Source organism: Amblyomma mixtum, chromosome 6 (assembly GCF_055824585.1).
Source record: "Amblyomma mixtum isolate Tamu chromosome 6, ASM5582458v1, whole genome shotgun sequence".
In the NCBI taxonomy this organism is placed as follows: domain Eukaryota; kingdom Metazoa; phylum Arthropoda; class Arachnida; order Ixodida; family Ixodidae; genus Amblyomma; species Amblyomma mixtum.
This window is the reverse complement of record NC_143017.1, coordinates 144,809,093-145,097,450: the sequence shown is the minus strand read 5'-3', so window position 1 is coordinate 145,097,450 and position 288,358 is coordinate 144,809,093. Positions and strand designations below refer to the sequence as shown.

Here is a 288,358-nt window from a genome sequence, read left to right as displayed (position 1 = left end):
AATCCTGAGCGAGTTCTTCACCGTCAAGAAGGGCCTGCTCATCGGCATCTCCTACTCAGCCGTGCTGGGAAGCATGGGCTCCGTGGTAGGCTGTGGCGGTAACCTGTTCGTCAAAGCCTTCATGGAGCAGATATACGACTATCGCAAGATCACTATCTACAAATGGGTGCAGTGCCACTTGCCTCTCACGGTGCTCTGCTCGTTCCTTCTCTGGTCAGTGCTGTCCGTGTGCTACGCCAGCGATGTGGTGTCCAGCGACCACATCTCGAAGCGGGCCTTCGAGGACGTCATCTATCGGCGGTTCGCCGAACTCGGCACCATCACATACACCGAGGTCGCCACACTAATAACCCTCTTCTGCATGGGGGTCGCCATCTTCGCTTCTCACCACTACGCCGAGGTCGTAGAGACCGAGTTTGAGGACTCGTTCTTCAGCGAGAACGTCTGGGTCTGCCTGGCCGCCATGGTGGTGTTCATGCTGCCGCAGAATATAAACTCCAGGCGGCGAGGAAGCAAATCCCGTGGAAAGCAGGAGCGCATGCTCAGCTTCCAGCAGGCGGTGCACGGCATCTCCTGGGCTTTCGTCATCACCATGGGCGCGGGCGTGTGCGTGGCGAAGCTCATCATGCGCTACAGCCTGCAGCAGTTCTTCGACTGGATGCTGCCATATCACGCGGTCTCCTCAACCATGATGCTCCAGCTGTTCGTCGGCTTCGTGGCCCTGGTCCTGGCAGAGATCAACAACTCTCTCAACAACATCATCATCTTCGCGCCGCTGCTGGGCCACATGTCGGACGCCGTCCGGGTGCACCCCATGTACTTCATCATGCCGTTCGCCATCTGCTCGTACTTCGGCTTCATGACCACCACGGCGACGCCCGTTAGCGAGTACGTGACTGACTACGGTGACCTGCAGGACGACGAGTTCATCCTTCCCGGTATCGCCATGAAGATCGGCTGCGGCCTTATAGTCATGCTCGCGTACAATACCTGGTGTTGGGACTATCTTTACCTCAAGGAGTACATGGCGCCGGTTTCCAGGCAGAACCGTTCATCGATAGACGCTAACTTCTGACTGCAGCTCTATGACGCGTTGTCTTTATTACTGTGTCGTTTTCTCGCCCATACACGTAATTTTTGTTAACGTTTTGTATATTTTCTCTACTTCCTTTCGGAACTAGCACTTCTCCTAACTGGCAAACTTTCACAGGCATCTTTCTGTTCTGTGCTCTGTAGCGAACTTATCGGGTTTATCATATTTTTTCGATTATTTCTCAGGACTATACCCCTGATTGCCCGCTTACTTTGTCTTCGTTATGTTTCACGTTAATCGCTGCGCTATAACTCACTGCAGAATTTTGCAAGAGTTGTCGTTTACACTGCAGCGTTGTTCTCAGCGCACTCAGGACTCGTTTTAAAGAATTTTTTTCTGAACTGCCTTCTCTTTTTATTCCTTCTTTTAATTCCTTTGAAGTCAAGCCATTTATCTAGAGCGCCCCTCTGTGGCCGCGATCATTAATTAGTCTTACTGCGCGGTTAACCTTACGCTCCTAAGCCGTCACTTCCTTTGCCACGGAAACATTCACTGAAACTGATTTGCTATGGGATGTTGCAACACAAGGTATTCTCAGTGTGCCGTGTATGCACGTGTCTGGTTAATTGTTACATCAGTCACAAGCAGACGTTCGTAAATCTCAGCCGCATGCCTTTCTTTAATTTAGGCCATGTTTTCTAGTACATGTGTTTGCGCGCCAGTTGCCGCACGCGCACACATTAAAATACGCATTCAGCGAGCTGCAGTTGAGTAACATTGCACATATTTTGTCTTTACAGTTAAGCATTTGTTTCCTACGAAGCTTTCGTGCATGTGACAGCTACAGTTGTACTATCACGTTTTTTGTTCTTCATGAAGAGCGAAAACACTAAAGTAGTACGTTCTCGGTTATCGCAACGTCTCTCACTTGCTGCAATCGGAGCACTTCCACAGCCAATGCCTAGAAGCACTGTAGGGACAAAAATTTACGTCCATACGCAATCACAACGGCGTTATTTTGCTGCTGGAGAGCCTACATTGGCCATATCTAATGCTTAGGGTGCGGCCATAGTTTTTGTGTCCCGCTCTAACAGCTGCCTTGAAAGGTATTGCTGCTTTCAGTGGTAAGGCTGCAGCACTGTTTATATGGATTTATTTCATTTCATATCTTTATTTCGCTTAACGAGTATTGCAAAAAACTGAGGGCGGCAAGAAAATAGCAGTGTTGCATAACTCTTTGACGGGCCTCACTTCCCCTAAGTATTGACAGCAAGCAATAAGCTCAATAAAAAATTTCAACGCTAACTCAGGTGCAAGCCATTAGGAGCAGAAATGACAACTACGCTCAGTGCAAAACTCGGCGTGACAGACTATAGAGAATACAAAATACCTGTTTCTACAACAGAAGGAAAAACAAGGAGAAAAAATGAAATAGAGAGCACGTCGTCGGTCGAATACGATCAGTATTTCAGGCATGTGCTTTTGCACAAAAAGATAACATTTGAGTTAGCAGAGCATTTATCTATATAGAGGTTACGAATGAAAGTCAGTGACAAAATGCTAAGTTCATCAGACTTAAGAAATTATTAGAAACCGAGGCAAGAGAGACCTGAGCATCATGAATATTTAGTCCTCATTTTTGGGGATGCCCAACAGTTGGATCTTCTAACCTCATAAAGGGATCGGCGAGGTATAAGTGTTTAGAACATTAGAAAAGTAGGTGTCATCTCTGGCTAGTGATTGTTTGTAAAAACTTGCAAACCTGTAGTCAAACAATTGTCACACGGACACAATCCTGTTCTCATAGAACATTGGTGTGATTGGTAAGTCGTATGGTACACTGGGCAACAGCACGCAACATTCCCTTTTGCATAACAGAAAGCTTGTTAATATTTGTCCCAGTCGTATTTCCCCACACAAGAAAACTTGCTACTTGAAGACAAGTAGAAAAACGCACATTACATATGCATCCTCACTTGCAGCGGTAAAACATTTTTATGACGGTAGACAATCCCAATAGATCGAGAAAAGGAGACTGCTTCTACATGAGAATTCCATGTCAGTGCCGATGTAAACAGAATGCGGAGAGATTTCGAACTATCTACATATCTGATGGCATCGCAACCTAAATAAATTGGAGGCGGATTCAGCACGTGCTTTCCATTAGGGAAGAAAATCAAAGCAGCGGTTTTTTTCTGATTCATTTTTAGAGAATTATTACACAGTAAGCACTTCCATATCGCTGTTTGAAATGCTGCAGTTGGAAAGTTCATCACACGTGTTACCGGCCCATATCGATGCAGCCACACCACCGCTACGTTTTACTCTGCGGTTTAGAAAATATGAACTGTAGTCAGGAAGGGCTATACCGTCAACGTCAGAGTAATACCATGTTTCGGTTTAGGTTTATTGGGGTTTAACGTCCCAAAGCAACTCAGGCTATGAGAGACGCCATAGTGAAAGGCTCCGGAAATTTCGACCACCTGGGGTCTTTAACGTGCACTGGCATTGCACAGTACACGGGCCTCTAGAATTTTGCCTCCGTCGAAATTCAGCCGCCGCGGTCGGGATCGAACCCGCGTCTTTCGGGTCAGCAGTCGAGCGCCATAACCACTAAGCCACCGCGGCGGGGCTGATACCATGTTTCGTATAAGAAAACAGTATCAAATGTAGATGAGGAACTTTGCAAAAAGCAATTAAGTTGGTCCTCCACCGTCACTGCTGATTGCGTGTTGAAGTGCATGATTTTAAGGAACTTTGTTTCATCAAGCCTGAAGAAGCTATTAAACTGGGAGAGAGTTAAAAGAGGGCATTCATCCATTTCAGTGCAAAAAAAAATTATACATGCATGTCAAGATCAACGGTGCAGCTCACGTCATTTTTGAAATATCAGTTTCAGAACGGATTTCAATGACATTGGAGGCACCTTCTTTTTGTGCAAGGACGATGTCATTCTTGGCCCACACGTACTGCCATTGAAATTCTTTCTTTTTCTCTACTGTAGCCCCAACAATCGTTTATTTTCAGGAGTGAAATGCTCGTTTACATACTTAATTTGTTCGTGTCCTGTTAATCCAAGAGCTGTAGTAATCAGCGTCGTTTCTTCAGCAGCACTCAGATACGCATCACGCTTGGCTCTAGAGCAAAATCGGATGATCATGTCGGCCTCAATGCCCTTCCTGTTTGGGACACTGTGCGCACCGTCGATGTCGAATTCATTTAGAGTGACATTAGTCGCCTAAAAAAAAAAGTCACCTAAAAGCGCTATCAAATTGTGCAGAACTTTTATGTATTTTATTCTAAGAGCAACTGCCACGTATTTAAAGGGCCCCTGCCCACCCTGGGCTAGCAAACACGCTCTACCTCTCTTTGAGCGAGCCTCCTCTCCTTCCGTTCCCTCCTCGAAATTTTTCTCTCCCGCTCCTCGTCGAGTAGGCTCGGCAAGGCAAAATCACGCCTTCCTTCTCCGATGTAAGCCGTAGGCGTGGTGTCTGTGGAGTGCGTCACAGGGCGACGTCATGGCCCCGCCTTCAATAGAATTCTTTTCTTGGTTTTTGCTGCTGGTTTTTGGGCGTGGTGTCTGTGGAGTGCGTCACAGGGCGACGACATGGCCCCGCCTTCAATAGAATTCTTTTCTTGGTTTTTGCTGCTTCTCTCTCCCTTCATTTGTCGTATTGTACTCACTGGTTTTGTTTTCTTTTGACCGCGTTTGCTTTTCCAATATTACTGAGCAAAAGTTTATACATTCATTTACAGGCGGCCTCGATGCAGCCTTGAGCTCTGGAACCTCCCACCGTATGGTTTATGTAATGCCAGCCTTCAATCAATATGCATTCTTCTCTTAAAAAAACTGCTCTGTCCTTGAGTGTAGTTGCAGTCCATTGATTTCGATATTGTTTAATCTTTTAAACGGCTGTGCCACTCCAAGTCCGCGATTCGGTACTCTGTGCCGCTTAGTTGATCGCTTAGATTCTTATTTTCTTGCCTTAGAGCAATACGGTCTTCCATGACTTTCTTTAGTTCAGAGGTGATATCATGTAGCTCAGAAAGGGCCTGCTTGAGAACATCACCTGAATCTGAGCATTCCTTGATGCTTCTGTTTACTGTTCGTATTTCACGTTTAAAATCCAGCAAGGCATTCATAACATCTGCTATATCAGCCATGCCAATACAAAGAAAACAAGAATAAAGGAAGCATGATATGGCAGCAGCGACAGCAAAAGAGTAAAACAGTCTCCTAAATTGCAAGACTACCCTGCAAAAACAGAACAGTGTCAGAGCGTTGCTGGCCTCGCTGCCGCTTGCTGCCAATGGGGCCAGTAGTCGATGTCGGCTTCTTTACACCGATGTTCCGCGATGCAAGAGACAGCTGCCGGCTGATGCCGCAAGGAACGAAGTAGCCACCGAATAGCCGTCAGCGGAAGAACATCTTGTGCTTCTGTCACAGCAGCGGCAGGAAATACTGTAAAGAAGACTTGCATTTGGAAGACGGCGACCGTCCAAGCTTCGAAATCAGAATAACAGTGAGCGTTGCTGGCTTCGCTTCCGCTTGCTGCCAATGACACCAGTGAACATTCACAGTGGGTGTGCTAGCTCTTGCTATCGCGACCTGGTCTGATCGTGCGTCCAGCGCAAAGTGGAACTGTCCGCGCAAAATTTATCTGACTTCCTTAAACGGGAGAGGGCAGACCGCTGTCGAATCCGTTCCTCCAAAAGACTCCAAACCGAAAAGCGAGCGTACAAGTAAGGTAGTTCCTGATTGTGTTCGGTTCTTGGAACAGCCTTGATCGCAGGAAAAGCATATAAATAAAGCTGTTAACAAACTGGCGTTGTCCACCTTTTTGCTGCCTCGCGGTTGTGCTCTCGCACCACATTTCTTTGCGACGAGAGCGCAGCCTTTTGGCTCCCGAAACGCTTCCATTTACCCGCCACGGTGGCTCAGTGGTAAGGCTCCCGGCTAACGAGCCGGAGTACCCGGGTTCGAACCCGACCACGGCGGCCGCGTTTCGATGGAGGCGAAACGCAAGAGGCGCCCGTGTGCTGTGCGATGTCAGTGCGCGTTAAAGATCCCCAGGTGGTCGAAACTATCCCGGAGACCTCCACTACGGCACCTCTTTCTCTCTTTCCTCTTTCACTCCCACCTTCCTCCCTTCCCTTACGGCGCGGTTCAGGCGTCCGCCGAGATATGTGAGACAGATACTGCGCCATTTCCTTTCCTCAAAAACCAATTTACCAATTTTTATTTACTCATATGTTTCAGGCCATCGCGGTCAAGGTAATTCAAGGTAAAATTGCGAGGACACTTTGGCAACTAAAGTGTTGAAAGGCGAAAGCCTAGGACACTATGCCGTGACGACTTCCGGTAGATGTGACATCACACCGCTCCCGTGGATATATCGACGTCCGCGTTATTTCGACGCAAGTTTGACATTTTTGACTGTAATTAATTAACTAATTATTCTGCAGTCATCAAACGTGATTTCTAGTATTATTTTTTCTCCTATGGCTGAATCAACCATTCGTTTTCTCCTATCTTTTTTAGTTCCCGAGTTAACATGAGTTAAAGTGTGACACCCTCTGCTAAAGGACGACAGTATGGGCCATTAAAGGCTTTCGCCTTAATAAACATTGAATCTCGCTGCACACCGACTTTTAAAGCTGAATAAATGGGGGACATAGATTTCGAATGGGATACGAGCCCTCCACTACGGCGTCTCTCATAGCCTTAGTCGCTTTGGGACGTTAAACCCCTTAAAACCAAACCAAGCCAGGGATACGTAACATTCGTGAAATATCTAGTGTAATTTTCAAGAACGCACATTTCAGCTGGTATTACGAACAGCAATGACTCATTGCCTGAGCGCCGCCGCGGTGGCTCAGTGGCTATGGTGCTCGGCTGCTGGCCCGAAAGACGCGGGTTCGATCCCGGCCGCGGCGGCTGAATTTCTTTGGAGGAGAAATTCGAGGCCCGTGTACTGTGCGATGTCAGTGCACGTTAAAGAACCCCAGGTGATCGAAATTTCCGGAGCCCTCCACTACGGCGTCTCTCATAGCCTTAGTCGCTTTGGGACGTTAAACCCCATAAACAAACGAATCATTGCCTGAGCATTGCCTCGATAAATTATATTACAGTGACCCACAGCTGCCTTATAGTTACCGCAGTTACATGTCCAATTTGGGGTAGAGAAAAAGTCTGGTAATTATTTCCCACTATTTCATTAATTGGCGCCCATATATTCCGACTCAGAAAAATTTAAGAGAACACTTCAGCCCCGCCTTAAGGATATGATGCTATAGCGATAAAAGGTCAATGCCCATATATGCGGAATCGGCCATTCTCTACTCAACAATGCCGCCGCGTCGGCTCAGTGGTTATGGTGCTCGGCTGCTGACACAAAAGACGCGGGTTCGATCCCGGCCGCGGCGGCTAGAATTTCTTTGGAGGAGAAATGCTAGAGGCCCGTGTACTGTGCGATGTCAGTGCACGTTAAAGAACCCCAGATGGTCGAAATTTCCGGAGCCCTTCGCTACGGCGTCTCTCATAGCCTGAGTCGCTTTGGGACGTTAAACCCCACAAACCAAACCACAAATCAAACCTACTTAACAGTCACAGATATCTAGGAGTCCTCATAACACTCCTGGCGCTGTTGGTGCCCTGAGATTGCAGTTGCGCCCGCCGGTGGGGCTGATGGGACCGACGTTGCTCTTCCCAAGCAGCCTTTCGTGACATATCATTAACTTAGTTGCCACCAGCCATGGTCGACAGATTGCTCCCAGTACGGTGGGCACGCTGTGATGAAGTCACAAGGTCACGTGACCTAGGATCCCCACCTGGCCCCTAGGTTGCTTCTCTGGGCTTATTTCTTGAATATTTCGCCCATGCACAACGAGGACGTCGGCTTTTCTACTACACGAGACCCTTAACGCCATCGTGTTAAAAACTTATTGTGAGCACAGGTAGAAGGCAGGCCCCCAGGGAACGGAGCTCTTAGTCCAGGGCCTGATTAGGGCCTGATTAGGGCCTTAGTCCACGGTCTTAGTCCACGGCCTTAGTCCACGGCCTTAGTCCACAGCCTTAGTCCACGGCCTTAGTCCACGGCCTTAGTCCACGGCCTTAGTCCACGGCCTTAGTCCAGGGCTAGGGGGCTACATGGGTAGCCCCCCTGGGCGACCAGGTCACGCGGCTTCCAACTGGGACGGGGAGGGTTGAGGTACGGGAAGTACTGACGAAACACTGAGGCAATCCCATGTGGAATGGTACAGGTCGGGATGTGCACCACACACAGGGCAATTTGCGGGGCAGCGCCTGGGGTAATAGGTGAGCCTAGGCGCAAGACGGAGGAAAGTGTAAGATTATTAGTCGGCCTTCTGGCGCCGAGTACTTGGGAATTAAACCTCATGTCATGGAAACAACCTGTTCTGCGCTACTCAGGTTCGTGCATGACAGCTCCACGACTACCTATAATATGTGATATTTTAACTATTTGGTGTTTTTAAAAACTAATGTGATGGCGGTAGCAACCTTAATATGGCGTTCCTCATACCCTGAGTCAAATACCAAACCAGAAACCCTTATAGACATTCGTGCGCATGAAAGGCTATTGTGATCATCATGACATGACCTTTTAGGCGAAATACTGCAGCAAGCTGCAGTAGTTCGTCGTGCTATCACTACCGACGAAAGAAATGTATGAGTTGGCGTTTTAAATATCTCTGCGGTACCCGGGTTGGGACAGCCACCAAAGTTCGCGCAAATGTGCTGCGAAATGCCACATGGTCTGTGCACAGTCTGTGGCCATTATCGGGAACTTGTTCAGCTTTGTCGGTCCATTGATCGTTAATATTTCTAGAACTTTGGATCGGGAGTTCGGAGTAGAACACAAGTGCAGCACAACCGAATTTCGGAAGATAATGGTCTTGCACATGTTGAGAGAGTAATACTCCGGATTACGTGCCACTCATCAATATTGACCAACTTTCCACGATCGCGAACCATATCAGGGAATGAAACTACCAGCAAGAACTGCTACAGGCCTAAATCGAAGCAATGGGAATATTCGGCGGAAATTGCCTTCCGCTAGCGGACATCAAAACAGCTTAATGGGCCAGTGCAACGCAATCATTAGTATTCTTTTTCATTGTTTCTGCCGAACTGATGTCGAGATCGGCAGAGACTTCTCGCATCAAAGTCTCGGCGCCACAGGAAAGGTTGCTCTCGCAGTTGACGGCACGCTCAAAAGATGCAAGTTCGACCGCAGCAGTGCCGCTTGACTCAAGGCCGTTTTGTAACTGCAAGTTTTCAGGTAAATGTTTGGTGTTTGCATGGTCGCAAAATTAAACCGGAGTTGTGTGATTGGCTCCGCGATTAAAAATAATGCACCAATGATTTTTATGATAAACAAGGAAAGCCAGCGTTAATTTGGAAGGACGTGACGGTCGGCACACAGTTCAGAAACTTTCACTTCAGCGATAAGCATTTGCTCAACAATGATTAAACAAAAAGTTCGCCATACGAAGTTTGCTCCCAGTAGCTGCCGTAAAGAAAAACGTGCAAAAAAAAAATAAAACAGGCTATAAATCTTCCAAACAAAGATAGCTGCTATAGGAACACAGTAGCTATGAAATTTTTGATGACTTCTAAAATTTCGCTAAATACGTTACTCACTCACAGCGTACAGAACTTATGATTTAATGGAATAAATGCTATGAACGTATACCTGCATAGTAGATATAGTGGCTTTATCTGAGATGTATAACTGGTTGTTTACTCGTGCTCGCTCAAATATATTTTTCTAACGCATGCTTCGCCTCCCTAGAGCAATGCTTCCACTGAGGAAGCGGTGTCCAGCAGACGCCGGCGTTGGGTGCACCTGTTCAAGGTCGTCGTTGGCGTGACGTGCGCCAGCGGCTTCTTGTACCAAGCTGTAGGTCTGGTGCTCTACTTTCGTGGCTACCCGGCTCTGGTGTCCACCATATTCGCTCACGACACAGCAGAGTTCCCGGCTGTCACCCTCTGCCTCTCTTCCTGGTCAGTCTACCCTCACGTAGTACTGCACCTATGGGCCTCCACCTATGGTTCCACGGCCTTTACGGCAACTGTGTAATTAGGCGGGAAAATTTCCGTACTGTCCATAAACTCATTTAGCCATGTTTCAGTCACAGTGACTGTCTGGTTTATGCTTTCGAAATGTGAAATCATATTCAATAAACTTCGCGCATTCAAATATACAGAGTGTTTGACCTAAGACTTTACATTTAAAAATAGGTTGTTGTTTTTTTTTTTTTTTTTGGGGGGGGGGGGGGGTGTTAGAAGAGCTTTTTTTTTCGCCATAGCATTGTCAGCGGTGGAGTACAGCAGAATATAGCTAGACTAACTAGCAGACTGATTAACTAATATTGAGTAGTTAACTTTTTATCTATTACTGTTAGGCTCCGTAATTATTAAGAGGCGTGTAGCCCAGAGCGAGTAATATCCATATCAGTTTTTAGAACCTCGAAAACGCGATTACCCTCGGCGCTGTGGCCCAACACATTTTGCCTACATCGCTCCAAATTACATGCGCTTTCGTTAAGCTTGCAGGCAAAGCAACCTCTCCATTGCACGTAAGTCATCGAAATAGCCAAAATTTGTTGGGCTACAGCGCCGAGTGTAATCGCGTTTTCGAGATTCTAAAAAGTGATATTGATATTACTCACTCTTGGCTACACGCCTCTCAATAATTACAGAGCCTAACAGTAATAGGCAAATAGCTAACTATTCAATATTAGTTAATCAGCCTGCTGGCTAGTAGGTCTTAGCTATATTCTGGTGTACTTCACCGCTGACATTGCTATGCCGAAAACGGCGCTCTTCTAATTCAGAAAGCGTATTTTTAAAAGCTGTGTAAAGTCTTCGCTGAAACACCCTGTGTAACAGTTGGCAAGTTAGGGAGACGACTCGGCTGGCCCCAGAGCGCTGCCTTTCGCCCTGTGACGAGCGGTCTGATAAACCATCCGCGTCGCTGCGTCATCGTCCCAGTAGTACGCCTTATCACTGACGTATAACTTGTCATGCATAAGACGCACACGTGCCCCATTCAACTTCTCGTTCGTAACCCTTCCCCAGCGTCAGTTTCTGCGATAAACCATACCCTTTGAAAAATCTTCGCCGACAAAGATGCCTGTGCTCTGAAGCTTTTTGCAGTTGTATGGAACTGCAATGTTTTTCGTGAAGTCGTACAATCGGAAAATCATGGGCCAGCGCTATGCTCCTTTTTTTTTCTACGCGATGCATTCGCTCTATACAGGTAGGGCTGACACACCCACAGTGAATAGTTTTTCATTTACTGGTCTTGAACCGATCATCAGGGGTTTCATTTTCTTCTTCCGGCAGCTCAAATACGATCAAGTTATTACGCCGCTGGCGCTTTTCCAAATCATCGGCCCTTTTAGAATACTGAATGATATCCTTTCCTAAGTCTTGTGTCTCGGTTGCACTGGAAAGTGCATATTCAAGTTGAGTTAGACGGTCTTAGAGAGTTTTATAGCAGTACCATTTTCTTTAACGTCCTGGTCGCGCCAATATCACAGAGCGTTTTCGTGTGTTTCTTTAGTGTTTGCAGAATTTGTTCCATATTCTCATCTATACGGTGAGGGGAGCCGGGTTCAACTCAACGTCTCCACTCGTGACAAGGTTAAGAAGTACGGACCAGCAATCTCATAGAATCAAGAGCAATGTGCGGGGGCACGTCCCGACAATAAAACACAAACGGTTGCTTCGAAATGAAGGTGCACTGTGTCTTACCTGCAGACAGGCAAAGAGGAGCACATATGAGGCCATGTTCGGACGCGTGCCCTGCCCGCAACTGAGTTCCTGAGGGTCTGCAAGGGGCTTGCTTATGTAGGCGACCAGTGGAACCATGGTCGACGGTGACAGATGAAGGTTTGGGGTAGATTTCGTTGTAGACAGCACGCTTCGCTTTCACCGGGGGCGGTTGAAGATAAGGCTGGGTGGTCGGCGTGGGCTCCAGCTACCTGAACGTAGATGATGGCGTTATAAATACACCGGTCAGTAGCGGAACCTGCAGACAGGCAAAGATGAGCACATTTGAGGCCATGTTCGGACGCATGCTGTGCCCGCAGCTGATCAGTATGGCATGAAAAATCGAAGTGAATTGCCGCTAGGTTACGACGGTGTTACTAATAATGCGCCGAAAACCCACATGACATGTCTTATATCATGCTTTCTAAACATGTCCACGTGTATCTCTTCGCGTATTCCAACCTGGACACGACTTCTTCGCAGGCCAAAATTGACCGTTTGATTTCGGGCAAGTTGGTAGCGTTTAGGAGCGCGACAAAACAGTCTGGAACAATTTTTCCGTTCTGCCATATCGAAACAGTAATAGTTATCGCTAGCTGTCGAAGGAATATAGGTTTCTTTTGATTGTGCAATTCAGGTTGCGGTACAGGTCGAGGTTTTTGTTGGCTACAGGTGGGAATGGCTTAGCCCTCCCACTCAAGCGTTGTTTTGAAACTCCGCTTGATTTTCTTTCCTTTTGGTTTGCTTCTTTATCTTTTATTTATACGGCCGCAAGGCGATGAAAGACAGATTTCTTTATTAAGCATCAGAAATGAGCAAAATTCTAAACCACATTATAAAAGTTGTTAACGCCTTTGAGAAGAACTGGCTAAACTAGGCTACAGCTGAATCAAAACATTCGGCACGAGCCAACGCGTCCCTCCATTTCCACCTTTCTTTCCTTCTTCTTTCCCTCTCCTTCTTTCTCCTCTTTTTTTTTTTTTTTGTCACCACTACGGCGTCCCTCTCTTTTCTCCCCTTCTTTGTCTCCCATCATCATCTTCTTCTTCATCTTTATCTTCTTTTTTTGTCATTCTTGGCTTGACTATTCGCTTGGCGTGCCTTGGCTTTGCACCGATCACCTTGGGCACCAGGCCAAGGGGTGCCAAGCTGAGGAAGAACAACTACTACGAATACAACGGCCCACTGTGGGTATGTGCCACTTCAACAGAGGACAACAACGGCCTTCAGTTACTCGACGACTCAGAATGGACTTCCATTAAAGATTCTCGCCGTAAAACGCGGCGTGCTACATTGCACCTTACCTAGTTGACCATAGCGATGCGACACCCGAGCTAGTTTTCGATCACGAGCACGAAGAAAGCCCTGAGTTGTCTTTCCCGACGACAACACCAAAACTACGATCAGGCCTCAAGAAGGTTAAGCTAGTGAGTTAAGCGCACAGACCTTTGGGCTAGTTGGTTCATAGCAGACACGTACAAGTGCAAAAAAACACGGACAGAGAAAGAGACTTGGACAACACGAGCGCTCGTGTTGTCCAAGTCTCTTTTTCTGTCCGTGTTTTTTTGCACTTGTACGTGTCTGAGTTAAGAGCGCTGCTTTTTTCTGTGTGGTCTGCGCAGGAGACTGCGCAGACGGCTTTTCAAGTCTGCTTTATGGATTGAAGTGTCCCTAGGCACCTATAGTTTGATTACACGCGATGAAATGCGATGGAAAGGAGATCGCTCACCTGGATTGACATTGGTATTAATGTGCTACAGCTACCCTAAGTTTCCAACAACGACAGAATTCGAATGGTTCTGTGCTATGAAATTAAACTTAATTTTCATGAGTAACACCTAATTCTAAGCGGTAACTTCTATTCGAAAGCCGAAAACATGTCTGGTGTTCCAAAAGCGTTAATTTTCGAGGCTAAAATGTTGTTACCATCACTACGAGACAGGTATCCGAACGAAGGCGCCGAAGCAAGCGATATTGATTCTCACTTCCGCCTAAGACTTAGGGCACATAACTATAGGTATACACTTGACGGCTACTTGTGGAATGAAAAATTGTCTATGAGATGTTCTGAAAGTAGTAGGACTCATTTTTTTAAACAAAATTTATTCAAGAGAATAGTACAAACGATCACAATTTTTCAAGGTAGCACCCTTCCGCACCTACACGCTGCTGCCAATGAGTTTTACAGTTTTCGTACGCCTCCAGGAACGCCTGGACCGGAATGCTGTTTAGCTCCCTCGTCACGGCCTGTTTAACCACCTCTACCGATCCGTGATGTTTCCCCTCGAGCGTCGATTTTATTCTCGGGAATAGAAAAAAGTCTGGCGGGGCCAAGTCGAGGCGGTAGTGGGGCTGAGGCAGCGTTGCCGCCTTATGCTGGGCAAAAAATCGGGGTCCTCATTCACATGATGAAGAAGATCCTACCGGTTGGCCTTTTTCTCCTCTGACAACACTCCCGGCACCAACTTCGCGCACGCTTTCCTCATGGATAAGTTTTCTGTCACGATCTCAAAAACTTGGGTTTGAGGAATGCTCAAGTCATCAGCAATCATTCTGATGCTCATTCTACGATCACTGTCAAGTAAATGTATCACTCGCTACACATTTTCGTTGGTCTTGCTGGTCGAAGGGCGTCTGGAGCGGTCGCCTTCCTCCACTCTTTCCTTACCTTCTCGGAAAAGCTTGTGCCACTCAAAAAACACCTGATCTACCCATGGAAGCGTCACCGTAGGCCTTCTTAATCATGTAGTGAGTCTCTTTGTCCGTTTTACTAAGATTTACTCAAAATTTGATCGCGTATCGCTGATCGAGTAAACGCTCGACGATTCTGCGTGACGAGACGTTTTGACAGGGGTTCACAGTACAAGCGACCTCCTCTCTTCAACGGCCGAGAGCCTACTGCCTATTTTCCCCAGCGTTCCCAATATCCCCCTTCAACGATCCTGCATGCGCAGACCACCTCTCGTCCGCCAGTTCGCCCAGGAAAAAACCAGTCCTACTACTTTCAGAACAGACCCTGTATGTCAGGGAAAAACAAGATAGTATTGCATGCTTTATCTTTCTTTAGGTATTGTACGTGGCAGTCTATATTGAAGTGAAGCATTTATAAAAGATCACTAGTACGTTGTTGTCGCATCGATCGTCTGTCTCATTTTTGTGCATGTTTCCTTCTCAGGTACAACACAACCAAAGTTTGCGACTACTTCCCGAAGAACTGCACCAAGAATGATATCGTAAGGGTTCCTATGTTAATGCCATATGTGGATAAAATTGTAGCGAAAGCACAGTTCATTCACACAAAACAAACAAGCTAACGCTTCCTGTCAAAAACGTTCAGTATTGAAAAAATTGACGGTCACTGACCAAGATGATCAGTTATTCAAGTAGCAGTCGTGATTGCGAGCTATGCTCCCGCTTTGACGGAGGCATTATCCCGGTCGATTTTTTATTCGCCCTTATGAGCGTGTTCGGCAACGGCGTTCTTCAGGCAGTTATCGCTGTTCCGATGAACGTGTTGTCCAGAGCGACCCAAATACCGTGCGCCGTGAACTAATCGGCAACTGCTGCCCTGACCGCTTCTCGTTCGAGCCTAGAACGAGTTCGATCTCCTAAGGTGGATAAGAAGGTATTCAGATTCCCAGAAGCGATCCCGTACAGTCTTGGTCAAAAGTCTCCGGCCAACCAAGTACCTGGAGAGGCTAGGACAAGGTTTTTTTCTTGCCTTAGGGAAGTTCAGAGCACGACGGCCTAAACTTTATTGACGGGGATGTACGTCCGAAGATACAACGAGGCACGCTTGCTTGCGTTTTAATCATACCCCGTCTAGCAGGTTTAGAAACAAACTAGCAAACCTGAAAGAACGCTTGCGCGGTAACCGGCATGCAAGGCTAAAATATCTGGCGTTTCAAATTATCCGATGCAAATTTCTTACCTGAAAGCTGTGGAAGATGCTATGGTGCGATCTGCGCATGTGGATTCCGTGTACGGTTAGGCGAACATTATTTACTTGATAGAGCTTAATTAGAAATGATTAATATGTTAGGATCGCCTTAATAATTCATTTTGTTTTACGGCGCAAGATTATGTTGCTAAAAAGAAGGCTGTCAACATCGAAAGAAAGCCCAGTTTTAAAATTTTCAATTCCGCAAGGTGATTATAATTATCAAACATGGAAAGATGCCTTCGAACTCTCCTAAAGTTGGCTTTCCCACTTGGAGAATTCCTAAAGTGGCGTCGCTGCACGTGATGTCGCCCCGGTAACAATGTCAGCGTCTTCTAAGCCACGAAACACGTGAACTGTGTAAGCAGTTCCTGCATTAAAGGCTCGAGTGATGTCATTTGATTCCTGTGCGCCGTGTGGGAAAGCCGACCTAACAATTTCTCAAAAGCGCGCTTTTTGCATCAATTAGCTCAAACCGCATTGCCGATTCCGACATTTTTAAAAACTGTGCTCACTTTCTATGTACATGTCCTTTACTTTCGCAATATGATCTTGCACCCTAAAAGCAAAAGTCAAAAGCTGAACCGGTAATTTTAGCCATTAATTTTTAACTCGATTTCGCCGTGTAAATAATGCCCGCTTTGCCTCACAGTCTACTTGCATAGACCACATTGAACTGTCTTTCATGGCGTTCAAACGAAAAATTAACATTGAATAATCTTAAACACCTGGTAGCCCACTGCAACGATGCTGACGTTGGCGAAACGGGCTTCTCCAGAGGACTTCAAGAACACAGGCATGATGTGGCGGACGGCAACCGTGCAACTAACTCCACTACCGAACACGGTTACAAGCACAATGTATATCAAAATATTGCCAGATCAACACCGAAAGAGAAGAATTGGTCATCATGACTGCTACTAGAATCACTGGCCAACATGATGGTTAGGACGCACGGTAACGTGCCGGCAACCTACTCATGTTCTTTGCGTCTCGTAATGCATACTTAAGTAGCGACAGGCTCTTGGCCCCCTCATTCAACAAGGGACCCGCATGCGGTTTCGAAAAGTGTCGGAATTTTTCATCTTTTACGTAGTCAGTGAACCTGAATTTCCTCGGTATTAGTCGTGCTCCTCACCAGATGAATTTTCATTCGACTCTTGCCCTACTGCCCAGCTCGGCTGCTAACAACTGCAAAATGTTGGTAGAAACAAAAACAAAAGAACTCTCCAAAACAGAAACTCGACAGAGTTTTGTAAGCAAGCGACCACAGAAAGTTAACTTGCGGCTCAAGACGCGCTAAGCCGCTAGTTCGCGTTTTGCTGTCACTTGTTTACAAACTTTTTTGTTGACCTTCTAGTTTGTTACTCTTTTGTAGTCTGTTTTTGTTTTTACTCATCTTTCACAGTTGTTAGCAGCCGAGTTAGACACGTGCCTAGCCTTTTTCCTCCGTCATACTCAGTTGCGCACTTTTGTTTTGTTTGATTTTTTTTTCAAGCTTTGCGGAGCTAATATATTCTCTGAAATAAAATCGTCAGTGTATAGTAAGCACCCATGTTATTCGTCTTTCTCGTCCCGTCTTTTCCTTTTTTCAAGATGAGCTTACACCAACAAGTCCAACTATACACGCTTCAACATTAAAACCGAAGGTCACTAGTGCAAATGACCTCAACAGAATGTCACGTATAGAGTTGTGTAACTTTATAACTTTTATGAAGTTACTGTCTAAATATCGTCATCTTACGCTTTATCCCGCTTTTCCGCATCATTCCAGATGTTCTTTTACACCCAGCCAAAGTTCCTCGACTCGATCGATATGCGCCGCTACGGATTCCCAGACATCGAAAAGTTGTTTACTTGCCGCATGAGTTCCCCCGTAGAGGAGTGTGACCCGTTCGACTGCCGGAGCTCGTGAGTCACACCTGCGCATTGACTCGAAGTTCCGATCTTCCGAAAGGATTGCGTAATTCTGTTTGGGTGTGACAACTGAGGCATTTGGTCTGAACTCGAATTTAAACAACATGCACCCTTAAGGCAAAAAAAAATGGAAGTAACAAGCTGAAATAAATGATTTTAGTAAAAAAAAAAAAAACTGAATATTTTGGAATAGCACTATGTTCGTTCTCATTAATCGTCATCTGTGCGTAATAAGGGAGCAAATTACTCACAAGGCATCCACCCAAGCGCAGCCATACGGCGACCAATGAAAACTGTCAGCTTCCACAGAAACTTCGTAGTTGAAGAAAAATTCGTCCTGGCCCGGGGCGTGACCCGGATTGCGCTGTTCACTTCAATAAGCTTCGTAACCAACTAGACCGCCAAAACGTCTTAATGAAATCTACTGTTTACTTATGGCAGCAGCGCCTAAAAAGCGAAACGTTAACGCCGAGAAATATGAAATAAATCCTACATCCACCACTTGAACCGTGCGCACAACGTAAAGAGATGTCGAAAACAGATGCTACTGTAGAACCGTGCCATTATTGTTTGTTTTTTTTCTGATACACTTCGCCGCCGCGGTGGCTCAGTGGCTATGGTGCTCGGCTGCTGTCCCAAAAGACGCGGGTTCGATCCCGGTCGCGGCGGCTGGAATTTCTTTGGAGGAGAAATTCTAGAGGCCCGTGTACTGTGCGATGTCACTGCACGTTAAAGAACCCCAGGTGGTCGAAATTTCCGGAGCCCTTCACTACGGCGTCTCTCATAGCCTCAGTCGCTTTGGGACGTTAAACCCCAAAAACCAACCTGATACACTTCAACACCTCGTCTAAAGTTACCGCTTATGGCGACCCGGTGTTGTTGTTTTTTCCTCTTGCAGGATAAAAATCCAGTTTCTCCGGACTCCCGCAAAAATGTGCTTCACGCTCGATGTGGCACTTCTACCAAGAGATCACGTGTTCTTCAAGTGCAAGACACCTTGGATGTACGGTATGAGCTAGAAGACATCATATCGTGGTTCATTCCGTAGGGAGGTCATTCTGGAAGGTGACGATCTTCGTGTTGCTCTCAGCTAAAAAATATATACGGGGCGTTTCACCAAATAAATTCTACAATTTTTAGAAATAGACTTTTGGAGTTAGAAGAGCTCTTTTTTTCGGCGTAGCATTGTCAGCGGAGTAGTACATCAGATTACAGCTAAGACGTGCTAACTAGCAGCTTCGTTAATTACTGCTGAGTACTTAACTTTTTAACTATTATTGTTAGGCTCCTAAGTTATTAAGATACGTGCAGCCTACCGTTAGTAATATAAACATCAATTTTTATAATTTCTAAAGCACACAGCGCTGTTCCCCAATAAATTTTGGCTATTTGGGCGAGTTGCGTGCACTGGAGAGGTTGCTTTGCCTGCAAGCTTCTCGAAAGCGCATGTATTTTAACGCGGTGTAGCCAGAATTTGTTGGGCCACACTGCCGAGGGTAACCATGTTTTGGAATTCCTAAAAATTGATATGGATATCACTTGCGGTCGGCTACAGGTATCTCAATAATTAAGAAGCTTAACAGTAATAGTTAAACGCTTAACATTGATAGTGAAACACTTACCTATTTGATATTAGGTTACCTGCTTGCTAGTTAGCACGTCTTAGCTGTATTCGGATGTACCACACCGCTAACAATGACAATGCTACGCCGAAAAAATGATCTTCTAACATAAAGAGCCTATTTTTAACATTTATGGAGTCTTAGATGGAAATCCCTGTAAATAGTATAAGCTGGCAATTTTGAAGCTGCAATGTAACATACTCTTATCACATGGTCACTGAACAATGACCGCCTTGTGCCTTACACGGTAAGTTTTAGTCTTCCATGACTCGTGTTCGCTTTGCGCGCGGTGCTGTCCCCAGAGCTGAGCCTGGAGGCCACGTGGGACAAGAACCAGTTTCTGAACACCTACCACTCGACCACGCACCCGATGATCCTGCACACGTCACAACGCCACGTGCCCGGGAAGTTGGAGAGCGTAGTGCTCCTTGACGGACTCCTTTACGAGGTCTCCATTCAGCAGGTATGCGCATATGCCAAGTGCAACTCAGCTCTGGACACACACACACACACCTTTCGCGTATCGTCGAAGAGCTCATTTAGCTCACTCCACTCTTGTCAAGGTTCCTGAACTAAATGGCATGGTCTTACTTCAAACACGAAACTTTCTTTCATACTTTTTTCCTTTCTTGGAAAGAAGCTAGTACTGCAAGGCTTCTGAAGAACTCGTCCGCTGAGGAGGCAACGTGCCTCATGATCAGTTTTCGGGAAGCGATTAAACGGCATGCCTAGGAATAAAGGGCTATAAACGCTGTTTGTGCTAGTAGGGGTGAAGGATATACGCTTTTCTTTATTTTTTAAGATGTATAAACGTTACTTCCTGCGTTACTGCCTATTGACATCATCGTCATCATCAGCCTGACTACGCCCACTGCAAAGCAAAGGCCTCTCTCATGTCTCTCCAATTAGCCCTGTCCTTTGCCAGCTGCGGCCACCGTATTCCCCGCAATCTTCTTCATCTCATACGCCAACCTCACTTTCTGCCACCCCCTGCTTTGCTTGCCTTCCGTTGGAATCCACTCCGTTACCCCTAAGGACCAGCGGTTATTTTGCCTTATTCACACCGAGGCCCAAGTTAGCATGTCAGCAAGCGCAAGCAATCCGGTACAACAGAGGCGCCGCAGAAGCATGCGGGTCAGATATGCTGTTTGGCTAACTGAACTGACTTTTCACCTTTTCATTGAGCCTTGATCATGCGTAGGTCAACGAAGACATGCGTATTACGCTATTGCAGAGTTTCAGCACTGCCCGTACAGCAGTATGCGGTAGATGCGGCTAGGCAAGCCAGGCAATGATAGTAATGGCAACATATTACCTTTTTTACCGCACGGCTGTCCGCTGTACTAAAACTCGCTATTACAGCTGGTTCATCACAACGCTTACCGAAGATCATAATAAAAGGTTGAGATGGAAAGGGGGGATGGGGAAGAAAGCGGAACTGTCCCCGCCTTTCATTGTTAGCTCTATCTCGACACACAAGAAAACCGTGCTGAGCGCCTCTACAGGGAGTGCAGTAATCCTTAAGACAACACCGTGCAGACGCGTGGTAAACAACATGAAGCCTAATGACTAGCGTCGCGGGTTGCTAACAGTGCCACGCACGCCAATGACTGTCGTAAACTGGCGTCAGTGCTTTGTATGAATCTTCTCGGTGTTTACGTAACCTAACTTAGGAGCCAAAAGATCGCGGTTTTTGTATATGCGGTTACTTAGATGCCAGTCATTTTTGTTTATGATGTGGGCAGTGACTCAGTTAAGATTTTGTGACAAATTTTATCAGCGTGGCGTTCTTCAAAATGTGCTAGAATCTCGGGCCGCGAGTGTTTTTACACCTTGCCTGCATTAAGATACAGCAGTTCTGTCAGTAATGACGTATCTCAATGTGCTTGTTACTTCCTTGTGGCAGATAATATCAAGCAAAAATTTTGAGTATATACTTGAGTTGCAGCAATTTTATGCTGCTGGAACAAAGAATGTAGTTGTCAGACACCATGTAGAAAAGGTGAGGGCAGGATCGATTGGGAGTTTTATGATGCATTCAGTTGTAAGAGTATCACCCATCCAGTCCTGTCCTTTTCTACGTGGTATTTGAAAGCCATATTATTTGTTTCATTAATATGTGTGTACAACTGCCCCCAAATCCACGGTGTTAACAATTTTATAAGAAATTATTTAAATTGGAGGCGTCCACCAAAAGGCACCATTTAGAGACTCCTGAAAGCACTCTTTGCCTGACAGCGTTTAGCGATGGAGACGACCTCCCGCATGATGCGCAGCTTGCGAACAAGTTGGCATTCGTGCTTCCCGCCGTCACAGCAACAACGTGTATTGATACTGCGTGGCAGCAGTCAAAAAAAAAGCGTGAGGTTTCCACCGCATGAGTCACTTAACTAAAAAAGATCAGGATTTCGTGAATAGTTCTCTAATAGACATACGCCTTGGCTATGAGAGAATTCAGATCAGATTCATACTCGCGAATTGAAAGTACGACCAGAGAGAAAATTTGGAAATTAAAGCGAAACTGTGGCTAATGAGCTATAGGTATAAAATCTTTCGTCTTTGGTCAACTTATTCTACTATGAACAATATTTTCAGAGCGTAACTCTGCGCCTGCCAAAGCCTTTTTCCACGCGTTGCGTTGAATATGATGCAAGAGGTAAGCTGGAACAATACTTCGGCTACGAAACGCAGTCGGTAAGTGTGAAATATTGTTTTATCTTTTTCTGAGGGTCAGCAGCTTTTCAAGGCGACGTACAAGGATGCTGTTTTTTAACAGCACCTCAGATGTTCCCAGCTAATATTCTTAACGCAGAGTATCGAGCCTTTAGTACATTTGCTCTGCTAGGCGCGCATAGCTAATAGATATTTTGCGTATTGCGTTAGCCGGAATGCATTTGAAACTTGGACGAGAATGCATGCGCGGTTATGCTCGCTGAACAGTTTGGCTGCACCTCCTTCAGCAAATACGTAAGCGTAGTCAAGGGATTACATCAGGTCAGAATGTCGTTGTCGCACCACTACTGTCGATGCCGCAAGTTCCGCGGTGATTTCAATGCACGTCTGGCTTTGAGACATTATGCAAAGGCTTCCAGGGTATGATCGAAGCCATGGAAGAGGATTGCCAGCATAACAACTTCACATCTGTGATGACTGCTTCATGATGACTGAACGTACAACTTAGTGATGTATGCTGATAAAGGCACTGCCAGGTGGTCGAAATTTCCGGAGCCCTCCACTACGGCATCTCTCATAGCCTTAGTCGCTTTGGGACGTTAAACCCCATAAACCAACCAACCCTTTTTTTGTAGTCAATGAACAGTTACAAAGGCGGACAGAAGTCGCATGGAACGAAAATTGGCACAAAATAAAAGTGCAACTTAAGTACAAAAAGGCGAACATAACTGAAGAGACGATATTTGGCCCTTTATACATCCTTCACCGTGTGTTTTATGAAAAGTGTCTTGTTTCTGCAAAGGAGCAAAAAAATTTGTTTCGTTTTTACCTCAAAATGCTTGTTACGGAGACAACTATTATAAATGTGCATTTGGACTTGACTAAGCACTCAGGTGCACAAATTATATTCCTTACTGGATTTTAGATTCATTACTCTCACTGAAGGGCGATTCATTGATTTATATCCTAGATCAGGACCGGTGTCAACAGAAAACGTGAATCCGCGTTTCTGAATTTTTCTTGCTTACGTGAACGGCATGCAACTATACGGAACGAAAATAAGCCGATAAAGTGATTTATTTTCTATGATGTAGGTGTTACGATACTGAAATAGAAACGCCGGTAGTAATGACGACGAATGGCATTAGAAGCACGTGGACTTGCGTAACAGACGCGGTCAGCCCGCCAGAACCCGTTTAGAGGACGGGGGCGCTATTCAAGATCTAAACAATTCTGAATTAAAATGCAGTGAGTGTGGCCACGCTACCTTTCTGAGCGCGTACCCTTGTTTCACTCTAAATATTGTGCCATCGTATTTCGTGAAAATTTTTTAACTTTAAATTTCAATATAAAAGAGGTGAGATTTGTATGTGTATATTGGATAACAAATTACGCAGAGACGTTCGTGCAACATCACGGCGCAGTTTGTCCCTGAAGAATACTCTTCCGAGTATAATATTGTGGAGATTTGCGGGAGATTGGCTTACAATGAATCTGCTAATTCCGACACTCTATTCTACATGGACGCAGAATAAACAAAATACAAGACAAAGTATCTAATTAATGTTATTAAAGTGTTCTCCAGAACGCTTTGGGGCTACAAGATTTCACGCGTTTACGGTGCCCCGAAGCTTCAAAGAAGCGCTTTTGTGTTGCAATACTAGGAGTTTAGAGCGAAATAGCTGCTTTGGATATACTTACGCAGAACAGCTGCGCAATGACTATCATATGTGGCACCTTCTTAAGTGAAGAACATGCACAGTAGAGCCTTTTGAGGTTACGAACGAGCACGTTTACACCGGGATGGTTTATTGCGTCATAAGATGTGAAATTAATTCGTATTAGTTGCCTTTTTCATTTCTGAATTGTTCTACCACCACGCCGTTCTATCCACCAAAAAGTGAAAAAGCACGACGGTTTCTAGTCAGCTTTTGTGCCACCAATAAACACTTCCTCGTTTCATAAGGATGTGCCCAAAAACTCTCAGCCGCAAAAAAAAAAATAACCTGCATCTTAATCACCCTCCTTTTCCTGAAAATGTTTTAAACGCATCTAGACCAAATGAGCACAGCAAACATGCCCAATACTATAACACTCACATGAAAATCGTCTCCTCAGTAGAGGGTTTCGCTAAGTATTGACGGTATGAGAATAGAACTTATTGACGCACAGGGGAAACTTGGGTAGATAAATCCATCGTCTACGTTTATCAAGTGTTCTTTAATAAGCGCATAATTAAATGCTCTAAATTTAAAGATTCCCTCGGCGATTCACAGAAGGGCCTTAACGTGATAGTCCAAGTCACCTACGTCAAGGGGACCACTCTTCCAATAAAAGGGCTGTCTTAGCTTAGGCGCCGTCGGTCCTACTTTAAACGACCTATTTCCCTGAATACGCGTTGCTGAATAACAGCAAAAATATGGAAATAAAAATCCTACTTGACTCGTTCAGAGAGTTTTATGCAGACTGACCGGAGAGAGCCGTATACTTTTCCTGGGTGGTCGATTAAGAAGTTCCACGAACAACTTCTAGTTATCGGAAACTTAACATGAAGTATCGGACGAGTTAAACCGGCTGGCTAGCTTCCCACTTGTCCGTAATGGCGAGCAATTATACGGTCAATTCGGCACAGTGAATTCATGAAAAAGAAGTTCTTCAGAAAGACGACACCAGAAAGAAACGAACGGAGTCCGAAAGTCGCGTCGACGTTGCGCCACTTCTCTTTATTTTTAGAATTTTTCAGCAAGATTCGTTGCGTGGCTAGGTGGTTCATGTTCAGAGCAAATGGCAACTGGCGCTACTCGGTTTGCACGTGAAGCTAGAAACATCGCTGTTCCTGCACCGCGTGCGGGCTATCGCACTAATCGCCACCCATGTCCAAGATTCTTGGTCAAAAATTTTGAATATTGAAAAATTGCAAAGTACTGATAGGAAAATATTGAACTTAATGGTCCGTTTTTCTGGTATGCAGCAACATCTTTTTTTTTTTTAGTGTTTCCATGGGGAATGCTTTTGGCGGTAGCAAAAACGTTGATAGGGAAAAAAATGCAAGCCTGCCGACGGGATATCTGCAGATGTATTTATTGTTATAGTGAAATCTTACAATTCATGAAAAAATTGCGTTCATAATCTTTTTCCGGTTCAAATCCTTTTGTCTAGAATTGTTCGGTACGCATCGAACCACTTGGCAGACAGCTAACGTCAAGTAAGATTAGTGTTATTCCATTTCACCATCACAGTACAGCGTTACAATTTTATTCAGGGACAAATAAGTGGTATACAGATTCAGAAGTACTTGTATTTGGGCGTGTTGGTTCATAACTTTTCAGGAGGACACAGGGGCGCAATAAAAGACACGGACAGAGAAGTAGACAGGGACGAGCGCTTACTATCAACAGGCTTTATTCGACGTAGACCGTTAATATACCTTCACGTGCTTGTGATTCGCTTAGTGGCGCTTGGGTAAAGCGAAGGTATATTAACGGTCTACGTCGAATAAAGCCTGTTGATAGTAAGCGCTCGTCCCTGTCTACTTCTCTGTCCGTGTCTTTTATTGCGCCCCTGTGTCCTCCTGAAAAGTATACAGGTTATTTCTGTTGAATTCCTACTCTTCGTGGGGTTCCAGAGCATCGCTCGAAGTGTTTTACAGTCGTGTCTCTTTTGTCTAAGGCCTGTGGTGCTTCACTGTGATGTCCTACTGTAACGCTTCACCGCTGTTCTCTAACATGGTGCGTCACTGTGATGCATACTACGGTGCTTCACCGTCATGCTTTATTGTGATGCTTCACTGCAGTGTTTCAAGGCTTATGCTTCACCGCACTCCTTCATTTTAAGGCTTCACTTCGACGGTTTACTGTGGTAATTCACCTAATGTCCCACTGTCTATAACCCTAAATGGCGCTACTGCGGCCTGCGTGCTTATGTCATTACCTTCTTCATGTCTTCATGTCATGTCTTCTTCATGTCTTGCTTTCGTACAGGGGTGCTTTCAGAAATGCCTGATTGAAGTGGAGATGGAGAAATGCGGTTGCGCCTTTTACACTAGGGAGTTCTCTCCATCTTTCTCTGCAAAGATATGCTCGCTGACACAGATGAGTAAGTAGAAGATACCGCAGTTTTTTTATACGTGCTTTTTTTTTTCACAATAAGTATTCCTCTTTTTTATTATTAATAGGGTGAGCTTTATACCGCAGGAATCTCTGCGCGGGCATCTCCATTCTGCAGGAGTCATGAGGACTGATGATGTTCCCCCCATTGTCCACACAGTTTGCCATTTAACAAAAAGGACTTCGCATGTAAGCGTGTTAATATGCAAGGACCATTAGCGCCTGAATGCGTTCTTACCTGAAAGGGCGATTGCCAGCATAGTGACTAAACTACATGGCAATCCCAACTTATACATCGGTCAAACTTTTGAAATTCTTAATAAAAAAATGCAACATCAGAGAGATCAAACTCTGTCAAAAGTGGGCAAATCCAAATTTTAAAACCGAGTAATGCAGGAAATAAGGTTTGCTTTGGTTTATGGGGTTTAACGTCCCAAAGCGACTCAGGCTATGAGAGACGCCGTAGTGAAGGGCTCCGGAAATTTCCACCAACTGGGGTTCCTTAATTTGTACTGACATCGCACAGTACACGGGCCTCTAGAATTTCGCCTCCATCGAAATTCGACCACCGCGGCCGGGATCGAACCCGCGTATTTCGGGTCAGCAACTGAGCACCATAACCACATAGCCACCACGGCGGCTTAAAGCAGGAAATAAGAATCATAAGTGTTATAACTATTTTTTTCTAACCAAAGCAACTTCGTGACCACAACCGTACCGCTGACTCGTGTTGCACGCTCACGCAACTCGGGTCTGTGCCTTGTGCCGCTACGCCCATATGTGAAAATCCGGTAGAGTTAACAGAGCACGCACTTGACGAAAAGCCTAAAACGGCAGCTCGTTTTTTGTGCGCAATAACATGTGCAGCGACATCTTCCCCGAAATGTCACTGAAATGGAAATCCACCAACCCTTGTGCACTGAAACTCGAAGTGGTCAGAGTGGCCGAAATTAACCCCGATTGCGCTCCCTCGGGCGTTACCACAGATATACAGACAGGTGAGCACATGCGTAAATTTTAAAGTGGGGAAAAAAAGTTGAAATCACGAACTCTGGATCACACAGGCAGGAGCAGCGTAGGTCACCCAACGGCTTGTTCAAGTAGTCTGCAGCCATCCAGCGCAGTTTTTAAATCGCATGTGAAGCGCGATCATTCGCCTAAGGCAATTGCGCCGAATGCGTGAGCGCTGAGCGAGGTCAGCTTGCAGGTTTTGGGGCGAAATGTAATGCATGGAATACACATTCAGAACCGTGGGCGCTAGACGGCCAACCGTGAACGCAAAATTACGCTTTGAAAAAGTTTGATAACTTTCAAACTTAAAATAGAGCTACGAAAATCAATGGAAACGTTTAAACAAGGCTAAACTGCGTGCGTATGATCCTTTTATGCGTTCTCGCTGAGCACAGAGTAGAATTCAAGTTTACGCGAGCAATTCAAAAGCAGTAAGAAGAACACTCATGTTCAAAAAGAATGCGGAGCACGCCTTTTTGAGTCTCGCAACTCATTCCATACTCTGAACGCCACTTCAGCAAAAAAATTCACGATTTTCTGAAGGCGGCAGCAACAAAAGAAAATAGAAAACTCTTGACAAATAACTTTGCCTCATGAAACCTACTGAAAGCACCTCAAAACCTTAGGATTTCAATTACTAACCTTCTTTTAGTGCGACAGCACTAAAACCACCCCTCATTGGTTTCAGCGACGTCTGTCTGGAGCCTGCCTGTTGGCAACCTGGCAAGGTGTGTGCGCGCGCGCGCGTGTGTGTGTGTGTGTGTGTGTGTGTGTGTGTGTGTGTGTGTGTGTGTGTGTGTGTGTGTGTGTGTGTGTGTGTGTGTGTGTGTGTGTGTGTGTGTGTGTGTGTGTGTGTGTGTGTGTGCGTGCGTGTGTGTGTGTGTGTGTGTGTGTACACGCACACTCAACTTGGCAGTCGTTCTATAATTCACACACAAACATTATATATGTATATCGGTTCCCACCGGCGGCATGTGGTTGTTTTTTCTTCTGCTTTTCTAATCAAGTATCTTTAATCGATAACATATTCAGTAATATTCTACATTGATCAACACCACAAAATAAATAAATATAAAAAATCCCAGTGTTCCTAGGTTTCTGTGGCTGTTGGCTTCTCTAATATATGTATGTGTGTGTGTGTGTGTGTGTGTGTGTGTGTGTGTGTGTGTGTGTGTGTGTGTGTGTGTGTGTGTGTGTGTGTGTGTGTGTGTGTGTGTGTGTGTGTGTGTGTGTGTGTGTGTGTGTGTGTGTGTGTGTGTGTGTGTGTGTGTGTGTGTGTGTGTGTGTGTGTGTGTGTGTGTGTGTGTGTGTGTGTGTGTGTGTGTGTGTGTGTGTGTGTGTGTGTGTGTGTGTGTGTGTGTGTGTGTGTGTGTGTGTGTGTGTGTGTGTGTGTGTGTGTGTGTGTGTGTGTGTGTGTGTGTGTGTGTGTGTGTGTGTGTGTGTGTGTGTGTGTGTGTGTGTGTGTGTGTGTGTGTGTGTGTGTGTGTGTGTGTGTGTGTGTGTGTGTGTGTGTGTGTGTGTGTGTGTGTGTGTGTGTGTGTGTGTGTGTGTGTGTGTGTGTGTGTGTGTGTGTGTGTGTGTGTGTGTGTGTGTGTGTGTGTGTGTGTGTGTGTGTGTGTGTGTGTGTGTGTGTGTGTGTGTGTGTGTGTGTGTGTGTGTGTGTGTGTGTGTGTGTGTGTGTGTGTGTGTGTGTGTGTGTGTGTGTGTGTGTGTGTGTGTGTGTGTGTGTGTGTGTGTGTGTGTGTGTGTGTGTGTGTGTGTGTGTGTGTGTGTGTGTGTGTGTGTGTGTGTGTGTGTGTGTGTGTGTGTGTGTGTGTGTGTGTGTGTGTGTGTGTGTGTGTGTGTGTGTGTGTGTGTGTGTGTGTGTGTGTGTGTGTGTGTGTGTGTGTGTGTGTGTGTGTGTGTGTGTGTGTGCATATTGCCACCTAGCATTGCCAGGTGGCGCATAGCTGCTGACGACGACGAAGAAGGGCTCGCGCCGTGTGGAGTCTGTCGCCCTCGCTGCCCCAGCTTGCGTGGCCTTGTCTGTCTTCGCACTTGTTATTAAAGCCCCCCTTCGTCAACAAGTACGTTACAGTTTGGTGGAGGTGCTGGGTAACCGTGAGCCCATGCAAGAGACCCCTTCAGGCAGCCGTCGCGCCAGCCCTGTACCACTCGACACCCTGGTACACCGCTTCAGTCGGAGGATCCAGGGACTGCCTTCGGAGGTAGGACTAGTAGAGAGCGGCGCCATGGAGACAGCCGCTCCTTCTCCTCTGCAAACTGCCGCTGCCGCGCCATCTCACTACACCCTGCAGACTCCGCGGATTCCCAAGACGTTCCGTGGGGAACTTTTTGAGGATGTGGAGGACTGGCTCCTTCATTTTGAGCGCGTAGCGGCGTTTAACCAATGGGACGACGCAGCCAAACTCCGGAACGTTTACTTCAGCCTCGAGGATGGTGCTCGCACCTGGTTTGAGAACCGAGAGGACGTTTTAATCTCGTGGCATGAGTTCCGTCGTCGGCTGCTGGAGGCCTACACAAGCGCTGATCGTCGTGAACGAGCTGAGCGTGCACTACAATCTCGCATCCAGCTACCGAACGAAAGTGTCCAGATGTACGTCGAGGACATGACGCGCCTTTTCAGAAGAGCTGACCCGGCCATGCCGGAAGACAAGAAACTCCGACATTTGATGCGTGGCGTCAAAGAGCAGCTTTTCGCAGGCCTCGTGCGCAGCCCACCATCGACCGTTGCTGCATTCCTTACAGAGGCCACAACGATGGAAAAGGTGCTGCAACAACGTTCTGCGACCTACGACCGGCCTGTGCATGCTGCTGCTGTCACCGCATAGTTTGCTACCTCCGGGAGCCACCCTGACGATCTGCGTGAACTGATTCGCACCATCGTGCGTGAAGAGGTCCTGAAATTTTGCAGCCCTTCGCAGCCAGCGCTAGGTTCGATTTCTGCTCTTGTTCGCGAGGAAGTGCAACAGGCGTTCAGGGCTCCTGCTGTCGAAACACCTCCTCTACCAGGAGAATGCCACCGCCCCACCTATGCTGAAATTGCGAGGCGCCCGGCTGCGGTTTCGCCACCACCGTTTCCGGTAACGCCTCCTGAGCCGCGGTCCTCAGTGCCACCAGTGCAGTATTTCGACGATCGCCGAGCGCCCTTGCGGAAGGCCGATGTCTGGCGCACACCTGATAACCGGCCACTCTGATTTCACTGCGGAGAACCAGGACATCTCTACCGTAACTGCTCTTATCGACGTCTCGGTCTGCAGGGCTTTCGAGCCGATTCACCCAGACCCCGGTTTGGCCATCGGCCCCCTGCCATTGAAGATTTCCTAGCGGAACAGCGAATTTCAGCCCGCACGCCGCATCAGCCGCGCTCATCGTCTCCGAGGCGCTCTTCCCCGAACCCCCACAGCTCCTCGCGCGCACCACAGGGTCGCTCGCCCAGCCCTCGTCGGGAAAACTGAGACCGGCGACCTTCGGGGGCGAGGTCGCTGGGAGTCGCTGCGCTGAAGACCTCCCGTCGCCGCCGCTACGTTCCGACCGTGAACAGATGGCACCGTCATCCGACCTAGACAGCCCCGTTTCTTTGGACATACCTGTTCTTCTCGACGGTCACAGAGTCAGTGCATTAGTGGACACCGGGGCCGACTATTCAATTATCAGTGATAAATTGGCGACTCTTCTGAAAAAAGTGCTTACTCCATGTTCTGTGGTGCATCTTCGTACAGCCGGTGGTCATCTCGTTACCCCAAAGGGCATTTGCACGGCTCGCGTTCAGATTCATGGATCTACGTTCGTCATCAGTTGTGTAGTTCTGTGCAATTGCTCCCGCGATCTCATTATCGGCATTGACTTTCTGCGGGAGTATGGTGCTGTGATCGACCTCCGCCACCGAATCATCAGCTTTTCGACCAGTCAAGCCACCCACCTCGCCGACTCTTGCCACCGCAGTGCCGCCCTTCGTGTTTCTGCTGACAGTGTCACGTTGCCGCCACGGAGCAGTGTTTTGGTTGAAGTCGCCTGCAACGACTTGCATGACGCAGAAGCAGTCGCCGAGGCTAACTGTTCACTCCTGCTTACTCAAGGCATCTGTGCCGCTCGCAGTCTACTAACGCTTCGTAGTGGCCGGTCTGCGGTGCTGGTCACAAATTTTTCTAATGAATACCGACATCTTTTTGCAGGAACCGCTATTGCTTCTGCCGAACCTTTTATCGATACTCCTGTTTGTTTTGCTTCCGCGGCAGCCGGCACTGACGAGCCCTCCCTTGAAAACGTCGACATAAACTGCCACCTGCCTCGGGAACAACGACTGGCTTTGGAGCTTCTGCTGAATGAATACAAGCCGTGCTTCGCTTCTTCCTCGAAGGTTCGTCAAACACCCATCACGCAGCACCGCATCATCACCTATGACGACGCTCGCCCTATACGACAGCAGCCTTATCGTGTTTCTGCTAAAGAACGGGCGGTTATCCAAACTCAGGTTCAGGAAATGCTTGACGATGGCGTTGTTCAACCTTCCCAAAGCCCGTGGTCCTCACCTGTAGTCCTTGTTAAGAAGAAGGACGGCACTCTCCGGTTTTGTGTCGACTATCGCAAACTGAACAGTGTGACCAAAAAGGACGTCTACCCGTTGCCGCGCATTGACGACTCGCTGGATAGATTACGGCGCGCTAAGTACTTCTCATCCATTGACTTAAAGAGCGGCTATTGGCTGTGAGCGCACACCAATCCTCGAACCCCGTTACTGAAAAGGCTCTCAACATAACAAGCTTCCTGCATCTTTTTCGCTTTGTCCACACGACTTTTCGTTCGCTTTGTCCTTGTCAATTACGTCCACACGACTCTCTGCCCACAGTGACGGGATTTGAAGGCGCAGGCTCCTTTCCCAAGCAATGTAGCCCTAAGAAGAGCGGCTATTGGCAAATTGAAGTAGACGAACGGGACCGCGAAAAAACCGCTTTTGTAACTCCAGATGGCCTCTATGAATTCAAAGTGCTTCCTTTAGGTTTGTGCTCCGCCCCGGCTACGTTTCAAAGGATGATGGACACCGTCCTCACAGGCCTCAAATGGCAAAGCTGTCTTGTCTACTTGGACGACGTCGTCGTTTTTTCGGAAACGTTTGATCAACATCTCCAGCGCCTGCGGGCTGTCCTCGACGCTCTCCGCTCGGCTGACCTTACCCTGAAGCCCCAGAAGTGTCATTTCGGTTACGAAGAGCTCAAATTTCTGGGTCACGTTGTGAGCGCTGAGGGAGTGCGGCCGGACCCCGAAAAGACTGCCGCCGTCGCGCGCTTTCCCGTTCCAACCGACAAGAAAGCTGTCCAGCGCTTCCTGGGTCTCTGTGCGTACTATCGGCGCTTTATTGCGGACTTTTCCACGATTGCCGAGCCGTTGACGCGTCTCACCAGGAATACCACCTCCTTTGTCTGGACCTCTGAGCAACAGACCGCTTTCTCTACGCTCCGCCAGCGCCTTCAAACATCTCCCGTTCTTGCACACTTCGACGAAGATGCCGATACCGAGGTTCACACCGACGCCAGTAACATCGGTCTTGGAGCTATCCTTGTTCAACACCAAGAGGGCCTTGAGAGGGTTATCGCCTATGCTAGCCGTACTCTCTCCCGCGCCGAGAGAAATTACTCCACGTCTGAAAAAGAATGTCTTGCGGTCGTGTGGGCCACCATGAAGTTTCGCCCTTATCTATACGGCCGCCCATTCAAAGTCGTAACCGATCACCACTGCCTTTGCTGGCTGGCAAATTTGCGAGACCCATCTGGACGCCTGGCACGCTGGAGCTTACGGCTCCAGGAATTTGACATCACTATTGTCTACAAGTCCGGCCGCAGACACGAAGATGCCGACACACTGTCGCGTGCACCAGTTGATCCTGGCGACGCAGCGCCCGATGACGACAACGGATTCCTTGGTACGCTCACCGCCTCCGACCTACTGTCCCGGCAGAGGGCGGACTCGGAACTTCGCCCTCTCATTGACGGTCTTGAAGGTAGCGATACGGCTATACCTCGCCACTTCTCTCGACGTCTTGGCTCCTTCTGTTTGCGGCAAGGCCTCTTGTACAAGAAGAACTCGAGAGGCAACGATAGACCTTACCTTCTGGTCATTCCAGCCGATCTCCGAGCTGACGTTCTTTTCTCCTGCCACGATGAGCCCACATCTGGCCACTTGGGCTTTTCACGTACGCTCGCCAGAGTGCGGAACATGTACTACTGGCCTGGACTTTCTGATGATGTCAAACGCTACGTTAAAAGCTGCCGAGAATGCCAGCGCCGGAAAACGCCACCACTTAAGCCGGCGGGTTTTCTCAAGCCCGTTACAGCCCCTCGCGCTCCGTTCGACCAGATCGGTATGGACCTCCTCGGCCCTTTCCCTTTGTCGCAGGCCGGCAATAAGTGGATCATAGTTGCTACCGACTATTTGACTCGCTACGCCGAGACCAAGGCGATCCCTCGTGGCACAGCTTCCGAAGTCGCGGAGTTTTCCATGCACAACATCGTCTTGCGACACGGCGCCCCATCGCACGTCATTACAGACAGGGGGACGGCGTTTACAGCGCAGCTAATCGACCACATCTTTCGGCTGAGCTGCACAACGCACCGCAAGACCACAGCCTACCATCCGCAGAGCAATGGCTTGACCGAAAGATTGAACAGGACCCTTTCGGACATGTTGTCCATGTACGTAGATGTCCAGCACAAAACTTTGGATGAGGTCCTGCCGTATGTCACCTTCGCCTATAACACCGCCCTGCAGGAAACTACGCGCTTTACACCGTTCCGCCTTGTGTACGGACGTGAAGTTCAGAGCATGCTTAATGCCATGCTCCCGTGCCCAGAGGATGACCAACTCGACCCAGACGCCCAACAATTTGCCCAACGTGCTGAAGAAGCCCGTCAGCTGGCCCGCGTGCACATCGGGCAACAGCAGAGCACCGACGCGCGCCGTTACAACCTTCGCCACCGACAGGTTGACTACAAACCCGGTGACCAAGTCTGGGTATGGACTCCTGTCCGTCGCCAAGGCTTGTGCGAGAAACTGCTCTGCCGCTATTTTGGCCCTTACAGAGTGATCCGGCGTGTGAGTGACGTAAACTATGAAGTGGTTCCGGACGGTGTTGCGCAACCCCGACGCCGACAGCCCAGCTCTGACATTGTGCACGTTGTACGGCTTAAACCGTACTATACTCGGTGACGCAGGCGTGTTGATGTCTTGGAACGGTTCACTTGCGGAACTTTGCTCGTTTTTTGTTTATTTTTTTGTTACGTCGACAGCGCTCTTTTTTCATAAGGGGGGGAATAATGCCACCTAGCATTGCCAGGTGGCGCATAGCTGCTGACGACGACGAAGAAGGGCTCGCGCCGTGTGGAGTCTGTCGCCCTTGCTGCCCCAGCTTGCGTGGCCTTGTCTGTCTTCGCACTTGTTATTAAAGCCCCCCTTCGTCAACAAGTACGTTACAATATATATATATATATATATATATATATATATATATTTGCACACACACACACGCTTTAGTAAAGGAAACATTTATTTCACTCGACGTTTGGATCGATATATATAAGGGGTGTAGGATGTGATTACGTCGAAAGGTCACGTGACCTAGGTGGCAGGTGCGTCACCTGCTTTTCCGCTCACATCACCGCCGACGACGACGGACTGTCTGCAGAACGGGAGCCGTGACTGATATTCTTGCATAGAATGACTGTAATAAACATTGTGTGATGTATCTACTGCGCTTCATCCATGGCATTCAAGCACACACAACACAAAGGGTTCACTTGATATACTGCTTCAATCACATAGCAATATCATGAGTAACAAATATCATAACTACTATAAACAATGCAAAACAATGGCCACAAGGGGGTAGTGCCTAATTCGCGTGTTCCCAACTATGCAATTCGAGCCTCGTTTTTTATTTGTTCAGTATATCTTCTCACCTGACGCCTAAAAATAGATTTCACAACTTTAGTTATTAATAGATAGATCTTCACCGTGTTTGACGGCGTAGGTCGTCCTGCAAATGACTAGATCCCCCTTCTGGAAGCTCCTAAGTTCATTCCTCGCATATATGGCTCCCATACCTTATGTAAAATTAACTAGATGGCAGCCAAGCTGTTGTGAACACCTCGACGCAGATGTAGGGTAGTGTACCGGGACCACTGTAGTTGGCTATCGTAGCCGCACTCTCGCGCACAGTTGAGGTACATTTCCAGCAGTACACTCCAGCTATGGGCATCATAGCTTCTTGAATGTGTACCCACTGTTTCCAAAAATCTGGGAGCCAAACCTCGATGTACAGGATGTCGAACGCATAAAAGCTCTCACTACCACCATGACAAAGTAGGATCACATGACCACCCATTTTCACTGGTCACATCACCCATCGATCATGTCACCTGTTTAAAAAGGTAAGGTCGTACCAATCATTCAATCCTTGACACATGACCATGACCCCCTCACACATACGTGGTTCCCATGACCAGCTTACAAAACATGATCCCCGTAACAGCTGACACATAAGTTCTTGTCTCATGAGCACCCCTGAAAATTTCTGCATTTTTTTCTCTTCATAGACGACTGCATTGCCAAAATCAAGGATAGCGGTGTCTACGACCACTGCGAGACAGCTTGCGACCTCGCTTGCAAGTATGGCACTATACTTCATATGAAAACGGTTCAGTGGCTCTTATAAATGTAGCTTATAATAAACAAGTCCGTTCTTATCTCTTGAAGTGCCATTCGCACCTTACAGGATTAAAGTGTTTGCGAGGCAACTCCGAACTAGAATCGACAGCTCACTAGAAAAAACTTGGGACGTTTCGAGCCGCCGACAAGCCCTATCTAATTCGAAGCCATGCTGATCACGGATTCTCACACGAATTGTCGTTGTCGTTGTTGTTATGCTACACACCTATTTGAGCAAGCTGAAAGCAGGCAGGATTTCAATGTTCATGGTCTTGCAAAGCGGGCCTTTATAATATGAGTATGAAAACTTATTTGCTTTCATTCTTAGGGAGACCGAATATGACGCCAGGCTGGCCGGCTTTTCGAAATACCAGGTAAGCACTACTGAAAATTGCGACACAATTATCATATCGACTTGGAACAACTCTCTTCTTTCTCTTTTTGTTTACCGTGTCAAGTCTCATGCTCTGAATTTAGTACACTCCTGCAAATGAATATGCAGAAGAAGCTAGGCCATTTTCAAGCGTCGCTCAGAAAGAATTGCGTGCAGTGAGCAAGACCACGGCGACTTCAATCTCAACACCATGCATACCACAAAATGTATTCGCCTTTCCTTTTTTTTTTCTTAAAGCGCTGAGAAGCCAATCAGATGTGCGCAAAATAAATTATTCCCTTTTTTTTATATTTCCATCCATGGAGGTTTTTCTTGAAAGTTTCAGATTACAAATAACCAGTGTCTCTGAACTATTCAGGCGGACAGTGTTGGATTGCGTTGTCCCGACGACAATGTAGATTACATTCTGCTTTTTGCCACCGTCACGTGCATTGTGCCTACAGCGACCTTTTTTCTGTTTCTTCCTGGCAGGACCTGAATGAAACAACGTAAGTTTTTTGCACAAAAGACAAGTCTTGGGAAAGAACGAATTAGTTTGCCTTGCCACAGGCGCTCGAACGAGACGCATAGGTGGGCCAGGCCATTCGTATAACTTGGGTCGGGGTTAGCCAGCTTGCTCTTTGTATATTCCCCAATGAATTAAGCATAAGACTGCCTCGGGGACAGTTTGGTTAAGTTTTCCATTAGTTTATGGCCTCTTTTTTCGCGTCCTCAGCAAGCCAAAAGAAGTACGTAATTATGTTTTTGAGCTACTTACTCAGTCCCGAAATTGAAGACAGAAGAGAGGCAGAAATATTAATGCACAAGGACAAAAACTAATTAGTGTGTCCGAGACTGCTGCCTTTTCTGCTCATTTTCTGTCTGCCGAAAACAGACGTCCACAAAGAGCCATTTCCTGTCCCGTCGCCGCTGTGTGGCGTACTGCGCCTGTAAAGAGAAAATGTATGAGGCTTTACCCACAATTTATTTTTTCTTTTCTAGTGATCACGAATGTCCTTGCGAGCGTTTTTGTGTGCGCAGGTATGAAAGCTGAATATAATTCTTCCTCGAACTTTTCCCAGCTGCAAGCGAAGTTGACCGGCAGCTCTTAGAGCTGCTAAATACGGGTAGTAAATATTCATATACGAAGAACGATTACCGCACTAGGAAAGCAAAAAAAAAACGATGTGACCGTTCTAAAACGAAGCGCAGTGGCATTTATGATATTTTTTCGATAAGTTTCTCCTCCATTAGTACTAATCGCGGTTGAAAGCATTGAGATACAGCTCAGTCATAATTTTCATGGTGATAGAGAAACTTAATGTAAGCGATTTCGCATTGGAACATACTATAGTAGGTATATGCGACTGAGTATGTCCCTGAGCTCCAAGTTCTCACGACAGCGGTGCGCCAGTAAAATAATGCAGAAAAACGATCAGGATATGACGGAACCACATGAATCGACAGTCATTGCTTGTTAAAGAAATGATAAGATTTTGAGACGGCGACAAACAAGAAAAATTTATACACCCTGCTCAAATACTTACTAAACACACTTTACATGTTGCCTGCCTAAAGTTGCCTTCAGAATATATTTCTACTTTTGATGGAAAACCCACGCGCGATAAAAATGCACAGTGGAGAAATGACCAGTTCACGCTTACATCGTTTTTTGTTACCTGTAATTCTTCGCTGTTTGAAAAGGATATCATCATCATCATCATCATCATCATTAGTAAGGATACACCCACTGCAGGACAAAGGCCGCTTCCATGTCTCTTCAGTTAACCGTGAATTTTGCTAGCTGCGGCCACCGTATCGCCCCAAGCTTGGTAATCTCATCCGCCCACCTAACCTTCTGCCGCCCCCTGCTACGCTTGCCTTCTCTTGGAATCCACTCCGTTACCCTTAAAGGCCAGCGGTTATCTTGCCTTCGCATTATAAACCCTGCCCATGCCCATTCCTTCCTCTTGATTTCGACTATGATGTGACTAATCCACGTTTGTTCCCTCACCCACTCCGCCCGCTTCCGATCTATTAGCGTTACACTTATCATTTTCCTTTCCATAGCTCGCTGCGTTGTCCTTAACTTAAGGTGAACCCTCTTTATTAGCCTCCATGTTTCTGCCTCATAGGTCAGGACCGGTAAGATACTACTGTTGTATACTTCTCTCTTCAGGGATATTGGTGAACTGCTCTTCATGATCCCAGAGAACCTGCCATATACGTTGCACCCTATTCTTATTTTTCTAGTTATTTCCCTCTCGTAATCCGGATCATCGGTCACTACCTGGCCTAAATAGATGTATTTCTTACTACTTCCAGCACCTCGCTAAAAATTGTGAACTGCTGTTCCCTTGCGACACTGTTAAACATTACTTTGGTTTTCTGCATGTTAATTTTTAGAACCACCGTTCTGCTCTGCCTGTCTAACACAATGGTCATGCTTTGCAGTTATCAAGGTTATCAATGAACTAGCAATTCAAATCACATGCAAAGAGCAGTGCTCGCTCTTTTTATCGTACCGAATAAAGCAACATTAGTTATATCAGCGACTCCATAGCATGTAGAGGGTGCGTTTAATACTATACAGGCACTAGAGCAAGTGAATAATAAAAACTATAACCTTGTCTTTGCTTTCAGGGGAAAAATCGGCCTTCATCTCAGCTTCGCAACGTCGGCGGTTGAAGTATTCCTCTACGAACCAGCCATGAAGGTGAGATCACACAGTCTTAGCTAAGCCCTTGCATGCTTGCGTCCAACCATTATTCCCGCGTTACATGAAAAGCCTGTAGGAAAAAGACATATAAGCGGAAAAAAAGTCCTTCCTTGCTTGTTGTCGTTAAAAGGCATATCCTTAATCAAAATCATCCGAATTACAGGTCTTTAGAAGGCACTTGAATCATTTGAAGACATAATTGAAAGAAGTTCTTGAAATACAAAAAATAAAGAGGCCCGAGCAGCAAAAGCAAGGTAAAAAGTCACGATAATTGTATCGTGGGATGTTCTGGAGGCTAGACGACCGGTCGACATAGTGCAAGATACCCTTACTTGTGATTCTGATCCGCCTGCAAATATTTAAGCAGCCTTTGAAAATGAACACCCACATGCTACGGTTGTCCAGTAGCTAGGCACTCAGCTTCCGAGCACGAGAACAATCCCGGTCGCTGTGCGACCGCATTTCGATTGAGACGAAATGCGAAAACGCCCTTACACCAAGATATTTGTGCACATTGAACGAACCCCGGGGAGTCGGCATTGATTTGGAGCCCTTAACTACTGCCGCCCCGGAAGTACTGCTTTCGTTATCCTTGATTAAGTGTGTTAAGAATTTTGATTCACGCAGGCCGAGGAGGTCTTTGGCTACGTTGGGAGCTACCAAGAGATCTGGCTGGGTGTCTCCATGGTATCGATCATTTTCTACGTGGCGAAGACCTGCAGAAACTTGCTCGGTGGTCCTGACGAAGCATTCAGGTAACGCATGAGAAACATTTTCGAGGACGCTACCTTGCTTCGTGGGACTCTTGAATTGTACGTAATTGACTATAGTGAAAATATAAAGTGTAGCACTAAACTTCCTAACGAACTCCGCACAACATGCGGGGTTCGTTACCATCTAGCCTATCTAGCCCATGCACCATCTAGCCCAACAAAAAGTTCTTCAAAACGTCCACGCTTCGAACGTAATCGCAAGCTACAGAGCTAGTTTCATTATCATCCTTTGTCGTCTCTGTGTCTGTCTTCGTTGTTGCCGCTGCTGCAAAGCTCACTTTGGAATTTGGTTGCACTAAAACCCCTGACGTCTCAGAAAATGTGCAGGTACTTGACAAGTAGGCCCTAAGACATCTACCCTACAACCGTAGTGACAAGTAACCAACCAGCGACGTAAACGAAGGGCTCGTATGTGAAGTTCATTACTTACTGGACGAATACGAACCTTAGAGAAGCGTCACTTTCGCGACGCCATATCCAGTGCTATAGTACTATCAACAGCATCAAGAACAGTGAGAAAATTCGGGAACACTTAGAAGAAACACAGCGACCTGTTCGTGTGTGCCGTCCTGTTCGCGCTGTTCATCATAATGTCGTACCAATTTGCTCAAGCCTCTGTTCTGGTGTGTTACCAACAAGTAGTCAACAGTAACCTAATGTGAAATCGCATGTGCATGGCGGGTAGTGTAGACTCGCATCTGGCAGTTGACGTCAATGGGACCCAGTAACAGAACACGTAAGCCTCTTCACTCATAAACTTGACTTTTCTGTCCATGGAGTCAACGGAGTTATTCCCTAATTCATTATTTTGGCATTTGGCATTCGCGGCTGATGGCTGAGCCATTAGGGTTGATACTCGGCAGGGAATGTCGTTCGCCTGCTTGCTAAAAGCAGCGCTGAACAATGGCAAGATGGCAGTGGAACGGGACAAGAATATTTATAAAATACAGGCCCTGATTTCTCGTGCTGGCTTCCCCTTGACCAGCATTAAGTGTCACAACCAGTTTTCTGGTAAATGTGAGGGAAGTGGTGGTAAGGGAATTAGTGTGAATTAAAATAAATCTTTAGTGAAGGGCTCATTTCTTTGTGGTGAAAAGTAGTAGCTCTTTTACTTCTTTTGCAGGACAATGTTTCGCAACTTTAAGCCCCGCCCGAGGAAAACCAAAGTGATCGCCCTCAACTTTGGCTAAGATCCAGCCACCACAGCAAATGGAAGACTTCGGAATGGCAACAGAGCCCTCAAGGAAAGTAAACCGTAGAAAAATAAAACTTAGAGTGATGCTACCTGTCGCAGTTTGCAACGTCAACTAATATCATATATCTATGTGTACATTGCGACCATAATGAGTTTTCTGTGACGACACTCTCATCTGAGCAACATTGAATATGTCATTCTGCTTTTGAGCTTGTGGTCGTGGCCACGATTGAAGCATTTAAATGGAGGTGCTCGTGTGTTTTGATTTCAAAAAGCAATAAGCAACCCCTAGTTGGCGGAAAGATTCCTAAAGTTTCGAACCCAAAAATCTGCTCATTTTAAATCTTACCGCATATGTTAGTTACAAGTTTTGTCGACTGCGAGGAAAGCATCACAAAAATATTGCCTTACAACTTGCTCTGTCACATACACAGCTTGCACGAACAGTTTCACATATATTCATTTTCCAACAGGCATAAACCATCGGGCTTTCTTGTAACCGTATGTATTTCCAGACAGCTCATCAAGACCGATGCTGTTCGCATCCAAGGTGGCAACCAAGAAGAAACAAACAAAACAGGGCCAAGTCGGAAAAGCTACGAACAAACAAACAAAAAACCTCATGCTTCTACTTTTTGCCGTCTTGCGAAAGCCCGAGTACAAACTGGCGTGTACGAGCCTGTGATTGCATTCCGCGAAATGCCGGGCTCAGAAATTACCGGGACGGGAAACTAAAGTAGCAAAAAACCAAAACAAGAAACACATCGAGTAGGTAGGCCTCAGTTGTCTACACAGCGTAGCAAGTTAACGCTCTTCGGTGTGATTACGTCACCCGAAATCCGTAGTCCATGGACCCAGTATCGCAACTTAAAGCTCCTGACGGATTCTTAAGTATACGCGGTTGCAGTAACTCGAAGCGCGAAAAGTATGAGAATTCGCTCGTTCTGTTCAGCAAAGGCGTTTGTCAAGCCTAGTTTCCACACGACTGCACAATGCTTAAAACACACGTTATACTTTGGCACTGAAAAAGATCCCCACGGAAGCTGTCGTTTGCGCGGATGACGAAGGATATGTGACAGTTTACAAACCGCGCCAAAAATCACTGGACTAAGCAACTCGTAAAACACAACAGAATATAGCACACCCCATAGTTTAGCAGCCCATACTATCCAAATGCGTGGTATGGACTTAAAGGCAGAGTGAAATCACTGCAATGTTCATCGCAAACTATAGCGGAAGAGTACTTGTTGTGTGCTTAATACCTGTTTTGGTTCGGGGCCGGCGTGTAGCTGCGAGTTATATAACACAACATTTTTTTTTCACCGGTGGTAACGATGCTTAGCCCACATTATGCATTACGCATTGTCGAGCGTGGTGTCACGACACTCTAAAACGTATACTTCAGCGTATACTTGCACGTTGAAATACTCGAATTCGCGCTCACGCCTCTCATGGCCAGGCACATATTAGACATGACGTTTCCTACATGTTAAGAAGGCATCTTAAAATACGTTCGAAGGGGCCGTACAGTACCGCATTAGGAGAAGGAAAATTGGGAGACTTGCATAAATCTGCACGCGATGGAGTACTTGCCATTGTCTGCCGACACAACGAGCGACGCGCTGTTAGCCATGCGAACAATACTATCTCTGAAATCATCGTTGTAGCGCGACAAACGACAAGGACACAGAACGAGAGGACACACTCACCGCGCTCGTTCTCGTTCTGTGTCCTTGTCGTGTGTGGCGCTACAACGATGTTTTTAGGCCAGAACCAAGAAGTTTAAGTTTCTAACTTATTGTAATACTGTCTCGGCGCAAAATGAAGACAGAGTGCTCAGAAAAGCCAAAGAGCGGCATATCTCAACAAGTCACTGCATACCAAGAAGATGTCGAGGTAGAGTTAGGCTCAAATTTTTAAGAGGCGACAGCACGCTTTGGTGCCTTGTACACGAGACAAGAATGCACGCAGTGACAGGCTTCTACAACACCGAGTCGAACGTGCCGCTTTGTGATGTTATGTGACTTCGTCGCGTTCCTGCTTACGCAACCGTGAAGGACACTCCTGGCAAAGCGATGGAAGCCGCAGGCGCTTTGAGAAAAATGGTTTAATGAGATAAAATCCGGAGAGGTGGGCGAGGAGAAGACTTTCCCTCTTGCGGGCTACACAAAGCAAGGAAACGGCGAAAAGGACGCAACAACAACAAAAAAAACTGATTGTGCACTTTCCAGTAGCAGTTGTGCAAGTGTCTTCTCTTCGCGCATGTGAAAGCCGGTTTTCTGTTCCAATATAAAGTTCACTTGCAGGGGCAAGATTACTTCGTTGTAAACGGTTATTGAATGCGACTCTGAATATGGTGATCTGCTGAATACATGGAACGCTTGTAGGCAAGTGTTCATCCAACGCTGCAAAGTCTTTTCCTTTAAAAAAAAAAAAAAGACTTGTTACGTTCTCACATAGGAAAGTTCAAAGTAATTACAGATTCAGGCAAGCATATTCGTTGGATGGGACTTAATATCGGCCGTTGCAATACGTTCCTTGCTGATTTACATTGCAAGGAATAAACTGCAAACTGTAGAAGATCACTCGTTTTTGTTGCTGTTCAGCATTAATGACGTTTTCCACCTTTACAAACGCAGTCTCTATTACGCGGAGGGCGGGACAGTAGAATCACAGGAAGAACGAACCAAAACTGACGCATAAAGGCACTGTTATCGCGCACAGTGCCTATGTGTGGCCTTTTATCTGTTCGTCCCGTCCTCGCGCTCTTCCACTTTTTGTCATGAGCCCACTAGCCTTAGTTAGAACTACATTGAGAGTGTGTACTTTGATACATCGTGAAAACATTAAGTTGTGCTAGCTGGTAACGGCTTGAAGGAAACATATTCTTAGCGGTAAGAAACAGACACAACACCAAGAGACACACACACAGGACACCCGCTCACGGGTGTCCTGTGTGTTGTGTCTGTTTCTTACCGCTAAGAATATGATTCCTTCAAACTTTGATACAGTTCGTTCGTCCGTTCTAGAGTGACGATGATCCTGGGTCTTCGATACAGATATATTGTCCTAAAGTTTCGTATCTCAAAAAAAAAAAAAAAAAACTCGTTTCACAACCATTCCTCGGCAAAGTTTTGAAGTCAGCTATCGACAAAGTTGCTCTCTCTGGAAGCCGAAAACTGGTTTTAAACGAGTTACGACCGCGCACAGAGTGGCGCACGCGGTCACAGAGTTGCTTAATAAAGGCCTTCAAAAGTGCCGGCGCAGTCGCTCGTCTAGCTCCCACAAGTGATTTATGTCGAAAACCGGCCGCGCGGAGCAAGCTTAGGAGGCGTAACTGAGCTTTGCGCCGCTCGTGTTCTACTGCGAGTGGTACCGCTTGACAACCATTTTTATTCCTACTGTCAGAGCTTCCTGCTTGCACTTTCGGCGCCGCCTTCCAAACCGAGCGATCTTTCTTTTTCGTGCAAGGAGCTTCCTGTGATACGTTGCCCCTTAGAAGTCCGCAAGCACGTGGTTGCTTCGGTTGGCAACAATCGTAAACGTAATTTCATCCGCAACTTTCGTGTTTGCTACGTTCAACAAAAGGTTAAATTAAAATCATATATGACGGCGCCACCAAAGTGGCCTGATGAGCTCCAAGCTACTGGTATGGTGAGCGTATGCATTTAGAAAGAGTACTATATAAAAGAGAAAAGTCAACCAAGCGAACGAAGTCGAGCAGAGAGCGATGGTGGGGCCCTTGTATCCATGCAACATGGAAAGAGGCGCAGTTAAACAAGCTCTTAATACGAAAAGCTTTTGAATTAACTACCCCGGCCGACATTCTAATCGTAGAACATCATAAACAGTAAAGGATTAAAAATATTTTCCAACATCTCTCTCAACAACCCAACACTACCGAAAATTTTCAGTACACGGCATTGATGTCGAGAAAGGTTTTCAGGGAATCTGCACAGGAAATGCTGTCAGATGCAATTTCAATAACAAAAGCTCAAAAAACGTGCACCGCTCAAACTCCCGGCCTTGTGTGTTACCTAGCATCCATGCAATACGGCACAGCTCGTGAAAGCCCAGGTCAGTCTAGGACAATGCGACGAACTTCTTGCGCTTTGTTAATTATACTCCTGATTTCTACAGGCGATGACGTCCTACAAGATTAGCAATAGTGTGATCACAGTGCGCATTAAGTATAATAATGCTGCGTCTTAGGTCACTTCACGCACAAGCCCGGGCGTTCGTATCGAATGAGAGAGCTTTGTAGCACACGGAAGAGGCCATCCCTGCGGTAAAAGAAGCAGGAAAGATGGGACGAAAGTAGCTATAATACAATTAGAAGAACACTAGAGAACACGAGAAAACAGATCAAGTCTAGATAGAAAGGAGACAGTAAGAAACCAGTAGATAAGCTCTTTATGAGCCATGACGCGTTAAACAGGCTATAATGGTGCTTTAAAAGCGTGTGGCAATTATTTAGTTCCAGAGATTGTGCGAACTGTAGTCCAAGGCTGTGAGAATAATAAGGTTTCCACATTCAACGCAATATAAAAGATACGGAATTTTTTGGTCCTTTACATTTCGTGTTTCTACCAAATCTCGGTGTTCTATAACGGTCTACGGAAAAATGAAACAAAGTACTTTCTGTTTCTAGTTATTAAAACGAAAGCAACGGACAGTAAAGTGCACCGGACTGAGTGCGCATAAGAAGTTCTATTGACTATGCACAAATGTAAGATAAAATATTACGTAAAATTGCTCGAAGAGCGATCTAGCCAAAATTCCATACCACTACATATCACGATGGTATGCACATAGTATAGGGCGTCTGGCTAAGAGTTGACAAGCGTCACGAATAACATTTATGCTAAGCGCTAACATTAGGACGCAAGGAAATATTCGAAGGCACCGGATATCAAACTATCGAATCGAATACGAATCGAAATACAGGAAACATTCGGTTCGTATTCGAAAATCTGCAATTCTCACTCATCTCCACCTTTCATGCTTCATCTCACTCTACGACTCGATTTCGGCGCCAAGTTTGTACAGTGCCCGTTTCCGCTCTTTCCTTCTCGAGTGCTGGGGGCGACGGGGGTAGAGAGAAGGGTCCCGTATAGTCTATTTAGGGAGGCCGAGCTCATCAGCGCTCCGACGCAAATAGAATAAACACCGCTCTCGCCAAGCGAAACGGCGCGTCTTTCCGCGGAGAAGCCAGCTCAGCTGTATACTGTACGCACTGCGAATTGTGTGCAGCGCTCTCAAAGCATGGCCTACAGACTGGCGTACTTTGAACTGATTGCTGCAACAGGCATTTACGCAACGTTATTTTTTCGGGCTGTTCACGGCTTGCTCCGTCAACACACGTTTCCGCTAAGTTATCGCGCATACGAGCAGGAAATCCTACCGCAAGCATTGCGTAATTTAGTGCTGCGGAGATGATTTGCTGAAAGTGAGTACGGAATGCACAATGCGCGCGTCTGCAGGTCTCTGTGCCCAGCAGTGCTTCGCTAAGCTGAAAGTTTGCTTGCACTTCACGTTATTATAACGGTTGCTGCCGTTGCTGTTACTGCAGTTTCTTGCTAATCGTGTCTCGTAACGAGTGCACTCCACACGCGTTGCCTCACATACAGAATACATCGCCACGTGCGGGCCTGTGTTACTGCACACTTCATGTTTGTTTTCGTTTTCCTGCCGCAGCGGGCGCGTGGCGCTGTGTTTCGCAGCTTAGCGGGAGGATGTACAAAATATAAAATCGCTCATGCACCGCCATAATTTTTGCATATTCTCGCAGCTAACGCGCCGCTTCTTATTTCAGTAAACTGGAAAGCACTACGATATGGCCGTTTCATTAGAATCGCCATACCTCAACTGTGCTCTACGGTTACGAATCAGTCTAGGCTCTATGCCATGACTGTGTTGCGTATTCCTTGAATTGAGCCCCTCAATAGTCTGTTGTTCTTGTCCCCATGCAATCATGTCCCCACATGATAGTGTTGCTGAGCGAAAACTTTGCGAAAGCTAAACCGGTCAGCTTTGCCAAGCAGCAAAGAATGCGACAGAACATGGAGGAAAAAACGAAGATGCAAAGAGCACTTCCTTCAGAGACTCGACACCCTGTTTCCATTCACCTAACAACACAATACTAACGCAGACCAAGAACACACACGACGGAGCTGCATTTCGCTTGCATTCCTCTAGAGCCATACTTCGGTTACCGACAAGTAGACGGGGTGCTTAGTAGGGCTATACAAAGAAATATGCGTATGTGCAAGGCAAAGCTGTTAAGAAATTCAAATAAGACAAGCTCAGAAATACTCGCAAGACACTGCACTTACTACGGTGCGGCCGTTTCTCACTGACGACGCGCGAAATTTTAATACGCAGTATTGAAACTTTCAGCAAACACAGTTAGAATTGGCTCTCACTATTGCGTCAGGTGTGCGTTTTAATGCACTCGCCACGGCAGTAAAGCGGGTAAACTATGCTTCCTATCTCGCTTTCTCATATTGCGTTGAAGCAATAATAAGAATTGATCCGTCGCATTCAGCTACCACCCGCCCTTTAATCGACCCTGAATTCATCGGACTGAGTGCTGTGTGGAACGGCGGTATCAGTGATTCCGAAAACGAAGTTCACTCTGTCTCTCTCTCTTCTAACTCAAGCATAATAAACGCACTGAATATGCCATCGAAATTCATCACTGGCCGAGTATGTTCCTCACCCGTCTCAGTGGTCATCCCAGATAATGAAGAAAGTTCTTCAAGCGGCGAGCGAGGCAGCGGACTTCTCTTCAGATGCAGCAACATCGGGCCTAAGTATTCTTCTTTATTGCCGGCGAAAACTGGCACACTTTGCCACCATGCCTCTTTATAATACACATCCGTCGGTTAGGCAGCGCGAGTACATAGTGCCTCTGGTTCGCGCGGCTTATAGACCAAATAATCCAAAGAACAAAAACTCTCCATTCTTTTCAGAAAAATCGCAGCCGCCGCGGTGGCTCAGTGGTTATGGTGCTTGGCTGCTGACCCGAAAGAAAGCGGGTTTAATCCCGGCCGCGGCTGGTGAATTTCGATGGAGGCGAAATTCTAGAGGCCTGTGTACTGGTGGTCGAAATTTACGAAGGCCTTCACTGCGGCGTCTCTCATAGCCTGAGTTGCTTTGGGACGTTAAAACCCATAAACCAACCAAAAAAATCACATTTTTTGATCATGAGTGGTAAATTAAATGCTTTCATTTTTACAAAAAAGTTCTTTATATTCCGCGTCCAGCGGTGTTTACCAGCATAGCACTAAATAAAAAGCTGCGTATTGCCGTGATACTTCTTGAGCCTTCAAAGCAGCGTAACTGGCATCACAGGAAACATTTCATGTGCACGAGAACAACAGATTCTGTACACGCCACGACAAAGTCAGCACCGGGAAAACGGTCATGCACAATTGGCTCCTGGCACTGTCCACGCTTCTAATACACTCACTTCCGAAAGCTTGGTTATGTCCAACACTGTGATGAATCTCAATGCCATGAACGGGCAATTTATGTTCATACATCCGTGCTCGCAAGTCTGCTGCTTTTCTCACGGAAACGGGAACACGGAGTACAACAGCCTCTATTACTGAACGCCATTATGCACTTTCCTCAGTATAGACTAACTATACTTGAGCAACCGGGCTTTGGACTTGTGACAAGAAGTGCGTTCAGATTTTTCCCATCATGCCACCATCAACTTCGCTATTCAGTGCAGCACGATACATCACGAACAGCCACTGAGCATTGCGTCCCATGTCCTCCTCATCAGCGCCGGGGTCATCCCGTGTCCCGTGAATGCATGAGCCATTTCGCACGGTTCTTTCACTGGCCGTCCGCAGCTGAACCTATCGTCAGTCTCGGGCTTGACACCCACTAGAGCTGCACACCGTCCCGTCACGAACACGTCCTCCACGGGCACCCACTTGACGCGCGCCGAGGCTAGCAGCAGGTCTTCCACCAAGTCCCCGGATATCACGTAACCCGCCCCGGCCACAAAGTCCGGATGTGCCTTGGGCAATGTCCGCAAGTCCACCGGACTCGGAGGCTGACCGGCACTGGCCTGGCGCAGCGGTACGGCGGCGTGTCTCTTAATGCAGCCCTGAATCCACCGCTTCTGGTCGGCCATCTCGTGGTCCAGGTGGTGCACAAGATTGTCGAGGTTCACGTAAACGTCGTCGTCCGTTTTCACGATGTGCTCGACGTCGGGGCAGAAAGACCGTGTCCAATGCAGCATCATGACGCTCTTGAGCGTCAGGTTGTCGTAGCTGTCTGTAAAGTCCCCCTGTACAATGTCCCCATGGACCTGTGACTCGGCCTTGATCTCCAGGTCGTACGGCGAACGCCCCAGGAGGAACAGCACTTTGCTGTTTCGGTGAGCCAGGTACGAGTGGAGCCCCCACGTGTCGCGTACGGCGTCCCTGGCTTCCCGGTGGCTCGGGGCGCTCGTCACGAATATCATGAGCCTCGGCGCAGCTTCGAAACCTCGACACAGGTGCGAGGAATCGATGACGTACGGATGAACGTACGGGTTGTCGTTGCTGGCACTCGCTTCGGGCAGCTCGTCGACTTCCTCGTGGACAACTTCGTTTTGCTCGTGTTCACTGAACTGCTGAGGTGCAATGAACATGTCCCCGTCGCTGTTCTCTACGTCACCATCCTGAGATTCGGTGCCGAAGGACCTGATGAGGATAAACAGCGCCAAGCAGCATGCGAGGATGACGTACGTTTGCACCTTGCTGAGCCATCGCGGGAGTCGTAGCGAACTCATGGTCCTGAAAAGAACAAAACAAATAGGGAGAAAAGCAAATATTAGGCACGTTGTTTCTGTTATCAGCGGGAAAGAAATCACTGTTTCTTCGAGATATGGCATTTGAACCTTCTAATGTCCACATGAACTAGAGCCTCGATACTGTAACCGTGGACACGATTATAACGATTCTGTTCGAATCCTATTCGAGTTCAGGTCCTGTCGCCCTTCAGCAATGGCTCAAGCTACGCCACAGCTCCGCTATCACCGGAATCTGCCACGCACTGGGATGAGAGGACGATAAAAACAGGACGAAGCCGAAGGGAATAAATAGTTTTAATAAAACATGTTGCGGGACTAGTTGATTCTGCACTGTTTCTAGAAAAGTAAGTGAGCGTTGCTCTCTTATATTTTTTTTTACAGACGAGCACACAGACAGACTGGACAGCGCCCGTCCTAACATATCTGTCTGTGGGCTCACCTCAAAAAAAAAAAAAGCAGCAACCCGGATTTGCTATTCTAGAAACAAAATTTTTAATATACGAGCTTATAAACCTGCGGCAGCCAACGAACTGTTCTCCTTAGAATGGTTAAATTTTTAACATTGCGTACAGTCGGAAATCTCCCCAAATGCATCTTCAGTTACTTACTAATGTCAGACTTTTGTGTCTGAGTAACAATTACTAAGAAATCGATTATCTGTGCCGACGCCATTTTCTTTTCACGCCCAGGCTATAGATATACTATAAACGTATATATTTGCCAACAATGGGTTGAACAGCGACTTCTGAAAGTCTGAAAATCGTGATATTAATCTGTGTTTATGTTCATTTAGCGATTAAGCTGACAAAAAAAAAGTCCTGGCGACGAACGTTTCCACAATTATGAATTCCTTTCAAGCAAATTGATCCTTCAAGAAGACGAGACGATACGACAGCCATTTCTTTGTAAACCTAAAGTATGCGCTCAGAGAAAATCCGAACTCGTGAAATCTCAATATAACACATCAAATACTGGCGAACATGGACATTACGGCTCATTAAAACATTTATTCAAGGCAGCTAGTTATCGAACATCTTATCTAATCGTATTCACATTGTTTTAAGTTTGTCAGGCATTTCTCGCTACGGCAGACAAACCGAGAAAACACTCGTTTCAACTGATTAAAGCTTGACATAAAAAAAAAATTATTCAACAGCTCGTAGTTCTGAAATCAGTAGCTTGTCGAATGTCTCGTGTGGGCAAATGATAATGCGCAGCGAGGCCGAAGCAGCAACGAATAAATCTATCAGGCCTCCATCTTGTTTCACATTTTTTTGTTCTTCCGTTCCCGTCGTTAAACGCGCAACAAAGGAAGCACGGATTCGTGTGTACTATATAATAAGGATCTACAAACGTACTCGCCTCTGGTTCTCGCTAGGGGCTGCCTTGCGCCCACACCAGTGGATAGCAACGACAACTCACTGACGATTCCTCGTACGTCGGGACTAGACAAACTTTACAGTTTGTCCAGAATATTTTCTCAGAGGCATCGCTAATTACATAATGTGTAATGCAATTGAATATCTTTCAAAAAAGTCAGAGGCTACAAATCCGTCTTGACTGCTAGTCCTTTTGTGCTCTGCGGAGTGTGACTTATCCTCCTGCATTGCAGCTTGGTGAGCGGCCGCCCGTAAAGTGATTGCAGAGCCGAGGGCCCTTGGTCTTTTCTCGTTCACTAAGCGTCTGCCTAAGGGCTTGCCCTCTATCCTCAACTTCCAACCCTTAGGCGTTCTTTTCTCTGCGCTGCAGGCGCAGTTCGGTGTTTCGCGCTCTTGTACAGTTAATAAAAGGAGTTTTCTTTTCTTTTCCTAGAAAGAAAAAACGCGAGTGCTGAAGAGGAGATAGAGGCGAGAAGCAAGCGATCCTCTGGCGCTCTTATCTTTTCGGGCGGACCCCGTGGCAACAACATTAACGTCTCCTCCGCTCCCGTCCTCCGTTCTCTCTCCGCTCGAAATCGCGCAGTGCTGTAACAGGGTTTGCGAAATTTACGGCAAGAAAGTATGGGGTACAAGAGGAGCATATCGAAACGGTTCGCTTCCCACGCGAAGCCTCTCTCTCTTATCGGACAACTGGATTTCGTCCTGGAAGAGCGCGCACGCTGGACGCAGTACTACGCCTGCGGAGCTCCTATCAACGCCAGACGCCATCTACGCTGCCGCCGCACCAACTGGGCGCTTGCGCACAGTCAGCGAGAAAGGCGAAAAAGCCAGACGCGCAAGCGAAGCGAGATTCGGCACCCTGGAGAGCACCCGAGTGCTACGCACGCTATCCGCAGTCCTTACACTATCCTTACACTCTCGCCTTTTCAATACAAACGCGTAGTGCACTCCCTTGCTAGGGACTAACGCCGCCCTGGGGAAGAAAGAAAAAGAGGTTCCGGAACTAGAACCAAGTCTACAATCCTGTAGACCATAGTAGATGCTCGCACAGCCCAGTGTTTTGGCAAAGAAAAAAGTTTGTAACGCCTAAAACATGTTCCGCCTCTGCGGTACGAGAAACGGGGAAGCTTGGAAAAGTTTTGCTTTGCACCATGCAAAGCCGGGAGTCGAAAAACAAAAAAAAAAACAAAAAACTGACGCTCCCTGTAACTTTCACCGCTTCCCCTGTTTAGTGTGTTCCAAAAGCAAGAAGGACGGTAGCAGAGCCTTGTGTGGAGTATACGGCTGCAAAAAATCTGAAACGCACAGTATAGTATAGCACAGTATAGCACAGTGGCATTGCCGTAGTGAACACATTAGCTGCGTCGTTCGTCCCTAGTCTAGACGCCCTGGGAGCACTATATTGGGACTGAGAAACTATCGCGGATACGAAGTGCTCTACGCCTTTAATGAAATATTTTTTTTTTTTTTGCAAAGGACTTCGTCAGTTCACTGCGCCTTTTCAAGTACTTCGCGTACTTTTTTACCGGTGTGTTTTCGTATTTTAAATTATTATTTGATATGCGACGGAAACACTACAGTCGAGCTTCGTTATAACTAAGTTGAAGGGGCCCGGGATTACTTCGTTATAGCCGTAGCTTCGTTACACCCCGTGTTGACAGAGCTTCCAAGAGGAATCTTAATTCCTTCGTTATAAACCGTTTCGTTATAACGAGTTTCAACTATTTGTTTGTCATCCTATTAGTTACTGCGTCCTTCATTTGAAATGAATTGGTGAGCGTGCTTCGTAATTCCAAATGTACGATCCTGGAACAACGAGACATGAAGGATGGCGAACTCCTGAAAGAAGTACAGAAACTGATGAAGAGTGGTTTTCATGTTCCTTTTAAACAATGACCTATCTTGTTTGTTAGCCTCTTTATTTTACAAGCAGGGTTCCTCGGTCGCCGGTAGTCGACGGCCTCGTCCTTTTCCTTTCGCAATGGTCATCCGTCTCGCAGTACGCGAGTATAAAGTTCTCGATAGATGACTATCTATCAAGCGCGAACCGATTCTGCGGTATTTGGGACTCCTTCGCGAAGACATAGGCACGTTATTTGCACGTTGTTCACGCGATTCAAACACGTGTCCAGTACTGTGTTCAAATAGGTCGCGGCCAATTTCGACCACTGCCTCCGAGTGCGAATGTCGTTATCGCTTTTGCGGCCACAGATTTCACTAACAAAGGGTTTGATAATGATGATACTGACTGCGATTGTGATGGTCTTATTATTAAAGGATACCTTAGCCACAGAGCGCCGCGGCTTAGTTTTTTTTTTTTTTTTTAATTCCCGAGGTGGGGACGAAGACCCATTCTGTGAACATTTCACGCCAGAGCGGCCGAGCACCAGGTCAAGGGAAAGCTTGTAGTACCTATTTGGAAACAGGTAGGCATCTGCGGCGCTACGGATCGAACCCCGCGCCTCCCGCACACGAGGCCGATACTCAAATCATTAAGCCACTTCTGCGGTCCGATTAAGGGTTTGCTAAGAAAGTCATTACGAATCTAAAAAGCCGTAATTCTAACAGACCCAGAGACAACTGCAGAGCAGCTTCAACACCGAGCTCCCTTGGACAAATTTCGATGTCACTCTTTAATTTGGTTCATAAAAGTCTAATACAAATGACTTACGAAAGTGCTTCCAGTGGTTCCCCTCTCGAATCAGGGTCGCTGGTAACATGGCATCGGATTCTCTCGATCAAGAAACTCGGTCATGCGTATACCATCGGCGAGAGTTCCAAAAGATGATACTTTTGCAAAGCACCATGTGGCGCAACACTTCGCTGCGCGCCGACCGACTCTGCGCTTCCCTCGTCTTCCTGCCTCCTCTGCGCATTGACTTTGCCTATGCGAGCCGGTGAGGCTCCATAAAGTCCGTTTTGCTGAGTCGCCTATGTGCTCAATTTGTGCCGTTGTGGGGCGACGTACTACATTTTGTCCAAGTGTGCTAGTGATTTTCTCGTGGACCTGAGACACGGAATGAACGGAATGTCTGACTGGACAGCGTCGTTCGCATGATGTTACTTGTAGGTCCACGAAACATGCGCGTGGTAGTAAGCCTACTTCTGAAATCCTCAGACGACATTGGTCTTCTGGGGCAATGGTGGAAGCTGCACAGACTATACGCGACACAAATGGAGCAATTGCCGACACCCCCACCCCCATCACCATCACCATAGGCAGGCCTGCCAGCCTGCCTATCGTGATCAGCGTTTCGTGACAATACATTTCTGGATTATTACATCGCTTTTTCGACTCATTGCATTCCATAATCAGTAGAGAAAATCGGAACTCCTTTTTTGATGCTTCACAGCTGCACACCTCACGCAACGCGCGCAAAACATGGTCAGCAAAAAGGCCATCGCGTGCGCCCCCCAAGAGCGCACTCCTAAAACGGGGCACTTTTCTCAATTGCGGCGGCAGTTTTCTCGGCCGTTTATTTATCGCTCACTCGGAGTCCTTCCGACCCACGCGGAGGCTTCTCTTTAGCCTCGCCCAGATGAATTGCACCGCGGGGAGTAAAAGAGACAAGTCGTGACAAAAACAAGACCCGACCACACACAAGCGCGGCAGTTCTTTCAAAACGAGCTCGCCGGAGGTCTGTGTTTTATATATGGCCGCGCATTTTCCTCGTGAATGACGCGCACGCCTCCCTTTTCGTCTTCTTTTCCTGGCATTACAAAGCGCGTCCTCATTCCGCAAAACAGCGCGTTCGCCTCAAAAATGGTTGCTCGTCTCGCACTGCACGGACGCCACTGTAATGTCTTCCCTCCCCTCCTCCCCCCCCCCCCCCCCCTCTCCCTCCGCTCGGCCCCTTTTTCTCCCTGCATTCCTACTTGAACTGTCTACAGAGTGTTGACACGTGTCGTCACGTTAATTTCTTGAAGGACGTGTCTGTGGCGAACGCAGAGAGTTTCACGCGGGAGTGTTTAGCGCTAACCGAGCGATCAAGCCTCTACGACGTGGAACTAATGAAGAAAGCGCTGCAGTAATAAATTTGGTGATGAAGCAAGGTTTAGCGTAGACAGCTTCTCAACGGCGGTCGGTTGAAGGCTACACGCTCGGAGCTCTGTTGGAGTCTGCGTGTTAGATGGTGTACGCATTTGGAAGCGCGTGGGCGGCGAAACTCTGTGCGTCGCATGTCCCGGGGCGCTGTGGATTACGTTTTGAAGTGGGCGACATGCAACACGCCTACGCGGTGAAATCTCGCTGCAACAAATCTAACCAACCCCCCACCCCCCACCCCTCCCCTTATCCCCTTAGCCGCCGGCTTTGCCTCGCCGAGCAAACTGATGCTATGTCTGGCAGCTGCAGAACCCTGTATCCGTGTACTCTGATATAGCTATTTTTATTCCAGCCGTGAATCCATAACTTTCTGTTGTTACAGCGCTGTTAAATTTGGATGCCAGTGTCAGCTGCTTAGCAGCCTTAAATCTACGACCCTCCGTTTTTTTGTTGATTATGTTCGAAATTCGGGGGGGGGGGGGGGGGGGGGCAAAAATCGGGCGCATATTTTTACTTCAAATTCGGCTCCGAATAAAGTTATTCGAGAAAAATTCGGATTCCGAAATTTTTGAACAAAAGTAATTAATTTTACCACTGTCATTCGCTTTTGTTCGGAACATAAGCTGTTCCATTTCCTAGCTCCTAGTTTTCATGAACAATCTATAAACTGCAAGTTTCAGCAACACACCGTGCACTACATTAGACATTTTTTCTTTAATCATTTGCAAGGCTGCTTCGGTATACCACATATTTGCAGAAAGGAGCTCTATGCTACAGCTGACTCCACTGAGATAATCGAGGGCACTAGATGAAGGACGTCATATTAGTGTACCACAAGAAAAAAAAGCGGAATTCGGGGTAACGGAGCGTGAAGAAGGTAGAAAAACAGTAAAACACATCAGAAGAAGGCGCTGACATTCCTGCTAATTGGACATGGCGTGATGCCTAGTTCTTATCGCCAATGCAGAGAGCCACTCGCTCAACCCGGGGATACGGATTTAGAATGAAAACTCAAAAACTAAGGAGAAGGCGCCAGGCAGTATGACTCACTTGAAGTGCAGTGACAAAACCCTAAACCATCTGGCGCCTGGCAGAGGCAACCAAGAATCAAAATACAACAGATTCTACATTAAAGCATACACCCAGCCCCTGGAATCTCCACACCGCAAGCGGTCCTGGCTCGCATCCCGGCGTCACAAAGCTCGAGCGAAAGCGCGACGCGCGGCTGATTACTGCATAAAACAAAAGAGTGGCACGCTGGAAGGCGCCCTCGACAAGCGGGAACATGCGAGTGCCGGCCTTCTTACTCAGTTTTCAAGGAGTCGTCCTCAGTTGCCGGACTGGAGGCGTTGCGGCGCCGGCGCGCGCCTGTCATGGTAACGTCGGAGATGACGAGTGACTCACGACGAGAGGCAGCCCTAGAGAGCGCATGCAGGTCTCTTGGCGAGTCGCAGTGGGCACTGCTTCCGGTATCCTCCGGACGGTAGTTCCGAGACGACCGTGCTTCTTCCGCATCGCCTCCCCGAAACACGTCTCCCTCCGGCCGTAGCTGGCAGCGGACGATGCGTACGCAAAGAAAAGAGCGACTCGGTCGTCGACGAAACGCCGTCGCGAGAACTCACGCCGGTGGGAAAGGGGCGAGCCCCGCTCACCACACCGACTGCATCCAACGCAGATTTGTACGGCGCGCATGAACTTCCTACTACGTACGGGCGGCGGGCTGAATCGCGTGATCCTTTCTCTTTTTGCTCTCTCCCATCCACTCTCTTCCCTCCCCCCCTTTCCTCCCTCTCGCGACATTCACTCTCTTCCCTCCCCCCTTTCCTCCCTCTCGCGACATTCACTCTCTCCATCCTTCTCCTCCCTTCTTCGTTGCAGCGAGCATGGACTGAACAGACATCATCTGAGGGCATCGTGATGGAAGACGTTGCTTACGTTGCGCTGTTGATGACTTCCACCGCCGACGCTGCCGTATAACGGCAACTATACTATAAGTCGAAGGTAAAACTGCGCTGAAACAAATCCAGCCCTAGGCCACTGCAGTCCCTGTTGAGTATGTAGTGACCTTCGATTTCAGCTAATCGCTTTCCTGGTCACGTCACCCACCGTATAGCTTGGCGAGTGTCTTTGCAGACTTCCTCCTCGTGTTCAAGGCCCGAAGACGGCGAAATCGATAAGGCGTGGAAACGGTAAACGCGGAAAAGCTTGAAAGGTTAGGTTCGGTAACGAGTGGGTTGACCTTGTGCTCGCAACCACCGAATAACGTTGTAAATAATAACGAATACAAAATAAGCGGCCTTCGTGAAATCAGCAAGGTTTCTTAATATCCGTTATCTGGCGTTCGTTCATCACTTGGCTGCCATTCGCATGAGGAGTTGATGACGTCTTGTATAGCTTCGTGAAAACAACGTGAGACAATCACAAATATTAAAATTCATTGCATGCTCATATCTACACTGTGTTCCAAAGCCCACCTTCTTTTTCTTCCTTTTCATTCTCTTATTCAGTTTCGCGCGTCGAGAAACAAGGAGCGCATTATCATCTTGTATAGGGTTTATTTTCAGAACCTACGAGGTTCCGAGACACTGGTATTATAAGGAACCAACACGGCATCGGTGATCCTTCCATGGCAAGCCAGACAAGTAAATCGATGCATGGCGCGCGCCAGACGGCCAGCAACCATCCATTATCTCCCATCCGTACGCATAATCCGAGTCGTGCGAAGCCACACGCTCAAAAAAAGGAAACAAACACGAGAGGAACTCCTCTCCGTAGAGTAACGATAACAAAACAGTGTAGAACGCCACCCCCTGGCACACGTATACGCGGGTCTCTTTGTCTTCCCGCTTATTCTCGCCTAAAAACGTCCGCCACTTAGCCGCATGAAGGGGCACTTTCACACTCCACAGGGTGGCAGGCATATTACGCCCGGTGGACGCAACCGACCAGAGCGCCACCGCCACGAGCTGTGTTACGTGCCCAGGCACTTCCTTCCGTGAGAACAGAAAATGGAAAGCATCACTCTCCGCCTCTCACGTGACTGCAGAGAGGGCACTTGTATATTCTACGCCGTGTGCTGGACGGCCTTCCTCCGTGTGTGGACGGTGGAGCAGGGGGTTCGGAGTGGGCTGGCAAAGCCGACGAGTGACGTCCGGCCATAAAGTAAGGAAGGAGAGAGAGGAGGAAAAGGACGCGGTTTCAGCGTGCCGTGCATTTCTTCGTCGTCTATGTCGTCGCGCGAACAGCGGGGATGCTCCATTAAATGTGTGCAGTGCTGTGAGAGCAAGCGAAGAACGCGCGCCCAACGCGAAAGAACCTCGTTCTACATTAGGAAGACCGCGGCGCAAGCGAGGCTTTTGCCCGACTCGTTCGAGCAGATACCCGCAAAAGAAAGATCGATATCGCCCGCGAGCGACGTTGCCTGAATACGCATTCAAAGGCGAACCGCTTTTCGAGCCAGTGAATGCGCGCCTAGGAAGCGACGGTGTGATACACTGTTAAAGCTGTCGCCACTGGGTCGAGGCCACGGTTGTGTGGCTTTAACTCTGTTGTACGGGACTATGTTTCGACCACCCGCTGCACGCAAGCGGAGGAGATAAAAAAGAAAGAGAGCGATAGAAAGAGAGAGAGAGAAAGATCGCAGGGTGCTCTCTCTAGGCGCAGCAGATCCGCGCGGGCTATTTTCTTCTAGAGGAGGAGGCCGAGTATCTCGAAGCGGTTCCTGACCGCCTGCGTCTCCGCCGCAACCGGCTGCATACATCGCAACCGCGCGCGTTCCCGGGCGTAAGCGAATCAAGCTGCACGCCCAATGTGGGCGACGAGAGCTCCCAGAGGGCGACTGGACGCCTCAGCGTTGCAACCATGGTTGCAACACATATCCACCCGGGGAGGGCCTACTCAGTCGCGACGCCGCTCATTGAGTTTAACCAACGCGGGCGACGAGCAAAGAATACGTGCACTGTATGCGTGCGGGGGACGGAACTCGCTGGCGCACACGATCTGCCGTTAACAAGAACAGTCAGTGCCCCCGGTCTTTTGGCGTCGCTCGGTTATCAGTTTAACATGCCACTCTCCTCGAATTTCTGCGTGTTGCAAGTGTGTGCAACTGGCTGTCAAGCTCTTCGCCGGGCTGGCTTGATGGTCTGGGTTTTGCTTGGACGTTTTAGCGAGCGAGAGCTCGGCGTTGAACGGTGACCCCTCCGGGTGTGATGTCCTCCCACAACCGCTCCAAGCAATTGTGGCTTTCTGATGCTCCAAGATAGAATGGTCTGAACTTAACGCCCGCCGTGGTATATAGTTAACAGCAACGAAGCTAACTATGAGGTCTGCTTTGGAGTCACATAGATGATGGTCAAATGTTCACGGGAATCCCCCACGGCGCAGTAGATTTGTAATAAGGGAGTAATGCATCCGCCCAAGCGCAGCCATACGGCTACAAAGGAGAGAACAGCTTTCACAGAAACTTCGCAGTTAAAGAAAAATTCGTCCTGAATGTTTCTTTAACGATGAAGTTTCTGTGAAAGCTGTGCTTTCCTTTGTAGCCGTATGGCTGCGCTTGGGTGGACGCCAATGAGTAATTACTTCCTTATCACTGTAACGTGGTCATAGCGCGAAAACGACATCACGAAAGGGAGAACAGGACACACACAGCGCTGTTCTCTATTTCGTGATGGCGTTTTCGCGCTGTGGCCACGTTACATTGAACAACCAACTCGCCCGTACATCCACCCTCGTTTCCTCGTCACGATAGATGACTTGAATTAACTCTCATTTCAAGGTTCTTGCAAGGAAGTGTGCTGAATTTTGGCTCCGAATGAAAAGTTCACGATGACAAGATGGCGGCCGCACCTTTTCCGCTCCATTCTGTTTTCAGACTATGTGAAGAAGTGAATTTCGGGTAGCTATAGCGCCAATAACGAAGTGCTCTGTTTTTATTTCGTTTTCTTTCTTCCTTTCTTTCTTTCTTTCTTTCTTTCTTTCTTTGTTTCTTTGTTTGTTTCTTTCTTTCTTTCTTTGTTTGTTTGTTTGTTTGTTTGTTTGTTTGTTTGTTTGTTTGTTTGTTTGTTTGTTTGTTTGTTTGTTTGTTTCTTTGTTTCTTTGTTTCTTTCCGCTATTTCTTTTCGAACGCGCGTCTGGATACTAAACAATGCGTCTTCGAAATTCGAGCTCGAATTTGGAAATAATACCACCGCACCTCTTCGGAACTCACACCTTAATCGTGCTTCTCTGCGTAACAATCATATCAGATCACGTTTATGCATTTTATATAGGGACAAGAATAACCCTCACTTAATGCATTATCGGTATGGGAGAGACCTTTGCCTGCTGTAAGCATAGTCAGAACGACGAAAATGATGATGACGTATCCGTTATCAGAAGGCCTTATCAAGAATTTCATGTGGTTCTACATTATTCAATCTCGATGCTGCTCCACTCGTATGCATATTTGTTACTACACTAAAATCTTCTTAATTCCACCCCTGTTAATTTGGAAACCGGATAGCTGGGACACTCCTCCCGGTCCTGAGAAACGTAAGCTCTATTCTACGGCGTGAAATTCTCGTTAATGTGGAGGAACTGAGAGACGCTTCGGTTAATTCGGAAAGGCAGCGGAAATCCCGTGTGCGCCGAATAAGGCGCCGAAGATCGGGTGATACGTGCTGATAATTTCCATTGGCTGGAGGGAAGTGACGTGAAAAAAAAAGGGGGGGGGGGGAGAGAAGTGAGGGAAGTGAAAAAGAATTATGAGCTCTGGAATTTTGATACGTGGGTTGTTTGATATAGTGAAACATTAAAAAGCTGATTTCGTTTACTGTTGCGATTGGGCAGCGGAGTAATACAAGGCGCCTCGGACCACGGCCCAGTGTTAGCAACAGCTGTTTTTTTTTTAAGTTGTATCTATACTATAGTTGTGTCTTGCGGTGGACCTAGTGTGGATGCGGGCGATGACGAAGCAACGACAGCCACGATAGGGTGGCGAGCTTCTGCCGCCTAAGGAGGCAGCCAAAAGTAACACAATGGGAAGAAGAGCATTCGCGTTCTTCAGGTTTGGCTTGGTTTATGGGGTTTAACGTCCCAAAACGACTCAGGCTATGAGGGACGCCGTAGTGAAGGGCTCTGGATAATTTCGACCACCTGGGGTTTTTTAAGTGCACTGACATCGCACAGTGCACGGGCTTCTGGCATTTCGCCTCCACCGAAATGCGACCTCCGCGGCCGGGATCGAGCCCGCGTCTTTCGCGGTGACTTCACGTGTTCTTCAGGTGTCCGAAAAACAGTGTCTACCCTGTCTCGAAGTCACATGGTTTTCCCAAGCTAATTTTTTCCTCCGAGCCCATCACAAACGTCCAGGCTTGAGCACTTGCGGCGTCCAACTGTAAAGTTGCCTCAGCCATTCAGAATATGAAAAGATGCATTGCGAAGTACCCCACAAAATACTTTGGTTCTTACGATAAAAGATCGCGAGATGCAAAAGGCGCGGTGCATGGGCAGTTCTACAGCGGTCGGCCCCATATGCACCGTACATATACCACGTGTCCAACATAAATATATACCAGATGTTTCAGGGAAGCCGATCACTAATTTTTAAAAATGGGGTTTTTGAGGTAAGATGTTTTCTGCGGTATAGTAATACCAGCGTTGTCGGACGTCAGAAAACAGGGGAATAATGTTAACTAAGAAAGCGATTAACTAAATTCTAATAACTTGATCCTTCACGATGCTTTAATCATTTTGACTCTGCTGACTCACACTTATCTTTCACTGCCGATTCATACTGAGGTGTTTGCGGCTGCGACCCGCCAACCAGAATGTTGCCTCACCGCGCACGTGTACTCATAAAAGCTGTCTTTTGCCTGTACCATATCACTCTGACGAAGGCCAGACCTTGATGGAAACGTTAGAATAAAGGCAGTTATATGTAACTATGTATGTAACTAGCGGTAGAGCACCGGACGCGTAATTCGGAGGTCGTGGGTTCGGATCCCACCGGCGGCATGTGTTTGTTTTTTCTTCCGCTTTTCTAATCAATTAGCTTTAAGCGATAACATATTCAGTAATATTCTAAATCAAACAAGAGCACAAAATAAATAAATAAATTTTAAAAAATCCCCTGTGTCCCTTGGATTCTGTGGCTGTTGGCTTCTCTCATATTTATAGCGAGCCCCTCATTCCCCTTCCCTTGTTTGCTTAAGATATATATATATATATATATATATATATATATATTGTAGCGAAGCGTACGTCGGGACGGAACGGTGGCTCCGCCGCATCGAAGAAGGGAACCAGCAGGCGTCGATTAGATGCATTGGTCAACTTAATTTATTGAAGATAGATGCGAATCACTGGTTAAACTTGGAAACTGAGACAAAAATATAAGAGGTCACATAGTAAAACAGTCAGTCATACCCCGAGGTGTGCAGCATCTTTGGAGCAGTGGTCCCGAGCAGCAGGACCGCAGCCGTTCCTCTCCCGAGTCCTCTTCGCGCCAAAACTCCGCTCTTAAATACGTTTGCCCAGGATTCTGGGGACACTTTAAGTATCCAATCAGAAATGCTGTTGTCGGAGCCAATGAGAAGGATTTCTTCAAAACAGAAGCAGCCAATAGCACGCCGGTGCCCACGAGGCTGTTTACTCGAGAGCACCGCGTAAAATTCCCCGAAGACGTGCGCATTTCCACTCGGCACACAGATACAAACACACAAAACGACACCCGAAACACAGGGAACGCAAACCTCGCAGTCGGTGCACCACGCGACCCGCCGTCCGCGCCTTCAGCCCTCGCGGCTCGTCTCCGGCATATCTGGTCCGCCGGGCAGTGTGCCGCCCGAGGCAATCACTTCGCGCGACTCTCCTGCAAACCACAGGGGGTCCGCGCGCCCGCTCTGGTGGCCCGGACGCGGCCGTGGGCGACCTCTTCCCCTCGCAGTTTACTGCGTTTTACTCTAACTAAACATTCACACAAGGCCAGGGAGGAGACGCACAATGCCTGCTTACAAAGAGCCCCAGAGAAAACGGCTCTGCCAAATGTCGGAGTGTGAGCCCCTCTAATGGCTCCTCGCACAGCAGGGAGCACACGGACAGCAACAGTCGCACGGCGGGGAGAAGAACACATTCAGCTTGTAGAGAAACTGGCGCGCGAAACCCGCGAAGCTCGCTACGCGACAATATATAGAAGAAGGGGTCACAACCTTGCAATTATCTTAATTTAATACCGACAGTTTCGGACGGAGGACCGTCCTTCCTCAGGGTATACACAAGAATTCTTGTGTATACCCTGAGGAAGGACGGTCCTCCGTCCGAAACTGTCGGTATTAAATTAAGATAATTGCAAGGTTGTGACCCCTTCTTCTACAAGTCTTCCTGGCCCATTGAACGACAAGACCTCCTGCAACTACTATATATATATATATATATATATATATATATATATATATATATATATATATATATATATATATATATATATATATATATATATATATATATATATATATATATATATATATATATATATATGCGTGGGTGGGTGGTTCTTTAGATTTCTCGTCCCCTCCACACAGTCATTTCTTAATGCCACCCCTCTCGTTTGATGTTTGTGCAAGCTGTAACAACCGAGTTCTTAGGAGCAGCGACATCTGAGAAATGTACACCCATAATTCTTTCTCGTGTTCACCGCGCTAAGGATGTCGAAAGCGCGCGAAGTCGTAGCCTGGAAGCCTATAGCAAACACGCCCACACCATCCCAATCCTTTCTGTACTCCGCCTTCTTTTTTTTTTTTTTTTTTTTTTTTCAAAGCGACCTTTTCGAGACGCGTGTACGTATATCTCTATACACCCACACGTGGCGCCATCTGTAAGTGACTGCCGCGCACAGCCGCCACTGCATTCCAAGAGAAAACGGCGGGCGGGTTCGTCACGTATTACGCGGGAGAGGCGAAAGAACTCGGGCCTAATCGTTTTCGAGCAGGGATTCGCTTCAGGAAAAGAAAACGGATGGAAGAGCACAGTAAAGAGAAAGTGGAAAGAGGGGGGTTGTGAACCCGCATGCCGGAGTAATTGCTTCGTGGCGTCATGCTGAGGGCAGGGTAGCAGAATCGACGCCCGTGAACAACTAAAGCGCGTAGCAGCGCAATGCCCGAGAACCGGGGAAAAGCGACCGGCCTGAGCGTTCGTTCGCTGCGTCGCTAGCAGTCCGATCCCTTCCTTGTTCCCTTCTCTGGGTCACTCCGGCAGAACTACAGCAGGCCAGTTGAGTGTCGAGACCCTCCCCTCTTCTTCCGCATGAACATCAATCTCCGACGGCAAAGCGACACTTTCTTTTGTGAATATAAGAACACTGATTCGGCTCGCGATTTGGGAAGTGGTAGAGAGCAGCCTGCTCTTATTGGAGGCCTGGGCCAGGTTCGTGTGCGCTGTTTCATCGCAGCAAGATTGTCGGCGATAGCCAACGCACTATTGTTTCGATCGGGCTGGCACCAGCGGAGAGGCTTTTCCTACAAGCTGTTCTCGTCAGTCGAATGCTGCTATGCGCGGCACCACCAGGCAGCGCTAATTAAATTTGCCCAGTGATGAGGGGCCAGCAGTGAGGAGGAGGTTATTGGCACGGGCACAACGCCGATCCAGCTGCTGTGCACGTACAATGGCAAAGTAAGCGCCTAAAAGGAAGGCTATAGATATATGTAGGCGTTTTTCCATACCCGCTGAACTAAACTGAAGAGCGCTGTAGTCACTCAACAGGAAAATGGATTCCGAGCGTCGACGATGATGGATGCACTACGGATCAAAGGTCGCGTAAGAATATGTAACAAGCAGGGGAGATTCTTGCTAGGGGAGTACCGTGCATTTAGAACGCCATAGCTGCTGAGTCGTCGTCGATGTTCTTCACGCCGACACCTATGTCACTGCACCGCCACGGTGTTCAAGCTTGCGTCGTGTGGGCGCGTCCCATATAACTGGAGGTCGAACTTCTAGGTTTTTATTTTTCTAAAATTCGGCTGAGATTTTTCGGCGCTTATTTCAAAACGCAGTTTTATGTTTGTTTGTTTGTTTTGTCGGCGAACATTGTTTTCCACGGAAGAATTACAGGTTTATTTCGGTGACATAATGTGGCGTTCTTTCGGAGTCAAAAGTCACCTGGAATTTCTCGCGACCTTCTTTTTTCAACCCATCATTCGATATATCAGTAATTAGCGCAAACATGGTCATACTTACAGGTTTGCTTCAAGGAAGGAATGCTATCATCATTAAAAAAAAGAAATTGAAGAAACCGTAAGAAAAAAACGCAATTGTAAGAAGTTAGGTTGTCATGCTAATGTTGGGTTTGTGCACGTGCTGAAGCGAGAGGACGGCCCTCAAGTGGTCTGCAAGTTGACAACAGCGATGAAACTGCCGCTTAACCTTCACGGTAGCCAGAACATGAAACTTATTTGTGACGCTTGTGTATGGCTTCGCGTCAATGTCCTCACGTGCAGTGGAGGAACCTATAATAACTAAGTAACTGCCCTAACTGGATGATGGCAGTTAACAAGGACAATGTACAGTGCAGTTTATTTACAAGTTATTTACAAATCGCCAAAGGTGGTCGGTATAATTCAAAGCGATCAGAAACTTAATGCCCCAACTAGCTCTTGACGAAACCCTGTCAACCTAACCGACTTAACTAGCACAAAGCGTAGCGGTTATTCGTTTTTCGGATCAGCATTATCACCAAGCTTAGCGCCAGCTGTCCGCTCTCTCCGTCACTCCACACCAAGAGCAGAGTCGAGTGTGCCCTTTTGGCGCCAAAAAGCCGTCTTACCAGTAGACAGTAGCACACCGGTGCTCACGAGGTTGTTTACTTGTGAGCCCCGCCTGCATTTCACGAAGGCGTTTACGCACAGTTACAGCACAAACCCCACACACTCAAGAAGACAGCGAAAACCGAACGGGGGCCAACATGCAGCCGGGGTTTGCGTGCACCGCTCTGTCCGCGAAGTCGCGCGGAGTGCTGCTGATCTGCCACCTGTCAAGCCCCTCCCCATATCCAAGGTCTCCGTGTGTCAGATGTGCCTTGCGGGAAGGAAGAGACCTTCCAAGGCCTCGACATTTCACAGTTGGTTAACCACCGTTCCTGCAGTTTAGAGCGCTTGTTTTCAAACAAACCCATTCGAACGGCACCGGGTGGGGAGAGGGGGGCTTCACGACCAGCCCTAACAAAGTACCTAAAGAAAGCATTGACCTGACGGTATCCGAGTGTTGGCTGCTTTATGACCCTCCGCACAGCGGCGCGCCAGCTTGACTGCATGGAACCTCCCGATTTGAAGAGGCATGAAAAAATTACCGACGATTACGTTACTTCCTAATGCGAAATTTGAGCGCAGCAAATAAGCTGTTTCACCTTTTCGATAGATTGAGGCAAAGAAATCGAGCAAGACATGTATGCGCTATCACAGAATTTTTTTTTTTTTTTTTCACACGTATTCCTTTAACAAAGACTCCAGTAACAGTTCTTGACAGTCATGAAGGAAGCTTTGTGGTCGGAGAAATAGACTGATATATGTTCGACTTGGTACAGCAATGCTTGATTCTCAAAGACGAGATCTATACAAGTGCCTCGCGAGGTTGTCACAGCCGTGGGACGCGTTACGAGCGAGAGGAACGGGATGTTCTCCCGCATAAATGTTAGGAAATTGCTGTTTGTCTTTATGTCAACATTAAAGTCCCCCACTACTAACATCGGTGTGGATCGATGGACGGTTAATGCGAGTTGCAGGAAGTGCACGACGTCTTCCGTGGGTGCGGTAGGGGCGAAGTAGGCAGCTACTACCAGCAAGCCGTTGGGCAACTTTGCGGCGCACAGTTCGCCAATTTCATGTGACGTGCCAAACATTTCGACTGGTATTGCAGAGAGACCTGTGCGCAAGTAGATAGCGACTCCCGCCGCTCTGTTGTGGTCTCTGCGAGCACCACAGCAGTATAGGAAATCTATGATTTCGAGAGGCTCTTCGGGATCTATCCAGGTTTCAGCAAAGCAAAGTACAGAGGAATGGCGCAGAATGTGATCGTGGTGTACGTCCTTGGCATGTGCGGCAAGGGAGCGTACGTTAAGAATGTGGTTGTGAATGATGAATCAAGTGCTGCCAGCGAATGACGCGTCCATTGGCTGTCTGCGTGTGTTACTGATGTGTGGTTAACATGTTAAGCTTCGCCTGTAAGAGTGGAACGCGACAGCGTCTTGCAACGCTGCCAGGGAGTCCACAGAACGCCATCGCCAATTCGGCTGTACGCCTTGCTGGACGGTAAATTTATTTTTTGAGGAAAGGAAATGTATCTCTCTCGCATATCTGGGTGGACACCTGCACCTCGCCGTAAGGGAAAGGGGGAAGATGGGAGTGAACGAAGACGCCGTATTAGCTAGACGCGCCTTTGTTCATTCCAAACCATTCAGCTGGCATTACGGAGTGGCTAGCGTGCTCGTATCGCACTCCGGAGACCCTGGTTCGATTCCCCAACTCGACCAATTTCGTTCTCGGTTTTATTGATTTATGCGGTCTAACTAGAAAGGTTAATTAGGCTATTTCATATTTATATTCTTGTATTTCTATCCATCGTGTTGTGTAATTAACCTGTCAATTGTTGGAACTGTCTAGGATGTTCGACACAACGTATATGAAACGAGCAACGTCTTACTGAGTGGGGAAGTGCGTGGTGGTGGAGGGAACGCGGCTTCGTACTTATCTGTTTTTTTCAGCAGCGTCTCCTTCCGCGGACGGTGTTGTCGCTGCGGCGCGCGTCTTTCTTTTCTTTTCTTCTGACCTCTTCATTCTCCTCTATATTAATTAGGCTAATTGATTAATTAAGCAATTAACTAAACTCAGTCCAACTTAGTTGCAGCATCACTATACGATCCCTTTGATTGGTTGCATGGTTACTAGCCAAAGTACAATTGGCCCCATTTGAAATTCGCGCACTGTGACGTCACGAGCATTTTGACCAATTGAAAAGCGTGACATTGGGGGCGGAGCTGGTTACGAGGCCGACGCCGACGACGACGCGAAACCCAGGAACGGACGCCAAAGAGCTGCGCTCTAAAAGTAGCTGCACAATAAAGAATACTGACCTTTTTCGGTGAAACCAAATTTTTAAAAACTGAATTCTGCGTACATTTATCCCTTTTTTATCGCTTAAATCTAAAAATTCCAACCCCTAGATATATGGTAGAGAGAGGGTGTGGTGATGGTCCTTGGCGATCACAAAATGAACAAGGGAGGAGAAAACCTCAGGTTGCTTGAGCCAACGTTTCGACAAGGGGACTTGTCTTCGTCTGGGCAAAGCGTTCATCATAGGCAGGGATTAAATAGGGCCTTCGCTCCGAGGAGGAAGGCCCCGGGGGAGGGGAAGGAAAGTGGTGTGAGAGGGGATGCGCGTCAGGACATGCATCCCCTCTCACACCACTTTCCTTCCCCACCGCCGGGGCCTTCCTCCTCGGAGCGAAGGCCCTATTTAACCCCTGCCAATGATGAACGCTTTGCCCAGACGAAGACAAGTCCCCTTGTCGAAACGTTGGCTCAAGCAACCTGAGGTTTTCCCCTCCCTTGTTCATTTTGTGATAACCCCTAGATATATGATCTATGACAAATATATATGCCTCGGTGGCAGGGATTCCCTTGTCGAATGTGAAGAGCACCCAGCGAGCTCAGCGGCAAGACTGCTGTGATGTGACCTCAAGCGTGGGTCGATAAGGCCTGCACTTCACCTTTCTCGCGTACGAGCTTTCCTACCGGAACGCCATCGTCAGGTCAAGAAGCGTACACTATCTCGACGCCGGTGACAGCTAATCACGATCGTGTGGCAGCCCACTTGAATTTACGATAAGAAACTCAGTCGACAAAGCTGCTCCGTACAATGGCGCTGCATTATCGAAGCAAGAGCGGACCCAAATTGACGCGCGTTGAATACCGTTCCGTTCATCGCTTCCTATTAATGGTAATGTGTTCTAACTTTACCGAACCCGACTTTAATGGTCTTTCTGAATCTCCACAAGAAAAGAAAAACGCATTTTTGCAAAAAATGCGCCTTGTTCTCTTTCTTGTATGAGATGCATCGAAGAAACAATACAGGCTTAGTTTTGTCAAAAAAGAAAAGATACTCTCTGACATAGAAAGATAGCATATTCAAGCAGCGAGCATTCTAGTGTATCTAGCAAGAACTTCAGTATCCTGACCACTTTTCCCATATTGGGATTGCTCAACGACAACTGCTACGGGCGACAGAAGATGAAGCGTATCACAGCGTTCTTTAGTTTATTTGATTTATATTTGTTTCTTTGTTCATTTCAACTTTATACACAGCATCTATTCGAGCATACTGTTAGTAGCAATTTGACTCGCTTTAGTAAACGTCTGCGAATACAGCAGAGACGTTGCTTCTTTTGGACTGAGCTTATTCCACAAAGACATATTCACGAGTGTTGGAGAGAAAGTATTCTGACAACTTCACCTGTGCTGTCATCAACTGTCAAGTCATACGAGTGCGCCCCAGAAAGAAGTCGATGAAATTTGCAGACAGCTTATTTGTTTTCAGCAAGAATAACCACATAATCAGGACAGTTGTCTACACGCGAGAATGGTGACACTAATCCTGTAGCTGGAAATGGCGTTTTCCAGCTAAAAGTGAAAGGAATTCCAGTTGAAGCTGCAGCTATAAAAAGCGGGAAACGTTTCGGATGGATACGATTCGAGGTTGAATAATTCAGCTAGTAGTGATATTTTCCGCCTGGAAGCAGAGGATAATTCATCGCTTTTAATTCATCTGCACTTCCACGTGCCATCGCTCTTTGGAATGATATTCCTGACAATATCCCATCCATCGTCAATCATCAACCATTCCAGGATCAGCTACCTAGATATCTCACATGACATCGCTTTTCCTCCTATCTGATTTTTTTGTTGTCGCAGTGTACTTTCGTTCCTTCGTTGCCATTACGTTTTGTTTTGGCCGTATGTCCGGCATTCATGCTACTAATAAGTACCTTGTATCCTATGTATAATTTCGCCTTTAAGTACATTAGATTCTTTTACTTAATCTCTTGTATCTCATGTTGTATTAATTAGTTTCTTTTGTACATTTGTCGTTATTTGCCCCCCTTACTCAATGCCCTTCTGGGCCCTGTAAGGTATTGTGAATAAATAAATAAATATTCCACATGTGTCTAAATGGTTTTCAGTTGGAGGGGCATGATTACCGCTTCAGTAACCCATCTGTAGAGAGAATTTTATTTCTTCTCGATTACTTCATGTTGCAGAAAGATAGTGACCTGCCTGTAGGGTTCTGTCGCGCTGTCTTGTGAAGCATTTTAACTTGTCCTCAGAAACAGCAACCACCAGGCTATCGCTGAAGAGAATACTCGAACTTTAAATTCGGCAGGCTTAGACCTCATTAAACGAGCCGCGGTGGCACACACAGGTCCGCCGCTGTTAAGGAACGGACAAAATCGTCCCTTGGGAGATAGCACACCATGACGCTTCAGATGGATGTTACTTCTGAAGCATTGAAAAGGCGAAAAGGACGGAATAAATGATGTATCGTATAAATGCTCCTCAAGACGGTTGGCTGATGGGTAAATTGAGGTTTGATTGATTGGTTCCTCTCGGACAAACGTGTGGGCAATGGCCTGACAGGAATTCTTTCATTTTGCTTCTGACTGAGTATTAACCTGTTCAAACACAATGGATAATTTCCGCGCCATTCTTTTTTTGCCTTCGTTACGCAAGCAGATTTGATGGATGGATTGAAAGGACCTTTTGCTGATGTATGCGTGCCCCCTTACCAAGAAACGTCTAAACCACAATCACGCCTGGAAAGCCGATAGTTCCTTTCGATGGCATGCCCACCTTCGGTCCACGACAACAAGCCTACGAAAATACAGGCAATAAGGCTAGAATTACAGAATAAGGCTATGCTTACGGAAGAACTGTTATGTCCATGTGTTAAAGGCTTAGGGGGGCCGGTTTGGGGGTGAGCTCGTCGGGTGTTCTTTCGTGGTTTTGTGGTGAGGTGGATTTGGGGCGAGGGGAAGGTGTCTGCGTGTAGCTGCCATACCTGACAGCTTCCTCTCGAGAGTGTGCAGTAGAGTTAGCGGTACTTAAGAAAGAAGCCCATATGTGCTGTGAGATCTCGCGGCGGTCTTCGATGCGCCTGCGTAATAACACTTCTATATAGAGTGTTCTATATATATAGACTGTTTTATATATATAGAAGTGCACGCTCAGCATACGTTCCGCTTTTCGGACACTACAAACGGCGTTGCTAGATCGCATAGCTGCCGCGGCAGAAGCATTTCGTTGGAGGCGAACCACAACTGACGCCCATGTGCTGCTGTACGATCTCAGTGCACGTTAATGAAGAAACCCCAATTGGTCGAAATTAATCGGAGCGCTCCACTGCAACGCCTCCACCGAGTCGAAAGAAACGACAGAACAGTGTTAAAAATACATAATGTTTTGTAGTTTTGTCGTAGCGACAGATTTTTCTGTTGTTTTGCAGTATTTTTCTGTATTATACTGTAGATTTTGTGCAGGAATATTCTGAAGTTGTGAAGTACCTTTCCGTAGTAGTTACGCAAGATTCCGTTCTTACTACAAAAATTTCCTTTACTAGAAGCTTTCGGCCAAAACCAATACAGAGATCCCTCTGTTGTGTTTTTCGACTGGACCTCTCTCTTCTTTATTTCATTTCCTCCTTAATCCCTTCCCTCACAGTGTGGTGTCCACTAAAAATGGAACAGTTACTGCGTTTTTCCTGTTCTCATAAAGCATTCTCTATTCCTCAGCATCCCACTGCTTCTTTAGGATCGCAGACGCAGTACGTGGTGGCAAATTGAAGCAGACCAGGGGGCGCGCGATGTCTGCTCGGGAGCCGTGGGAAGAAAACCGGCGGCGGCACTCCGCTCGTCCCACGCACTTCGATGATGTCAGCCGCCCGGTCGTTGGCCCGCATCGGGCAACGCGATGCCCCGCGCTGCAGACTCGTGCGATCGCGACCAGCCATGCGTCTGCGAAACGGTGATCAGTGCACTGCCAGCGGAAAGGAACGCAACGCGTTTGCCGGCGGCGTTAGCAGTGAACGATCGCGGTGGTGTTCCGTGACTGCGTTGAACGCACCGCATCAACAGGTGCCGGGCTGCTTCATTTTTTATATTTTTTTCTGTTCAGATTCATGTTCAGACTGTTAGGGGAGTGCTGAGAAAAGGACAAAAAAATAGAAGGACGGGGAAGGCCCGATGACTGAGAGAAAGAGAGAGGGGCCACAAGTCGAGAACTTCAACTTGACTGATCGATTGATCTGGGCACGAAAATTATGCTCACAGGCAGAAACTCTGGCTCACAAGTGATGCAAGCGCAGACAGCAAGGCAGACGACGTATATTTGCGAAATTGCTTTTGATCGCAAACTCACTGTATGCATAATTTTTCCCCCCGAGGTGTCAAGTTCCTTTTGTGGAACACCTCTTAATTAAGGCATTATGGTAACCAACCATTTACCTTCTATCTATTAGTCAAGGAGGTCAAGGAAGATGAGGCAACAAAGAAACTAAGCAGTGTACCGCGAAATGCATTCAACAGTCAAGTAATGACAGCTTTCCCATCACCATGTACTGCGTGAAAGGTATCGTAGACTGCTGTTACGTCGACAGAAAAGCTAGTTGGTGATGATCCAAAATAAATGCAAACAAACAGCGCGAAAAGAAGACTGAACACAGTGACGTGGTGATAAATAGTGATAAACAAGGATAACGACCGTGAAAGCAGTGACAATAGTAGGAGCAAAAGAGGCCAGAAAAGAAACCTCACGCGTGTTCATCCGAAGCTCCTACCTGGCCTCTCTCACCGCACGTTGTCCCGGCGCATCAGCTGACACGGATGGATGACGCCTTCCGGATCGACAGCAGTGGCGTGGGTCGCATCCGATGCATGAAAACTTCTGTTTCCTCCTCTCCTTCCTTCGCGGTTGCCACCGCTGACGAAGAGCGCGAGTCCAGCCTCGGAGGAATAACAGGGCGAGCGACGGCTACAACGGCAACAGGTAACCGAGTTTTTGCCAAGCATGCCGCCTCAGACATCTGTGAAGTGCCCCGAGAACGCGACGACGCCGACAGAGACCACGCGCGTTGACAGGGCAGGAGTTTCTTCAAGAGGAGCCGCCAACCGCGGCTGGGGCTCTTCGCAGCCCGCTGGCCCGCTCTTCGCGCTGCACCGACGGCTGCGGCGGCTTCTACGGTGACGGCTCATTCTCGGCGAGGGAGCGCGCGTACCGGCCGTGTGCTGGCCAACCTCCCCATTTCCACTCTCTCGGAAGAGAACAGAGAGAGAGGGGCGCATGCGGAGTAGCGGAGACGGCGGCGGCGGCGAGTCGGACGAAGAGGACGACCGCCGTAGTAGACGCTCCACGAGAGGAGATAGAGAGGGGAAGTGAGATATATAGGCGACGCCGTCGGCAAAGAGTCGGCGGCGGCCAAAGGCAAGAAGTCCCGCCTTGCTGCTGCTTCTCCCATCTGCCCCTCGTCCATCCATCCAACACCCTTCTCTCACTCGCTCTCTCGCTCTCGCTTAGCGTCCAGCCACTTCAAACACACACCACGCCGCGAACTACCAACTTTTCTTTACAGCGGCCTGAGAAGCAGCGCAGACCAGTTTTGGTGGTGCTGGGGCTGCTGCTGCTGCTGCCGCAGCTGCGATGCGTTTCGGCTGATGTTAATGTTTGCTTTGTCTCGATGCTCCTGTTTCTCTGCTCTTTTTTTTTTTCGTTTCTTTGTTTTGCTCTCTTGTGCGTAGTTTGTCTTCGCTGCGGTAGTGCTCGTGGGTGTCTGGGGGGGGGGGGGGGGGGGGGGGGGGGGGGGGGGGGGGGGGGGGGCGCCTCTTTTCGCGCCACGAGAGCGGAAACCGACGGGCCTGCCTCTTTCCAGCCCCGTTTCCTATTTCGGAAACACGCGGAATTCCTCTCTTTCCGGTATATGTTCTCCTTTCGCCTGCCTGTTTTTATTATTGTTGTTGCTTTTATTGTCATCTTCTTGCCACTTTTAAGAGCCTATTCTTTAGCTAAAGCACTCACAACGTCGCTTCCGGTCTGGGTTTACTTTCTTTCCCATGTCAGAGAATTCATTCTCTACTAGGGATTTCCCTTCGTCGCTTGAGGCTATGTACAGAACACGGGTACTGCGAGCATCTCATTTAAGTCTCCCTTTCTTTCTGTCTCAATCTCTCTCCTTCTGCGTCTGATAGGGAAAACAAAACAAAGCAATGAAGGGTCAAGAATGTGGCTGGTTGCGCCACGCTGAGCCATTAAAGGAAATCGAAAGGGGTGCGAAAACGATGGCAACGATTAAAGACAACGGCAAGCACACACCACAGCACCGTATATATAACACTCACACACGAGCTCTGTGCAATGCCCAGCGAGGACAGGAGAACACCCGATTAAAGAGCTTCCCAGCGTCACTTTCCTTAAGCGGAAAGGGACTACATCGGGAACTCCATAGCCAAGCTGCCGCGGTGGCTTAGTGGTTATGGCGCTCGGCTGCTGATCCGAAAGACGCGGGTTCGATCCCGGCCGCAGCGGTCGAATTTCGATGGAGGTGAAATTCTATAGAGGTCCGTGTACTGTGCGATGTCAGTGCACGTTAAAGAACCCCAGGTGATCGAAATTTCCGGAGCCATTCACTACGGCGTCCCTCATAGTCTGAGTTGCTTTGGGACGTTAGACCTCAATAAACCAAACCATCCATACGGTTAAAGCACTGTACCCGGACGAAGGTGCTTACGTGTGAGTGTTATAATTTATAAACTGATAAAGTTAAATTATTCCACTTCTATATGGTTCGCTGTATAAATGTTTGTTTGTTTGTTGACCCACAAACGAGCCCAAGTTTCACAGAGCAAATAAACGTGCAAAGCAAATATTACGTTTGCTACGTAAATCGCGAGATTCAACGAGCTAGTGTGAAACATTATGTAAAGAAATTAGCGCAACAACAGAGAAAAAGGACAAGGGAGGAGACACAAATGATAATTAATAAGCGTTATTTCATTCTCATTTCTGCGCCTCTCGCCTTTTGGTTAATACATAACTTCACAGTAGGTAAGCTCCAGGTGTTCGCCCACTGTACGACTACTGCTTTTTTTTTTTAATTCAAGCCCGCCTATCCAAGTTGTCAGTCACGTACTGGCGTTGAAGTAACGAAGTAGCTCCGGAAGCTCCAACTGCCCCAAACAGAATGAAATAGAGACTCTCACAACATGGTTATTCAATGAAGTCGTTATCGTTAGAGAGCAGCATTGCCACACATCTGTACGTACGGCGCGGTGGGGGGGGGGGGGGGGGGGGGGGGGGGGGGTATTTTTATTTTGGGGGAGAGGAGGAGTGCTTGCATACTTGTCTGGCGTTGTGTGAAGCAACAGTTTATGCGACATGGCTGTGCGGAAAAGAAACTATTTATTGCGTCGCTGTCACGCAAGCCAATCGCAGCAAATACCTGCATATGTGTGATGAAACGAGCATGTTTCATTCGCTTCTAGCAATACCCGGCGAATGGGCTGAGCCGCAGTGCTACAGACCGTAACCTTTTGCTGGCGACTTTATACTGTCCACGGACATTTTGTGCAGAAGGGCTGGTGGTAAGTTGAAGCCAAGAGAGAAAGGCTCGTTCCCACACCATTGCTATATCTCTGGATTGTGAAGGGTCTAATACTACGGTGATAACAAAAAACACTGAAAAATATAAGTGCCCCAGCCTGCGACGCTAAATAAATATAACCCCCCCCCCCCCCCCCCCCCCCCCCCCCCCCCCCCCACCTCTAGCAATTCCCCTGCATTCTTACGGCAGAGAGACCAATCTCACCGAGAACGGTACTTTTATGAGCCAGAAAAGAGCAAATAATGAAATTGAAGTGTCGCCATCCGTGGCCGATTTCGCAACTAAACTGCTTGCGTCGACACCGAATTTTTTCGCGGATCCCGGAGGCTGTGCTACACCATCATTCGCTTTAAATGGGTGGCAACTAGTCCTAATCGGTGTGAACGTCGCGAGATATGAATCGAATGGCAAGGAAAATTTCCAGTTTCAGTTTTCTCAGCCATAACTTTTTGTACTACCCGGCAGACGTTAACATACCCAGAACCAGAAAGATCAATTTCTACTAAATACAATAACTGAATGGAGTTGTCCTCAATGTAACTTTAACAAACGACTCTATGCATTGAAGACGCTGCCATTTTCAGCAGCTTAATTACTGACAACAGTCTCAACTGCGGTAGTTGCTGACCCCACGGGATAAATGGCGCATACCCACAATGAGGCACTGCCCGTTTGTCACGAAAAGATTGGAATGAAGACTGGCTGTTTAAAATTAGGAACAAAATGATTCCTATGAAATGGATGACAGATTATGGCAAGTGGACATTATGCAGGAAATTGGGAAAATGTGAATAAGAATGAATTTTGTGCAAGAGCAGAACGAAGAAGGAAACAAAGATTTCAGGACTATTACAGCCCTTTATATTCTATAAGGAAGTTTCGAATGGCGGAGTGCACATTCCTGTCGCTGCGGCCAAGCACAGAAGCTCCTGAGGGGAAAAGCAACCCCAGCGGACAAGCAGGGACCGAGATGTTGAAGGGGGTCTTCTAGCAGGCGCCTCCGTAAAGAGGAGAAGCGTCGGCAGGACGGCAGAAAGTGATCGACGGTTTCGGGTTCGGCACAGAACGGGCACAAAGGGATACCGCCAGACCGGATCCGTGGAGGTAAAAGTTTAATTGAGGTACGCGACAACGTAGTCGCGTGAAAGAAACCCCATACTTGCGGGATCGCCATTCCTTGCTGCTCCAGGGGAACCAAGATGCTGGTAGTCGGTAGAGGAATTAAGTGCTGCTGCAGCAAATCCTTCCACTAACATATACACATTTGATACTTTGCCGCGGTAATATACAGGGTGCTTCACCTAAAGCTTTACACACTTCTTTAAAATAGTCTTTTTGAGTTAAAACAGCGCTTTTTTTACGTAGCTTTATCCCCGGTGAAGTACATCAGAATACCGCTAAAACGTGCTAATTAGAGGCTGGTTAACTAATGTTGCATAGTTAGCTTTTTACTATTACTGTTAGGCTCCCTAATTATTGAGACGCATGTAGGCCACCGTAAGTAATATCCATATCAGTTTCTAGAATTTCGAAAACGCGGTCCTCGGCGCTGTGGCCCAACAAGGTTTGGCTATATTGAAGATTTAGGTGCACTGGAGAGCTTGCTTTGCCTGCAAGCTTCTCGTAAGCGCATGTATTTTGGCGCGCTGTAGACATATTTAATTGGGTCACAGCGTGCAGAGTAACCACGTTTACGAAATTTTAAAAACTTATAAGGACATTACGATGGGCTGCACGCCTCTCAATAATTAAGGAGCCTAATGGTAATAGTTAAAAAATTAACTATTCCACATTAGCTGACCAGCCTTCTAGTTAGCACGTCTTAGCTGCATTCTGATTTACTTCCCCGCTGACAATGCTATGCCGAAAAAACGCGCTCTTCTAAATCCAAAAGCTTATTTTTAAAAACCGCATGAAGTCTTAAGCGAAACGCCCTGTATATGCACTGGTCGTTAGGAGAAATGACTGGCCGTGAAGAGACGATTTCGCCAAGGTACTGCGACCTCATTTAAAATGATTCCTCGTTGCTCAGGTACCCTAAACTACCCGTACTAAACACACTTGCGGTGGTGCCAGAAACTTTAGTCATGAGAAGTCTAAGATAGTGAGTGCGTCATAATTATGACAGGAGAAAAATAGTTGTCTAATTTACGCAAGGCCAGAATCACTGGTGAAAATTTTGCCAAATAAATGGGAGTGAGTTCGGGGAGATGGAGTGAGAATGACCAGACGAGGTTAAAACAGACGCTTGGACAGCGCAAAAAAAAAAAAAGCCACGTAGAAGTCAAAAGAAGAAAGTAGAAGTCAGCGCTCTTCTTCGTGTTCTTCCTACGTCCCCGTCTTTTTGCGCTGTCTACACTCACGAGTCGAGGGTCAGAGAGGAAATACCCACACCTGATTTTTCTTGGTACTACTGAAAAGTATTCGTCGCAATAACAACAAGGGAGATAAACTGTTGAGCAAACGGAAAGGCAAAAATTTTGCATTCTTTGGAAAGGTGTCATCAAAGACAATCTGCACAGCGTTGATGTTTAGTTGGCGGACACCAGAAGCATTTCCAAAATACGGACGTTTGAGGGGTCAAGGAGGGATTACACAAAACAGATCTGTGAAGTGTGCTGACGAGAACAACTATCACTGCAAGATTTTCCAGACTGACAAAGAAACATCGAACTGGAGGCACGGAGCGGCGAGTCGCAAAATTTAACTGGAGAGCTGCTTTTCTTCTTTCTCTGTCTCAATGCGCTTTCGAAAGGCGAAAGGCAAGGAAAATATGCGCAGTAGCAGCTTCTTGAAATTCTCTTAGAAAATTCTCTCACCAGATCGACCGCAGTAAGTCCTGTACTGTGCGGCCTAGAATCTGATTAACTCTTTCCTTGCGTCGGGAAAACAGGCAAATTTCAAAGTGGCATACGTAAAACAAGTATTCACCCATAAATTAAACTTTTTTCTTAAATGCGGCATGTCACAGTGTAGAGCTAATGCAGCTCTCTTTCTAATGGCACGAAACAAAAAAAAAGGGATATGTATTGCTTACGAGTAAAAAAAAAATCTTTGCCAAAATTTGAGACTCGCAAAAATAATCAGAAAAATTTATTACATTAAGCCAGAAAATAGGATAATAAAACATCTAGATGTATGAGGTTTATGCGTCTCTGTGTCAGGAAGGAGTGTTCAAAGTTACAGAATTCTTCAGCGTAAATTCCGACCAGAAAAAAAAGACATTCAGCTGCTGGTGCTAACCGCTTTGGGCTACTCCGCAGTGCAGTGCCTAGGTCGACCCCTGGCCTTTTTGGGGAAAACTCGGTCCGTTTCCCTGCTGGTGGCACGGAAGCCTTCATAACATGCCAGGTACCTTCAGAGAGGCTCGAAAAGCAGTTAATCTCCTTGGCACCGGCAAAAATGAAAGTCACAGAGGGGCTTCTGTCGGTAGGCCACGGTGGACGGATCAGTCAGCTCTGTACGAACGAGAACCAGACGGATGTACGTCATATTTTCGCAAAAGCTGTCGCTTACATCTACGCAGTCAACTGTCAACGCTGCGGAATCGCCAGAGCACGGCCGTTGCCGAAGAGGGTCGTTGCGAGGCAAGGACGCCATGCACCTTGGACGCCATGCTCGCCGTGATTGGCCCGCATTGACTTGTTTCTCGGGAAGTTTAAAGTGCCCGCAAAAAATGGCTAAAGAAAAAGCGAATCCGGAACTGAAATACAGTTCTTCTGCAACATACTGAATGACATTATTAATCCATAACGGACAGCGCAGAGTATACGCTATTTTGAACGATCTGAGCAGGAACGGAAAGGAGAGAGTTAAAGAATTGGAGGGGACACTTAAGCTCCGCCTTCAGGGCATGACACGATAGCGTAATGGGTTAATTCCTACGTATGCAGAAGTTCATTCTCTATGCTTTACATTCATAGATCTCTGGGAGTCCTCTTGCCACTTCTGGCGCAGTGGCGCAGCGGTTAAGCGATGCGCCACTGCCCTGCGATGGCAGGTGCTCCCAGCGGTGGGCCTTGTGTGGCCCAGGTTGCTCTTCCCGAGCGAACAATCATTATTTTAACTGCCACAGTGGGCAAATTGTGGCCGTAAGGTCACGTGACCTAGGTGGCCTGCCTGCCTTCTAGGTTGCTCTCTGGGCATCCCCTACCAGAGTCTTGCTCGTGATTTTTCGCTCACAACGCCGACACCGGGATTTATGTGTAACGGGGCCTTTAACGCTGTCGCGTTAAAACACGCACTCTTCTGTACCGAGAACTGTTGCCGGGTCTTTCGAGTGGCAAGCACGTGCGTGCTTTCGTCGCTACGCTATCAGAAGTTGCCGCGAGCGGATTGAAGAAACGCTATCTCTGGATGCATGAATCAGCGATTATATTCAGATAACACTCCTGCAATCTCCTGCAACTCCTGCAACACTCCTGCAACTTACTCCTGCAATATTTGGAGTGCGCTGCAAGTGTTATAGCCGCTCACTCAAATATCGCTGACAGGGGCAGACTGACGACAAGCTATACGGATATTTCTCAAGCATTCGATGCTCATGAGAGGATAAGAACTGCTGTTTTGCGTCAGTGGACATTTGATAGTTTCATGGCACAATTCCGCCATCAGGTTTTCATACGCAGCACTTCCTACGTAAGTTGAATGAAAGAATTAATAAAAGATAAGATAAACATGGCCAGCGAATGCTCTAAATGATGACGATGATGATAATAATAACTGTTAATGAGGAAAGGTGCATTAACTGCCTCACTCTCGGTGGATGCTTGAGCAGCGCTGTGAGGGAGGAGAGGAAGGAGGGAGTGAAAGAAGGAGGAAAAGAGGAGTCGTCGTGGAGGCCTCCGGGATTAATTTCGGCCTAATAGGGTTCTCTAATGTGCGCTGACGTCTCATAAAAGACGACAGTCTGTTGCATTTCGCCTCCATCAAAATGGGGCCGCCACTCAAGGCATTTGACCCACGCTCTTGAGGAGAGTAAAAAAAAAATGACAAAGGAAAACATCGGACGTTTACACTAGCGGACAGTTGGATAGTGGGAAATTCTGATGCCAGTCAGAGTGTTTAGTAATGCTGGGTAGGGTTGTGAGACGTCTGTTGCGTTTATGCAGCAACGGGTAAGATCTATAGCGAATGCCTTTTGCTCAGAGTGTTGTGGTAGCCGGGCGCAGTAACCAGTCACGGTTTGGGGGGCAGGAGTTTGGGCCAGGCGTGGCACACGATCTCCGGGTCACGGCTCAGTCCACTTGTAACGTCAGACGCCCTCCTTATCTAACAGAGAGCCATCCATCACCGGCGGCTGCGCGGCCGACGACGCCGCCGAACGTACCATGTGTACGTACTGCTGTCGCTGTAAACCTAGCTTGTCGTGCAAATGAAACGAGTAGTGTGTTTCAGCACTGTTGTATGAAAACACTGCACTGTTCAGTGATAAAATAGTGAGCAGAATGAGCGATATCTATTATGAAGAAATGTATAATGTAAAATAAAATGCACAGTAGCACACATTCAGTGGAAAAGTCGACCTCGTGCAGCCCCCCCCCCCCCTCCCCCCAACGATGTCATTGAAATGCAGGGAAACCTGGAGGAAGATTTGGAGAGCTCCGAAAATCTAATTTACTAGCACTGCCTCAACCGCATGGCATTGGAATCTGATATTGGATAGCCTGGCTGGTGCGAACATCAGGATTGATGCGGTAAAATTATCTACCCCGTAAATGTAGCTTCGCATTGTAACCGCCGCAAAGAAAAATGCAAGTCATTGTTTCACAAAACAGAGATAGTACGACGTTAAAGAGAGAGAGAGAGAGAGCGAAGAGAAATTGTGGAAGGGTTTCTTTATGGCAACTGCAAATGAAGCAACCTATGTAAGCGATTCGTAAATCGCGTGAATCGCACTCACGTAAAACGAGGCTGAAATGACTGCACTTAAGCAGCAAGGAAATGGGGAAGGTGCTCGCTTGAATGCATGACACTGCTGTATGGTGCTCATGACATCCTATACGCATAAAAATGTGCCACCAAAGAGTAATAAAGAGTTGCAAGTTTGCGCTTGTGGTGTGCCTCTTTCTGTTCACTTGTGTACTGTATCCTAAGTAGCGCGTAAAAAGATGATAAAATAAATGACAGCTGAGTTAGCCTTAATAGCTGCTTATGTTTCATAAAATACAACATCACACATTCTTCCGTGTCATCAAAATACACATCGCTCGATGGCATTTCGTTTACGCATCTTTTACAAGCTCTCCACCATACCAGAGATTATGACTAATGCCCTTTTCTCATTTTGTACCCTGAAGTGTATGACAGTGTAATTGCTGCAAGCAGATACGCAGATCGTAACTACGTATGCACGGATGGCTCGACCACGTCTACTAGCTCGACAGATGTCGCGGTCTTCGCGGCAAGGCTGGTCACAACTGAACTCCAATTTTCACACGCGACAACTTCCACTGGGCCCGCAGTTGTTGTCCTTCGGGTCACTGTTCATTGTGTGAGATAAAAATCCCCTCAAAGACTAACCGCGTTTTGTGAAACTTAGGCTTCCTTTTTCTGCCTGCGAATAGACTTACACACCAAGGCGACGAACAATTGGTCGCACAGATCGAGCTAATGAATCACTGTGGATTCGAAAAGGCTACGGCGTCATTTTGCAGCGACTGCCAGGTCATAGGGGCATTGTCGATGATGACCTAGCTGACCGAGCCGCTCGAGTGGCCCGTGGGAGAGCCCGACGTGTCTGCATCTCACAGTCTGGAGCCGAAGCTGCAAGGGAGCGTCGTGTGCTTGCCCGCGTCACGAAACTGACATCACAGTACTCTCCGGGAAATTCGCACCGCCCACCGGCTCAATCTTGACCCACTCCTGCGACTCCATTTACCACTTGGCCTTTCTGCTACGAAGCAGCGCTCTTCAGTCGCCTGTGGTGTGCACTGGCCATTTTCGAACGGCAATTTTATAGTTAAAATTAATGACTCTAGAGCGCCGGAGCACAGGAGGTGACAAATAATTGAGCACTTACTTCGATTATGCCCTCTCCTTGACAGTCAGCGAGTGTGGCCTGTGCTGATCAGACTCCCGTCCCCCTAAGACTTAAAGGCCGTGGCCTCAATTTTCAATAGCGCAGAAGGCCACCAATGCCTTAGTTCGTTATTTGAACTCCGAAGACTTGGGCGGCCGCGTACAGTATGTTTTTTTTTTTCGTTTTGATCTTATTGGTCACGGCGGACAGCTTTATGGTGACGTCCTATGGACACGTCGGGTTAAGCTTTTCTTCTTTCTCTTTTTTTACCTCCCTTTAGCCCTTTCTCTATGTGGTACACTGTCCGTTAACCTTTCTGTTTTTCGTTTCTTCTGAGCCTTATATATATATATATATATATATATATATATATATATATATATATCATACGGCTCTATCGGCCGTCGTGCGCATAGTGCCATCTGCCAAAGTGTCATTCGTGAGGACTTCCGGCGCGTGTGTCGGGGTTTGGGCCTTGTAGGAGACGAGGGCGTTCATTCTTAATTATTTTAAGCTTAAGGCAGTTTTCTCAACCGAAACGTAGCGGTTGTCGTTGTGACCGTCGAGTGTTCGCCATAACGTGACCATTCCGTGATCGCGAAGTGACCACGTGACACAGACTCAGACGTGAGCTCGGTCACGTGTCACTGCTGGTTGCCCGCCCGCCCTATACTCCGGCGAGGACAGATTGTTTTCTTACAGAGAAATCCTGCGGCACTACAGGCTTGCAAGAGTCAGGTTTCCCCCAGCAGATAAAACGCTGTCCAAGCAACAGGACAAAGCCTGACGTAAACTTCCAAATCCCCCAATTGTGTAGCTTCTATTCGGAAGGACTCTACTCAGACAAATGCAAAAATTGTGATAGCAAAGCCGATCTAAATCATATTATCTGCAACTGCCCGCAGTCCCTACCCGCGAGACCCTTCATTGCCGACTCTAACCATTGGGAGGCTCTAACGCTCAGCCCCGACCCGGGGAAACAGATCAAGCTCTTCCAGCTGGCTGAAGACGCCGCCGCTTCCCAAGGGATAAGCGGGAGGCGGCTTCGGGTGGCTCCTCTGTATCCGCTGGTAATAAAGTTGCACCACTAAGCACCACCACCCTGGAATTTGAAGTGTTTAGTTAAGTACACGATTTGATAACGACTGTCCTTGGCCGGTTCGCAACACACCAAACGTACTGCAAAGAACTTGGGGAGAGCACGCCATACCCAACGCCCTACGTAGACTAACGTGGAAAATTGGGCGTGTAGTACATGTCTTGAACAAATAAATGGCAGCGCAAGAAGACGAGGACTAGACGAGACAACAAGGACGGCGCTGAACTTCCAACTTTTATTGCCAACGAATCGTGCGAACATATATGCACTCTGAACAATCCGGCGTCATCGTCAGTGCAAATATGTCAGCTCTTTATCAGAAAGAGTGATAGAAGCGGAGCTAACACATGCTTCTCCCCGATTATATATCAACTCCGATCCAATGATTCCCCGCGTTACATGTTGATTATTCTTTTTTCTAATGACGGTGCTAGTCAGATCTGGGGAACATTCTTCACACGTAAGGCAGTGGGCGGCCAGAAGACCTTCAAAATCTTTTCCTTTAAGGGCATTTTCTACGTTTTTGGCATGCTCCCTCAATCGGCGGCCCTTTGTCGAATGCACAGAAGGCGTAGTATATGAAATTCCGTTAAACTGTGGTAAAACTTATGTCGGCCAAACTGGGAGATGCGTGAATGACAGGTTGAGGGTCCGCAGAGCACAGCCTTGGTATGTCAATAAATGCGGCACCAATTATGGCCAATAAATGATGCAATATATGTTACCCACGCTATTTAACGAACTATACTGCCCTTTACACTCTTGTTCTGCATGAAATGGCTTTCAAAGAACTCCGCCAAATATTCACATTCTAGTTTCTTGCTGCTGTTGCCACTTTGCCAACTCGTGTCTTTTTCATTTTTTTATTCCCTATTCCTCCGTAGTCCTCTTGGGTGTTCCTTTTGTACTACGTACATAACCCGATGCAGGTGTATTCATTATGTTTTTCAAAGTCCGGCATAGTCCCTTAATTTTGCTACTTTTTTTCTCCTTCTCTATTTTCCCTCTACCGGCATAGTTTTGTTGCCGTCAATGCTGCTCTGTAAAGAGGAAGTCGTGGTCCTTCAAGCTGTTTATGCAGCTTTTCCCTGGCTCTCCTCGCAACTTCTGGTTGCAAAAAGAAACTTTGAACTTTGGTGTCTGATCCAACAGTAGTAACTAGGAGTCGAAATACATTCATTGACTTGGTGTTTCAGTGTAAAAATTATTATGGATAATGACATCATTTCTACGCATTTCAGTAATCCCAAAACTGTTGTGCTGCGATGTTGTCAGCCATAATAAATATGATGTATACATTAATTATTAATTTGTCTATATACATCTTTAGCTATGCCATAGCCAATCAATGTGAACCACAGTAAAAAACTTACCAATATCAAAGCCCAAGCAGCCTACAGGTGTTATACAGTTTCACACAGCTCAGTTAAGCGCTGCTTAATCTAGCTTTTTTTCCCTCTGTCTTCCCTTTACACTAGAAAGCTGTAAATTTTCTGATGTCAGCTTTTTTTTTTCGTAGTTTGCAAACTGACGCTACTGTTCAACTGGAGTCAGCTATTACATTTGTATGCGCAAGTACGCATTTATAAAGTTCAGAAGGGAGCTATTACCATGCGCTGTCTCTAAATCAATAGCTGCAATTCAAAACAACTGCGGAACCTCGCGATCAGAAGTTCACACAACGAGTTCAACAAAATCTGCATAAATGAACTTCTTCCGCCTAACAAGCGCTGTTTCGTAGAAGCGGGGAGAGGGTGCTTGAACCCGTGCTGCGCGTCACCGCGAGCTCAGACAGGAAAAGCGGGTCAGTCACCGCGCCTATTAAACACCACGAAGGGCCGCCTTCCGCTCCTGCCTCGAAGCTGTTACCACCAAGTGAGAAACTTGCACTGGCTCACCTCATTACAAAGATCCGCGGCTAGAGCGCGCTTCTTGCTTTGGTTGGGGCGACAGCTCGCGCGCCTCGCACTCACTCATAGCCGCCACTGCGTGAATACGAAACTCGAGCGATACGTTCCTGCTCAATCCTTATCTCGCTCCGCGCCTCGTAGTGAACCGGAAGGCCAAAGGCGGAGAAGCAAGAGAAGAGATTGAAGGAAGGGGGAAGAGATGTCGCGCCGTGCGGCAGTTGTGTGAAGATAGGGGGTGGCGACGTCGAGCCGAAGCGACTCGGCCAACACAAGTGGCGCGCCCGGATGATGTGGCTGGGTAATTTTAGCTCGCGCGCCCAGCTGCAAGCCTGTAACACTTCGTTGCGGGTTAAGTTCGGTGCAGCATCAATAATGCAACAGAGCGCTCCAAAAAAAAAGCAAACAGACAAGGCTGGGGGAGCAGAAAGACTGCCGATTGACTCGCTGAAAGGTGCTCGCAAAAGCCGCGGGTTGTGGAATCGGCACTTATATCACATATCGAGGTCTTTCTACTTTTTTTTTTTTTTTCAGAAATGAATCATTCGCTCTCTCTCTTGCCATGTGTATATTTGCAGGGAATCTCAAGGGCTGTGCCGCAGTTTTAAGAATGCTGTAGTGTTGCGACATCAAGCTTTGACGTTCGCACTGAAATAAAAAATTCAGGGGGCACTTTGGCTCTCTAAAGTGCTGCAAGGCGAAAGCGTTTTCTGGCCACTGTTTGTTTTTATTTACTTCTTATTCTTCATATTTTGTTTTTTATTTATTTTTTCCTGCTTTCCTTAATTTTATTGCTTTTTATTTTTATTTCCACATCTTAATTTTATCTTTGTTTATTTTCTTATTTTATTTTCCTTTTCTTGACTTTACTCCTTTTATTTTATTTATGAAGCCCATGCATTCACTAGATGCGCCTTTATTCATGCTGGAACCTTGAGCCTTTTAAGCAGTGACGCCGAAAGGCGGACGAATCTGCCGACGCGTCTGTCGATACGGCAGCATGCCGACGCGTCTATCGACACTTCTGCCGACGCGTCTGTCGACACTCCTGCCGACGCGTCTGCTAACGACAGTATGAGGCATTAAAGGCTTTCGCCTTAAAATCAACAAGATGAGATACTTACTTTCGACGCGATAGCGTTAAAGGCCCCGTTCTCCGGAAAATCCGGTGTCGGCGTTGTCGGCGTTGTGAGCGCAAAAATCACGAGCATCGCTCTGGCGGTGGGTGGTCCTCGTAGAGCAACCTGGGAGGCAGGTGGGCCACATAGGTCACGTGACCTTGCGGCTTAAGCACAGCCTGTCCACCGGATAGTGAGAAAACCGCCCACCGTTGCAGATGGCAGCCACATTAACGATTGGTCGCTCCGGAAGAGCAATCTGGGTCGCACAAGGCCCACCGCTGGGAGCACCTGCCATCGCAGGGCAGCGGCGCATCGGCGCCAGGAGGGGTATGAGGACTACCACTGATGTATGAATGTGAAGTATAGAGAATGAACATCTGCATATATGGGAATTAACCCAATATGCCATCGCGTAACACCCACAAGGCGGAGCTTAAGTGGCCCCTCCAATTTTTTTTTGTTGTTGAGCACTAACGGCTCGTCCATTTCTTTCCGAACCACTCGACAGGTGAGAATAATAAAGGGACAGATAAAATCATATTACGCGCAGCGTTCACTTCGGCCATTTTACGTTGGAGAAAAACTCGCATTCAAAACGACCACCGTTTTCACTCATTTGCATGACCTTTGACCTTGTGTAGAGCAGTTCGTGTGAATTTTGTCACAGTTGTCATTCAAGCATGGACTGGAGAATGTTTCTAAATGTAGCTAGACTAACCACATCATATAGGCAAATAATAATAAGCTAGTTTTTCGCGTAGCGCAAGCAGATTTGATCAAATCTTGCGACCGAACGAGGAATATTGAAAGGTGTTATACATCTATATTGTATAGCTGGCGTACCACTTCCAGAATCCTCGTCTGTGAAATACCTTGGAGTTAAGATAACTAATCGCCTAAATTGGGATGCTCACATCGACATTACATGCGGAAAAGCTCTGAAGACTCTGTGGTGCTTGAGGCGGGAACTGCCGAAGGCCCCAAAACATGTGAAAGTGGCAGCGTATAAGGCTTTGGTGCGGCCTCGTCTGGAATATGCCTGCTGTTTATGGGACCTATTTACGGCCAAGAATATTTCCAAATTAGAAAGAGTGCAAAGGACAGCGGCACATTTCATTTGCAATAGATACAAACGAACAGACAGTGTAACAGCTATGATCGATTCTATTGGCCTAGAATCTCTTCAGTCAAGGCGCACAGAAGCAAGGTTGAAATTTTTGTGCCTAATATATAATAATCTGATTAGAATAAACACCCATGATTATATTACTCCTGTTTCACGAGCAAGTATACGCGCTATAACCATGGAAAAATGCTGCAAGGATTTCGTGCATACTCTAAAGCAGTTAAACACTCGTTTCTTGTCAAATCGATTACAGAGCGGAATGAATTGTCGAGGTGTGTAGCGAATAGCCCGAATGTACAAATGTTTGTTGATAAATTGAGAGCCTTTTGTAGGAGAAACCCTTGTCTTTTTAGCTTCTTTTTTGGCATCATCTGTTTGCTCTTGCATGACGCTCGTGCATATCTTGTTTTTTACTTGTACCTGTACTCACCCTTGCTTGCAGTCAAACGACTCCGCAGTATTAAATAAATGAATAGATAATAACCTAACCGCGACCGGGCGCCCAAGGCCGATCATGCGCTAATCCAGTTCAACCGCCGTATAATGTTTGCGGAAAAATTATCTGATATGTTATTTCGAAATTAGCCCGAGCAATACTATAGACCTCGCTCACAAGCTCTACCCATTCTGTTGATCTACTATGCAGGGTGCGGGTTACACTGGCACCTTCTCAGGCTACTGCGTAATCCACAAGCTCAGAGCTACTACAACAGCACCTCCAGAGCTTCAAGACAAGCTTGAGGAATGCTATTCTTCTTGACCTGAACAGGGGTCGACACAAAAAAAAAAAAAAGGGGGGGGGGGGGAATGTTTCAGTCCCTCAGTGCGAAGTTGCGGAAAGATAGAAGGCCAGTTTTGAGCACTCCCAGGAGCTTCGGAGCGGTATTGTCTCCAGAAACGGAAGTCATAAGAAGACTGTTCTGGAGTGGTGGACGAAAAATGGCACAAATATACATCCATCGCGAAAAATTGTAATTATAAAATACACACGAAAACCTAATTACCTTGTGTGCTTGCAATGCGATTGCATTAGACGCTGTTGATGCCTTTACTGGAAGTGACGTCATTTCATTAGAAGCTGGCGACGCCTTTAAAAGTAACGTCACTTCCGGTCCGATGACGTCACCTCCCGCCAGTCAATGGGAATAGACGATATGCGAAATTGCTTGGTGGTCTGGCAACACCGCGCCCACAACTTCCGGTTTCCATCTTGGCTCGGGCGAGCTCGTCGAGCTAGTGCATCGTTTGCTATGCGTACATTCTTGATATCGGTATAGCTGTCATGAATCTTGCGTGTGAAATTTCAACAGGCAAGCTTCAGCTGCTGCGTTGTTTTCACTGCTGATCTTTTACCAAATGTAGGTGCTTTCAGCAAGCGTCAACTTCCTCCTACCGCGTCCTGAGCTTCGCTTGAAGTCTGGCGCTGATGATCGGCACTGGGAAGTGTGTTGGCAAGTCGAACTCTGCGCCACTCTCATTTTAATTCGCGCATTAAAGCACCGGTTCAAGCATCACGCATTATCATGGCTACTTTATTCCCAGGTGGACGCGATTTCATCTGGTAGGGTAGCGAGCGGTTATTTTGCAGTGAGTGCACAGATGTCTTGACAAACTTCTGTGACAGTGTGAACTTACGTTCGCGCCGACGCCAGGAGCTTCGTGCATTGCAGTATATTCACGCAGGATCCTCAAGCAGCTGCGTAATGTGATTCCTTTAGTGCAATGTACAATGCACATCCGCGGTTTTCAACGTCACCGTTTCAGAGCCCGGCGCCGGCTGGTTTTCGCCGCAATTCGTTGAAACCGCGTCTTGCTTAAGACGCAGTTGAAGCGAGTATTGCGATGTCGTCAGTCGATATTAACAAGAGGAAAGTGGGCACATATAATTCAAAATATTTGTAAGCAAAGACGCAGTTTTTTTTTTTCAGATAAGCACTGAGCTACCGCGGCGGCTTGATTAGAGAAAGAGCGTACAGCTGTAGGTGCCTGCGCGGACTCGATACGCTGGTCAAGCTGTGTATGCGGGGGTGAAATTCGCATGTTCGGTTGCCTCCGACACTTAATTCGCTTCTTCCCAAACCTACACAAATTTCTTTGTTGCGAAGCAATTAAGTTGTTGCAGCTTGCCACAACGATAATATAATCTGATGGCCTGAAGCGTTTTCAGGACATTGTTGCACGTACTTTCTAGCTTCGAAATGCGTCCCTCCTTCATAATAAAGTAGCTATATTATTCGCTTCTTTTTTTTTTTTAAGATTTTCGTCGCCGCAGATATCGAAGGTATAGGAATCCTCAAGAAATAAAGCATTCGTACCTCAGTTTTTATACGTAGGGTGTATTGCTTCACAAAGACTCCTTAACGCGCGTAACATATGCGTATGGTCCAGAGAGTTTGCTCGCCCTTCTAAAACTAATTGAACACGGGAAAAACTTAACTGAACACGTAGCAAACTAAGCAGTAATCGGCATATGGTTCTTCGAGTGAACTTATTTCGCAACGGCACGAGCGATTGGGCCGCTCAAAAAAATTACCTTCTCTATTACGTTGTTCAAGTATGCGTCTATATATATTCACGCCCGACCGGAGAGTTGATAAATGCACGAAATCGGCTGCTAATTTTGATCAGAGACAACAAAGGCAGTGGTCCCTATCTTAATTTAAACGCAAATCACTTCGAAAGCTTTGTCAAAAATCAGCGCAGAAAGCGAAAGCTGCGCATTGATCCGCGTGCTGACACATGATACCTCGCATGGCGTTTTGTGTTACTAAAACGTTGGGACGGAGTAAAAAAAAAAATAGAAAAGCGAAAAGCTTTAACGCACCTAGTTCTGGCACGCATCGTAGTGTCTTTTCACAGTGGAGAGGGTAGCGCAACACTGCATCAGCATTTTACTTTTCAAACGAAGCGCGGCCGTTTTAACCCAACGCTGGGCAGCAGTTTCGTTTTATTACAGTGAACTAGAATATTGGGTAGTGTGCTCACTCCGCGCCGGCTCAATGGGGGAGCGGTGGCCCAGCGAATGTCGACAGGTTTCTGTTTCGCGGCGCCGACACGAGGTGGCGCCACAGTAGACTTCACGGTAGGATTTGCCGTCGCCGTCAGTGCGCCGTGTGTATTTGTGGGCAAGGGCGTCCGCAGAACTTTTTCCAGGGGGGTGCACCCGATGTCTGGGGGTGGGGGAGGCGGTAGGTTTGTAGTTGTTTTCTACTAGGGCATAAATAATATCCGTAATTCCAAGGGGGGGCAACCGCCCCCCCTTGCCCCCCCTTCCGGACGCCCATGTTTGTGGGCTCGTTGTTGTTCTGTTGTGCGGTTTTGCACTGGTTTGAGCGCTTCTCGGGGGGTCATTTCACGTTTTTGTTCACGTATGGTGCCAGTGCTTGTTCAAGCTTGCCCAGATAAGCGGCCTTCAAATGCAGGGCCCTCCAGATTCAAACTTGGGTGCCTGCGCATGACCACGATGAGCACGTAGGTAGAAGTGACTGTAGACTTGTTTTCTACGTAATAGGGTATGTTGCACGGAAGTGTGTACTGGAGACAAATTGCCAAATGTGCATTACCTTGCTTACAATGCAGTCTCCCAATGAAAACTGTTTTCCTGCGAGGCTGACAAAATACCGCGACCATGGAGGACTGCTCTACCCACCGGCGCAGCTTTATGGATTTGTGTTGAAGCTTGAAAACCTCTCCACAGAAAACCTCACAGAACCAACTTCTTTTTGAAGTCTGCTTCTAACCACTTCCAACATATGAAGAATGCTTTCGGAATGTAATTCATTGCAGCGAAGAAAAACTCGAACGGGGGAAGCACCTTAAACTGAGCCGTTGCTGACGCTGCTCTGAAGTGCTACAAAAAGTTGAACGAAAAAGAGGCGAAGTGGTTTAGTTTACGGGGTTTTATCGTCTCTGAGCGACTCTGGCTATGCGGGACGCTATAGTGAAGGGCTCCGGAAATTTCCACCACATGGGTACAACTCACTGTAACCTGGGGTTCTTCAACGTGCACTGACATCATACAGTACGTGGGCCTCTATAATTTCGCCTCCATCGAAATTCGACAGCCGTGGCCGGGTTCGAACCCATGTCTTTCGGATCAGCAACCGAGCGCCATCTGAGCCACCGCTGCCAGAGGCGAAATGAGCGAGCATAAATGCATGCAGTGATGACAAATCTGCCTCATTCTTTATTTTTTTAAATAGCAGTGGATGCTGCATGGCTGTTCAAAAAAATGTGAAGTCAGTTACTGTTGTGTCGAAATTGTTTCGGTACGTGTGCCTCGATCTTATTTAGCGCAAAGCGCTAATTTTAAATAATGTATATGCCCCCCCCCCCCCCCCCCCCCTTCCTTGTACTTTCGCTCACTTATGTGTCTCCCTTCTACCTCCCTGCCCCTCTGTGTTATGTGTGCTGCAGCTTGGCTCCTTGAGAATAGAAATAACTGCTGCCTCCGTCACACTCTCCATTCCGCGTTTGTCCCTGGCATATAATCAAATTCCGCCACACCACATGCTACTACTATTAACTTTAAGTATTAAGACAAAAAGCTGTATGACCCCTCGGTACACAGTGCGTTGTAACTGCAAGGAAACATTGCAGGCACGAGTGACAATACGTGATCATCCCTGCGTGCCAAGCGTATACTGATAAAAGTTGCTCATGTAACCCCTCATGCAATGTCCCTTGTGGAACTTTGAGAAATAAATAAACATGTGCACATGCCAGAAATTAAGTTCCATTCAAGATCTGCCGAGCCATTTCGATGACACACACGCGAATGTTGCGATAATAATTCAATTTGTCGGCGCGGCTACCACGGCTACTGCGACGCCAGCCGAATGCGCCACTCGCTTTCACCCGTGAAGACGCGTGCAGCGCCACCACGCGCCACCGCGCCCTGTCGACACCGGCGGGGTCACCCCGAGCGGGCCTGTGAGCACACTACCCAATATTCTAGTTCACTGTAGTTTTATGTACCGAGCCAACATGGAGGACTTAGTTCTCGGAGCGCCGAGAGATGGCGCTGCGCATTTCTTACGCATTTCGCAGGCACAGTCACTCTTTCTGAGGCCCTAGGGTTTAAAGATAACAATGGTCATGTAAATAAATCTGCAGTGGAAGTCAGCAAAAAGCGATTGCAGGATTGGTGGCTGAAAAGCAAAGATGTGGCATAAGGTTAGAATAGTAGGAAACCGTGGGCAAAGGTGATGGAGAATCTTAATGAGAATTGCCAACACAGTAAACAAAAAAAATAATAAATAAAGAAAAGCTGAGCATGGTGGCAATTGCCACCACCCCGTTTCAAAGGGGGCGCTCCTATCCGTCCGTCCGTCCGTCCGTCCGTCCGTCTATCGTCTATTGCCCGGTCTGGTGAATTACATGACTGACGACACTGTTTTTTCTCCCTGACGATGCTTGTAACGCTATCACATTAATAATCTAATAGTAATAGGCATCCATTCAAGCGCAGCTACAACGTTACAAAGGAAAGCTATACAGCTTCCACAGAAACTTCTAATTATTATAAAATCAAGTCCACATAGAGGATTTCCATTAAAATATTTGATTAGTAATCTAATAGCTTGGGCCTCGCTATGGAATTAGCTGGCCGCATCTCAGGATTAAACTTTTATCACACCGGTCGTGGCTGCGGCGTCCGCTTCGCTGCGCGGAACCCTCAAAGCGGCCGTCCCCGGCGTCGCGATGCGCGACGCTTTCCAGAAACCGCGAACTTGACGCATGAGCGCGAACGGAAAGGAAAGAGTGGTCGCGGGTGTGGCTCGCGCCTGCGACATCGCGCGCGCAGCTCCGTGTGAGCTGTTTATTCGTTAACGCCCCGCGCGGTATCTGGGAAGGCATGGAGCAGGGGTCGTATAACGGCGAGGCGAAAGTGGATCAAGATGGCACTGCTTCGGGGGCTAAGGGAGCACGAGAGGAGCAGACAGCTGCTCGGGCGCACAGTTCAGAGCCGATCCAATTTATTTCGTTGTTTCTTCCCAGTCGAGAAACAACAAAAAATTTATTTGTCGTAGCGGCAATATTATTTTAGTGCTTTATTTTATTCATACGATTGGCATTAGTCAAGATTTGACTGCAGGATGTGTACATTAACTATTATTACGCATCTGATGAAAAGAGAATCGATTAAATTATGCAGTTCACTGGTACTTACAGGCGCGGACAAAAGTAGAGCACGCGACTGTCTTCGAATATTTTTCAGGCGTCACCTAATTGAAATTTCCCGCAATGGTACGCGCATGCTGGTAGAGGAGGTTGGTGGGCTTTCTTGTAGACAAACAACGCTTCTTCATTACCAATGGAGAAAGTGGGATTGCACTTCGAACGCAATAGCGTGCTCCGTTTACTTATGGCCGCGCCTGTAGATTCTTATACACGCAGGATGCGCACAACACACTACTTTAAAAGAAAATAAGTCTAAAGCTTTAATTAGCATAGAATAGAAACAAATAATTCAGAAAAGTACATGGGATAACCAGAGTTGATGTAATTACACAGCGTACCGTTAATTTATTGTACCGTTCCAGGTAAAAATATGAAGTTGGATTCCAAATGGTCCCACTTGCTTTCAAGTGGTCTCACCTGAAAGCAAGTGGTTTTGCAAATGGTCCCACTTGCCTTCAAGTGGGACCATTTGAAAGCAAGTGGTTTTTACAAGTGGTCCCACTTGCTTTCAAGTGGTGCCATTTAAGCAAGTGGTTTTCAAAGTGGGACCACTAGACTGGAAGTGGCCACAGCTGGGCATCAAGTGGAACCATGATCCATGTGAACATTTGCATATTAGACAAACAAGGCAGAACCATAATCCGACTCTTCAAATAAGAGCTGTCAGCAGCTTAACGTAATAAATTGTATTCATTATGTGCTCAATCACTGAGGCCGAAATTATATGAAATAACTGTGCTCAATAGGCAAGCGCCACTGGCCCCAGTATGAGAGTCTCACAAGCAGGGTATATATGTATGGAAGCAAAAGAGTGTTGTATGGATGTGTACACATGAGTCGATGCTATTAGTGTCTGACTGTATCTCCTTCTTCTGTGTGATGTATGTTTGTGCATGTGTCTTGATTTCCATGACAGTATATGCAATTCTCAGTATCAGTTCTCCTGTGAAAATGTTGGCACCATGCAGGCTCAGCACTGCCCTCCAGTCCTCACAAATCAGTCTTCCTTTAGCACCTTAATAATATGCAAAGGCACAATTGGAACGAATTTCAAAACCCAGTTGGAACCATCTGAAATATCAAATTTCATGGTTCTAATTAAAATTTCAAACTTTTTTTATTGGTCGTGTTTGTCAAGTGGTCCCACTTGCTCAAGTGGTCCCGTCCAATAACCCACTTTAAGTGGTCCCACTTGCTCAAGTGGTCCCACTTTGCCAAGTGGTCCCTGTCCAATAACCCACTTCAAGTGGTCCCACTTGCGAAATTTCCACCTGCGAAAGCATTTTCAAATGTTACAAGTTCTTTCAAGACATCATTTGGCAGCTTGTTTGACTTGTCAATTGACTGAACTAAAAAGGAATACTTGAAGCAATTGGATGAGTAGTTTAATGGTTTGATGTATTTTGTTTCTTTCATGAGTGAATGATTACGTGTTTCCTAATACGCACCTGATTTGAGAAAAGAAAATCAGTCCACAGTACTGCATTCTTTAATTCAATGTAACGAGTCTGCTTTTTTTTCTCTCCCCAAGTTCAGTAACAGACTGTGTTATAGTATAGGCATTATATAGTCATTTTACAGGCAGGAAGCTTACTTTTCACAGGCATCGCACCACATTCTTTCTCCATGTACAATTTTACAGCATGTGCTGGTAGGCTATATCTATCTGCAATTTTCTATTATCTCTCACACCTTGGGTACGACTTTACCACACTTCCAATCATTCGGAACGCAGTTTGAAGAGACTTGTTAAAAATATCTGAGGCAATATGAACACCATATTCCACGCCTTTTCCGAAAGGTTTTCGGAATATCATCCACACCAGAACTCTCTCATATGGATCGAGAAGCAACTTAAAAATTCCATCTTGCCCAATTATTATGCGAGGTAAAGGTCACGAGTCGCGACTAACTACATATTTCAAGTTCTGGTGCAGTAACATCATCCCACGTGAATATAGACTCAGAAGTATTTAAAGGCGCAGGCCATCTCAAAGCTCTGTTATGGTGCAATCTCCAGATGTCGAATATTAACAGTAGCTTTCTTACTTTCAGAGATACTTCCAGAAGTTTCTTGTCAATCCTTTTTTATAAATTCAGATAAGGACGCCCTTTATATACCTTTCTTCCGCTTTTACTACTACTCTCCAAAAAGACCGGGAAAGATAGCAAATAGTTTCTTATACTGCGGGGTTTCCACCACGGTTGGGAGCCCGTTCTCAGGGCCACGACTACTCCGCTAGCTCTGACCACACATGTGGCCACGAAGAACAACACATTGAGGAATAACTGCAGCCAAATTGTTTATTGAGATCTCCCAAACGGACAGCCTAGCTATTTCAGTTTGCACGCAGACAGCAGGCAGGAAGACGGGCACAAGAAGTGGCTGGTGTCACCTGGGCAGCCAGAGCTGTTGCTTGCCTCCGTCAACTCGCTCCACTCTCTCTCAGCGTGCGTGGCCCACGCTGTCAGAGTTGTCACTGAAGACGAGAGGGGGCAAGGAGGGCCTCCCATGACAGTAGTCGAGCACCTCTCTTCCCCTTCCTCCACTGGCGCTCTGAGGCTCCAAAGGATGCCATGAGGGGAAGGGTCGTGGTAGGCAACGAAAGAGAGTTCAGGAGGATGTTTGCATCCTCGGGCGGGTGAGGGGAAAAGCGGATTCCAACAATGCATAAAAGTAATTTCCTATGCTTTGCCCATAAATGCTTCAACTGATGCTTCACATGAAGGACGTGAAATTCATAGGTTTGTTCTACCTACTTTTCTCGTGCACATGGGAATGAAGCATTTAATTGACTTGTGCACAGTTCTTTTGAACTTCCCCCAAGCTTCAATGACAGGTACAGAGTTTGAGCAGACAAGGGGGCTGAACTGTTACCAGTTTTCTTCTAGGTAATCTAATACACCGTCATTTGCTCCAGCAAAGTCGGGGAATTAAATTACCAATTACCATCTTGTGTCATAACTACAGCTCAAGAAACCAGTTCCCAACAGGTACGCTCACACACAAGGGCAAATGCAACCAAATCACCCAAAAGCTTGCATTACCATCATGTGGTTCGAAATTACTTCCAGAGCTTCAGAGGAATAATTAAGCTGAGTTAAAAGGTTGGTTTAAGGGTCTTAAAACGGCTGCTGGGCTAAAAGAAATTACTAGGCTGCATCCAACTATGGTGCTTGTGCACTTATGTAATCTGTGATGTAACTTTTCGTCGAGAGCTTATAAGGAAATTTGTTCCAGGGAACTGGCATGCCATTTGTTTGTCTTGACATAAATAAGTGCAATTAAGCTGAAATTGTCATCCTGCCTATTGCTGCAGGGTTTTGAAGTTGCCACTTCATGAATCGAAATATAAACATTTCTTCCAGTTTCTAAAATGCCAGCTTCAATTAACCCCGACCTCAACTTCTATGATAGGCAGGATAATTTCACCCTCACTGCATTCCTTAATGTCAAGAGAAAGCATTGGGATTTCAGCAAGAGCACTACAGCAAAATTTCCTTTAAAAACTCTCACAAACACGCTTGCACAATATATTATATAAGAGCACAGGCTCTTGCTTCACATGACGATATATTTATAATCAGCATGCAAAATACAGAATTGTGACTTCATTAATGAATTCTTTTCCAAGACCACCTTCTCCACTTAGCTCTTTCCTTAATGTGCCCATTGAGCATCAATAGCCCGCTAACGATAATTTCAAGCTCAGATTTCGGAACCTTCGCATTGCTTATGACCACGCTGTGCATCTAACTTCTATTCAAAGAACCGAAGTTTCGCTTCCCGATGTAGGGAAGCATTTTTCTAACGCACTGTGAAGACAAAGACATGAAGCATTAAAACTGTTCCAGGTTCAGTTTCCAACGATACTGGGAGCATTCAGGTTAATGACTGTCATAACATCAGGAATAATTCTCACGTTCCTCGTTCGTTCATCTGGTGGTGTGTAGCGAGACTGGGGTGCTGTTAATAGTTTCTTGAAATCTTCAGTGATGCAGCCACATCAGCTATGCAATACTTCTATCGAAAACAAGCTTCTCTAGTACAAGATGCACTTTTGTTCCAATCTACTTATTGTATTTTGCGCTTTCCCAAACACGTTTTGAACTCTGAGCAGTTTCAAAGAATCTGAATTTTTCTCTTAAAATCATGCAGTCATTACTAAAAGAGCACTTCTTTTTTCTCTTCTTTCTTCAAGTTGACAATTTATGGGAGCGCAAATATCGTTTTTTTTCATGCGAATTTAATACAAATATGAAAAAAGATGACTTCGAATATTGAATCAAATATCAAATAGCTGTTCAGTATGCAAAAAAAATCCCTAGAAGAAGATGAATAGGCAAATCTTGATGAAATTTTTTTCGAAACTGTGGTATTTTCGACCAAAATAAACAAAACTAGACTGAGTCATGCACAGAAATGTACACAAGACTCATAATAATTCAAATCCTGATAATTCATACTTTTGGTTAATCCAAATTTCAAAATTTTGGTTGGCTAGCTACATTTTAAAGCCACTTAATTTTCATCGTAGCTTTTCTAAAATTCAGTTAATTCAATCTTTTAGTCTACTCCAACGCTCACGGAGATCAAAAGAGCGGCAACCGAGATCGATACATCAGGTTTGCAGTGCCACATGAGCTGAAAATGTGACCCCTCCAACTAAAATAGACACGGTCCGCAGGGGGGCAGCAATGTCAGTCTGAGCCACCCCGCCACTGTGTGCAGTAGAACTGCACTATAGTAACCTTGGATATAGTAGAAATTTGGACATACGTAGTAAAATGAAACTGTGGTCCTGTTTCGCCTTCCATAGACAACTACACATTTCTTTTATTTATAGTGAAGATACCTTTAATAAAGACCCAGTTATAGTAAAGAGCGTTTGGCCGCGGCGATGTACTTCTCATGGAATAGTGTCATCACAGCGGTTACCGAAGACAATAAAACAACATGCTTTGCAATGGCTTAACCACCAAGCTCGAGAGCTATAAGAAGAAGCCAACTTTTCAAAGACCTTAGGGGCAGGCGCATGGCACGCTAGGGGAAAAAAAATCAAGTCGATATTGACATAGAAAGAAGGTGGCACGGGTCGCTAGGAAAGGAGAGCCAGTAACTTACAACTTACTTACAACAACTTACAAGTACCTAGGAGTTCACTTTCAGTCTGACCTAACTTGGCATTACCATATTAACACAATCTTAGCATCACCAAATAGCGCACTCGGCCTTCTTAGGCGTAATCTCAAACACACGCTTTCACACTTAAAAAAACTTGCTTACATCACGCTAATCCGCCCGAAAGTTGAGTATGCTTCTGCCATATGGGACCCTCAACAAGCTTACATCATAAACAACATTGAATCCCTGCAAAACCGTGCTGTTCGCTTCATCTTTTCAGATTATTCACGCTTCAACAGTGTCACAGCATTAAAACAACGTGCCGAGTTGGAACCGCTATCATGTCGACGCCATTTCACTCGCCTAACCTTACTTCACAAACTGTATCGCCATCCCACCCTCCACAACTTCTTTTTGCCACACCCTGCAGTCTTTTCTCGCCACGACCACGATAACAAAATAAAACGCATCACATGCAGTTCATTGCTCTACGCGAAATCATTCATTCCTCGCACTATAATAGATTGGAATAACTTGCCATCACACATAGCTACTGAGGTTAACCTACAATCGTTTCAGCATTCGTTAAAGCAAACCATGGACTAACAGATTCGGTATTTTTCCTGTATTATGTGCATTTACTGAGTATTTTATTCTGAGTTGTTTGTTGTTTTATTTGTGTACATTACTAGCTTTAATTCATTATTACCTGTGTTTTGTTTCAAGTGCCTGTGCCATATTTTTATGCTTGTATCCCCCCCCCCCCCCCCATGTAATACCTACGCACGGGGGGCCTTAGGGGTATCGTAAATAAATAAATAAAAACTGCAATGAGAAGTACGGAAAGGAAGAAAAGGGCGAACTTCCCAACACAGAGTAGTACTGTGATGCATGAGGCAGCGACAACAAGAAGCAGAGATGCGGCAACACTGCGTGGGCGGTTTTTCCACACTTGACTGCATTTCGTAAGTATTGCATTGAGGCTGTGGAAGACGACATCATGTTCACAAAAAGCTTTGATTTTCACATAGAATCTAACATTATATTCATAGCTGCCTTGTACTAACAGCGCAAATGCAGAACTTCTACAAGACTTAAAACAATCTGAAACGTGATAACATAAAATGTGATAACTCAAACTAAATAGTTATCACATAAAGAGATAAGCGCAGGACAGAAGATAAGTCTTTTTTGTAAACAAACACAATGTGCCCTATAAATAGCCAATTGATTGCCAGAGAGCATCCTCAGTGCCAAGCCATTACTAACAAGTGATATAGAAATGACACTGATATAGAAAAGATGTTTGCTAGTCTGAGTGACTTTTGCGGGGGGGGGGGGGGGGGGTTCTACTGTAGTTCCATTTCTAGAGCTTCACTGCAATCCCAAGATGATTGCGGCCACCCGTCACACTTCATTAAGCCCAGGTGTGTGCCAGTTTGGATGCTTATTGGCGCATCACTGGTCTTTTTCTTTTTAGAATGCATTTCGCAGGTCCAGAGCAAATGTGCATTCCCCTCTTTTCAGCCCATGCGGTCCTGTGAACTAGTAATGTGCGCACATAACAAGCTGCTTGTTGTGCAGTAAGCCACCTTCCATGGACACCACTTGTAAGAAGGCTCCACCGGTACTGCATTGCACCTGCAAAGAAGACAGGTGTATGACGATGTATTACAGAAAACTGAACATGCAAAACTATTCCAGCGAACCATGAATGAGACACTTCCAACAGATAAGAGTCTCCTTGTTAGCAATACCAAAAGAGCGCTGTGGGAATCCTGGCTTTCGCCGTCGCCTTTGCGCGGCTAGCCGGCCTCCCGCGTTGTTTCTCCTCTTTCCCTTGCTCCCGCCTCAGGCGGTGGAGAGGCGGCTGGGTGACTAATCACTGTCATTTAGCCACAGCTCCGCCCCGGCTCCCCAAGGGCCTTTGCCATTGGCGCCTTTTGGCGGGAATTCGGGACCCCGCTTTGGGCGGCCGCGCGCCGCGCGACCGTTCGAGCGGGGCCGAGAGAGGGAGATCCCTCCGAGACAGCGTAAGGTGCGTACGTTACTGTGTTAGTCCGTGCCGGCCTCTGCCGTTCGGACCAGTGCATACTCGAGCTCGCCCGCACGTGTCCTCTGACCTGCAGCGGCTCGAGCCTGTCTAGCGGGGTCCAGCGACCTCCGACAGGCGTACCTTGCGTTGTTTGCCCACTTTCTCTCGCAACCGGCCCAACGGCCGACACGAGAGCGAGATCACAGCACTGCCGCGGGGACATTCTCCTGCAGCGGCGTGTTAGCGGCGCGCATTACTCTGGTCGCTTCGTGCGCGCAGCGGAGCCTTGCTCCTCGCGCGCCCCCGGGACGGGGTGACTATTGAGTGTTTGTGTACCTGCTGAAGGACGACGTGAATAAACGTCTCCTTTGTGAACTTGGAGGCCTATTTCTTGGCGGCGAATCGCTCTCCTCCCAACGGAGGTTGAGTGCGCCGCATCGGTGTCCCAGTGGGTGTGTGGTGACGGCTGATCGGGGCCCTTGGCTCGCGCGAAGCTCGAACCCGCGGTGGGTGGTGGCCTGTGTCCACTTAGAAACCCACAACTGGCGCCCAACGTGCTAAGTCATTGGCGCTTACGCCTTTGATGGCACATTAGCCGAGCAGGTCGCCTTGACGATCACGCTTGCGCACCGTGTCTACCACCCCCAGCGCGGCACTCGGCAGCTACATGTCGGCTCCCTACGGAGTTGTAGCGTCGTTTGATGCGCTGGCTGCTGTTCCTTCGAATAGCTAGACACCGTGGTTGGCCGTGGCCCCCATTGGGGTTTACGGTGACACAACCCAAAATGTTGACCACGTGGCTCCCATTGGAGCTGTATCGGAAGCACCCTGCGGTGCATCCGCTGGTCACATGCCTCAGCTGTGCATGCTTTCCGCCCAGTGCGAAAGCAGTTCGTGTCACGCTGCCGCAACCGGCAGTTTCGAACAGCAGCAGCCGTGCCCCGCGAGCAGTCAAGTCTGCTCTGGGAACGGCGAGGCGCTGGCCCGGTTCCCTGCGGAAACCGCGCCGCTCAACGAACTAGGAGCCTTGCCTCCCTCGTTCGTGCAGCCCGCCCAAGCCTCCACTGAGGCAGGGGTGCAGTGCGCTCAGTTGGCTGATGCGGCTCCGCGAGCCTGCGGGTCGGCTGGCGCGCTGGGCTCTCCTGATACAGCATTACGACTTTTCCGTGCAGTGTCGAAAGGGGAGCACAAACGTGGTAGCTGACGCGCTATCCCGTGCCCCACTCGCCAGCGGCGCCTTGACGCCTGTAGGCGGAGGGGGCGAAACAGCGGACGAGCCGCCGGGCGGCAAGGAGGGGGAGCCCGCAAACGGGTTAACCCATTCCGCTAACCAGGCAAGCAGCGCTTCGCAAAGCGGACGAGAGGCAAAGCTCTTCGTGAGCGCCTCGGAGTTGCCGACGCGAACGGAAATTTTGGCTGCAAACCTGAGTGGGGACGAGACCATGCTCCCCTCTGGGATGACTGGAATCGTTTTTCAGCCCTAAAGAGCTACTGAAAGCCCAGCAAAATGACCCGTTTTGTCGCGAGGTGAGCGGGATGTGGGAATCCTGGCTTTCCGCCGTCGCCTTTGCGCGGCTGTGCCGGCCTACCGCGTCGTTTCTCCTCTTTCCCTTGCTCCCGCCTCAGGCGGTGGAGAGGCGGCTGGGTGACTAATCACTGTCATTTAGCCACAGCTCCGCCCCGGCTCCCCAAGGGCCTTTGCCATTGGCGCCTTTTGGCGGAAATTCGGGACCCCGATTTGGGCGGCCGTGCGCCGCGCGACCGTCCGAGCAGGGCCCAGAGAGAGAGATCCCTCCGAGACAGCGTAAGGTGCGTACGTTACTGTTTGTCCGTGCCGGCCTTTGCCGTTCGGACCAGTGCTTACTCGAGCTCGCTCGCACGTGTCCTCTGACCTGCAGCGGCTCGAGCCTGTCCAGCGGGGTCCAGCGACCTCCGACAGGCGTACCTTGCGTTGAATGCCCACTCTCTCTCGCAACCGGCCCAACGGTCGACACGAGAGAGAGATCACAGCACTGCCGCGGGGACATTCTCCTGCAGCGGCGTGCTAGCGGCGCTCATTGCTCGTGTCGCTTCGTGCGCGCAGCGGAGCCTTGCTCCTCGCGCGCCCCCGGGACGGGGTGACGATTGAGTGTGTGTGTACCGCTGAAGGACGACGTGAATAAACGTCTCCTTTGTGAACTTGGAGGCCTATTTCTTTGCGGCGAATCGCTCTCCTCCCAGCGGAGGTTGAGTGCACCGCATCGGTGTCCCAGTGTGTGTGTGGTGACGGCTGATCGGGGCCCTTGGCTCGCGCGAAGCTCGAACCCGCGGTGGGTGGTGGCCTGTGTCCACGTAGAAACCCACAGCGCTTACACTCTTGCATGCAGCCTAACTGATTCAGTAACCACCTGCTCAAGCACTTGGCAAGTTCTGTTGCTCAATTCTTGGAGGGCAAATCATTGCAGTGAACTCCCAGGATTTCCAGAAACTACGTAAACTTGTACAGTTCTTTTAGTCTCATTTATGTATCTGCCTGCCTGACATGCGCATCTTTTCCTAGGTGTCAAGGGAATGGAGTACACAACAGTTTCCACGTGTTCGAAATGGTTTTTGTTATCCACTGTGCCAACTGATTGTTTCTGTAAGGGTTAGAATTCATATGCTGACACAAATTTTTCAATTTCTCCGGTGTTGGAAAACACCACATCCACACTGGTTCTGCGACTGGTCTTTTTTTAGAAAACAGAACTTATTGTGCACATACGGCAGTGATTTCCTTTTCCTTTTCTAGCCTCAGCAGGTTGCTCAGGACCAACACACTTAAGCTTAACTCCTTCACTGCTGCACCATAGACCATGGGACGTGTCCGTCTGATCAAAATTCCCGCACAGGAAACTCAATAGAGTTTTGTGGACATGCTGCGCAATCTAGTTTGTGTGCTTAACAACTATTCCTTTGATTACAGTTTAGGTTTTAATGTTTTGAAGTGAGGGGATGCCGTGAAAAATGTAACTTTGAACGGCAGCACCAGCGTCAGCTGGCGAACACGGCGTCCACATCGCCGTGCACTCCTCAAAAGTCAAATCCCACACAAAGCACTTTAGCCACTTCAGTTTTTTGCGACAAAACCAGCGGTGCTGAGTCAGACAATGACATACAAATGTCGGATTTCAATTCCGACAGCGAGACTTCATCTCAGGGGCGTGAAACATCATCATGTACTTGCACGCAAGTTTTGTTTTCATTTACTTCGTGTTTTCTGCGATGCATATGGTTAATAACTGATGAAAGTGGTTTATTTTTGTGCTTCAGGGTTCTCACAACATCGAGTTTTTCATCCAAGACAACAGCCAGGTGTCCATATCGGTGCATCATTGCAGAGCGGCGCTTGGAGATCCGCTCGACCTCTCGACATCATCTTGATGTTCTTCACAGCGGAGGTGAAGACCCTGTGTGAAAACGCTAATAAATATGCATGAATGAAGATCTTGGCCAGGAAAGCATACGCTCGGCATGACAGGCAATGGGAAGAGGTGAATCTGTTGGAGACACTAAAGTTCACTGGAATCATCACATACATGGGAATTGTTGACCTGGCACCAAAATATTGCTATTGGAATATAGGAATCGCCTATTCTGGCCTTCTGCCATCAGAAATCATTTTCCGAAATCGGTTTTTCACTTTGCTTGTTTTTTTGCACATGGCGGACCTGGATTCAGTGGCGGCTGCATCTATTGGCAAGACTTGGAAAGTGTCCTGGCTTTTGAACCACATCAATAAAACTTCATCTATCCCGACGTTCCGAAGCTTGCCCAAAATACCAAATTTGATCAGGTAACTTTTAGGAAGTAGCTCATTCAACAAATCTTCCGACTAAGATGAGGTAAAAGAAGTCCACACCTCTAATCCTCCCAAAAAGAAGCAGCTGCAAGCTCTACCATCAGAGAACAAAACAAGAACAAAGATCAAATGTTATGTGCAACACCTGTCAAGTCTACCTCTCTGCTTCACATCATAACCTTTATGTTAAGATGTGCTCTCTTAACCACATCTTTCACAGTGGCACCACAGTCATGACCCCTGACTTGACCGGCCATGGAAAGTGCAATAATTTTTCCTCAGCGCTGAAACTGAAGAATGACAGCTATAAACATGCGCAACAGTTTGTATAGTCCAGTTTTACTCTAATAAAGTACCGGCTTAGTGCTGCCGGTAATTTTTGTTTTCGCTCCATACTTTTGTCGTATTTTGGCCATACTTGACATACCATATAAACGCATGTAAGGGACACGCTTTTCTTTTTGTCCAGATTCAAGGGCCAATTTTCGGGGTGCGGACCGTACATGCGATGTGCGAAAAAAAATTTTTTTTAAGTATAAACACACCAATCAGGAAATGAGCAACATTTATTCGACGTTCATTTGTCACCCGTGGAGTATTTCGACTACGAGCTGGTGCTGTGCTCTGGTGCCCGTTCATCCCAAAAGAAGCCGCGCTGCATGTCCGCTGTCAACGCGTAGTCATTTTTTCGCACTTCCATCACATAGCAGAGCAGCTCTTCCAGTTTGGGAAACTCTCAACTTGCCTCAGAAAGCGCACTTTCTACAACTTGTGTTTCTCAATGCATCCTTTTGGCTGCACCATCATCAGACGCACTTCTCGGCCATGTCGAATTTTCTGTTTGCCGCACACTTGCAGTTTTCAAGAGCTAACTCCCAGCCGTGTAGCTATTAAGGTGCTTGCCCATCGTGCTAAAACTGCAATGCTAGGCGGCAGTACGCAAAAGCCAAAACCACAACTACTACAGTGAACACGCTAACGCGCCACAAAAGGCTGGAGCTGGCGATACTGATGCCGATGTGGATAGTGGGAGTTCGCGGTAGAGAAAAAAGTTCACGATGATGACGACCGCGGCCTCGGGCGTCATCCATGGACGGCACTTGGAAGCTCCTGTGGTGGTGGTGGAAAAACATTCATATACAGATACACTTAAAGAGGTTATACATGAGCTGGCCCAGAGGGGGCCAGCCCTTACAAGTACTAGGTGGAGGACCCCAGTTCAGGACCCCAGTTCAGGACCCCAGTTCAGGACCCCAGTTCAGGACCCCAGTTCAGGACCCCAGTTCAGGACCCCAGTTCAGGACCCCAGTTCAGGACCCCAGTTCAGGACCCCAGTTCAGGACCCCAGTTCAGGACCCCAGTTCAGGACCCCAGTTCAGGACCCCAGTTCAGGACCCCAGTTCAGGACCCCAGTTCAGGACCCCAGTTCAGGACCCCAGTTCAGGACCCCAGTTCAGGACCCCAGTTCAGGACCCCAGTTCAGGACCCCAGTTCAGGACCCCAGTTCAGGACCCCAGTTCAGGACCCCAGTTCAGGACCCCAGTTCAGGACCCCAGTTCAGGACCCCAGTTCAGGACCCCAGTTCAGGACCCCAGTTCAGGACCCCAGTTCAGGACCCCAGTTCAGGACCCCAGTTCAGGACCCCAGTTCAGGACCCCAGTTCAGGACCCCAGTTCAGGACCCCAGTTCAGGACCCCAGTTCAGGACCCCAGTTCAGGACCCCAGTTCAGGACCCCAGTTCAGGACCCCAGTTCAGGACCCCAGTTCAGGACCCCAGTTCAGGACCCCAGTTCAGGACCCCAGTTCAGGACCCCAGTTCAGGACCCCAGTTCAGGACCCCAGTTCAGGACCCCAGTTCAGGACCCCAGTTCAGGACCCCAGTTCAGGACCCCAGTTCAGGACCCCAGTTCAGGACCCCAGTTCAGGACCCCAGTTCAGGACCCCAGTTCAGGACCCCAGTTCAGGACCCCAGTTCAGGACCCCAGTTCAGGACCCCAGTTCAGGACCCCAGTTCAGGACCCCAGTTCAGGACCCCAGTTCAGGACCCCAGTTGCGTCGGCCGCCGCCCGGGCTCGCGCGACCAAGGCCCGTTGGGCCTGCAGGTCTGAGCAGCCTAGCAGGGTCGCCTCCCAGTCCTCCCTGGGTGAGGTGAGGTGGGGTGGGGTGGGGTGGGGTGGGGTGGGGTGGGGTGGGGTGAGGTAAGGTGAGGGGGGGGGGGATAGCAGGGTTGGAGGGGCAGGCCCACACCATGTGGTAGATGTCCGAAGACTTCTCCGCACAGTGCCGACAGCTGGCCGAGAAAGAAGGGTCGAAGTGTTTGAGAGCTGCCGAGCACAGTAAAGTATTAGTATACAGGCGAAGCAGAAGCCGCTCCTCCGCCTTTGACAGTCCTTTATATGGGCGGGGATAAAGGCCGTGGCCGATTGATAAAGTAAAATAATGTCTCTGAAGGTGTAAGCTGGAGTGAATTCGAGTTCCTGATCGTCAGGGTCGGAGGGAAACGTCCGGTGAGAGAACACGCGGGCGGCGGCGTCAGCTGCCTCATTTCCCTCAAGGCCCATGTGAGCAGGAGCGCAAACGATACACCGGTGCACGGGGTCCCGGGTATAGACGCTGTTTTGGAGAATGCGGTAGGCTAGATACGGTACCCAGCCCTGCTCGACGCTCCGACAGGCCCCTCGCGAGTCGGAAATAATTGTTTTTGAAGTGGGATCAGATGCAGCCAACGCAATGGCGACCTCCAACGCGTGTTTTATGTCACGGGCTCGGAAAGTAAGGCCATTCACTGCAGTGGCGTAGCCAGAAATTGTTTTGGGGGGGGGGGGGGGGGGGGGGCTCATGTTGCAGCGCGGCCTCCTCATAGAGTTTGTGGAGGGATCAAAAGCAAAAATAATAACTGCATTGCCATTGACAATGCCATTGTGTATTAGATAACACTATGCACTGCCTAGACAAGTGAGATGTGTTTTTTTTAAAATAAAGAATGCATTATGTCTTAAAAATCGTGGCATACATAACTGATACCAATGCTTCCATGTTTTTGCATATTTAATAAGTAAAGAAATTATCACACGAAGCCTAAAACAATCAGTTCGAAACCAGCAAAGCAGTGCATGCCGCTGATATGAAAAACGTAGAGACCATGAAATTAGCAAGCAGAGGACAAATATTTTAGTGAATCTTTGTCGTTCAAGAACAGTAACATTTTTGTACATATGCAACAGCCAGGAAAAAATCTCAACGACGCTGTCCTCTGTTCCAGTGTACTAAGCAGCAGCAGCTATCAGTCACCGGTCATGTATAGCGAGTAATTGCACCGAAATTTCAGTCGAAACAGCGAGCACATGTATAAACGAGTTCTGCAAAATACCATTAGAAGTGCGAAGATAAAATGGAGTATTAGAAATGCGAAGATACAACTTCATAAAGGACAAAAAAGTGTCACTGGAAACAAAGTCACTATGTGTACACAGAACCTCGCAACAAAATATTTAAATACTCTTATGTCTGCATTAAATCTACGCATGCCTGCCAACCTGAAGGCTTTCAAATTCGTAAAACCTTCGCGACCAGCACATTATTGAAGCGAAAAGCTTCACTAGGCTGGTCAACACTGTGCTTCCCATGAGCCAGAGCCCAGATTTGCCACTTCTGTGCAAAATAACCACAGAAACAGGAAAAAAATGGAAGAAATAAAATAGCAGAAATAAAAAGAAAACAGTGGGCCAGGAAACACTCATATCAGGTGGACACCCGAACCATGCCCTGTAAGGGAAGGAAAATGAACAGAAAATTGGTTTTAAGGAAAGGAATGCCTGTCTCTCATATCTTGGTGTACACCCGAAAAGAATGGACACCACAATACATGTCTCTAAAGCAACCTTCTAAGACAGCACCCTATTCACTATACCCCCATCTCCTCCTCTGCCTCTGTACAGGCAGTGTGGAGTGCTCCCAGTGCATTGTGCGTGAACTGCGACAGCCATGACATCAAACCAAGCATAACTGAACCTTTTCGCTCGTATATCCAGGCTTAACCACAGCTAAGCCACTGCCAATTTTTTTAAAAGAAAATTGTTGCACTGCCTCCCTTCTTTGACGCGACAGCGCTGGGGCTTCACAGTGGCGTCGCACATGATGAAACACAGAAAAGGTGAACAGCATGTGACGAGCGCGTAATTTCGGTGCACTGGAAGAATGGAAATATCACGCGGACGGAATCGAGGGAAGCGCGCATTGGTTTCACAGCCTTGCCGGAGCGGCATTTAAGATGCCTTAATAATAGGGGTGTGCGAATAATCGATAATTTCGAATATTCGATCGATATTCGCTTTGAACCGAATTCTCGGTATTCGAAATTTCTAAGTATTGTGAGACGGGAGACAGAGCGCAGGATGGAGCGAGCTTTAATGGCACCCGCAAGTATGGCGACCAACCCTTCGAAGAAGAAGATGAGCAATGATGATGGATATGCACAGATGAAGACGAAGGTCGCATGTTGTGCTTTGAGCGATGATGATGGATATGTACAGATGAAGACGAAGGTCGCATGTTGTGCTTACAGTATATTCGTCTCGCGCGAATAGTGTTACTGGGACGCTTGCCCGCTTGCTTTATGTGGTTTCGAGTATTGCCGCATAGATTACTTTTTTTATCGCGCTTTCAACGCTCGGGGGTCAGTCAATACGCAAATCACGATCAGGCCGGGGTGCGAACCCAGCGACAAACGAAAGAAAGGTGAGGGCGACGCACTCTTGCGAAAGATCCTGCGTTCTGGCCGTCTTCGAACCTCCGCACTAAGGCTCCCATAAGCCGCGTTGCTGCCACCGTGTCGAGGCGGACACAATGAAGGAAGGACACAGCCGACAGACGTCTAAGCTTCAAAACAAGAAACCTCAGTTTATTGTCAGCGAACCCTTTATATACTCTGGCTGGCGGTGACGTTATCAATGAGCTCGGACGCCGCAAGTATTCGAACGCGGGCATCGCTATTCGCATACTATTCGCGTAGAAGTACTATTCGAACTATTCGCTTCGAAATTATTCGTAGAAAATTGCTATTCGCTTTGAATAAAAAAACCACCATTCGCACACCCCTACTTAATAAGTAAACAAGCAAACAGAAAAATATCCGCGACAACGCAGTCGTCATTCTAAACAGCGTGTAGCTCGGCTGGCTTTCTGAAAAGCGCAGCGGATAGCCGCCGCCATAGCCGCCACTGCTCCGGACTGGCGGCGAAGCTCCGAAAACGAAACTATGCGGTCAAACTGTCTATCGGCCTATCGCCGGAGGCCTGCCGATCGTCAAAGCACCTGCAGTGGCGCGCATGTCTGAGGGGCTCCGGAAGCAATTTAACCCACTGATCTCCACTAGGGGGCTGGATGGCGCATCGAGCACCCGAAAGTGAAGCTACCGGAAGTAAGTGGCCTTGTCCCAGAAGTCAGCCTTTGGCAGTGCACGAAATCGGACCTCAGCACGGTTTTTCAGTTCCAGTTTTGTTTTCCCACTTAGCATTTCGTCTTTTTGCCGTTCTCGTCTTTTTCCATGACAATGCCTACCTGTTGCGCCGTCAACTGAGCAAGGAGACCAGCAAAGTCTTCGGGAAAGACGTTTCAAAAATAGGGGCCCATTGCATCGCAATGGGACGACACTAGCAGACGACACGACGTCACTACACACAGCAAGTATGGAACCTCGTCGGCTCAGCTCTGTGTCGTCCCGTCACCAACACTGCTCTTTACTGTGGTGCACGTTTCCACACTCAAGCCCAAGTTATGCTATCAAGGGGGGATAAATATAAGAAAGAATAGGTGGAAACATTCACCAGGCAGCTGACTTTGCAGAGACCATTTTCCCGAATTATGTCTAGACCAAACTGGAGCAAGGGCTAGGCTACTATCTGGTGAGGTTTGACGGTGTTCGGTTTGCTCGCATTAGCGCCTCCAAAAGGTATGGTACTGCTTTTTCGACGGAGCGTGTCATGTACTATTTTATATTGTAGCAAGTTGAGCCTGAATGGGCTTTTATTCGTTGTGCTTGGTGCAGTTGACTTCTAACAGCGCTTCTCACACGCACTGCAGCATTCGTCTTTCTTGTCAGTCGTTCCTCTCGCGCTGTGCCTTTTCTTTGCTACATGAAAATTCGGTTTTACGATGACCTAGCCTCATTGTCATTCGACTACTTCTCCTTCACACTCGGAAGGCAAGAACCAGGCGAGAACATAGTGTTTAATGCACGTACTCCTTTGCCGCAGCAGGGTGAAACCTGCATGCCTGTTTTCTTCGGTTTCTCTGAAAATACAGGGTTCTGCACACAATGCACACATTTCTTGCGTTCAGCTTGCTGAGAACGAGAACGAAACTGAGAACGAAAGGGCGAAAGACGCGACTTTTTGCACTGAAATACACAGCAGACACCCAACTTCCGGGACAAGCCGTCCAACTTCCGGTGGACTCACTCGCGCTCGTCTCGGAAAGCGGGAAGGTGGCTTCCAGCCACCTAGTGGAGATCGGTGATTTAACATGCAGTTGAGGCCTGGGGAAGAATATCTGGGCGATCTGTTTGTCGAGCAGGTCATACCATTACATGGCAGCACCACTTCGGGAGCCCATGATATTTTTTTAGAATTTCAAATGTTCTTCGCAAATAAAATTTATGTTCCGTAAAATTTGAGGCACGATTCGTAAAATTGTCAAAAGAGTCCAAAATCGTACATATTATGGAAAATTCGGAAGAGTTGGCAGGTATGTCTACGTAACTAAGCAAAAGTCACTCAATTTAATGTGTCAAACAAGGCAAATAAACATCTTGCGCAATCACAGACAGTAAACTTTACACACGGAAAGACAGCCGATCCAGGCAAGAAAACTATGATAGCAGAAGTTGCGATATATACTTCGGCCATGCTGCGGTCGGTGACAGTTCAAAAAAATTTCGAAGGGGGCGGGGGGCTGAAGCCCCATAAGCTACCCCCCACCCCCATGGCTATGCCCCTGGTTCACTGTTTTGGACTGGTGGATGACTGCGGCCGTGTACCATCCCCCATGGTGGGGGACGGAGGCATCCACGTAGAATTAGAGCTGTGCACGGGCTCGGGCCGGCCCGAAACCCGTACCCGGCCCGGCCCGCGGGCCGGGCTCGGGCCTTGCTGAAGTCTATTCACCGGGCCCGGGCCGGGCTCGGGCCACGGTATATTTGTCTCGGACGGGCCGGCCAGGCTTCGCGATCGCTCCTTCGTGGCTCCAGCCGCCCTACTGTTGCAAGGTTCGAAACTAATCTCCACATGAGTGGTCTCACGAGCCCAAATGACACTGCACAAAGGCAAGGCAGCAAGAAGCAAGGCAGCGACGTACCCAAAGCTTTCTCTTCTTGCCAAGAAAGTGTTAGCCATTCCAGCTACCAGTTCAAGCAGCGAGAGAAATTTCAGCGCTGCCGGGCTCATTATACAGGAGCGCCGCACTTGCCTCAAGCCGTCATCAATGGACGAATTGTTGTTTTTACATAATAACTTGGAGTGATAACTCTCTACGTGCGCCGTGTTTGCCTATACTCACTAATTTTCATCTAGACCATGAGAGCCGAGCATTTTAAAAACATTGAAATAAACTGATTTTCCTTAAATGATCTCTTTCTGTTACATCGCCACTTCAATTTCAGTTTTGCAGGTCGGGCTGGGCCCGGGCCGGGCCTTAAATCGGGCTCGGGCCACGGTATATTTGTCTCGGACGGGCCGGCCAGGCTTCGCGATCGCTCCTTCGTGGCTCCAGCCGCCCTACTGTTGCAAGGTTCGAAACTAATCTCCACATGAGTGGTCTCACGAGCCCAAATGACACTGCACGAAGACAAGGCAGCAAGAAGCAAGGCAGCGACGTACCCAAAGCTTTCTCTTCTTGCCAAGAAAGTGTTAGCCATTCCAGCTACCAGTTCAAGCAGCGAGAGAAATTTCAGCGCTGCCGGGCTCATTATACAGGAGCGCCGCACTTGCCTCAAGCAGTCAGTAGTGTAGGGCTCGGGCCGGGCACGGGCTGAAATTTGCGGCCCGTGCACAGCTCTACGTATAATACGCCGGGTTTCGGTCCATAGTGACGAGCCAGGGCTTCCGCCCGCGCCAGGCACCAACCTTTATGGTCCTCACAGTTCATGTTCGCAAGAGGGCGCACGCGGAGGGCGCATCTCCACTGGGATGGAATGCGTAAGCGCTCTTCCATGAGAGTGGTGTGTTGGATGTGTAGTCGAGCAAGGAGGCGGCGACCCGACGATGTCTTCGAGAGATGTGTGTATTGGTTGGTCAAGTGGGCTTCCCGGATCTCCCGAAATGTGTTCACCATGCCCAGCCCCAGGAGGCACTAGTTGGAGGTGTTCGTGGGGAGGTCCAGAGCCCGCTTAATAATTTTGCGGAGGATCACTTCGAGTGAATCCTCGTCTTGCTTCCGCAGGTGGAGGTATGGAGTCGAATACAGAATTCGACTGGTTACAAATGCATGCGCCAGCCGCAAGGCGTCCTTACATCGTAACCCCCCACGGTTGTCAAGAAACCCGGCAGACCAAGCGGCCCACCTGGTCCCCTACCTGACGGAGTTTGGCCAATGTTGTTTCTGACCGCCTGTCTTGACGGATAAAGAGCCCCAGTATCCAGACTTCGATATTTTCAGGGATTGGACCTGTCTCAAGAGACAATGAAAATTTGGCTGTGCACATTGGTGAGGGGCGTATGTGCACAAATTCAGACTTTTGGGTGGAGCGTTGGAGGCCGCAGTGGCGAGCATAACGGTCCACTATGGTCGCCGCCTCCTGCAGGTTGGTGTCAATGTCTCCAAGGGAACCCTGTGTGGCCCACAGGTTGATGTCATCGGCGTACAGCGCATGCTGCACACCGGCGACAGCGCCCAGCTGGGCCGATAGGTGCATCATAGCCAGACTGAATAACAGGGGGGAGAGCACCGCGCCCTGTGGTGTACCCCTGGTTCCTAAATGAAAAGGGCCATGTTCTTTATCCTGGATTTGAATGTAAGATTGCCGGTCGGTTAAAAATTGCCGAATGTATTGAAAGGCGTTTCAGCCGCAGTTAGTTTGAGAGAGGTGGGCGAGAATAATATCGTGGGTAATGTTGTCGAATGCTCCCTTCAAATCCAAGGCTAGTACAACCTTGTCAATGTGAAGGCATTCGACGGGGTCGAGGACAGCCCGATTGAGTTGTAGCAGGACATCCTGTGCAGATCTGTGTTTATTTATTTCGTGTACCCTCACGGCCAGAGGCATTATAGAGGGGAGTGGTTACATATATTTCGGGCGAAACCCGAACATGGTGTCTGCGAAAAGGTGTTTGGATTCCATGAACTCAGACAACCTGTTGCGTACCATCGTCTCCATGAGTTTGCCCACACAGGAAGTCAGAAAGATGGGGCAGAAGTTGTCCGTGTTGATGGCCTTGCCAGCTTTAGGAATGAAGGTGACCAGGGCGGTCTTCCACTCGATGGGGAGTGGCACGTCCCCAAGCCAGATTGAGTTAATGTAATTCAATAAAGACAGGTAAGCCGGGTCAGGGAGGATGGCTAACAATTTGACTAATTTTGTCCCGACCCAGAGTGGTGCCCCGTTTCATTTTTGCCAGGGCCGCCCTCAGGTCATGGAGCTGGAACGGTTGATCCAGCTCAACGTTCTCAGAGCCTGCATAAGAGTACACCGGCCCGCAGGGGTCCTGGGTGGTGCCCAAGTACTGGTCCCGGAGCTTGTGCGCCAACTGAGTTGTGTTGCCCTGAAAGCTGTGTGTTGCTCTTTGAAGGTGTTTTTGAGTTTCCGTGCATGTTTGCATTGGGTCAATTAGGGCACGAAAGAGTCACCACGTGTTCCGGCTTGACATCTGCCGCCGGCCGTGTTGCATCGGGCCACCCAGTTGGAGTTGGCGAGTTGGCCCGCACACTCAGTCGCTCGTTGAGTGAGCTCGGCGATGCGAGCTTTAAGTTTACAGTTGTGCTTTTGCCGGCGCGACCGACGGACGAGGCAATGCCGGGCCTCCCAGAGGTGGAGCAGGTGGTTTTCCACATCCGAGACCGCCTCTGAGAGCTGAATTTTTGTTTCGAAGGAGCGAAGGCCAGAGACCAATTGTTTTGACCACAACTGGTAGCCTTGCTCATGTATGGGTGTTGCAGTGTTATAATTTTGCCTGAACTTGGTCCAATCTTGGAGTTGGGCTTGTGTTGTAGGTCGTGCAAAAGGATGTGTCCTAATCGTAGTGTTCAGGAGCCAGTGGTCGCTGCTGAGGGTTTCCTCGGTGTTGACCGAGTCTGCATATTGAATGTTGCAGGTGAAGGTCAAGTCCGGACATGTATCCCTAGTCACGGAGTTGCCTATACGAGTTGGGTGGACGGCGTCAGTGTGAAGAGCGAGGCCCAGCGTTGACGCAAGCTCCGCCAACTTGCGTCCCCGCTTCTCTCCACGGCAGTAACCCCACATCCGAGCGGGAGCATTGAAATCACTCACAATCAGGAGGGGGTCCCGACCCGTAACTCTCAGCGCGCGGCTAGAAAGGCCCGCGAATGATACAGTCGGCAATTTCGGATTGCAGTATACGTTAAGTATGAGTAACGGTGGGTCCTGCTGGCGGAGTGGGAGGAGGGTCACCATTACATAGGAGTATTCAAGTTGCATGTCTAAGTCGACCTGGTTGGCTGCATAATTTCTATGGACGCATAGACAAGATGAGGGGTCCTGCTGGAACGTCGTATAATTTGTTAGCGTGGCGCCTTTCCCTGGCTCAAAGGTTGAAAGGAAAAGCCAGAGGTCAGCCCGCTTGGAACAGGACCGGAGCCCCCGACAGTTCCATTGAGTAATCGTAATGGAGGAAGCCGATTTGGAAAGGGGGAAGCGCCTACACCGAGGGTGTCCCGCCATGCTCAGATTTAGAGGTGAGAGGTGGAAGTGAGGCTGCCCCCGAGCCAGGTACCAGGGGCTGAAGCTCAGCACCTAGAAGGGGGCAGCTATCTTCGTCATCGTTGAGGTCATTGAATCGACGGGACAATCTGGAGGGCCGACCAGATACGTCCTTACGGGGACCGGCTCTGCGAGAAAGGCGGGGGTTAGTCACAACGTGTTGAGCGATCATAGAGGGGATAGCCTTCATGACCTGAGCGATGAGGCGTTCCATCACTGTCTCCAACAGGGTGTCAAAAAGCTCCTGTGCGCATGCGTGACCTCTGCCATCAAGCACACCGTTGCTTGCAGCCAGAGCTAATCACGGAGGCCACAGCGCATGCATTTAGAAGGCTATTTTTTTTTTAAACATTTCCTTTGGGAAAATGGAGTGCGGCCCATACTCGGGTGCGGCCCTTACATGCGTTTATACGGTAAATGTTCAGGTACTTTTGCACACACAACTCTGCTGTTCGTTTCATTCAGTAGTGTATCTAAAAAGCTACAATTTCATGCATTGCAATATGCACTGGGTTTGTTACTTCTTGTGAAAAAAAGTTCTTTTAAAATCGTCCATTTTTCCATGGTAGCAAAGGAGTTAAGGTTAGGACAACAATTAAAGTACGAAAAGGCAATGAACACACAACACAGCGCCCATCATGTGTCCTCATCCAATCGTCATCTTTGCTTTCTGTGCTGCTAACTTCCCAAGATGCAGAATACAGCCACTAGCAGCTGCACGCCAGGGTCAATCACCAACAAATTCTGGTGCTGTGAACAGTCATCACGCGGGGTGCCAAGGCTGACATGTCACTCTCCCTGAGGCCCAAGGGTTTAGAGATAACAACGGTTGTGTAATTAAATCTACGATGGAAGTTAGCAAAAAGCGATTGGAAGATTGGTGGCTCAAAACCAGAGAGGTGACATAGGGTTAGAAGTGTAGGACTGAAAACATATTTAAAGAAAATGGCGAATCTTATGACCAATTTATAACAGTTAAATAAAAATAAAGAAACAAAGCAGAGCATGGTGGCAACTGCCACCACCCCGTTTCAAAGGGGACACCACCATCTTACAGTCATCCATGTACAAACGGACATCAGTTAAAACGGTTGGGAGGATTAGGAGGATAACACTTAATGGGAGGATAACACTTAATGGGAGGGTAACACTCATTAGACCCATTTAGAATATGCAGTAATCATCTGGGATCCTGTTACAATTGAAACAGCAACTATAAAGAATTCAGAAAAAAGCAACAAGGTTTATATGCAACTCAAATGGGCGCACATCAGTCAGTGACCACTTTAAAAGAAGCAGCTTACTGTCTACTCCCTACAGAAATCATACATGTCGGTTGAAATTTTACTTTCAGCTAATTATCAATTGTCGTTATAACATAAACATCCACTATCCTCACTTATTAGTTCAGGTATACTATAAATCATTCTCTTGGAATAACATTAAACTCACACGATAATTGTCTTACATACTCTTTTCCAAGGACCAGCACTGACCATAACAGTCTCACTGATGATTTGATGCAGAAGTAACTATTTACTTCAAGAGCATTTCAACTGATTATTGTCAGTTAGCTTGTCACTGTATTCTACTATATTGTCACTGTACTGTCATGTACGCACTTACTTTGTTTTCTATGTGCTTGCATTTTTGTATTTCAGCAGAGCTATGTATCCACTTGCTATGATCTTGTATCAAGATTGCAGTATTCATAAAAAATAAATAACTGAAAGAAGAGTGAATTCTAAGACAGTTCTACAGATGCAGAAGAATGTTAAAAGAAAGGGGAAAAAACACAGATTGATGGCACCCAGCACCACACATGGATGACACTCTTACCATCCATCCGTCCATCCAGCTGCCCAGCCATCTGCTCAGTACTGCAACGGTTGATGCCAGGGGACCAAGACAGCTTGCATACACTCCCATACTCCAGAAAGCCTGCGCTGACTGGGACCAGCCTCAGGTGCCATCAGCAGCTTCAACTATGTGGTCCTCATGAGTTGGAAACATATACGGGCCCCAACTAGGTGGCCTGGGCTACATGCAGACACTTGGTAGGCTTGACCTGCAGAAAAATATTAGCACCCGTTAGAGCTCCAACATACCAACCTACAAATATGAATGGTCTATGGGTCTTCCTCACATGCACTTCTAAATCTAGAAGTCAATCTAGTGAATCTAGAAGAAAATTCAGAGAGCTGCATGTAGTAGGAAAGTGGTACACACATTTCACGGCTTTAAAAAGCAATTTCTTTCCCTAAAATTAAAGCTTCAAAAAGAGGGTGTGGAAATTAAGCAGCACCTTCATGAACACATCCAAAAAAAGTCAACAGAGACACATAAGAGTGCTTACATGTAAGCAGGCGTAAGACCGCCCGCTCACTTCGTGAACGCAGTCGCCACGTACTGCAGTGTGATGCAACCCAATGGCATGCAGCTGGCAATTCTACCTCTGCATGGCTCTACGTCGCCGCCCTACCGCGGCCTGCACCCCCCTCCCCTACCAGCTGCAACAGGTTGGATGCATCGACCGTCTACATGAGATCGGTCTCAACTTTACAATAATAGATCCCTGGCAGTCCTCATAACATTCCTGGCACTGTTGTGCAGCGGTTAAGAAATGCACCACTGCCCTTCGATGGCAGCTGCTGCCACCAGTTGAGTTTGTGATTCAGGTTGCCCTTCCCGACCGACCTCGCACAACCAATCATGAACCACCACTTGCCAGGTTGCACGAGGGCACCATCTTTTATGGGTACCATCGAGTGTAAACACACAAGCACAAACACACACACACACTTGTGTTCTAAAAACAAAGAGGCATTCATATTCCCTCCTTCCAAGATCAGTGCGGTAATAGAAACAAATTTGGTTCTTCAGATCAAAACAGATGCTCCCCTTCATTTATCCCTGAACACCAGCCCTTTCACTAAAGTTACCATCTTGTTTGGCTGCTTGGAGAACATAGACTAACTGCTGGGTTTCTTAGCTCTCTTCACAACATCAGGGGCACTCACATATGTTTCATTGCACTTCTGGTGCAATATCCACTATCATTTTTTCTTTACACAAGACATTTCCATCCCAAGGTGGTGGAAGCACTGTGAAACCCTGCACTGTGCATGTGCAGTTCATGCTCGCATCAGGCACAAGTGACAGATGTTGACAGCTGCAAGCACACATGTGCTACTTTGCACATGCAACTGACACCTGGTGGAAGGGGATCACACTTGTGGCGGCCCCATGCATTTGTTTTAGAGTGGTTTTCTGTGTAGCAGGCAACTTTTCACACAGTGCCCAGAGGGCGTCGCATCTCGTGAAAAAGGCGAATTATACTGTCTGTACGTGATATCAAGATCTCACTGAAATCGGGGTGCGTCTTGATGCCCGAATGCTGCACGCAGAGAGAAAATTTGCAGAATGAAAAGCCAAGAATTTCCAAAGCAATCTAATGGGGATGTCCCTAGAATAAAGAATTTTTTTAAACAAAGCAGGTTGCAAGAATTCACGGAATGTTTTGAGGCACCCCAGTCAAAAAAAACCATTGGAACCAATTGGATTTCCAATGGGTTCCAATTGGTTCTAATTGGACGAGTTCAGTTTCCAAATGGTTCCAATTGGAATGGTGTTCCAATTGGATGGTCCAAATGGACTATCCAATTGGACCATTTGGGTTTCCAATTGGTGAGCCCAATTGGTCTTACCCATTGCATCCAATTGGTCCGCCGAACTGCACCCAATTTATCCAATGAATGTTTGCATGTTTGACGAAAAAGGTAGAACTAATATGTTACTTACAATAAGAGCTATCAGCAGCTTAGCCTAATAAATTCTACTCATCACCTACACCACCACTGGAGCTGAAATTAAATTAAATATCTGCGCTCAGAGGGCAAGCGCCACCGGCCCCAGCATGAGAGCCTCATGAACTGGGTATATAAGTTGGAGCAGAAGTGTGTTCTCTGGATGTACATATTGAGCTGATGTATGCTATAGTGCCTGAATGTGCAGTGTTGCTTGTGTGTGATGCATGTGTGTCTGTTGGCTTTGATTTCCATAAAAGCATGTTAATTTCAATTCCGTAGAAAAATGTTGATTGGCACTAGGCAGAGTGTCTCCCCCCAGTCCTCATAAATCAGTTTTCCTTTTGCACGTTACAATGTGTTAAGTTGTAGAAATATTCATCCAAGATCCTAGAGCATATTATACCTTTCTCAATGAATGCAACATATTTTGTGAATATTTTCTGGGTCAAATAACTGCCTGGCCTAATGGGTCCAATTGGCTAGTCCAGTTGGATCCAATTGGTCGGGGGCTAAAAACACAACTGGAACCAATTGGTTCCAATTGGGAAATCCAATTGGAAGCAATGGGAATGTCCATTTAGTTCCAACTGGAATGTCCAATTGGTTCCAATGGTTTTTTTTTGACTGGGACAAGAAGCATCACCCTGGCAGGTATGAGCTTTTTTGTTTGTTTGTTTACTTGTATTAGCCAGTGTTCGCTGGCTGCTATGCACAGTAGTAACAAAGCAAATTTCTTTCTTGCTGCCCCACGATTGTATTACTGGTTTGGTTTGGTTTATGGGGTTTAACGTCCCAAAGCGACTCAGGCTATGAGAGACACCGTAGTGAAGGGCTCCGGAAATTTCGACCACCTGGGGTTCTTTAACGTGCACTGACATCGCACAGTACACGGGCATCGAATTTCTCCTCCAAAGAAATTCAGCCGCCGCGGCCGAGATCGAACCCACGTCTTTCGGGTCAGCAGCCGAGCACCGTAACCACTGAGCCACCGCGGCGACGTCCGATTGTATTACTGTGCAAGTTTTCCTTTCCATACAAAGGACTGCTGTACCCAATAGTTTTCATAGGTATTACCCCATCTTATGCCATTCTGCACAGCCTACAGAGGAAAATCACGTTCAATAAATGCAGCACAATTGTAACTACTCCATGAGCAAGTCTCCTGTGGCAAATTTGGGAAGTCTGCAGGGTGCACAAGAAATCTGACCCGCACATGTCATAGAAAGACCGAGACCGAAACATGTTCTTATGAGCGATTTGCAATTCCTCTGTATCGTTGCTGTTGTGTAAAGCTCGTTTTTGTGAACTCTGACCGACCCATTCTCTTGCGACAAATCTCATGTGAAACCGGAATGACACCCATTTCTATGAGACGCCTTCCGAGGCACATTCTCCGTTGTGGTCACAGAGCAGATACAAGCAATATGAAATGCCGCATTTTATTAGCATGCAGTTAACTATTACTCCAAAGGTGTGAGTGAGAAGCACACTGTTTTCCTCCAGGCAACGTTCCTGTGCATGGACAGTTCAGCTGAAATCTTTCTCAAGTCAATGCAAAAGTAAAGAAAGATTTGGTTTTTGAGTGAGAACTTTTCACAACAGTGAAATATATTCATGAATTGCTGCATTTCATTACTCTCCTCATAACCTGAGGCACTCATGGTTTCATTATGTCTTTCTAGTAATGTCGGCAGCCATTTTCTGAGGCAAGAGATCAGTATCAAAATGGTGCTTTACGTGTTTTGAGCTCCTCACCATGCACCTTATTAGGGTTCAGTACTGTTCAGAAATCCATTTCACTCCCAAGGTGCCCCGGTGCTGTAGGCAAGCTGACAGCAAGCTGCGAGTCGGGTCCAATCAGTTCTGGGCCTGCACAGTTTGTTGTACAAAATGCTAAAGGGGCTCTGAAACACCTGAGGAGAGCATATCAACTCACTCAATCACTGCACTGAGTTATTGTGAACACCTGAGCCAAGTAGTACACTTCTACACACAGCAGAGAACCCACAATCGCACGCAAAAGTAGGTTAGCCCCTTCTGGCGACTTTTTCGTGCTCACACCCTTCTCTATCACACACTCCTGTGTACACCAGTTCCAAGATGGCTATTGGTTAGATTCTTTCAGACATCAGGCAGCTACCATGGCCGCGGCCAGTCAGCCGCATCGTTACGGCAGCTCGGGAAACTCCACCCACTGGGGGGAATTCCCGTGCCAGCGGGGGTTGGGGCCAACAGAGAAGCGCAGACCTTTCAGCGTGCAAAAAGTGACAAGAGGAGAGGGAAAAGCGTGAGAACTTTGAAACTCAAATTTTGACTACTGATAATTCAGCATCTACAAAGCGCATTAAAGAAACTCTTGCTGGAGGATATTCGCAAAGCGGCACCCTTTAACATCTCAGGCATGAAGCAGCTGCGCCACTTTCAGAGCCCTTTTAATACTAGTGGTCACGGATATCACAAAACAGGTGAACCATGACAACTAAGTAAGCTGGTTAAATTTTAGTTCACTCTTTAACTATAAGAATGTCAGAAATATGATTACGCTCTGCCCTGCGGTGCAACAAATTCAGGCCATTTTGCCTGTCATTCAAAAATAGCGCAGGCTGTGGAGGGCACACAGGAACACCCACCAGGACTTGTCATTCAGCTGCGCACTTGTGACATGGCCTTCTGCGTCCAGCCTGGGCCACTGCTTGGTGCTTCCAGTGCTCCTGCTCGGATGGGAGCAGGATGGCCCGTCCACTCATGCTGTTGCCGATCACTTGTAGTGCAGCCAGTCAAGTCACCATCCTCGCTGCTGGCCCCAGTCAGGGATTTCCTGAGCACCTGGAAGTAAGAAGTACCAACAAATAAGCTTATTAATATTGACAACAGCTTTTACACTGGCAACAGAATTGGTACCACGTGCCCACATTTGCCCTAGCCCGTTATGGGAAAGGGGGCATGATCAGTTTGCATCTGCAGGTCATGTGATACATGTTAAAATCAACTGTCAGCATGTTTTTGTCAACCTTGCCTTGTACCTCCAGAGCAAGTTCAGCCACCTTTTGCAGCATTGCTCAGGTATCCTTTCCAGAGCTGCAACTTCTGAACGATCAAACTAAGAAACTGAAAAATCTAGATTTGCGCTAGACTGAAAACAGGGCAATTGCAGCAGGTCAGACTTTGCTGCCCAATAGGATAAATAAACTGGCAGTTTCCTGTTTCAAGCACATGTGTAAGTACATGCGCACGCATGCACACACGAGTGACCAGCAATTTTTATGCACTGTGTTCTGGGAGGAGAGTGTGCATTTATTTACTACACACTGGGAGCCACAACCTTGGGCCAAGCACGTGGAGCTTTTGTAAGAAATTAAAAGGCAAGAATAGATATCTCAAATGACAGCAAAAACTCGGGGAAAAAGGTGCAGAGCATATACCTAGAACATGCCCAAACCGAATTTACTGCTGGACAGTGCATTTTTACCTACTATGGAAGTGAAAAGGAGCAACATGCCTAGGTAATGGCAGCAGTCATACTATGCTGAGGATCATACTTTTTTTTTTTGTCGCAACACTTACAGCTCCACATGCTTCAATCCATTTTTTTCCTGTAAATAGGCTTTCCATTTCAAAATGTTTCATTATAAAATGCGTCATTTGTTCCAAGACTAAACATTAAAAAGTATCCACAGAAGACTTCTTTCATAAGACTACTACATCAAAAGGAAAACACAGATGCATGTTATTATACTAGCTGTCCGCAGTGGCCCCCGCTGAGGAACTCAAAAAAAAGCTGTCAAGAGTGACATGTTCATGTTATACATTTAGAAGGCTCTAGACATCAAATTTCTGCCTACTTGTTTTTTTTCTTTGAAATGGTGCGTTACATAAATATACATGAATCAACTCGTGGTACACCCCTATGACATTAAATAATTTATATTTTAATTTCTTCTTTATGCCGCCTTCGTTTCAACAACCAATTAATGGCCGTAACATTAAAGGTGGTTTTAGATCAGATGAGACATGAAAAAAAAAAATGCAATTAATCGCTTATATGTCATTAGCTGTCACTCTGGCTTTTAAAGCAGGCTGGCTTGAAGGACCACTGCATTGTTTTTTGTACCTTTACGGATTTTACCGAAACTTCCTCGGTAAGTTCTCAGCAGTTTTCCAGTCATTTGTGCCAAATTTCGCAACTGGGCAACATTTTGTTGCAGCGCAACTAAATTTTAAAATTTCCCATTTCGTGGCCTGGCCTTCATTGGGGCCATTTCTATGGCCTTGTGTGTGTGACACCTCACTTGGGCATGCTCAATATTCGCTCTGAGTTTGATGGAGGACAAAATTTCGCGCTTGTTTTTGGTCACAATGACCCGAGCTATCGTAGCTGCAGTTCAGCTAATCAGCACGCACATAATATGTTTTGGGACAGTATCTGTGACATGATCCTGTCCTGTGAACGCAGTCCTGTCGACCACCTGAGCAGCGCTGACCCAGAATCTGGAGGAGCTGATCTGGCCAGTCCTCAGTCACCGCCGGCCATTGGCGGTGGGCCATCCACGTGCGACCTGCGTCATCAAGGTGTGCTCCGTAAGTTCCCTATCCTCCCTTGTGCTGTGGCAAGTATGATGTAACCGTTTGGTTGGTTGTGTGGCCTGCGAGCATCCTTAGCACTGCCACAAACGCGTGTGGTCTCTGCTTTGCGAGCACGGCTCTGAGGGCCTACTTCAGGGTGCTGAGGCAGTGCTGTAGGTTGTACTGAGGTCTGGGGATTAGAGCAGTGTTTTGTAATGCAGCTTACTGTCTAATAAACAGATGTGTTCTTGATTAACTGCACCTTCCCTCCTTCGGAGTGAGAGCGCAGGCGCGCAGTGAATGCTGGCTTGCCCTCAGCCTGCTCTGCCCCAAACCCACGTTATTAAGTAGACAAAGTGCCACTTCACTCCTTATCATGGGTACCCCGCACACGTCACAGCCATTATCTGGCTGATGAAACCGAACGGCATGAGAGAATAAGTTCAAGTGTAAATTGTTTTGCTGCCATAGGCAAATACCACGTGATGATCCATGTATTCCAATGCTATATGCATCATTACAGAGAAGAAAATATATGCAACTAAAAGAGGTGCCTATACTCCTTTAAAATTGTTGGAGGATTGCAAGCTCAAAAGCAGGGAAGCAAGCAAAATAGCAGAACATCATGTCAGATTTGGCAGAGCCAGAAAATTTTGGAATTTGCAACTGAAAGAAGGGCAAATTCTAGAACAGTATAAAACTAAAAATCGAACACTAAGCAGGTGATAGTTGCCACCACACCACTTCCAAAGTGCCATTCTCACCGTCCACCTACCTATCCATCCATCCATCAGTTCAGTCCAGCAGTGGATTGAAGCGGCCTGCACCTCTTTCTAAGTGGTAGGCTGCCGCAGAAGGCATGCACCAGCTAAGAGCAGTTGCATTTGATGTCACCAGTCTCACTTGGGGGGGTTCCTCACGAGTTGGAGACATCAATGGACCCCTGCAGAGAGAAAAATTGGCACTTGTAACTCGTCCGACATACTAACCTACAGATATCAGTGCTCTCTAGGGTTTGCCTTCATGCACCTGCTTTTTATCAGTAGTACACTGATGATCCACCCAAATATGTCATTTCAGAGGGCTACACATAGTGGGAAAGTTACAACCAAGTTCTGTCTTAAATATTACTAGATGCTTTAGTGTACTTTTTTGCAAGAAATACCGAAATCAAGCATATTAAAATGAGGTTTTTAAGTGTATCTGTACAGTCAGCCGAAAAAACAAAAGGCTTCTTTGAACAAGGCATATGCTTGTATAAGATACCTCACCAGATAAGTTTTATTCCATCCACGCCACTCACTGAACACAAAATTCACCTTTACACTTTTTGCCATCATCTGCCACACCTAATAGCGACCTGCACTAATGCATATACCACTGCTGTAGCCAAGAGAACATATGTACTGCCACATGTGCATGTATAAGGATTGATTACAGAAAGGAAAATCATGCTGAACTGGCAAGGTACAAAAGTAACTTTTCAAGCACCCCTTCCAAAGAACACTATTCCCAAGGTATGCAGTGTTCCCATGCAAGGTATGAATAAAATGCAGTTTTCATTCCTAGTAGCTATCCTTCATAAGTACAATCTGTTTTAGTTATTCCCAAGATAATACAGTAATAAAATCAAATATGGTTCTTGAGATCAAAATGAGCTCTCCCTTTCATATTGCTCATCACTGCACACCGCACTTTCCACAACTGTTGACACTTTGTTAGCGTGCTTGGAGAACATCCATGAACTGTTGGGTTTCTTTGCTCTCTCCTCATTACCTCAGAGACACATGTTTTGCTGTGCTTCTCTTGCAATATGACACCCTATTTTTTAGGGCATAAGATTTTAATGTGATGCTTTTTGTACACACAAGGTTCACTTTCATTTGGGTATGTTTGACCTGCTCGCAAAGTGCTTGCTAGGAGAGACTTCTTTCATCAAATTTCCCCCTTCAGCTGTTCGAGTGTCTTCCTACTTCATGTCATAACCTTGACTGCACATACATTTACATGGCAGCTTGTTTTGCAAGAACCCGCCACTGATGCTAAAAATGGCTTCCACACTGCTACTTTGCTGCCAGAACCTTGTACAGATATGCTGCTCAGCTTCGCTAGGTCTTTCAATCTTTCTTCTCTGTCTGCACTTTATCAAAAACTCCCTCCTAGCACACTTGCCCAACGTTGTAATTGCGTGGCATACAGTTGCTTGAGCTAGACATCATCAGCAAGGCGATCCAGATTTCGTACGCACGCAGTCTGGCTACATTGGTACTGAAATGGCGGCCATCTTTAAGTTACGCTAGCCGGATCCATGCCCGCACCGTGCACACGCAACGGCATGTAATCAACCGTTATCTGAAGTGTTTGAATCTGATTTTTGGGTTTAAAAAGGTCTCACCCCGTGGGGGGTGAGTGGGCCGATCCCGGAGGCAGTGCAATACCGGGCCAACCCGTGGCGGAGGTGAAGCAAGCTTCAAGCACTCCGCCGCATTCCAAAAATAAGTTTAATATCTTGGGTCCAAATAGGACCCGTATCAGATATTAAGCTGATAAGAACAGATACTACACAAAGAGAAATTTATTAACAATCTGCGCTTGATACACATAGCTCTCGGACATATCAGTCAGTCCCATCAACACAGAATGCATCGAGAATAAACAAATGCGTCCAAAATTACGCAACAAACTAACAAACAGGATTAACAGTAAAACCAATAACAACAACAAAGATACAGCGAATGCATCTTCAAAAGATCACAGGGCGAGAGCCCAAAATGGCTCTCTACAACAGAGCAAGAAAGTAAAAATTGTGAACCACTTTCACATTACAGCACAAAATGCCAAAGATGTGGGGGGGGGGGGGGGGGGGGGCAGGCTAATAAGGCAGAGCCTTCATCTCCAGCCTGCCGTTGCCCACAACAAAAAACCTCGTGTGCCAGCGCCGCAGAAACAGCGCCTCGCCATCATTTGCTAGCCGGTCAGACAGGTACTCCCAGATGACGAGGCGCAGGTTCTGCAGCGCTGGGTACATGGCGCGAGCGGGGGTTCGGCGAGCCTCCGCGAGGCATCGCCGTCGCCACAGAACAAACATCGTTGCGGCCACCACCAAGCGCGCGAAGGGGCCGCGTTGGCGTCTGCCTCGACCACCGCGCACTTGAAACATGCGATACACTAGACGCCACATGGTACGGGCAACAATGCACTCATAGAATACGTGTATCACAGTCTCTTGCGCGCCGCAATTCGCACACTGTTCGTTGGGCACGATGCCCCATGCTGCCAGGCGCTGGCGCGTTGGGAGGACGCCCCAGCGCCTGTGCCACACTTTGATCTTAGCCAAAAGGCCGAGAAGCGATAACCTGCAATCAAACCGCACTTTGAAGTCCTTCCGATCGACTTCCAACCATGCCCCGCTGGCCAGGTGAGCCCCCACGGGCGAGCGCCGCGAGTTCCGCCGTTCCTCCGAGGCGATCGCTCCGGCGGCGCACAGTGGTCGCTTCGGCACGTTGGTGCTACTTGAGAGAAGTTCACTAATGCCTAACATATTCAATATTCGCTTACGATCACTCAGAACCCGAGCAAAACGGCTTCTACAGCGGTCGCCCTGGCGGTGTCGACAAGTCTGGAAAAATGAAAAATCGCGCGAAAAAACACAAGAACAGCATATTATTTCCTCGAACAAAATATCTGAGCTTGCAATAAATGTCTGAACGTGCAAAATTTAAACATAATTAAGACATCTCAACAACAAAAATATCAACAAGCGAAGCCGCACTCAGTATGGCAGCGCCCGTGCCTCTGCCGTCTACGTCCGAGTCTGGAGCACAACGGAATCGATGAAAGCCGACTTTCCCACTCACCGACAAACCTCTTGGTCGTTCATTGGCCTAGCAGGTCAGAAAATTCAAGAGAAGCAACGATCCTCCGCCGCAGGTATGAAAACTGACTCGCCCGGTAAGCACGGAGCATCGGCACGGAGACATGTCATTCGCTTGGGTAGCGCTTGTCTATTTATCTTTTACGTTCTACCATTTATACAACAATGAAAGAATTTACTGTGAAGGTATCTGTGGGCAGCGCGAAAGGTACAATTAATACTGGCTGGAGCACGGCTACCCGATGGAAAATAGCTGACACTAAACAGGTGATGCGCAGCTCCCGTCGTGCGGATGAACCGTGCGTCGCTAAGCCCACATATACTAATTAATGACGTCGCATTCTTGAACGGATCAGCCGTACGACAGTAAGGTATGATTCAAGGATTGGGTGCACTGGGGAACACGCGAGTTTAGGAAAACATCACGCCGAGTCGCCAGACGGGAGCGCAACAGCTGATATGTCAGTTCCGATACACCTCGACAGATGGCGCCACGACACCACAACGATCTACGTCCCAACGAATGCAAATACTCGATTACAAAGGAGAGCGAAATACGATACGACTGAAAGCGCAACCATGAACTGTATACTCATAGGCTTACAAAACGTGCTCACAGAGTCTGCTAGAGCTGCGCGCACGAGTGCAAAGTAAAATGAGGCGAGTGGGCGGCTGTAACGGTTGTCACGCCGCTGCAAACATGGCGCCATGAAAGTCAAATATTTGCAGTCTTCCCCGAAAGAATGCAGCGGCAGCTATTAAAGCAGTCAAATAACGCGCACTGCGAAGCGTGACATTTCGCTAAACGGTCGCAAAGACGATGCTGACACGTCTTCTACACCGTGGCAGCGGCGCCCACATCACCTCTCCTATGGCCATGGCGCAGTGCGCCGCTATTTCGACACCCGAGACAAAACGGTACAAACATCAGCGCGCTTACCTGACAGTCGACAGGCTCCGACAGCTCCAGAAAACACTACGACGGATGCAATGCAGCTTTGCACTCGAGCCCCGCCGTAGGTTCGTCAACGACGCGGTGCTACGGCGCCAGGACGAACGTCGCACAACTGCACACAAACACTCACACACCGTTGGCAGCCAGCTGTACTGCTCATACGCCGATAAGCGTCACGCACACCTCGCAAACTCGGCGCGATATCACATCACATCGAGATGACAGCAAAAAAATTAGCGCCGTAGCGGTCAATCCAACACCTCCTTTCTAAAACACGGCCAGACAACGCAGACGACGCAAACACCACCACAGCGAAGCGAATCACGCAAGTATTCGCCTGTTGCGCGTGCGCAGTAAAATCGCGACGCGTCATTCGCCCAGTGTCGGCTAGAACGAGAGTGACCGCTTCCCGCCTTTTATCAATCCACCGCCTGGCAGAAGCTTCCCTCCCACAAGCCCCGAGCACACGCAGGGTGGTGGCGCCGATGGCGCTACTCTCCTGCTTTTTCCTGGAAATGGCAAGAGGAGCACCCCCTCCCCTCACTCCCCCCTTCTGTTTTGCTGTGCGTGTTGCTGTGAGACCTTCTTTCTCATCAACCTCTTTCGCGCGGCTGACTGCAGAGAGAAAAGAGGGAACATGTGGGAGCATGGAGGAAGAAAAGATGAGTGGAGGAACTGCCAAGGGAAGGAGGTGTGTGTGTATGTGTGTGTGTGTGTGTGGAGGGGGGGGGGGGGGGGGGGCGGAGTGTAGACGTTGCAAAAGTTGCAAACCCCAAGCTGGCATTGCTTTCACCGTTTCCACCGCTCATTCCGTAACTTTGGCTCATTCGACAGCTTTGGTCCGAGCGGCGCTGTAGTGAATTCCCCGTGCGACTCTCTCGTCCCTGCCAGCGGCGGCGGTTACGATAGGGCGACAGGCGAAGTTCGCTTGCTTCGCGCTCAATCTGCGATAGCCCCATCTCTTTAACTAGGAATTAATAAATTGAATCCGCGCTCAAGCCGGAAAGAATCGAAAGTTACCTCGCCGCCATGTGATGTTTGGTTTTGTTCACGACTGCAGCGATGCGACTGAACGAAGAGAGACGTGTAAATCGCGTTGGCGCCGCGCTGTTCGCGTTTCTTTTTTATTGTCCCTGTACGATGCATAGTCGTGAGATATATGAGCGTGAACATGAGTTATCTGGTCTACCGTCACCGCTGCGGTCACGCTGTTCGCAGTAATAGTTCGGTAACCCGTAGATGCGTTGCACCCGCCCGCGCCCGGATGGCTGGAAAAGAGCGCGGTTTTCATGGCTAAAAGCGGACGTTGTAGTAAAATGTTCGTAACTGAGCCGCCGCGGTGGCCCAGTGGTTATGGTTCTCGGCTGTGGACCCAAAAGACGCGGGTTCGATCCCGGCTGCTGCGGTTGCATTTCGATGGAGGCGAAATGCTAGAGGCCGTGTACTGTGCGGCGTCAGTGCATATTAAAGAACCCCAGAAGGTTGAAATTATCCAGCCCTCCACTACGGCATCCCACATAGCCTCAGTCATTTTAGGACTTTCAACACCATAACTGGATTAGATTGGTAGCGTTTATTTCAGCCTGCAGTAAAACGCGCTCTTGCGCGGGGACTACGTCTTCTGGGCGCCGGCCGCGCGCCTGGGTCCCCGCTCGCCGGATGACCTGCTGGACGAGCCAGAGTTGATCATTTTGATTGCCGCTCCCTGCGGCTGCTTCGAGTCGCGGCGGGATCCTGTATCTCGAGACGCACCCGACAGACAAGTCCAGAGTCTGCCGAGGGGAGACGGCAGGCTTCGCACACATGTTGTGGAATTGGACCAAGTGACAGGAATAAACTCCATAAACTGATTTTTTTATGGGAGCTACGACATGAAACGGCTGAACCACTCGCACCGACAGGACTGAGCGGAGACTCGTGCCCGCCGCGCGCGGCAGAGCCGTTGCATTCTGCTTGAAGCCTGATTTATTTACCACAGGGATTGTTCACGTACACACAAGGGGGGGGGGGGGGGGGGGGGTGAGAGAAGAGAATATTACAAGGATAGAAGAGAGCGGAAAAGGATACAGATGAAAGGTGAGCGAGACAAGGGAAGCGTCTATGGTTAAAGGGGCTGAATATAGAAGTCAGCCCAAAAGTGTGCTTTGACAGCCTAAGACTAGAGGGATACGCACGAGTGCCGCGGGGAACGACGGCAGAAGTGGGCGACGAGCAAGGGCGGAAGGGGACCACAGCAGTGAGCGGTGGCGGCAAAAGAGGAGGAGTCCGAGGAGCCCTCCCAGCGAACACAGCGCAGACTGCGGCCCGCAGACAGCGCAGTATGCGTCCACCCGTCCTCGAGTACGCCTACAGTTGCGGACACCGCAACAACCACAAGAGCGCCCGCAACAGGCGCCGAAGAGCGCGCCGCGCGAACGGAGTAGCACGTCAGAGAGCGGGCGAAAATTAGTGAGCGGCCCTGCCCGCGCACCAGAAGGAAAACTCACACTTGGAAAAGCAGGCACTGGGCGGACAGAATGCGCGCAAAGAATGATGCGGGCACAAGTGGCGCGAGATGGAGGAGCACGGAAAATGTAACGTGTGGTGAAAGGCCGTGAAGGTAATGCGGGCCGATGCGGCGCGCAGGAGAGCAGCGCGGGATGAGGTCCGGCGTGCAAGAAGAAGGCTGGAGAAAGAAGCGGTGACACAAGGTGCATGCAGAAGTCACCGTTCGTCCAGAAGTGTCCGAGGAGCGAACGCACGCTTACATCGCACAGTGATAGTCTGTTCGATGGTGATGTGAGAAGTCTGCTTGGTAAACCACTGCAATGCAGGGGCGTAGCAAAGTATTATCCCAGGGAGAGCGTTGAGTAATCCAGGATGGCGAGTGCCGCTAACGGTGCAAGTCGAGTCGAAGAAATGACGGCGCCTTCATAATCGCCCGCAGATCGAGAGCAAAGGGGGCCATTGCGAGAGACGCCGGCCGCCGACGTATGCACCTGGCGACGGCTCCAACGAAACTCCTACTGATTTGTTTACAAAGGGTTGAGAAAGAGGAAAAGAGAATACATGCAAGGAAGGAAACGGGGGGGGGGGGGGAGGAAGTGGGGAGTGCGTCTTGTGTGAGAGTGTCCATGAGCACCACCCTTGACCTCAGCCGTCACCTTGGCCGTCACCCTCTGGCACGGAGATAGAAGGCTTCTATCTCCGTGCCCTCTGGAGAACTTTCCGAGAACTTCTCCGCCATGGAGGTTCTCCGCACGCCTCACTCCCTCGAGAGGCCGCTCGGCGACGCGGTTTCTGGTTTTGCTCAGGCTGCTGCCGCCGACAGAGGAGGGGACCCTTCGTTCCTTTCGCGCATCTGTTCTGTTTTCCTCGCTAATGTTTTTTTTTTTTTCTTTTTGCCTCTGCGGTCCCGACACCGACAAAACCATGGAGAATTTTCCTTCCTCCAAGGACAAAACCCAACACCCTGTGGAGATTTCTCCAGAGGGCGTTGGTGAATAACTCTTTCCGTACGGGACGTTTGGCAGCACCTCCTACTTTGAAAATGGGAATTTTTTTTTTCGTGGACATTTTATTCAGCAGCTTTTTTTCCATGGACAACTTTTCCAGAACGCACCAGCGCCATGTGCCCCGATGCGTTCTGCCCGCGCCTTTTGCCCCATGTTTAAAATCGAGCTCGATCGACCCCAACATCGTCACGTGGGGGTGGCAACACCGTGGGCGCTTTACAAACAGACTGAAGTAGTTCTTGAATGAACTCTTTACTGGGCTGTCTCGCGCCCGCAAATAACTGACCAACAAAGGCGCCCGGCGTTGTCGAAGTGCAGGATCACCGCCGCTCTCGGCCGCGATCGAGATAGAAGCGCCAAAAGCAACCAAAAAAATCTCGAACGATGTAGAAGCAGTTGCGTGCGGCTTCGATCATTCGAGATAAAACTGGTCGCATCTCGCGTCGCAAAGTGATAAAGCCGCGTGCGGCGGCTTAGCATGAACAAACAAAAGTGCAATGCTTCGCGGCAATTTACTGCAGCAGTATGGCAGGAATGAATGTATTGCTGACTCTTGATGGGGTTGGCGAGAGGGGGGACGGCTGCCCTATAGGCCACCACGCTCAGACGACTACAAACAGACACCTACCCAAGCAGAGCCATGTATCACAAAATGTGGCCGAACAGATACGCGAAAGAGTGCGTGTGGTGTGGGGGCTACGCCACAACGTACCACGCCACCTGGGGCTGCGAAAAAAGCCCTTTACTACCAAAGGTAAATAGCCCTAGTCTAGAGCAGTGGGAGGCCCTCCTGGCTGACTCCGACCCGAGCACACAGCTTATGCTGGTGACCATGGGCGTCCGGAGGGGGGGGCAAGGGGGGGCGGCTGCACCCCCCTGGAAAATCACTCACTCGAACCGTGAGTGATGGCCGCACGTCAGGGGCGGCGGTGCGCTCAGCCAAAAGAGTAAAAGCGGCCCTGCTTCCACGCTTTGGGTCACATCTGCAAAGTGCCGCGTCCGGGGACGCGTCGTTGCAGACATACAGCGGCACCGGCGAGCATGTGTTTCGAGCCGTCTTGAGATGTGTGCCTGTTTCTTTGATCTCTAGAGAGATAGCGACACGGAGGCAGACAGTGCACACCCCGGCCACCGATGAATTCTTCAGGAGGGAGGGACAAATCAGCCGTGTCCATCCCCGCTTTGTCGGACTGCTCAGGGGCAAGCGGGCGATGAGTTGGCGCCGCCGCCGCTCGCTGTCTCCTCCGATCCACGGGAGAGCGCAGTTCGGTACAAGCGCCGCTTTCAGAATTTTCGGCAAAGGGGATTAGCTGCTTTTGTTCACGGCGACGCAGTCTCCAGAGGCGCCCCCACACCAGCGTTCCTTGCGTCTTCTCCGGAAACCAGCGCCTTTGGTCAAGGCAGCCCGATGACGCCTGCCTGGCTCGCCTGTCACCTCTGGCTGGGCCTCAAATCCCAACAGCGCCCATGTACTGTGCGATGTCAGTGCATGGTAAAGAGACCGTCCGTCCCTCATAGCCTGAGTCGTTTTGGGGCTCTGAACCTCATAAAAACACACAAAACAAATTTTCCGACCGGAGTGGCGAGTGTCCCTTCCCCTCGGAAGTCGCGCGGCGTTCCTTGCGTGTGCGCGCCTCTTTGTTTGTGCTTCGGTGTTTTTAGTGGCCGGTTGTCAACGAAGCTGAGAACCAAGACAGCGGACGAGAAAACGACGAGCGGCGAGTAGTGTGTGTGCAAATACTCGACTGTGCGGTTGCGCGAGCAAGATGGAGCGAGGTGTATGAAGCTGCGAGCGTGCATTTATCTTGTAAATAAGTTTTCGCTGCATACATAGTCATTTTTTTGTTTTCAACGTACGCATTCAACCGTTTTTCCAATCAATGTGTATATATTTTTAACACTACCAACCCCGAGGAACTCCATAGCCAGCTTTGTCTCGCGCGGTCCCGAATGATGGATATTCGACGCTTCTTCAAGCGTCAGCGGTTGTCTGACGAAGCATTATCCAAATGCGCCCCTGCAGATTCTGGTGTGACATGTGACAACGGTGTAGCATTTGAACAGAGTGATGCAAGCTTTTATCACCGGACAGTAGCTGATGTCGTCGACTCCATGGAAGGGACTCTGTCAACAGTGAGTTCAGGTGATGCAGCAGGCCGAGATGATTCCATTTCTCCTTTCTTGGGATTCAAGTCCGGATTTGACCAGAGCGATGCAACCTTTCATCACCGGACAGTAGCCGGCGTCGTCGTCTCCATGGAAGGAACTCCACCAGCGAGCTCCGGTCACGCAGTAAGCCGAAACGATTCCCTTTCTCCTTGCTTGGGATCGAAGTCCGGAGACAACATCAAGAAAACAAATAACTTGCCTCAAGAATATGACTTAGGAGAGTTTCTAGGCAAAGCTAAACTCACTGGCATACCGGATTTTTTGAAGTTACGTCTTCTTACTAAGCCATGGTCGCCAAATGTCACATATGATTTTAAGAAGGATGTAACACCTGGAAAGAGGCCTTTTCGACATCAGTGGCTGGGAGATTACGCCCCCTGGCTTGCGTACTCAGCGACAGCGAAAGGCGCCTTTTGTCGTTTTTGCGTCATTTTTCCTCCGCGTGTTCACCGGGGTACTCAAGGTAGTTTTATCGTGCGCGCTTTCAGTAACTACAGAAAAATGCACGAGGCGTGCAGGGATCACGTAAAATCCCAATGGCACCAGGAGGCAATGACGGCCTCACAGAACTTTATGGATGTGATGAAAGGCAAGCAGCTACCCGTTGTACAGCAGCTGAACAGAGCACTGCACGCGCAAGTTGAAAGGAACCGTGAGAAACTATTTCCAATAGTTTCCACCATTGTCTTTTGCGCGACGCATGACTTGCCGATTCGCGGCAAGCAGTCCGATAGTGGAGTCTTCAATGATCTGCTTGACTTTCGTGTAGAAGCTGGAGATACTCTACTTCAGGAGCACTTCGCTTCTTCTGCTGGCAATGCCAAGTACACTTCTGTCCGCGTCCAGAACGAGATCATCACAATCTGTGGCGACATCCTGAGAGAGCAGATAGTTACCGAAACTAACAAAGCGTTTGCTTTTTCCGTTCTTGCTGACGAAACTGCAGATATTTCAGGAAAAGAGCAGATGTCTATAGGCGTTCGCTTTATTGACAAGGCGGAAGTCGAAGTGTGCGTTCGAGAGCAGTTTTTGGGATTTGTAGAGCTGGAGCAATTAAACTCCGCTTGCATCGCCGCGGCAATCTTGAAGCTTTTGACGAATGTCGGACTGATTCTTTCGAACCTCGTTGGACAGGGGTACGATGGATGCTCTACAATGGCTGGAAAAGAAGCTGGAGTGAACAAAATTATACAAAAACAGTTCCCGAAGGCACTATTTTTCCACTGTGCAAGTCACAACTAAATCTCGTCATCAACGATTTGAACGACGTCTCTGAAATTCGAAACACAATTGGGATAATCAAACAAACCATAAACTTCTTCCGCGAGAGCGTGCTCCGGAGAAAATTGGTGCCCAACATTCCGATGCTGTGTGAGACAAGATGGTCTGCAAAGTACAAGTCTATTAGGATCTTCTCTCAGCATTACGTGGCCATAGTCGAAGCACTCGAGCAGCTCGCGTCCACGGAATCATGCTCGAACGCTGCAACTAGACAACGAGCTCACATCCTCTACTGCGCAACAACAAGCTCATCTTTCATCGTCTGCTTGCATATTGTAGCGAAGTACAGCGCTCGGCTCGAACCAGCTACGAACATTCTGCAAGGTGTATCCATGGACTTCCATTCTGTGCATGGCCACATCACTGAGCTACAACGTATTTTTCGCGGCCACCGGACAAACGCTGTAGAGGAGTTCTCTAACATGATGAATGCAGCAAGGGAGGCAGCCAATCACTTAAATGTGGTGATATCTGTACCAAGACAAGTCTCTCGTCAGGCCCACCGAGACAACTACGGGATTCAGTCGCCAGAGGAATACTACCGTGTGGCAATATATGTGCCGTACTTGGACTCCCTCACTGCTTCTTTAGCTCGGCGCTTTTCTGAAAGCAATGAGAGGAGCTTCAAACTTCTCCAGCTGCATCCATCAAAAATGAAGCACTTGAGCCGTGTTGAGTTCGCTGTTCTCGCCGAAGAACTCCAGTGGTTTTACGGCATCGACAACTTCAAGGAAGAGGCCATCTCTTGGTACGAGATGTGGTGCAACAAAACTGGGGACCCATCAGAAATAACTTACTGCGAGCTTCTACATCAGGCCAGGACATTCTTCCCTGGTGTTGCAAAAGCCATTGAGGTGGCTCTGGCTTTGCCAGTTACTACCTGTACGGTCGAACGCTCCTTCAGTACAATGAGGAGAGTGAAAACGTGGCTACGCTCAACGATGACAAACGACAGACTGGACGGCCTTTGTATGATGAGTGTGCACCGAGAGCGTGTAATGAAGCACAGAAATGAATTTATCACCAGTGTCATCACGCAATTCGCCCAGAAAAATCCGAGGCGTCTACAGTTTCTGTTCAAGGAAGACTGACTGAGTGACTGTCGTTGCGTGTTTGTGAACATATTGTGCTGTGTGCTGGTCATCAATCCGGGTGTGTCGAGAACCCGTATGCAGCAAGACTGAGCACTCTTCTCCACGAAGTGATAGTATCTTTTTGCATTTTTATTAATTTTAATTGTTTCTTCGTTGATAAACTCCAATGTATCTCTCCTAGCCTCGCTTTAATTTGCTGTTAGTAATTTTTCTTTCATGTGTGTATTTTATTTATTTTATTTGTATATAAATAAATAAATTTACTCCGCAAATAGTGCCTTTTTGCTACGAACATACCCCCCCCCCCCCCCCCCTCCGGCGCCAACAACCAATGGGGCCCCCCCCTGCAAAAAATTCTGCGGACGCCCTTGCTGGTGACGAGGGCCAAGGCAGCGGCGGAGGCCAACGGGATCCTGGACTAGGGAATACCGACCACTGAAGCTCCACATCTATCTATCCCCATCCCCCTACTCCCTAACTCTTCCTTTTGAAAAAAAAAAAATAATAAATGTTTTCACTACTACTACTACTATGCGCAAAATGCCTTGCAGTGTCTTTCTGCGTCCAAAAAAAAAAAAAATGTGTCACAACTATCGCCCACCAACCGGCTGCCTGGTGCAAGCCGTCGAGGCACAGGGGCCGCTTTACGCTCCCCTGTGGCCTAAAAGCGAACGTTGTGCAACATTTATTTTTTTGAGGTCGGTCAGCCCGTGCGTGGTGCACGTGTGTCGGTGCGTCAGTACTCCAAAGGAACTCAGGGGTTGCGGGTGTAAAACAAATATTTAATCGCATGCAGGGAAACACAAAAACATGTAAAAACAAACAGAGGAGTAGCCGAAAAACTATACAAAACGCGACAAGCAAGAGAGACAGACAATACAAAGAACACACAAATCCAATTACAGAGAACAAGAAGGCGTACAGGGCATGAAAAGAAGTAATATACAAAAAGTTAAATGGGAAAAAGAATAGAAAGTCTGACGGACAATTCACATACGGGGGCTGCGGCGATGACTCTGGTTCGGGTGGTTGTGGATGCGACGATGGCTCGACGGCGGCGGGCCTTGTGCGATGGAACGCGTGCCTCGGCGCGGTAACTCGGCCCTCCACGCCCGCAAACACACCACCCAACCTCTTCAACTGCCTATTTCCTCCCGACTGTCCCAACCGCTCTCCGCAACCTGGACGGGCCGGCAGCTAGCATACCTCTTCCCTCTCCCTCATCATTGTGGCGCTTTTGTCAACGCGGTGACGACGGGGCAGAGGGGACGCATGAACCCGCTCAGCTCCCTCAGAGCGCCGCGAGGGAGAGCAGGAGGGAACGCAAAAGGTCAGTCTTCCGTGACAGGCGTCGTCGAGTCGGCTATGCCTGCATTCTCCACTTTAAAAAAAAAACAGCGCACCCGTACCACCGCTCTAGAACATACCACTCCTGGAATTCCAGTGTCGGCTTCGTTCGCCGATGGCTGAGCCCCCGAGAGAATTCCTGACCAGAAACATTCCACTGGTCTGTGACAAAATGTCTCGGCTAGACTTCCCATAAAAAAAAAAAAAAAAATCTTCCCGAATCCATTGTTTTGCTTGCTTGTTCGCGTTCGCTGGCCGCCCTCCTCTGCAGGTGTTTAATTTTTTATCTAGCCTACACTGATACCCTCGTACAGCTACTATGTCTCTTCCGGTCCGTCTGGTTCACTCCTGGTCAACAATGTAGGTAAACTAGCATGCCGAATGACCGTGGGCACGCCTAATCCGCTTATCGCTACGCGAAAAGTTGAAGGTCAGAGGAGCGGCGATAAGCGGATTAGACCTGCGCGCCCTTTCTCCCTACGCAGGCCAGGCAAGCAAGCGAACGGTTCGTTGTGTGAACGGGCCTGTGACAGCGGCGCATCGCATTTCCGTGTCTCGCGGAGGCGACACATGTACTGCCACACCATGTACTACATCAAGTCAGGCGGGACGGTGGCCTTTCGCCCAGTGCACGCGGCGGAGGGGGCCAGCCGCTTCCATATTGAGCGTGATCTGCTTTGAAATCGGACTGAGGAGATATTGCACAGTCACCCTGAAGCCCAGGACCGTGAACTCTTGGACAAGTATACAGTAACTGGCCCTTGAGGGTATATTGCTATTTTGCTAAAATAAAGTTTACCGCCACCACCAGCACGCAAAGAAGCAGCAAAAAAAATAAACACATATACTATATTGGGATGCAATTCCAGAACGCAGCGGCAAGTGCCCATCAAAGGAGGACCTCTAGCCAATGGCGTCGACCTATGCTCATGACGTCGCGGTTAACCCTGAAGTCTTGGACCTGCTAGCGTGAAACGCAGAGGGTGGGGCGTCATGAAAATTGGTCGACGTGACAAGTGGGAGACACGTGACAAGCGGGAGACGGACAATACAAAAGTAAACTCAGCCGCCGCGGTGGCTCAGCGGTTATGGTGCTCGGCTGCTGACCCGAAAGACGCGGGTTCGATCCCGGCCGCGGCGGCTGGAATTTCTTTGGAGGAGAAATTCTAGAGGCCCGTGTACTGTGCGATGTCAGTGCACGTTAAAGAACCCCAGGTGGTCGAAATTTCCGGAGCCCTTCACTACGGCGTCTCTCATAGCCTCAGTCGCTTTGGGACGTTAAACCCCATAAACCAAACCAAAAGTAAACTCATCCATGTATGGGAAGAACAGTAGAGGCATACAGTACATTAGAGGTATCAACAAACAGCAGACAGACGTAGGTATGAAGAGACAATGGCAAGAAGAGGAAAACTCCAGCGGACAGTCCACATACGAGAACCGAGGTGACGACTCCGTATCGGGTGACTGTAGATGCGGCGCTGGTTCGAAGGCGGCGGGCCTTGTGCGATGAAACGCGTGCCTCGGCGCCGGTAACTCTGGCCCCAATGCCCGCAGACAAACGACCTAACCTCTTTCGCCGCCTCTTTCCTTCCGATTGTCCCGGCGCAGCTCACCGCGCACCTGATGGGCCGGCAGCATACTTTTTCACTCTCATGATCGGGACGTCTTTCCGTAGTATCCAACGCGGCGACGACGGGAACGCAGTAACCCGCGAAGCCCCCCACCCCCCCGAGGTCCGCAAGGCCTGCACAACCGTATTTACAGAAACAGCATTTCCGGACCGCTCTTGAAGTCACCACTCTTCCTAGGAACTCCAGTGCTGGTGGGTTATGTGCGCCGTCGGCAGAGTTCTGAGGACTCCGACAGGTTCTCCGCAAGCAGTCGTGCTTCTGCCGTGTTCGCCCCGACTCTCCTTTCCTCTCTCCCAATGGGCCACGTCCCTTTGGTTTGGTACTACAGTGGCGTTCCATTCTGCTTTTACGCTATCAATACTCCACTTTTTCCTTGTTCTTCTGTACAGAAGATGTGTTAATTTTGCTCTCACTATCCCTAAAACTCAAAGCTACTGGAAGGCCCACATGTCCTCTCCGATACCTGGTTGTATAGCTTTATACAGTCTGCCAAAACATGTTTAATGTTCTCTGCACTGCTCCCACATGCTGCACAGATATCTTCTTGTTCCTAATTGCTTATATATTGCCTGCTTCTAAATTTAGTGGCCTTATCTTGCCTCAAATAGAAGGCATTGCCTCCTGAATTATCATACAGCGTATACTCTATTGGGATCGGGTGAGCGTGGTCGGGCCGGAGAAGGGACGAGGAAGGCGGGAGACGGGGTTACGAAGGTAAAACAAAGAAAACTTTATACAGGCTATTTACATGATTTACAGAAGAGCAACTGAGAGGGACTCTCAGTGGATGAGGACTGCTTCGCTAGCGGGAGTGCGCACTGCTTTCCCCAAAACAACACCTCGTTAAATAGCGCACAGATTCCCCAGATCCCTGTCTGGGGAAATAGTTCGAAGAATGACGTCCAATCAGATGGACAGTTGCGGCCACTGTTGATACCGCCCACGGCAGGGGCGGCGCTGGGCCGTGGTGCTCTGCCGCAGCTCGGTTGATGGGAGAGGGTAGAGGCTCAGTAATTAAACACTGCTGTCTTTCACTAAGCACACCACCACTCTGTTCGTTGACCCGAGGGTCGACTCGGCCACGGAACGCCGCCATCGTCGCCGCATCTTCGGCCTTCGGCGATCTTTGACCTTCGCCGCTGCGACCACGGTCCCACGGTCCTGGAAGGTCGCTGCCTAATCCACTTAGGCAGCAGGGGAACCACGAGCTGCCTTAATCCACAAGGCAGGGGGGGGGGGGGGGGGCATCCCAAACCCAACAGCACCCCCGCCACCAGACAATGCGTCCGGAAGATGAGCCGCTCCTACGCAGCTCGGCTGACAGGACGTGCAAGAGGGGGCTCTCGTTTTCTCCAGGCGTCTCTTCATCGGCTGTCGATGTCCCGCTCTCGGAATTTCCTGGAAGGCGAGCCAAACGGAACCACAAACGCCACGCCGCACACAACAAAAGCAAGTGCCGTCTGTAGCCCACTCGCCCCTCCAGACCAAAACCAAAGCAAAACTGCTTATGCCTAGCCATCCCTCTAAGTAAAATCTGAAATGAAACAAAATTTTCCTGAACGAACACGAAGTGCGTAGCCGATACACGGTTCAGGTGTTGGACCTCTTCAAAGTGTTGTCATAATGCATGACACTTCAAGAAACAGAGGGAAAATTAGAATGGGTTTAGAATCGGTCGGACAAATTGAAACGATTCTCGATGTCACCCGGGCAGGGAGGAATCAACCGAGAGGGAAGACAGAGGCTTTAATTTTGCCCCAAGCTACTTGCTATTCTTAAGTACGACAATTTCCCATGTCGTCTTCCTTTCGTTCTGCATGGCAGCAGACACGACATAAATGTGCGAAACTTGCACAACAAACTTGGAGAAGTGGCATACTGCACAACTTCATACGGCTACACAAAGTAGTACCTCTAAGAGCTCACACGAGCTACGCTAAAATGTCCAAGAGCGGCTTCGCTCGCGCCTCTGCGTCAGCGGACACTAGCGTGTAACAAATGCTGCAGATAACCCTACTGCAAAGCTAAATTCGGCTGAAAAGGTAGCCTCTCTGGGAGCTCATGCCAGCTACCTAAGCTATGATGGCCGAAAGTGGCCTCGTTCGTGCTTCTATGTCAGCGGGCACTCTAACACGCAACAGTCAGCTCAAGTAAAGTTTGCGTGTCAAGCCACAAAACAAACCTGACAAGGCTAAAACTCGAAGTAATCTCGTAGCACCCACGCGAGGGTCTGCGCCACATTCGCCCATTAGCTACTTCGCTGTACCTTCGTGCCTCAGCGGGCACTAGCAGCGCAGCTAAACAAATGCCTGCTGCACGGCAATTCGCATCAAACCTCAACGAAGTGATACCGTGAAAGAACAAAACATAGATAATAGCGCGGGTGAGATTACAGCTTACAAAGGAAATCGTTCGCGCTACACTGAGCTGCGCTACACAAAGGTTACGTAAAATACAAGCGTCGTCAAAGTTACATTACAATGAAAGTAACAAAAAATGCAAAATTCACTCAGGTACAAAAGCTCAAAAGTTGGTTTGCTTTCATTTTTCTTTTTACAGTTGACTAAATTTAAAAGCAAACAGTAAATACATGGAGCACTTAGCCCCCGGGATTGCGCCTAGACACGGTCATCTGGTTCAAGGAATCCACTGGTCCCTATTCTTAAGACGCGCCCTGCGGGGTCGCGGTCGGACGGCAGGGCTACCAGTTAAGGTTTCCAAAAGCATGTGGGGCTGATTAGTTCCGCCTGTGCTAGAGCGGCGCTTCCCCTTCTCTTGGTTCCCTGCATGCTCCGTCCCCCTCCGACCCGCGGGTCCTCTGTGGCGCTCTTTTGTGCGGCGTCCGTGCACCCTTCTCCCTAGCACGCCGCCCGCGTCACATGCCTTGTAAACCCCTCTGCGGTCTCTCGATGGAGCAGGTGGTTTACATCTAGAGGGCGCATTATCAGTCGCATGGGTTTTTCTGCAACGCTTGCGAACTTTTGCGCGCCGCGGTGGCAATTTCGAGGAATTACGCGGAGTCCTCCAATGCAGAAGCTTGACTCGCGCTTTTTGCCTTCTCGCAGACGGATTAGCTGCCTTCACGCGTAGCCGTCTTCCGGAAACCTCGCCTGTTGACTTTCGCTGCCTGTAAACAGTTCTCGCGTGGCCAACAGGTGCTAAGCTGCCGGCCCTCGCCTTAGTCGAGCCATCAATTTTCAGAGGCTGATCGGTTTCGCCATCTTTCTCTCGCAGCAAAGCCACTTGTGCCTCTCTCACAGTGCCAGGCGACGGCTCACCTGCACAATCGCTCGCTCCCGTGACCTCTGCTGTTTCCTCTGAGCACAACAGCTCTCTGTCCTGAATTTGGCGTTTTGGGGCGGCGTCATCAACCTTCCGGACTCCAGCGACAATCTGACTGGCATCGCTCTTTATATCTAACGCTGCGCTCTTACTTGGCGCTTCAACGTTGATATCTGGTAACTCTCCGTGGCGCTCTTTCCCGGAAAGCTGTCTTTCAGTGCGGCGGCATACAAGCTCAGTACCGTATTTCTTCCGCCGAACCTCCGCCTCATTTGCCATAGCGGCAACTGTCTCAGGGCTAGAACCAGCCATGTCACTGCTCTCTTCAGCGACTCTTTCGTGCGCAGCGGACCAACCGGGGTTCGTTGGCTGGTCGCTGATGCACTGATGGGAGCGCTGCCCGCTGCCATCACTTCGACCTTTGGAGTCGACTTCTACCTTTATGCCGAAGAAGCGAAAGAGGGCACTCTTTGCTATCTCGTAGTGGCCTACTTCCTCGTCGGACAGGCGCGCTAATACGCCGCCAACGTCACCAGGGAGGATGGCCACCAACATCATAGACCATTCGCCCTGGTCGAGCTCCTCTTCTGTGCATACCTGCTCAAAATTTTCGAGGAACGTCTTGAAGCTCTCGCCTCTTCGGTAACTCCTCAGACGATCTCGGGCCCTTCGCCATCTGAGAAGCTGAACCTTACGCATGAGCTCCTGCTGCTCTCGCTCACGTAGTGCTTCGAGCTCAGCGCGTCTCTTACGACGCTGCTCCTGCCACTCTCTTTCTTGCTCCTCTTGGAGCTCTCGCTGTTCCTGTTCCTGTCGCTTCTCTCTCTCCTGGAGAAGCCTTCGCGTCTCTCGCTCCGATTTTCGCTCTACAATCGTCTCCCACGTCTCGTCTGCCTCCTCGACTGTCACCTCCTCCGCCCGCATCACATCTAAAATCGCCTCTCTCGTTTTAGTGGGGTCTACTGATATGCCCAGTTCTTCCAAAATTTCAAGGAGGTCCTCTACCTGGAACTTCTCCATAGCGGAACGCACCTCGTGCCGCTGATCCCCGCTAAAACACAAAAGCCTCAGCTTGAAGCGAATAAAACACAAAACTGCCAAATTTTCATTTCCCAGAAATCCAGAATCCCACTACTAACATCTGCCTGTGCTAGTGCGGTCTGGCGAAACGAATGGCAAACATCGGGCACTCACCCTGCCGAGATACAGCTGACGCCGTCAGTCCCGTAGCTGCCGGGGTCCGTTGGAGCCGGTGACCTGACGCGTCCATCTCTCGGTCTTCGGAAGCGTAGCTGATGCCGTCAATCACGTAGCTGCCGGGGTCCGTTGGAGCCGGTGACTTGACTTGAGCATCTCATCGAGCGATCGAGTTGTTGGGTGCAGATTCTATCTCACCGCTGGCAACCAGTTATTGGGATCGGGTGAGCGTGGTCGGGCCGGAGAAGGGACGAGGAAGGCGGGAGACGGGGTTACGAAGGTAAAACAAAGAAAACTTTATACAGGCTATTTACATGATTTACAGAAGAGCAACTGAGAGGGACTCTCAGTGGATGAGGACTGCTTCGCTAGCGGGAGTGCGCACTGCTTTCCCCAAAACAACACCTCGTTAAATAGCGCACAGATTCCCCAGATCCCTGTCTGGGGAAATAGTTCGAAGAATGACGTCCAATCAGATGGACAGTTGCGGCCACTGTTGATACCGCCCACGGCAGGGGCGGCGCTGGGCCGTGGTGCTCTGCCGCAGCTCGGTTGATGGGAGAGGGTAGAGGCTCAGTAATTAAACACTGCTGTCTTTCACTAAGCACACCACCACTCTGTTCGTTGACCCGAGGGTCGACTCGGCCACGGAACGCCGCCATCGTCGCCGCATCTTCGGCCTTCGGCGATCTTTGACCTTCGCCGCTGCGACCACGGTCCCACGGTCCTGGAAGGTCGCTGCCTAATCCACTTAGGCAGCAGGGGAACCACGAGCTGCCTTAATCCACAAGGCAGGGGGGGGGGGGGGGGGCATCCCAAACCCAACAACTCCTTGCGATTTGTTTCTTACCAGTTCTGTATTCACGCAATGGTTCTTTCGTTCCCATTGTTTGCCTCCACTTAGCCATCTCTGTTTTGCTGACTTTCTTTTTGGCGTTCGTTATAACTTCCTTTTCCCTGCTGTTGCCTGCGTATACCCTGTCGGAAGCTTTCTAGTCCTTAGCCTCTATCGCGTGTCCGCTTTTTAGTGCGAAAGCACTGTTCCGATCGGTAAACCCCGAGCAAGATCTTGCGATATTTGTGGCCTTGCGCCAAGTGAAATGAACAAATAAAAATAAATAAAATAAACGGCGGCGCGAACAGATCAGCTTCGCTGGCCACTGCGCGAAAGCGCAGCAGCCGAACTCGGCTCGTGTTAAACTGCAACACACTCTCGCGCTGTGCATTGCACATCATCTTCTTTATCAACTAATACTGCTATAGTCAGATACAGCTTAAGCACGCGGCGGCTTTTCCCTGACAAAGGATCCCTTTACAGCCAATGGCGCCGTCCGATCTTCATGACCTTTCTAGTGTGGTCGGGGTTAGGACCCTCTTTCCATTGTGGCGCCGACCCCTGTATTGTCATGCTAGCAGGGTCATGAGAATCGGCCAACACCGTTGGCTGGAAGGGGTCCTTTGACGGGGAAAACCCGGGGTGGTATTCTCCCGGTGTCGCCTTTTGCGACATGTCGCATTCGCTCTTCGCTGATTGGCTCGAGCCGCGGTGACGGCGGTGTGACGACACGGATCCGCCTTCCTGCTACGTCATCGTGACGTCGCCCCAATTTACTACGCTTAGTCGAACAACGGAATGCGCTAAAGCGATTCGCGCGGGCGACGGGCAACGAAATTGATACTAAAAGCCATGGATCCCCCTCTCCTTGCCTGGTTTTTGAGTTGCGAAGAGTGGCGTGTCCGCGGACATCGCGACCAGTTTGCCTTGGCCGACGAATCTTGTCGGCGGCATTACCGGCTGTCGAAGAGCAGCACTGTGGCTACCGTCTGCTGAGCCGGACTGCCACTCGCCATGCGCAAAACCTTTGCGTACGCAATAAAATAGCGCATGTAGAATGCGCATGCGCAGGACGCTAAAAGAAGCTTAGCGTTTAGCGTACGCACGCAATTTTCTGGAAATAGCGTAGCGTCTTTGCGGTGCTTGCGGAGACAACATGGCGGCGCCCTGTTTGCCCGCTTCGGTTCTGAAATACCTCGTCATTGAGTTATTCGGCGCTCAACTGGCAATAAATGGTGGTATTCGCTTCCGCTTTCTATCGATTCACTGGGACGCATTGCTATGTGCGATAACTTGCCGGTACTTTTGAGATAACAGTCTATTTTTAAGGGTGTAAGCCTAACGACAGGTTGTGTACACTGTCGTCATGGCAACGGCCATTTTTAGCACTTCTCAAAAGTTTTAGTTTCGTTTTCGTACACGTGACAACCATGGCCGCCAGCCGCGCGCGTTTTTCGGTGGCGGATGACATAGAGCTTTTGCGCGAGGTTCGCGAATGCAACCCATTCGCAAACCCGCTTAAGTGGGCCGAAATCGCAAGAACTCTTGGCGAGTATTGGCGAGTGCATCAATGTGACGTAGGAACAGAGAAGAAAACACAAGCAAGTATTTTCTACGTCATTGCACAGTTTTCTGACGTACGGGACCAAGTTTTGAGGTTTCGCGGCCGGCAGAGTTTCGTGAGACGTACCCGCCGTCTGCTATCCCAGTGTTGCCATACTATAGTGTTGCCAGACTTGCGCCATAGAGTTTCTTACTATTACCTAGAGGGAAAGCTGGCGGCGCTGCACTTCAGCCACCATGGACGCCCAAAGCATCATGGGGCGGTGAGCTACTTGTTGCGGGACAATCGTAGTTTTTCGGGAATACATAGTGACACTACTAACACGTTTCATTCCGAAAACGCTGTTCGTGTGTGCGCAGACGACTTTCGCGCGAATGCAGTGTGCAAAAACCATAGTAGTAAAACCGCAACGACACACAACGCCAATAAACGGTTTCACTTTTCTAAAATGCCATTAAAAAACCTTTTGAAGTATTTAAGCAACTAAATTTTTTTGAAAACATATTTCCTTTTAAAAACGCGCCTGTTAATTACGAAATATTAGTTTTTATAGTGTTCACTACTTGGCCAATAGGAGAGCGAGTCGTCTTTTATTTTGGGCAAACTTTGCACTTAAATGCTTTTCTGCTCGTTTGTTGCACTCATTAGACAAGATATTGAATATTAGGACGTTTGTAGTTATCAAACAGCTTTATTTTTCTATTATTTTTTGGCCAAAAGTTGCAGTTCCGCAACAAGTAGCTCACCGCCCCATGATGCTTTGAGCGCCCATGGTGGCTGAAGTGGTCTCGAGGGGTCGCCATGCAAACTCCCATAGACGGGCTGCCAGCTTTCCCTCTAGGTAATAGTAAGAAACTCTATGGGTGCGTTCCAATTCTCTAGACGTCCGACAAGACGTCTAGTGTGACGTCTAGGAAGCCGTCTACATGTCTGCATATTGGAACGTGTCTACTTCACGCGCCACCTTGCGGCATATAAACTGAACTAACATTTGGGAATAGTTGCACTCCTATGTTCTTAAAATTTCTTAATAAAACAAGTTAAAAACGCGCTGTTAGTAGTTTGCTAGTTCTTATTTTAATTTTTTTTTGCAATAATGGTGCGTTCATCGCTACCGCTTCCGCAGACGATCTCACCTGCATAGCAGACGATCTCACCCGCACGATTTCCTCTCGCTCGATTCACAAATATAATCGTAGGTCCACAAAGACGGCTTTATTTGCCACCAGTTCCTATAAAAATCAACTTAACGGAATGACTGACACTTGAAAGATGGTGCGTCTCCGGGCTCCAGTGCCCGCCAGGAGCACGGCTCACTCAGCTCTGACTGCACCAACTGCTCCGCCATCTTTAGACAGGAAGTTAGCCTGCATCGATGTGGACTTCGGCGAAGCAGTCTTCTTGGACGGCTTCGTGAAAATTGGAACGAGTCTCAAAATGGCCGCTGTCCGGCAAGACGTCTAAGTAGACGTCTACTTGGGAGTATTGGAACGCACCCTATGACTTGCGCGACTTCCAGTGTTGCCAGGCTATAAGGTTGCCAGATTGTGAACTAAAAACCAGTGTGGCCAGACTATTTGTTCCCTCTCCCTTTTACATTCTCCTCCGCCTACAGCTACGCTGTCGCGCAGCAACCGCCCAGCTCGTTAGAGCAGCCTTGCCCGGAGTGGCCGCCGCCTGTTCGCCAAGCGAAAGAGCACGTCCGCGGCGGTTATGAAATTGTTTTTTTAGTGACTTGTCGAGCAGACGGGTACCACAGACGGAATCTGCCGATGCGTGGCCCCAGTGAGCGTATTAAGACGAGAGAAACGCGTGATTTTGTTGAAATAAGCGTGCTGTGCTCAAATTCGCTTGTCGAGCAGACGGGTACAGTTAATTTGAAACACTGGTCATACTCATCCTGCGCGAAAAAATCTGCGCGAAAAAAAAAAAACCCGTTCAAGAGGCGACATGTGGAGTCATGACACATCCGGTTCACAAAGGCGGCGATGAATAGGGCTCCAGGAACGCTTCCCTCCTCGTGCGTTAGTGCACTGCGCCACGGGCTAACAAAGGCAGAGTGAAGGCAGCACCCACCCCTGAAGAAGGGACCAAGTTGGTCCCGAAACGGTGGGCAAAAAAATAAAAATATTGGTTGGCGTCAGTTTCCTGTCAACTATCTCAAAAACCCATAAAGATGGACTTCGGTCGAAGATGTTTTCGTTCCTAGAATTACTTGTCTGAATGCGGCTTTCAACGCAGCACGAGCTCCAGAGCATTCTTAACTGCCAGAAGAAAAAAATATCCAGCCACTACGAAGTGCCTGGGCAATAATTGGATGCACGCACATGAAGTAATTATTTCTGCAAGGCTGCTTCTGAAGACGCCCGAATTTCGCACTTTTTTCGAAGCTCACCAAGCACAGCCTACAATTTCGTTGTTATCAGTTATTCAGTTCAACACTGCCTACCCCAATTAAATGTGTCAATGTTGCGTGAATCTGAGCACGCGTCGTTGGTACCTGTAAGCTAGACGCCTACGGCGCCAGTAGGTTCCTTCCCCCTTTTGACGGTAACTACCGTGTCCATCGGAAGTCTAGAGGGGTTAGGAATGGTGACAGCGCGTCGCGCGCTTCGGACGCTCTCCAAGGCCGCGGGAAACGGGGACCAAGGGGCCAACGACCGTTTCCTATTGAAAAGAGATTAGCTCTCAAGTGGGTGGGGGTCAGCAAGGTCGGCGACTTCTGAAAACCCGGACTGTCTAGCTAAGCAGCGGACATTACTGGCGCCTCTAGAGTCGGGCTCTGGCGAGCACTGGGCGCCGCCCACTTGTGCCTACAGTGCCACTGCAGCAGTATTGATTGAAATTGCGCGAGAGAAGATTTAATAAAGCTCCGCCCAATTATCGAAGGTATTAAAACCAGCTGCAAACAAAGAAGAGGAGCGCGCCGAGTCCCAATCTCGGCCGCTTTTCTACAGACCTTTTTCAAACCGCCTTTTTTTTTTAACCGCCTTTTTCTCCTGTTGCCTTTATTTTTGTTTCCGTCTTCAAGAAAATAGTTTTGCTTCTCAAGAAGTTTGGAGTTGCTGCCCCAACCGGCAACGTGTCGCCGGACGAGTGGACGAAGGCAGTGTGCCACGCGCGCGATTAGTTCGAGACAGGACGCTACGTACAATTTGTCGTTTTCTGTAAATGATTGTGCACAGTGGCCGCTCGCGCGCTCTTGCTTTCGGACAGAGCCCGGACATTTGCGCGCGAGCGGCGCGAACTTGATTACTTTTTGTATTTTATAAATAGCATACAAAGCTCTTCCCTGTCCTTTCTTGCCATCGCTCCCCTCTATACTTCTCCTCGCTATATTTTCCCTTTCACCTCCGCCGGCTGCAGCTCGCGTGCTACAGATGGCAATTGACGCGGCCGGCAACATTCTTTTCCTTCGCCATTTTTTATTTTTTCTTTAAAATAAACCGCTACCACCTATCCCACCACGAGACACAGCTACGCCAGCGTGGGGATCATCCCTTCGGTTGGCTTCACAAGACGCGCCGCCCAGCCATCTTGTCGGAGGGGACCAAGGGCGGAACAAAGCCCCTTCCCCCAACTGAGTAATGAGGGCCGCCAATCGCACTCGTGAAATGCCCGGACAGGTGCATTGACCTTGCTAGACCCACCGTGGCGGGATGTCTCATCCGACGACCTGTTTCCCCCTGGCATCGAAACGAATATTGCTCACGTAGCCGTTAACATTCAAGGCAAGAGTTATGGTATAACATTTATATCGTTCATCATTTTATTTTCAAAAAAAAAAAACGCGCAAAAGTTGTTGTACAAATCAAATGTAGATAAAAAAAATGTGCCTATTTTTTTATTTTTTTGTATACGGAAGTTCGTCCCCCCCCCCCCCTAAAACCAATCTCTGGGACCGCCACTGGCGCGAGGTGCCCTTCGAACTGCTAACCACATACGATCATGGACGAAACGGCCATTCCGACGACGATCCGGAGGAGAAACTTAACTGGCGCCGTGACCATTATGACCAGAGTTTCAAGTTAACTGGTGCCATGACCAGGATGAGTATGACCAGTGTTTCAAGTTAACTGTACCCGTCTGCTCGACAAGCTAATTTGAGCACAGCACGCTTACTTCAACAAAATCACGCGTTTCTCTCGTCTTAATACGCTCACTGGGGCCACGCATCGGCAGATTTCGTCTGTCGTACCCGTCTGCTCGACAAGTGAATTTGAGCATAGCACGCTTATTTCAACACAATCACGCGTTTCTCTCGTCTTAATACGCTCACTGGGGCCACGCATCGGCAGATTTCGTCTGTCGTACCCGTCTGCTCGACAAGTGAATTTGAGCATAGCACGCTTATTTCAACAAAATCACGCGTTTCTCTCGTCTTAATACGCTCACTGGGGCCACGCATCGGCATGCAGATTTCGTCTGTCGTACCCGTCTGCTCGACAAGTGAATTTGAGCATAGCACGCTTATTTCAACAAAATCACGCGTTTCTCTCGTCTTAATACGCTCACTGGGGCCACGCATCGGCAGATTTCGTCTGTTGTACCCGTCTGCTCGACAAGTGAATTTGAGCATAGCACGCTTATTTCAACAAAATCACGCGTTTCTCTCGTCTTAATACACTCACTGGGGCCACGCATCGGCAGATTTCGTCTGTCGTACCCGTCTGCTCGACAAGTGAATTTGAGCATAGCACGCTTATTTCAACAAAATCACGCGTTTCTCTCGTCTTAATACGCTCACTGGGGCCACGCATCGGCAGATTTCGTCTGTCGTACCCGTCTGCTCGACAAGTGAATTTGAGCATAGCACGCTTATTTCAACAAAATCACGCGTTTCTCTCGTCTTAATACGCTCACTGGGGCCACGCATCGGCATGCAGATTTCGTCTGTCGTACCCGTCTGCTCGACAAGTGAATTTGAGCATAGCACGCTTATTTCAACAAAATCACGCGTTTCTCTCGTTTTAATACGCTCACTGGGGCCACGCATCGGCAGATTTCGTCTGTCGTACCCGTCTGCTCGACAAGTGAATTTGAGCATAGCACGCTTATTTCAACAAAATCACGCGTTTCTCTCGTCTTAATACGCTCACTGGGGCCACGCATCGGCAGATTTCGTCTGTCGTACCCGTCTGCTCGACAAGTGAATTTGAGCATAGCACGCTTATTTCAACAAAATCACGCGTTTCTCTCGTCTTAATACGCTCACTGGGGCCACGCATCGGCATGCAGATTTCGTCTGTCGTACCCGTCTGCTCGACAAGTGAATTTGAGCATAGCACGCTTATTTCAACAAAATCACGCGTTTCTCTCGTTTTAATACGCTCACTGGGGCCACGCATCGGCAGATTTCGTCTGTCGTACCCGTCTGCTCGACAAGTGAATTTGAGCATAGCACGCTTATTTCAACAAAATCACGCGTTTCTCTCGTCTTAATACGCTCACTGGGGCCACGCATCGGCAGATTTCGTCTGTTGTACCCGTCTGCTCGACAAGTGAATTTGAGCATAGCACGCTTATTTCAACAAAATCACGCGTTTCTCTCGTCTTAATACACTCACTGGGGCCACGCATCGGCAGATTTCGTCTGTCGTACCCGTCTGCTCGACAAGTGAATTTGAGCATAGCACGCTTATTTCAACAAAATCACGCGTTTCTCTCGTCTTAATACGCTCACTGGGGCCACGCATCGGCATGCAGATTTCGTCTGTCGTACCCGTCTGCTCGACAAGTGAATTTGAGCATAGCACGCTTATTTCAACAAAATCACGCGTTTCTCTCGTCTTAATACGCTCACTGGGGCCACGCATCGGCATGCAGATTTCGTCTGTCGTACCCGTCTGCTCGACAAGTGAATTTGAGCATAGCACGCTTATTTCAACAAAATCACGCGTTTCTCTCGTCTTAATACGCTCACTGGGGCCACGCATCGGCATGCAGATTTCGTCTGTCGTACCCGTCTGCTCGACAAGTGAATTTGAGCATAGCACGCTTATTTCAACAAAATCACGCGTTTCTCTCGTCTTAATACGCTCACTGGGGCCACGCATCGGCAGATTTCGTCTGTCGTACCCGTCTGCTCGACAAGTGAATTTGAGCATAGCACGCTTATTTCAACAAAATCACGCGTTTCTCTCGTCTTAATACGCTCACTGGGGCCACGCATCGGCAGATTTCGTCTGTTGTACCCGTCTGCTCGACAAGTGAATTTGAGCATAGCACGCTTATTTCAACAAAATCACGCGTTTCTCTCGTCTTAATACACTCACTGGGGCCACGCATCGGCAGATTTCGTCTTTCGTACCCGTCTGCTCGACAAGTGAATTTGAGCATAGCACGCTTATTTCAACAAAATCACGCGTTTCTCTCGTCTTAATACGCTCACTGGGGCCACGCATCGGCAGATTTCGTCTGTGGTACCCGTCTGCTCGACAAGTCACTAAAAAAACAATTTCGTAACCGCCGCGGACGTGCTCTTTCGCTTGGCGAACAGGCGGCGGCCACTCCGGGCAAGGCTGCTCTAACGAGCTGGGCGGTTGCTGCGCGACAGCGTAGCTGTAGGCGGAGGAGAATGTAAAAGGGAGAGGGAACAAATAGTCTGGCCACACTGGTTTTTAGTTCACAATCTGGCAACCTTATAGCCTGGCAACACTGGAAGTCGCGCAAGTCTGGCAACACTATAGTATGGCAACACTGGGATAGCAGACGGCGGGTATGGCTCTAGGGGTATGGCTAAGTGAAGGAAAAAAATATCTGGAAGAGCATGAGAGGATTCTGAAGGACAAGGGAAAAAGGAATTCAGACATTATGAAGCATAGAGCACTATGGAACTATAATAGGTATGAGGTGGTTAGAGGGGTATGGAAGGGAATCATGGTACCGGGCCTCACATTTGGAAATGCAGTCCTGTGCATGAAATCAGAAGTACAGTCAGGGCTAGAGGTCAGACAAAGAAGTGTAGGAAGGCTAGCCTTGGGAGCCCATGGGAACACTCCGAATGAGGGAGTCCAGGGAGATATGGGTTGGGCGTCGTTCGAGGTTCGGGAGGCCATCAGCAAACTGAAATATGATCAGAGACTAACTCAAATGGAGGAAACAAGGTGGGCAAAAAAGGTGTACAAGTATCTGTACATGAAAAGTATTAACACAAAATGGACTAATAGAACCCGAAAGCTAAGAACGAAGTATTTACGGGTGAGGGATGGGACGCAACAAAAGACTAACGTGAAAGTGGAGGTAAAGGAGTCGGAAAGAAAGATGTGGAAAGAAAGAATGCAGGAAAAATCGGCGCTAGGCATATATAGGACACGAAAACAGGACATCAAAAAAGAGCGATTATTCGATAATTCGCGGGGCAGTTCACTGCTTTTTGAGGCTAGGACAGGGACTCTGAGAACAAAAACGTATAGGTCCAAATTTGAAGAAGTGGATATTTTGTGCTCTGCATGTAAAACGGAAACGGAGACCATAGAACACTTGGTTCTGAGGTGCGCAGAACTCCGCCCAGCCCTCCCAGAGGGGACAGCAACGACCATAGAGGTAGCGCTGGGATTTACTAGGGAGGACGGGCGAGTGGATGGGAAAAGCGTGACATTGACGAAGGGGAGGTTGGAGGATTGGTGGCGGAAATCAAGGGAGGCGTGAATTTCGAGGGTAATAGGATAGACAGATTAGATATTGTAAGAGCGAAAGGGAAAAGAAAATTAAATTAACAATGGGGGAAGTATAGGCTAGGTGGCGAAAGCTACCGCCCGGTACAAAGGGTAAAGCCATTATCATCCATCCATCCATCCGGGTACGTCTCACGAAACCCAGCCCGCCCGGTGTTGCCGCAGGCGATGTCGTTGCCGAAAGATCCACTTTTGCAGAGGAACATGGGCATGGAGGAAAAAAAACTGAGGAGGGAGCGTCCGGCGACAACCTTGAAGCCTAGTCTTAACAAGTAAAGATATAGCAAAAAAAGGAGAGTGTGTCCCCCCGTGATCGCACCACGTGATAGCGTGCGGTAAAGTCTAGCCCCGCTGCGCGCGCGCATGCGCCGATTAGCGCGGCAGGCTAACTGTAGATCAACTTCCTTGCTGTAGACGCCCGCGCCGCGGGTCGCGCATACGCGCGCACTAAAACATACCGGAATCAAAACATAAAGGACCGGCTCGGAGAGCGAAAAACTGAGGGAGAAAACGACTTCAAAACACTCGGCTTGCGAACGCTGGCCGCGTGACGTCATGCTCCCTCCTTAGTTTTTTTTCCTCCATGAACATGGGCGTCCGGAGGGGGGGGGGGGGGGGGGGGGGGGCAAGGGGGGGCGGCTGCACCCCCCTGGAAAATCACTCCCTCGAACCGTGAGTGATGGCCGCACGCCAGGGGCCGTGGTGGGCTCAGCCAAAAGGGTAAAAGCAGCTCCGCTTCCACGCTTTGGGTCACATCTGCGAAATGCCGCGTCTGGGCACGCGTCTTTATGCCGTTTTCAAACCACGTCATCGTTAGCTCTGTTGAAGGCCGACCTGTTGCAGACATACAGCGGCACCGGCGAGCATGTGTTTCAAGCCGTCTTGAAATGGGTGCCTGTTTCTTTGATCTCTAGACAGATAGCGACACGGAGGCAGACAGTGCACAGTGCATCTTGTTTTCGCCTTCGTTATGCCGGCCACCGATGAATTCTTCAGGAGGGAAAGACAAATCAGCCGTGTCCACCCCCGCTTTGTCGGGCTGCTCATGGGCAAGCGGGCGATCAGTTGGCGCCGCCGCCGCTCGCTGTGCCTCCGATCCACGGGAGAGCGCAGTGCGGTAGAAGCGCCGCTATCAGAATCTTCGGCAAAGGAGATTAGCATCTTTTGTTCACGGCGACGCAGTCTCCAGAGGCGCCCCCACACCAGCGTCCCTTGCGTCTTCTCCGAAAACCAGCGCCTTTGGTCAACGCAGCCCGATGGCGCCTGCCTGGCTCGCCTGTCACCTCTGGCTGGGCCTCAAATGACAACAGCGCCCGTGTACTGTGCGAGGTCAGTGCCCGGTAAAGAGACCCAGGTGGTCGACATTATCCGGAGCTCTGTACTACTCCGTTCCTCATAACCTGAGTCGTTTTGGGGCTCTGAACCCCATAAAAACACACAAAACAAATTTTCCTACCGGAGTGGCGATTGTCCCTTCCCCTTGGAAGTCGCACGGAAGTAAGCCCTTGCACGTGTGCGCGCCTCTGTATTTGTGCTTCGGTGTTTTTAGTGGCCGTTTGTCAACGAAGCTGAGAACAACCAAGACAGTGGACGAGAAAACTACGAGCGGCGAGCAGTGTGCGTGCGGTTGCTCGACTGTGCGGATGCGCGAGCAAGATGGAGCGAGGTGTATGAAGCTGCGAGCGTGCATTTATCTTGTAAATAAGTTTTCGTTGTATGTATAGACATCTTTTGTTTTCAACGTGCGCGTTCAACCGTTTTTCCAATCAATGTGTGTGACGAGTGTGCACCGAGAGCGTGTAATGAAGCACAGAAATGAATTTATCACCCGTGTAATCACGCAATTCGCCCAGAAAAATCCGTGGAGTCTACAGTTGCTGTTCAAGGAAGACTGACTGAGTGACTGTAGTTGCGTGTTTGTGACCATATTGTGCTGTGTGCTGGTCATCAATCCGGGTGAGTCGAGAACCCGTATGCAGCAATACTGAGCACTCTTCTCCACGAAGTGACAGTATATTTTTGGATTTTTTATTAATTTTAATTGTTTCTTCGTTGATAAACTGCAATGTATCTCTCCTAGCCACACTTTAATTTGCTGTTTGTAATTTTTATTTCATGTGTGTATTTCACTTATTTTTTATTTATATATAAATAAATTCATACCGCAAATAGTGCCTTTTTGCTACGAACATGCCCCCCCCCCCCCCCCTCCGGCGCCAACAACCAATGGGGCCCCCCCCTGCAAAAAATTCTGCGGACGCCCTTGCAGAGGAATATTGCCGGTGCTCTAATCTAGGAAGCATTCTCTGGTATCATGGATGTTATGTATTTTCTTGTGCGAACGTGAAGTACGCCGAGCATGCCGGCCGGCCGGCCGGCCAGCCTGGATCTCGTCTGCCGGCGTCATAAAAACGAGCTGAAGAGTGTTCTTGACGTAAATATTAAACCCTGTGATAAGAAATGTGAAAAATGTTTCATTTCTGAGGATCGCTGACCAATACTGAGCTGCTGGCAAAGGTAACGACTGTGATACGAGCAAACTTCTTGCCACAACCGCCTCGCAGCTGCCGCTGGCCCGACGTTGGTGTCCGGCTCGCCTGGCGCCCGCTCGCTTCGCTGCTGAAGGCGTCGCGATTTACCATACTATTTTATTGTGAGATGATGCTGTTGACAGTAAAGCGATGTGTAGAGTAGGCCTTTTATTATAGCTAAGGCGACTTCCGAAGCGCCGGCCGCTGCGGCTCCAATGCGAAAGAGGCTATAGGCCTAGCGACGACCACGGCAGCCAGGCAGCAGCAGAGCTCGCCGCCCGGAGCGCCCGCGAGCGGTGCCGTTGCCGAAAGCTCGAAACATAAGCAGGCATGCTTTATCACTGCTCGAGCAGTCTTTCTGATAACAAGGCGATCTTGTCTTTTCTTGTGACATTTGTACACCATCCCAAGCAGCGCTAGGCACTGCTGCACGGCGGCGAAGTGCGACACCGATTGTGCGCGGAGCTTGGGTACAGCGGCGCAGCGATGCTCACCGCTCCGTGTCCCTGCTTGCAGTGGGACGGCAGTTTGCAAGCGACGATCGGTGAGGCGCGAGTGGCCATATGGTTTGATGAATGTTGCTGCGCGTGCATTATGTGTCTACATAATGATTGCATTTTGCGCTCTGAGCTCGGTACTCGCTTTTGGTCGGCGAATGTTTCGCTCGGCCACCGATCTGCCAGACGCGTCGGCCGACGGGTCTCGTCGGCATCTTTGGTCGGCGACGTTGTCACACTAGGACGACGCTTGGTCGTTGGGGGCGTCGTCGTCGGTGCAGTGTGACTGGCTAGTCGGGGAACGACCAGGTTGGCCGACGCGACCGTCGGCATCGGGGTCCCGTCGGCCTATAGTGTGAACGCGCCTGAACTGCGCGCTGGTCCCAGGCTGCCCTAGTCGTCGCTAGGCCTAGGTGATTTCGCTTCGAAGCCGCAGTTGACGGCGCTTTGGAAGTCGACTGTGCTATAATAAAAGGCCGACTGTTCACATCGCTTTAGTGCGAACTCGTCCCATAATAGAAGATAAGTTCGATTTCCACGGCGCCTTCAGCAACGGAGCTAGCAGACGAGCAGCGCGCACGAAGCAGCAGCGTCGAGCTGTCGGGATAGGACAACGTCGGCGTGAGGTCGGCGCTGTTGTCGGCAGAGTGTGACACACGGGTCGGCCGACGGCTGCTATCTCGGCGACGCGACGGCGATGCGTTCGTCGGGCGAAGACCGGCGCTCGGTCGGCGTCTGCGCAGTGTGACAGACGCGTCGACTGCACGAAAATCGCTGCCGCCGACCATCGCCAGACTGAAATCGGCCGATCGTCGGCCTAGTGTGAACGCGCCTTTACCATTTGACGTTGCCTACACGCTCGGCGTTCGCTGGCACAATCTGAGCTACGTCGGGCCTGACGCCTGCCTCCTCTTCGGAATCGCTGGCCAGCGGATCAAAAATGAAGTGGTTGTCGGGGTTCGAACCGCGGCGTCTCCTCCCTCGTCTGCGTCATCCCGCGATTCCTCATAATCGGTGTCTTCGGCGAAATAAAACTCTTCTTTCCGACTCTGGGCTATTCGGCATTGCGAATTGCCCTCCGCCCCGCTCTCCGTGTTTACGCGCACCACGTGCGTGTCAAGCAGACGACATGCCTACACGACGTCACGGCTTTCCGGACCCACGTGACAACGTCTGGTTTTTGACGTCATGCAAGAGCCTGGCAAAACCTGGCAACTACGAACCGAAACTGCTGGGTACAAATAATACGATTATGAATTATATAATGCGAGTTCATGCTACTAAGATGGTGTTCCATGCTCACTTAATCGCTACGCATTATTTATAACCCAGAGGTACAACACAAAAATGTGGTGTCTCTACCCCTTTAAAACGCAGGCGACCACCTTCATCGTGCAGCAAACGCGCGCTTTCCTCACCTCCCCCAGCAAATGCTTGGGGATGGCTTTGCCCCAAAGAATGCGGCGCATACAAACGTTCGCTGCCGATACACCCCAAAGTAGCGCCCTGCCCCAGCCGGTAAGTCGGAAACCCTTCTTACGTTAGCCTTCTATTTTCGACGAACGCCTTGCTGATGTGTAGCTAGCCGGCCCGCTCTGTGTATTAGGTAATTGCAAATGTAATAAATAGCATTACGAGTGTTCATGCTTTGCCGTCCTTCCCTTTGTTCCCTCGAGCATGAACCCCTCCGGAGTTAGAGAGCGGGAACGCTGCATCCGCGGGGCGGAAGTACGGGGGGTTCCATATTTCACATATTTCCTCATATTTCCACACGTTCTAGTTTGGCCCATGGCAGGATATGTCCACCTCTGCTAGGGCTAGAGCTGTTACACATGGCCGTTCAGTGTACCACGTCCAACACTCACTGTTCATGCACAATACCATAAAACATACAGCAAGGTTTAGGCCAAATCAGGTACCAGGTTTAGTGCCACTGGTGAATACTTCTGGGGAGTTATAGCAAAGAGGCACTGAATTACAAAGCTCAACTTGAGTGACTGCAAATATTTTTGCACGCTAGACCAAAGAAATTCTCTATTAGCATACTATACCACGTGCCTGGGATGCCAAAGCTCACAACGGCATAACCTGCCAAGATGCCAAATCTACAGCTAGTGTACGTCCAAATGACTGGCCTCCATCCCCGAGCAGACTAATCCTGGCTACACACGTCACTGACCAGAGCACGAGCAAGGTCAAAAGTTAACAAGATTTATTTCTCAGAACACTTGTTAGAAATGAAAGGTCACATGAGTGAGAAAAGAAAGAGCAGAGAGAAAATTATGTATAAAAGATGTAGGAATAGAGAAAGAAAAAGAAGACACTGGACAAGATGATGAGGTAAAGTCTTTACGCCGTTCCCAACCAATCCACAGACCATCAAACTAAAAAGAATTTTGAGCACCACCAGTTCCTTTGACAAGACAGAACGAAAGAGGACCAAGGGGAAGGGGGTAATTTCTAGACAGGTGGGAAAAACAAAAGGGAAAAGAAAGCAATCAAGAATGAGCGAGACTGAACTACAGAAGTCAGTGACGAAGAGAGACAGCCTCGTTATAAAAATAATCTGAGTTGTGGTATGCAAACCTGCTCAGTTCCAATTACACAGTGGCCAAAGAAAGACAGGCAAACTGCTCCTTTCAATGGCATCTTTTTTTTTTTCTTTCCTTTTCCCTTTCCCTCGCCCTCTAGAGACATCTTGTCTTCTTCCAACAACTTGTCTTTTCAAATGAGGTGGCAGCAGCGCCGGCAGCATAGTGGTTTGGTGGTGATCGTCGTCACAGTCTAGTTGCTGGTGGTGGTGGAGGTGGTGAAGAAGAAGAGAAAGGTGCGTCTCTTGTAGTTGGCGGCAGTGGCCCAGACTTGCCCACTGTTCCCTCCTCCCACAGTCCATCCAGTGTGCTTGCTTCTTGGCGCCCCAGCAGTTCTCGCGGGCAGGACAGCGGGCCGGGCGTGGAAACTGGCTGGGCGCACACCGCACATGGGCAACCTTTCAGTCCTCCCCTTCGGACTCTGCAAAAGCCAAAACTATTCATGATGCCACAAAATATGATATGGTACGCTTTTCCTTCCAGAAGTTCAGCAATCTTGCCAAAGAGCAAGAAGTGCTTCCCTCATTTTTCAAATATTTCCCAAGCCACAGACGCCCAATGTTCATATTTTAGAAACTAGCATTCTGTGCCCTGGAAATTTCGCAATTTTCTTTATTTTACACGTTTCCCAGGGACAGAAGTTCAAAACGCAGAAAAGATAATGCATTTCAAACAGTGAGCTGGAATCCAAAATGCCACATCCACATCTTAAATGTTCCAAAAAACAACGTGACAATTTGCACTGCAGGTCTCAGGGGGAAAAAAAAAGGGGGGGAGGGGGGGGGGCTCTGCATCATCCTATGAACTGCCTTCGCCCCAAACAGGCTGACCCTGAAGCAAGCTGCCTCCTCAACTCACCTTCCTCAGCGTTCTGGAGCCACTCGACGAATCGCTTCATCTGCTCCAAGAAGACGCTCTTGCCCTTGGGTGAGTGGGCCCCCTTGTACCACTTGAGAATCGAGTCTTCACTGAGCACGTCTGTCTTGTAGAAGAGGATGACGATCTTCTGGAACACCTTCATGAAGTTCATGTTGTCGTAGCAGAACTCCTGCACCTTCACCAGCAGGGCCACCTCCGCGCGCGGGGTGGTGGTGAACGCCTCCAGCAGGGGCGTGTACTGCTTCAGGTGCTTCAGGGCTTGGTCCGCCACCAGCTCTTCCTTCTTGTTCCAGTCCATGCCAGACATCTGGGTCGTCCACAGCTGCACCAGAGCAACACAGTAGCCGGTCAAGCGAAGCCTGGGCACACTAGCTACGTGCAGCCGATGATACCCACCACTGGTGCGCCTGCACACTAGCTGCACGCATCCACAAGAGGTATTTGCAAGCAACAGCCTATGGAAACAGGCTGTTCTTGCTTTGCACATGCATTCGTTAGCGGCATGACCTACAGCCGCGTCGCACCGGTTGGTATCTAGACGTAAGGCAACAACTGCGACGAGGTGTGGCGCGGACATCAGTAAAGCTCGACTGTGGCTCAGATGAAGTGCAATATCACTAACAAGCGAAACAAAGAATGGCAAAGTTCGCGATTTTCAAACTTTTTTTTTGCACAAAGGTAATTTTTTTTGAAGTTCATGGATTTTTCAGACTGTCCAATTACTCAGGCAGCGAACGCAGTCAGCCAAGTGGGCAACTGCGGTTACGCAAACGTACCTTGCAGCTGTGTTTGCTCCCCTTACAAGCTGCAGCAGGTTTACCACCAATAGTTGGTATTAAACTGGCAGGGGTCAATTCCAAAGCTCACACTAACTGTCAAATATTTCTGTGCAGTAAACAGATGGAAGGAAATTGTTCACCCACCAGCACAGCTACGTCGTGCTCCGGCAGTGAGTACTTGGTCATGTATTCCTTGACACTCTGGATGATCTCCTTGACGGGCACTTCATTCTTCAGCTGGTTGCTCACCTGCTGCTGAAGGTCCTTCTTGACGCTCGACGCTTCCTGTGCTTTCTGCAGACAACACAGGACAGCCGTGTTCACCCTCACACAAGCCAAGAATCAGGCACACTATTATCAAAAACAGAGTTCTGCACAATCCCCGAGATTGACAGACAATCTCTGAGCAAAACTTCGTGAAATGGTAAGAAGCACACAGGAGTCCGCTGAGACTGCCTGGTTTGTTTTCCTTCGGCCAATCTGGCAGTTCTTCAATGTCAACCCCTCCACCGCCCTTCTCTTTTTACAGGCTACCAAAAAATTTGATGCTGTGACACAGCTCACATCTTGCTATCCGTGCTTGTGACGTTTTCTTTGCAGCTGTTTTTCAAGTATATATGTACCACTGCTTCAAGCTAGGTGTTATTTGCTAGGCAGCCGGTTCAAAAAGAAAAGCTTTGAGTAACGCATTATGGGCAAACAAGACAACTTCACACCCTCCCCTGTCCTTTCTCACTATCGTTCCCCTCTGCACTTCTTGCTATCCTCTCCCTGCCCCTTCACTGCCGCTGGCTGTAGCTCGGGTGCTTAGGATATTAGTTGGCAACTGCTGTGGCTGGCAACATCATCCCCTTCCTTTATCATTATTTTTTGTTTGCAATAAAAAACACCACTATTACTATAACCTCACACCATCAGACATGGCAGTGTGCAACTGCTGTCCCTCCCTCACGTCTCACTTTTCTCCCATACACTGCCATACCAAATAGTAACCCTGCATGCTATACCATAACTGTCACAATGAGATATTCTGCATAGATCTGCGTGGAGGCAAACTTTGTACAAATGGCTGCATTTCAAAATATGTGTCATTCAAACTACTGATGCAAAGCTAACAAAAAAATTGATGAGAGCTAAACACTCATAGCCAAGAGCTCTCATGCAGGAATGATGATGACAGCGGTGGTACCTGGTAGTCCAGCAGCTGAGAGATATCGTGCGCTTTAAATGTGGCCGTGAAGTTCTCTGGACTCCTCTTGCTCACGGGAAAGAACTCCTGCAAAGACGAAGCGACTTGTCAAACAGAACACTTTCCTCCAAAATTCAGCCGCCACGGCCGGGATCGCACCCGGCCGCGGCAAGCTGAATTTTGATGGAGGCGAAATTCTAGAGGCCCGTGTGCAGTGCGACATCAGTGTACGTTAAAGTACCCCACGCGATCGAAATTTCCGGAGCCCTTCACTACGGCGTTTCTCATAGCCTGAGTCGCTTTGGGACGTTAAACCCCAATAAATCAAATCATTATTGCCAACTGCATGCAATGCAATAATTTGACAATACTTCAAAATCTAGGCCCAGTCCACTGTCAAAAGACGACGGTCCCCACACGATTGTAGCTCTTATGGACCAGTTTTTGCCATGTGCTGCCAAACATAACAGTGACGTCTGCATTGCCAACTTGTGCTTCCATCTCTCGGGCCCTCCTAAGATTTTGAGCAGCTGTGTCCATAGCGGTCAAATGCAGTTTCTTTGCGATTGCACAGCATGTCCTCTGGTGCATTGATTGAGAAGGCATATGATAGCACAAAACAACAGTAGCTGATCAGAGCTAGCACTAACTGTTCAAGTGGGTATATCACTGCTTTCACAATAGCAACAAAGCCGTCAGGCGAGCTCCAGCTACCGTAACTTCGCTTCGGATTGGCAGCTCGAATTGACGCTGCGCACCTAGAGGTGTATGAAGAAAGAACTACAGTCAAGCCCACTTATAACAATATTCAAGTGCCATGGAAATACCATTGTTATAACCAATAATTGTTATAACAGGGTTTTGCCGAAAAAAAAGAAAGGATGACAAACTTCAGAGCATTTATTGACAGTAAATACCCAGAGGGGTTTGATTGTTCTAATGCCTGTAAAAGCTCATTAAATCAAACTTCAGGGAACCGGAACAATGTTCACCATTCACCGATGACCAAAGCACCGCCATCACTGCGCCACCGGGGGAGCTTTGCGCACCTCCACGTCACAGGAATCAAGCCGGCTTTTTGAAAGCTATTCTTATGGGAAATTCAAGAAGCATGCAGAACCAAGGGTGCGGTGACAGCTGACAAGAGAAAAACCGCGCTGGCTGCATGCACGCGCGCTGCACTGACTGACTGGGGGTACGCATGGCATGCGTAGCCAATGCAGCAATGCAGCAGCTCTCCTGACACGACGACGCCTGCCTCTTTTGCTTTCGTGGCGTTGCTGCGCCAGCTTAGTCCATTGGTCGGCCCCACACATGCACGCTTTTGTGTTGTAAGCATGGTTTTGCTGGTGTGGTTGTAGCATTTCTTTTCTTTTTCTGTAATGGTTGACACTCAATTACCAGATTTAGTTGTTATAACCAATAATGTGCCTTGACAGCATTGCTATAAGCAGTTTATTTTACCATAGAGCACATGGCAAAGCTGATGGTGCCATGACTGACCATTGCTATATCCGGTATATTGTTATAACCAGTATTGTAATAAGTGGACTTGACTGTATCTCTGAACGCTCACTGCTTCTGCAGCAGAGTTGAAAAAATGACAAAAGTCCCTTGCGCTTTCGGTGCGACTCCAAGTTGGAGAGTTGGCACTTGCGACAAGCAGGACACGCCAAGCCTTACCAGTATCGTTAGCGCATCAATATCACACCACTTCATCGGCAAAGCTGTCACAGCTTCTGTCTTCCATTTTACAGGAGCCTCACCTTTTCCGACGCACTAACAAAGTTTAACCTAGGGCCAATCTCACCGAAGGCTTAATAAGAGACGCTCAGCTTCAACTTGTGCCTCTTTCCTTGGAATCAGAACTTGGTGCCAAAACTTTGTACTTATATATTATGCTTTTTAGGACCAACCATGATACACACAAGTAAAATAAACTCAGAAGTGACAGTTGCAGACTCTCAATGTTTGCACGTAACAAAGAACCAATAGAACCCGTGCGCAGGCTGCACCGCATAAACTGGCCGTCCATAGCTAACAGAAGAGTGGGAATAATAAAAAAAAGTTCTTATGTGGCCCACATCGCTCCTTAAAAACGTTTGATTCTTTAGCGAAAGTAACAGCCCATAAATTTCTTGCAGCAGGTCTACGCATGACCACTAGGTTTTGCTTGAATCCACTCGACCGATTCGCACGGGACTGACCATGAGGCGCGAGTCGAGGCCCGCCTTGCGCAGCACGGCCCACAGGGTGGACGGGTCCCGCTCGTCCAGCCAGGTCTGCAGCACGTCCAGCAGGCACTGCAGGGCCAGCCCATCCTTGACCAGGTGGTCCTGCAGGGCACTCTGCAGCACGGAGGCCGGCACCTGGCCGCCCGCGATGAGCACCGCCAGCACCCGGGACAGCTTCTGGCGGTTCTCGGCGCTGAAGCCCTTGAGAAACATCAGCACCTTCTTGAACTCCTCCTCGAGCGTCTTCTCCAGGTACTTGTAGCGCCGAATCAGCTTGGTGATCAGCTGCGCGTAGCTGCGCAGGACCTCCATGTTGTTCGGTGCCGCAAAGACGCACGTGTCAGTCTGCGATGGCTTGGCCGAGTCCACATCCACTATCAGGGTGCCCCCAGGTGCTGCAGCAAGCAAGGCAGCGGCCAGATCAAGGCCAAGCAAAGCCTCAATTCAGGCAAGAAATCTGGCCAGTGTCCGTTGCGAACAATGAACAGAGAGGAGGGGCAAACATGATCAATACTATTCCAAGGCCAGTGCCCATTCACAGACTCATCAGGAACTGAGATTTGGGTGCACAGCTCCACAATAAGCAACACGTCTCAGTACACAGGCGCTGTGATGTTTTGCGTGACAGATATATGGAACCCAATAGCTCAGGCTTTGTCACCACAGAGAACCAGTTTTGAATAAAAATCCACTCTCAATGAACAAAGATTAATATTTCATTTAAACATGGCAGAAGCAACCCTATTCTTGGTGCACTAGTTTATCCCAAATGCATCCTGCAAGCAGAGAAGTTGAAAAAAGTACAGTTTTACACAGTATGTCTTTTCCTCACTCCATCTGTACAAACAATTATTGCTGGTAAAACACACCGTTGAAACTTCAACAACTTTATCTTTCCAATGAGCTAAAATTAATTTTTCTACTGTAAACAGAAGCAGCGATCGTGCAAACATTACGATAATGGCCAGTGCTGTGCAATCTTAGGAACTCCTGCCCTAGCGGTCACAGATATCACATAGCACACTGCCACTTTTACACACTGTCTCCATCGAAATGTGACCGGCAATCAACCCTATGTCCTTCTGGCTCAGCAGCCGAACAGCAGTCACCAGATCAGCCGACACCAAAGCACTCCTCCACTTTTCTCCCATCATGACAGCAACATCTTGCAGCGTGCTCACCCAAGATGCCGCCAGCCAGGAGGATGTCGAAGATGACCTCCCCATAGCGGCGGTAGTCCAACTTGGAGCCAGCTGCATCCAGATACTTGTGCACAGCATCTAGGTCAGATCCAGCCTCAACAAAACCCTGCAGGATGGCATCACGAAACCCTGCTGGGTCATACTTCTCCTTTTCATCTGTAAGGAGGAGAAATGCCGCCAGTGTAAGGGCAAGCCGCCAGAGGAAAAACCCAGCAGCAACCCAGCACTGACTCAGGATGGGCGACGCACACAAGAGGGGAATAAAGGCTAGCGTGCGCAAGACATTTACCTCTGCAGTAGGATACTGTGAGCAACCGCCACATCACTTGCTGCAAAAGCAAACACCGCACTAGGGCTTTAACTGTCAAGAAGCGCACTGTTTGATAAACAGGTGATAGAATGATTCTGGCAGTATCTGAAAGGTTGCTCTCGCATGCACTGGAGCAACTGGGCGCCATTCTACAATTTCTGAGAACTACAAAACTCAGCTTTATTTTCAAGTTCTTAATTACGCAATGTTCACATTTCTGCACTCTAGGAACCAAAACTGCAGTAACCAAACACCACAAGTTCCAAAATTTTCATCCAACATTTTTGTAGCTTGCGCTTCAAATGGGACCTAACCTAGGCCACTATTCCATATCTGATCCCCGGCACTGTGCACAAATTGGCAAAAGCAGAAGTGGTTGGGTCAGTTCAATCGTGACAAGTGCACTCTTACCGTTAGTGCTCATTTCCCACAATGCCATTAAGACTGGAGCAAACTACAAATGTGTACACTGCTTTTTTTTTTTCACCAAGAACACAAACTAAGGTACACCTTATAACATATTTGGAAAACTATCCTTAAATTATAAGAAAAATTTTGTGGCAATTCGTTATGGATGACTGATTAAAATCAAAAGCATCAAGCAGATCCCAGATGCACACTGCAGCCCCTATATGAAATGGTACCTCGCACCATACATGTCTAAACAGCCTCAAGGATGGAGGCTGAACTAGGTTCACAGTGCTTTTCAAAGCAAGTTGCAGTCGAGATAACTTGAACCTAATCGAGACGCCCTGAATACCTTCAGCGATTTTGTTCTTGCTAGATATCCACACAACCTCATGCTTTAAGCCAAAAAGCAGCATACCACATTCTAGACCCATAACACCTTGTGTCCAACTACTTTAACCTGGGCCAGTTGCTGCAGCGCACTTGACAGGAAACAATGTAAAAGACGGGAGAGAGAGAAGGACCACCAAACTCTTACTCTCTTCTTCTGCCCAGTCTCCCGATGTTTTTCTCCTGTCAAGAACATCTAGAGTAGCTAAGGCTATCATGCATCAAAAGTAATGTTGGAGTAGAAACCCTATCTAGACGACCACACTTTTAACAATTGTAACAAGCGGCACACAAGTGGATCGTTAGGCAGCACACAGAGAGAAATGCTCCAGGCCAAGAAGTTTGGTTTAGTGGTCTGGTTTATACAAGTTTTAAAGTCCGAAAGCAACTCAGGGCCATGAGAGAAGCCGTAATGGAAGGCTCTGCATTATTTCGACCATCCGGGGTTCTTTAACGTGCACTGACATTGCGTAGCACACGGGCCTCTAGCATTTCACCTCCATCAAAATGCGAATGCCGCAGGACTGATAGAACGTGCCAGGCCAAGAAGTGCAAACTTATGAAATTGGTAGTCACTACAACACTAACCTCTTTTCCTGGTCTTGATACGCTGACCTGATAGTGTCGGCTTTTCGGGTTTCTGACTCATACAAAAGCAGCTGCAGAAATTGAACAAAGAAAAAAATGAGTGGCACTACCATGTGAAAACAGTCAAGTCTTAGCACAACCACATAAATAATTCCAACACAAGTGCATTCCTGCAGTTTCTCAAGGAGCCATACCAAGATGCTTGCGGTCACAAAGAAGTCATTTATGAATAGGGCTCCCCACTTCAGGGTTCATTTTTTCTGAATGTTGAAGCAGGGGGCAAGGAAAAAAAACAGGGAGATAATTTTTGACCTTAAATTCAGGTAAAAATTCGGTCGAAATCACCGAGAAAAGGACAACAAGAGATTGTGTGGGGAGCTGGGGCTGCATCTCCAATCCAACCAAGCAAAAGGGATTACAAGGAAACAGGAGGGGGACCCTTTGTTGTGTTAAAACACACAGGTGAACCAATTAAATCGTGTCTGTGGGCGCCCAATAAGGCACTAATTACATGCAAACTTCTATTACACATGTGCAAGGTGCAGTTCTGATTGGTAGTGCGCAGTTTTAGCACTGGCCATGTGAAATGCTTTTTCGCTTTACACATTCTAAGTGCCACGACTTTGCTTTGCACGCTCTAGTTTTAGTATTTTCTATAAGGAACCTAACAAGAAAATCAGCAGAGGAAAAAAAGGTCGTAGTACTCCTTCAAGAAAAGGTGCAGCCATCAGATGAAACCGTGTTTCACTCGAAAATAAAGAGCCATATATAATAACAATGATGACCAATTTTTGTGCAATTTATTTAGGGATTTGGTTTGGTTTATGGGGTTTAACGTCCCAAAGCGACTAAGGCTATGAGAGACGCCGTAGTGGAGGGCTCCGGAAATTGACCACCTGGGGTTCTTTAACGTGCACTGACATCGCACAGTACATGGGCCTCTAGAATTTTGCCTCCAAAGAAATTCAACCGCCGCGGCCGGGATCGAACCCACGTCTTTCGGGTCAGCAGCCGAGCACCATAACCGCTGAGCCACCGCGGCGGCTTTATTTAGGGATTATACATTCGCAAATCAACCTGCGTTAAATATGATCTACAATCCAATTTGGTAATCACAGAAGGATTGGTTGCTGTTTGTTCAATTACTTGCAACATTATCAATCAACATGCCACGAAAATAACGGCAAATGAATAATAATAATTAAAAAAAAGGCACACAGATTAATAGCCTTGAAGTCTGGGTGGGCATATTGCAGACTGCCACAAAACTCCCTCAAGAATCCCACAATGTTCGAGAAAAGATTATCTGTCACAGTTCTGACCATGAAGCATCAGCATTTCACGTCTTTAAAGGAAGGATGTGTCTTGTTTTGTGCGCTTATTTTCCCTGAACGGTGGATGCAACAACAAAAAAATTGCTTCCCACAGCAAAATGATACATGTTTTCCTGCAGCCAATTGGAGGTGAGAGCCGTAAAATTTCAGCTCTGATCCTCCAAGCTGCCGGCAGAACACTGCTGAATGTATTAGCAACTTGAATTTCCTGTTTACACTGCCAGTTACTCGTAACATTGCTCCTTTCACGGCCTTTACATAAAGATTCCTGCAACCTTACAAAGAAGACAAAACATGCCACTTTTAAACACAAGGAAAACATGCAAACTTTGTTGATGAAAACGCAAAGCGATCACGAAGTGGATTGCAGGCTGCTCCCGCATGCATCAAACGCATAGCTCGCGACCCTGCGCAAACGGCACTTCCTCGTAAAACAAGTTCGAACACGAGGTGACCGGCGCCACTACCACCGGCTGGCCGCAATTACCCCGAACGGAAGCTGCGTCAAGCAACGCACTGCGGGCGTGGTATGCACGGCACTAACCCTGAACGCAACAGGCCTTCCCCGAAACGGGTACCGCAAAAACGAATTTCGAAATAAAAAAACTCCACGAGGATGCCTCAGTCGTGAATCGACATCGTAGGCCAAGGTCGCCTGGCGGCTAGCGCCGGATAAAAAAGAAAAAAAAAAAAGACACGAAGGCTACGAACGAGAAGCGCTCCAATAGACTCGAAGGAGAAAAAAAAATTAAGGAAAAAAACTAAACGCCGGCAACTTCGAGACTGGTTATTAGGGGTCGCCGCACGGACGTATCGCTTCTGCTAGAATTACTGCAGAACAGTATTCATACATGCTCGACGCTCGTAGCGCAAGGACTGCACAACAAAAAACAACAAAAAGGCCTTAAAACCAAACGAGGTGCATTCTTGTCGCTGCAAGGCGGTCTTATCGTCAGGCTCACGTCCACATCGGGGAGGAAAAAAAATGGGAGGGGGAGGGCCGAGACATGACAGCGGTGCTCGGAATAAGAACTCGTGCACCACTGTTCCCGCACGCGAATTTGCCGCAACACGAACAACCTACTCAAATCAGGGCACGAGCCATGCTTCGAACGCATGGACCGGCGCGAAACAGTCGGCAGCCGGTACGCACACCGGCCAATGCCGGCAGGCGGTTTGACCAAACGATCGCGCTTGTGTAAGAAAGTAACCTGGAGCAGACCGTTAACGCGCATCCGCTAAAAATTCACACACGAAACAGCAGTCGAAAGAAAGAGGAAGCAAAAGGCACTGATGATTTTGAGTGAGGCGGTACAACGTTCGCCCTTCACACACGCACACACGTTGAGAACGGGGACGCGCTCACCGTTGAATCACACAGCGGCGTTTCCGACGAGGCCTACCACACTGCGCAATAAAGAACCCGCGACGTCAGCTTCGAATGAAACGAAGTAAGTCCGACGCGGCCGGTCTTTTCCCACACCGAGAAGGCTGTGCGCATATGTGGTGCCGACACCGGCAAGCCAGGCGCACGTTTCAAACAGCGGTATCCTCGGGAAAATTGGCTGACAACGGCGCACAGTGACGAGGCTTAATCACGTTTCCGGAGCACTCGGCGGTGTCTGCTCTCCTACTATACCGATGAGCACTTCTGCCACTAAAATGACAAGCAAGCGAAATGCCTATACTTTAGCCGGCCGCAATAACTATAGTAAACTAATATACAGGGACGAAAATACTTACTGGATGTTTCTCAAGTTCAGCAGCCCTAACCCCAATGCGACGTGTGGACGAGCGCTGCTGCACACCTGAGGGTCAAACCAAAACCGGAAAAATTAAGTGCCTCAAAAAAGATTAATTTTTCAATATATTTAAAATATAAGCCACAAGAAACATTCTATTGTATTATCAAATAAATACAATAACTCGATTAGTGACCTCAAGTAACTAAAGTTTTGAGTGAATCTCTTTTTCTTCGCAATCAAAGATTGTTCAAAATGGCTGCGCGCATTAGTAGCCTCATGTTGCGCCTCTCAATTAGTAATGTTGGGAGTTCGGTGAGCATTCAAAATATTTTTTGTTGCATCATGTCTACAGACTAGCAAATAGTTCGATCATGATTTGTTACAGCTTTTGTTGCATTTGATTTTTCAACGTATAGCTGTGTTAGAGGTTTCGGTGTCTCAGGGGTCTGCTTCGGCTGCAAGCAGTGTAACTTATACCGGGTGTATATATTAGATTGGGACCGCAGTGCTTGCAAATCGCTTACTTTCTTCTCTTCTGCACTCCCATCAGATGGTTCAGGCGCTGTGCCGGCAGTCGCCGGCGGTGCAGCAAGTACGCTGGACGAAAAGCAACAAACACTGGAACCCAAAGTTTAAGGCAGAGCGGCGACGCAAGGTGATCCAGATTAAGCTTCCCAAGTTCGAGGAGATGCGCCGGAGGGACCAGATGACGCCCGAAGAAATGCGCTCTAAGATGAAAGAAGAGGGTGTAGCACCCGACCGACCCTGGAACGAGCGACCCATGGTCATCGCCTGCTCGGGTGAGCCACCCGATTTCTTCACTGTTTATTCTGGCTTACGAGTGGAGAGAAACACAGGGACGCTCGGCGAAGCCCCGCTACCCGTTTGTGTGGGTATGAGCAGGATTCCAGGCATTTGCAGTGGCTTGACGTGTATCGACCAGGCTGCTGGCTTCAGTGCATCACTCAATGTCAGTATGAAGACGAAGAGCCATTGCGACACCGAGCACAATGTTTACGAAGGGAACCACAATGTTGTGTCTTATTATCGCGGTTTTCACACAGTGATGGTAGACATAAGTGGCAGGTGAACATATGTCCGGTCGGAATTTTTAATATAAATAGAAAGAATGTGTAATGCTGAAAGTGCACCCTGATAAACACATCCGTACAAAAAAAAAAAAAAAATGTCTTGTTTCCTGAAAAACGAATTACTTAGCTAGCTTTGTGCATGAGCCCGTTTTGCGCATGTTACGAAAGTTGAAATTTCGACCGCTGTAAAATAGAACCCTTTGTAGGCAGCACTCCAGATATTTTACGCTTTGTACTTCATATAATGGTAAATGAGTAAATGCATTACTTTTTGTCTTGGTGCATGCTTTTGTCATCAAAAACTGAACACTGCACAGTGATATGTGTGTCAAAATATATGTATGTACACATGAAGCACTCAGAAAGCTGGACTTTTCAAACCCGTTTGGGCTTTGCATTAACAATGCTTGTGGCAATTTTTGTTTATTTAGGAAACGTGCTATATATTGAAAAATACACTCTGTCACAAGTAAATTGCTGAAGGTGTCATAATTTAAAAATTAATTCTAAAAGAAAGGCCATCTTCGATTTTTCTCTAATTTTGAGAAGTAAAACTTAACATGTTGAAATATTTTTGTAGTTTATGAGTTACAGTTTGCCGAATGTGACCCTGTGAACATAACTGCGGTTATTCTAAGGGGGATAGACAAGACACTTAGGCGTCACATAAAACAGCCCGATTTCACAAGCAGTTGTGCTACAGCAACACCACCCTGATGCACCCGAGGAGTTGTGGTACTCCGGCGCGTTGTGTATACACGGTAACACCTCTGTTTGTGTTGTCGCACGGTGTTTTGTTGCATGTCTGCAGGGATTATGAGATCCCAAAATATCACGCTGTTGCGGAAATAAACGCGTTCCGTAAAATGCTTCTTTCAGCTAAACGGGCTCATTGTTCGAGCTCAAATTTCGCATAGAAATGGCATTTGGTCGGCAGAATTGTTTAATACCACGTTTGCTTGGGGTACTTACCTGATTCGAACAGAATAAGTCGGATATTCACATCGTCTGCGGCGACGACGAAGGAAATTAAGCTGCTCTGTCAGCTATCGCATCGGTGGCGCCATCTCGTTTGTTGGTCGTGAACAATCAGCAAAGGAAGGGGTTTTGGGGGGTTTGAAGACACTCTTTCAACTGGTTTTTTAATGCTCACAGAAAACTTAGCTTGCTGAAAACTAAGTTTTGCCAAGCTAAGTTTTCTGTGAGCATTAAAAATCCAGTTGAAAAAGCGGTCTTCAAACCCGCCAAAACCCCTTCCTTTGCTGATTGTTCACGACCAACAAACGAGATGGCGCCACCGATGCGATAGCTGACAGAGCAGCTTAATTTCCTTCGTCGTCGCCGCAGACGATGTGAATATCCGACTTATTCTGTTCGAATCAGGTAAGTACCCCAAGCAAACGTGGTATTAAACAATTCTGCCGACCAAATGCCATTTCTATGCGAAATTTGAGCTCGAACAATGAGCCCGTTTAGCTGAAAGAAGCATTTTACGGGGCGCGTCTATTTCCGCAACACGCGCTAGAGCGTAAGCTAGTCCAAGAGGCAGCTGAGGAAGTTCTGTTCAGCACATTTAGCTGACTTGTCCCTGTAGATCAGTGTACGTTGGCAGATCGCAAATTTCCACGGCCTTAAGCTCTCAAATGCCTTTTACGCGCCGTTAAGCTCTGCAGTAGACCATGAAATTTCTGGCAAGGACCGTGTCGGATTCACTCCTGTGCTGTTCCCTCCAGCGACTCGAGCGATTTCTGCCCAATTTTAGGTAGTGGTAAAATGTGTGGAGTTTTATTTTCACATGAAGGAGTCTGCAGTATGTGAGTGCTTGATGCGTATATTCACTCCTCATACCTCTTCTTGTTGCCACAGTAGCGATAATGCTTTCACATAATTCATGCAGTGTTAACCCCTTCACCGTTTTGTTATATCAACGAATTTCTTAACAAAACTGCTTTTTTTTTTTTATAACTGATTTCGAATATTATTGCAATAAAAAACACGAATTCGATCTTTAAAAAATATCTGAAGCAAACACGAAGCCAAATTAGCATGTTCAAGTTTATTATTTCTGACATTACGGAAAACCAACTTCCTGCTGGTAATGAGTGATAAATATATTCAAGAAAGTCATCAGGCAAGCTTATAGTGACTATCTTACCGGGAACTGCAAGAAAAGGAAACCGAGGGGGTCATGTAGGGATGTTACTGACGTTGACCTTCATGCACTGACGCGCGCTCGCAAAGTTCGCTTCTGAGCTGTCCACTTCTTCATCGGAAGAACTGATAAGCACAACGTCAGCACTGTCGTCCTTACTCCCTGAAACAATGTACACTTCGGTGTCTCAGTCACCATCGTCTGAAGAACATCACGACGAAGAAGAGCGTCTTTTCCCAGAAGACGGGCCAGCAAAACACGCGTCGCCTCCGCCGGATGCCATTTTTAAAACCCAGGTTACCATACGAAAAAAGAACGTTTATGCGGTAGAAGAAAACGAAATTAAAAGGTCAGTGCTGCCATCCGTCGAGCAAAATGTCATCTTAGCCACACACGAGCACTGCTCGTCCGAAACGAGGAAGAGAAGAACGTATTCAGAGAGGACGAGCTACAGTCGTCCAAAACGGTCTGGGGACGGCTTGGCAAGGACGAGCACAGCTCGTCCAAAACGGTTAAGGGGTTAAATCGTGGCGACAGAAACATGCAACGTGGAATAACTCCTGATATCTTGTTGCACTTCGTTCTTTGACAGTACATAATATTTGCGTTTTAGCAGTGTGACATTTATGCCAAAATATCACCCACGTCTTACTGGCTATATCCCACTATAAAATGCATCATTCAGCATGTTCAGGCTAGTACTGAAATAACAGCGGGTCGTGTGGTAGGCGCCCTGGCCTGAAAAATTGTCCTAAAATAAAAATTAATAATTGTTGCATCAGTATGCTTAAATATAAACTTAAAGGTTGTGAAATTAAAAATCATTCAGGCCTAATGTAGCTCACTCTAAATCTTCCCTATGCACTCCTCCTTTCCTTATTTTACTGTGCATGTATGTGGTTGCCACAGCTTCGGAGGAAATGGGTTTGAAGATTGCTGGTAAATGTGGCTAATATGTAGAACAAATGCGTTTGAGCATTTGCGCTAAGTATGAGTTCTTGGAACGAAGCCGGCAATTTACTAATAATTTTAAAAAACTGCGCTTTAAAATTTGCAGGCCCATTGGTGTGTGCATAGTGATGGTTTTTGGAACTATTTTTCTGAGACTAGCCGCTGTGGTGGCTTAGTACGGTGGCTTTGCTACTGACCCAAAAGACGCAGGTTTGATCCCAACCGCGGTGGTCGCATTTCAGTGGAGGCGAAATACTAGAGACCCGTGTACTGTGCGCTGTCGGTGCATGTTAAAGAACCCCAGGTGGTCGAAATTACCTGCAGTCCTCCACTACGGTGTCCCTCATAGACTCAGTTGCTTAGGGACGTTAAACCCTCTAAAACCTATACCTTTTCTGCGAGTTATATGTCACTAGTCGGGTGATGCCATGGTGAGCGACAAGGAGCCCTGTGCTGCCATTCACTCCTAGCATGATGTCATGGCTACACTTCTGGTACGGCGACAGTCATCTGCTCTGCCACGGCAGCTTGACCTCCCTTAGCTCTGCAGTGCAGTCATGTGTCCATTCATGGATTCCATTCTGCCACTGATTTTGCATGACATCACAAATTGCATACTATTATGCGTCTAATCAAACAGTATACCTACATTTCTGTGCACATGGCATTTTCTCTTTTGTATGGGGCTCAGTCAGTCTAGCTTTGTTTAATGTCGGTTGCAAATACCATTCATGCACTATTTCGAAAAAAAATAAAAAATAAAGGACAACACTCACCGTTTATTTTTGCGTGAAATTATTTTTCGTTCTGAACAGTTAGATATTCAAAGGAATTTTTTCTTCGTATTCGTGTTCCATTTATATTCTAAAATTTCTATATTCACACACCCCTACTTGTAAATGAATTCGCAGTCCTATAGGAGGATACAGCTTAAAAAAAAAAAAACAGCAGTTGCTAACACCAGCCACGGCCCGCGGCGGCCTGTATTACTCCGCTGAGCGATTACAGCAGTGAACGAAATCAGCTTTCTTATGTTCGGCTGTATCAAAGCAGCCAGAAGCATCAAAATTCTTGAGCTTATATAATTTCATCTCATGATTAGGTTCTTGTCGAGGTAACAAGAAAAGCTTTAACAATGGTCTACTTTTTGTCACGGAGGAATTGTGTTCGGTGGTCGTGAATGTGGGCGAAGCATCACTGCGGACTTGAGTTGTATCTGACTGTAGGATGTGCAAGCGTTGGCAGCTGATTCACAGTTTTCTGTCTAACGCAGGAGGTGTCTTTGAACCGTACTTGCCACCTGAGGGCGACGGGAAGGTGAGCCTCCTGAGCAAGGAAGGAGCCATCCAGCGCATGCGCCGCCTTGAGATGCGTGGCAAGTCCTATATGAACCTGCGTAAGATCCGTGCCTTCGAGGACGAATTTGACCTGGTCGAGTTTGCCACCACTGCCCAGGAAATCTACGTGGAAGCTAACAAGGCACTTGCTGAGTATGCTGTGGGGGCATTATTTTTCAGCTTTTGGATTTGCTTGCAGTAGTATTGCAGAGACCCTGAAGCGAGTTCTGCCATTTATGTTGAGTGCATGTGGCTGATGAAAGGGAATTAAAGGGAAACTGGAAAGGCTTTAAAACTGGATGAGCTTCAAGAGTTCGAATTTGTGAACCTCGCCGGTAAAGCATGTCTTTTTTTTTTTCGCTAGCATTTGGAATGGTGACTTCAAGCTTCTCTGCGCAATACAGTGTTGGGTTGGGTTGTGCTTCGTGGTGACGTTATCTGTAGGCGCGCTGCATTGTTAATGCAGAGAAACAGTAAAAATAAGGATATAAATGCCATTAAGGGTAATGCTCACACCGATTTGCTTGGCAGTATTCAGCAAGGCATGGCAGGACGTAGGTGGAGGTAATGAAAATATGACTGCTTCCATAGATGATGCAGTCACCCAACCTCCACCCAGCTCTTATGAAATCTGCTGAACCAAGAAAGCAGTGACAGGTACTGTGTACTTTGTCTATGTCAAGTTGCCACTCCTACGTAATGGGCATCAAGTGATAGAATCAGCAATGCTTTGCTTGGAAGTGAAAAGTTGTGTGCCGTTTGTTTTCGCAGCTTGCATCATGTGCTGCACATCTTGCCAAATGTCGTGGAAGGAGAACTGGGATGAAAATTCAGGAGGAGGATTGCGTTACAGTTGTATGACATGGGAAGAACAGGTGTAAAATTGTACGGTTTTTGCTTAAACCTGCTCCATCATTTTAAAAATGTCTTGTTGTTTATGCTTTCATACTTTTATGCATTTCTAAGGTCCTTTTAGTGTAAAAAACACTGCAAATACCAGACTGGTTGCATGCATTATGGTAGGGCAGAAGTGCAGTTGGCACTGGATGTGAGAGGCAGCAATGAAGGAGACTTTATCGCATCATTCTACTGCTGCTCGTGTGCTGCGATACTGATTTCAAGTTTATGAGCGTTAGCAAAGCCAGGTTGCACTCAGGTTTGTGTGGTGTTCTTTTTCGCAGTCGAGACGAAGACAAGCTTCACGATCTGGTGACAGAGCATTGCTACCCTGTGAGTAACTCTTACCTTGTGTTCATTCTTGTTCCCCCCCCTTTTTTTTTGTCTCACAGTGCGTTCATTGCATTGTCTTTTGTCTTTCTAATGTTGTTGACCTGATTGAAGATGATTGCAAAGCATATACAGACTTCTTGCAGGTTTCGGATAGTAATTTTTTGGTCAGTCATGTTGCTGAATCATCTTGAAGAACACCCTGCAAATATATTTTTGTTTGCAGCAAGGAGCCTTTCCTTTCCTTTTGAGTGTGACATAAGTGACCGTAGTACACTTTGAGTTGTTTCTGTACATACGTACATGTTCCACCATTTTTTCTACCTTTGTTGTTGATACTGCTTGACTGGAATCAGGGTGGGCTGCCCCTATAGACAAGCGTCAGGCCGTGACGTCACGGAGATGCGGCGGCGCTGGAGTCAGCAGTGACTTTTGTTGTGTAGGCAAAAGCCGGTACCGTGTGCCTTGGGTATGCCGCACTTGAGCGTTTTTGAACGCATTTTTCAATATTCCGGCGAGCTGTGGTGCGGGTGGTTGAACCGCAATGCTGAAGAAAGGCAGCGGCACAAGTTGCCACAAGTTTGTCGCATTTAGATATGGGCCAAAGTGATGCGCAGCGGCCGTGGAGCGAGAAAAGTTTGGCGACGGATCGGCTGCGCGGCTAGTATTGCATTTCTGCATCGAAATATGATAGTTAGCGTCTCTTAATCCGCGTGTTTGCTCTTCAGTCGCGCGGCGAACAGTGCAAGAATCAATGTCTGCAGCTTGTTCGTGTTCTGTCGGGCTCTCATTATGAGAAGTCTGGACTCGACATTCCATGTGGGAGTGGCCGTAAATCGAACGCAGGGGACCGTTTTCAGGCGACAATCACCCGGACTACGTCCCGGGCATCTCTTCACGCTATAAAAAAAAAACAGCTGCTGCCAGTCGCCTTCAGCATTTATCGGGCCACTAAGCGCAACGCTTGAAGCAGCACTGTAGTCCGGTAGTAGGAATATACGTCGTGTAGTTTTTCTCTATTTTCGCTTCCACGAGGTTCAACTTGTACGTTTTTCCACCACCTATCCTAGAAAATGATTAAACGTCGCTAAGGTATCGGCAAAATCAAGCAGTGTGAATTCCCATTTTACCTGAATTTTACAATTACTGGTCAATCAGAACCTGGTGAAAACAGCAAATACCAGACCAAAAATCAGTTATCAAGCAGAATAAGGCCTGCAATCAGAATGACTTAAAATATTTAGCTCTGCAGAGCAAACGTAACTTCGTTGCAGCTCGGGGTAAACTTCTATCCATTCGCCTGTGCACCTCTCTTAAAGCCAAGCGAATAAAAAAGCATTTTTTTCAGACATTACCAGTGACGATCGCATTTGCATGGCTCATTTAAAGTAACTGCATTGCTTCAGTGTCCAGTAGTGTTCGGCGTTCTCTGCACGGAAGTGGCTGAACGAGAGCAGGCACATCACAAAGGTTCGTCATGGGAAAAAGCTGCCTCCCATCGTCCTTCTTCTTGCACTTAGCGATCGGGTATGCTGTAGCGCCCCAAATGTTGAGACTGCAGACCTGTATACCTCGTGCTTTCTCGGTTTCATGTAATAAGTCAACCTAGTCGACCGCCGTAGCCGCGCCGTTGCTGCCAAACATTGGAGCACAGAAGGAAGCCTATGCAGCGCTTCGCTACATAATTTCGTCCGGCGAACAGGTTGAAAAAGTGCTGAACTGCTCTCTGGTCACCAACAGAAATGTTTCTAACCACAAGCGACGCGCGCGCTTTGAAATATGCGTGCACGCGAGTTGGTTTCGAAGGCAGCATCGCTTGGCGCAGGGTAGGTATGCTACGTTTTTGCCTACACCCCGCGTCGCTGCCGACCGCAGCACCACCTTTGTTTACAAACATGACGCCTGTCTATAAGGGCTCACTTTAAACACACACTGAGGCCAACTCCATCCAACTTTTATTCTTAGTGAAAAAAATTTATTTGGTAGCTATTTCTTGCTGCGTTGATGTTTGTCCAGTACCAAAATACGCATTTATTTAAAATTGGATTTGCACATTTTCTCGCCATTCGATTGACTGAAAAAAAAAAAAAAAAAACAATCTGCGCCAAAAGACTGTCTTGACGCACCGCAGTTTGCTTGCGAAAACGGCCAGTTGCGGAGGTGCCTTTGTTTCGTTTCATGACCTTTTCCGGGTTACAGACGCTCGGTTCTTAGCGAAAATACCATCTCTGTCATTACAGTGCGGTGATCTATCAATACTGGCAAGCTTCAATTGGTCCTCAGTGTCTGCGTGTTTAACACTGAGGAACTGTAAAGCAGTGGGGACAGTGCAGCTCCTCTCTCATGCAACCACATCCCTCCTGTGCAGATTATGATGCAGAACATTGAGCGCAAGACGCTGCGGTGGCAGTTTGTGCGCAGCCTGGAACCTCCGAGGGCCGTGCACGTGCGATGTGTCGACATGCTCACCAAGGAGGACCAGTTTGCCCAGATCACCGTGCGGTTCCACAGCCAACAGGTCGGCAGCTGCTTCAAGGTGGCCTTACGCATGCTTGGGGCCCCTGATTTTCTACGGCGGAAAATTTTAAGATTTGTGAATCGAGAACAAAGAACCTCTAGTTTTCCGCATGCATCATAAGACATAAAATAAATAACTAAAATTAGGTTCAAAGCATACCTCGCATACTCCAAATGTATTTTCGTTAAAACTGAAAATGGCTGTTGGAATTCAGCGTCAGGTAAAGCTTGATATGCTCCTGTCTTGAAGAACGGCACTTGTTTAACACGATGCCCCCACAGCAGTTGAATGACCTTTGTGGTGATGCTGTGTTGCAATATCCTACACCTCCTCTGGTGACTGTGCCCACAAAGGGAGAGGGGGGGGGGGGGGGGGGGCAGTCTTACAAGTGACGCATGCCTGCCTGCACTCACTTTCATTCCTGACCTCTGAATGGACCCCTGACCCCTAAAACTGAAACTAAAAAAATTTTTTCTGTTACTGCTATTAATATTGCTCTTGAAAGGTGCTGGTGTGCTGACTCACCCCATAGAAGGGTTTAAATACATTGTTGCCAGAGCTGCCACTCTTAATGCTTGAATGGGTGGGGGAGCAAGCATGTCAAGGCATCAGCAGAACTTTTTGAGTTTCAGGGTTTCAGCTTTCACTAGAATTCAGGTGATTTAAAATAGTCATATTTCGATCGCTGTTGTTCCTGCTGGTGTCCATAGCAAAGATAACATCAAAAAAGGTACTTCAGCTCCTAATGTAGAATTTTCCATGAAATTTGTTTAAGTCCACATTCTTTCACAGAATTGCAGAAAGCAAGGGGGTCCACAAAAGCTTGGTCAATACACTAGACATGACCACTGTGTTTATCTACCTCCCGTTAATTCCTCTCGTTAAGCATGAAACTTCGGTATAAAAATCCTCTCGTTGAAAGCCAAATGAAGGGCAGCAAAAGCACATTCGGATTCAAACTCAAAAATCTCCTTTTCAATAGGCCTAGTATCCATTTATTCTTTTTGGCTTCTTTGTAATAATGCCTGCTTGATGAGAACAAGGTAGATAATTGAAATGGTATGGTATGTGGGGTTTAATGTCCAAAAGTTGGACGCGGGCTATGAGAGGTGACATAATGTAGGGTTCTTTAACGTACATTGACATTGCACAGCACATGGGCATTTTTGTATTTTGCCTCCATCAAAATGCAGCAGGTGCAGCGACGATTTGGTCCCATGACCTTGGCTCCACAGCTGAATGCCATAGCCACTGCGCCATCCTGGCGGGTGGAGATAAATCGAGCAGCTGAGCTTGCTGTTTCAGGAAATGCAGTGGGTCGGTACATCTTGCTGCTGGGCTAGTAGATGCATTATTTGGGATGACGTTATCACTACTGAAGTGTCCTTACCTGTGTTGCTTTCTTGTGTTTATCATTAACAGAAAAGCTGTGTCTGCAGCAGGCATAGCAGAGAAAAAGGTCATTGTGAAAAACTTGTTTGCCTTGCAGACACTGGCAGTGTACGACCGCTTTGGTCGGCTGATGCACGGGAGCGAAGCAGTGATCAAGGACGTTCTGGAGTATGTGGTTTTTGAGAAGCACATTTCTGATCTTTACGGCACATGGCGGGTACATTCAAAGATCATCCCAGAGTGGCAGCCCCCCAAGGAGCCCATGGTCAAGACGTTTGTCAAGCGAAAGCCGGAGCCGCGGCCAGAGCAGGCTACTGGTGCAACTGCCACTGAAACGAGTACCAGTACAGAGAGACAGACGCCACCACCACCACCTCCTGGGGAGACATTTGCGACAGCGTGATCAATGCTGTTTGCTTACATCCTGTATAGTTGCTCCATCTTCTCCGATTAAGAAGGTGCGTTATATTGGTAGGAACAGATATTATTGAATAAAGATTATGTAAATATTTCTGTGCACTTCTGTGTGAAAAAAGACATAGTGGCTGAACGACTTGAATGCATTGACAAAGTTTTATGTTTCGTTTCTTGTTAAAACCATATCTTGGTAAGAATAAACTGTGAAATGTCTCGCGCTTCTAGTAGGTACTTGCATTTAACTGCATGTTGACAAACTGTGCCCGATAAAATGAGCCGAGTGTCCTGTGCAGCAATGCTCAAAATAGCCAATTGCATTTCTTTGTAGTTGCAGTTGCACGTATGACAGCAATAGGAAATATGCCTGGGCGTATATGCCAACATAAGCAAAAACCAAAAAGGCCTGCATTTGTCTACTAGCCAACAAAGATGTTATCTTGGCCAGGGCATGGGCACCTTTAGGGAAGGGAAGAGCAGCGTTACCCGACAGCTTGTAGCAACAACAGTCACCCTGGCCCACGGTGTGCCCTGGCCACACCTTTTTACTAGCGCTCATGTGCGGCTCTGGTTACCTTAGACTCCAGTGGGCCTCTCTAACAAGCTTGTCACCAACTATCATGGGCTGTATTGTGTGCTACAGCAGACCCCCCCCCCCCCCCCACAGCGGACCCATTAACTACCTCAATGAACCGCTAGCTCACTCCAGTGAGAGATCGTCCATGTTAACCACCTGAAGCCATACTATGATCCCACTGTAATCGTCATCACAGGTCACCAGCTATCATACTCTCTCATTGAGTCACCAGGATGGCTTCCCTTTTTCCGTGGGGGCGAGGTTGTAGTGGGAAAGTTAGGCTGACAATGTCAAGGCAGTCGAAGATGAGTGTTGCTAGCATAGCAGACTATGGGCCTTGTTCTGGCCGAACAAGTCAACCATCGCTCCGGTTTCCAACCACCACCATCGGCCATAAACCCTGCCTTACAGCACGAATATATCAAACTGAAAACCTGCATTCTCTAGAGTAGTGTGCTAAGGCAATGAGCACTCCCAGAACCACTCTGAAATTTCTGCTGGCAGGTTGGGCTTGCAACACAACCTGCATGAAACTTAGCATGCACACTTCATATGAAACCAAGGTTTCATGCTAAGTATTCTTAACTTCCCCAGTGCAGAGTAGCAGGCCAGATATTCCCCTTCCCGGTGACCTCTTTGCCCTTCTAATCATTAATCTTCTTTCTTCACTGAACTTCCATTGCAATGACACTAAACAAATCCAACCTTACCTGAAAGTGGAGGACTGCACGGAGTCTTTCACCCGACACAATAAACACCAGGAGCTTGAAAGCCACCATGGTGAAGACCAAACTTCATGCAAACCGATTAAAAACTAAATTGCAATTCAGCTTTCAAGCTGCCAAATAGGTTGAAGTCACAAGAGCATACAGTTCAGCATTCAGTGGAAACGTTTTCTATTGCAGTAGGGAATCTTTTGCTGGCAACTCTCTCTGGTAATACAATGCTAGAAACCGCAGCCCTGTAGTTCTATGTAGAACCAAGTAGTAGCCATCGTTTCGTTTTTGGTGCCACATAAAATGTGAGAACTGTCTTTTGGCACCTCATAAATTATGAAAAATATGCTGAAGACAGAGTTGTACGATACATTGATATGAATTTACTGGCAGTACAGAATGGACGACTTGTGTGATCTTTCTCTCTTTTGCAGGCAGTGGTTTTTTATGTTCTCTTTGGTGAAAAATTAGCACGGAAAACAAGAACCTCCCAAATTTTATTTCACACAATTTTTTTCACCAGCCCTGTATCAGTAGTCCAATGTCTTCAGCTACACTTCGGTAGCTAGGTTACGCGAGTTGGCTGCCTGTTTTATACGTCAACTTTTCTGTAGCGGAAAGGACCGCCTTTCTCTGCCACCACGATAGTATAGTTGTGCAACACTCAGTGACGCAAAATGTGTGGTTTATTTCTTTAGGATGTCATGCATGCAAATCTGTACAATAGATTAATAGATTAGTGGTTGGTGCCCAAATCAGCCCTCTTGTTCACATACCTGTTCAAAGTGGGGTGCACACCAGCAGTGTGTGTGACGTCATTCTTCCAAGCACGGCCACAACGCAAATTTTAGATGGGGAAAGGAAACTGCTCGGCACATATGTTTAATACGTGTTGCCACTACTAGTGAATAAAAAACGCGCTGTTCTTCAGTATCATAGTGCTTTTGCATGTGTTTGGGAGTGTGTGCAATGTATTCGCACCACAGAAGCCGCCTTCAAAATGTAAGTTGTGGAGGTAAACCTTGAAAGTGCATTAATAAAAAAGATACATTGAATCTACACTCAAGAGCATGTTTGAACACCTAGCTTCTTAAGAAAATTGTACTGCTGAACACTGCAGTAGACAGAAATGACAGAAGCAGGATGGAAAAAACTTTTTCTATGCTTTCAACGCATTCAAACAGGAGACAACCGCTTCAATCAACAAGCGTTTTTAATCTACAAGGAAAGACAATGCACAGTGAAGTAAAACGTGGACGACAACAAGAGAAAATGAGACTGGTTGTCATGTAAAAAGAAGAGGCAAAACAAAATTGTCAGCTCTGCTTTGTACTTGAATCAAAAAGAACTCTTCTTTGATGGAGGTAACAAAACAAGTGTTTGACTGGCATCGACATTGGTGCAGAAGCTTTCATATCATCACCCCATGTCTATCACACGTTTGCGCGAAAACATCTGCAGTGTAGGTCGGACAATGGACGATGATGAGACGTACTTTGAACACTACACCACAGTACAAAACATGCGGTGATGCCACCGGACACAACAATGCTCACAGGCCACACGCTTCCATCTCCTTGCTTGAGCACACATCACCATCATTACTAACTCGTGCTTGTTTCTGCAGATAGATGTTGGGGGGGTTGAAAAAGCAGACCTGTATGTGGTATCAATTAAAGCCCAACACAACAAAGAAAAAGTGGTTACATTCAAAGTTCCTTTTTTCTAGGATGCAATCAAGGTAAATTAGACAGACAAACTGTTTTCTTTTTAGCTACAATATCTGATCACAATTCACAGAACATTCAAGTGATGTCTTGTACCACCTACTATAATTTCCAATATATGTCACTCCATTGATGGCAACAACAAATCTATTGGAATTACAAAAATGCCACAGTAACAGATGCTGAATACTGCACTTGCAATTCCAGAGAAATTTAGCACCAGAGGTTTGAGATGACAAATTTTTAAAGAACTTGAGAAAAATAACTGCAGTTTGGTTTCAAATTCAGTGCTTGACACATTTAAAAATTTTCAGCTTTTCTCTAATGTCAAGTGTTTTATTTATCTTTACTTATATGATCATTAATCAAGAAATCAAAACAGTCCAAGATAATTATCAATAAGATTGCTTCTGCTTCTGCCAGTGCAGCTTGAATATTTGAGATATCAACTTATAGCGTGCAACATATATTCTGTCCTGTGTTACATGCAAAAAAACTTGGAAGTGTTGTCAGAGCTTGTCATGAGCACATGGAGTGTTAACTTTTCATTTTTGTACACCTTTCTATCCAAAAAGAAAGTTACCCTACGAACCAACTCAGAATCGCCAGCGACATTTAGAATGCATAAAGGACAAAACATATTCTTGTGCAGCAGTGCAAAAGGCGCTTTCCACTGCTGCACCTCCTTTATGCGGACACAACAGCAGCATCGAGCAGCATGGATTCCTTTCTGTGCCAACAAGTATAGCAAAAATCAAATCTGGCCCTCACCATTTCAGGACAGTTGAAGACAAGCAGCTTTAAAACACAGAAAGATCAGCGTGACCAATATTCATTGCACACTTGAAACCGGCATGCTATGCCTCATTTGAAGCATTAGTATGCAAATGAATTCACGACATATGTATATCCACTTAAATAAACAAAAAGTATGTTAGGAAAGGGCATGTTTTGACAGCATTTCCATTTTCACCACAACTCTGCCTCGCCAGAGCAAGCAAAAAGCACTAGAGCACACTCTTGATGGCAAACTGTTTTGCATCTTTTCGTGCAAAGCTAAGCAGAGCTGTTTTTCGAACCAACTACGGATTAAGGATCGCATGCTAAGCCACCAAGCCTTACAACATTGAATCAAATCACAAACTGTAATTTAGATGAGGCGTGCACTAATGTCGCCTAGACCACTATGATGGCAAACTGTGAGTGAGCCTTACAACACGGCTTGCATGCAACATCATGAATGCCACAACAGCAAACGACCCATAGCTTCCACAGTGCCAGTGGTAACCGATGTGTGGGTAAGACACAAATGCGTAGCTTTACACGACGCTCCTCATTCATCAATGTAGCAATGCCTCTACAACCGGTAACTACGACAAAACCACGATTTGACGATCTCATAACCATACAGTAAAGTAAAGGAAGAGCAGGGATACCAGTGCACTGAAAGTAAACATGCAACCAGTCAAACTGAAAGAAACCTGAGAGTGAATATCAGGCTGCTCAAAACAGCACCTCTTTATAGCCTAATTCAATCACGCGAAACCCAAATTCTGAGCTGCTACTTGCAACAGGTTAAACTCAGAGCAAAACATTTCATTCTGGTTCAAGGTGTTTTCCCACATTCCACTACTTTAGTCTTGTCTTTTTTTTTTTTGAACAAAATGAAAAATTGCAAATTGTGGGATTTCATGTCTTGAAGTGACACATGGACTATGTGGGACGCCATAGTGGAGGGCTTCAAATAAATAAGACCACCTGGGGTTCTTTAACGTGTGCTGAAATTGCACATGGGTGCCTTTTGCATTCTGCCTCCATTGGAATGTGGTCGCGGCGGTCACGTCTCGATGGAGGCGAAACGTAAAAGGCGCCCGTGTGCTGTGCGATGTCAGTGCAGATTAAAGTAACAAGTTTTAAAACACTGACAAATGTCGACTTGCCAATATGACAAAGGTGAACTCTGGCACACAGCAGTCATTTCTTGGTTGCCTGTTCAAGCAACTGTGCCATGTGTTTCATGCGATTCGGGCTTCCTTACACAAGGACAAAGTAACTTCAAGTCTAAATTCCTCGAAGAGATAAGTGAATCCGAAAGGTTGCCAACAGAATGTGCAAGCTGCGGCCAACAGAATTCCCAGCTGTCAACCATAGCAGGCTTGCGTGCCTGTTAGCCTGTGAAAAGCAGTTGTCCATGGATTGAGTATCTGGGATGCAGCCTAATACTATAAAGCATGCAGACATAAGCAGAAAAAAAAAATGAACGATGGTTTTTGTCGTCATACGTAATAATTGCCCATGCTCACAGCATGAACTGGTACGAGAAACTGGCCACTTCTTGGTTCTCAGTGCAGGCAAACCTGAATGGTACTCCTAGGATTGCATAAACATGTAGCTATATTGCACATAATCCCCACACAATAGCGCCATCTGTTGTTCAAAAATGTAACAAAAAAATTTAATTCAATTAAAAAAAAAATTTTCTTAATGGGGCTCATCTGTATGTGATGTGCATGTGTGTATGCTGAGGAAAAGCAACTTTAAACAAGAAGAGAAGTGGCTGAAGACCTATATGTCAGCTTTGGAATAAAAAGCGCAATTTAACGCACAAGCCTCGTAAAACAAGTAAGACCTCTTGTAGACGGCAGCTGCCGCCACGAAATGTCCAACAACTTCTGCATGTTGTTTACAAAAATGCGCCGTCAACAGCATCAACACCAGCATGGGTATTTATGGAACGCAACCTCGACACAATGCGGTCATGCTATGTCCAAGTACTCACATAGATCTATATTCTGCCTCACAGCCAAAGGAATGAGCACTACTAATGAACAAGTGCATGTTCCAAAGCTAGCACTGGCCTATGTACAACGATTCACGCACCACTGGGAACAAGAAGACGAGTTATTTGTAGCCAGCAGTTTCTCATGCAATAAATAATGGCAGAAAGAAAAAAAAAAGAGATATTTCAAAGTGGGCACCTGACCTAGTGCGGCGCCACAAAAAGAAATTGCCATCTAAAATGATGAAAAATACAGAAAAGAGCCTCCTCAAGCTACAGTGGTATACACAGTGTGCTTGCTACAAGAGAGACAGCGTACAGGGACAAATAAGGAGAGTGCTGTCACTGTGCTGTCACAAATCAACTGGTGCATGCCTGTGCTCTACGATCTTACACCACTAATGGACGATCAGCAGATGTGTCAGAAACAAAAAGCAGAATGTGCATTCACACAAGCATAAGCTAACACCATTTCCAAATAATTCAGTTTCAGGGGTCAGGGGTGCAATGTGTGTGTGTGTGTGGGGGGGGGGGGGGGGGGGGGGTCAGCAGATAAGTATAGCAACACGTCCTTTTCCACTTTCTAGAAAGAAGGGGAGAATAAACACGGCGTCTGAAATGTCGCCGCAACTTCCTGCCTTCACAACTGCTCAGAATGGTCCAACATGACAATGTAAAATCCAACAAACATGACTATCGCCGGCAATACAGCTTTGTCCAGCACAGTTTCCAAGTGAAGAATCTCACTGTCCCGTCCATACACGTTTTGCCAAAAATATGAAAAGGTAATCTCCAAGCACCCTTGAATGTACACTTTCACTCCTGAATGCAGTTAATGCACACCCTTTGCCCCCTGTATTCACACCTTCGGCAGCTACCTACGGCAGTGGTGCTTGTATTTTCTAGAATGCACTGTTCCGCAAGTGCCAATTATGAGAGTAGTCTCCAGAAAAGTGGACGAGATCAAGGGTAATAAGATCGTCAGCCTTCATAGTCGTCCAACAAACCCTGTTCTTACGAAGAACAGGTGCAAAAGTACCCAAAGCACCAGTACGCATACTTAGTACAACTACCACTTTTGTGCAACTTGTCTAAACCAGCCTTAGGCACCCTAAGAAAATCTAAAAGATGTGCATGAAACTGTAGTGAGGCTGCACTCACTTAGCCAAGATGAAACATTGCACACTGGTCTCTTCATGCAAAGGGGAAAAACTTAAGTGATGTCAATATTTTACTCAGCATGCACATACAATGTGCAGAAGGAAGTATGCGATTCCTGCAAGAATGATGTGCTAAGAAGTTAAGAAGAAGAAGCCACACTGGGTAAAAGGTAAATTTTCCCTCTCACTTGAAATAAAAAGGAATAACCCAGTCACTCAATTATGATAGTGACACACAAAGCAAAAAAGAAAAAAAAAAGGAACTCGAGATCAGTGACAAAAGTCACACACTCACAGCAGTACACAGAATCTCCATGCATCCACACACAAATAAGCATTACAACACATAGCACTCTTATCTACAAATAAACATAAAAGGCCATGTCCTAAAAAGTAGAGAAGCAATACCACAAAATATGAGAAGCAAAACAAAGAACAAAGGTGCTTAAGAACACATAAGGAACAAAAAATGAACAAGCACAGAGTAGTTCGTCGAGAATGAAACTTGTGCTGAAAGATTTTTTCCCCACCCAAAATGAATCAGTTGAAGTACGAAAACATACCAAGTTGCAAATGAGGCTAATAAGATTGCAAAGCTAGCCTGCATAAGCAAGGTAAGAAACCACTTTTAAAAGAAAATGAGCCTGTCCTTGAAGCCTCACCAACATGTATTTTTTAAGCAAACCAGAAGCCCTTGACACCTGCAGAGATTTCTTCACTGTGCCAAAGAAGAGAATAAAACTGAATGTTAACAACAGATGGCACAAGTTACCAAAATAGCTAGCATTTCTCATGCCTTTACTTGTAGAGAGAGCTTCATTGTGCCTGGAATTATAGTCTGCCTCACAAGAAAAAATTCAGACTTTAAAAATGCACGGGTATATGCTTCTCTCACAAAAGTGCAAGTAAAAAATTTTTAAAGCTTTTCAAACGGGCATCATGAATAGTAAGGTATCAGAGCACAGGCCTATGCTTTGTAGTGCTTGCTACAGTAGAAACTGCTAATGCAAAACTTATTCTAGCTTCAAGTTGATTTCCAAATCACTTGAAATTCAACAGTACAACCATTAGGAAACAATATGCAGCCCAGAAATACACTTATGCTGAACAGACATATGCAGTGCATGTGTCCATAAGTGCTGTTTGCTTTGTGGCATCACAAAAGCACCGTGCCAATGATGGGCTGTACGCTGACCACAGTTCCAAGGATATATGGGAGAGGAAGTCTACAGAGGCACCGATGCGAGCAGACAGATAGCATCACACAACAAACAGACATCACTAAAAGAGCATGCACTGGTGACACCTTGTGACCAGAAAGCAAACTTCCCACACTGCACTTTAGCATGAATGACAAAAAAAAAAGGCCATCGACCACATTTCAAAGAGTACAAACGTGCTCACAGTGATGAAAATGACCACAAAATGTTTCAAGGTAAACTTGAAAGTCAAGAAAGATGCAAAAGGTGGGAGATTGATAGTTGTTTTCCCAGCCACTAGATGCCAGCAGCATGCAAGTGGCTCCAAGCTACACAACGCTGTGTGTGATGCCATGCCAGCTTCCCATCACATATATTTTTGTTCTGTGGTCCGAGGGCTCATCTACGTAGCAATGTGACACAGTACTATTTTTCCACCACTTTCGGCCATATTAAAAGACACCACAGGTGTGGTGCCAGTGACTTCAAGAGTGGAATGCTGAGTTACCATGCACAATTTTTGTGCAGTAAGCAATTATGTCCGCGAGAGTTCAGCAACGGACCTGGTCGCTGGCTATGGTAGCCTGAAGGCCACGCCTTTGGCTGCTGTCTCACAATAGTGCTACAACGACATTTCCAAAGCTTATAAGCTGGCATTACCCTAAACTAGTTCACCTGCCACTGAAGTGCGACTGTAAGTTCACTGCAGGTAGCTCTCAGTAAGAGTGATGGTTTCACTCGATTCCAACGTTAAAACTTCTACCAAGAAGTTAAGCTCCCAGTACAAGCACAGGTGCGTAGTAAACTAAGGTGTGGTTACTCACGCCCAAACTAATAAAAATGTTAAAATGCACCAGGTGTTAAGTGAATGCAGGCTCCAACAACTTCCTTTTACAGAACCTTGAGACTAGGAGATGGTCAGCACAAGGAATTATTTTAAAAGAGGTGTGAACAAGTGCAGACACAAAAGTTGAACACTCTGCATGGTCGTTAGAAAGTGTGCTGGTGTTAAAAGCAACAATCGAGGGCTACCCCAGGGGAGTGCCGGCAGAATCACGAAATCACTGCGGCTTCTGTGTAGCACAGACTGCAGAGATGTACAGACTGCACGGACATAAAGCTCAGAAAAAATGGAGCTTGAGGAGGAGGTGCCTCACAGTGGGCAACAAGTGTGAAGATCCACACTCACAAACACACACAAATAAAGGAAAAAAAAAACGAAGAACAGTCTTCCTTAAACACTTTGCCCACGACATTCCCGGCCTCGGCCTGTTGTCACACGTCAGCGCTGTGTTAGTACTGATGTCCCCTGAAAGAGAACAAAAGAAACCATTGGAACACTTCACCATGGATGGTTTATAGGGGTTTAACGCCCAAAAGCGACTCACACTATGAGGGACGCTGCAGTGAAGGGCTCCGGAAATATTGACCACCTGTGGTTCTTAATGCACGCACTGACATCGCACAGTACACGTGCCTCTGGAATTTTGCCTCCATCAAAATTTGACCGCCGTGGCCGTGATTGAAACTTAACCATAGAGTCACTATTTTTAATGCACTAAGCATCCAAGGTTCATCTTAACTCTTGCAGGTTCAAGTGCACAAAACATCTTGCAGTACACTTCACTGATGTTTTGGCTGTGGGAGTCATCCTTCAACACAGTAAGCTAAAAGCTACTTAAAGCCTTCAAATGCATAGTACTACCATGCTTCTAAGGCGACTTAGCAGATAATCAGTATGAAAAAAAGAAAAAAGAACACATCACAAGGGAAAGAAACTGGTTAGTGAAGGTTAACAACCCGAACCTGCATGTGGGCTATGAGGAATGCCATAGCGGAGTGCTCCAGATTAATTCTGACTGCCTGGGGTTCACTGATATTGCACAGCACACGAGTGTTTTTGCATTTTCCCCCTAGCAAAATGCGGCCACCATGGCCAGGATCTAATCCCACTGCCTTGGGCTTAGCAGCTGAATGGCAGAGCCACTGCAGCAGGCAAGGACAAGAAAGATAGCACAGACACAAGTCCTGCTACCAACTCTGATTGTAGATCGATCATATCAAGTACTTACCAAAACACGCAGTCCTCATGCAATATCAGTGGCAGTTGCGAAAATACATGGAAAGTGTATATATACAGTTCAGCCCACTTATAACGAACCTGGCGGTCATTCGGATAGGTTTGTTGTACCTGAAGTTCGTAGTAAATAGACTTCCCATATTACAGTCAGGAAAAAGAAGTCTGAAAAAAGTGGTATTCAATTCTTAAAAAGGCAAGTTCTGTGCACCTACTTTTTCAAAGCTGACCCTACCACGGTGCTTTCCTAGCTGTGCAAAGCGGTCATGTTCTCCTCACCGAGACCTTTGCTGATAACAATCTGCTTTAGGAATGCGCTATAACATATAACTAATCGCAGATGAAGCGTTCACAGCGGTTGATGGAAGTTTGGCCACCTTAATCAAATTCCTGGCGGTCAGGGAATGCTCGTACTTCGCCTAAAATAGCTTCCGTTAGAGCCTGTCTCTGATGTTAGCGTCCACACCAACGAAGTCATCTCATGATATGTCTGCCTGGTTGTGCATCAAAGACTTATTGAAAGATATCCAATACTCCGCAGTGTGCGTTTTACATCATGGGATTCCGTATGCACAGATAATCGGTTGTCTACGCTGAACCCATCTACTGTTCTGTCTACCCTCTCAGCTGTTTTGTCGACTCATACATTCTCCACTACTGTAAATGAGGATGATCTGAACCCGGACATGCAGCTCCTTAATCTCTGGGCTCTTCGTCGCAGGGCGGACCATTACGCTTCTCATATTCCCAATGACCCTTCAGCTCTCCCAGCTCTTCATCGGGCTACTGCACGTGAGCGGCACTACTCAAAGTGACTTAGCAGACAACGCTGGGCTGCATGGTATGGCCGCCTCTCCTCTACACAGGGTAATAGACATCTTTGGCGGGTACTTCACGCCATGGAACGCACTTCTCAAGTAGCTGATTATACCTAAAGCATTCACTTGGCTCTGAATGTGGATAAAACCTCATTTGCACAACAAGCAGCCCGTCAGTTTTTCCCACATCATGACTGCCTTCCTACCCCTTCTCCCATATTATAGACTTCTGAGCCCCCTGATGAGGTTACTTCAGATTTTACCATGGCAGAATTGCTGGCCTCCATAGATCGCCTCAAAACAAGCACTGCTCCCGGACATGATGGTGTACCTAACTCGTTGTTTCGCAATTTGGAAGGACCTGCTCTACGATCCCTCCTTGATACATTCAATGAGGTGTGGCATTCTGGAGTTTTTCCTGCAGAGTGGAAACATTCTATCATTGTCCCAATCCCCAAATCAGGTCAGCCGCCGGTTTCTCTTTCGGCCCTCCGCCCTATTTAACTTACGCCTACTATCTGCAAGCTTTATTAACACATTCTAGCAGCTCACTCGTCATGGTGGCTGGAATCGAATGATTGTTATCCAGAATCTCAAATTGGGTTCCGCCCTCACATTGGAACAGAAGACGGTCTGGCTGTTTTGGCTGTGGACGTACTAAACCACTCTCCCTATAGTCATCTTGTTCGTATGGTGATCGCTACTAACTTCACAAAGGCATATGACAACGTCCTACAATCTTCTATTCTTGGCACCCTTCAAGATCTCGGTCTCCCGCATCGCTTTCTCCTCTCAATTCACTCATTTTTAACAAACAGAACCTTCAGTGTACGTGTCCATGGGAAGCCTTTTGGTCACTTTACCTCTAGCCGCGGTGTACACCAGGGCTCCGTCCTCGCCCCCACATTATTTAACGCAACTTTTATACCTCTTGTCCGAGCCCTAGAGAAAATTCCTTCTGTACGCGTCCTTGCGTATGCAGACGACATAACCTTGTGGTCTTGTCATCCAGATGCGTCTGTGCAACAGGCGGCGCTCCAGCAAGTGCTGGATGCCTTAACATCACGACTTCCCCCTTTGGGTCTGACCCTCTCGTGTAATAAATCTTGTTTCATTCGCATTGGAAACAGAAGTGGCTTACGGAAAGCAGCCCCTTTTACCTTCACGGTAGATAATTCTCAAATTCCTCAAGTAGAAAGTGTGCATGTTCTAGGTCTTCTACTTCATACATCTGGGACTGGGACTTCGTGGCTAAACGCGACCCGTAAATCGGCTCATGCTACTCTCGGTCTGATTCAACGCATAGCTATGCGCTCTGGCGAAGCGCGTTTTCATACTGCCCGTCAGCTGCCCGTCAGTTGATACTGCCCGGCGCACATTCCAAGTTACACAATCCATTCACCAACTTTGCACAAAATACCCCTGTCCTGTGCGTATACACTGGATTCGCGGCATGCCCAGGATCCGCATAATATTCATGTGGATGCAATGACACACCTCGACACATCTGATATCCCGCCACCTTCCCCTCTTCCCTCAGATCCGTTCCTGTCCCATGTTTCCAAGAAACAGGCTTTGCGTCAGCGAACACGCGCTCTAATTCCTCCGTGTTCGTACCCTCTCCCCCTGAGTCTCACTCGGGAGGAGGAGGTATCTGTGCGCCGGATTCGGGCAGGAGCGGCCCTGACTCCTTCTGTGTGTCATCGGTGGCGTGACAAACGTTTCCAAGTGACTGACAAGTGTCCCCATTGTGGTGCTCCGCCAGACCAGTGTGACGAAAAACACTTGCTGTGGACTTGCCCGGCTACAGCTTCCGTGAGACGACGCTTCCTAAGAAAGGTAGGCCTGCGATGGGACGTTGCAGGCGACTATCGCAAGTGAACTCATGATAAACGCTTTATCGCGAACTTTTGCCGCTTTTTAAGCGAGGCTTGTTTACACTCCTTTTTATAACTTTCTTTCCCTTTTTCATTATGCCTAATGGCAAACAGCTCAAATAAAAAAAATAATAAAATCCACATGCGTCTGATCCCCTGGGCTCTCGACGTCGTCATTTGTTGTTCCTGGGCCCATACAGCGATGAAGGTAGCATTGTGTATGTTGGCACAGAATGTATCAGCTGCACTGTTTGTTGTCTGTGCGCTGTCTGCACATAGCAGAAAATGTCGACAGCTGACAAGGCAGGAGTCGCATACCACGTGACCAGCTGTTCCAACAAGGCACTCCAACTTTAATATCGCTCCTGTTGAAGGATCCCCAACCGTGCGCAAAGTAGACACACTTTCAGTGCTGCCCCTATCTCATGCCCACCACACTTCTCCTTTTACTTCAGATGCTTTGCCCAACCAGCACAGATGAATAGATTGACTTTCAGGCCATCAGCGCACGCTTGGCTGGTGGTTTCATATCACATCATTTCATTTCATTTTATTACCTTAAAGACCCACGAAGGGTATTACATAAGGGGTGGGTACATATATTTTGGTGAGCAAGTGTTAACACAACGAAACATAACTAGTAACGTTACTGGCAAAGTTGGATGAGCATATGATGCGGCAAAGGTGGTAGTACGGGCACGAGGTCTGGAAACCTGAAAAGGATGACGAGTGCGATGAGATATGCGGGCTGGAGGGAACGATGTAGGGTGCACGGCCTATTGAACTATGGAAAAATTTATGGAACAAGCAAAGGCTGGCAAAGTGGCAACTAAGTGATAAGGGCAATAAGTCAGATTCAGCTTTCAACGCTGATGCACTGATGCTGTAAGAATATGACGAATGGACGAATCTGGCTGCTCTGTTTTGGACTGATTCGAGTGCATTTATAAGGTAAGCTTGGTGCGGGTCCCAAATGGGTGAGGCATATTCTAATTTTGGTCTGACAAGGGATTTGTATGCTAATAACTTCACATATTTAGGGGCTTGGCGGAGATGACGTCTTAAAAATCCAAGTGTTTTATTAGCAGATGAAATGATGTTCATAACGTGTGTGCTCCAGGACAAGTCGCTGCACAAGGTAATGCCTAGGTACTTGTATGATAGAACCGGGTGTACAGGGACGTTAGCTATTACGTATGGGAAATGAAGCGGGTTGTGGCAATGCATGAAGGACAAGATTTTACATTTATGAGGGTTAAGTTCCATTAACCAATTGGCACACCATTCCTGAATGCGGTCAATGTCGTCTCGAAGAGATTTCTGGTCAGAGGCGTTAATAACTTGGTGATAAATTACACAATCATTGGTGAACATCCGAATATTACTACATAAATTCGTTGGTAAATCGTTAATATAAATTAAAAACACAAGCGGACCGAGGACAGACCCTTGCGAGACACCTGACGCTCCTGGAATAGGATTAGAGTTGTGGCTGTTAACGGTGACGCACTGCGAGCGGTTAGTCAAGAACTCTTCTATCCATTTAAAGATATTAGAGGGGAGGTTCAAATATGAAAGTTTCACCTTCTTTTACTGCTTTTTTTGGGTTGCCATTCTCTCCGGGGTAGTGTCATGGGGGAAGAGACCTGCTCTTCGGTCTCCGCACTTGCTGAAAGCATGAATTTTTTTACTTCGGGGGGCAAGTTTATGGCGCCTCATCATTCGCCATAACCAAATGGTGTGGCCACAGTCCTTTCAAATATGTTTGTGGTAGCATAACTAGTCAAGATCCCACAGGTGCTTCAATACATATGCAAGTCCCTTATAGTCAAAGCTAAGTGCTTCTGCTGAGAACATAATCACTTGAAACAGCTGAGTAAAAGAAATGGCCATTTTGTGATGTCTGACATAACTACACCGTGAGCTTGCGAACCTTCAAATATCAGTAAGGTCGTAGGAAAGCTCCAAACTAGATGGTCAGCTTCAGATGCCGAGATAAGGTCGTGCAGGAGCAAGCACAGTGATTCGTCACAACTGTGCTGTGCTTGGTGCAGCAATATACAGGATGTGGTCATACTGAATCTTTCCACACTGTCTTTCAGGATTCCTCCCTTTTTATGCAACAGCGTATACAGCTTGTTCGCCCGAAAAGCCGTCGGTGTAGTAGTAGTAGTCGGTACCGCGTGTCAGAAATAATTCGGGGCTGCGTAAAAACAATCGTATCATACCAACCGTTTGCTGCAGAATGTTCCAGATAGTGTCGTATGATTCGGTGTTCGTGCAACATAAACTTACTAAGTAAGTTAGAGCCTAGCTCGCGGAAGGGATTCAAACCGGCGATAGGGGGAACCGGCAACCTATAATCGAGGGCTGCTTAAAAAAATATTGTACTCTGCATGGTTCCAGTGCCCCCCAAGATAAGCGAGACTGTTACTGCGTCATTTTCTTTCCTTAAAAAAGATAAAAAAATACATAATTGATTTGTCCAAGGGGCAAGGTGTGGCGCTGAATGGGCGATGGCGTGCCGTGGACTCCCTGGCAGCGCTGCAACACGCTGTCGCGTTCCACTCTTAAAGGCGAATCTTAAGTGTCCTTCAAATTTTTTTCTTCACCTCAGTTGCGTTAATGATAGCAAACTTGTATAGGTGTGAACCTAAGTAAACGGAGCCCGGTAATTTGCTTCCAGAGTAACACCTTTTCGAACAGAAATGAAAAATTGTTCGCCCATGAGAAATTGCACCTGGGATCACCACAAGCTTGCGCACACTGTACCTCCCAAATTAAATTATGCAACGCATCAGGAGTGAGAAGGTAATAGCGTGCTCCGTTTACTTCTGTTCGCACCTGTACACATACGTACTTGTAGTAATTCCTGCGGTTGATTATATACAATTTAACATCTCTATTTTCTTTTTAGCTGTTACAATGGCTGTTTGATTTTTTGACCTTGTCCTTCTGCGATTTTATTGATGCTCACATTTACTCCACAGTGTGTGTATCTTTTGTGTTCTTGCATCTCTTTTCTGACAAATCTACAGTCTTGTAGAGAGGGTAATGGCGTGGGCCTTCATCGTTCCTCTCACTCTTCTTTTTTTAACACTACAGTCACTTTCTTAACTCTTATAACCCTAAAGGAGGAGGTGCACAACATCACCTGCATCAGCAAAGTGATGTATTTTCATTTTAAAATAGCCACAGGAGCACGACTGCATCAAAATCTCCAGCAGTTTGTTACCTCTACCTTTCATGAAGGCTGGTCCACCAACCGAGATGAAGATTTTTTTAATGTGCGTCTCCTCACATTTTTACAAGAGGCTGCTCTTGGGGCCAGTGTGTTTGGCTTTACTTGTGTGGGTGTGCGCGTGCCAAGGTTTTATTCACTATATTCAGTTCTTGTATCCATTTATTATTTTCAAATTTATAACCAATGCAAACACACACATGCTTTCACTCTACTCAGAGAGAAAGAGACACTGAAGTACAAAAAAAATTGCAACCTCATGCATCTACACTATGCACTACACCCACATCCAGAATGGTAGTGAAGGTTCCGGTCACACCACATGTATGCTTTTGAATTATTGCTTCTAACTTTAGATCTTGGGTGCATCACCAAGGCTGCTTCAAGGTTGCCGACCTACCACAAGTTGCTGCTGGCCCATCAAAAGCTAGCGAGCATTTGTGAGAGTTAGTGAACCTTAGTGTACATTGAGTTGAGTGAAGCGTTAATGTCCCAACACTTTCAATCTCTAGACAATTAAGTGGAAGGTTCATCTGATAACAAAACAAGTAACGTATAGCTGTTTTAAAACAAACTCACCTGAAATACACCCTTCTGACTGTAAATGGTGCTTTCCTTGAGTGCTCAGTGCTCACAGTATAGTGTTACCCATTTTTAAATGCTACAAACAACCAGCTCGAGAACATTGTGCTCAATAGCCACCTTTCAATTGCCGACAAGGGCGCACTAAACTCAGTCTCATATATAGTGTGCAACACTGACGAAGCTAGCGTGCCTCTTCAAGCTGGCTACACCTGCACCCGAGAAACCAGTTTCTCCTACATTCGAAGTACAGAGACGCGTCTTTTGCTGTGACAAAGCTCGAGTATCACGACTGGCAATATTGTGCATTTTGGTTTACCTCTTGCCACATTTTCGCCCTACCCCATATGAGATCTTGAGCAGCTAGTGCGAACTGCTGTGGAGTGATACCTGGCTGGCATGCCTATTTGCTCCGGTTCCATCCGTACCCAGGAGGTAGCTTACCATCCATGAAAATTATAACCAGAGGGTCCAGTAAGTACAGAACGCCTGACTGCCGTGTCCACGATTTTCGACGCCAAGCATGTCGTTTTATACCACTCCATGGTTTTGTCAAAACCCTCACTGAGGTTCTGAGAAGTACAAGTGACATGCTTTTGCAGGCGCACTACTTGCAACTTCCACAACACCGCACACTAAGTGTGAAACTCATTAACAGAGCCCAAACTCCACCCCTACTTATAAAAATAAAACCATACTAGAAAAAAAAAAAGGAAAAGAAAAAGACATGGCACAAATATGAGACTAAGTCAGCGATGTTAGATGCCACCTCATGCACAAATTTTGTTCCAGCGGTAGGTTATTATTCAACACTGCTCAACTATTTAACTACAAGATGCTCAAAACTTTCAATGAGTAACAGAGCATTACATTCAGCACACAAGAAGGCACCAAACAATACTCTAATGCTAAAAGCTGTGCAACACTCCAGGCCAAGCATGTGATATACTCAAGAGAAAGCCTGCGGGCATTTGTGAGCATCATGCGACATGGTGCAAATTCAGGCATCATAAGCATCATCTCTGATGATGGTGATAGTGACGACAGCTAGCAGGTGAACTAAACAAGTGGCATGTCATAGACACGCCCACGATGAGGAACTTTTACATGCCTAGCCTTTTCTTCAGTGCCAGGTAAGTATATTGATTTAATGCAGTTACTTGCAGAAGCGCATCATACTTTTGATACCCCTGCAACTTTCTCGTAAAACTTTTTTTCACATCCCCAGCCACTAAAAAGTTGTCTAATAAATATTTACTTGATACCAAGAAAGTTATAATTGCTTGCTGGTGCAGGACAGGCAAACACATTAATGATTACACATACCATTGCTAGGCATGTGCGAACATTTGATAATTTCGAATATTCAGTCGAATAGTGAAGTATTTGACCTTGGATTCGATCCGAATGTTCGGTATTCAAAATTTCTAAGTATTCGTCTCAAGTGAATAATGTTTCTAGAACTGTTGCGTTGTGAGATTTCGGTTCAGTGTACCTTCTCTGGGATGGCCCCGTGGCCCAGACTCCGCACCGCGTGACTGTGATCCGCGCATACGCCAGAGCAGGTCTGTGCATGCTCCTGGCTACAGAGGTGAGCAGGTGGAAGCACGGTGCCCAGATCAATACCTCCAGGTGTCTGCAGTCGCACTACCCACGGTGCGTATGCGCCGTAGCCGGCATGGCGGTGTGCATAAATAGCGTGATCAGCTTACGCATACCAAATGGTCTAGACAGGACAGCACGCGGCTCCCTTGACTTCGGTGGAACTACCGTAAAAACCCGCATATAATACGAGGTTTTTTTCCCATAATTGGCGTCCTAAATTTCCGCCTTGTACTATTTACGGATCCGAACAAAAATTTTCGAACTTGCTCGAAGTTTTGGTTTCGTTTTTGCGGCGTGGCTACGGCTTGGCTTCGCTATTGGCGCGTGGCTACGGCTTGGCTTCGTTACTCTCGACAAACGACGTCACGACGTAGTTTCTTTGTTGATCCGTTGGGTGCGCCTGTTGACAACGCACGTGCTCGCATGTAAGGCACGCTTCGTGAAGTGGATATTGTTTTAGAGAGCACAATGTCACGGTCTTGAAAACAGTACTCGGCTACTTTCAAGCGATTTTGGCTGCGGAGAACATCGGCAACGGTGCGGCCGGGAGGCAGTTTGGTGTCGTCGAAGGAAGCATTCGTGGATGGCCACAACAGAAAGAAGCCCTTTTCGTGTGCAGCGGAACGCGACAAAGCTTTCGCGGCCGTTTGATGGTTGTGTAAACAAACCGTTCAAGGACGCAGTCAGGCGGTGCTACGCAGAGTGGATGCGCTCAGGTGAGCCTGCAGTGACACCAACCGGGCGGCTGAAGCGGGCTTAAGAAGTGCGGCATCTCAAACGCCCTCGATGGCACGGAAGATGAGTACATTTGGGATGATTTGTTGGACAAAGAAATGTCCGAAGAAAGCGCTACTGAAGAACAAAGTAATTGAAGTGAAGTGCGGGATGCGATTTGAATAAATGTCTTCTATGAGCTTGTGTTACTCGTATTATACGCGGGTGAAACTTTTTTTCCCATTTCGCGTCTCTAAAACTTAGCCCCGTATTATATTCGGGTTCGTATTATACGCGGGTTTTTACGGTAGTCTGAACTGATTGCAGCTGCCGCAGCCACTCTTCTCCGGGTGAAATTCCATAACCAAGCATGATGGCGCGAGCACAAAGGGGAGCTAGCACGGGACACACGAAGATAGGTGCCCTTTCTGACGTATGCCTATAGTGGGATACAACTTGAAAAAAAAAAACAGCATCTGGTAACACTGGGCCATGGTCCGAGGCTTCCTGTATTACTCCATTAGACAATTGCGACAGTAAACGAAATCAGCTTTTTGCCAGGTATCAAAATTCGAAAGCTTATAAACTTTTTTTTTTTTCCGACTAGCTCCTTGTTTGGGTCACGAGAAAAGTTTTAACTACACTTTTGTCGCGGAAGAATTCTGTGCGGCGGTCCGGAGTGTGGGTGGAGCTTCACTGCAGACTTAAGTTGCATACAACTAAAGCGTGTGTTCATGGAGTCGCTGCCTAAAAGCAATAGCTGTGCAACAACACAATCGCAATTCAGACCACCAGTCGAAGACAGGTCTCACACCTCACAAATATCTCAACTCCGCATGCAGGTCGACTCCCCCAATTTCCGATGGCTATTTTTGCACGAAGTCAACACAGCTTCAATGAGTGTGACAAAGCTTCAACACATTCTTTTTTTTTTTCATGTAGTGGCCTTGCGCGTTCAAAAAAAAAAAAAAAAGAACGATTTTAATAATGCTTATGGTGCCATTCAATCATTTTTCTGTGGCAGAACTATTTGAAATATTCACTTTGAAATTATTCTAAGAAAATTACTATTCGCTTCAAAAAAAGAAAAACACTATTCTTACATGCCTAATCATGGCAGAACTTTTTTCTTTAGAAGCTCTGTCCTTCGCATGCAAGAAACTTGCAGCCTAAAATGTGGCAAGTCTAGGCATGCGAAGCCCGCGACTTTCATCTTCAACATGCTCACCTTCTGTCTGTCTTTTGCTTTTATTCGCAGTAAGCTATAGCCATATTTTTTGCAAAAAGAAGAAAAAAAAAAAGGTGGTCTTTGGAGGCCCTAACAAAGGTCTTAAAAACTGCAGCCCCGCAAGGCCATGGCACATAGACAATCCAAGTCCAAAGCTTTTGTGATAATGTTCACAGAAACTTCGATTACACCTAGTTGAAAGCCATGCTATGAAGCAAGTTCTCCAAAGATTTTGGAGCCATTTTGTTAATAGCACACGACCTAGAAGCACTTGCCTATAGCATGGCCTCTGGTTCACAGTTCTTTGAAGTGATGCACTGTGCACAACACCATGACTCACAAGCTGCTGAGAATAGTGTAAAAAGCTGCTGAAAAAGATCGGAAAGGCTGAGAGCAGGTTGACTATGCTACGTGCAAGTTCAGAAGCAAACATGCAGTGGGCAGCATAGCAGGAATGATAACTACCGCACTAACCAGAAAAATTGAGGCGCTGTGTCACAGTCATTCAATTTGCAGCCATTATTTGTCTTAAAGCAATGTGGAACTCCACTACATCAATCCGTGTGAGAATGGTCACACCTGACCACGTCCAATATTTTAGTGGACATTAAACCACTGATGATGATGACCCCAAGAAGCAATTTTATTCAGTGGATACAATACGGAGACATAGTTGTGTGCACCCTCCCCTCCATGATCATATGAGCTCGTAGTTGAGCACTACAAGCATTACTATTTTCTATACTGGATTACACGTCATTAACATGAGCAATGCTCAAGTAAAGGTGCCTTGAAACTCACTACATCGGTCAAATTTAAATATTTGCCTACAAGGACTGCAAATATATCATAATTGCACAGGGAGGATCATGTTTGTGGAATCTAAGCCATGTTCAAGTCCTTCAGGAAAATGACTGTAACAGCTTGTATTCAGTGCTCAGGCTTTTTCCTATTTGTAGCCGGAAGCCACCAAAGCCAGACGTACCCTTTAATGCCAAAGGCTTACAAATGTGCAGTGTCTGCACTTGTTCAATGTTGCTGCCCGAGGCACTTTGGGCAGTTGTTTAAAAAACGAGGCTAATGGTGTGGAGCACACACTGGCAGATGTACTCTGGTCCAGACAGAAGTAATAAGGCTCTTCATTTTCAATGACTGAAGAAATTCCTGTCTACGTCAAATTTTTCTGTTTCAACAGATGACAGTCTGACGTTCTATTCAGGCCACACTGTTAATCGCTTACTGAAGGCATATAAACCTGTTTCTATGTTTCGAGTGCCGCTCAGTTTGCCAAGAGTATGCCTGATTTGACTGAAGACGAGCCGAGCATCGCAAAGAAAGAAAACGAAGGCCAGTGAGAAAAAGTGACGGAAAGCAGAAGAGTGGGTGGAACACGTGTGTGCAGCAGCAAGCAAGTGGTGCAACAGCAGCTATTACAAGACAGAACTAAACTGGGGGAAGGAGTGAAAGAAAAAAAAACAAAAAGACTCTGCTACCATACTAGTGCAAAAGCGTTATAAAACGCTCAACCGTGAAGCAAACGTGAGTGGGCAGGACAGGAGGCAAATGGGGGAAGAGGTTGTTCTGGCAGTACTAGTGCAAGTGTGAGAGAACAAAAAAAAAAAGAAAGATGAGAACGAGTGCCATCTTCCTGAGCTCACCTGTAGGAGAAGGGGGAGCTCAGTTAGCTTTGGTAGTGTAGGTCACGAGCTCGCTAACGTTGATGCTTGAAAAATCAACAGGCACATCCAAATCTGCGAGGTCCATGTCAGACAGGTTGTAGTCGAGGTCAGGCGCTGCCGACAGCCCCGCCCTGGCAGAAAGAACCAAGAAGAACAGGCGTTAGGCGGGCGGGGGGGTAGGGGCTTCGACTGCCGCTGCACCCTCGACAGCACCTGACCTCCTCTCCTCCTCCTCCTCACTTCCTTCACATCTCACGATTAGTTCCGATTGATACTGACCCTTAAACTATCTTAAAAAATATTCATATTATGGTTACAACAAGATGTGCGTGTATTGCATTTACACTTTACCCAGAGGGAACGGCACGACTGACGAGTTGGGAGTCGTGGCAGCTAACACTTGCTTGCTCTGCAATGCACATGTATGAGTTTGGGGTAGGAAAGGGAAACAGAGAGAAAGTGAAGGAGAGAAAAGGGTATGAGAGAGAGAGAGAGAAAGCACAATGCTCGTACGTTTTTACTCTGGCCAGCTTCTTGTCAAGGCCAGCGGAGGCCAGCACTGCCGGGGAACAGGGCAAAAAGATGCTGTGGACAACTTTCCTGCAGCCTAAATTTCTCCAAAGGAGCCACTACACCAGGAAGAAAAAAAAAAAAATCTCTTCCGTTGATGAGCTGATCCCTTCAAGCTCTGGAGAGGTGTGCACGCTTCCAGGGTGCTGATGTTGTTGGGTTGACATGGAAGATCACCATGTTTGCGACAGTCAACTTTTTTTCAAGAGAGGCATCGCACGCTAGCCCTGAGGAACTATTTCCCACGAGGGAAAGCAAGTGCTAGCACTTTGCCTTGACAGCATCATGAGGGTGACATATCTGACAGCATTTTTCTACTGTGACAGGTGCTGTGTCAGGTTCCAGCTTGCACAGATGTACAAATGTAAAGGAGAACCACTGAGTTAGCACTAGGCTTGGCATTTCAAGCAAAGCCTAGTGTGAGAGGAATGTGATTGCCAAGCTTCAAACTCTGCACATAATAATCTTAAGCAGAGTATTAAATCTCAAGTCCTAAACAGTACGGTTCCTCGGTGAAGCAGCAGTGGTGTGTTGCTAGCCCCCACAACTAAGGCATTGGGGTGCCCCACAAATCCCAAATCAATGCCCAAGTTGAGTACACCATTGAGAGCTACTTGCAAAGAAGAGAGCCAACGTAACTGTTTATTGTCAACATATGGGAGGCTTGCCAAAAAGCAAAGCATGTAAATGATGGCACGTGAATTACAGCGTGGGTGGAACCGAGAAGAGAGAAAGAAGATTGCTCTGCACACATATACAACTCTGCAACAAACTCTTAAAAAACCACAACAAAAAGACGCAAATGTACAACGGGGGAGAACAGACTCCGGCTCAATGCATGGGAAACAGCAGCAGCAACAGCACTGACCAGCAAATGACACGGCGACTCCTCTTTGCTTTGGCAAATTCATGTGTACTTATACTACGCACTGCGCACAATTGACAACTGGTGTTACATATACACATAGCATTTCGGGGGTTGCAAGACAACATCACATGCAAGGCTGTCAAGGAAACAGAAGAAACGCGCAGCTAGGTAGGCACAAATGCCTGTGGTCACAGAGACATCACTCTGTCATTACAGTAACGGCAACATTAGAGCAAAGTGTACATACAGAGAAATATATACTGGCAATTATAATAATGGTGAGTGACTTTTGCTTACATGACCTTCAAAGCCTTCATACATATCTGCACCTGCCAAATCATTCAGGAGCCACAAAGAGTGCTGTTGGGTAAGTTACACAGTGATGTAAGCTCGACAAAAGCAGTGCTGGTCAGCACAGCCCTTGCACTGTGGGTTAACCATCTGAAGCTGGTTATTTAACAAATGTTTCATTTTCTGTTGGCATGGAAATTCAAAAGCAGCAGAAAAGCAGTAAACACACTTCAATTACCCCTTGTTACATAGCTTCTTTGAGAAATGCTGTCTGCAACTGTCTGTCACTGCTTCTAAGCCAGTTACTACTAGAGAAGTACCTATTCATAACTTAAGACTGTCACTGCATTTCTGTACTAAAGATGATATAAATTATTACCTTCAAAAGATATGCTACATGAATGCAAATTGTAAATTAGGGGGTTTAACATCTCGAAGCAACACATGGGGAATGAGAGATGATGCAGCAGAGGTTTCCGGATTAATTCAGAGCAGAGGGGATTCTTTAATGTGAGCTGACATCACACAGCACATGGGCGCCTTCTGCATTTTCGACCCCATCAAAATGCAGTCACCGTGGCCGGCACTAAAACCTGTTCACAAGAGAGAGAAAGCTTCCTGGCCAATTTGGCAGGCACCGAACTGTCTGAAATATGCTTTGGGGAGTCTCTCAATATGGATGGCCCAGTATCAAAGATCGCTCATGCATTTACATATAGATATATATAAAAAAAGATGAGGTCAAGTTGCTCAAAACAAGCTGCAAATTCTAGGATCCATAAAAACGCTAAACGCACAGTGCCACTACTCCTGGCAGGTTATACAGCCTGTTGAGACGTACACACCACAAAATGAACTTTTCTCTACATTGTCTTATAACTTGAGCAAATCGCTTTCACAATTCACTACAATGAGCCAATGTCTTTGAGAAGAGTGTGCCATAGAGGTGAAAGGAACAAATGGCTTTTTAGCACACCCGATTCCAATTCTACTTACTTTCAGCTATTCAGAGCTTTTTTTTTATCATGCACATAGCAGCACACACACTACTACTCTATAACAGCAATGCATATAACCCTACAGCTTGAATGGTTCTGAAAGTTTTCTGTGATAAAAGAAATCTAGGGTGCAACAAAAGGTTTGTGTGGAAGACAACTGCGCCTTCAACAAACTAAAAAACAATGCCCTTAGAGACTGTGATCAAGAACAAAATAAAAAAGAAAAGAAAAGGACAAGGAACAATCCTGCAAGGTGCAGAATTCTTGTAACAAATGTCCTTTAATAATAAACATATCATGTTCAACGATAAGCTTTCTTTGTTCAACAACCACCAGAATAAAGACGCAACCTGCTTTGAGAAACTTGATTCTCTTCTCCGCACATCTCTCATCACAGCACCACAAAAGCTCGGTCACAAGAAATCAGCTACAACAACATCTCTTAGTGCAATTTTGTCAAGTTGCACCATCCAAAAGCCACTCAAGTTCAACAATTGGGTGTTCAATGCTTCTATCTTTTCTTTTTTTTTTTTTGTTACAACACTATATAACAGCAAAAAGCCTTGAAAGCTCTACACTACTACTTACGATAAAAATGACACCACGTATGACTTTTGTGCAGCAAATGACTAAATATGCGATGTCACATCAGATAACCGAAACATACCTGCAACTCTATATATATATATAGCACTAAATCATGGCACATTAGACTAATAGCTTACAAAAAAAACTTGGGCCAATGCACTCCACTGAACAATTCTTTAGCCGATGAAGAAAAGTACCAATCAATTCACGAGGTATTGACAGCTACAAGGCCTGATGCTCATAGCACTCAAAATTTTTCTGTTAACAATGCACCAATCACTGAAATGGAGCATGTAGATGGTTAATGACAAATTGCAACACAAGAACTAGAGCACAAAGTCAACAAGGGCAACAACTAGAAAAAAAATACAGTGCACTAGTCCCTCTGTCAAAAACATATGGGCTACTTCATGAATGGCCATACCAGCTTCCGGGCTGTGCTTGGTAATCACTTTTCACAGCCTTGAGTGACAATAGCAACTGAGGTGCCCAAGGTTGTAATAGCCTCGACGGCAGCACAGCAACTGTCCACGACATGCACTAAAAGGCCCGTGAACGTTTTAAATAGAGCGCATATGTCACTCTGCAGCGGAAATTGAGCTGGTTGGCACAGGACAGGGCAAATTCTGGAAAACATTCCATTTTAGCGAAACAATCTTCTGATGCCAGCCAACTCTCTTGCAACAGGAAAAGCGAGCCAAGAAGCAAAAGCAAGTGAAAAAAGCAGGAAACATCTTCCTTGGTTTCAATTTGGAGGCGTCCAATTACTGCTACAAGCAGAACCCCACACAAAACCTAACAACTACATTTTCACAAAGGCTCGCCCTTGCTCGTGAGCCAGTTAAAAGAATTTACATCCCAAACTTCCTGTCTTTACTGCCTGTGGCTCGATTTCTTTTTGGAATGTTTAGGCACAAACAGAAAAATGCGCTTCATTGACAATGAAGCTAGATCGCTTCATTGACAATGAAGCTAGATGCGTCGCCTGGAGAAGGTATAGCACATATATGCCTGGAGAAGGCCAGTCCAAGTATGTTGTCATGCAAAGCCTATGAACACAAGGTCAACTACAAGGAGCTTAACATTATTCGTTCAAACGCCTCGTATAGAAATCAAACACCTGTCCATCTATAATATGGGAAGGGGAATGAGGGGCTCGTTATAAACATGAGAGAAGCCAACAGCCAGAGAAACCAATGGGCAGGGGGGATTTGTTTTTTTTTAATTAATTTATTTATTTCTTGGTGTTGATCAATTTAGAATATTACCGAATATGTTATCGCTTAAAGATAATTGATTAGAAAAGCAGAAGAAAAAACAACCACATGCCGCCGGTGGGATCCAAACCCACGACCTCCGAATTACGCGTCCGGTGCTCTACTTCTGAGCTACGGCAACGGCTGTCAAATCTGCTGCTTTCGGGGGTATTTATGTTTACAAATAACCTAACCTTGAGAGTGTTCATCAGCGCCACCCACGTTCGTAAGCGGCAGACGTAGAATGTCCTGAGTTGCCGCTGATGTGACGTAGAACGCTTCTCTCATCTATAATATGTATCTTTAACAACATCCTAATTCTCGAGGAAAAGAAGCAACACTTCTCGCTTGGTAATGATGCTCCAGCTGGTGGCGAAAGCACCATGATCAAGTATAATATATATATAAAAATATGCTCATCTCGTAAATATGCGAGTCTATGTAAAGTTTAGAAAATATTCACTGTTGTCATCGTGATGTGTCGTATTTTTTTTTTAATAACCCTTTAGAGAAATGCCAGTGCCCAAAGAATTACTCAATTCAACTGAATTACTGAGTAATGCCGCCACATGAGGGGAGCGGAAGAATGATCGAAAGCATAAACTTTGCTCGGCACAGATGTCAGACGCTGCACTGACGTGTTCTTTAACAATAACTTTGAATAACGGCTGATGCGTTGGCACTAGCACTCTCTGTTTGGGGGTACCCTGCAGGAAGAAAGGCACTGCTTTACTTGCTGGGTACATTAAAAAGCCCCCACACCTGCAGCATTATCGAGGTATAACTTCACTATTTTCACTGCAGTTACACCACCTGATGCTTGCTCACTCCAATGCACCAATTTGAGCTTACTTCTTGTCAGCAAAAGACAGAGTTTGACCCTGTAACCTCCAACAATGCTCTCAACTCATACTATACGGCTCTTATGGAGTCACAATTGTAAATGTGTAAAAAGTTAGCAGATGACTGCGCTTCTTGGTAACGTGGTTTTCGAGCAAAGCTGCTGCGGTACCTGAACAGTACGCAACCGCATACGGATCAGACAGTGTCGAACGGAGGCGGCTCTGGGTTTTGGCTTGGGCAGCGTGCACAGCAATCCACCGCAGCTGAGCTTTGCCTCGAGCAAATGGGCAGTGGCAAGCACTACTCTGGCGCCACCTGGAGTCACCGCCGTGAAGCTTATCTTCACACTATCACCGCCTTTCATCCATCACTGCGCTCTGCATCTGCTCTCTTTCAGCCTCCTCTGTATGCTCGGTTACACCGAGGGACAACAGTGACACTGCTCAGTGCAGGAACGAGAATCCTAAGAGTTGCGCAAAAATTAAGTTAACAGAGAAATTAATTATTTTTCTAGCACAATGCGGCAGGCTGCAGTGGATCTTTCTGGACTTATTTGAACTCGCTGCAGTTCTTTTTTTAACCGGCTCCAAAAATATCGGAATATCAGCACCTGTGCATTTGATCTCGATCCACGAACGGTAAAAGCTCACTGATATGTATTAAAAAAAAAAAAAGTGAAAAGAAAACAAGTATCATTCAGGAAAACATATAATCCAAATGACCTAATTTAAAAAAAACGGAAGGGCTGAATTAGGACAGCAGTTATCGACAATTTCACTCCATTTCTTGGCACAAGGTGTGAACAGTTCCTTGTGATGGAAGACTTCAGTTCGCATTTGTGTTCTCCATGGCATGGAAGAAACTTCGCAACACGTCTGATCCGTTGACAGTAATAGTGAAAAAGCCTGTACCCAGCTGTGTGGTATGTGTTCCTTCCTCCATCTTCAGTCTTCCTCAGTTACAGCCTTTTTCCACATAGCTGAAACCACACACTTTTAAGTGTGTGGTTTGCCTTCCTCTCAGTCATCTTCTAGCACACCCTTCGTTGGTCTCTGGGGCAGGTGATGCTGCCACTAAGTTTCGAGAAATTTACTTGAAATATGATTCATACAACATTTAGTGGGCTTGCTATTGTTCTACCCTCTAGAAATTGTCCAAATGATATTTGCACTCTTGTACTGTAAATGCAACATCAGGAATTACAGGGTCAAACTGAACTGTACAGAAATGTTTGCCTCATGGATGTCTTTAATCTTCAGGCAGCACATCACGCGTACGATTTGTTTCTTTCCAGACTCCTGAACCATAAACTGTATAGAGGACAAAAATACTGTCCAGAAGCTCTTCGTACTATAAATTTTCTCAAATGTTCTCTAAATTTTCTCAGTAACTCATAATTAACAATACAGAGAAATAGCACCATTTCCTTTGAGAAAAGCCTTAACACTAGCTGCTCAACAAAGAGCACAGATACAGCTGAAAACACCTTCATATCCTTTGTGCCTTTAAGTAAAAAAATTTGAAAGTACGGCACTGTAGCACTTGTGTGAGTAGCCTCCAGATATTCCTTCCAAAAACAGAAAATGGAGGCGTTCACCACAGAGCAGAAAAAAAATCAAACAAAAACAAATGAAAAAAAAAAAATTGTGCTAACAAGTGTCAAATGTCAGAAATTATTTTCTACATGCGCTCCACAATGAATGCAGCGGTAAATGTACACTTTCTTACAGGACACACAGAAAGTAAAAAAGATAATTCAGCACATACAATACAGTAATAAAGAAGTGATTACTCGTAAGCACCCAGTCTGCGCCTCCAAAGCAAACACAGACGCTTTGCATTTGATGAAAAATTTATCCCTCGCAGCCCAGCCATCTGCTAGCCTTCCTGGTTAGCTCTGTGGGTGAAGCAACTGCCCTGGACAGGCAGTGGTCCTGGGTTCGAACCCCAGGGACCGGGACTAATTTTTCTTTAAATGCGAAGTTTCCTTGAAAGCTGTAGTCGTGGCCTAGTGGTTTGAGCGCCCGTCTCGGCTGCGGGAGGTGGGTGGTTCGAAACCCACCGCCGGGCACCCACCGGTACAAAAGGGTACAAGCGTCCCCCGGCCTGGCGCTCGGCTTTGTTTAGGGGTGTACGTTTGGAAGAAGTCCTAAAAGAAAGGGCCACAAATTGGGCTTATGCCGCACGAGGCGGACTTATGGTTGCTTGGCGGGGGAACTTATCACTCATCCGTCAAGGCAACTGTTTGGTCTAAGACCCTTTTCCCAAGCATTTCACCCTAGAAGAGCCGAGCACCAGGCCAGGGGAAATCTTGTACCCATTAAAGAAACCGGTGGGTACCCGGCGGCACTGGGGATCGAACCCAGCACCTCCCGAATGCGAGGCGGATGCTCTACCACAAGGCCACGCTTTCCTTGGCAGCAGCCTGGCTGGGTCTTGGGTAGATGCTAATAAGTGATCACTCCTTTAGTACAAATTTACTTCATCTTTGATTCATACCAGCAACGAAGAAGCACAAACTCAAGGAGAAGGTACATGTAAAAACACGGACGTGTTTCGTCCGTGTTTTTGCATGTACCTTCTCCTTGTGTTTGTGCTTCTTTGCTGCCGGCAGGAATCAAGAATGTTACCAACTTGCCCAAAAAGTGTTTTACTCAAGTTTACTTCATCTTGGAGAATTCCCCCAAAACACACTGCACTAACGTACAATACAGAAAAATCATTTTGGCTACAACCTGCTTACGATTTCCATGATATTTCAGCAGAGGCCAAGGGCGGAAAAACAATTTTTCACTTTGATAAATGACACTCAATCTACTGTTAGCTTTCTTTTCCACCAAGAATGCACCAAAAATTCCAAAGTAACCTAAACTAACTAATCTATGAGCAGAAAATGCCTCTGCTGGCATCAAATATGTCCCACAATGTAGACAGCAAGCCCGAAGTGAGGAAAAATGACTGCTTGTTCCGAGAGGCGCGTTATGCATCTGGGAAGACACCAAGGGCTTCCCTTCTCACTACTCAAAGGTGTAGGAGAGCACAGACACTAGACTGTAACTATGCCAAATAGCAAAGCAAGGTATCCACCAGCACACAAAGACAGCAAATACAAATACGAAGCGATGATGGCGACGGGGGGGAAGCACAGACTGGCAACAGCAGGAATAATGTAGAGATACGTTGTGGTTAAAACACGGACTTCTACTTGAGATATATAAAGTATAAAAAAGCGCAGAAAAGAATGATATATACGTCTAAAAAGCAAAACCAAGGTGCAATGACGAACCACTCAAGAAGCATTTTCGAAAAAATACTAGCAAGGTCTCAAAATGAAGAAAAAAAAAAGCTGCTTCAAAAGAACAAAGTTAAGGAATGACAAAAAATGATGAGATGAGGAACAAATAAAGATGGGAGATACAAGAAAAAAAAGTCAACTAATGCCACTACGACAGCACTTGCATTACAGCATTTTGTGATGTAACATCAGAAATACGCAGCACGCAGGAGACCCGGTAGCTACGGAGACACCAGACTTCTTTGCAGCCTAAATGCCAGGGACGCAAAGAAATGGTTTCCTTACAGCCCATGTCTCCTGAATACTTTCTGCAGCCGCACATCCCGGCAGGAGAGGCCGGGAAAGAAAATGGGTTGGTAGGGCGGCCACACGGGAATGCAAGTGCTTGACAACAGTTCTGACCATTTGTTTCTCTTGCTCACGAAAACCACACTCTTCCAGCGAGCTAAATGTTCGGAATGAACCGGGAGCAGCCATGATCTTCAGGGTTGCCAAACATTCCCAGCAGTCAGTTCTTCGCCAGCAGTTGGGTGGAGCATCGTCAGGGAGAAGTGATGCCATCGCTGAACAGCCGCTTTTGGGTCCACATGCTTGGCGGCATCGGGGCCGGGCTTTGGGGGGGCACAGGTGGGAGAAGTTGTGGGGCGGTGACAGGATAGGACGGTCAGGGATTGTGAAAGGGAGGGCTTCAAGAAGATAGAGGGAGAGGGGGAACAGGAGAGAGGGTGTGTGATGGGGGGAGGTGGGGGGATAGGCAGGCAGGCAGGCAGGCAGCAAGTGCACTTACTGCATGGCCTGGTCAAGGGAGGAACCATCGTGGTAGAGGCCCGTTCCCGCTTCCGGCGAGTGCGGGTGGAAAAACGACTGGGGCGTCGACGGGTTGCTGTCCATTAGGTTACACCCACTTGATGTCAACCTGCGGTGGCAGGGGAAAAAACAAAAACAAAGAATAACAGACATGAAAGACCACCATGCATTTGCAACAAATCTTGCATAAGATGAAGAGAACAGTCAGCGGCACTTTTTTTTTTTCTTATGGTCCACCAGTATCATAAAAATTGAGTTTTCAAGTGTACCGTGTTCCAAGCTTCAAGGTAAATATGTTCTGACAAAATCACCAAAAATTTAACGCAACACTCTGTCCCTAAGCCGGGGAAGCACACGGCCAGGCCACTGCGCTTGACAGCTGTGCATTGCAATACACGATGCTGTGCTCTGCACTTGCGGACAACGGTTGTTAAAAGCTGAGAGAACAAAATGTTTCCAGAAATGGAAATGAGCAGAAAATTTCCAGACTTGCTACCATTGCCTAAGGCGGAGAAGTCAGCTGCACACACCACAGAAGCGACCACCACACAGTCCATTTGGGCACATTCTTTCAGGCGCCCACCCCTCGGTGCACATGGACAAAGCGCTGCCGGGCCACAGCAGGCAGATAGCGGGAGCTTTTTAGCTACAACATGCTACAATGTTGTTTATCTTAGAAGAATCGCCTGCTAAAAACAATCACCCTGAAAGAAGGGAGCAACTAATTACTCAATAGCATCCACCAAAGTGTAGCAATATGCCGGCAGTTCCCTGAGCAATTGACTAAAGCCATTCCTGCTTTGAGTTATTGAGCAATTCATATTTTCCCTACCATCTGCTAGCAGTCTTGGTCAGCTTAGTTGTTAGAGCGACTGCCTTGGGCAGTGTTAAATCCCCACATCAAGACGTAGCTTTCTTCACCTAAGTTTCTGTTAAAGCTGCTAACATACACCCTTCTATGCACAGCAGACAGAAGAGAGAGAAGTGCTCTCAAACACTATGCACTAAGCATGGCTGCCGACAGTTATCATTCTCCTTTGGACGTTAATACGATGTACAAAGCCACGCCTAGCTGCTTAGCTACTGGTCAAGTCCGTGTTTGCGTCGATGTGACAAAAATTGCAATGTCATATGCAACGCCAGTGTCCTCTTACCAGGGCTGCTTTATCATGGGCTACGGCAATAGTCAATGAATCCAAACACCCAATGAACATAGATGCAAAGGTCACAGACACTCTTTTTAAGAAGATGCTAAGAAAAGACATCAGTGATGCATAGCCAAGGTATCACTACAGTTAAACCTTGCGGCAGCAAAATTTCCGCCCCAACAAAATATTTACGACCCTGTGTCAGCTGACCACACAACATCAAGTTTCCCCCAACACAATTTTCAGGGTGGGAAACCGCTCCAACAAAGCTTCCGTGAAGTATAACTGAACCTAAGAACTTATTTTACATTGTCACGGGCATAGGATCACCAATTTTTTTTTGCCTTTCACATCTAAAGATGCCTTGCTTCACAAAAAAGTATCACCCAAGTTAGTACAGTTCAAATCTTGATAATTCGAACTCGAGTGGGGACATTTCATTTATTCAAATTATGTGGAGTTTGGATTAGTGAAGCCCAATGAGGATGAGAAGCTAGTGCACTGGTTTGCACTCACCATCCTTATCTCACTGCTTGATGGCTTCTGTCAGTCCACGACACACTTTCCGCTTTGGCATGTTTCCTATCTCACCTGAACTTTGCACCAACACATGTATGGCATCCGTCAAATATGAATAGCCCAAGAGGTTCTCTTCTAACCCATATAGTTGAGCTCTAGTAGCAACCCCGGCAGTCCTATCAGAGTATATTTCTGATAAAAGCAGACTCGTCTATGACATGTCAGCAACATTGAATCATTGCACTGCTGAGTGCAATGAACGCAGATGCCTTGGAGACATCTGTGATGACTTGTCTCTCAATGATATCCAGACTGATGTCACAGTGCGAAGGCATCAAAGTGACTAATACCCGTGCCACACGTGCACAAGAAATGGCAGTAAATGCTTAAGGCCTTAAGTTTGTTAATGACATTATTTATGGAGTTGCTGCTACACGTCCACATTTAATGCCATTATCGAAAGTGACGGTGACGATAACGCTTGCAAGGTGGTCAAAAGTTTCATCTGAATATAAACATTCCTAATGAGCATAATATATCGGTAATGTTGTTCAAATGTAAAGTGAAAACGACTTTCCAGAAAATACGGCTGTTCCTGCTTTACAAGTCGAAAAAGTAGCCATAAACTCACATGTCAGCACATAAGTCAAGAGTACCTGTCAATAAGGCTGGTTAAAATGGCGCTCTTTGCAACGAAAATGCGATATAGATGCCTCATCTGACTGAAAGTTAAGAATTAACCATTTCCTACTGGTTAGGAAGTTGTTACTAACAAAGCTGCACGCTTTTCTGCGTGTGGAATGGGAACGAGAGTACACATTGCATGGGCGAATGAGTTGTGGCGAACTCAGTAGGTCGCGAATGGCAGTAAGGCTAATGCCATTAAATTTATGCGTGTGGCACCACACGAATGCCATTAAAACTTAAGGCAGTAAGCACTTAATGGCATTAAATCTGTCCGTGTGGCACGGGTATAAGACTACCAACTACTTCTTCCAGCCACATGGCTACCAAGAAGTTCAAGGTTGGTTTGGTTTTATGGCACTTAACGTCCCAAAGAAACTCAGGCTATGAGGGAGGCTGGAGTGGAGGGCTCCGGATAATTTCGACCACCTGGCGTTCTTCACAGTATATGACATCGCACAATACACAAGCCTATAGCATTGCGCCTCCACCGACATGCGACTGCCGCGGCCTGTGTAAAACGTGCGCCTTTCGGCTCAGCAGCCAAACACCGTAACGACCGAGCCACCGGGGTGGCTAGAAGTTCCAAGGAAATATATATATATATTTTTTTTTCTGAGGAAACTATTTTGCGCATCGCTTGAACGACTCCTGCAAGGTCCAAAAGTTGGTCAATAGTATATCAGAGGCCTCATGTGATACGAATTCTACAGGAGCACAAAAAAAGGCCACAATGCAGCTGCTAACATAGTACGAAAGTTGCATTACGGCAATTATGTAGAAAAAGCAAAGCAACCAAACGTGACTAATTTCTGGAAATATATGTTCACACAACCATGTATTCCAATCTGCTGCCATTACAAGCCAATTCCACCATAATTATATTTCTGCTTCAATGAGATTTTTCCCCTCTCCTGTGAATTTTGTTGTACTGGGGTTCAACTGCACTTTCTGCGACTGAGACCCTTTTACTAAGATTAAGTGCAGATGTAAGACCTAGTATGGTATATGGTACGGTATATGTGGTTTAACATTTCAAGGCGAATCAGCTCTGAGGGACACCGTAGTGGAGGGCTACGGCTTAATTTCTGCCACCTAGGGTTCTTTAATTTGCACTGAGATCGAATTGCACACTGGTGCCTTGTGTTTAATCTGGCGTTTTGCCTGCACTGAATTGCAGGTGCTGTGGCTGGGATCGAATCTGCACCCTCAGGCTCAGCAGCTTAACGTCCAGCTACTGAGCCACCCCATCGCGGCAGATGCAATCTCTGGCAGTGTGCAACAGGCACAATTACTTGAGCTAAATTCAAGCAGACATCCTACCAGTCCCCTAGGCATGGCACTGGACTAGTGCATTGCACATAGGTGCCGTGCAACCTTTGCAATTCTGCTATTTCAACGGGAAAGCCCCACTGAAAATTAACCCATAAAAAACAAACACAAAATGCAAAAGGGGGGAGGAGGAGACAGAGACTTGCTGAATGGCTTCAGAATCTCAATCCCTTGACATCACAAATGTCAGTGCAATTCAAAAACATTCCAATCTCTGTTTTGCTCAGCACTTTACTGCACGTCACCATAACCTGACAAACTGCAAAGGCTATGTACGCAGCCAATTGATTACATCTTGGCAGTAGGCTACATGACCATTCAGAGGTGCCACTCTGTCCATCTGTTAAGGCCGCTGCACAGTTGCAGTGCTCACGAGCTCGCCAAAGAAAGAAACTACTTGTACTGAAACAATTGTTGAGCAAAGACACAGGGAAGCAGGTGGAACCTATTCTCTTTGTTGAACAGTTACATGTGTGCCAATTTCAGTATTGCGGAAAGGTGGAAGCAGGCTACCTCTCATCTGGAACCGTGCACACACATGCACCCGACTGTTTGCAATTGAAATTCAAAAAGCTAAAGTGATAAAACAATTAGCCAAGTCACTTCCAAATTCAAAGTGTACATACTACCAAAGTAATTAAACGTACCAAACGCAGAAAAGTGCTTTGTTCTAGGGACACCGAGTACAAATTGAAGTTGACCCGTATTGACAGACTATGGCATTTTAATGACAGAGACAACTTTCACCAAAAACGGAGCTTTTACAAGCTAGAAATGACCAAAAACAAAATACAGCTGTTACCCTCAAAGGCTAATTTCGCAATTAAACTGCATGCACCGGCACCAAACGTTTGGTACACAGAGGCTATGCAAGAGGTTATAGGCTATGCTACATTTCCATTCACTTCAATATAGCGGCAACAAGTCGTTCTCGGTGTGGACGTCGCAAGTTCGAATTGAGTGGTGGGAAAATATTTAAATTCCATTTTCTCAGCTACAAACGGGATTTTTCTTTTGCTTTGGGACAAAGGCCTAACGTACCTAGAAAGAACCAGAGAATCAATTTTTACGAAGAAAAATAACTGGATGTAGTTATCCTCAGTCTCTCTTCACAACCATGAGGCACACACATGCTTTCGGATACAACTGCTGGCATCAACAAAAACCTATCTATGTGATGTAGACTCAAATGTGATGAATATCATTAAGCAGCAGCAAAACAAGCCTCAAGTAGCTTTTGCTATTCAACAACAGTGTTGCCACACCTTAAGACACGGGCATATTAACGCCTCACAATACTTGAACACACACACGCACACATTTACACATGCTTGTGAAGCACATGCAGGCTGAACGTGCACAGCAGGCGCAGGACAAAACAGTGACGCAAAACCCGCACGTACACAGGCAGGCAACCTGTTCAACATAAGCGCATGAAGATGCTGCTCAAAAGTGCATTCTCAAAGCGCAGCATGACAATGAATGCAGTGACACATGCAAATGGCAAAGTGGTTCTTAATGTAAGCATGTTGACCTTCAAAGTACTTTGGTGAGAAGAGGCATTTTACGCACTGAATTAGTTTATACTATTACAAAAAGCTGCCAGCCTTTCAGTGATGCTACAGAAGCTATTAAGTAATTACAAATAACTGCCATAACTGTCTTCAAAATGCTTGCTGCAATGAGCTCCTGACCAATGGCTTGCCTACAAATAAGAGCGACATAGCAAAGATAAAAGGAAGGCAGGGAAAGATTAACACTTGCTCCAGAAATGGCAGCACCAAGTCCCAGCATCCGGGCCACTAGGGCGCAGTAATTCTCGCATACTGTCAAAGACTGGAGTTGGCTAACATTACACTAGTATTACTAAGGTCAGATAAGTCAATTTCACAGCACAGAAATAGCTGCATACAGTGCACAAGTGCTGCGTGTGCCGCTATGCAAAGCATTTGTTGAGTGCAGTCGAGGAATACCTTTGGAAGGACAACTTACATGCATGGCTTCAGACAAGAAATATACAAAATCTATAAAAAGAAAAAAAGAAAAGAGAGAGAGAAGGAGGTCTTGTAGGACAAGACACGATGCAGGTGGACAAGGTACAAACAACAGCTGCCACAGTGGCAGCACACCGAAAACACAATGGAAAACGACCACATGCGTGCACAGAAGTGTGCACACCTTCCAAACACGAAGACAACACACGGAGAAGACAGGCCAGGTTCACACAGCTTCAAGGTTAAGTACCTGCAGGTTGTGATAAGGTTTCAAGAACCCATGCCTGAGCTAAAGGAGTTGAGTAAGCTGAGAAAACCTACTCTAGTAAATAAAGAGTGGTTGAAAAAGCTCTAGTCAAATGTACTCTTAATACACAGCGTGTCTAGCTAGTTGCTGAGCAGGGTTTTAGAGCGCAGCTCTTTTTTTTTCTTTGTTCCCTCGTTGAAGAGATTAGCAAAAGAAATTGTCACAACAAAAAGTTTAGAACTGTGGCCCCAGTGATTTTTAGAAAAATGTTAACGTGTGGGGTTCAACATCCGAAGCGACATGTGGGCTACGAGGGACACCGTAGTGAAGGGGCTCCGGATTAATTTAGACCAACCGAGGTTTTTTGCACCGACATGCATTGACATTGCATAGCAAACAGGTGTTCTTGTATTTCGCCTGTACCAAAATATGTCTGCAGCTAGGAACAAACCCTTGGGATTAGCAGCCAGCGGAACGCCAAAGCAACTGAGACATCACGGCGGGTGACCTTTGGAATAGAAAGCTGCGTTGGGCATTCACGTGCCCAAGTATTACAAAAATTGCTTCTTCAACAAAGACCACTAAATTTAAAAGAGTGACCTCAAAGTCTTGCGTCCTTAAAATAACGCCCTCTGGTACGTCATTAAAATAAAATCAACCTTGCACTGCTAGCATGCCGTTTTCAGTAGGCGATTAATGTGATGGCTGCTGCGACAAGGGTGCAAATGAAATTTCACTCACTTTAGCAAGTAGTATCGCACAGGATACCCTAAAGCCTCTCCGGGATGTTAGTGCAGAGTGTGTTGAAAGCACCACACAAACAAAACATGCACAACCACCACCTGCACATAACATGTGCCAGCACAGTCATCCTTGCAAAGCTGGAGCTGCACAAATTAGGGGTGTGCAAATAATCGAAATTTTCAAACAGCAAGTCAAATATCTTCCTATTCGGTTCACTGAATGAACCAAGTAGTGCATGATGAGAATTATTCGAGTTTGCTCTGTTTGAGTTTTCACACAGTTTTCGAATAATTGGCACAATGTTCGAATAAGGCATGCCATAGTTCTCCGACTTTCGAAAATAGGGCCCGCTATGACATCACACAGAATACTGCCACGACTGGTCCGCACGGGATGGAGGGTTCAGTGCTGCGATGCGGTCCATCAGAGCGGCGGATTTCATAATGCTCATACATAACCTCCAAAATTAAGAAAAACAGCCGCACTCAGGCGTGTTCAGCAAACTTTACTTTGAAGCCTGATCTCGACGGCTATGGTTCATATATAGCCCTCGCTCCTCTCATCTACTGAGATATGGCGCTGGTTTATTCACTGTTGTCATCAGTAGGAAAAGGTGAGTTTTCTAAATGTATGACACGACAGTGATGGAGTTCATATAATGACTTCTTGTCGCATACCTCCTAGGAGAGGACAGTTTTGCGTCTTTTCACAGCTGTATTTATAACTCTAAGCCACAGTGTCGTACCACAGCGCTGCCGGTAGACCCTAAGCTGTTTCGCATGATACTCGTTGTGTACGAATATTACCACAAGTAGCGAGTATTCGTACAAAATTTGATTCATATTTGTTTCGGTTCTAACACATTCTCGATTTCTAATCAATTCAGTTTTTAGCCACACTATTCGCAATCGATTCGCTAGCACAACTTAACTATTTGTATTCGGTTCTGTACTGAAGTGCCATCCGCACACCCCTAGTACAAATGCACGGAGATGCTAAATGCACTCAGATAAAAACAATCATAAAAATAATAAAACAAAGACCATGCTGTCAAAGCCAAACAAAATGTGAGGGCTGCATGCAGCGACCATTCTGCAACACCTGAGGGAGAAATGGAATGAGTGTCCAGTGCAACATGTCTTGACCACACTGGCACCACCTGGTAACAACAACCAGGCACACGATCATACAAAATAGAGAAAACTGGCACTGCAGAAGCGGTGCATGCATATCACTGTGCCACAGCCAGAGAACAAAAGGACAAGAAGGGCAGCCAATATGCATTCTGTGTAGAGCCAGCCCCGTAGTCAAGTTGTGGCACGTCAAAGTTTTTTGACGGTGGTTTCACTGCAAAGCTACACAGGCTTCCAAGAAAAGCAAGCAAATCAACAAGGAGCTGTGCAAATGTAGTATTGGAGTAATCACTCATTGGCATTCACCCAAGCCATTCGGCTACAAAAGAAAGCTATACAGCTTCCGGAGAAACTTTGTCCTGGTCTAGGGTTTCACTGGGATCACCGCTTCACCACAGCAGTCGCTCTACCAGTTGAGCTAACCGGGATGGCTAGCATATGGTAAGGTGAAAGAGAATTGGCCAATAAACTCGAAGTGGGAACAGTATGTCAAATGTTGGTCAATCCAGGATGCCAATGAGTAATTACTCCCTTATTACAAATCTACTCCACCTTGGGGGATTCCCCGAAACATTTAGTTGACACAGTGCAAATGGCAACCAGAAATTTTTTATTGCTGTAGCTGCCGAGCTTTTAGCATATGGGCCACTGAGCAGCTAAGTGGGCCCATACTTCGATCACAAACATGAACACGAATATGGCAGCTCCAAGTTCGATAGAGATGTATACCCTCAACAATGTAAGCGCAATACAGTAGGAAATTCAGACATCGAATGTAGCTAGGTAACAAGTTCCATTTACTACACTGAATATTAAAATCCACCACAGCGAATCACCTAATGCAGTAGAATTATTTTAGGACACTTATTGCAATGTGCTGATAATATCCAAGAAGGAGGATACCCATCTATGGCTAGCTATGTACAGCAAAACACTGATAATTCGGAATTGGCTCATCCGTGCATTTTTCCCAGCCCCATATCTTATTGTGTGTACTTCACTGAATAGTGCAAGCAGACAGTGTGCTGGTGATGAGGTAATTCATTGACTTTGGTAACAGCCTCCAAGGCTCCCGATGTAGACAAACACCAAGCTGGTGGTGCAGTGCCACTTATCTCGTACAGTAATCTGAACGATTTTTCTACTCCAATATTTTTAATTTGCATGACATCTGAGACGTTACTGAGGAACTGTCACGCACCTCATAGGAAATGTGCACATATTCATGGCTGCTATTTTGGAGTCCGAAAAGTTCAATTTTTCGGGCTAAACAGACGCCACCAATACTGTGAAGAACATCCCCCCCCCTCCCGGCCGAAAATTCACCTTTCGCCCCAACAAAGACGTGAGTGGGCACTGCTGTCACAACCAATCGGCCCTTTGCAGCCGTGATAGGTGCGGCTTGGATTTAAATAGAGTCAGTCAGACACTGGCTTGGATAGGCTTGGCTAATTGTTTCTCACTGTTGCCACTCATGTCAGTGGCACGCTTTTCATTGCTACTGAGGTGGTGTGCAAGAAAAAGAAAAAAAGCATGCCACGGCATGCGATTTTACTGAAAACGGGACAGTGGCAGTGTCTGCTGCAGCTTAGACAATGCCGCACATGGTGTGGAGCACATGGAGGGATGTGGTGGCGGGGACACAGCCAGAGGTGCTCACTTCATCTCTCTTCTTATCATGGGTTCCTTCTCTAGGTCTTCGTGACCGCCGTTGGCTGGGAGACATTCCTATCTTGCTTTGTAAGTGTGTTAGCGGCATGACCGGCGGCCACGTCGCACAGTCCGGTTCTGGTGACGTGAGGTGGTGCAGGCATGATGAAAGCTTGACTCTAGCTTCTAAATACAATTTATTTATTATCACTTGCATACGGGGTGCGAGAAACGGCAAAGTTTGTGATTTTAAAGTGAAAGCTTTACTACTTGCACTTTCAGCCTTTGCCGTGGCGCGGCGTGCCACCATTGACCTTTAGTTGACCTCTGTGTGACGCCATGTGTGACATCACGCCGAAAAGAAGGGCGACCGACTTGCGCCGTCGCAAGCCGCGGCGGTGCCACCACTGGCGCCTAACTCCTGCGCTCTTCGCTAGGAGCGCGATTGTGGCGTTACGCTGAAGAGATTAGGCTCGACTCACGTCGCTAGAAAGCAGTAGCTGTGCCAACCACCAGCGGCTTAACACTGCTTCGCGATCTCGCGCCGTCCGTGTGCGACGGCGGTGCACATGAACGGCGGCCTGACTGGACTGGATTGTACTGGACTGGATTGGAATAGATTACATTAGATTACATTGGATTGGATTGCATTGGATTGGATTGTATAACAGATGCACCACCACAAGTCTAACCACAAGCACCACCACCAGCTACACTACCAGTTGAACCATGGCGTAGGTACGGATATTGCTTTCGCAATTACCGGGCTTAACCAAGCTAAGCCACAGCGAATTTTTTTTTTTGAAGCGGGTTGGAAGTTCACATATTTTCCAGACTGTTCAATTATTTGGACCATTATTCAGAATTCCGCACAGTCAACAAAATAGGTCGGCAACTTCAATACTCAACTCGCATGATGGCAGCAGCAACTAACACTGTCTCCTGCAGTCACTCATGCGCACATATATTTTTCGCATACTGATTGCTTCCAGCAATGCGGGCAGTTTGTTTGCAAAAAATGTCGCAGCAAACAACTGTAACCCTGCGCTAAAGGAAACCTAGATATGTGACTAACTGGGAAACCATTTTTGTTTCCTCTTGGAATAATTTGAAAAGCTGCTTTACTCTAATATTTTTCCTTGCCTGACAGACAGCAACTCAACAACGTTCTACATCACCTCAGTGAGTTGGCCATGAGTACAAAGTAATACAAAGGTACAATTTTTCACTTTTACTGAAGAGAGAGAGAAGAAAAAGGCAATTTAAACTGATTCCCTGGCACCTTATTAAGTATAGAACAGTTTATGGTCGCAATGTAAGCAGTTTTTCTTTGCTAGCTTGGTACTTTCATAATTGCTATGCTTCGGGCACCATTCCCACCTTACTCTGAAGATGTGACGACTTCTTGCTGCACATTACATTGCAATATTCATTCATTAACAGGTTGTGACATTTCCCGGGACCACTCCCCAAGTTTAGAGACCTAAAAAGCAGGGATCTAACAAGGCAAATTTGCAATTGTGATTAACCCATATATGCCAAAACTTCAGAAATCTGAAAAATTAAATATTTTCGATATAAAACAGATATTTCATTTCACAATTCAGAACCATACTTTTATTGGCACAAATATTATTCTCAATACAGACTTCTGAGCCATTCTACAAAGTAGGAGACTAGGCAAATTCACTACCTGTTTTGTGTGGGAAAGCTTCAAACATCGACTTTAAAATCACATTTCTTCTAGCCTACGGTGGTTTCCTTTTGGCAATGTACAAAATCTACTTGTTTTCCTTGCACAATTACCACATAGTGGATAGGGTCGAATTTCAAAAATGAACCCAGAGAAGACCTGCAGATATTTATCAATGCACAAAACTGAACGCACACACCACAACCCCTGCACAGTAAAAATTTACGCCCTCTTGAATCTATGCTAGCTGGTGCAACTGTTTACACAATAAATTTTTACTGTGCAAAAAAGAGGTGTACGCGCGTCCTCGTCTTGTCTTTGCTTCGTCCTCGTTTTTCTGCGCAATTTTTTCAGTATGTGCTACATGTAGGACGCAAGGGATATATAGGCTAAATATGCAGACCAGCTATCCTCACTACAACAGATTCCAAAGCTGATGTTTGCCCAATGCCGATTTCCTCTGTATCGACAGTGACACAAATGCCCATGTCATCAAGTTCAGGGCCACAGAAAAGCCTTTTGTTGTAGCCAAACAGAACCTAAAATAAGTTTGTTATCTTCCAGATCTTTCGAGACAGAGGAACACAGAATGCTTTCAACAACGCAACATTCCTGAAACGAGTCATGGGCGATGTTTCACGTAGTGGAGTGACAGCTCCAAACATGGCACGCAGGCAGGTAGTTATAAATATGCTCTGCCAAAGGCTTTGATACAGTGGTTTCTTATGTGCGCACGCCTTGCATAGTTTTTTTTTTAAGAGCAAGAAAATTAATTTGTTTAAAAACAGCAGTTCAATATTATAGAACTACACTTCCTTTCACAGCTCATCAATTTTCCCAGCTCACAGGCAAATACTGAAGAATACTACTGATATGTCCCCGGTTTGTACGCTCAAAATTATGAGCACTAGAAGTGTCTTATGGTGTTACACTGCTTATTTCCGGTTAGTACATTCCCAGACAACAGTTTCTCAAGAACACCTAAGGGCACGCATCATGAAAAGCGTTTATACTGCAGTCTTTTTCATGCCACATGTGACCTAAAGGCTACTTCTCATAGCCAGTGTTCAACTGATGAAATCGAAACAGCATGAGAGAAGAAATTCAATTATAAATTATTTAAAGGTCATAGATGAATACCACGCGGTGATCCATGTATTCGAATGTCTAAAGCACCATTTGAAAGAAGAAAACAAGTAACTAAAAATAGGTGTCTGTAGGTGTCTTTAATGTTTCTCATGAGCTAAGGACAACATATATACGGACCTAATTCTGCAAGCATTAACCCTTTCACTGCCAGATTTTTTTACTCACATCTGCACACACCCTGCCGGGTTTTTTTTGCATTTCAGTTTCCTGGAAATTTTTTGCTAGTAACGCACTAAAATGCTCTGCAGGACATGTAGACATGTTTATTCAGGATAATCTTATAGATATTAGTTGTAATGAATCAAATCTTCCAGCAACAATCTGGCCTGTCGGATTTCCTCCTCTTGCGCGGATTTTTTCGGTGGCAGGGGGACGACTTCATCGCTGTCATCCCTCGACAAGGCACTCCTTCCTTGTTCTCATTATCATTGGACTCCGAATTCACAAGCAATTTTGAATTTCTTCGTCCGTCAAAGCGCGGACGAGTGTGCCACACAGCCTCATGGCTGCTGTGCGCGGACCAAAACGAAGCGACTCGGATGTGGAAACATGCGCGCCATCTGTTGTTTAAAATTTACCCTACAAAATCTATCAATTTATGGAGTCTCTCCATAGATGGTGGTACATGTTTGCATAGTTTTTTTTACACGAGTATTATCGGGAGCGGCAGGGGGTGAGTTAAAAAGCCAAAACGAGTTAACTCGGGAGAGGCAGGGGGTGTGCATATGTGGCAGCCAGAGTTATCCCGGGAGTGGCAGATTAAGGGTTAAAAAAGGCACTGTTCAGACACTGTGCTGAGACGCAACTGGCACTTTTATGAAGTGTCAATGAGTGCCTTTGTACCTCATTCAACAGTTACATTTTTGAGAACCTTAGGCGATTGGAAAATATGTCCCTGAATATAATTTTTTTTTTTTTCGGATGCTTTTTAAAGACGTATTATCTATGAGGTTCATCATCATCAATCACTTTATTTCAGCTTTCTTTACAAAAAACTGAGGGTGGCAAGAAAAAAGCAGTCATTACGACCGCTTGACAAGCCCCGCCACCCCTACAAAGAGGCAGTTTGGTAGCGACTATGATGGTTACTTTATACACTTGTAACAACACAAGGTACACGGAAAGACAAGGCATGTAAATACATACATAAAAGGAAACTTTTTTTTTTTTTTTTGCATGCACAAGTAGTATTTCCGCAGAAGAGAATAAAGGTTTTACACAACATTTATGGTTCAATGCAATAAAGTTCCATACATGGTCACACATACTGTGGGACCTAGCTTGCAAACACATTTCGAATAGCCGAGACAGACATGCTGTGCAATGTGTCATAAAATGGCCTGTTCAAGTATTTCGGAAGAATGTATTTTAGTGTGGAAAAGCCACAATTTGTCCTGCGTCTTGGTAATGAATAGATCATATGCTGTCGTGTCATATACGGTGTCCGATGTTGTGCAAGTGTCACAATGCTAGAAAAAAATGTGTAAAGAAGTGTGCGCATGTGGTGTCCCCTCTCTTGTTGTGTTCTTCTTGTTGCGCCGCCGTTCATTTCATCATGCACCAACTCGCCCCTCAGGCCATTCTCCAAAAAAATGTGTCTTCGGCTATTATTTTTTTACAGAAGGATGCAAACCTGTAACTGAACATTTTTGTTACGGGTATTATTCTGTATTGCAGGTAGATAGGACATGTCGGAGCATCATATGGTACATTAGCAATTATGCAAAATACTCTTTTCTGCAATATTAGAAGCTTCTGGATGTTAGATGCTGTGGTTTGTCCCCATACAAGGAAGCAATACGATACATAAAAATAAAAACGCATAGTACAGATTCAGCTTAGTTTTGGCGGGTAGAATATGTTTATTCCGCGAAATTATCCCAATATATCTAGAAAGGGATAGGCACATTTTGCTTATGTGGGCGTCCCGTGACATAGTAACAGTAAATACCACTCCGAGTAATGTGAAGATTTCCATGTACTCAATGGGAGCGTTGTCGAAATAGAGTGGTGGCACACTGCCTAAATGCTGCCCCTTTGGATGGAATAATAAAGCTTTAGTTTTTAGTTTGTTTATTTTTAATGAGTTCAAAGATGACCAGTCAGATAATGATGACAAAACTGCATTTGCGGTGTTAGTTCTTTGATGTCAGGTGAGGACAAAGACAGACTGGTGTCGTCAGCATATATGATGTACTTAACTAAATTACTGATGTTGCATACGTCATTAATATACATGTTGAATAGATGCGGCCCCAGAAGGCTGCCCTGGGACACACCGTTTGTGATTGCTAACAAGTCCGAAGAGTTGTGATTTAAAGCAACATACTGGGAACGAGCACTGAAATACGATTGAATGAGACAGAGGGCGTGGCCACGTATACCGTAATGGTAGAGCTTTTTAAACATAGTTTCGTGATTCAGTGTATCGAACGCTTTGCTAAAGTCTACAAAGACGCCTAAGGTGAGGCGTTGAGCTTTGAAGTTATTTAATATGTATTCCTTTTGATCAAGCAGAGCATGCTCAGTTGGTCTATGCTTTGTGAATCCATACTGACAGTTGGCTATTACACAGTGCTTCTGTAGAAAATTGTAGTAACATCGATGCATTATTTGTTCTAGCCCCTTGGGAAAAAGAAAGGTAGGACAGATATTGGCCTGTAATTTCCAAGAACATTTTTATCACCTTTTTTATAAATAACCACTACATTTCAGTTCTACTACATTTCAGACATGAAGTGAATCTATCGCTACTGCGGGAACTAAATATTTACCAATACTCATGCAACGGTCAAACTCCTCCCAAAAGACAAATTTTATGCTAGTTCAGCTTAAGTTAAGAACAACGCAGCGAGCTATGGAAAGGAAAATGATAGGTGTAACGTTAAGAGATCGAAAGCGGCGGAGTGGGTGAGGGAACAAACGCGGGTTAATGACATCTTAGTTGAAATCAAGAGGAAGAAATGGGCTTGGGCAGGGCATGTAATGCGAAGGCAAGATAACCGCTGGTCCTTAAGGGTAACAGAGTGGATTCCAAGAGAAAGCAAACATAGCAGGGGACGGCAGAAAGTTAGGTGGGCGGATGAGATTAAGAAGTTTGCGGGGATACAGTGGCGGCAACTGACAAAGGACAGGGTCAATTGGAGAGACATGGGAGAGGCCTTTGCCCTGCAGTGGGTGTAGTCAGGCTGATGACGATGATGATAGTGGTGATGATGATGATGATGAGACAATTCTTGCAAGAAATGTTTCTCCCTTCAAAGCAAGAAAAACCATAATGCTGCTGCCAACTGAAATGAAATTCAAGAAACAAAGTGTTTAAAACAGATTTTGGGGTATATACTAATGTTTTAATATCAGCTTCCAAATCAGATCACAGCATAGCCAGATTTTGGAGAGTGAAGCTTAAGGCACTGTGAAATCAAACAATTCCCCTATGAAAAAGACACAAGCTCAAGGACGGCAACTTAACACTGCTTACAGGTTGCAGTACACACCCAAACGGCAACAGTGTACAAATAATGGAATTTCAAAGTGTACAAATAATGGAATTTCAAAATGAATAGCCTTGATTTGATCAGATAGTGGTGAATAGCAGCATAAAAATTCAAAAAGTGAATCTAATTCATTTACTGAATACTGTTCCAAGATGTGCTCAGCAAACAAACGAAAGAAAAAAAGTTAAGACTTTAAGACTAACGCCTACACACTTTTTTTCCAGCCGTTATACATCACATAAACCGCATCCATAATCCTTTATCATAAACTGAGGGCACAAAAGAAAACCAAGATCAGAGATGGAATCAGAAAAGTCCGCAAAGTTTCATTTGTTTGTAATCCCTGTACAAATGTTCTGGATCGCACGCTTTCTGCATCAGTAGTCACTGGACATGCTGCATGCAACTGTAGCCGGCCGACACTACAGTTCATAGATAGCAGGCACGCAGGAGTCTCTCACAATCCATGCAGCAGCCACTTCTAAGCAGCAACAAGTTTTAAATAGGCCTCATGATTATTCGATATTTGATTTCATCTGAATGCTTGGTATTCAAAATCTCCAAGTATTTGTCTCAAGCGAATATGGTAACACCTCATCAATTCAGACGCTGCTGGGCCCACACTTGTTTAATTTGGACGCACTCCAAATCGGAGGCCGTGTCGTTATATGACCAACAAAGCCAGCGATCACGCTAATATCTAGCGTCATGTCAAATATAACATCAAAGAGGTGCCTCCGCACCTCTTATGTCAGGCAACGGCAGGAGTGATGATGTTCAGAGGGCCCCTGTGCCGGAAAATTGTGTGGCCGCATAGTTTCGGTTTCCCTCTTTCCAGTTTAGCTGCAGACCACGGCGATGGTGGCCCGGTAGTGCATCGGCCAGCCAGGTGAGTACAGTGTTGCGCAGTTTCAGGTGCTTGCAGATTGATGCGCCCTGTTCTTTTCATTTTCTCACCAGAAGGTGTCTCGCCGTTCCGATGCGTATGTTTCCTCCGGTTCTGCCCGTGTGATTCTTCCATTCTTTCTTTATTGGAACAAAAATGCGTGCTCGTCACGCGCTGTTGGCAGTTTGTGCAGTGGCACTTATTCACACGAGATGACGCCGCTTGTGAAAAGGTGAAGGAGGCTGCGAAGACCTTTACCATTCAGGAGCAGTCCTGTGTTAACAATCCCAACAGTGTAGATGCGGTATGCACAGACTGCATTCGGAAAAATCGTCGTTGCCGCGCAGTTTTCATCTTAAAGTTAGATGACCGCTGGCTGGTTTTCCCAAAATTAATTTACAGTCCTTACATGTATATAACGCCAGGGGGGGAGACCTCATGGAAGAAAAAAAAAAAGTGATTATAATGTGATCACAAGCTGTTCAGGCTAGCGACAGACGAGGCGCGAGGACTCAGGAAAAAAAATGACCATGGCTAGCAAAAACACCGGAAGCAACGGATAAGTTGATATTTTAGTGGCAACACTTCAAAAATGCATGAGATATTGTCTGCAGCAAAGCCTCCAATGCGTTACCCCATGCAGTCTTCCATGCAGCGGCGGCCACCGCCGTCTCTGCTGCCCAGCCCTGTGCCTGTTCCCACTTTTCTCTGGTTCCTACTCTGCTCAACTTTTCTGGTGCCTTTCCTTTCTCAATGGCCTGGGCTGGATTTTTTTCAAGTCCACAGCCACACACTACTCCCACCCTGTCCCTAGGTTCATCCAAAAGTTGACTCCTCCTAACAGCTTGCGGGTACGGTGTCAGGGTTTGTAACAGTTTTAGTGGAAAAAAATCAAGGGTTTTCAAGGACTTCAAAGGCCCTGGCATAGCAATTTCAAGGACCCAAAGCAATGTTTAGTTGCTTGGACAGAAAATAAATTTAAGAACAAAATCATTCATTCTATTGAAAAAGAAAAAAATAGGCATACACTGCCTTGAAACACACATTAATAAACACATAAACTGCCTTGAAGTGCACACTGGTTAAGATTAACAAGAATGTACTTGAAGTTTTTCAGCGATTGCACAATAAATTGCTTGAACCTCCTGAATCTTTTCTTTTGCAGTTTTTCTAAGACTGTTTGATTTCACAATATATATGATGTCATTAGCCGCCTCAGCTTTTACGGCATAACTGCCTGCAGCTGCCAACAAGTCCGCAACAGTTTTTGTAGCGTGAGCGTGGATGAGCCAAGCTGCGCATGCGCGAGGACCGAGTGACAACACAGCTGCGCAGCTGGTGCGCCGGAGCCGACAAGAAGAAGGAGAGGATGATGAAGAACGACAGCCAGGCTACAGCCATGGAGAAGGAAAGCAAAGCCGCTGCTGTGCATCGCAGAAGAGCGGAAAAGTTGAATTCGCCGGATCCCGAAGTGGTAGCCTGGCAGTTAGCGGTTAACCAGAGGAAGAACGAACAGGTTAAGGGCCAAGTGCGCAGCGGAGACGCCAGAGCAACGAGAGGAACACTTAGCAAAGTGACGTCGCCAGGAGGCTGAGCGGCGTGCTGCACAATCAGGGCATGGTCTGGGCTAGAGAGCGGACACAAGCAATACACGCGACTACAGCAATATCTTTCTCTCTGACTACAGTGGCTAACGCGACATTGGATTGACTTGGATTAGGACTTGCCAGATGTGGCCAGATGTTTACTCGAATCAGCTAAGCCCAGTCCAGCGCAAAATTCAAGGACTTTTCAGCACCTTTACAAGATTCAAGGGTTTTCAGGGCCTTGAATATGGAGCTTTAGAAATCAAGGGTTTTCAAGGGTTTCAAGGACCACTACGAACCCTGGGTGTGTGAAGGCCGCTGCAGCTATCTAGAGGAGTAGCGAGAAAAAAAAAAGTTTGCATTACATTCGTGCCTTGGCTGTGAATTTAATGTGGGATGCATAATGAAACCAACGAAGTGAGAAAAAGAAACTGGCATTATATTTTTGTGAATATAGTACTAGCATGCGAATGGCTTCTGACATGGAGAACGGGGGCAATTCGGATATTTTTTCCGGTCCCTTGAAGTGTGAATTAGCAAAGTTTTACGGCAATGTTTCTGGAACGCCTGCTTCGTGTAGCTTTGGTTCAAAACTCCACGGCAGGCGCTGCACGTCAGCAAATCCGTGCCCATGGCGGAGCCGATCTGCACATGCGTGCGGCAACACACATGAGCAGGTGCAAGTGTGGTGCTCAAATCTGTACCTTCCAGGTGCTGGAACTGGTACAACGAGGAGATGGGAAGACAGGAGCAGACTGCAGCTGCATGAGCACACGAGGGACCCAGCACAAGGCGCATATAGAGATGGGTGCCCCTTTGCGGTGCCTGACATGGTGTGGCACTCGGTGCGCAGTGCATTTGCCTAGCAGGAGTTAGTTAGTTAGTTAGTTTATGGGGTTTAATGTGCCAAAGCGACTAAGGCTTTGAGAGACGCTGTAGTGGAGGGCTCCGGGGATTTCGACCACCTGGGGTTCTTTAACGTGCACTGACATCGCACAGTACGCGGGCCTCTAGAATTTCTCCTCCAAAGAAATTCCAGCCGCCGCGGCCGGGATCGAACCCGCGTCTTTCGGGTCAGCAGCCGAGCACCATAACCACTGAGCCACCACGGCGGTGCCTAGCCTAGCAGGAGTCCATAAAAAGAACAGCTGCGCAACAATTGACACGAGCAGCTTGAGGTCCCATATATAGGTTCCACACCCCACAAATATGCTGGCCCCACATGTAGGTCGACTCCCCCAGTTTCCAATGGCCATTTTTGCAGAAAGGCTACATGGTGTGGCAAAGCTGCAGTGCACTTTTTTTTTTTTTGTGTTGCGACCATGTGTGTTAGAAAAATACTTTGAAAATGTCTACTGTGCCATTTGAACAAACAAACAAACAATCAAACTATTCACACAGGCCTAGTTTAAAACACTGAAAGCAAGATGATAGCAGCAATAATCTGTGCGTTTGATGTAACCAACCATTCGAAATATCAGGTTTCGACTGCATCTATATACAGTAGAACCCCGCTGTTACGTTCCTGACTACTGCATTTTCCCGGCTGTTACGTCGTTTTCTTCGGGTCCCAGCATAGCTTCCATAGGATCCAATGTATTGGGAACCCCGCTGTTACGTCGTAGCCGAGGAAACGATCCCGCATGATACGTCGCAACCGGGCTCTCCGAACCCGCCCGGGCAATGTGCGCCAACCGGCATTTTGAATTTTGACGAGTCTTGGCCAGGCTTGGCTACAGAACTGGCTGCAAGAAGCCGCACGCGAGTTGGAGAGGCCGCCACTAGATGGCTATCTGCCTCGCGAACGTCGAATGCCGCGATCTTTATCGTGGGAGGTGGTGACGAGGAGGCGCGCGGCTGCGGTCGCTTATCTGTTTTTCTCAGCCAGCGTCCGCTTCGGCGGACGCAGTTGTTGCGACGCGCGTCTTTTCTTTTCTTTCACTCTTTCTTTTTATCTTTTAACTCTCCTCTATCTGCAAGTGACAGACAGTGGTGGTGGCTCGGCTGGAGCCAGTCGGCAGGCCCGTGCAATTTCCTTTTCATCCTTCTCTCAGTCGCAACAACATCTTTATCGTGATTTGATGGCGTAGCGTTGCGTAAGCGGAAGGCGCTTCCCCTTGAGGAAAAGCTGGATGTACTAAACGCAGTCGACAGGCAGTCAGGGCGGCCTACGCGGAGCAGCGCGGCGAGCAGCCTACGAACATTTCAGTGCTTGACGCTGTGCACAATGTCGCTTCAGCGTGAACTGCAGTGAGCGCGTGAACTGCACAGCACTGCTGCGTGCGGTGTGGCCGCACCGCAAAGCGACGCTGACAGCAACGCGGCCTTTGCTATTGAGAAACGCGTTGTTCTTTCCAGCGAGCGAAAGAAACTGCAATCCACCATTCTCGATTTTTTAAAGTGCTAGGGTCAATTTGCGGAAATAAACTGTTTCAAGTCAAAGCTGCACTGTTTTCATTAATTTTCGGTGCTTTCCTCACTGTTGCGTTTTCCCGGCTGTTACGTTTTTTTTCCCCGGTCCCGTGAAAAACGTATGAACGGGGTTCTACTGTACATAGGCACACCTTGCATGCACTGATGAAAATGCGTGGCACGAGTGATCTGCAACAACTCCACACAGAATATACAGGTACACACAAAAGTTTGCGGAACACGAAAAATATGAACAATCAGAATTTCGTGCTGGCTAGATGTGCGGCTAGGCACTGAGTGCATGGGGCAGGTCATTCACGGCAATGCAAACTGCATCATTCAGTTCGTGGCCGCATACTTGACTGCAAAGTAATCGAGCTGTTTTTGAAATGTCCATGTTCCAAAAACTTTTGCGTACAACTGAAGGCAGCAGCACATTGCACAAACAAAAGTGTGGAGGGGGGGAGTGGCCCTATGTAGCAAAGGTTGACATCTCTAAGACTGCTATATCAGCCTCAATAGCAGCAGCTGGCTCCTGCCAGATGAAATCGTGTGAGGACCGCAGCTTATACCATCATGAACAGACACCTCGCAGCCGCATGTGTCGAGAATTTTCTCAACAAAACTTTAAACACCCAGCTGCAGCCAATCATCGCATGAGAGGTTGCGCTTGCTGGAACAACGCAGCACACCTATGCACCAAGTGGCTTCCTTGAAGGCACGAACACAAACACAAAGAAAAAAAAAAGCATGTCATGAGTGCAACTGTGTGGACAATTACCTATTTTGTTGGTAGATGTAATGACAAGACACCACACAGTGCAGCAAGCTACCCTGAATGGAAATGATTTGCACCGCCCAAGCAAATGCTTCCCGCTCCCAAAGGAGGTCTGAAATTGCCATTCAGGCTTGCCAAGAGGCATAACATGGGCCACGCAGTGTACACACCACCTTGGAAGAGTTGGAAATCTCTAGAGTGCACAGAGAAATATATGCTCTAAACGCTCTACACATATCCCCTGTACGCGTACCCTAAATTATATCCCATTTATGCGCCCGCTAACCGCATGCCCAATGCCTTCCCTTCATGTCCATGCCATTAAGAAAGAAAAAAACACAACTATGCACTTTCTATAAAAATGCACTTCCTGCAACTTACCCTGGAATCTGAGTGACGAGCACTGGCTTGACGTAGCCATTGCTAATGGCAGGCTGGGAGTCTGGAAAGGAAAAAAAAAAAAAGAAAGTGTGTCAAAGCCATCCTTCTTACAAACCTCAATGCTAAAGCATGAGCACAGAAATAATGGGAAAATTATACTTTCCAAGTACAATCTCACCAGGATATGCCAGAATTTTTAGCTGACTGGAATGTTGTTTAGCATATGAAGATTCCAATAAATATCTAACCCCTTTTACTTATTCAGTCCCCACAGAACCACCATGACTGGCTGAGTTAATCCATTCAATTAAAAGAAGGCATTAACAGCCAAAAATGTCACCTCATTTTGCCAAACTAACTTAAAAACTGACCAGCCATTTGCCCCTAAAACAGGCCTCAGATGGCGTGCCGCATTGGCCACCCATGCGATTCAATCCACTCTTTCGCATTAACCTCAAGCAAAAAGAATGCCTTTGCAACGCGGCACTCAGTGGCAATGACTACTGTGCTTATACACTGTGGCCTATGGAGAACAAGTGATCTTAACTCTAAAAAATCCAGCAGACTCAGAAACTGTAAAAAGAGAAGAAAAATTTTGACAAACAAGCTTTCCAGATAAACAATACGCTGAACTTCTCAGTGCACCGGTCATGCACTGTAAATACTTTAAGGGGGGAAGCTGGTCTTAGAAAAAAAACTTTTGTTAATGAAGTCACAATAATGGAATCTTCAACAAACATCTATTTTTGTATGCTGATGCCAAATAAGTAATTTAATTTTATGCAAAAGAAGCAAGTCCTTGTGCACTTACACAATATATTATGTAACTTTTTGCCGAGAGCTTTCAATAAATTTTGCGCCAGGAAACTTGCTATGACGCATACCATTGGCTTGTCTTGACATCAAACTATGCAATAAGGGCAAAATTATTAGCCTGCTCATCATAGAAGTTGAGTTACAGGGTTTCAAGTTTGCCACTTCACAGATGGGAAGAAACTGATAATTTCAAAATCCTCCAACTCACCTTCTACAACAGGCAGGATGATAATTTTTCCCTTATTGCATAGCTTGATGTCAAGACAAACTAATGGCATGCAATCTAACAAGTTCCCTACAGCAGAATTGCTTTCAAGCTCTCAGCAAAAATTACCTAACGTATCGCATAAATGCACAAGGACTTCTTGTACATAAAATTAAATTACATACTTGGAATCAGCGCGCAAAAATACATGTTCCATGAAGATTTCATGGTTGTGACTGTATTAATAAAAATTTACTTCTGAGACCCTCTTCACCCCTTGAGCCTTCTATCTAGCTTCATTTTGCTGCGGAACCTCCACTATGCTAACTGAACATGCGTAGCAGCATGAGAGTAGAAGAAACGTGGCAAACAAAAAGTGGGTGAGCTTCGCGTGCGCAACTGATTTCGCATCATCTAGACTGCAGGCCAGACAATGCTGCTACTCAGTGGACAAGGGCGGGGGTGACGACGATGGAGCTTAGGTTGAAGACGCCAGCTTCTTTCCGAATGTTTGGTTTGGCCGCCCACTGTTGCTCTGGTAAACTGGCCGGCAGCGAGGCAGCATCGGTTGACATCAAACCCGCACACACCACAGAGTACCAGCAACAGGCGTGCATGGGCAACGTGCTTGTACCACCACGATAAAGTGGGCCACACAAACTCCAGCTGGACGGCCCTGCTTCAGGTCAGATTTTGAGATATCGGAACTTTGTCCGGGAACCTTTCCAGACAAGCAATGACAAATGCACAGTCCTATTACAGTAAAGTGTCCAACATGAAAGGCCTTTAACTCTTTCGCTACCGCGCCATAGGCCATCATTCCCATATGATCTCCAACATAAAAGGCCTTTAACTTTTTCGCTACCGCGCCATAGGCCATCATTCCCATATGATCGATTCAAATCACCCGCGCAAAAAAGCTCATTTTTGGAGCGTCGTGGACATGCTCCACCGTCTAGTTAGCGAGCTCAACAACTGCTCTTTCGATTGCAGCCTTGGTTTCAGTGTTTTGACATGAGGGGGTGCCATGAAAAATAAAACTTTGAACGGCCGCAGTAGCGTCAGCCGGAAAAAAATGGTGTCCGCATCGCCGCGCGCTCCTCGAAAGCGAAAGCTGACACCGAGCACATCGGGCAGTTTCGTGTTTTGCGACGAAAGCAGCGGTTATTAGTAAGGCAACAATGTACAAACGTCGGATTTCGGTTTTGACAGTGAGACTTCGCCACGGGCGCCTCGAATGTCAGCGCGTACTTGCATGTGAGTTCTGTTTTCGTTCGTTGCATGTTTTCTGCGGTGCATACGGTTTGTAATTGATGAGAGTGGTTTATTTTTGTGCTTCAGGGTCTTCACAACGTATGGCGAAGACAGTTTGCCAAATGCTCAAGGTTGCGTCGCGTCTTTCAACCAAGACGACAGCTAGGTGTCCATATCAGCACATCACTGCGGAGCGGCGCTCGAAGATTCACTCGACCTCTCGACTTTTTTTTGATGATCTTCACGGAGGAAATGACGAAGACCGTCTGCGGAAACACTAATTAAGTATGAATGGATGAAGATTTTGAGCAACCAAACACGCGCTCAGCGTGACGGCTCATGGGAAGATGTGAATCTGTTGGAGATGCTGATGTTCATTGGAATCATCATATACATTGGACTTGTTGACCTGCCACAACTATATCTCTACTAAAATACTAGAATAATCGATTCTGGCCCTCTGCCATCAAAAATAATTTCTCAAAATTGGTTTTTCGCTTTCTTTGTTTGTTTTTTTGCACGTAACGGACCCGGATGATTCAGTGGCGGCAGCATCTATTAGCAAGACTTGGAAAGTGTCCTGGCTTTTCAACCACATCGATAAAACTTATTTCATCGATCATTGACTCCAGAACCAAGGATGCAAAGGTTATCCTAGGTCTCGATCTCAAAAAGGCATTTGATAACGTCAAACATGAGGCAATATTGAAAGGACTCAGCCACGCCGGAGTAGGCCACAAAACCTATCGCTACATAAGTGACTTCCTCACAGATAGAACTGCGAGCATAAGCTTCCAGGAGATTAAATCCGGGGAAATAAAGCTGGGAAGCAAGGGAACCCCTCAAGGGTCGGTGCTATCACCCATTCTCTTTAACATGGCCATGAGAGAACTCCCGGGCGAACTTGAGAAAATTGGCAACCCAAACTTAGAATATAGCCTGTATGCGGACGACATTAATCTATGGATCAACCGAGGAAGTGATGCAGAGATTAACCAAACCCTACAGGCAGCTGCCAATATTATTTCGATGTATGCAGAAGAAAGGGGCTTAGAATGTTCGCCCGAAAAATCTGAAATATTCATATATAACGATAAGGCTCTGAGGAACAAACCACCCTCGGAAATTCAGATTTCTGTAGGAGGAAAGGAGGTGCCCAAAGTGGACACAATCAGAATCCTAGGCCTTTATATGCAATCAAATGGAAAAAACATGACAACCATCAAAAAGCTTGAGAGCCACGTGATGCAGACCCTCAATCTCATCAAACGTGTCTCGAGCAAAAGAGGCAGTGTTAAAGAAAAAAACCTACTTAGGCTCATACAAGCTTTCATAATAAGTAGAGTCAGCTACGCTACGCCGTACCTAAATCTCAAAGCAGCAGAGAAGAACAAGATCGACGCTCTCATAAGGAAGTGCGTCAAGAAAGCTCTAGGCCTGCCCATGTGCACATCCTCGGAAAAACTCCTATCACTGGGCATACATAACACGCTTACAGAGCTTGCAGAAGCAGTCTATACATCACAGCTAGAGAGACTAAGCATAACACATGCCGGAAGAGCCACACTAGCCAAAGTCGGACTCAAAACAGATAGGGGAGCTAGACAGAGGGAGGATATCGACATGGAGATTAGGAGCAATCTCAGGATTCCCCCCTTACCCAAGAACATGCACCCAGAAATAAACAAGGAAAGAAGACAAAAACGGGCACAGGTGATAGACCGCATCTACGGTGACAAGCCTGAGGAGGAGGTCGCCTACGTAGACGCAGCGGGTGATATACATAGTCAGTACACGACCGTCGCGGTAGTGAACGGAGCGGGTAGCCTCATTACGGCCGCAACCGTCTTAGGGACAAACACTGAGACGGCGGAGGAGGTCGCAATAGCACTAGCTTGCGTCGGTTCCAAAGCTAAATACGTCATAAGCGACAGCAAAGCTGCAGTCCAAAATTTTAGTAGAGGGAGAGTCTCTCCCCTCGCTGCCAAAATTTTAAGACAAGCGACATTGAATAGAACAATCAATATAATCTGGACCCCCGCGCACGAATCTGTCCGTGGCAACGAGGCGGCCCACGAGGTGGCTCGAGATCTCTACCACCGAGCTGCACACGACGGTCCACCGCTCGTAGATCACGGGAGAGAAGGGCGACTAATTTCCTGTCAGGAAGTTACAGAATATTATAGACAACATCGTAGGTACTTTCCCCCGCCTAGCATAACACTCAACAATCAACAGGCGGTGGCGTGGAGGCGTCTACAAACAGATGTCTACCCACACCCAATTCTATGCAAACATTTAATTCCTGAAATAGAAGACGATAAATGCAAGAAGTGCGGAGCGAGAGGGTCCCTCGACCACATAATATGGGAGTGTAGCCAATCCCCAGGCAGGGCGAAGAACATTAATAGTAGAGATGCCTGGGAGACCTTGCTCCGGAGCTCGGACCCTGAGCTCCAGCTCACCGCCGTCCGACTGGCTGAAGAGGCCGCCGGGATACAAGAGATCCCGGCCAGCATCTGACGCGACTACCCCATGCGGCCGGATCTCTCCTGATCCTCCTCCCTCAACTGAGGGTATGGGACAGGGGAGGTCTGGGTGAGGTAGTCTCATTCTGTTGGACAATAAATGTTTTTCACTTCACTTCACTTCATCGATCCTGATGTTTTAGAGCTTGCCTAAAATGCCAAATTTTATCAGCTGGCTTTCAGAGAGCAGCTCATTCAAGAAATCTTCGGGTATGATGAGGGAAAAGAAGTCCACGTCCTCAATCCTCCCATAGAATCCATTCAACACCAACCGAAAAAAAAAGAAAAAAAAAGAAGAAACTGCAAGCTCGGCTATCAGAGAACAAGGGAAGAACAAAGATAAAACCTTATGTGAAGCACCTGTCAGTCTACCTCTGCTTCACATCTTCACCCCTGATTGCTCTTCACAGTGGCACCACAGTCATGACCCCCGACTTGACAGGCCATGGAAAGTGCAGTAATTTTTTCTCATTGCTGAAACCGTGAAAAATGACAGCTATAAACATGTGCAACAGTTTGTATATTCCAGTTTTCCTCTAATCAAGTTCTGGCTTAGTGCAGCCAGTAATTTTTGTTTTTGCTATATACTTTTTTCGTGTTTTTAGCAAATTTCACAAATAAATGTTCATTTACTTTTGCACACACAACTCTTCTGTTTGTTTCATTCAGAAGTGCAACTAATAAGCTACAATTTCATGCACTGCAATATGTGCTGGGTGTGTTAGTTCTTGTGAAAAAAATTTTTTTTCTTTCAGTACATACCAAATCGTCCATTTTTCCGCGGTAGCGAAAGAGTTTAATTAATATCACGAGAGATGGTTTTCGAGTCAGCAACCGTGTGCAGTTCCGTTGAACCTCGTTATAATGAAGTCAGATTGTAAGCAAAATTCGTTAGTCACATCCGACATTCAGCTTATAAGTACACAAACAAATTCCCACAATTGAACCCAAGCAAACGCCACTTAAAGATGGGCAACATAAGGTTGCAAAAATGTGCCAATCTTAAATCTGAAGCTTCGTACAAATCAGTGAAACCTCACTTTTCATTCTGTGTTGGAGAATGAAAGTAAACACACACAAACAGCAATACTGGCTGCGTGTGCAAACTGACTTCTTAAAAAAAAAAATTACTTATCTTTCTTTTTTTGCAGCACTTGAGAATCCAGTCGACTCCCGTTAAAGGTGCAGTGAAGAGGAATCTGAACTCGTCTTTTTGCCGTCGGAACTCAATCTACATGTTCCGAGCATTCTTAGAAACATTGATTTATTGCCCTGTGTGGCCGATTTCCCTAATTAAATCGAATTTACGTCTGGCTCCCGCCTTTTTTTTTAAATTCTCCCCGGTACGGTGGGCGGAGTCGACCAACGCATGGAGTGCCTTTCACCCAGTCCCGTGGCGGCTTGCCGCTCTGCGATCGGCGGAGTAATACGTAGTAGTCGATAGAAGCAAATAGTTTGCGCACACTTTTATTTCTGCGGGCTTATTTTGCGGCTATATTATCTGCAAATGAAACTATTTATTCACAGAAACCTAAAAAAAAAAAACCAAAGCAAAAGCAAAGCCTCGACGGAGCTGGCTGAAAGGCACTCCACGCGTTGGTCGACTCCGCCTACCGTACGGGGAGAATTAAAAAAATAAAGGTGGGAGCCGGATGTTAATTTGATTTAATTAGAGAAATCGGCCACACAGGGCAATAAGTCGAAGTTTTTAAGAATGCTCGGAACGTGTAGATCGAGTTCTCGTGGCAAAAAGACTAGTTCAGATTCTTCTTCAGTGCACCTTTAATACCAAGTCTCTGGGACTACAAAAACTTCGAATTACACAAAATTTCAATGAAGCGCAAAGCACCAAAACAGCATCTTTATTAGTCGCGAAGTAAAGTTTCTTAAGAAAAATAGTTGGCCATCTTGATCTGCTTTTTCTTGCCGAATCAAGCTGCTGAAAGCAAGTTCTGCAAGCTGTAGATGTGCCCCAACGCTTTTTCCATGTCACCTTCAGCAGCCAAAAAATGCTCTGCGAGAACAAGCCCCGCAGCTGCATTGGCAGCCGTTGGTTGTAGCTCATTTTCAATGTCGTCGTCAGCGTCACTTTCCTGACTTGGTTCGTCACAGGGTCGAACAATCTGCAGAATCCCGCTGTCTGTCAGTGCACCGCACGATTCGACTGTGGCGTCTGCGGCGACACATTCTTCAAAGCAGACGTCACCGAGACCTTTGTCAAAATCTGTGCCAACAGGCTCACTTCGTCGCGTTTCCCCCAACGAGCTAGCAGATACATCTTCTCAAGTAGTTATCACAAAACCGCATGCTTGTCCTATAAAGTTGGAAAGCGTATTTGACTTGATCCCTCACTTCCATGCAATGTCCTGCTTGCTGGTGCCTCCATTTTCTACTTCTTTCAAAATCTCAACTTTCGTCGCCAAGTCCAGTGTGCGATAAGAGCTGTGAGTTGCCATGATTGTCAGCGTCATGGCTGCAGTTGAAATTCCAAGCGTGGAATCGTCCACGAAAGAAGCAAACAACGTGCTGCTGACACAGCAAAAAAAAGACACTTGATGAAAGTGATGTGGCTGGCCTGCCTTGCCTCGACACGTGCTTCAAGCCTAATCTAGCCACATCCAGTATGCAGTGATTCAGGTGCATGGCAGCTATGGCGGGTGCCCACTGCAGCAATGGCGATCACATCAGAGCTGCTGTGGCATTTGAAAGATTGTTGAATTCGATTAAACAATAACAGTCACCTCGAGCCTCTTGACTGAAAAATAACTTATTAAGGGGGGACACTGGTCTTGAAAAAAAAAGTTTTATTAATGAAGTCACAGTTACGAAATCTTCAGGGAAGATGTATCTTTGTGTGCTGATTCTAAATATGTCATTTAGTGTTATGTAAAACAATTCCTTCAGCACTTATGCACTTTTTATGCTAGTATTTTGCGGAGAGTTTTGAAGAAAATTTGCTGCGGGAAACTCGCTGAAATGTGTGCCATTGGGTTCTCTTGATGCCAAGGAATACAATAAGGGTGAAATTGTCTTCCTGCCTATCATAGAACATAAGTTATAGAGTTTTGAAGTTGTCGCTTCAGAAATGAGAAGGAAAGTGTGTATTCCTGTTTCTGAAGTGGCAGCTTCAGTACCCTATTACTCAAGTTCTATGAGAGCCAGGATGATAATTTTACCCTTATTGTATTCCTTGGTGTCAAGAGAACCCAATGGCATGCATTTCAGCGAGTTTCCTGGAGCAAATTTTCTTCAAAACTCTCCGCAAGATACTTGCATAAAAAGTGCATAGGTGCTCAAGGAATTGTTTTACATGAAATTAAATGACATATCTAGAATCAGCACACAAAAATACATGTGCCCTGATAATTTCATAACTATGACTAAATTAATAAAATTTTCTTTTCAAGACCAGAGTCCCCCCCTTAAACGATAGTCCGTCAGCACTCGCATGGCCAGTGCTTAACTGCAATTTCAATTCGGCCTTTATTTGAGGGTGGGGGGTAGTTCGAGGGGTTGGGAGACGCTTTTTGGTTTCCGGAGCTCGCGGAAAACGGCAGTTTTTCGACTGCATGGGGCAAGTTTGCAGCATCTCTTTGTTCACTTTAACCGGGCAGTGCGGCCTCTGTTGTTCGTTTTAACTGAGATGCAATGCAATAGCCTTAATGCATATTTTGACTTTAGCAAGCACCGCCGTCGTTCGTAATAACCAAGTGTTCATTATACAGTGCAGTCCACTTATAACGATATCGAAAAATCCGGAAAAAACGATCGTTATAACCGATCATCGCTATATCTGGACTGCCATAAAAATGGCTGCCAAACTTACCTCTGTAGCTCCTGACTCAAGTTTTACACTTGCGCTGAAGAACAGTAATTGCAGAACGTACGATTTGTGAAACAACGCGTTTATTCGTCACGTTTAACAAGTGCCTCAAGCGTTAGGTGCGCTAAAGTAATTTGATATGGGCACTTGCTTGCGTGGCAGTTTTACTACTGCAGTGTGCATAGCATCCAGCTGCTGCGCGTACACTGGCGGCAACCCTTTCGCGTGCATAAAGTCGATCAGTGATTCTATCTTGCACAGCGCACTTTGCGTAATCATCGGTGTCGAAGGTGGGCCAGTGTCAATTTCGTCGTCGCTGTCGCTGCTGCCGCCGCACTCTGCCATGACAACACATTCTCGGTGACCTCCTCGCAGAACGTAGCAGCACTATCTGCACTTAGGAACTCCTCCATGGACGTACCATTCATTTCGTCGACATTTGCGGCGTGCTCCCAGAGCTCAGTAATGTCCGCAGCTTCCACCGTATCAGTTTCCACGTCAGGGGGGGGGGGGGGGGGGGGGGTTTCGTCCTGGCGCACAAAGCCCGCCTTCTTGAAGCAGTTTGATCTTCAAGTCCGCGGCCTGCTCTGACGTGCCAGAAACACGATCGGTTGCTAAAATTAGCCATTCCAGCACGCGTCGCCGATACAATGCTTTGAAATAGGCGATCACGCCGGCATCCAACGGCTGCAGGCACTGCGCTTGTTCTGCTCTCGTACAGGCGGGCGAGGGGCGCCCGCTTCTCTTTTTTTCCCCCTCTCTCTCTCATCGGCTGCGCGCTTGTTCTCTCTTACAGGCGCGCGAAGGGGCGAAGGGCACCCCCGCTTCTCTTTTTTTTTCCCCCCCTCTCTCTCTCATCGGCTGCAGGCACTGCGCTTGTTCTCCTCTCTTACAGGCGCGCGAAGGGGCGAAGGGCGCCCCCCGCTTCTCTTTTTCCCCACCCCCCCCCCCCCCCCCTCTCTCTCTCATCGGCTGCAGGCACTGCGCTTGTTCTCCTCTCTTACAGGCGCGCGAAGAAGCGAAGGGCGCCCCCACTTCGTTTTTTTTTTCCCCTCTCTCTTTCCCATCGTCTTCCGTAGCCTAGGCGATGCGGCCGACGCGCGGACGCGCGGAGCAACTCGCGCCATCTTGCGGCGCTTACGCCAACTCGCGATGCTCGCTTGTGGCCGCCGCGATCTCCTTTGGCGGCGGCGCGGGCCACGATCACGGAGGCCACGGCTCGCTCTCCGTGGCTTTCGCAATCGGCGCGCACGGAAAAAATGGCGGCAGGCACGGCGAACTCGCGTATCCGAAGTTTTCGCCCTATCTCGGCATCGTTCAAGGGAACTTTGCACCGCGAGTGTCACGCTCAGCATGGAAAACGATGTCCAGAAGAAAAAATTCTGATCGTTGTATCCGATATTCGGTCACGGACATATCGTTATATATGGTTTTTTTTCCATAGCCTCAATGCATAAGTTGATACTCTTAAGTCAACTTATCGTTATAACCGATATATCGTTATATGTGGTATCGTTATAAGTGGACTGCACTGTAATTATTGCCGTCTTAAGTGTGCTCCACTGTAACTGTAATCAACACTCCATACAACATGCACCTACCTGTGACTGGAGTGTAGTACTTCCCAAAGGCCTGGTCCTTGGGTATGTCCGGGTACATGTAGGTGAGCTGCTGCAGGTCGCTCACCCTGTCTGCCAGGCTACGAATCGTGAAGTCTCGACTCGTGAAGGGCTGGATCATTATCACTTCTTTCGTGTCTGCAAAAGAAGAAAAAAGCCATGATCAACATCACACTTACCCCCTCACGTTGGCCCAAATATTGCTTCCATCTTTAAGGAGTTCTCTGAGTGGGTTCCATGAAACTCTTGGGTACCCTGAGCTATAGTCTCAATCTGTGGTCGCTCACAGTAGACTGTTTCAGTTTACAGACAGTTGTTAGTATCAATCTAGCCATTTTCCTGACGGGCTGAGCATCTCGATGCTCCTTTTTTTGCATGCACGTTAGGCAAGAAGAGAGAAAGCCAAGACACACAGGGTTCTTCAGCACCTTTTTAAAAACAACTGGGGCTACCCCGAGGGTGCTTGAGGAGCGAACATCATGAAAAAATTTCAAAATCAATCCATTCCAGGAGCCATCCAGTAGCGAGCTAAAGAAGGGTTACGAGTGTCAGGCCTGCACAGTGCGACAACTCCAAGCACCACACAAGTGAGCAACAAATGAGGGCAAAAAAATTCGCCACAGTTCCTAGTAGCAGGATGCCAGTGACATCAGATCAAATGCAGCTCGCTTCCTTCAGCCACTAAAACAACAGACTGCCAAAGCATACATTGACCTACTGACAACTTGCTCACAATGGCAGCTTCACAAGATGTGGCATGACCCCACGTCCCCGGGTGTTCATTTTTTTACCTTGCTGGGGATCCTCATGCAGCCAGGCAATGGTGACGCCACCCAGCTCGGAGTCGCTGAAGCGCAGCAGGAAGGTCCCATTGCAGCCTTGCCGAAGCATGTCCTCGGCCTGGCGCCGACCGACAAAGCCCCACACCACACTGCTCGCAGGAGGGAAGGTAAGAGAGACACCCGGTTGAAACAAAGCTAGCATTCTCCCCTGGAAAGCACACACACTTGCACCCGACTTCATCCAGCAAAGTTAGATGCTACTGCCTATGGCTCATGGACGGCCTCGTTGCAAATTCGAGGCTACTGAAAAATTTACTGCATTAGGGCTAGCTCAAGAACCATTTATAGATGTTACAAGCCTGTAGAAACTTTTCTTGTTTAATGACCGGCCATACATTTTGTATTGGGCAGCACCATGATAAGATCACTGTGTCCACTGAGTGAAACAAACAGCCGATGCTTGGTTCCTCTTTCAAAGCAAGCTGCTGCGGTACGCAAAAAACAACCCATTCTGTCAAGGCCAACCATAGCAAAGACCATGCTGCACCTTCGCAGCAGAACACACAGCACTTCCAAACATACTACTGTATTTACTCGCATAATAGGCGCACTTTTTTTCCAGAAAATCCGGCTCAAAGTTCGGGGTGCGCCTATTATGCGGGGTAAAATTTCCGGAAATTTTTCGACGCGCAAAATTGAACATACCGCATAAAAGCACTCGTGTACGGGCCGCACCCCGTTTTCCCGAAGAAAATATAAAAAAAAAAAAGATCCGTGTAAGGGCCGCACCGAAACTTTCCACGACCCACGCGGGAATCGCCTTCGAAATGCACGCGCCGAGGCCTCCGCGATCGGCTCCGGCTGCGCGCAACGGGCGCTTGATCGCGGAGGCCACACAAGCACACAGGAGCTTCCAGACGCTGCCCACGGAAGGCGCCCGAGGCCAAGGTCATCATCAACGTTTTCCTCCGCCGCGAGCTTTTGCTATCCATATCGCCATCAGCATCTCCAGCTTGTTTTTTTTTTTGTTGCTGTCAAGTGCCGGGATCTGTGGTAGCGCGATAGTTCATCGTGGTTTATGGCTTTGCCGCGGAGCGTTGCTGTTTTAGCTCGACGGGCAAACACCTTAATAGCTACACGGCTGGGAGTTTGCTCTCGAACGCGGCAAGCGAGCGGCAGGTTGGAAATTCGACGTGGCCGAGAAGTGCGGCAGTTGTGACTGCGGCGTGCCTAAATTTTCGTACGCGACTCCAAGCGCCGAGGTTTTCGCGGGTCTAAGTCGGGAACGTTTCCGGCTGGAGATGAAGCTTTCCGAACAGACGTTTAAAGTGAGCATCCCTGAAAACTGTGTGCGGCTGTTCTACGCGTTGTCGTTGTACGTGCTGTGGGTCCGCAGCGGCACTAGTGAAGACTAGTAGTCAGCTCAGCAAAAGCTTTGTTAAAATAAAGATTGGGGAGCGGGGGGGTGGCGAGGTGTCGGCTTGAAATCGTGTAAATACAGTATTGATCACAGTGCAAAGTTCGGGGTGCGCCTATTATGCGCGGAAATAAAAAAATCTGATTTTTCGCGACCAAACAAGGGGTGCGCCTATTATGCGAGTGCGCCTATTATGCGAGTAAATACGGTACGCTGGTGTGCATGCAAAACTCCACTAACACCCTTTCAACACAATGTTACTGGGCACAGAAGTGCAAATAGTTCAGCCAAGTTGCAGTCACTGCTTCTATCTTCCCAATCAAGTACCATTTGGCTTGATGTTTTGAACCGACACGCAGAATCAGGTCACAACAAAATAGAGACAGACAAATGGAAATCCTTCCAATAACGTCCATGATGCTGTATGTTGCCATAATGCACAGATGTCACCATGAGGCAATACCACAGCATAACAAGCTGACAGAGTGGAACCAAGCACAAGTAATAATGGTGTTATAATTCACGAGGGCGAGTGAAAATGCAAAGCAAGTGGTTTGCATAAGCTCTTCACATTTCGTTCCATACAAGTGCATGCAAGGCTGCACACCTGTCATTCCAGAGTGCTCGCAGGTGTTCGCGAGTGACCTTCATGATGGCATAGAACCACTCCCAGAATGTGAAGTTGCGTTCGGGCAAGGGCTCCTTGCAGAACTGAGACCAGCTCACAGGCATGTTGGTGTAGTCCTGGATCTGAGTGTCTGCAGGGTAACGACAAAACACACCACAAACACAACTTCAGTTGGCTGCGAGCAAGCTGCTGCATTCAAACCCTTCGATCTTATCGCACCTTCATCTCCCGTCTTTCTAAGAAAGCATTAAGCTACGATTTAGATGAACCAGGAACGTTTGTTGCCTTATTTCAAAAATTTTTCTCGAATGTGCTCAGCCTAGAATGCATGAAGTCACCTGAAGCGCTATAATTACAGTGATGCTACTGGTAAAATGCGACTTGGAGCAACTATTGATATCAAATTATTGTTCATATCAAATAGCCAGAACATTCCTTTTGAAAATTCTATGCAAAAGTATATTACTGTGCACATTCATCGAACTCCTGTTCACTGGAACACTCGACAGGTGTGCTGCAGTAGTACTACACATGGCGCTTCTCCTAACAGTGCTCCCATGATCACTTTTTGCGTGCGAAGAAGGGTACTCTGCATGGCCTTGGGCACCCGTTGGCAGCGCTAGTTACATAAAACCGCGGGAAAACGTGAAAGCAGGCTGTGCTTGAGGGTACGCTTCCATCTCTTATACTCGTTTTTCACGCAACTCTGCTTTCAGGTGAAAGAGGCAGCTTTCAGTGCCCAGCTTGTCATGCGGTGAAGCAACCTAACCTATCGAAGCTTAGCGGCTTCCGGGACCGACTGTATAGACGCTTTACAGCGGCGTATCATGGGGGCTGCCATCTTTGATCACGTGATCACGCCGCCATTACTCGCCTCCTGACCGCTCGGCGGGCTCGGCGTGCGCCTCGTCGCGACGGCTGCTGAGTCTGATGTTTCGGTTCCGACAGGCAGTTTTTCAGCTGATACGGTTGTAAAGGAGTGGGAAGACGACACTGTGGTTGGTCCGAAGCTTCGAAGAACATGTGAAAACCCGAATTTGATCACTTTAGACGTGAAAACGTGATCGGGCTTCATGTCGCGAAGAGCCGCTGAGCTCTCCGCCTGTTCGAGGGAACGGGTGGATCGCCTGAATGCCGCTGAAGGCTTTGCTTAGTATTTTTTTATTGTTATTATCTAAAACAACACGGTTTAATGACCCTGCGGCTGCGCAGGTCGTTGTCGTATTATGTACATGCATGCGGAGACTGCTCTAAAACGCTCACATGCACATCGCACTCATTTGTTTACAACCTGTTAAAGGTGCATAGGCAACCTAAAATATTTTCTGTTGGTTTGCTAAACAAAGGAAGGCGACAAAAATAAACAAACAAATGTTACCCAATCATTTAGGCAGTACCATGCATCAAGCAGCCTTCACAAGCTGGCATGCAATCGTTTACAAGGATTCCGCGATATAATTGTTATAACGCGTGCATGGAAGAGCGTTGACTACACGAAGTTCACAATTATGTCAGCCTGATATAGTATAAAAGTGTGGTACGCTCCATGCTCGATATGCGGACATGAAAGTGCTCGAGGTCTCGTTGGTTGTAAGCAATCAGCCGGAGTCACTTCTAGTGACTGTCTCGCATGGATCGCGAGGAAGTGACAACCGCAGAGCACAGCAGCCGTAACACAAATGCTTTATTCCGATTGTGGTCCACGAAAATCGCGCTAATTGGAGCGAAGTTTAACAGTAGCACCAAGACGGTGTGTAATACACGAACTGACGGTAAGCGTTGTCCGCTCGCACGGCTATGCACTGCACAATATGCAGTAGCGGTATAGGAGCGTACGTCGTTTTTTTTTTTTTTGTGACGTTTCGGTGGCGGGACAGCTCGTTCATGCGGCTATGTTGCGCGCTTACCGTCGCAGATTTTCCAAGATCGAGACCTTTCTTTCTATATTCGCTGTCTTGCGCTGGCGAACATGTGTGTTGCGTTCGCCCGTTCGGAACGGGTGGATGCCGAACGGGCGCGAACAGGGGCAGTACGTCCCAACGTTACTACAGTACGTCCTTGTGCAGTTCGGTTCCGTGAAGCTCGCAAACGATCGCATCCCGCCCCTTTAACTGTTTGTCGCAATATTTGCAATCCACAACAGAGCATGTATTTTATCTTTCCACATTTCCACTGGTGCGTCGAGGCATACACGCCGGCAGCTTACGAGGCAAGTAATGACGCCGTGCTCTGAGCGCACCTGTGGCGCCATCTGGTCTCAAACGGAAGAACTGCGCGCTGTAAACGGTCTATAATGAAAGTTGAGTAGAGGTCCAACTCAAAAATTCGCATTACGAGGTCTTAGCTCCATTCTCCTCATCACCGTTGCCGCCACTACTCTTAATGTCATCACAACCAGAAATTCGTTGTCATTGCCACAATGACATTGTCATGGAAAGGTTTGCAGCAGATTTTCCAGAGTACAGAGGTTTTTGCTACTACTGTTACTGCGTGGTTTCACATGCCCCTTCTCTTTCAAGTCAGCTGCACAAAAGATTCTCCAGTAAGGATGAGTCAAATATAAACATTGAGTCTCGCCACGCTGCCACTGTGTTGAATGGAGGCCTCGCCATAAAAACTAATCTTCTTCTAGTCACTGAAGCTCACAAGGATTGCTGAAAAGTGCCGCAGATATATATATATATATATACTGAGAAAGTCAATGAGAGCAGTTTTCCATGTACAATAGCAACGCCAAGGTTTCCACGCGCCAAAGAGGTATTACAGCTATTAACATACAACATTGGCGGTGCAAATGTTGAGGGTGTCTGACAAGCTTGAATATAATGAAATCAAGGCCTTTATGTCTGGTGTGTTCTACAGCGCATTCTTTGGAACAAAGCATTGAATTCACGCTCAATGCATAAGTGTGCTGCCTAAGGTTACATGTTTCCCCATGTGCTGCCAGTGATCCAACATGTGATGTGCTGTGCCAGTCAGTCACCTTAGTCAAAGTGGCGGCTAGAAGTTTCTGTTTGTCGACCTACAACATTCAAACTTTTTGTTTTTCCAGTTCCCGAAGCCGCAGTGTCAGCCATAAAGTGCAACACGTATTTACCAATATGTGAGCAAATATGGCACACTCTTTCCACCTGCCTCAGTATGAGATTTATATACAAATGTGAGAGATAACTTTTCACTTCTGTAATCGGCAAAATATACTTGTGCTACATTTGAGAAAATACAGCAGCCTGAGGGTCACCAGCTGCCTGAGTGACGTTTTACTGAACAACTTCGTCATTAAAGCCGCCGCACAGTACTTGCCAATTCCAGAGGACTGCTTTGCTGCAGACATAAGGAACTGGCATAAGCATTTGGCCCCGTCAGGGTAGCACTAAAAATGTTTCAAATTTCATGCTGAACACTTTAAACAAATACTGCATCAGCCCCCACTCGAACGGGCCAGTGGCACTGATTTTCTACCTTATGGAAATTTGCGTGCACTTGCATACACACTTGCAATTTGGTCATGTCAACATATTTTATAACGTGTTCAAGCCAGGCCAAGCCTAACAAATACCGTACATATTCATGCAATTTGCGCGCTTTTCTTCTTTAAATTAAGGATTCAAAAAGGTGGTGCTAAGTTATGTGAAAATTTTGCATACACGCTATACACAACTTTATAAAGGTCATAATGCCCAGTATAAACTGTACATTGCAGCTACACATTCACCCTCCAACTCGCACCCCTCACTGGCCAAATAAAAAATTGACTCCAGATATAAGTCAACGCATACCCTCCCTCCCACCTCCCCCATGTTATTAGCTCCCTGTGGGATAGCATAAAGATGCATACAGCTCAAAGCAATTACCGTGCAACAATACACTCGCAGAATGAGCCGTCAGAGGCAAAAGGAGATAAATGCGATAAAACGGCACCCTCGTGAGTGTCCAGAATGAGCCGTCAGAGGCAAAAGGAGATAAATGCGATAAAACGGCACCCTCGTGAGTGTCCTGGCTGAGTAGCAGCAAACTGAACAACGAACAGTTCAGCAGTTTTGGATTCCAGAACATGCTGGTCAACACCAGAAGTTGGCTCTCGCAACTATGCAACCGCCAGCGCGAGCGAGCTGAGTAAAAGCCACGCAATTCGTCCCCTCACCACTCGCATCTTTCGCAGCCGCACGCGGCGATGCGGTCACGCAGACCTTCCGAAGCCTCTCTTGCGCATACCTGTGTGCATGATGCAGTCTGGTGCAGCGCAGCAGGGAGGGCAAAAAAATGCGAGTGAAAGATTTTTTTTTTCCTATAAACCTGGGTAATAAATTAGGGGTACGCAAATTACGTGAGTAAATATATAACTTTAATATCGATCCTCCCTTCGAGAACACTGCCAAATGCCATGGAGCTAGCATGGTCATGTCACTGTGACATGGCATGCCTGCAAATAATTTCCGCAACAAATAGAGCTCACCACACACTTGCAGATTGCACCTTGAAGCAAAGGGGGAAGAGAAAGAAAATCAAAAGAGAGGTCAAGCAGGTGCCACTCACTGCGGAAGACCTTCCCGGCCAGGTACCGCAAATTGTCCTCGGAGAGGCCCCTCCCCGTGGCGGACCGAAACTTCATGCTGAGCACCTCGCCCAGCTGTGGCCAGGGGACCTTGTCGGGCACCGCAAAAGGGACGCGGCCCTGGTGGTGTTGGGGAGACGAGGGGGGATGCCTCTTCTGTCAGCACCAACTCCCCACCATTGCGGCACAACCACGCATGCATGTGAACAGCACCACAGAATGTGCGACGCCATGGTGGGGGGGTCCCTCGGTTGCAGAGGGAGCGGGGAAAGAAGGAGCAGCACGGGAAGAGAGGTGGCACACGGTCCGACAAACAGGAGTTGTGGCAGCAGCGGTGGTGGTGGCAACAGCAGCAGCGGCATCAGCAGCAGGAGCAGCGGGTGAGCAAAGCAGGTGGGTGAGTGAGCCAAGTGGGATCAATCAGCAGCCAGTAGGAGCAGGAAGAACAGGTGAGGAAGGTGGGAAGATGTTAGTGTCCAAACTGGCAAGGGAAGATGAAGGTGAAGGTTGCAGGGCAGGGAACACAGCAGAAGCGTGACAAAGGTCCAAGGAGAGGGAGGCAAAAAACGCTCGTCTCTCTACCTGCCTGCTTGGCATCAAATGAACAGCTACGCATCCATTCACCTGCCAGTAAGCTCTACAGGAGTCTGTACCATGCATTAACACATTTGCACAGCATATTTACTTCCACAGCACATTTACTTCCAAAATGTGCCCTTTTGCGATCTTACGAATAAAGACCAAGTGACCCTGAGAATGCCCTCAACCCCAGTGCTTCACACCCATTTGCGACCACCAAACAACCAAATGCCTTTTAAGTGTGGTGGTACACGTGCAGGTACACCTTTCCTGAGCAACTACACCAAACACTTGTGAGATGAAACCACTTCCTATATGACGGAACAATACGAAGTCGCGATTGTTTTCTAACAGCAAAGAGCGCTACACTTATTGAGTCGCACCTAAGCTGCAACATGGAGACAAACAACAGTGAGTACGAAAAGCGCATACAAGCAGGACACTCAGCTCACAATTCCATGCTTCACATCAAAGGATGAAAGTGGAGGTTGTATGAAAAACACTCTGGCTTTCTAGTACAGTAATCCCTCGTTATAACGAAGTCAGCGGGACGGCGAAAAAATTCGTTACAAGCGATAATTCGATATAAGCGACCGCTCGAAAAAAAGCTGAAACAGTCGAGATTTAATTGCGCCACAGCTGCGAGGAAGCTGGCGGATGACGCCGCGCGGCGTCCGCCAGCTATGGCGGTTGCTAGGCAACGGCTCAAGGTCGGTCTCTGTGCCTCCTCGGAGCACTGCCACAGCGAAATCGCAAGTTCGTGGCCAATGTAGCTTTCGCTACAAATCTTGCTCGTAGCACATTTGTTACTCTCCCAGCAACTCAGTATTGGTCAGCGATCGTCAAAGATGATACAGTTCAAATTTCTTATACCAGAGTTTATTATCTATATCAAGAACAAGCTTTAGCTCATTTTTGTGATCCAGACAGGATCCAGGCTGATCGACAGACCGGCAGGCTCGGCTTACTTCCCGTTTGCACAAGAAAAATACAAAGCAGCCATGCTGCCATAAAGTCTGCCTCCTAGATTCGAGCAACGACAGCATGCCTGTGCAAGAGTGCAGCTTTCGGCAACGACGCCGCCTGCAGAAACGCCGGGTGACAAACTGCAGGCTGCTCCCTGACTGCCCTGGTTGCTGCTAAGCCTAGCCGGTTTCGCATCGATGCCGCAGCTGTTAGCGCTCGGGGCTGGCCAGCACTCAAATAAAGGCGCTACACCCGGCACCCCTTTACTGTCAACCGGCTCCATAATAAAAGATACGTTAGATTTCTGCGACGCCTTCAGCAACGGAGATAGCTAGCAGACGGCAGGCGAACCGCATCAGGCAGGAGCAGCACCAAAGCGGCTATTGGATGAAATTTGCTTATGCAGTCATCACCTCTACCCCCAGGGCTTGCTATGAACTTGAACAAACAATACTATTCCGTTTTCAGACGCCGGCGGCCGGCATCAAGGCTGGCAGGCCACGGCCGGTCTCGACGCGTTCGCGCGCGAGCGAACGCGTCGAGACCGGCCGTGGGCAGGCCGGCCCGGCTAAGAGGAGCGCGCCCTACGTCATCATGATGCTGCGGCTCTCCATGCTCACGTTGGCTCCCGCTAACCGTCGTTGCGTTTGCCGTGGGCGGCCCGTCGTTGACATGGCGCAGGCGGCGAGATGCGATCGGACGCTGCGATGCCATTCGCAACTTCGCGGCGCGGTAAATCGCGCTCTCTTTTCGCACGTGTCCCCGCCGTAACAACAAAATACAGTGACCCTACCACGCATTTAGACCGTTTGTCTTGTTGATTGGCGCGAATTGAGCATGACTGGCCACTTTTCCGCATCCATGACACCGCGCGGTTTTCTGGCATCGCAAAGCGTGAGGAAAACTTTATTTTCGTGTGGATTCTGTCACGGGGAACACCACGAATGCGCTTCCGACTAGATTAATGGTTCGGGCGCGCTGCACCATGGAATTTGGCCCCGCTGAGCAGGGCACCGATCGTGGGTTTGGTACTTTTGTGGCCTGTTCTATGCCTGCATGAGTTTAATTCGTCGGCGGTATTAATTTGGCACCGCATGCACAAATCGCCGCCGCTTTACTCGAAATCGAATAATGAAATCGCCTTACTCGAAATTTCGAATAAAGCGATATTTCGAGTAAAGTGATTTCGTTATAACGAGGGATTACTGTACACCGATGCATGCGCACAAACATTATGTGAACATGCAAATGCACAACTTGCACAAAACTCACCGGCTCAGCAAAAGCATTGTCCCAAGTGACTGTGGCCCAAGCATGAGGCTCCTGATTGCCATGAACGATCACCACCACAGGCAGTGATAATGTCTACAAGGGAGGCAACAACACAAATGACAGTCAAGAAAGTTCCCAGCCTTGGGGAGAATGGACCACCTGCCTCTTTAATGAGGAGACTCAGCACTCCAGTTAACCACGCATGTCGTTTTGGGTTGAGAAGTTTCACAATATTATCTGGTCATGCTGTCGATTCCAAGAGACAAAAATGGTGAGCTCTAATGACACTTACGCATGACTCTCCAGCACAAAATCTCTAGCAAGACCCTCCAGCAAGATCCACCAATATGAATCTCCTGCATAAATCTGGGGGGAATGGAGGGTGGCATCGTAGACACCTGCTCTATGCATGCTCCCTTTCTCTAGATCCAGTGGCCATGGCCGGGCCATCGCTACCCTGGATACAGACTTTGTCCTTAAATCACACGGCATGTTTTTGCGGAAATTTCGCACAGATGCAGACCAGCGACAAAGGGCGTGCGTTGCAGCACAGCACAACAGAATTGCTCATCCGTTCATCATGTGGTTTGTCACACTATCTGTGGGCCACGCAAAAGGTATCGACAACGTGCAATATGCTGCACACGCCTCTCGTCCAGGCATTATGTAAGCATGACTTCGACCCAAATAGAACCTAATATTAGCACTTCTGGACGAAACGTGGCAAAGGGTAAAAATTGGCAATTTTTCTTTCGAGCTGATTTCATCTCAGTAAAGCGATTTTTTAAAGTAGTCCGATTATTCGGGCCATTTTCCGGGCCCCGCGGAGTCCAAAAAAATCAGTTGGTGACCGTATAGCTAGGTGCAAACTCAAGTACACACCTCGTGTTTTGTGAAATCCCGTGAAAATTTGTTTTCAAACAGAGATACGTTTGTGAGCTCACACAGGTATTCAACCAGCTGAAAGGTATGCTACATTGCTAACTTCTGTGCTCTAAGGCACAAGTCACATAGACAATGCAATTAATCCAACCACCCCCTGCTACTAATAATGTTCGGGCATTTAGTGTACAACTCTGGAATACTTTAACCAAAGTCGAAGACGAGAAGCTGCTGCCACTCACCCACACTTGAAAGACGAGTTCTCCCCCCCCAACCTTGAACTGGGACTGGAACAGCAGCGAGAACTTCTCATCCATCACAGACTGCACCGAAAAGGGAGGAGAGAACATGTTACGGAAGACTGTGTTACACCAAAGCTAGTGTACAGAGAAAGACAACAAATACAAACTCTGTGGCACATATAGAAGTGCAGTCAGCACAATTCACACAGAAAAACCTTGCAGTATCAAATATGAGTGGACTAAATTATGCTAGCGAAACAATTGCAAGATACCCAGGCATTTTAATTACCAATATGTTTTGGCATACAAGGAAAAGGTGCGTTGATGCTATAAATTGTTCATCATGTACAGCACACTCAAGAAAAAACATACTGGATGTTCACTCTTGCAGCTATGCGAATTAGCTAGGGTGGTGTAAGATGCTGATGGCACACTCAGTATAGTGTGGAGTAGCAGTGTAGGTTGCTTGCTACATTTATGCAGCTCAACTCACACTAAACTAAGCTCTAGTGAACGCCTTTTGTTTAGACCCAATCCTATGTCATTTTGCCTAGGTGGCAGGAAGGGTCACATACTTTTATGCTCACAAAGCAGTCGCCGCCACTGCCAGATTTACTGCAGAATGAGAGCCTCAACACTATCGCGTTAATAAACAGCAGGAATTGCTTACCTCAGTTCCCTTTTTCTCTGCTCGCTTGATCTTCCGCAATTGCTAACGGAAGAAAGAAACAACACAAGTGAGGCGTATTTCAAAAACTATAGCACATTCACAAAACTGCAACATCATAGAAGATTTTTATCCAAACCAGTATAAGTGTTGCAATATGGGAAGTGTTTTCCCAATGTCAGATTTTTCAGTCATCATCTCAAGCGGAATGAACTGCATAACAGTAGCGCTATGCGAATATTCGATAATGTCTAACATTTTGTCAATTAGTAAAGTATCCGATATTTGACTTGATCTGAATGTTTGGTATTTGAAATGTGGAAGTATTCGTCTCGAGCAAATAGAAATAGCATTTACACTTTCTTCCGTGTGATTTTGGTTCAGCTCATCTCCTCCGGGATGGAAACACAGCACACTCACGAAGCCTAAGTCTAGACTTCATGGTTACTTCATAGGCGTACATGCCTGCCGGCTGCGGGGCGCCCAATCTCATATACATGATTTCGAAAATGCTTATTGTGCTGTACAACCTTTTTTTTGTGTGCGTGTGTGTGTGTGTGTGTGTATCAGAAGTATTTGAAATATTCACTTCGAAATTATTCAAAAAAAAAATGACTATTCGTTTCAACCCTAAAAACCACTACAGTCGCTGACCAATATTTTGGACGGCCAATTTTCCGGACCTACCTGAAAATCCGGACCTTGCCATGGCACCGCCACGCGCTCCATAGAGCCAATATATAACACCGACCAAAATTTCAGACGCTTGAAATCCTTCTCTTTCGATTTTCTGGACTTTTTCTTTCGAATGGAAGCTCAAGAGCTACCGAAAACACAAACAACAAACAACGCCAGTGCCATTTTGCTTTTCTGGTCGCTGCCATTTTTGGTTTTCTGCAACCTCGAACCCACGTGTCATATCGTCTGCTGATCATCATCATCATTTTATTCCAACATCAACATTACAGATGCTGAGGACCGTGAACAAAAAGCCTCTAACTGGGCTTGACGGGGTTCACGGCCCCTAAAAAACATGGCATTGGCAACAAAACTAGAATACAAACACAATGCATCAGACATGGGAGGATGTGGCACAAAATCAAGACATAAGCAAAGACAATTACAAGATTAGTAGAGTGTTTAGTGAAGTATACAATGTACGGTGCAATACAGAAAAAGGTAGAAACTGCAATTATTGTGAGACGCGTGGCGACGTGTCCAAGCCACGCTTCCTGGGGAAAGGAAGAGAGAGAAAACGGTCGCTCGTGGGTCTGGGAAGAAAAGAGAGCTCAGAAAAAAAAAAAAAAAAAAGCGAAACCCAGAGCACCGATCTTTCTCCCTGCTCTTTCTTTTCCCTCTGTCGTTCCTTCGCAGCCTGGTTGACTGCCGCTCGCATAGGCTTCGCTCGGACCGCTCCATCTGCGCCTCGCGTGTTTTTGTTGTGTGCGCCTATGTTTTAACGCGCGACATGAAGCAACAGTAGCCAACTGTTTTGGCAAGGCAGGCCTTGAAGTGGCCGGAGATGAATGTCCGGAAAATTTAGATGATGATGAGTGGTTTTACGACACATTTCGTGACTTGTCCAATTTTCCCGGCGCCGTTCCGAAGTGACTGACAGCGAAGTTCAAGCGGTAGCCGACCTCGCTGATGAGGACATTGTGGCCGGAATAGCTGGCATTCAAGACGCCGATTCTAGCGACGACGACAGCAACTGTGTTGTCGAAGAAACGCGTCCGTGCACGGCGTCAACGTTCAGCCTGATTCGGCGCTGTTGCGGCGAAATGGAAGGCACTGGGCTCTCGCACCTGGACAGTCTCGAGAAGATCGAGACCAGTGTTTTGAACTTCGTTTCCCAGAGGAAAAAGCAGCCCAAAATTAGTGATTTTTTCCCCGCGAAATAAAGCGCTTTCACATTGCGTGCCCATACTATGTGATTCGCGGCTGTTCCAAACGGTAAGCCACAATTTGTTATGATCGGGAGTGCAGTTTTAGCCTATACAGTTGAACCTCGATATAACGAAGTCCTACTTGCAGCCGAAAATTTCGTTACATCGCGAATTTCGTTACGTCGAGGTTACCATGTTTCAGCTGTCAAAATAAAGTATAACTGGTTCAGGAACACTGCTTGTTGATGGGAACTTGTAAATCACTTACTGAGGAAATACGCAAGAAAATCGAGTAATAGTATCGCTAACAAGGGCACCGGATGTTTTTTTCTACATCAGGAGCATAATGAGTGATAGCAAACACCGCAACGGCATCATTTTTCTCCGTGTGCGCATAGCGAAAGAACGAGCGCAGCGCCTAGTACTGAAAGCCGCCACAAGATGTCGCTACTGGGATCATCATCATCAGCATTGAACATTTGCAGCCGGGGACGCATCAGAGAAAAATAAAGAAAAATGTTCGCATCGCTCACGCCGGCGCGGTGGGATTGTGCTCGCGGCGCGGTTATACTCCGACGTAGCGCGAGCGCGCGTGCGCGCGCGGCACGGCGACGTCACGTCCGCGAAACAGCGGCGCCCGATCGCCAGCGTGTTCGGCGGCTACCGGCGCGCTCTGACGGCGCCCGGCGCGGAATGCAGCCGGCTGCATTTCGCGCGGGCCGCGCCGAGAGCGCGCCGAAGCCACCCACCCAGAATGCACCGCGCGCGCCTCCCACGCCACGCCTTCCCTCTACCCCCTTCACCACTCGCCTCCTCTGCCAGGGCACTTTTTTTTTTTTTTTTCGCCGCTCAATCGTTTTAAAGGTACGACCACACTAGCTCCACGAGTTTGTCAACACTGAAGACTTTTTTTTGTTGTTGTCTACGAGGACATCGCATGCAAAAAAACCAAAAAAAAAACGAACGGACGCTGCAAGAAAATTCCGGTTTGCGCTTTCACGTTCAGAGTCTACAGCTCGCCAGTGGCGTCATGGCGCGGCGCGTCTTGAAACTTCCATGCCGCGGGCTTTGTATGCGCACGACAGATGGCGCGGCGGTACGTTCTCGCAGATTCCCACACTGCCGGCAAAATTGGTGCGTAAAAGGGCAAATACAAACTGCGTTTCGTCTCGGCTAAACTTTTAGCTCTCATTCGATTGTCAAGGTAGCTCCTGGCACATGCATGCGATGCGCAAGGACTTCGTTACATCAAAAGTGCGGAGCAAAATTACTTCGTTAAATCGCGAAAAAAAATACATGGTTTTCAATGGGGAAGTGATTGGGAAATGAAAAAAATGCGTTACATCGCGAATTTCGTTACATTGAGGTTCGTTACATCGAGGTTCGACTGTATCTGTATATCGAATTTTCGCTACATCGAACTATTTTCCGATCCCCTTCGAATTCGATATATCCGGGTTCGACTGTAGTTGGCTTCACACCAGAAGGAAAAAAGATAATATATCTGAGCTATATTGTTGAGCTGTGCCACTTACAGTTACAATAACCTTCTCTAATGATTGCATGAGAAACCAGATGCACCACACCACGAGATGAACAGCCGCTCGGAGTGAGCAACTTAAAAATTTACTGAAAGCCTGGCAAGCCAGTCCAAGTCTTCGAATTTGACTGAAATAAATTCATAAAACATCTGCTTGAAGTACCTCGGAAACACTCAGTAAATAAACATGTATAATGGGAGTGCCGTACAGTCTACTGCAGCTGCTGTTGTCACTCACTCCGTATGGCATTAGAAACACTGCATACAAAAATGACAAGATGTACGACTGCATGCAGTGGGAGACCACGTGAACAGACATTTCTCACGAACAGGGGCAACGTGCTAGCTTTTCTAAATAAAACTAGTACACCATTCACATTCCAAAGAACTTTCCAGATATTTGCAGTGATCAATGAAAAATTGCATAAAACAGCATGTAATACATATTTTTCGGGGATCTTTCCACTGTGATGAGCAGCGGTAATGAGGACCCTGTAAAAGACCACCGGAGCTGCCCTTAAAGAAACAAGAACACAATGAAGAAGTCAGCAGAACACACGCACCATGTTCCTAAAGCTGACGCTGAGTTGCCTCGTAGCCTGGTGGTACTCCATGGTTCCCGTGTTGTTCAGGATGTCGCCACTAGCCTCACTGCAGGTGACAAACCGATTAAATAAAAGTTGGAGTAACACAAGGCTGCATGCAAATACGAGGGTACATTTTCATTGATTACAAAGACAGTAAAAACCAACCAGAGAGGTCACTGCCGAGATAAAAAAGTGGACTTACCCGACACCAACTTTGTCACTCTTCAGCAGCGAGTTGGCCTGGCCTTCACTGCAAACACAAGGTGACAACAATTAGGACTGGATACCGTTGCAGGGCGAATTAACAAATTAATAAAATGAGCAGGAAACGACAAAAAACAGATGAGTGAAAGGTGCAAGGTGGAATATCAAACAAAACGGCCAGAGACCAGGTACAGACAGAAGTGAGGCACAAAAGCAACAAAGACAGCGCCTATAATGCATTGTTTTTGTGACTCCCCTCAGTTGCTTGGGATAAATGTGAGCCTGCGCAACAATTTTAGTGTTGAAACCATGTGCACTCATTGTATGCTTACACACAACGAAAGAAAGATAAAGGACAGCCAAACCCAAAACGCAGGAGCACTGCAGAACAGAAGAGCTTGAGAGGAATGCAGTACATACCTGATGATGGACACCTTGACTTGAGGTGGTGTCATGTGCACATTCAACTTGCCTCCCACCAGAAGACGCACAGTGGCTGTAAACCTCGTGTTCGTCTTCATCACCTGGGGTGGCTGCTTCTCGATGATGAAGGTGCTGGGAGTGCCAACAAGCAGTACCAAGCGTCAGTACCTCCCAGAAGCTTCCCATCTTTTGTGCAAGCTGACACTTCAGACTGATTCCTTGAAGTTTGAATTCACTGCGTTCCATTAAGCTATACAGTAAACCCTCGTTAACTCGAACTCTTATATCTCGAAATATCGGTTAAGTCGAAAATTTTTTACGCCGCGCCTTCACCCCCCATACGTGCTATGTATTTGCTACCCTTTATCTCGAAGTATTTTTCAGGCGTAGTACGGATATCTCGAAATTTTGACCGGGAGGATTGAAGGCAAAGGCAAATTCCGAAAGGTGAAACGGGCTCCGAGCGAGCGCTTGGTTCCTGGTAAGTGCCGAACGCGGTAACAATCGAAGTATGAATACAAAATTCCCGCGGACGCAGCGGTTTTCCGTCAACCGCGTCAAGCAACATTGGGAGAAGTCACGTGCGCGCCGCTTGCGCGAGGTAAGCCTCGTGGGCTTATCGGGCTATCTCTCCAGTCCGCTGCCCTTCACATGTGTGTGCACAAGCGCTCGAGCGGTTCTGTTTCGTCGAGCTGCACGTTGACTTCGATTTTTGCTGCGTGTGTGTTTGTGTGTGGTGTGCGCAACGGACGACGATGTCTCGCCCGAAGCAGTGCAAATCCCTGACGCTGGAGAAAAAAGTCGCCTTAATCAAGGAAGTGGACAAAGCAGTTAGGTCCAAAACAAGCATCGCCAAAGAATTCGGCATTCCTTTGTCGACACTATCGACAGTACTGAAGAACAGGCAGAAGGTCTTGGATGGCTTCGAGCAAAGCTTCTCTAGCAAGCGGAAACGGATTCGGGCCTCGAAATTCCCGGACGTCGAAGCAGCACTCATGTTGTGGCTCCAGAATGTGAGGGCAGCCAACCTTCCCGTGACGACCCAAATGATGATGGAGAAGGCAGACGCTCTGGCATTGCAGATGGGCCACACAGACTTCAGCTGCAGCAATGGCTGGTTTGAACGATTTAAGCAGCGAAATAACGTGGCCTCGAAGCCTATCCACGGCGAAAGCGGGGCCGTCGACGAAGGAGCTGCAGACACCTGGCGCAACCACCGCCTCGCCGAGCTGCAAAAGGCTTACGCAGACAAAGACATATTCAACCTCGACGAAGCAGCCCTCTTTTATAAGATGCTGCCTAGCTGCACATACACGCCCAAGGGAGAAGCGTGCTCAGGCGCTAAGCAAGGACAGAGTTACGATACTTTTCGGAGCCAACGCCACCGGTGATGAAAAGCTGCCGCTGCTCGTTATCGGTAAGTCGCTCAACCCGAGGTGCTTTAGAAATGCACGGCTCCCGAGAGATTTGACCTACCGCGCAAACAAAACGGCGTGGATGACGGCAGCGCTTTTTGAAGAGTATGTCCGGGCTCTTGACCGCAAAATGGCGAAGGACGGTCGGAAAGTGTTGTTCGTCGTGGACAACTGTCCCGGTCACCGGAAAATTGACAACTTGGAGGCAGTCGCGCTGGAGTTCCTGCCGGCCAATATGACGTCCGTGCTCCAGCCGATGGACCAAGGAATCATCGAGACTGCTCGCAAGTACTATAGGAAGAGCCTGCTGCACCGAATTTTGTGTTCTTACGACAGCGGTAAGAATTACGAGATAGATTTGCTGGGTGCAGTCCACCTCATCGCTGAAGCCTGGCGTCAAGTCCGTGCATTGACAATTGCGAATTGTTTCAAGCACGCAGGATTTTCTCAGGCCGAGATATCGCTCGAACCGGACACTGACGAGTTCAGTGGTTGCGATGAACTTTGCGACGAAGTTCGCAAGGCAACTGGCTGCGCCAGTGATGCCGAAGATGGCGATGTCACATTTGAAGAATACGCTCTATACGAGCTAGACGTGCTCGTCACCGGAATGCTGTCCGACGCCGATATCACTGAAATGGCAGTGAACGACGGAGATGATCACGTTGACGAAGAAGAGCCTCGGGAGGTGCCGACAGCTGCTGAAACGAGGAATATGCTCCGCTTGCTCCGCAACAATGTTGAGTGCAGCGGCGGCGACGAACGGCTCATGCGGTGCATTCGCCAGCTCGAAGACTTTTCTCGGGCCAAATGCGAATGCGAAGCAGGCAAGCATCACGAAGTTCTTCTTTCCAAAATAAAAAAATTCAGTTCTTTCTCCGAATTCTTTTGCGTTTATTACAAACGCTCCCATTGTGCAGTGGAGCGTTTGTCAGCAGTACTGGTTGTTACGGGCTTCCTCAGTGACCCGGGCACTGATATTTTCGGCATTTTGCTTAACTCGAAACTCCGCTTATCTCGAAATTTTTCCCGGATTTTACAGCTTCGAGTTAACGAGGGTTTACTGTAATCTCATCATTATTGTGCGTTCCATACTGTTCTTTTCCGACAGAGGACTTCCATCTTATTAAAGGAGAAAAATGGTTTTTAAAAAACACTACATTCAGTACGACAACACAGCTTGCGAACACTGCAATCAAGACAGTCTTCTCACATCGCACAATGAAACCTCAAATTCAAACCCCCACAGAGAATGGAAAATATCTTGAATAAAGCAAAGTCCAAACAAGCACAGGCTGTCTAATTAGGTAATTAGGCACACTTTTCCTTTTTGTGGGATGACTTGGCACATAGCAATGCAATCGCAATGTCGACAATTGAAGGCAAATGGAGAGCAAAGCCAAAAAATGCACACCTCCCACACTGAAGTGTGTCCTAAATGGCAAGCCTCACAAGACACAAACCCAACTTCTAACAGCCCTGTAGTTCTCTATTTCGGCACGACACATGGTGTGGAAGCTACCAGAAGTTTACTCGCACGCTGCCTGTTGCTCGTACAGGAAAGCAGATGTCAGTACAAGTGAGCCGGATAAATGGCAACGCTGGTGCACAGTTAAAATTGTCAGTGGTGGATGCATAAAAATTAAGTTCCAGAGTTAAAATTAAGTAACAGAGCTCCACACATCCTGATGATAACAGGCACTATCACAGGCCACCTATTACCTGTGAATGTGCTGAAACTACGTCAGTTTTGCATTTGGGTTGTACCCCCAATGCTGGATCTGCACATTCTGAACAACACGAGCACACCTAAATACGAAGTCCTAATTTCCTTACAGTTCCATGCTGGATGAAGCATTTCTGCTAGAAACTCAACACACATGGTGGTACCTCTTCTCAGTTCAGACAATTTGAAAGACTATAACTGTATATACTCAGCCATGAAACACTAATGGAGTAGCATACTCGCTGTGCCACAGGGGGGGGGGGACTCTGAATGGCAGTTTTTAGCATGCTGCATGCTACAGAATGCCTCTCTTCTGCTTACCTGGTGACGAGGGAGGAAAGCAGGTTGGTGACTTGGGCGTTGAGGGCAGTAAAGCGGTCTCCAATAGCGCTGGCTGTACCTATGGGTACCTGTACTGCCAGGTGCTCAACTCGCTTGATCTGCTGTCTGTTTTGCCAGATCAGCTCTGCCAGCGCTTCGCACCTGCATTGAAGAAACAGCCTTGATTGGCACTGCCATTGAGATACCCACATCACTTGGCCTCTGCGCCCAAAAGCATGGCTAAGAACACCCGGAGGCACTCCCTCCCTTCCTCAGGTTGCATTTTGCTGGAGTGGATGCAAGAATGGTTATTACGATGGCGCCACTGCCAGTTTATGCCATAAAAACAATAGAGGTAACGTACTAACCATTGTAATGTATTAATTTCGCGACAGCCCGCAAAATGAGTACCGGTCCTCAACGTCAGTCCATCGCGGCGTTTTAAAAAAAAAGTTATCGAATTCGCCGAAGAGTATGGGAACATGTCCGCCCAGCGACACTTTGGCGTCTCGGAGAAGACGCGACGGGAGGAGCTTGTTGTCATTCCGGGGCGCATGACTTCAACACTTCAGCCACTGGACATCGTGCTGAATAAGCCCTTCAAAGACCGCGTGCGTGAACTCTACAATCAGTGGATGGCGGGCGACAACCCAGACTCCCACCGGCCGGCTGCGCAGGCCGCCTCTCGCCACTGTGGCCACCTGGGTGGCTCAGGCTTGGCGCTTGCTGCCCGACGATATGGTGGTGCGGGCATTCAAGAAATGTTGCATTAGCAACTCGTTGGACGGTACCGGTGACGACATGCTGTGGGACGAAGCCAGCGCGAAGCAGTCGTCTTCGGACGAGAGCTCAGACAGCTTGGACGAATGAGGAGGCAACGAGTCTGGTGGCACCAGTGAATAAAACAAAGTTTTGTGCCTCATAATTTTTATGTTGACTTTTTTGCTTCAAGGCAAGGGGGTCGATCTATATTCCACCTCGACCTATATTCCGCATTATACGGTAATTCTGCGCCGATTGCTCTCGTGAGTCGGAACTTTGGAGTGGTGACGATGGAGAGTGCCAGCGATGCAAGGCAAAGAATCCGTTTCCGGGGGCAACAGTGGCAGGCAGAATGAAAAAGGGAACACGAGGGAAAAACTGTGCCTGCGTGGCTGGCCTACAGCGGAGGTGCGACTGCGCACGCTCTCCTCTAGCTCGGCCGTGGTGCCCCCGCCTCTCCCACTCTCCCCACCCTGTCCATAGCAGAGTTGAGCGAGCCAAGGCAGAGGTGGCGGCGGCTGCCCCGGTTTATGACTTCGAGTAATGAGGTTTTCTGCAAACACTTTGAAGGTGATTTCACCTACATTTATAGTATCTTATTTTGGTTTCCATTCTGATTTGCCCTTTTGGGCATCATCGCAAAAACTCCATGCAACAAAAACCCCGATGTAACGAAAAATCCTGGACTTTTTTCAACTTCATTATATCCAGGTTTAACTGTAGCGAGCTCTGGAAATAAATCCTGTCAGCCCTAGACCAATCTCCATGAATGCCCTTTCCCAGGTAGTTGAAATTTTTCTGCAGCCCTCCACTACCACACATTTTTGCCTCTTAGTTCTTTCACTCTCACCCCCTTCCCTTTCCTTATAGCCCAGCTGAGGTGTCAAACCAGAAGTGGCACATTTACTGCACCATTTCCTTTCCTCAAAAACCACTAATTAATTTTTTCTCTTCTACATACAGATCTTGTTTGCTTTGGATGATATGAAATTAAGGATGATATGATTTTTTCCCCACCATATGAGATTCGTATTACTGAGATTCTACTGTATTCGCTTCACACATTTTATTATCTGTGGGAGATTTGAGTAGAGGCGCTCAGGTATCACCCAGGGAAATAAGAGGAAAAACAAAAAAAGCCACAGACACTCACCACTCTTGGATCTGGTCAAGGTTGTTTTCGAAGGGAGTGCCGTTGCCACCGAGCTGCTGGGCGCGCTTCCACTTGATGAGTTCGTCGTCCAGCACTTGAGTCTGCAGTGCGCTCAGCTGCATCGCTGTATCCTGCTGCTTGTCTGCAAAATGCTGGAAACACGTAGCATGGGAAGTTTTCTTTACCAGTACTGCACACCAACTTCAGCAACACGAGGAGTGAATCAATCTCCAATATCGAGGAAGTACTGCAAAAATACAACTCAACACCAGTAATTTTGATATCTAAGGTTCAGACTTATTTTGTAACGCACAGCTACAATACTACTGGGGCAAGCAAAAGAAGCAACAAGCAGGATGTAGATCTGACTTGCACTAGAAACTGCCACAGGACGCAATCACCTTACATGCCATTCCCAATTTCACTAAAGGTGCTTTGGACAATACTGTCCTCAAACATGGATAGAATCTATTACAGTCGAACCTCATTATAACGAACACGGATACAACGAATTATCGGATATAACGAAGTGAAAGAAAAGTTTGGTTGGACATGCTTTATTTCTAAGGGAGTTCTATCTGTATAACGAAACGAAAAATTCAAAATTTGACACTGTATCGGTTATAACGAAGCAGTTTTTGTATTCACGGGGCTCAAAATGCGCAAACAAGAAGGAAAAAATCTCAAAACACGCTAAATTTTGATCTTTTGAAGCGCGCGCACCTAAAATGTGTTTGAATCACCCGCGCTTCCGCACGCGGCGCCATCTAGGGAGAGCGAATGAATCTAGCATCAACGGCTGCCTAGCACGTGACTGGCACGTGATCGAACCGACGCCCGCTCCGCTCCCCCGCTATCTCTGCAGTTCAATCTGTAGACGCCGTAGCGGAACGCATCTTAACAAACAGCAGTTTCGCTTGAAACGAAGATAAAGATATTCAGGGCAGTTGACAGCGGGCGCAAGGAAAAGTCATTGCCGCGGACTTCGGTGTTGCGCCTAGCACTCTTATCTATCTAGATAAGATGGTTGTCCTGAGCGCAAGGCAGATTTCAAACGCCCACTCTGCAGGCGCTGTGAAGAATGACAGCAAGACAGGATGTTGAAGATGCGTTGTTTGCATGGTTAAAGGACGTTATAGCACGTAACCTGCCTGTGTCTGGTGCCGTCCTTCAAATGAAGGTGAGAAGTCTCACTTCCCTCTGAGGCCACAATGACTTTCATGCAAGCAGTGGCTGGCTGCAGCGATTTAATGACCGCCATCGGATTGTTTGCCACGTCTTGTCTGGCGAAGAAGCAGCCGTTGGCGCAGAGAACTGCGAGAAGTAGGCAGAAAGCTTCCGCATGCAACTGGGAGGCAAGCGGACAATTTCGGCGAGACGACATGGCGTCAGCTGGCGGTTCCGAACGTTACGTTCGAGGAATTCATCTGTGCAGATGACAACTTGGCTGTGGCGCCCGAACTGACCGACCAAGAAATTGCTGATCAGGTGGTTTCCGCAAATGATGCTAGAAACAGCGATGCATGTGAAGATGGCAAAGTGCGAGCTCTCAGCAGCACCGACGCCGCTGACATGGCCAGGAAGTTAGGGGGTACTTCGGGAACCTACCTGTGGCCAAATAAGCTGACATCGGGAAAGCGCTGCTCTGTGTTGATTTCGTCGAGAAATATAACCTGTCAAACAGTGTGAAGTGCCGCCAAACGAAGATTACGTCGTTTTTTAAATAAATTAGTTTTCGCACCTGGCCAGCAGCCCGATTTGTGAGTTTTCCTCTTGCTTTCCAGTACGAAATGCAAGGCGAGGTTTCATATGCTTATACCACGCGTTAAATTCAAAAATAGTGCATTTTTTCAACCCTGTGCTGTCCATCTTAAAGTACTCTTTACCTGGGTTTATTAGCGACCTTTTCTGTGGGAATTTGAGTGCATACTTTTATAACGAATATTGGATATAACGAACGAATTTCCGCGCAAAATGCGACTTCGTTATAACGAGGTTGGACTGTACTGTTGACCATGTTACATTGCACCAACACAAGCAGTCGGGAAAAACATTTCTCTCAGTAGTCAACTAGTGCTGATCATTTGCACTGTGATGATTGGATAGCACAGGTAACGTGGCAGGAACTTGTCGATAACATGGCAGGGCCAGCGTCAAGTGATGCAAGCCCCTTGTTTTGTATCGATTCGGCTACCAAGCACATGTCGTTACAAATTTGCTTAGGTATGAAACAAGAGTGACACATTATGTTTGGTATTGTAACAAATCTTTCACAAAGTAATTTCTCCCGGCCACTTCCATGAAAAAAAAAAAGCCTACCGTTACCTGTAGGCCTGGCTCACTGCTAGTTTACCTGAATTTAGCTTAAGGGGGGAGGCTACCCTTGAGCATCAACTTTTTTATTTCTTGAGATATCTGGATGAAATTTTCAGAGTAAGCTTGTAGCACAAACATTTGAAGAACTACCAAATTTCATGGAGCTGTGCCCTCTAGTTCTCAAGTTATAGGAGTATATCAGGGTAGTTTACATGGGTTCCTTGGGACATGCCTGGAGAATTTGCAAAATCTGCTGGCACTTTGAAATTCAGCACAGTCATTCCTGGATAGGTACCCCAGGGCAAGACAAGGCCCTTTTTGTAAATTTCTTTGCTGAAAAATTTTAGCAGAGCCCTGAATTTAGTGTTACTTATTAGACCTTCATTAACCAAATTTTAATTGTTTATTACAAATTCCAGAGACAATATCTTAAAAAAACGGGCTTGTCTTGCCCTCAGAAATTTATTCAGGTATGGTGCAAAAGAAACCCTATGAAATTCTGATAAGTGGTTCCCAAGATATGGCTTTCCCTAGCAGCCACGCCAGGCAAAATATTGATTCTGAGAAAATGGCCTTAGAAGATTGAGAGAACACCAACTTTTTTGTTTCTTGAGATATCTTGATGAAATTTTCAGGGTAGGCTCACAGCATAAACACCTGAAGAATTACCAAGTTTCACAGAGTTGTGCCCTCTGGTTCTGAAGTTACAGGAGTATATTGAGGTGGTTTACAAGGGTTCTTTGGGACAGGCCAGGAGAATATGCAGAATGTGTTGGCACTATGAAGTTAATTTATGATAATTCCTGAATAGGCACCTCAGGCAACAACAAGGCCCTTCGAAAATTCTTTGGTAAAAAATTTTAGCACATCACTGAATTTAATTACTACTTAGACATGCACTAATTAACCAAATTTTATTTATCAACAATTCCAAACACAATATTTCAATAAATTGGCTTTTCTTGCCCCCCAAAATTTATTTACGTATAGGGTAAAAAGACCACACAGAAATCCGTTGAGTGGTTTCTGAGATATGCTGGGGTGAGCAGCCATACAAGGAAAAAAATAAAAAATTCAGAGAAAATGACCCTCAAAAGTTGTGACATTTCCAGGTCTAAAACGATCCCGCTGAATAGCTGAAGCTGTCTCCGTGCTTTCTTTTTTTTTGCCGCCTCTGAGTTGTCACTTCATTCTGTTCCTCAGCCTTGCCCATGCGCAGGGCATCTTTCTCCACCGCTGACTGACCCGTACATATCTAGAACGCTGGATGCGTCGGTGCAGTCGTCGGCAGCGCGCTCCGCCATGCGGATGGACCTCATAGAATGCGTCCGTGCACCAAACGCGTGTCGAGTCTTGAATTTCGTTGTAGGCATCGTGACCGACCGCGCAACGATCAACAAGCTACACGACACTGTTCAAAGGGCACGGCCACAGACTGTAAAGACGGCGATCGCGAAAATGGCGAAAGGCGAACACACCGCACAAAGGAGAGCGAGCAGCCGGAGCAGACGGCGTGCAGGGAGCAGCCGGCGGAGACCATCGCGTCAGCGCGCGCAGCAGCCAATAGCAGCCGCCCGTTCCCCCGCGTTCTCGAGGAGCGCGCGCTTGGTCCAATCGTAGCCTCGGATTTCGGACGCGGGAAACTCGAAAGCAGCCGCGAGGCCCCCAATCAAAAGCTAGCCACGCCTCGAGCACGCTGCCGCCGTCGCCGCCAGCAAAGAAAAGCGCAAGAATTCACGAACAAAACAAGACCAAAATGGCGGCGCTTGGTTCAGCGTGTGAGGAATGGCGCGTGCGCGAAGTTTGGGCATTTTCGGCGCTTGCTCGCGGCTCAGGGGCCGCCGTGGCTTGTTATATTTCTAATTTTCAATATTTTTAAGGCCAATTAGGCATTGATAATTACAGAAAAGGTAGTTTATAACATATACAAATGGAATATATACGTTTCCAAAAATTGACTTTTTCGCAATTTTTTGGTTTTCAAAGGTAGCGTCCCCCCTTAAAAACAATGTAACGTCACTAAAGCATGTCTCTAACAAGCCTTCATTAAACCAATAAGATAAACATGCTTTGATCAAATTCAGGTGTTTATTCAATAGAAATGTTTGCTACTTTGAAAATTCTGACACTGCAACAATTTCACATGAGATGGTAGGAAAACTTCCTGGGATAACTGAAACGTTCATTACCCTGAGATATTTGTTGAATTGAGATTTACACTCAAGTGAGAATTTACAGTAATCCCTAAAAGAATGTCTCTCGATCTTCAAAAGAGTGCTCAACGTTTGACAAAGCCCAACACTCACGCTGCGCATCTCGCGTAGCTCGTTGACTCGCTGCCGGATGGCCTGCTCCATGGCCTTGGTCTCGTTGTGCATCTTGTTGAGCAGCTCGACGTTGGCCTGGCCACCGGACTGCGTCGAGAGCTGCTGGTAGTGGGCCTGCAGTTTCTGGCACTCCTGGTACTGCAGCACAAAGGACTCCTGACTCTGGATCATGCGCCGCAGCTCGTCCTCTGTCTCCTGCACGTCACCCAACAAAGGCACATCAGACCACGCACTCACAGCCACAGCAAGCACACGTCTGGAGACGTCCACACTGCCCCGTCACCCCCGGTTGGTTCACATGGCAACCTACTGCAAAACGACCCCCTTGTGCAAGCTATGAATTTGAAGCACGACAGTTTTTTGCAACAATTTGCAGCCACTAAAGGTTGCAAGGTGGCCAGGAAAAGTCTTTAAATAAACACGACTTCATCCCTGCTAGCTTGCAGCAAGCGGACCTCAGCAACAGCAACTGCATGTCCAGGGCAGACTCGATGAGTTGCTTCATCGGCCTCTCAACAACCACTGGTCCGCTTCCCGGGACACGATGCTCTCCTCACCTGTGTGCGCCTGCGCAGCTTGTCCAACTGCTGGGCGATCTCTGTGTGTGCGTCGTGGGGACCTGGCAAGTGGGCGGCCAGCCGGTGGCAGTTCTCCGCCTGCTGGATGATGCGCATCTCGGTGGCCAGGCAGTTCTTGATCACCCTGAGCAGGGCGCCCGGGTTGTGCCCATAGTTTTGCTGCGCAAGGCAAGAGAGAAAGAGGAGACTCAAATCACTTCCCCGTTTTCAAAAAAAGAAAGCGAGGCAGCTCAAAACAAATCAATGCACAGTTGCAACAGAGGAGGCAAGGCAAATACCCTTAGCTTCTGCCAAAGTACAGTATCATTTTCCAACTTCTTGTACGACCAGTCACAATGGACATGTCTCACAAGGAGTTACATAAATACAATACCGTACTTACCCGAACATGGCACGATTGTAATGCGAATTGCTTATGCATGTGCAGAGCAGGAATAATTAAAACTGTTCAATAGTTCTGAGTCGGTTATTACCCAAGGGGTGACTCTTCACTTCCACCAGTAAATAAGAACTCCACACGCCATCCTGTAACTGTATTACTATAATCACTATAGGCCCTCAATATCAGGAAGTAAAACGTTTGCTTAGCAAGGTTAACAAACCTCCTCAGCTGCTTTTGTGCCCTGGCAATTACTAAGTCACGCTCGACAAACAAGTCTAATGAAGAGCAGCATCTCTAAGATGTGCCAAAGCATGAACCTCAAGCCATGGCCTTCAAACATGCGGCAATGGCAAAATTCACAAATTTACATAAAATGAACAGTCGATTTGCAATTCCTCAACCTTCGTGACTAAGAGAGGAGCTGAAAGGTGAAACGGTGAACCAGAAATTGTTTTCTCTAAAAGCTACCGCATTTTGAAAGGCTTAAGTTCCCATATTTTCTGCGTGACATGAAGATATCTTGACACAATCACATACACTGCACACTACACATTAAGCACACAAGTTAATTGTCTGTTACATAGCTGTTCCTGCATTGCTCACTACAGAATTTAAACCTATAAAAAAAAAACGACCACTGAAGAGTGAACACATATGAAGCAAAAGAAAACCACACATGAGAAATGCCATCAATGAATGCCTGCCTAATCAGTATTTTTTAAATTTTGTCTTATGCAAATGACAACTAATGTGATGAACACAATATAATTCTGCATGCCCTATAGGCTCCCAAAGCATCACCGGGTGGCGCTGCTGCGCCTGATGTGCAGCGCCATCTATGGGAGAAAAGTAAAAACTGGGACGCTGATTGCTGCTCGCGCTGCTTTCACCACGCTTCTTTGCACGCGCGCTTTCTTGCACATGCACGCGCCCGCGCTGTGACGATGTATCGCCTGCATTGCGGCTTCAAGAAGATCGTTCATAATGACGCGCAGTGCCGCAATGCAAACTTAATTAAAGGGGGAAACCGATTAGTCGCGTCTACTGTGTGGAGCAGACGACCGACGACGAGGAGGAGGCCCATTTGACTGTAAAATGTGTTTCTAAAGTCAGTAATAACGTCGTAGTGTACGACGTGTAACTAGAGGTAAGTCCATCGTATAATTATACGCTCGAAATATGCGAAGTACTATCAGCTCTGTGAAATAAACAGAGGCACTCGATCGTAGTGGTCGGTTGTTGCATGCAATGCACAAGGTGATTCACTTGCGAGCTGAAAGGACATGCGACCAGGCAACAGCTCAACAACACCATTGTTCACACTTGCAAGCGCGGCTTGCGGATCGCCTATTCATTTGAAGTGAAATCTCTCTGGAATAACGTTGTTTGCACGCTTTCGAGAATTTTGTCTGTTTTGACCGCGTCTCCTGCACTCGCGCTCTGTGCTATTCGCAATGCACTACGATGACCAGGAGGATTTCGTGACAGTTTTGATGTGCACCGCAGCCGTACAAGCGTCATGATGACAGCGGCGCGCTTCTCAAGGCCGGTTCACATGCAAGCGACTGAGCGACTGAGCGATTGAGCGGCGCGTCGCAACGAAAATTTCCAACTTGTTGAAACCTCGCCGCTCATCGCCACGGCGACTCAAAACAGGTTTTTCAGCCGCAGCGACAGGATCCGCTAGCATTTTCGCTTGCATGTGAAACAGGCTTAAGAGCTGGCCGGCTGCCGGCATCAGAAAAATGCGCTAATATTGGTTGTTCGCGTTCATATCAAGCCCTGGAGTAGAGGAATGTCAAAAATGAATAATTTTTGAGGATCGTTGGCCAATACCGAGCAGCTGGGAGTAGTGATAACTGTGATACAAGCAAATTTCTTCCCATAGCCGCTTTGCTGATGCCCAGTGCGGCTCGCCTAGTTGTCTGCTGGCTCCGCTGTTGAAGGCGAGGCGGAAATCGATCATGTCTTTATTTTATTATGTGGCAAGGAACACAGTAAAAAGGTGACGAGAGTAGCACCTTTACTACAGCGCTGGCCAGTTCCGAAGTGCCCTAAGCTCCGGCATCGATGTGAAACGGTTAGGCTTAGCGACGACTATGGCAGCCAGGGAGCAGCGCAGTTCGTCGATTGGCATGTCCACGGGCGGCGGGCGTCGTTGTCGAAAGCTCGACTGTCTCGCTGATTGTTTGAGCGGCTTGCAACTCGAGTCGCAAGGCTGGAAAATCGAGCAGCCAAGAGACTTGCCTGCGCGTTGTCTGCCACTTCTTTTGTGCACGGTAGGGACCGACTCACTGGCTCTCCGAAGAGCGCGGCCGCATACTCGCGTGTTCACGGTAAGAGTGGATCACCCTGTACATACGCTTTGGTTTTGTTTTTACATTACGGCCTTTGTACTACTTCCTTTTTGCTCTGCCGAGACCGCGTCTGTCAACGCGAAGATTGCGCCTCGCGCAACTCTCCCGTCACACGTACACACAAAGCTAGCAGGGCATCTGCTACGGCAGCGCCCCGACTTTCCGCTGCGGCGTTGGCGTCACGCTCCCAAACTTCAGCTTGGGTTCCCTATTACAGGTTCAATTTGTTATCCCGGTTACCTGCACTTGCTCCAGTACAAAATTAGATGAACTTTATATTAACTTCAGATGTATTTTTAATGCAGCCTGTTAATTAATGCCTATGCTGTTTCTGTTGTTGACAGCAGCATGAGCGTCATGTGGCATGAAAATGACCAGAGGTTCTCAAACTCAGTTCAATAGAGAACTAATAAGACTAATCACTCACAACAGACTGCTTTAATAAACAGACCATCACTATCAATCGAATTTAGGCATTTTCTGAGGGGCCATTCTGCACACACATCACGCAGGAAGGGAAGGGGACCAAGACAAAACGGGTTTTACTGGTGCCGTTTGAAATCCAGTGGAGTTAAGAGCCCCTAAACTACAAGAACAATACAATGACACAATACCTTAAATGAGCTGACAGCCTCGAGAAGCTTGAGACGCATGACAAAGTTCTCCTCGGCAGAGGCCTTGCGCTGCAGCTCCTCGAGCAGCGAGGCCACCAGTCCCGGCGCATACAGCTCGAAGGCAGGGCTCTCGGGGTCCATGTCCTGCCAGGGTTGCTCCTCGATCCAGGCGGCCAGGGCACAGCGGACCTCCATGGGGAAGTGCTCCCCATAGGCCATCTGACACTGACGCAGAAGCTCCCCTGGGAGCTCCTGTAGCCGGCCCCACAGCGCCATACCTGCTGCTGCGGTCGCCACCAGTCACAGGCGCTCCTCGGTGGGTGACTACACCACCACTCTGCAAAGAACAGGGGCAGCAGGATGATGAGCACGACACAGCACATCATAGCCCTTATGACGCACTATGACTGGCGTGCAATGTGCAACTCTACCACGAAGGCTATGTGCACCAAATCAATGCTGCATAGCAGGTGGTGAAAGGACTGGAAGAATGTTTTGGAAAAAATTTCAACTCAGCAAACTGCAGCCAAAGGTTTACGGAATGCAACAGCAGCGAAACAATTCCAATTTCATTGCAGCCTTTGACAGAGCTTTGAGCACATATGTGCTCGTTTAACAATGAGGGTGCAAATTACAGAATACATCATTAATTTCAATCAATGCTCCCTCAATCCAAAGTAATTAAATTTCGCTAACAAAGTTTCATTAAATAAACTTATGACGACTTGTACAAAGCAAGTCATCAACAAATGAGATGTCTCTGCCAAGTCCCTACCTATATGTACAGGTGCTGTCAAAAGTAAATGGAAGGCAATATTAACGAAAAAAATTAATCATTGCCCCCCCAGTTCATGCATCCTTGAATACATATGTGCAGCCTAATTGTGATTTTGCGAATTGCACTGTGCACCAACAAACACGGACCACTATCCTTTAGATGTAAAGAAATTAAATTGTTTTGACAAAGTCGCCTTCCATTTACTTTTGACGCAGAGTGTACTTCATTTGCAAGGTACAAACATAAGTAAACCCATCTTTTCTTCCCCCTCCTCCCTCTTTTTTTTTTTTTTTTTCTGATAACTCTGCTCATGCAATATTCCAAGGTTCAGAGGTAGCAATAATTCCGACTTTCACGTTGGATGGCATAGGCAAACTAAAATTAAAGTTACCTACTAGGCCTTGTACCTCGTAAATAAGAGGTAAACAAAGGACACATACGTAGATGGTCCTAAAGAACATTTCTTGACTCTTTACTTCCATATTATGTGCCGGTCTATTACTCACACTTTGTGCTCATACCCTGCCCTCAACCTGGCACTAACGGGTGCGCATCCTGATAAGTGTTGTTCAATACACAGCCTAGGTCCTCTTCAGCTCCCCAAGGGCACAGATTGCATTATCAACAGATAAATAATGCAAACAAGTACATTGCACGTGCGATAAGTCAACTGGCATGTGGACGGGAACCATTTTCTTCTCTTTCCAATCAACACTTATTTCCTTGTGTTCCCCTCTTGGTAATAAAAAACTTAAAAGCTTTAGCTAGCAATCCGAGCAACAGCAATGAAAACCACTCACTTGTATTGAGGTTCAACAAAAGGTAAAATATCTCTGCAAAAATTTGTGCGCAGAATTTTTCTCGCCACAGCTCGTAAAAGCAGGAAACACTTTGCAAGTTCTCTAAACTGTGGAATGTTTATCTGACATCACTGGCACTTTTGGTTCAGCATATATAACCATCACTAGAACCATTCTTAAGCAACTTTGGTGGCCCTAAAGATGGAACAGATATTAAGTGCCCCTGACAAAGCTTTCAGATCATGAAATTAGCGACAAGCAATATGTGTAATTCTACCCAAGAAACACTAAGAAGATAGTTATCCATCTTTGCAAAATTACGCTGCAAAGGTGTTCGGTAAACACTGCTTTAACATGCCACAAGAATAGAGGAAAAGCATCAGAATGATCACTATACTACCTAATGTGAGGGCAAAGCAGATGCAGCAAGTAATCGGCTCTATGCAGATGTACATTAGCTGAACTCTGTCCCAGCCCCAGCACCTATAATGTTTCGTGAACGAGCCTGGTTAACCTCCCTGCCTTTCCGTCCATTCCTCTCTCTCTCTACAAAGGAGAGATCACAAGTGAGAACCATCAAGCCAAAAACAACGCATACATTTCAAACCTTACCTACACCGATTGCCAAATTTTGACCTTTTTAAACAAACAAAATAGAAAAAGTGCTTGACTGCCTGGTGCATTAAGCACCTATTGCAAGCCAGCTACTAAAACTGGAGAGGACACTTAAAGGGGGCCAGAAACACAATCTTAGTTAACTGTTTTGCCTGTTGATTGCATACAGCGAGTTATAATGGTGCTATTAGCGTCGGTAATACCGCATATATTCCGTTTTTTAATATTTTAATGTCCTCCCAAAAACAACTTCATGGCTCTGATGGTGTCGCCACACAGTGGCGTGTTTTTAGCAGCGGATATGACATCACCTGGTGCGAGCTTGATGATCAGACAAACAGTAAATATACTGCAAATTGTGTGAATAAATAGAGACACATTTTGTCACCTGTCTGCGTTTTATATTAGATCAACAAAACAACTTGTTTGTCTTAGATAAAAGCCCTGCAAAGCAAGTAAAATAAAAATACACCACCAGGGGCGCTCTGGCATGGAAACGACGCTGCCAGTCTCAGCAAGAACGAGTTACAGAGAGCAGGCAACCATGGAGTACAAACTTTTGCGACGTGCTCTGGCTGGCTGTTTTGATTGGTTGCGCCAGGTGCCGTCATTGGGAGAGCGAAACAGGAGTGGGAAGCCCCGCCAAAATCGAGTTGAGGGCAGCGTTTTGTTTGTTTGTATTTTCAAATTTCTTCACTGAATAACTCCCGTTCCTGTGCATCGATTACTGTAATTCTTTTTAAGTCAGCATCTGTGTGACATAAAGAACCCACCTGAAGTATACCCTGTATCCCCCCAAGCAGTGTTTCGCAGCAAGCTCTGCATTAAGGGTATTGAGAGATAGCGTTAATGGGTTGATGTCCATATATGTGGAATTAGTCACTCTACTTTACATAAATAGATTGCTGGGAGTCCTCACACGACTTCTGGTGCAGTGGTGCGGCGTATAACCGATGTGCCATTGCCCCGGCAGGTGAATGTTTCAAGCATAGCCACTGGTGGGGGGTGCGAGACACAGGTAGCTATCCCCAAGCAACCTCTCGTGACCAATCATTAATTTACTGCCACCTGCCAATGTGGGCAGTTTGCTCACTATCCGGCGGACAGTTTGCAATGATGCCACAATGTCACGTGACCTAGGTGGCCCCCCTAGGTTGCTTCTTTGGGGACTTTCTTGCTCATAACGCCACCGCCGGGTTTTCCACTGAACGGGAATCTTAAAGTTGTTAAGTTAAAAAGTCGCTCCTTTAAAGGATGTAATCAGCATCAACCCTGGCACGTTTTCATAGTTAAATAGCATATATTACAGCTGTAAGGTTTGTGGTTTGAACATCTTTTGTTATTAATCATGAGTATGGGTTAAAACACTAATGAGACCCCATCTTTGTTGAGAGCCCCAGACTGCAACTAAAACAAATGTGCAAGCCTGAAAATGAATTTCACAAATTTTTAACAGTTTTAAGATAACATTGAGCATGTGTGTGCAGCAGCAGTAATTTCCTAGGCCACAGCATGAAGTATCTACATCAAAGCAAAAAAGGATTTGAATCATCCTCATCGTTCAAATACTGCCAACCCAACAGAGAGGAAAAAAAAGAACTCTTGGCAAAGGCTGCTATAAAAGTTCATTGCCTAATACATCTCATCTTTTGAAGGGAAATATCAAAGTAAAGGTAATTTGTTGAGGATAAAACTGTACACTGTCACCAAAACTTACGATTAGATCACTGCCCACTGTGAGTTCAGTAATACAGTGAGACACATAAGTACCCTGCATTATTCAAAGCATCAAATGTATGCTGTATATGTCAAATAGCCCGTACATCCGAACAGCTCCTGTCACATAAATCTGATCACTTTCCGTGCATAACTACACACAAAGTTTATATTGTTGCCTTTACAGCTGCTAACGTAACATTCACAGTTTGAGAAGACCATTAATGAAGAAAAGGCCAATACCTAGAAGAAAACTACCCTGAATGCCATGGCAAAGGAGATAACAGCAAAGAGCACACACAGAAACCAGAGATCGACGAGAAGACCGCCGATTACAACAATGGGCACACTCCTTTCTATGTTGACATTGAGGACTGCTATCAGCTGCGGGGCCCGGGACTCGTGAGTGGGCATAGCGCCAGGTGCAGTCTGTGAAACATGCTCAGCGACAAAGCATGCTCCAACGGTGCAACCTTGCTTGGCCATGTTATGGCCAAGCAAGGTCCTTGTGCAATTTGCAGGTTCTGATGAGTAAATTCATTGAAATGCAAGCACAATTTTCAGAAAAACACCAGGAATCTCCCCGCCTTTCAAGTTGCTGTGCATGTGCAAAGGAGGCAACCATGTATACAAGGACTGCAGCCTTTATCGTTTCCTTTCCCTGCTGACACTGACTGTTACAGAAAAGACTAATTTCTTTCAAGCTTTACTTATTCTTTCCTCTGTTGCAGAGGGATGACACCTTGAGTAACGTATGGTACAAAATTAAAAACTCAAAACCACTTGCATTCCCAGTTCGAGCATCTCTCAATGCATTCAGAATCTGCATGCCAGCTCTCCCTCACCATGCAGCCCTTTCTTAGATTCTCTTGCAAATGTCCTACAGCTTGTCTAGAGTCTCGAGAAGTCCTATCTTGTTTGTTGAAGGCCTCTGCATCCTTTGCAGACACCTCCAATTAGAAGAGTTCCAAGCATCACTGAAAGCATGCTTCCACATAAAGATCTCCCTCGTTTTTTTTTTTCACGAAGCCTCCAGGAAATATGTACCAGAAAGGAACTAAAAATATGTCAACTGAAAGGCACAGTTCAAGTTGTATGCTCAACACTCGTCTTTTAGGAAAACTGGCCAAAGCTCTATCGCAACTGGCATCATTTCCCGTCGGACAATGCTCCCGTCATAACCGACCCCTATAGACTCCAGTAACAAGTAGCTCCTTGGAATTCCTTAGCCTGGTCAGATAATATACCTGCAGCCAGCCTGAACTGAATTTAAACACAAATGCCCCCAACATCCAGCCACAGTGGCTCAGTGACAGTGCTGTTCTGTTCCTGGGCAATGCGTTCGCTGGTTCAATTCGTGGCTATAATGGATGGCGGCGAAATGCACAAACACCCATGTGCCACGATTTCAGTGAACTCTGTGCAACTAAAATCAGTCTGGAGCTTATCACTACAGCATCCCCCGTAGCTTGGATGTAGCTATGACGCGTCAGAGAGCAAAAAAAAAAAAAAAACTAAATAAATAAAGGTCCTATAGCATGCTGCATGTTAAAGTAAAACGGTTTTTGCATGACAACCTAATTATGCTGCAGAAAAAAAACAACAAATAAGCTGTCGCTGCAAAATACAGTATCACAGCCTGTTACTGCTTATGCAACAGCCAAGTTCCTTCCATAATGACAAAGCACTCAATTGAAAAAAAAAAAAAATCTGTACTGACATTTCATAACTATGAAAACTCCTTTAATATGTGAGAAAGTACCATCAGCTGTCAGTGTGCATATGAATGTACTATTGAATTTCCGAATACTTCCAGTTTTTCCCCGATTAACATTGCATCTGCTGAAGAGTTCTCAGCCTGCCTACTTTCACAGACTTCTCCACCCCTCCTACAATCCAGGAATGTTTACTTCTTATGCAAATTTTTTTACTTGTTTCGAACAGATAGAGAATTCCTACTAAGACAAAAGACTAGAAGAATAAGAATGGGGTGGAGCGCATATGGTAGGTTCTCTCAGATCATGAATGGTAGCTTACCAATATCCCTGAAGAGAAAAGTATATAACAGCTGTATCCTACCGGTACTCACCTATGGGGCAGAAACGTGGAGGCTAACAAAGAGGGTTCAGCTTAAGTTAAGGACAACGCAGCGAGCTATGGAAAGGAAAATGATCGGTGTAACGTTAAGAGATCGGAAGAGGGCGGAGTGGGTGAGGGAACAAACGCGGGTTAATGGAAGAAATGGGCTTGGGCAGGGCATGTAATGCGAAGGCAAGATAACCGCTGGTCCTTAAGGGTAACGGAGTGGATTCCAAGAGAAAGCAAACGTAGCAGGGGACGGCAGAAAGTTAGGTGGGCGGATGAGATTAAGAAGTTTGTGGGGATACAGTGGCGGCAACTGACAAAGGACAGGGTTAATTGGAGAGACATCGGAGAGGCCTTTGCCCTGCAGTGGGTGTAGTCAGGATGATGATGATGATGACTAAGACAAAGGCGAGCAGATAAACAGTGAGTAAACAATACAGTAATGGTGCCAATTTCACCACGACTCTACAGGATTCATGGCAAGACTCCTAGTCATATGCATTAAGCAGTTGAATATCAAAAAGACTGTTTTACAGGTTTCACATCAGAGAAGCATAATGTTGAGCTAGTAGGCACAGCGCTACGCCATGTCCTGCCTATCTCGTCAGCACAAAAGTATGGGACAGCAGTTCTCTTTTGAGACTGCAAATTATGCAGCAGTAGGCAGGGCAGCCGTGGCATGTGAAGCCACTGACAGTGCCTTACATCTATCAGGCTGCACTAAATTTTTCCACAAGCAAAAACATTGTTATGGGACACACATCTGCAGTTACCATGCTAGTGCCCGGATCTGACCTATTGCTCAACATGACAGCTTTCTTCAGCAGAAGCAGAAAAAAAAATATCAGCAAAGGTATGAAAAAATTATCACATGTGCTCAGGCACAGCACAAGAGAGCAGGGCACAGGTCAACTGCTACCAGCTGCAGACGTGGCAATTCAGACGGGACTAGCAAGACAGCTTGAAGCCACACAGCATAAGCATTTTTGTGTTACAGTAAATATACAATGGGTGTACGTTAAGAGTATTTTTGATTATGAGGACGCATATCTGTCTGTATAACCAATGCAACAAAGGTGTGTTCATACAGAAACAAGTGACGATGCCTCAGTAGGAGAAGTCCCCACAAGTGACAGTTGTGTTTATGCTGCGAGCAAAGACTCAGAAATATAACTAGCCCATAGTTCAAACATACTCAGGGTTGAACTACACACCTACATATTGAAGGTAGAGTGATTCGGACAAAGAGCCTGGTGCATGAATTCAGCTGAGACAAGCATATAAGTAAGACATCTAGTCACAAGACAACAGACTGGTTCTTTACATTCAGGATTGCAAACCCAAGATTTGTATCGCGAGCACAAGATGACTGCAAGCCAGCCAAACTTTGTCAGCTAAACAACATGAAGCTATGCAAACTAAACGAGCATAACTAATAGAAACATGGATAGAAAAGGTTGGTTGGTTGGTTGATGGGGTTTAACGTCCCAAAGCGACTAAGGCTATGAGAGACGCCGTAGTGGAGGGCTCCGGAAATTTCGACCACCTGGGGTTCTTTAATGTGCACTGACATCGCACAGTACACGAGCCTCTAGAATTTCTCCTCCAAAGAAATTCCAGCCGCCGCGGCCGGGATCGAACCCGCGTCTTTCGGGTCAGCAGCCGAGCACCATAACCACTGGGCCACCGCGGCAAAAGAAAAGATAAATACGGACCTGCCACACGAATATAAAAGGAGAGCAAAGAACAGCAAAACATGTGCCAAAAATCATCGCGAGATGCTCCCTGTGACCACACACTATACTGCAAGATCTCGCAAAGGATGCCAGGCATCACAACGCTAATGCAGGCATTTCCCATCCTTTGTCAGTTGTTGAGGATATGCACATTTTCGGAAAAAGCGAATGTGTGAGCAATGCTCCACAATGCAAGCTTTATGAAGCGGTTAGTCACCCTTGTTGTAGTGCAATGTTCCCACTCACAGTGCTTCATGTGCTTAATGTAAACCACACCACATCCTCCAGACTAAAGTGCCACTACCACTGGGATGAAAGCTCGGATACACGACATTTGAGGTGGTGACTGCCATCCAATATTCAGAGAAACATGCTGCAATCTCCTCAGCACTATACCTGTACCAAAATGTAGTGAGCTGCACTGTATATAAATGATGTAGCTAAACACCATCCAGCACACCAACTTTCAAGCACACTGGGACAAGATGACATCACGAATGCCAGCTCAAACTGAAGGCAGGTGTCTTTGCGACAGCGTCCTCAAATGTGTATCGTTATAAAATAACTGCCTGTGTGCTAATCCTCCTGGTAACACTGAGAAGTCCAAACAAGAACAAGCTACTAACGGCTGTGCCCACATCTGCTTGCCTGCATAACTAAGATAAAAGTGCTGCATGCTTTGTTTTGTATGCATAATTCCCAGAATTCTGATAGGATAGCAGCTTTCTGCCAGCGACTGACAACAGTCTGCTGAAGTAGTGATGCGTATCACTGCAAAAGCTTTAATTTACATGATGACTCTGCGCAGTAAATGACCCAAGCTGAATGTCAAGCTGAACAATGCATACAAGCACCTGATTTCGGGCCAGCATTTGTAACGTAGTGAACGCCTCAATCAGCTTACAACAGGATGCATTCCATTAAATCTCATCCACCCCTAAATGACATATTTCTCAAACACGAAAGTATTCCAAAAATTCTGAACAGAACACTCTCACTGATCTGTCGGCATAACAAAAACCCAAGGGACCCTCCATCATACTGCACACAAGCAGCCATATTGCAGCAAAGCCAGGTTGGTCAAGCACAGTTGAAGGGCCTTTAAGCAGAGAATTCTCAATATGTTATACCAAGGCTCACAGACTGCGGTTGACAGTTGATACTGACAACACAAATACTAAGATCAGACCTTTTCAGAATAAGCACATGTCAGCATGATTTGCATACCAAAGAGCACTGAGCACAAATTGAAGTTGGCTTGTATCGATACACTACGGCATTCTAATGACAGAGAGCAATCTTGCCAAAAACAGAGCTTTTATTAGCCAGAAAATTAAACAAGCTGATTTTGCAGTAAACCGTGTTTGTTAACACTGAATTTTTTGGCGCAGATCCCAAATGCTGTGCTAAACTACCATTCACTTACAAATGGTGGCCACCAGCGTTTCTCGGTGTGGGCATAACTAGTTTGAATCGAGTGATGGGCAAATTTTTAAATTCAGTTTTCTCAGCCATAATTTTTTTTTCTGCTGCTGGATAAGTGTTACTATATTGAGAAAGAACCTGAGAATGAATTTTTACTGAGATCAATAATTAGGTGCAGTGTTAGACGGAACTGTCCTCAGACTCCATTCAAAAGAATAAATGCCTCTGAAAGAAGAATTAAGAAAAGAAAGTTACGAATGAGTTACATAAGTGTTGCACACACACTGTCACATCACCAGTTCACTAAATTCTAGAGGCCCACGTAATGTGCGATGTCAGTGCACACTAAAGAACCCCAGGTGGCCAAAATTATCCGGAGCACTCCACTACAGCATCCCTCATAGCCTGAGTCGCTTTGGGATGGTCAACCACCATAAGCCATAAGCCAGTTCACTAATGGCTAAGGTGTGCACATATGCATGCGGTCAGTGCAGCCAAGTGCAGCAATAAAAGAACTATTTGTAAAAGCAACTGAGCATTACCAGGATATCTGAGATGGTCATTAAAACTAACAAAACTAACGTGATCTTTATGGGCTAACTGAATAAATGATGCCTGCTCGAACAGTCGGCCACACTCCCACAATTGCTTTCATACAATAAACAATGCGTTCATCTCGAGGCTCACTACACTACCACAAAACCAACGTTTCAGCAGTGATATAAACAAAACATCAATCACATATCGCGAGCGTTTCTAAAAAAGCACGGGTCAACGGCGCCTTCTTTTGGAACGTTAAACCGCGTACACCAAGCAACAATGACGCCAAAACGAGCTCGTGCCGTATCCTGCACGTGTTACGTCCGCCACACAGCCGCCGTACGGCACCTGCTGCGGCTCACAACTCCGCTCACACTGGTGTCCTGAGATCGTATTCACTGAACATCGCATTCTGTCCTTTCTTGCCACCTAATTGTTCTTTCTCATGAGTAGCCGCCCAGTTGGTCGCGCACTGAGCCCACCAACTCGCGCAGCACGCTGCGCGCGCGCCGAGCTTGCGAGAGAGGAGGCGGCAGGAAAGGGAGGAGGCGCGATTGCACATTTTCGGCCGAACCGGCGTCAAATTTGGGAAATTACACGAATGCACGAGCCGCGGCTTAAATAATAATGGGTACACGCAATTCGCGTACTACATGAATTTGTGCATCGCACAAGAGCTGCGCTCCGCAAGTCACTTAACACGCATTGTGGCGCACGCAACGATAAGAGCAACGGGCAAGTGCAGAAAAAAAAGCATGCCTGCACCGCCGGAAAGCTCACAAGCGCGGCGGCTGTGCAGCAACAACGCAAGGAAAGCCTGCACTGTCAAGAAATCACAGCGACACCCACTGCGCTGAGGCTGGTGGACATGCGCGCGGTAGACAACCGTACTGTTAAGCGCTGTCAACGGGACCAAGCAAATTCGGCGACTCATGAGAGGCATATCGGACCCTCGCTCGAAGTCGCGCACTGCTAGGCCAGGAGCTAGCGCTCGTGACAACGCGCCAAAACGCATCTTGACGTTCTGCGTTTACTAACCACGTCCCCGACCGCAAATGTCGCGAACGTTTCAACGCGAGAAGCGACGCGATCATACCGTACCCGGCTACCATCGCCAACCACGACATGTGCTAGGCGATCAGCCATTACCTCCCTCGCGAAAGGGTTGAAGGACAACTGCGTCGGAGCACTTCGTGTCGCTCACCTGTTTCCAACGAAGAAAGCGGCCTGGAGAAGTGCGTTTAGCTGTCCCACGATAGATGCGCGACGATTCACGAAAAGGCAGAGATGACCGAGCACAAAATGCGACGCTGCTCGCCTCAGAGCCACGGCATTTTTTCTACACAATAACGATCGCCATTTCCCTTACTGACGTCAGATGCGACGATGGAGAGAAAAAAAAAAGAACGAGAAAAGGTAAGCAAAAATAAAACTTGGGGGACACGCAGCGCCGCAGCACGGCGGCCGCCGCAAGCGTTGAGATCAAGAAACTGCACGCGCCTAGCCTCAGCGCCGGCGCGGCGGAAAAGGGAGAGGCGCCGCTAGCGAGCCGCCGGGGCGCGGCTTTTCCGAGAACGTCGCGACGATTGCCGCTTGTCGGACTGCCGCACTCGTTTTTCTTTTCTCTCGGCTTGCCTATGCTGACAGCCGCGCGCGCGCAGAGCACGCGCCATGCGCCCAACGGGAGTCGGGATTCAAATTCGTGTCGCGCGCGCGCGCGCGCTCTGCGTTGCAGGTGCGCGCACGCGAGAACAGCAAGTAAACACAAGGCGATGCGCCGTGACCGCGTCTCTCGAAATGCCAGCGTGCCGCGCAGATGCCCCAGCCAGGCTGAAAT

The 288,358-nt window shown here is 47.2% G+C and overlaps 6 protein-coding genes, 1 long non-coding RNA gene and 1 pseudogene across 13 annotated transcripts in view; 3 read left to right on the top strand and 5 right to left on the bottom strand.

Moving 5' to 3' along the window:
- The window catches only part of LOC149340668 (Na(+)/dicarboxylate cotransporter 3-like), a 5,895-nt gene extending 4,820 nt beyond the window's left edge, over positions 1-1,075 (top strand). Inside the window, exon 3 of the mRNA XM_089551327.1 lies at positions 1-1,075. This exon is cut by the window's left edge and continues 333 nt beyond it. Within this exon, the coding sequence (XP_089407453.1) occupies positions 1-1,075 (1,075 nt within the window).
- A 24,924-nt stretch (positions 1,076-25,999) lies between these two features.
- Positions 26,000-40,858, top strand: LOC149340667 (uncharacterized). The gene is made up of 7 exons (XM_089551326.1): positions 26,000-26,081; positions 35,692-35,764; positions 36,132-36,177; positions 36,669-36,685; positions 38,820-38,892; positions 39,523-39,650; positions 40,792-40,858. The coding sequence occupies exons 1-7, from the start codon at positions 26,000-26,002 to the stop codon at positions 40,856-40,858; spliced, it is 486 nt and encodes a 161-aa protein (XP_089407452.1).
- A 6,813-nt stretch (positions 40,859-47,671) lies between these two features.
- On the bottom strand, positions 47,672-85,887 carry LOC149340666 (beta-1,3-galactosyltransferase 1-like). Of its 2 annotated transcripts, none has more exons than XM_089551325.1 (2): positions 85,791-85,887; positions 47,672-49,661 (listed from the first exon to the last, which is right to left on the bottom strand). In XM_089551325.1, exons 1-2 carry the CDS (start codon positions 85,793-85,795, stop codon positions 48,614-48,616), a joined length of 1,053 nt encoding a protein of 350 aa, XP_089407451.1. In that variant the 5' UTR covers positions 85,796-85,887; the 3' UTR covers positions 47,672-48,613. The 2 variants fall into 2 exon arrangements, with proteins under 2 accessions (XP_089407451.1, XP_089407450.1); XM_089551324.1 differs by lacking the exon at positions 85,791-85,887 and adding an exon at positions 56,410-56,770.
- A 10,665-nt stretch (positions 85,888-96,552) lies between these two features.
- On the bottom strand, positions 96,553-129,835 carry LOC149340664 (uncharacterized). 3 transcript variants are annotated; one of them, XR_016283640.1, is made up of 6 exons: positions 129,326-129,835; positions 127,885-128,130; positions 125,287-125,454; positions 122,579-122,766; positions 117,979-118,207; positions 96,553-100,995 (listed from the first exon to the last, which is right to left on the bottom strand). It is a non-coding gene; the product is annotated as an uncharacterized LOC149340664 (long non-coding RNA). The 3 variants fall into 3 exon arrangements; XR_016283641.1 differs by lacking the exon at positions 127,885-128,130 and adding an exon at positions 121,686-121,817; XR_016283639.1 differs by lacking the exon at positions 127,885-128,130.
- LOC149340665 (U2 spliceosomal RNA) lies at positions 126,916-127,090 on the bottom strand (annotated as a pseudogene).
- mRpL45 (mitochondrial ribosomal protein L45) lies at positions 128,272-182,769 on the top strand. 2 transcript variants are annotated; one of them, XM_089549492.1, is made up of 6 exons: positions 128,272-128,441; positions 172,141-172,390; positions 177,058-177,274; positions 178,303-178,351; positions 180,717-180,866; positions 182,356-182,769. In XM_089549492.1, exons 2-6 carry the CDS (start codon positions 172,141-172,143, stop codon positions 182,659-182,661), a joined length of 972 nt encoding a protein of 323 aa, XP_089405618.1. In that variant the 5' UTR covers positions 128,272-128,441; the 3' UTR covers positions 182,662-182,769. The 2 variants fall into 2 exon arrangements, with proteins under 2 accessions (XP_089405618.1, XP_089405617.1); XM_089549491.1 differs by lacking the exon at positions 128,272-128,441 and adding an exon at positions 171,780-171,902.
- kra (basic leucine zipper and W2 domain-containing protein kra) lies at positions 160,137-171,719 on the bottom strand. The gene is made up of 8 exons (XM_089549490.1): positions 171,589-171,719; positions 168,512-168,582; positions 166,795-166,971; positions 165,587-166,008; positions 163,380-163,466; positions 162,335-162,484; positions 161,391-161,733; positions 160,137-160,953 (listed from the first exon to the last, which is right to left on the bottom strand). Exons 2-8 carry the CDS (start codon positions 168,570-168,572, stop codon positions 160,934-160,936), a joined length of 1,260 nt encoding a protein of 419 aa, XP_089405616.1. The 5' UTR covers positions 168,573-168,582; positions 171,589-171,719; the 3' UTR covers positions 160,137-160,933.
- Positions 182,770-185,160: 2,391 nt separating the features above from the next.
- Stat92E (Signal transducer and transcription activator Stat92E) lies at positions 185,161-287,923 on the bottom strand. 3 transcript variants are annotated; one of them, XM_089549486.1, is made up of 20 exons: positions 287,726-287,923; positions 276,827-277,163; positions 273,453-273,632; positions 272,875-273,090; positions 268,253-268,404; positions 266,338-266,499; positions 262,873-263,007; positions 262,451-262,498; positions 262,225-262,312; positions 258,239-258,280; positions 257,569-257,649; positions 256,445-256,537; positions 253,609-253,783; positions 249,052-249,202; positions 247,037-247,176; positions 246,228-246,383; positions 236,001-236,061; positions 214,148-214,276; positions 204,631-204,782; positions 185,161-192,139 (listed from the first exon to the last, which is right to left on the bottom strand). In XM_089549486.1, the coding sequence occupies exons 2-19, from the start codon at positions 277,100-277,102 to the stop codon at positions 204,650-204,652; spliced, it is 2,418 nt and encodes an 805-aa protein (XP_089405612.1). In that variant the 5' UTR covers positions 277,103-277,163; positions 287,726-287,923; the 3' UTR covers positions 185,161-192,139; positions 204,631-204,649. The 3 variants fall into 3 exon arrangements, with proteins under 3 accessions (XP_089405612.1, XP_089405613.1, XP_089405615.1); XM_089549487.1 differs by having other exon boundaries at positions 253,609-253,747; positions 287,726-287,922; XM_089549489.1 differs by lacking the exons at positions 185,161-192,139; positions 204,631-204,782 and adding an exon at positions 219,843-219,874 and having other exon boundaries at positions 214,159-214,276.
- Between the last annotated feature and the right edge of the window lie 435 nt (positions 287,924-288,358).

Excerpts from the sequence above, each read along its gene's own strand:
- Stat92E (XM_089549486.1), bottom strand. The coding sequence starts at position 277,102 with ATGGCGCTGTGGGGCCGGCTACAGGAGCTCCCAGGGGAGCTTCTGCGT. Across the intron at positions 247,177-249,051 it reads CGAGCACTCTGGAATGACAG|TGTGGTGTGGGGCTTTGTCG; the intron begins GTGTGCAGCCTT and ends TCCTGCGAGCAG. Across the intron at positions 204,783-214,147 it reads TCCCTTGACCAGGCCATGCA|GGCGGGGCTGTCGGCAGCGC; the intron begins GTAAGTGCACTT and ends TCTTTCTGCCAG.
- LOC149340667 (XM_089551326.1), top strand. The coding sequence starts at position 26,000 with ATGGAGAAATGCGGTTGCGCCTTTTACACTAGGGAGTTCTCTCCATCT. Across the intron at positions 26,082-35,691 it reads ATGCTCGCTGACACAGATGA|ACGACTGCATTGCCAAAATC; the intron begins GTAAGTAGAAGA and ends TTCTCTTCATAG. Across the intron at positions 39,651-40,791 it reads GGTCCTGACGAAGCATTCAG|GACAATGTTTCGCAACTTTA; the intron begins GTAACGCATGAG and ends CTTCTTTTGCAG.
- LOC149340666 (XM_089551324.1), bottom strand. The coding sequence starts at position 56,477 with ATGACAGGCGCGCGCCGGCGCCGCAACGCCTCCAGTCCGGCAACTGAG. Across the intron at positions 49,662-56,409 it reads GACGACTCCTTGAAAACTGA|GACCATGAGTTCGCTACGAC; the intron begins GTAAGAAGGCCG and ends TGTTCTTTTCAG.
- kra (XM_089549490.1), bottom strand. The coding sequence starts at position 168,572 with ATGAGTCAGAAACCCGAAAAGCCGACACTATCAGGTCAGCGTATCAAG. Across the intron at positions 163,467-165,586 it reads GCCTCGACTCGCGCCTCATG|GAGTTCTTTCCCGTGAGCAA; the intron begins GTCAGTCCCGTG and ends TCGTCTTTGCAG. Across the intron at positions 161,734-162,334 it reads AGCACGACGTAGCTGTGCTG|CTGTGGACGACCCAGATGTC; the intron begins GTGGGTGAACAA and ends GCTCTGGTGCAG.
- mRpL45 (XM_089549491.1), top strand. The coding sequence starts at position 171,843 with ATGGCTGCGCGCATTAGTAGCCTCATGTTGCGCCTCTCAATTAGTAAT. Across the intron at positions 178,352-180,716 it reads TGACAGAGCATTGCTACCCT|ATTATGATGCAGAACATTGA; the intron begins GTGAGTAACTCT and ends CCTCCTGTGCAG. Across the intron at positions 180,867-182,355 it reads TGCGGTTCCACAGCCAACAG|ACACTGGCAGTGTACGACCG; the intron begins GTCGGCAGCTGC and ends TTTGCCTTGCAG.